Source organism: Ursus americanus, chromosome 21, assembly GCF_024610735.1.
Source record: "Ursus americanus isolate L20-20 chromosome 21, mUrsAme1.1.p, whole genome shotgun sequence".
Taxonomy (NCBI): domain Eukaryota; kingdom Metazoa; phylum Chordata; class Mammalia; order Carnivora; family Ursidae; genus Ursus; species Ursus americanus.
In genome coordinates, this window is record NC_142147.1 from 3,846,565 (window position 1) to 4,108,639 (window position 262,075).

At 52.9% G+C, this 262,075-nt stretch overlaps 4 protein-coding genes and 2 long non-coding RNA genes across 11 annotated transcripts; 2 read left to right on the top strand and 4 right to left on the bottom strand.

The window, feature by feature from the left end:
• Nucleotides 1–226: 226 nt before the first annotated feature.
• On the top strand, nucleotides 227–12,263 carry CIBAR2 (CBY1 interacting BAR domain containing 2). The gene is made up of 9 exons (XM_087853408.1): nucleotides 227–246; nucleotides 1,273–1,507; nucleotides 3,171–3,239; nucleotides 3,314–3,415; nucleotides 4,305–4,409; nucleotides 7,028–7,141; nucleotides 8,904–9,005; nucleotides 9,805–9,906; nucleotides 11,925–12,263. Exons 1-9 carry the CDS (start codon nucleotides 227–229, stop codon nucleotides 12,261–12,263), a joined length of 1,188 nt encoding a protein of 395 aa, XP_087709534.1.
• A 4,618-nt stretch (nucleotides 12,264–16,881) lies between these two features.
• KIAA0513 (KIAA0513 ortholog) lies at nucleotides 16,882–78,034 on the bottom strand. 3 transcript variants are annotated; one of them, XM_045772797.2, is made up of 13 exons: nucleotides 77,883–78,034; nucleotides 38,365–38,837; nucleotides 36,181–36,280; nucleotides 35,304–35,377; nucleotides 32,015–32,085; nucleotides 29,961–30,168; nucleotides 29,034–29,074; nucleotides 28,419–28,497; nucleotides 26,525–26,602; nucleotides 25,336–25,365; nucleotides 22,281–22,361; nucleotides 21,714–21,808; nucleotides 16,882–20,485 (listed from the first exon to the last, which is right to left on the bottom strand). In XM_045772797.2, the coding sequence occupies exons 2-13, from the start codon at nucleotides 38,691–38,693 to the stop codon at nucleotides 20,436–20,438; spliced, it is 1,236 nt and encodes a 411-aa protein (XP_045628753.1). In that variant the 5' UTR covers nucleotides 38,694–38,837; nucleotides 77,883–78,034; the 3' UTR covers nucleotides 16,882–20,435. The 3 variants fall into 3 exon arrangements, with proteins under 3 accessions (XP_045628753.1, XP_045628752.1, XP_087726528.1); XM_045772796.2 differs by having other exon boundaries at nucleotides 77,800–78,022; XM_087870402.1 differs by lacking the exon at nucleotides 25,336–25,365.
• Nucleotides 78,035–80,506: 2,472 nt separating this feature from the next.
• On the bottom strand, nucleotides 80,507–86,566 carry LOC148108205 (uncharacterized). Its single transcript, XR_015727998.1, has 2 exons — nucleotides 86,070–86,566; nucleotides 80,507–84,194 (listed from the first exon to the last, which is right to left on the bottom strand). It is a non-coding gene; the product is annotated as an uncharacterized LOC148108205 (long non-coding RNA).
• Nucleotides 86,567–86,601: 35 nt separating this feature from the next.
• On the top strand, nucleotides 86,602–114,350 carry ZDHHC7 (zDHHC palmitoyltransferase 7). Of its 2 annotated transcripts, XR_006775438.2 has the most exons (9): nucleotides 86,602–86,847; nucleotides 98,778–98,863; nucleotides 101,929–102,260; nucleotides 109,745–109,869; nucleotides 110,191–110,287; nucleotides 110,738–110,819; nucleotides 111,585–111,715; nucleotides 112,397–112,794; nucleotides 113,773–114,350. XR_006775438.2 is itself a non-coding variant. In XM_045772800.2 (8 exons), the coding sequence occupies exons 3-8, from the start codon at nucleotides 101,946–101,948 to the stop codon at nucleotides 112,571–112,573; spliced, it is 927 nt and encodes a 308-aa protein (XP_045628756.1). In that variant the 5' UTR covers nucleotides 86,602–86,847; nucleotides 98,778–98,863; nucleotides 101,929–101,945; the 3' UTR covers nucleotides 112,574–114,350. The 2 variants fall into 2 exon arrangements, 1 of the variants encoding a protein (XP_045628756.1); XM_045772800.2 differs by having other exon boundaries at nucleotides 112,397–114,350.
• A 4,774-nt stretch (nucleotides 114,351–119,124) lies between these two features.
• Nucleotides 119,125–134,622, bottom strand: LOC123776646 (uncharacterized). 3 transcript variants are annotated; one of them, XR_015727995.1, is made up of 5 exons: nucleotides 134,030–134,622; nucleotides 121,855–121,975; nucleotides 121,594–121,685; nucleotides 119,791–119,941; nucleotides 119,125–119,394 (listed from the first exon to the last, which is right to left on the bottom strand). It is a non-coding gene; the product is annotated as an uncharacterized LOC123776646 (long non-coding RNA). The 3 variants fall into 3 exon arrangements; XR_015727996.1 differs by having other exon boundaries at nucleotides 119,791–119,926; nucleotides 134,030–134,621; XR_015727997.1 differs by lacking the exon at nucleotides 121,594–121,685 and having other exon boundaries at nucleotides 119,791–119,926; nucleotides 134,030–134,614.
• Nucleotides 134,623–173,427: 38,805 nt separating this feature from the next.
• On the bottom strand, nucleotides 173,428–236,093 carry CRISPLD2 (cysteine rich secretory protein LCCL domain containing 2). Its single transcript, XM_045772774.2, has 15 exons — nucleotides 235,961–236,093; nucleotides 220,773–221,087; nucleotides 215,932–216,050; nucleotides 213,369–213,501; nucleotides 212,801–212,916; nucleotides 209,605–209,705; nucleotides 204,269–204,412; nucleotides 202,707–202,767; nucleotides 200,261–200,327; nucleotides 199,683–199,813; nucleotides 197,601–197,644; nucleotides 195,600–195,672; nucleotides 193,367–193,442; nucleotides 186,513–186,646; nucleotides 173,428–175,971 (listed from the first exon to the last, which is right to left on the bottom strand). Exons 2-15 carry the CDS (start codon nucleotides 221,010–221,012, stop codon nucleotides 175,917–175,919), a joined length of 1,494 nt encoding a protein of 497 aa, XP_045628730.1. The 5' UTR covers nucleotides 221,013–221,087; nucleotides 235,961–236,093; the 3' UTR covers nucleotides 173,428–175,916.
• Between the last annotated feature and the right edge of the window lie 25,982 nt (nucleotides 236,094–262,075).

Here is a 262,075-nt window from a genome sequence, read left to right on the forward strand (position 1 = left end):
CCCAGCCAATGCAAGGCTGGCCTGGGGAGAGGTTGCCAGGCAACCAGCTAGGGCTCCTCCCAGGGTGGCTGCGGGTGGCCACGTTGCCTGGCAACCAGGTGGCAGCGTCCCTTGAGCCCAGACCACACGGCTGCGCCCAGCCCTGCCAGAATCTCCCTAGCCTGTGGGACCCCTGGGGCCTTGTCCTTATTCCCCTAGCCTAAGACAGCTGGTGCCTCCGGTCACAATGAGCATTGTCCTCTCCAGGTGAGTGGCCCTGTGCTGGCCTTGGCTGGGAGGGAAGGGGAAGCAAGGTTTGGGGGCCTGATGCACCAAGAGAGATGGGGACAGCCAGGCCTGCTGGGGACAGGTGGTAGTAAAGGGTGCTCTCCCTCCCACACCACCCCACCCCCAGGTCAAGGGAAGCCCAGGGAAGCTTCCTGAATCTGACCTCTGCTTCTCCAGCATTATTGCCCACAGCTCTGGGGTAGCCAAATTCACAGGATCCATACCCATCTTTGCCTCATTCAGCTCCACCTGGAAAACCTCTCTTCGAACCTCCAAGCCGACCAGACACCAAGACCCTGTGGCATGGTCCTGGGCCAGATGTGCCTCCGGCCAGATCCTATCAATGCTGTCTTGCAGCTTGCCTGCCCCTTACCCATTTGTTTTGGCGACTGGTTCCTCTGAGCGTCGCAAACTCGAGGGTGCCTCTGAACCCCTCGATGTGTTTCTTTAAAAATGCAGCCCTTATTAATAATAACAGGGAAATCGTGTGCACCCTGAGGCGAGGGCATATGGGAGCTCTCTGTATTTTCCACTTAGTTTTTCTGTAAACCTAAAACTGGCCCCCAAAAAAGTTTTTTAATTTTTTAAAAGACCTTCAGGGTTCGGAGAAGGGAGAGAATTTCAACAGTTATGGGGGGGGGAACGGGGAAGCAGAATGAGGGGATTTTGGAGGGAAGGGGCCATCGCAGCTAGGGATGGTTGGAATACAGAAAACTCCGCCAGGAAGATCAAAACCCCAGGAAGGGTCCCAGGGAGGGTAAGACCGGATTTGGAGCCAAACTAGCCTTTGCATTCCTGCCAGTCATTTGACCAGCCTTGCGACCCTGCTGGTTTCCCAAATTTGCCTTGATAGAACAGTGAGCATTATCAGGGGAGGGGGAGCAGACACCTGGCAGGGTGCTCGACAGCTAGGTGGGGGGTGATGCATGGGTGACCCCTATGTCACTGTCCTGACCTGCCTGGGTGTCATGGCCTAGAATAGCTTCTCAGTCCCCTCCTCCCCAGGGACAGCCAGGTGAGGGTGATGGAGAATACCGTGACCAATGCCGAGAAGTACTTTGGCCAGTTCTGCTCGCTCCTGGCCGCCTACACCCGCAAGACAGCTCGGCTGCGGGACAAGGCTGACCAGCTTGTCAAACAGCTCACCGACTTCGCCAACACCGAGAACCCGGAGATGCGGGCCACCATGAGGAACTTCGCTGAGGACCTGGCCAAGGTGCAGGATTACCGACAGGCTGAGGTAGGTGGGTCGCCCAGGAGGACTCCAGTCCCCTGGCTGGGGTCAGGTCCAAGGGTGGGAGCCACAACGCGGGGACCACAGCTAAAGAGCATGTCTCTGCCAAAGGCATCCCTGAAGGGTGGACACACACCACTCCATCCCCGGGGTCATGCCGCCCTTTATGGGACTGAAAGCCTGGAAGCTCTGCAGTGTTAGGCAAAGGCCAGATAAGGCAGGGGCCCCAGGAACCAGGCATGAGGGCTACAACTGTGGGCAGGAGGCATATTCCAGGGCCCAGGACCCGGAGCAATCCTGGCGGATGAGGGCAAGGAGGCAGTAGGGTGTTAGGGAGAGGACTAAAAATAAACATCACCTGCCAGCCCAGGAAAGCCCTCTGTGTGACTGACAAGATCCAACCAGTTTTTCTTTTGAAGAAGCACAAAACAAGACACACTGTAGGTAATGCACAGGTGACAGCAGCCAGAAACCTCATTCCCCAACACAGCGGGGCAGAAACACCCCTACACACACTGTCTCAGGACAGGGGACCAGACGGCACCGTTTGTCCCACGGGACTTCCGAATTCCACCTGGTGGCTGGTTGGCTGCCTGTGTCAGCGAAACACCTCTCTCCCGAGGAAAAGTAAAACTTCTCCTATCTCTGTGAACAACAGGTCTTCAGAGCTTGGAGCCAGGCCCCAGAGCCAACTCCCTGGAGACCTGTCAGTCCTTGATGTTGACGTTTCAAAGACATGCCTGCCATTCCCAGCTTGTAAACCATCAAGAATCTTATTTAGCTTTTAAAGGGTTTACATAAGTCCCAAAGGGACAGAGAAAGGGATTTACAATTGCAGGTTTCCTAAAGAAAATGCTGTAAGGAAAGCAACGGGGAAAGTCCCTTTTCCTTTCGACTCCTGGGAAATTATTATTATTTAAGATTTGGGTTTACCCAGCAGGGTCATAAGCCTTGACATGGAAAAGGAAGGGGCTTGGTGGGGATTCCAGATCCCCTGGCCCGTCTGGGAAGCCAAAATTTCAGGGGATCTCCCTGCCACTGGTCCTCAAGGCATCAGCCTCACCTGCAAACTTGTTAGAAATGCAGATTCTCGGGCCACACTGAGGACCTGCTGATTCAGAACCCCTGGGGGTGGTGGCCAGCAATCAGGGATTTCAGGGGCTCAGGGGAAGGGTTGGGGGCTCCTACGTCTGGCACTTAGGCACCGACTCCGGGGTGTGAGGCATCCCCCTCACAGGCCCTATGTCCTCGGGAGATGCAGAGCGTGCTCAGCTCAGTTAGCTCTGGATCCCCGGCTATTTCGTGTTCCAAGTGAGTCTCTCTAGTCCCAGCAGTGAGGTTGTAAGGCAGTCTGGAGAACTGGAATCCCAGTGGCTCCCAACAAACAGTCACGACACCCTCAGTGGGCATAGTCATTATACCCATTTCACAGGTGAGGAAACAAGGCTCGGGAGGTGAAATGTATTGCCTGAGGCTTCGGAAGGCAGAGCCCTGAGCGCAGGCCAGTGCTCACAACCCTAAGGGGTGAGGGAGGGTGTCTCGTGCTTCCACAGCCCCCCACAGGCTCCTGTCACGCAGCACTCTCTAAACGCAGTGGGACGCCCCACAGGCTCCACGCACCTCTCTGGTTCTGCCTGCTCTTACTCTCTGCGTGTCTGTGCTCCCCCAGGTCGAGAGGCTGGAGACCAAGGTCGTCAGCCCCCTGAAACTCTACGGGGTGCACATCAAGCAGACACGGGTGAGCAGGGGGCACTGCCTGACGGGGTCTGGCCCGCCCGCACACCCAGGAAACAGCCCTTCTCTTTCCGCTAGGCCGAGATCAAGAAATTCAAGCAAGTCCAGAAGAATGAGATCAAACAACTGGAAAAGCTGGAGAAATTGAGGCAGAAGTCCCCTTCGGATAGGCAAATGATCGTATCCTTCCCTGGAGGTCAGGCCTGAGGCTGCCGGGCCAGGGCGGCCATTTCTCACAGGGGTCCTGTGGGTCGGGGCTGCTGGTTAACCTGGCTCCTTAACAGCACCTTTCTCAGTCCCAGGTGAGTGCCCCAGGTCTGTCTGGGAAGGCAGGATCCCGTGCAGGGGATGAACGACCTCGCAAAACAGCCCGGTGAGCTTTTACCTGGGCAGGTGTGTGCAGAGCCTTGTGCTCAGGATGCCAGTCGAAGGTGCAGGGCAAGCAGTGGGCTGGGGGCCAGGAGACCTGGGTTCTGTCTCCTCATTAACACTGCTCAGTAAGCCAACGAGTCACCCCTCCGTGCCCCCACCTCCTTGTCAGGGCTATTACTGAATGCTCACTGGATGTGGGCCCATTGTCTAGACAGGGAAATCGAGACCAGGCAAACCTGGAACTCCACTCTGAGGGTGTCTGACTAAAATCCAGGTTCTTCGTGTGCCTGGCGAGGAGTTGGGCCAAATGAATTACTTAATTACCTAAAAACGTTCCACATGCAGGAATTAATTATTCAAAGTGGAGCACCTGTTATATACCCAGCAGGTGCCCACTGTTTAATTCCAACAACACCCCTGCAAAGCAGATGTTATTACTGTCCCTTGTTTACAGGCAAAGAAACTGAGGCTCAGAGAGGTTTAGTGACTTGCCTAGGGTCACGCAGCTAGGAAGCAGGTCTGTCCAAGCAGCGCCTGGCCCTTTCACCATGGTGCTACTTGGCCTTTCCTTCGACGACCGAATTTGCAAGAGATGTCCATAAGGCAAGAGAGATGACCCAAGGCAAGAACGGAAAATGACCCAGAATAGTGTCTAAAGGCCAGAACCACCCCATGACATGTTTCCCTCTGGAGCCAGGCAGAGACCAGTGTGCAGAGGGCCTCAGTGGATGCCAGCCGCACCACCCACCAGCTGGAGGAGATGATCGACACCTTCCAGAAGCAGAAGCTGAAGGACCTACAGGTAGGCGTAGTCGGCCCTGTGTTAGAAGTGCTCTGGCCTCACGTATGTTTTTGTACAGCATGTGTGTCCGTGTGAACCTGAAAACGTCTGTGTGAGCGTGTGTGCATGTGTGTGCATAGTGCGTGTGAGCACGTATGTATGTGAGCATGTGTGTACACCTGTTTGCCCAGACGGCTCTCAGAGCCTGGGCTCCCAGGTCAGTGGATCTTGGCCTAATCCTGGCTGCAGGGGGGAGGCTCTGCCTCTGAGCACCCAGGCCCAGCTCCCCACCAGGAGAATTTGGCAGACTTTGTCCCCCCAAGCCTCCATCCTTTCCACACAAGGACCCACAGATTTGCTCTAACTTCCTCCTCCTTTCTTTGCTCTTCACTGAGCAAGCCATGGTTAGGTCAGCAGGGGGGCCCAGGTGCTTCCTCCTTCCACACCCCCACACCCCATGGTACAACCCAGAATCCTGGGCCCAGAACCCCAGCCGGTCACAGAGATCCCTGCAGCCACTCTTGACAGCCCCCTCCCTCCAAGTTGCAGCCCCAGGGATCTCATAAAAGGCAGCTCCAATTTGTCACTCCTGGGTTAAAGGCCCTCCCATGACTTCCTGTACTCTAAGGATAAAGGCAGTATCCTCCCCAAGCCTCCGGAAGCCCCAGCCCAGCCTTATCTTGGACGCATCAATCCACGCTCAAGTGCACCGAACCCCAACATACCTCAATGCCTTTGCACAGGCTGTGCCCGCTGCCAGGAAGGCTTTGCCCTCACTCTGCATCAAGTTAACACCTTCTCATCTTCAGGGAAACTCACCTGGACCCCTAGCCCAGTCCAGCCCTGATGTTAATTCATTGCTCTGCTCCCTCTGGGGGCAGTTATCTCAGGGGAGATGAGTTAATCGTATCTTTAATTCACTCATCAATTCAACAAATGTTGAATACACACCTACGATGTGCCAGGCACTGTGCCTGGTGCTGGGACACCACAGCCAGAAAAGCAAGGCCCCTGTCCTCATGCAGTTGACACCCTGGGGAGACCCATGATGCATGCCAATCAACACAGAGTGAAAAGTGTGGGGGCATCTTGCTGTTTCACGCCTGCCCCCCCCACGCATGTCACTGCCACGGGCATGCACACATGGGGCACGATGGGGTGCCTGTCTGCCGTGTCCTCTGCTGGGTGCCTGCACTGGGTCCAGGGCCTGGCACTTCACAGTACTCAGTCAATATCTGGGAAATAAACGCACAAGGAGAAAACCCGTGGTGATGAGTGCTCACGCGTCTATGTAGCAGGCAGGACCGAAGACTACCAGCAGGCCAATATTAAGCACTTGAGGCTTATGGGGCCTGAAAGCAGGGCTCTGTGGGATGCCAGCAAGAGTTTGGGATGAGATTCTTGGCCTCCACAGTTAGGGGCCAAAAGATGCATGCAGTTTAAAATAGGCATCCTTTAAACTTTGGGGATTAGGTTTGTAAGAGGCACTTATCCAAGCCATCCCTGACGGAGCCCTCCCAGTTCTGAAAGAGCAAAAACTCAGAACTGCAGATAATGATAGGTGTAGGTCCTATTTCTAATAAAGTGATCATATTTACAAAAGAGCTCTCTGGCTCCTGTGAAAGCATGGAAGTGATGCTTTGTTAGAGGGGTTCGCATAGCTGAGCGTGCAGCAGGAATCTCCTGGAGGGCTGCTTAAAATTTAGAACCCCCAGCGATGGGTCCACCCCAGAGTCCCATTCTGTGGGGCTGGGTGGGACTGGAGAATGTGCGTTTCTGACAAACTCCAGGTAGGGCTGGGGCTGATTCGGGGAGCCAGACAGAGCAGCTGTGCTAACTGAATCTCGTAGGGCTTTGTAAACTGGAACTACCTTTGACCCTGTTGTGCAGACGAAGATGCTGGGGCTCAGAGAGGATCGGTCATCCTCTTGGGCCACGTGCCACCGAGCGGCAGGGGAAGGCCTGGGCCCTGCCTCTTGATCTGCAGAGGTGACCACCAGGCCAGCCTCCCAGGGGCAGCAGGGAAGGGGCAAGGAAGCAGGTGTTCCCATCACAGTCTTGGCCCCTCTTCCCTCTCCTCTCCTGCGCTGGCTTGGGCACTTGCCCTGAGCCTGCCTCCCCCACCAGGGACTTCCAATGTTTGTGTGAAGCGGGGTGTTTCCAAACTGCAAGCTCCTCCCCCACACCAAGCCTGTGTCCTGTGGGGAACCAAAGCAAAATGGGAGCTCTGCGAAGGCCCGGCAGGCAGCAGGGGCCGGGCATGCAGGAGGAGCTCTGTAAGAGCTTGTAGAGCTGAGCAGAACCATCTGATCATGAAAACCCAAGACTACGTTTTGACAAGCTGGCTCGTCAGGTTGTGAGGCCTCTCCCGGAAGATCCACTCATAGCCCACAGGTGACAGAGGCCAGAGGTTTTGGCTACAAGAAACAAGCCCTCTGCCTTTCCAGAACAATTCGTGTGCAAGGCAGCTTTTGAAGGGGAATGTATCGTCTGTTCAAACAAAATCAGAAGTAACACAGGCTTACGACCTGTCCCCATAAGAACAGCTAACACCCCCCCCATTTGTCCACATTCACGATGACCCCAGGACTCCCCTTGTGACAGTGTTGTTTATGTGATTTGGGCTTCTCTCCCCATAGAAAATTTTTTCAGACTTTGTCACCATCGAGATGGTCTTCCATGCCAAAGCTGTGGAGGTCTATTCCAGCGCCTTCCAGATCCTGGAGAGCTACGACCTGGAGAGAGATCTGGAGGTATTCCCTGCAAATGCCCCATTTTCTACTTGACGGTGTGGGGCTCCAGTTTGATTTTAGGTATCTTCATAGAAGCCATTTTTATTGGCAACATTTTGCAATTGTTATCATTTTGAAGACTCATTCCGATGAATTCTTTTAAACATCCGCCCCTGGCAGCCAAAACTAGAGGTGGGGGGATTTTCCCAAGTCTGTCCTTCAATGTGTTCAGCATCACTTGGGTGCTTAAAAACCACCAGGTGAGCCAACACTGACAAAAAGCACCCCAGGCCGATGCTGGCTGTTTGGAGGCAAAGTGCTAATCATCCCCGCCTGATCTGATGACTATCCGGCAGGAGCTGATGTATCTACGACACACTGCTCCAAACCCTGTGCCCTCAAACAGCTATCGCTCGCTGTGATTATCTTCTGTGGTTTTGGGGTTGGTGGGCTCAGCGGGATGCTCTTACATGGGACCTTCCTGGGTTTTCAGTCGGTTGGCATCTGTGGCGGGAGTCGTGTTAAAGGCTCCCTCCCCCGTATCTGATAGATGATGCCTGTTATCTGGGTACAGGACAGGCCTCCTGGTTTGCACCGTTTGGTGCAAAACGAAAATGTGGGCCCTTCATTCAATGATCATTAAGAATTTCAAGAGAGTGACAGCAGAGCATTGGACCAAACACAGGGTACTTCCGAGCTCAGGGGCCCTGGGGCACTTACTGCAGGAGCCGGACACCCACACAGCCCCACCTGCCTGGGCCCACAGGGGTCTGCAGCCCGAATGCCGGCCTCCCCGAGGCCTCTCCACCTGGCGTGGGCTTCCTCATAGCATGACAGCGGGCCTAAAGCGAGCATCCTGGGGTGCCTGGGTGGTTCAGTGGGTTAGATGTCTGATTCTTGGTTTCAGCTCAGGTCAGGATCTCAGGGTCATGAGATGGACACCCACATCCGGCTCTGTACTGGGCATGGTGCCTGCTTCAGATTCTCTCTCTCCCTCTGCCCATCCCTGACCTTAAAAAAAAATTTTTTTTAATAAAAAATAAAGACTGTATCCCATGACAGGGGCAGGTTAGAAAATGTATCACCTTTTATAACCTAAACTCAGAGGTAACTTAGTGTTGCTTCTGCCACAATCTATGCCTTAGAAGTGAGTCAGTCACTAAGGACATATTCAAGGGGAGGAGAATTATATTTCAGCTTCTGATGGGCAAAGTGTCAAAGAATTTTTGGGTAAGCTTTAAAACCACCACACGAGGTTAAATGCAGACCAATAGGCTCTGGTGTGTTCACTCATCTCTACAATATTCTTTTTTTTTATATATTTTATTTTTATTTGAGAGAGAGGGAGAGAGATTGAGAGAACGAGTGGGGGCAGGGGCAGAGGGAGAAGGAGACTCCACACTGAGCAGGCAGCCGGATGTGGGGCTCCATCCCAGGGATCATGACCTGAGCTGAAGGCAGATGCTTCACTGACTGACCCACCCAAGTGCCCCACTCATCTCTACAACATTCTTTTAGGGCCAAGAGCAATCTCTAATTTTCCTGTGTGACTATGGGTGCGTTCCTTGGCCTCTCTGGGCCCGTTTGCCCATCTATAACATGGGATGATAATGCCCACTTACCGGGCTACTTTAGATTGCCTAGAGAAACACACAGGAAACTCCCAGACAGGACCTTGTCCGGGTAGGGGTTCTGGTAATACCAGCTATGCATCAACTCCCCACCACCACCACTTCCTTCATTTCCTGATTAGCAATAACCCATCCTGGTCTCTCCTGGGCAGGATTTTAGAGCCAAGATGCATGGGGTTTATGGACATTATGATGCTCGGCCACTCAAGGATACCATGCCTTCCCCAGCTGTCCCGTGGGCTCTCACTGGCCAGGTGAGCACTGGGGGTGGGAGTGTGACTCCTGTGATGAGGGAGAGGCCATCTGAGGACAGGGATTTGCATCAGGTCCTGAGGCGGAGACGCTGCTTGGGGAGTGTGGAGATCTGCCCCAGGGTCTGACCTGGACTGGCCTGGAAGTTAAATCAGTAACACACAGAACCCAGCACAGGGTAGCCACCATGTGTCCTGAGTGCACCCTAGAGGCATCCTGAAGTGTGTCCACTTGAGAAGCAACGGCTCTCTGGACAGGTCACTCCTGTTTCCCAGCCCTTGGGCCCATAGGTTTCAGAAGTCCGAACTTCTCAGATTTTCGGTACATAGTCATACGGTACATAGACTCCAAGTTCTCCGACAAGCTCAGCAAAGTACATTTCTATTTCTGCAGGAATACCTCTGAGTGCTCAACCAAGTAAGACAAAGACTCTAAGCAGCCTCATGCCTATCAGGGAAGGTTTAGTCACTCAGTGAGTGGGGGGCCCTCGCCCCACAGTGGAGGGGACAGGCTTCCTGAGTAATTCTCTCTAAAGGCAGTGAAGCAAGTACGGCCCCCAGCTAGACCACCCTGGTCCAAAACCACTGCTCCCAAGCTGTGTGGCCTCAGGAAAGTGCTTTAACCTTTCTGTGCCTCAGATTCCTCCCCTGCAAAGTATGGCTAATAACAGGACCCCCTGGTAGGGTTGTGGTGAGTACTAGGTGAACAAATCTACAGGAAGCTCTTAGAAAGTGCTTGATACTTGTCGCTGCCCTTAAAATTACTGATGCCGTTGCTGTGGTGATGACTGTTATCGTGCAGAATGCTCAGACCACCATACGGAGCCAGAGGAGAGACGAGGAGGAGAGCACGGAGCACTCTGCCAAGGAGGACCCTGTGGAGGACCTCAGGGGACAGGGGCAGGCACCCCAGCAATAGGATGGAGCTCCCCAGAAGGAAAGATCACCCTGGATGCTCAGGGCTGGGGTGGGCTGGGGGCTCTGCTCTCCCCCCACCCCGCCCCCCGGGTGAGTCTTTTATCCTCCGAGCCTCTATTTCCTCGTCTGCACAACAGGGACAATCTTGCTCACCCCACAGGTCACTCTGAGGATCCATGGGCTTAGCATGGTGCCTAATACACCAGAGGTGCTCAATAAAAACGGGGTGCATCTTAACCTGAATCGTGCTGGGTCTCACTTGCCACCTTATGACCTGGGGACTCAGGTGTTAAAACCCTTGCTAATGCTGAGAACAGGGTGGGTTCGTCTCCCAGGGCTGCTGTAAGAAAGCACTGCAAACTGGGGGCTCAAACAGCAGGAATTTACTCTCTCACAGCTCTGGAGGCCTGACATCTGAGATCAAGATGTGGGCAGGGTGGGCTGCTGCTGAGGCCATGAGGGAGAACGTGCTCCAGGCCTCTCCCCCAGCCTTGGTGCAAGATGGCCATCTTTGGCATCCCTTGGCTTAGAGACGCGGCACTCGGATCTCTGTCTTCATCCTCACATGGCATTCTCCCTGTACGTGTGTCCAAATTCCCTCTTTTTATAAAGACACCAGTCTTATTGGAGTAGTAGACCCAGTGTGACCTCATCCTAACTAATTATATCTACAAAGACTCTATTTCCAAATAAGGCCACATTGTGAGGCCCTGGAAGTTATGATTTCAACACAGGAATTTTGGGGGGACATGAGTCACCCCTAACACATGGCCATGATATGTGGGGATAATCGTGGGACCAGGGACACATCACACAAGTCTAGGAAGGTGGAGGGTTGACGAAGGTGAAGGAAGGGGGTGAGTACCATGATTTTCTTCTCAACAATGTGGGAAACACAAAACCTTCATGGGATCATCGCAGGATTAACATCCTCACCACAGTGAAAATTTTATTACCCCAAATCCAGTTCCATGGCACTTCCTCCGGGAAGCCCACCCTGATTCTACCAGGGAGAACACCTATTCCAAAAATAACTGAAATATTCTATATTTTCTATATGACAGATAATTTGTAAAACAACATATAGATTGTATCTTACATGTAGTCACGTTTTATACTGTATATTGTATCTCATAGTTTTATATGCATATGTATGTGCACACACACACACACACACGCAAATGTACCTCTTCTTCAATCTCAGCTGTGTCCCAACCCCACGGACAGTTTCTAAAGAAAAATGGCCTTGCTTATGCACCTGGCAGGCCTGGAGCCCGATAGCTCCTGGCACACAGTAGGTGCTGGTCCCTTCCTGCTCTGACCCCAGTGCACCTAACAGACCAATGGTTCCTAATTCCAGGGTTGGACTCAGCCAGAGCCTTCCTCGCCACCATCTCTGTGGATGGTCACTTGGGAAGTGGCAGAAAAATTCAGAGCTTCTCTCTTTTGGGGCCCCGGAGGCACAGGCAGAGGTGGGGTGGGCAGGTGTGGAAGGAGCATGACTTTGGGGCCTCTCGCCAGCATTGTATTTGGATGGTCCTCCTCCCTGTGTAGGTTCCGCCTCTTCTCCCCTCCTCACCGAAGGCAAGCTCACCCACTGCTTGCCAGAGCAATTTGTGCAGGTGTCTGCGGGGGAGAGAGAACGCACTGACAGCATGTCCAGCCGGAAGGACCCACCTGGTCAGTGGGAGCCTTGTCCGGGCACAGGAAGACAGGAGCTGTTGGTTCAGGGGAGCGGGGCTTTGGGGGAGCAGGCGCATTTCTGGCACTGTGGTGACAGGGCCCCGAGGCCCACTGCAGACACTGCTCAGACGGCTCAAGGGGACCCCCTACTCAGGGCCGTCCAGAAGCCTTACGTGGCGCGCTTCGTAACTTAGCCATGGACGGGAAAGGCTGCACCCTGCAAACTAGGACGCAGCAGACGGTGCTCACGGACGGGAGGAATCCATACGTCAGCGTCTACACAACCCAAAGTCGGCCAGACTCCGTGTGGCGCCATTCAAGGTCCAACGCGCCTTCAAGAAACACAACCCAACCCAAACGCGCGTGGAGGCCGAGGAGCCGGAACAGCCGAAGCAGAGCAAAGACCAGCAAGCCGGAGGCGCCATGCTCCCAGCGCCGAGCCACACGCCAGTCTGCATACCACCCGGGCAGCGCGGCTCCGCGGCACGACCAGGCCACCGGGGGCCCGCCAAGCACGGCGCGCGCCCGCCAGCCCGTCGCCAAAGCCGCGCGGGACACGCGCTCCGGCCGCCGACGCACGAGCCCCGCAGTTTCCGCACCGCGTCCTTCCAAGACTCCCTCTCAGCGGACGCCTGCCACGCGCAGGAGGCCGCTCCCTGAGCGTCCCCACTCCCTCCTCCTGCCGCGTGCTCGCCTCCTCACCTCCTCCTTCTACGTCCTCACCTTCTCACCTCCTCCTTCCACGTCCTCACCTCCTCCTCCTTCCACATCCTTGCCTCCTCAGCGTCCTCACCGCCTCCTGTCAGCAGGCACGTGGAGACGGGGCGGGGCGGGAACACGCATGCGCAGTGCAGGGCGGAAGTTGAGGAGTGAGGGCTCGGCTGCCCCCTGCCGGCCCTCGGGGGCAGTGAGGGACGCCCAGCCACAGTTCCGCGGCCACGGGCGGGCCTGCGGAATCCCCCAAGTGTTGAAATTCAAACCGAACGGAGCCAAATATCCCAGGCTTTATCCAAATTTAGTTAAGGGACGGTTAATTGGAAACCCTATAGAACGAAATGAATGCAGCTACGAACTTTACAACGTACACCAAAATTCACTGAGAACTATCCACCAATAAATGTCAAATGCAAATCTATAGCAATTCTAGAATAAATACAGAAGATGATCTACTACATGACCTTGGGTTTGGTGATGAGTGTTAACACAAAACACCGAAAGACTAGCCACACACAGACGCAAATCAGTAACGTGTACTTTATAAAATTAAGCCTTCTACTCCGTGGAAGGCCTTGTCTGGGGAACCAGAAGACAAGCCACAGACTGGGAGAAAATACTTGCAAAACCCCTAACGACAAAGGATTCGTATTCAAAATGCACACAAAACTCTCGAAACTCCACAATTCGAAGACAACCCACCCCATCGAAAACGGGTACAGGTCTGAACAGACAGCTGAGAAGACAGAGGGTCAACCACAATACTGACATAGGCTCTCCATCACGTATCACGGAATCACAGATTCGAGCAAGGATGAGCTAGCAGGCATCCCCTTCAGAGCTGCTGAACGCCCAAACGATGACATTGACGGGATTCGCTGGAGGGTGAGGCACAGGGACGCTTCTATTAAAATACAAATCAGCCGAATAAATTAGAGGATCTAGTTGGCTTCCTTAAGCAACTCGTATCTTTGGCAGAGCAACCCCTCCAGAAAACAGAGGGGTGTTCCCTTGACGCTTCCATAAAGTCAGAGGGAGAAAGGTTACAACCCACAGAGAAACAACATTTGAAAGCCTCACTGTTTGGACTTTATATTTAGTCTTGTGAATCTTGAATCAGACACTTTAAATTTATTCCTATAAAGTTTAGACAGAAAAGCCTGGGTTTTTTTTCTGTCTTTCATAGGTGGGAGCCCTGAAGACACAGCTCCCTGGTTTATTTCGTGGGGATAATGAAGGCAAGAGCGACAGTGAGCAGCAGTCTGTGCTTTGTGTATACCACGTTTGGTTCTCCCAGGACCACCTAGGATAGGTGGTATGTTCCTTCCCATTTTATAGATGTAGACACCAAGGCTCCAGGAACGATTTGGCTGCTGGTAGGGACGTGGAATGGAACCTGGCCTCTTTCCGGGGGCTACCCCACCCTGCTCCATGGTCTTCTGGGTCTCTGATGCCCTAAGTGGATCCCTCCCCTCCCACAGAGTTGCCTCCCACCGTTGGCCTGCTGCTGCTGGCAGACTCCCCTGAGCACCATAAGAAGAGCCAGAGATGATAGCCTGGGATATCCACCACCCAGGCCATCCCTCTATGTTCTGCTAAGACGGGGTGGCGTTCTCCAGACTGGGTGGGAGCACTGGGGACATGGAGGTCAGGCCCTCACCCCATCCTGCTCCTGGGCCCCCCTCGGGCTGAGGGCCCTTCCCCCAAGTCCTTCAGTGCTCCCCAGATTCACCTCCCTCATCCGTTTAGGCCAGACATTTAGAACATGGCTACTGACTTCTTATAATCTGAAAAAGAGAAAGCCCAACATTTCACAAAACACGTCTGTCAAACCACACCGGAAAGGATTGATAAAGGCACCCCGCTCCTGTCAGGTAGGAGATGCAATTGGGTTCCACCTACCCCCTACCCCCGGCCCCAAAACACAAGAGGGAGGCAGCTTGGGCTCAGAAGAAGAGCAAGATCAGGATTCCAGCTAGAAGGCGTTGCAGGCGTCCCAGGGGCCCGGGCTGAAGTCCTGTCCACGGGCACCACTCCATCAACACAGACCCCCTGTGCAGACCAGGCCCGGCGGGCCCTCAGAGGGGCGCTCTTCCTCCTCCTCGTGCTCCCACGAGACGCACACGCATCTGCACGAGACCCTCGAGCTCAGCCTAGTTGGGGAAAACATCTATTTGACCCCAGGGGGAAAAACGCTTTCTTCTGAAAACCCCTTCTTGTCATTGAGAATATTGCAAATTCTGAAGAAGTCCTCACCGATATGTGAAAACAAAAACTAAATAGACCAGTTTTTTTTTAAAGATAATTTATTTAAGTTTCCACCTTCTGACAATCTGAGGTGCAATATAGAGACATAGATTTTTTTTCTTCACAGAAAACCATTTTGATTTTAGCACTGTTCTGAGATCTCCCACCTTGAAACTTCCTCAGCCTTAAAATACTGTTTGTAGGATGTCACCTGGTGGGACACAAGATTGCGTTAACAGTCACACCAAGAACACCTGCGTCACGGGACTCTACTTTGGGGCTACTAAAGGCAAGGTCTGGGTGTGGCAATGGCAAGTTCAGGGTCCAAGACCAGCTGGCTGAAGGAGAAAACGCAATGCACACGTGTAAACCATCCACAAAAGCCCCCAAAGAGGCCACAGTTTATAACAAAGGCGGCAGACGGGTCTTGTTCTAACACATTTACATATTTGTAGGGGATCTATGTCTAATGTCTGAATTTCTAGCATTTCCTAACGTTCAAAGGTTTGGCTTGTCTTCTTCAAGGCGCCTTACAGAAGTGACAGCCCCAGGCTCGCTTGAGACCTCTCGGACGGAGGGAGCTAACCCACGCGGTCTCTAGCACAGAAGAGATCGGACCCCACCCCGTCAGAGCTGACATGTGGGGACAGAACCCGCAGTGCCTTCCCGTTTTCACGAGCACACATCCAGGACCAAGGAGGGAACAGATACAGCCTCCCAATTCTAGGACTTACCCGCGGGTCAAGGGGGATTTGCCAATAGGCGGTCCATTTTAGCTAAAGTGCAGACCCCTTCAAGCGCAGCTCAGGAGGGCTCCAGGTGGCAGTGGGCTCTGCTCTGACGCTGCCTTGTCAAAGCCTTGGAGTCTGGGGGTTAGGCGAGGATCAGAGTTCTCCCCCAACTTCGGACACCCTGTGGCAGGTGTGTGTGGAAGTGACGGGAAGATGGGCAAACCTAGACCATCCTGATACTCTTCTAGAAATGACAAGTTTATCCCTTTCCATTAGTAACCAAGACCCCTGCATTGAGAACACTGCCCCACTTGAATCCTGGGGATACGTGAGTCCTCTGGGCACAGGCAGGGTGGGATTCCACTCCCGAGCTCTGGTCAACTCAGGGAGCATGGGCCAGCATCCAGGGACCAGAGCACGCCGGCCCCCACAAGACCCTTCTGTCCCTCCCCGAGGAGTAGGAGACTCTCGGGCCCAGGGACAGCAAGGGACACGATGAGGCCCCACCGGGTCTTAGCATCTAGAGTATTTGCTGAAGGCGAACAATCTGAAAATGACTCATTCATTTGCTATCTGGTGAACCAACACACCCCTATTCCCAGCCCCACGACAGAAAGGACGTATGGGACACGTGGCCTGTGTGGCCTTGCCCCAGGTCTGAACATTGCACATTTCTCAATTAGGGGTGCTTCTAGCCGATGCAATTCCCTTTTTGGTGAAACTCATCCCCGAGAGTCATAAGGAACAAATGATTTACAGGGAAGCTAGGGGGAGGCAGCAGAGACGTGAGAGCAAGGGTTCAGAATTACAAGGCTGGGGGACTGGGGGGGGCAGGAGGGACCCCCACCTAGCAGCTGGTCCATGACTGAAGATGGGGAGAGAAGAAAGCAGCCTGAGCTGGCCTGAGCGCTGTACCCCATCTCCTGAGGCTAGGGCTGGGTCTCGCTCCTCCCTGGCCTCCTCCCTCTGGACTACAGACCCTCCCTCCCAAGCTTCCTCACTGTTCTGGGTAAAGCACTGCACCACAACCCCCGCCCCCCGCCCCCCTCCCAGGTGCCAGGTGTCTGCAGTAATCTGGTAATAAAGCTGATCGGACCTCACAGGCCCAATGGATTCGTCCCTAAATAAAAGCCAACCATTAGGCTGCTGGAACGTGCAGGAAGGTCAGGCTTGCAGCTCACGGCCCTGACTAGCGGTCGCAGGCACTGGGGTTAGACAGAGCCTCGCACAAACTCCTTTGTGGTGTGAACACTGTACTTCTCACATCCGGAGTCTGGAATGCCGGGTGCTCTGTGGGACAAGCTCGTCACAAAAAACATTCCATGGGGGAACAAACCTCGAGGATGGGTCTCCTCTCCGCAGCAGCGAACTCTGCTGTCCAGCTGGGCTTGGAGAAGTAACGGACACTCTGGTTTCAACTCCGGCAGAGGAGCGCAGAGAAAGGTGAGGCATGCGGCGGACTCTTGCCCTGGGCCTCTGTCCACGGGGGTTCACCAGCCCCCCAGGTGGGCTCCCCAGCTAACCCTAACATCCTGGATTTTAATTTGGGTACAGAACTCAGGAAAGGGGACTCTTTCTTATCCTCCTTTTGGTAACTTAAGAGCTTCTTAGCAAACCCTTCCCCCCTTTTTTTGGCAACAGGAAAATCATAGTTCATTCCATTTTACTGTACAAACAACTCAGAATATCAGAATCCGGTTCTCCCACCTTTGGTTGAGCACACATGCACACAGCAGCTGCAATCCGAGTATCAATGTGCCCCCCACACACAGCTACCAATACTGCTAAAATTAAAACAAAGGCTAAACACATACAAAGCTGCATCTTGGGCGCCCGGGCGGCTCAGTCAGTTAAGCGTCTGACTCTTGATTTTGGCTCAGGTTATGATCTCAGGGTCATGAGATCGAGCCCCAGGTCGGGCTCCACACTGGACATGGGATTCTCTCCCTTCTCCCTCAGCACCGCCCCCACCTCCAAAAGCTGCTTCTCAACATCGTCCTGTTTTCCAAGCAGGGAACTTTTTATTTGAGAGGATGAGCTGTCCTAGCTCATGGTGATTCGCACAGCCCCGAAGGACAGCCAGAGAAAATCTGAATCACCGCTGCTGAAGGGTGAGCCTTCTGAGCTCCCGGCTTCGGACACCCTACCTGCCGGGATGGGAAGCTCTCTTCTAGGATATGACCTGACCCTGCACTGAGCCTACGGTTCCCGAGTTTACAAGAGGGGCTCGCAGGGCTCTCACACCAGTATGTCCCTGTGTGTGCACCAGAGTGAGGCCTCCGCACATGCTGGGATGTCTGAGCATGTCCTGTGTCGGTCTGCTCTGGCTGGGCACCCGAGGGGAGAGACTGTGCCACAGGGACAGAGGAAACCTCAGCAGGGCAGTCTGCCAGCCTTCTTTCTAGGGATGGGACTCCTCTAAGTGACACTGGCCAGAGGCACTGTGAGGTGAAATGCTGCCACCTGGTATCAACCCTCTGGGGAGGGCCCAGGTCTCTGGCACCGTCTGAGCAAGCCAGGCAGCCCAAACCCACTCTTCCCAGCCAGATCCGGAAGCAGCAGCGATGGGAGGGGAGAAAGCCCCAAGCAGGCCTTGCTTCCCAGCCAGATCCGGAAGCAGCAGCGATGGGAGGGGAGAAAGCCCCAAGCAGGCCTTGCTTCCCAGCCAGATCCGGAAGCAGCAGCGATGGGAGGGGAGAAAGCCCCAAGCAGGCCTTGCTTCCCAGCCAGATCTGGAAGCAGCAGCGATGGGAGGGGAGAAAGCCCCAAGCAGGCCTTGCTTCCACCTTCAGCGGCTACTTCAAGAGCCCTACAGGGGGAATCAACATCTCAAGAATATTTTTAAGTTAAAGTGCTTGGAAAAGCCCAAAGAAGTCAAAAGGGCATTTCCCTCCAAAAGCAAGGGGGTCCTGCGGGCCCCACCCCAGGGGGAAAGAGCCATGCTCCCCGGCACTCTGGAAAGAGCCTCAGAACCCACTTCACTCCCTCCAGAAATCAGAATCAGACTTCTATACAAAAATCTTATATACACAAGGGTAAGTCTTTTGGGCACCTTACGATACAGTTGTAACGCATTTCAACTAACTACTGAGAAATGACGAATAAAGCCAATGACACCGCAGCTGAAGGGAGAGCCTTGCAGGGGCCTCAGAGAGACCCCTCCCCGCCATGCAGCCCTGATTCTACAGAGGGGGAGGGGAGCAAAAGGGATTCAGAGGTCACAGTTGAGGTTGAGCATTTGAGGAGGGGATGCATTATCTGAACGAGCCATTGGAGGAGGGGCCTATATACCCATTAATTTGACCTTATTTCTCTGAAACGCATTCAGTAGAGACATGCGCTGTCCCTGGGGCCCAACACTGGCCGGGGGTCGGGGGACCTCTGGTCTGTGGGAGCTGCCCCAGCAACATGGCTGTGCTTTGTTTGGTGACATCGCCAGACGGGCCGACCTCTCTCTTTCACACATGCACACGCTGCCATCATAAAAACAGGCTGAGTTTCAGGATCCAGCCTTCGGACACCAGCCCACTCCCATCACACCATGCTTCATTCATGTCGCCTCTCCTGCCCTCACCAAGACGTGCGGCTACAGCTCTGCCGGCGCATGCTTGTCTCTGGAACGTTCCAGGGAGGCACCCCACGAGGGAAGGTGTTCCAGCACTGGCAGGGGGAATGACTACCAGGAACGTTTTTGCCGTGCTCAAGAGGAGACCGTGATGTAATGACCAAGAGGTAAGGAGGTGGAGAGGGAAAACAGGAGGGGAGGACGTGGGGAAAGGAGAGCGCCCCTGGGCCTACTTCCAAGGTCAGTGCCCAAGTGCAAGGGGCTGAGGCAGAGGGAAGCGGACAGAAGGGAAATATTCACACCAGAGGAGCCTCATGCTGGCTGCTTGCTGTCACACGTCAGTCCTCTCGGGGTGGTATGAACCCCGAGAGAAAAGCCAGGGTTCCCAGGCACCAGATGCGGGACAGGAGATATGTGCCAAGTGTGCAGGAAAGCGGTCAGCCGGCGAGGGCCGAGGCGGGCAGAGGCGCCTTCCCAAGGCTGCCGGGGGAGGAGGGCCCCATGCCGCGCGGCCCCTCCGCTAGCGAACCTCACGCAACTACCACCGGAAGCCACCTCTGCCTGGCTTGTCTGTAACACCCACATGGATTTTTCTGTCTTCCCTGAAATACAGAGCAGCAGCGTCTGCTTGTAGAAAGGGTGGCTGTCTTGCAGCTACTGAAGAAACTTCTCTTTTCGGGGCCTCTTTGTGGGGCAGACAGCCCATGCTACCCCCAGGGAGGGAGTGCAGGGCTGTCTCTGCTGCAGAAGGAAGAGGTCAGCTGACCAGGCGTGTTTCACACCGTCTGACACCAACGGAGCTGGTGTGATTGCCAAGCAGCCACGCAGATCCCACGAGGCCTCTAGGGCGCTCACACCCCTCGCTGGGCCTTCTGCGGCCAGGGAAGAAGATCCTCTGCCCCGGGCTCTCTCCCTCCCTAAAATAGGAAGTGTCTCTTTCCTCCTAGCAGTTCCTGTGCCTCCAGTTCCTGTCACACGGTGGGGAGCTGGCACAGAGTCAGCAATTCATGGACGGACCCAGCCCACACAGGGAGGCCCACTGCCCCCTCCGTGAGGCTGTGGCTCAGCAGGAGCCCCAACTGGGGGAGTACCCCTACTCCATCCTGCTGCTGAAGAAGAGGGTCCCAGACGGTCACCCATGTCATTGGCGTGTGCCAGCTCATGATGCCCCCACCTGCACTCCCACGTGCACCCCACCCCCTCTCTCCTGCAGGAGGCTGCAGCAGGCACTGCCCTGAGCCCACGTCGGCCCTGGTGTCCTTCCTCCTCCTCCTGCTCGGTCCTATGTCACGGGCCTGACTCCCAGGAGTAGGGACAGTCACCTTGGTTTTAGCCATGTAACCCCAGGGACCCTTTGGCACGCAGATGGGGGAGCAGACAAGGCAGAAGGGAGGTGGGGAGATGGGCAACCAGGTTCTTCTAACCGCTAGTTCTAGGGCAGCGTGGAGCGGCTCTGGGTGCTGCCAAGGTCATGCAGGGTCATCAGGTGGGGTGACAGCCAGTCGCTGGCCCAGGAGAGGGGTGCGCACCCTCAGTCCTCCTGGAGGGTGCTCCAGGCGACCTCCCGTGGCCTGCCTACTCAGTGGCCATCTGCTCAATGTGGTCGCTCAGCAGCTTGTATTGCTCTGGAAAAGAAAACAGTGTTAATTCTTGGAAGATAGAGGTCAACACCTACAGGTCCTGCTTTTTTTCATTCGGGCAATAACAAAGCCGGACCACACCAGGAATGGTGGTGTCACCAGTGACACCAAGCCCTAAGCCACTAGCATGCTGCATGCCTGGCTCCCGGAAGTGGGCTCCTTGGAAATGGGATGCATCTTCCTACGGAAAGGACGTGAAACCTGCGGAAGGCACAGCGCTGGTGCACGAACCCTGCCACAGTATAGCCAGGCCTGAGTCCTATGAGCTGCACAGGGCCGCATGGTGGGCAAGGGGACAGCGTTTTTGCCCGGTACTGTGGGGCTGATGACAGCATTCTGCAATTTTCCAGGGGAAGCATCGAGTACTTTCCTGCCTCCTGAGGCCGCAGCTCTGTGGCCCCTTTAATTTGGTGCAGGATGGGGGTTTTTTTAAAAAAGATTTATTTATTTGAGAGAAAATGCGAGTGGTGGTGGTGGTGGTGGTGGGTGGGGAAGGAGCAGAGAGAGAGGGAATCCCAAGCAGACTCCCCGCTGAGCGCAGAGCCTGACATGGGACTCGACCCCCGACCCGGAGATCAAGACCTGAGCTGAGACCAAGAGTCTGACATTAAACTGACTGAGCCATCCAGGTGCCCCAGAGGGAGGTTTTTGTTTTTTTGTTTTGTTTTGTTTTTGAAAGAACACTGTATCAGTCCAAATGTACGCTTAAGTGGAAGACTTCTTAGGCCACGAGGGTGGGATGACACGTAAAGGCTGACTCTGATAGATTAGGGGCCGGATATGTCACGTATCCTCTTTCGCTAAAGAAGTCAGAGGTTCTGGAGAAACCTCACGGCCCCCATACCTCTCAGGGCAGTGTGGTTCAAGAAACAAAGGCAGGCCATTTAGAAGGAAGGGCAACTCAGGGTCGGAGCTTGGCCATTTTCAAGTTCGGAGTCTGAGCACCCAGTCCCATCTTTACCTTTGGCCCTGTTTGGAAACACTGGGACGGGTAAGCTCCCTGACCCCAGCCTGCAACACCCCACGCTGGCAAATGCCACGTAGCAAAAACGGCCTTCCAGATACAATGAGAAGTGTCCCATGCATGTAGGGAGACAGGAATAGAGGAGGGGCAGACGTGCTCTACAGACCAACACCATGTTCCTCATTGAGGTGGCAGCAATCCTGGGGGTGGGGCGGGGCAGAGCACTGGCCGCCGCTGGCCGCCGCTCACCTTCGTCCAGGTTGCCGATGACGGCCTGCTTCTTCAGGAAGTCATTACATAGCTTCTTGTTGAGCCCGAATGCCAGCATGTTGTGAGTGAACGTGCTGCAGGACAAAGACAGCCATGAGCTGGCGCCCTCGCTCTTCCCTGGGGAGGGGAGCTGGGGGTGCCCCCACGCGGCCCTCCTGAAACGGTGAGAAGTGGAAATGAAGGGCGGCTGCCTCGGCCCACCGCTGCTCTCACTGCACCGGGTGTGGGGGTGGGAGGCGCTTGTCAGCAACTGGGAGCCAGGCCAAATGTCGCTAACCGTGGGCTTGTGAGCTGCATGAGACTATGGATGTGTGACACTGTCAGGGCCAGCGGCCCCCCCCCCGCCACACCCCCCAGGTGGGAAGGTCTCCTTCACGGGCCTCTCGTCACGGTCTCTGGGCATCAGTGCCCCCCTCTGCCCTGCTTCCTCCTCCATGACTGGGCATGAGGACAGGCCTTCCGGCAGGAGAGAAACCCAAGCTGGACCCCCCAATCTGCCCCACTTGGTCGGGGCCCCCAGCGTGGGGTCGTCGTCCACGTCCTCACCCCAGCTGCCCGAAGGTGATGTTCTCATTGAACCGCAGACTGTCGTTGCGTTCCTCCTGGGTCATGTGGCACCACTTCTCCCTGTAAGCACAGGTGACAGGAGAGGGCTCCGGAATGCTGCTGCGTCCCCTGCCTCTCGCCCCCCTGCTCTGATCTACAGGGGGCACCCCCGCGTTGCCTCCCTGACACCGAGTGGGGAGCACCTCCCCTGAAGAGCTGTTTGATCTGCTTTTCCACAAAGGCTGCCCAGGGTTCTGACACTCTGCCTGACAGGTCCCAAATACAAACTTCATCACTTCATCCTTCCTGAAATGAGGAGATCCAAACACTCATACGCTTCCTACCGACCCAGAGATGACGTGTGCTTAGTGGCTCCCCAGAAAATTCTCTAGGAGACAAAAACACCAACCCCCGTGTCCCCTCTGAGGCTCAAGGATGGGAGGTCCCGGCGCCACTGGGGAGGCAGAAAGGCCTGCAGAGAGGACCTGGCCCTGCCAGCGTCCCAGGGGAGTGGGAGCTGAGAACCTGTCCGTCCAGGAGGCCCTGAGGCTGCCACTCCATCTGCAGCCCTCATGGGTTCCCCCCAGGGAGCAGGGGAGGCTGGATGTGCTGAGGGCCACGCTGTCCTGTCAGGTGGGGTCTTGGCTCTGCTGCATTTCCCGGCTCCGGCTTCCTCAGAGGCCAGGTTCATGTCCACACCCCTCCCCAGAGCACACAGATGAGACCCCGATCTTCCCGAAGGCCCCCGTGAACCGCACGGTGAAGACAGCACAAAGCCTCTAGCACAAAGTGCAGAAACCCCCAGAGAAAGAAACGCAGTGTGTGTGCGGCTGCCAGGGTGGGACCCTGCAGCCCAGCTGTCCGCTCCCCACGGAGGGACACGAGATGCACACAGGCTCTGGGGTGGGAGGCTATTCTCTGAGCTGTATGAACTCTGCACCCTGATGGACAGCCACCTCCAGGAGCTCGCTGCAGCTGTGGCCTCCCCATCCCGGGCAGAGGACCCCTGCCTCGAGCGGACAGGGGACTCACCCCGGCCCTGCCATGTCTACCTGAGAAGCGGGCTCCTTGAGGGGGCAGACGCAGATGTGGGGGACACACTCATTTAAGCCCATCGCCCCTTAAAGATTAAGCTCTGGGTGATGAGTCTGACTAAAACAAGGTTAGGAGAGAGAGAAGAGACGAGGGAGAGAGGAGGCAGAGTGAGGGAGTGAGGGGTGGGGGCAATGGAGAAGCCAAAGGAAGAGAAAAAGAACCACCATCAAACCTTAACTGCTCCCCACCCACAGGGCCCAGGGCCACTCGTGCTGCTGTGGCTTAGCAGGAGGCCTCAGGAGCGCAGGGGCGTGACAGCCGTGAGGGCAGGTGTCACTCCCAGCCTCCTCATGCCGATGACAGGACGCCCATGAAGATACCCAGAACACGCTTCCAGGCATGACGCTGATCCCATTTTCCTTCCCACCGTCTTTCCCCCAGTGGTTACCCTTAGGCTGTCCAGGCACCTAAAAGCCCATTCCACCATCAGGCCTGCTGTGTCCAGTTGTGCAAGGCCCAAGCCCACACCATGTGGGAGTGACCGGCAGCCCTGATGCTCCTGACCTGGATGAGAAGCCGATTCTTAAGGTCTTACCCTTCTTTAGAGGTCCCAGTCTGACCTCTGGAGAAGGAGGTGGAAGGTCGCTAGCCATCAGTGGATTAGGTGCTGCCTCAATCCAACCAATTCCTTAAACCTGAGATCCATACCCAATACCAGTCGAGGTCTAATCCCACAGAGGGCAGGGCGCCTGTCTAAACTGCCACAGTGGGACTCTGGAGGTAAGCAACAGACGCGTTTGGAAATGGAGGCCTTTCTGCCTCTGAGTATCACCAGCTGAGTTCACCAAACAGGAGATACAGTGCTGGAGTCACTGGGTTGCCCAGGGACCCAGAGCCCAGACCCCCACCCCAATCTCCGAGGAACATTTGCCCTTCCTCCGGCTGAGGCCCGGGGCATGTGTGGCTGTCCCCTGGGGGCAGGTCCGTGTGTGGTCAGACCACATCTGCTCTGGGGGACAAGGCCCGTGAGGCCCAGAGGCCGGCACCCCCTCGTGGGCTTGGCGCCGACCGGCTTGGAGGTGGCCGTGATGCTCCAGCTGTCCTGGGCCTCAGCCACGGTGCTAAGCACCCCTGCCCCTGGGAGGCCACGGTGAGTCATGCTCCCACCCAGAGAGACGTGGGGACGCAGGGGCTTTGTACTAAAGGGGGTGTCCATTATGCCTAAATGCTCCTTTTATAGCCATAATAAGGCTGCATCAGAAACAAGATTTCTCATAAACAATAAGCACTAAAAATATATCACTGATTAAAGGAAGCGTGCTTTGGGAAATGGCCAGCGAAGAAACAATCATTGTATCAGAAACTGTATTTTGAATAGGCAGGCCTTTAGCTACAAAAATATATCACAAAAGATATCTAACAAATACAAAGGTCAAACCATGAGAGTCAGACCCCACTGTGGGCTCAAAGAAAACAGCCCTGTTCTAGGCCCTTCTCTTCAGGGGACCCCCTCACATACACACACAGGCTCCACACCATGCCATGGCTGGCTGGGAAGGAGGGGGCAGCTGTCCTTTCTCCCTGACCCCCAAGCCTGTCCCAGGGGCGGGGGAGGGTCTGCCAGACCCCTGCGCACCTGTGTGCCTGGCTATAGAGAGGCAGATCCTCTGTGACCAGATTACCAAGCGTGAGTCAAGGCCATGGGTTCGAGGCCTGCTTAGGCCAGTAGAAGGCTGGAGCCACTCAAAAGCGGACTTTGCTGCTCACTCTCTGAACTCATACTGGGCCTTGCAGGGTCTCGAGTGCCCTCTCTGTTCCCTGTTCCGGGTGCTCTGTCCTTGTAGAGCTCCCACCCGCCACCGGCCTGTCCCAGCGCGGGGCTTGCCCCTGGCAGCGGTGCCGTGCTGCCCCTGCGTCTGGGCTCTGCCCCCGCAGCAGCTAGCGCATGGCTCCCGCCCTGAGGTGGCCCTGGCGGGGACCCCCGGCCCTGTAACATGAACAAAGTCACGTGGACACACACCTCTTCTTCTCCTCCTCTCCAGCATCCCCTCTGGAGCGGCAGCAGAAACAGGTAAACAGAGGAACATGTCAAAGTCATGCAAGATATGTGGATGGAAAAAAGAGAACAGCGAGAGAGGAGCGTTATTACAGGCAGAAACAGAGAGACGGAGAGAGACGGGGTACTCGAGACCATTTATCTGCTAGGAGCCCGACAGCTACATAAGCAGCAGGAGGAAACCCCATTCGCCTACAAGCATCTAAGCGCTTCCTTCAGTCTGGTTTCCTGGCAGAGCGCGGGATTCTCTCTCCAGAATCCCTGGGATGGCTACAGCATCTTCCCCTCCATATCCCCCAGGAAATGCAGCCGCAGCAGACTGCAGGCCATCCCGCCCCGTGGAGCTGTAGCTGCCCCCCCTTCCGCAGACGGAAAGACTACACTTCAGGTCCCCCCCAGCGCTAGTGGACTGGCCATACACAGCAGGCACCTGCTGCCTCCTGCCAGGGAGAAAGGCTGAGGGGGTCTCCCCCTGTTAGAGAAGGAGAGGTTCATGATGGGGTGGGTGCCAATAAGGAGACCCAGGACTGGGAGGGCTGCTGCCCTTTCCTGCCCAGCCGCTAGACACAGCGGGCAGCAACCATGGCTCCCTGTGGCCAGAGTGGGAAGGGCCACCCGCCCTCACTGCCGCCCTGTGCTTTGTGTGACGGTTTACAAAGGGGGTCTTCTGATGTGGCAAGGCTAGCGTCAGGGAGGCTAGGAGGGTCTCAGGCTGCAGACCAGAGTAGTAAGCTGAAGGTAGCAATCGCATCTCCCCAGATGTTAGCCCTCTCAAGCTCAGTCTGCGGGGTGTGGCTGGCCCTGTGCCCCAGAGTCCTGTGGTAGTGACTCTTACAGCCATAGACAGAGTGGATCCTTGGGAGTCCTGATGGTTTCATTCTGGGGGAGTTTGCGTTTTGGAGGAGGGTCAGTCCAAGTCATGCCAGAGCCCAGGACAGAAAGCGCTCATGCAAGCTGCGGACCCCCACCCACAAAGCTGTGCGTGCCTGGAGCCCTCCAGGCAGCTCGCCGGGCACCGGGGCCAGAAGGAGCTGAAGAAGGGACGGACACACCGACTCAGCCATCCTTCTGCTCTCCTCTGCAGAAACTGGGAAACAGAGCCAGTCCCCAGTCCTCAGCCCCAAGGCAAGGCGGACCCAGACACTGCTCCTACCTGGTGGTGGGAGACCGCTTTCTCCTCTCATAGTGGACAGCGTCAAAGAAAGCCGCATTCCAGAACCTCAGTGTATGCCTATGAGACAGAGGCGTGGGTCAGTCCTCTCTAGGGAGGGCACGGAGGCAGGTCCTGGCACACCGGAGGGATAAGGGCACACGGTTTCCCACCACATCTGCAGGACTTTCTGACAAGTCACAGAGAGGCAGAGCAGGGAAGAGAAAAAGGACCATGTGCCTTTGTCCCAAACCGAGGCGGTTCCCTGGGCTCCCGGCCAAGGGTCGCTCTCTCCCAGGACGAAGGTACAACACGGAGATGGGGAAATCCCGCATCCATCCAGTCAAAACTGAAGCCACCACCTGCGGGACGTGGATGAAGGGTGCCTTCCACTGGGCCTCCCAGAGGAAGCTGGGCTCTGGGGACACCTACTGCCTGAGAACGGGGTCTAGTAAACGGGAACCCAGAGCAGACAGGCCGCGTGTGGAGACCAAACACGTTCACAGGGACACACAAGCAAGAGACGTTCTTCTTAAAGATCATCCGACTATGCAGGGTGTGTGGGCCAAATCCTGCTGCCTGATTGCGTAAATCAGGGTTTATGGGAGCACAGCTGCCCCCATTCACACTGTCCCTGACAGAAGAGTTGAGTACTTGCCTGGAGAGCCTCACGTTTTTATCACTGGGCCCCTCACAGAGCAGTGTGCAGGTGATAAGACAGCAGCCAAGTCACAGCCCAGGAGGCCCGAGGCAAAGCCCTAGACGGGGGTGACATGGCTGGTAGCTTGTCCTTGCTTCCGCTGAACCTGGCGCAGCTCAGGTGGGGCCTCCATGCAGAGAAAGGCTTCAGGATGGCCCCACCTGGCCTTTCCTGGCCACAGTCCCACACAGCCCTTCTGGTAGCCAAGTTCTCCCAGGGCGCCACTGTGGCCTTCGAGAGAGAGATACGTCTGACACCCTTTGGGCTCCAGGTGCTGGCTCTCTGCACACTTGGGGTGAATACAGCACGGTGACGGAGAGGCTTTGGAGGGACTAAGGCAGCCCTAACAGTCATCCACAGAGCAAGACAGAGGGCAAGGGCTCCCCCAACCGTTGGCCTCTCACTTTACTCATGACCTTCATTCCTAGACGTTCATATAAGATAACTTCCTGGGATATAATTCACATACCATAAACTCAGTCTTTTAAAGTACATGATATTAAATGGTTTTTAGTATATTGTGCAACCATGACCATTATCTCCTTCTAGAACATTTTCATCCCCCCATAAAGAAACCCCGTACCCATGAATGGACTGTCCCTCCCCATCCCCTGCTTCTCTCAGCCCCGGGCGACCGCTCAGCTACTGTCTCCAGAGACGAGCCCATCCCAAACGTTTCACTTAAATGGCATCAACAACCATGTGGTCTTTCGTGTCTGGCTTTTTCACTCCGTAAAATGTTCTCCAGGTTCACCCGTGTCTCAACCGTCAGCGTCTCACTCCCTCCCGTGGCTGGAGAAAACCGTGTGGCAGGGATATATCGCGTTTTACGTACCCACACATCATGTGCCCATGTCCGTGGACATTCAGGTTCTCTCCAGCTTCCGACTATTAGGAGCCTGTATGCATGAGTCTTTGCCTGAGTACCTGTTCTCAGCTCTCTGGAGTAGCTGGCTAGAAGTGGAACTGCCGGGCCACAGGCTAACTCTCCGCTAACATGCTGGGGAACTGCCAGACTGTGTTGCACAGCAGCTGCCCCCTTTCCATCCCCACCGGCAGGGTATGAGGGTTCCAGTTTCTCCACATTCTCACCAACACCTGCCATGGTTCCCCTTTTTTATTCTAGCTATGCCGATGGGCGGAGTGAGCTCCGTGGGTGACGGAGCCGCGGCCCCACAGGTGCGAGGGCGGCCTTACCAGATGGGCTGCTGCTTCAGGTGTGTGTACAGGTAGATCTTCTCCCCCTTCCTTTCTTCCTCTGGGCTGCACACGGTCACTGCAGGGGGGCGACAAAGACTGCCCGTCGCTCCAGTGGCACCACATGCTGGTGAACCCCTCAGCAACCCTCCCGCAGGCACTGCTTCTCCCCAAAGGTTACAGAAACAACAGTGGAAATCCAAGACTGCTTGCCCTCTGTGGGCAGGAAGGACGCTCCTGCCACCTGGTGGCGGGGACTCCTTCAGAGGGAAGGGTCCCTGGCACAGCTCTCCCAGCCTCACGCAGAGCAACACATTCCTTCACTTCCCTGGGACGAGGAATTTAGTTCCCGAATCTTCTCCCCAGAGAAGAGGTTTCCCCCAGAAATTCAATAGGCAAGTCCAGGCCGGGGTGGAGAGAAGTCGGGAGCCATCTACAGCAGCATCTCGTGCCCTGGGGGAAGGGGCCCAGATGTTCAGGGGCCTGCTTGGTGGTGCTGCTAGTTACTGGGGGGCTGGTGGAAGACCCCGTGGGGGCCTGGCTGTGGGACCAGGGGCGTTGCTATGGCCACAGCCGGGCACCCGCTGGGCCCGGAGAGCACTGGGAGGCACTTACCAGTCTTCTGCGGCTTCTCCTTGGGCTTGTTCTCATCCTCCCTGGGAAAGAGAACCACAGCAGTGACAAAAAGACCCCCCTACACATTTTCTCAGCTCAAAGGAACTGGCCTCTACCTGGCTGAAGTGAGATTATGTCTCTTAGCAATGGGTACATTTCACATGGTTTCCTCTGAAAAAGTGTCATTAAGTCAATGCTACATTTACCAATTGCCAAACTTCCAGAATTAAAGAGATGCGGCATGGAGGCTCCTTTGCACCATTTTCTCTGAATCCAAAACTGTCTGGACCAGACGAGGAAAAAGCCAAGTCACCCGGCTGTAAGCGGCCATCGGAGGGGACAGTGGGGACTGGAGGGGAGTGGGGGGGGGTGGCACAGACATCAGGAGCCTGGGGTACTCTCTTGCTGATGTGCCCCCTTTCTTGGGAGGTCTTGGCTTAACACCCCGTTCTCAAGCGCCCGGTCCGGGAAGGCTCCTGAGCTCCCGCCGGAGAACGGCTGTCCTGGGGGACAGGGGTCTGGCCCCTGCCTACCTGGTTCCGTTCACACTAGCTCTCACCACACTTCCAGGAGGAAGGGCCGAGAGGGTTTGTAATTCCCCTCCTGCCCGCCGCCAGTTTCCACATGCACCCCATCAGTCCCAGAAAACCCCGACCCCCAGGACATCCCTGCCTGTCAGCCAACCCAATGGCATTGGTGAATCAAAGAAAACTCGGTGGGGGGGGGAGGGGCTGGGGAGTCAAGCGGAGCTGGCAGCTGTGCTTCCCAGGAGCAGCTCTCAGGCCCCAAAGGTCACCCAGGGCGGCCAAGCTGAATCCTCCCTGGCCAGGCCACAGCCGCCCTGTCACTGCCACCGGCAGACTGAACGCGGCTTCTGCCCTCAGTCATACCTGCCCCTCCCCCCACAGTTCACCTGGTGACACTTACTCGTGCTTCCTGGCCAGGGGTCCTTTCAGCTTGGTCTCCAGGCCCCCGAAGAAGCCCTTGACATTCTCTGTCTTGGCCGAGGTGTTCTTCAGCAGCCGTTCAGCAATGTCCTTCTTCTCGGCCAGCCAGCTGTTGGCGGACTTCAGGTAGGAGTCGATGCTCCCCGCCGGCTTCTCCTTGGACTCGGAGGGCAGCAGGTGCGGCTTACCTGGACGGGGTGAGGGGCGGGAGGGAGCGGGAATGGAACCACGCTGTGTAGCAGGCACAACAGGGCGCTGGAGCCTCTCAGTGGCAGCGGTGACCAGCGAAGGCCCCAAGACGCCGCCAAGGGAAGGCGGAGGGCCGGGCCTCTGGGGGCCGCAGCTAAGCACCTACTGTGCACAAGAAGGCAGCCAGGTGCACCCGGACTAAGGGAGAAACAGGAGAGGACCCAGCTCTGAAGAAGCTCAAGGACCTGAAGGAGGGCAGCAACGCACACGCAGGGATACACAGTCGCGGTGGAGGCCGAGGGTTACAGCAGGACTAAGAGCTACTCCCCGTGCAAGGAGGAGGCGTGCTGACTCCAGACAGCTCCGGGCCCCTGCTGTGGCTTGAAAGTGGACAAAGGGAGAGTGGGCATCTTGGGAGAGAACAGTAAGGCCAAAGGGTCTCCCACAGAACAAGGCGCCCCCTACAGGTCAGAGTCTCCGGCAGGTCAAGGTGCCCCCCTCGGGCCAAAGGCTCTCCTGTAGGTCAAGGCGCCCCCTGCAGGCCAAAGGGTCTCCCTCAGGTCAAGGCTCCCCCTACAGGTCAGAGTCTCCTGCAGATCAAGGCACCCCAGCAGATCAAGACCTTACCTCAGGTCAAAGATACCCTCTTCGGGTGCCTGGGTGGCTTAGTCGGTTAAGCCTCTGTCTTCGGCTCAGGTCATGATCCCAGGGTCCTGGGATGGAGCCCCACATCGCAGGGAGCCTGGTTCTATCTCTGACCCTCCCCCCTCTCATGCTCTCTCTCTTGCTCACGCTTTCTCTCAAATAAATAAAACCTTTTAAAAAAAATCTTAAAAAAAAAAAAAAAAAGATAGCCCCTTCAGAGCCTTCAGGTCAAAGGGCCCCACAGGTCAAGGTGCTGAGTGTCCCTTACTAATTTAAGCTGCTCTGTGCTTAGATGTGATCCCCACTCCTTTGAGAAGGAGGAGCCATGGTTTGGATGAGGGGTTCCCATTTGACCCAAAGGTCTGGCATGAAGGACTGGCCCAGTGGTGGCCTGGCCTGGAGCTAAGGCAGTCCGGCCAGCTGTGGCCAGGAGAACTGAGGCACGGGGAGGATGGGCAGTTGGGAGTGGGGGCAGGACTGAGCAAAGCTGCAGAGGACACACGGTTTCCACACAAGAGCAAAACTGTGTATCCTCAGAGAGGTGGGAAGGGAGGCCGTGCTTACTGCCGCCCTGACCCCGCTCTAGACCACATGGGGCCCCCAGCAGCCTTCTGCTTATAGCAGCCTGAATGAGTCCCTGCCGTCACACCCAAGAAACGTCACACAGGGAGCCCCTAAGCTCTGATTTCCGGAAAGTTGCAGAGCAATAAGCCGGAAGAGCTGTGAGACATCAGGATGAGGAACAAACTGCACTCTTCGTGAGGGCGTCACCGGCCCCCACACACGGGCGCTTTCCACCCCAAGACCCCGCACTGCTCCTCCCACTCTCTTCAAGAGCCAACCCCGTGCTGTATTTTGCTAAAACGTGAAAGTGATGTCCTCACATCCAGCAATTGCTGAGTCGACCATGACATTTCCCACCAAAGGAACGTATTCTCTCATCCCCCAGCCGCTGGGTGGCTTCCTTCCGACCACGGATAGGCAACCTCATGACCCTTGATATGGACCACAGCCTCTCCTCCTGTTTCAGGAATCTCACTCCTTGCGCATCCCGCCCTAACCTCAGGTTCTCTTGTTTTCTGGAAGCCTCACAACTCTGCGCTAATAGGGAAGAAATCCTCACTCGGTGCCGTGTTACGAGGTGCCAAGTCTTGAGTCCCCACGTTCGCCCTCCACCACGGCCGCGTCCCCGGGCCTTACCGATGTGGTAGTAGGTGAAGCACATGGTCATAAGGTTCTTGGCAGGCCCGAAGTCGTCCATCTGATGACACCTAAGATGACAAGGAAGCCCGATTAGCTGAAGAATCGTTCTACCCAATTTCCTCACTGCAAGCTCATGAAGCAAGACCTAAAAATTTTGTAAATATGTCCACATTCATACCTCACTCCCCAGATGCTATGTAGAGGCAACAACAACAAAAAATCCCCAACTGTGTGAGTTACCCACAGGCACGCAGCTGGGGTCTGATTCTGGGCGGGAAGGAGGTCTCGGTCCATCGGCCTGGACTCCTTCCCTTTCAAGGCCAACAGGCGAGGCTCAGGAAGTCTCAATCCTACCCAGGGGAGCAGTACCAGGACTGGAAATCAGGCCTCAGGCCTCGGCCAAAATCGGTGGCCCCAGGCCGCACAGCCCTCCGGCCCCTCCTTCTCAGGAGTCAGCAGTGAGTTAGAGGGCACACTCGGTGGTTTCAGACTTCAGTCACATCAGACTCGCCCTGAGAGCAGTTATGATACGGATTGCTGGGTTCACCCTGAGAATTGGGTTCAGTGGGTCTGGGGAAGGGCCTAAGAACGTGCATTTCTTGTTTTTGTTTTTGTTTTTTAGATTTTATTCATTTGACAGAGAGAGAGAGAGAGAGCATAAGCGGGGGAGCAGCAGGCAGAGGCAAAGGGAGAAGCAGGCTCCCTGCTAAGCAGGGAGCCCGATGCCGGGCTCGATCCCAGGACCCTGAGATCATGACCCGAGCTGCAGGCAGATGCTTAACTGACTGAGCCACCAAGGCATCCCCAAGAACGGGCATTTCTAACAAACTGCGTTATGAAGCTAGTGTTCTAATGCTCCTGGACCCAGTTGAGAACCACCGGAAATATGAACACCTACCCTATGTCACTTGCTGAAAATCAAATTAAGTTGCCAAATACAAGAACCTTTTATAGACTAAAAAAATGCTCTACGAATGTTAAGGATCATAATCACTGTATTCTACTTACGACATGAAGGGTATGAGCTACACACAGATCTAGTCAACTTAGCAAACAAAAAAGGGGGGGTCTTCAAACAGGGGTCCTGCCTGCCCCTAGGAATGTGCCCTGTGACAGCTGCAAATGCTACGCTGTTGCCCACTGCAGCGCTGCAACCCAGAGACAATGAAGAGGAATAATCCAGCGACCATTGGTGGGGCACGAGCTGAACAGACTACGGTGCATTTAGATACCAGACCACCACACAGCCATTATAAACGCAGAACTGTATGTGGACACAGCGCCTTTTTGGGAAAGATACACATTCGCTGGGATGCGTGTCATCAACAGGGGTTACCACCGGGAGACCACAGTAGCGAGGACAAGGTTGTGCAAAGGGGTCTCCTTTCCATTGAGGTGCTGTGCCTCTCTAACCTGTTCTTCTGTACTTTTCTTTCCTGTTCAGTTTCTAACTTTGCACAAATAGTCCTTAAGAAAAAAAAAAGTCAATGGAATGTATCTGGACAGTGCGGTCAGGGCCACTTTAATCTTTTAATATAAAAATAATCTAATTAGGGGCTCCTGGGTGGCTCAGTTGGTTAAGCGTCTGCCTTCGGCTCAGGTCATGATCCCAGCATCCCGGATCGAGCCCCATGTCAGGCTCTCTGATCAGTGAGGAGTCTGCTTCTTCCTCTCCCACTGCTGTTCCCCCTGATTATGCTCTCTCACTCTCCCCTCTCTCTCAAATAAGTAAGTACAATCTTTAAAACAAAAATCTAATAAAACTTAAAGAATTCTGCCACTAAAATAATAAAGGACTATATATAAAAGTAAAAACGTAAGACACTAATAAACTAAAAATTATAAAACTCAAATTTTAAAAATTCATATTTTTAAAAGATTATAAGTTTTTTTCCTTTTATTCCCCCCCGCCATACACAAATACATATGCTCACCAAGAAATGGGGAGATTCTGTGTTTTGGTCGGGTTGGAATTTGAATTTTATCCCCCCCCATTTTATTTGAAGGAAAAATTCAAAGTCAATGCAGAATTAAATACGTGCTACCAAGTGGGACAGGTGCAACATCTGCACAATATGGATTCGTGAGAAATCCTACGGGTGGGAATGTTCAGAAGCCGAGGTGCTCTCAGTGCCTGCGAGCATGCCGCACACAAGACAACTGGGTCTGTTTGAAACCCGCTCCTTCCGTGGTACTTTCTCGTCCCTCCACCCTTGCCAGCTCCAAGACGCAGAAGCCCCCCATGGAAGCCTATCCTCAACTTGGGACATTCCGAGCAGGTGCCGGAAAAACAGGGATCCTCCCCCTCTTTGGTCTTTTCCCTCCAGTCCATGCTCCACGTTCACGGAATAAAGAGGTGAGGAGACACTGAGACACAGGGGAATTAAGGTTCATAAGAGCTGCTATGTCTCTGCTGGGAGAAGGGGAAGGAAAAGTAAAGGAGGGGGTTTTCAGGCCTGGAAGGACAAAAGGGACATAGGGACAAACCACGGGACCAGGACCTGCTTTGGGGCCACAATGAGGGGACGGAGGGTAAGGGGGGCACAAACAGCTGTCAGATCAGGGCTTCCTCTCCCCCATCCTCTCCCACTTCTCACCCACAGTGCCCTCCCTCTCCCCCATCAGTAAAGCTGCTGTTTGCTTCCCCAAGGCAGAGACACATCCCCCCCTTCCATGCTGGTGGGGGGGCTGTCACCTGCTCTGACGTAGGTCCTGGATGTCTGACGTGAGTCTGGCCGTCCCAGGGCCCCGGGGCCTCAGGAGGAGAGAGCCTGTGAGTCACATGGCCTGCCTCCCACAGCTACACAAAGGCAGAGAGGGGCCCTTTTCATCACCCTCCAGCTTCTACCGTGCTGTTTGTGATAAAAGGTTCCAGCAGGGCCTAATTAGCATGTAGGGCAGGCTGGAGTCATCGGAGTACATCATTAAGTGGGTGGTTATCTAGTTGGAAGTACTTCACAACAAGAAATCCAGAAAAGGCCACATCTCCACAGCAGGAGGGCAGGGTCAATCGTGTGTCATCCCCGCCTGTCCTGATGGCCCTCATGGAGGGATTTACTCACACCCAGCTGCTGTCCCCTCACGTCCACTGCTGCAGGGTGGGGACCCTAACCCCCTCCCACGAGAGGCTGGTGCAACGCTGCTTCTCAGCGTTGGGGGGTGGGGGGGCGGTCAGAGCAAGTGCTGGCTGACGACTCGTGCAGCTGTTACGACTGGGTTAGTACGGGGCACGGAAGGCGGGGAAGATGTGCTTGAGGACAAAGGCTTTGAGCACCGCATCACTTACTCGAACAGGACCACAGCGAAAGACTGCACCAGGCGGTAGAAGGTGGGCTCCGAGACGCACTTGGAGTTGCAGCGCTGCGCGGGAAGAGGGCAGACACATCACCAGGCGAGCGGGTGGCCGAGGCGCACTGCAGCTCGGACAGGCGCCGGGCTCACCGCGCTGAGCGCCACTAGATGCAGCGGGACCGCGAGCGCAGGACTGGAGCAGCCCTGCCTGCACCGTGGTAACCGGGCCCCCGAGCAGAGCACGGGCCAACATCTTCCTGCATCTCCTTGAAATTTTAAGAACTAGGAACCCCACACATTCACTTACACAACACAGAAGAGTTTGGAGGGATGAACCCCCTGGGGGGCAACACGGGCCATTTCTGGGTTGTAGAGTTACGGGCCGTTGCTCTATTTGTGCTGGTCTGAGCTTTCTAATTTCACTTGGAAAAATAAATGGTGATAAAAATACTTTAAAAACTAAGAGCTTAAGCCAGTTTACAGAAAAAAAAAAAAAGAACCTACTAGGTATTTACAAAAAATCTTTTCTGAACTCGCATGGCTGTCATGCCCTACATTATCTTTGTAAAACTGAACATTGGGGGTTATTGAATAAAAGTACACATCAACGATGGACATGCTTGCCCTTAAAAAAGGAACTTTTCTGTAATTGCACGCAGCTGGAAAGGACCAGTGGGCTCGCTCATTCTTTCTAGCGGCACATCCGGATAAGCGACTTCCTGTTTCCCGCTATTCTAACAAGGCCTTATGGGAACATCTTTAAGTAAGTTCTATTAGTTTCTCTGCTGGGTTGTTTCCTGTGGGTCTTTTCTCCAGAGCGGGAGCAGCAGAGGTGGCGAGAAGGGGCCACACCTCCCGTCGCCGCCCCTCACCTGGGCGCTCACGTATCGAGCAAACCACTCGCGGCCTTTTCCGTTCTCACTGCTACAGTACTCTCCAAACTTGGCTTTCTCCTCCTGGTCCAAGTCCTCCCTGAAAGGAACACAGGAGGAAAAGCAACTTTCAGTCCTCTGCAACAAACACGGCCAGAGCAGGGAAGAGGCAGGACAGGGAACGGGGAAGTATGGCCCCCCAGCCAAGGGTAGACGCCTGACTTACACCGGCGCATCCCACCCTCGGCTGAGCCCACGAGGAAATGGGGTCATTTCTATGTCAAAGCTGAAGAGACTGGCTCAGAGGACCAGACACAGCTAGGGAGTGGTGAACAGGAGCTCCATCCAGACTTTCTGGCTCCAAAGCCCAGCCTCCGTCCCCACATCCTGCCTCCAGTGAGACGGGCACTGACAAAGGTAACGTGACCCTCTGAGGGCCTGGTCCCCTAGCTCCACTGCCCTCCCACTCACTGGTGCTGAAGTCAGTGGAGAGCCACCCAGTGAATTTAAGAATCCCTAACTTGCAGGACACATTGGCTTGATGCAAGGGAGACTGGTTGGTTATGCTGAAGGCCAGTCTGCTCACCTCTCTGGCAATCCTGGCTGTGTATGTGAGGGATGGAGACTGGGGGACCCCGGGGGGTCACCATGGCCAGGGTGAACAGAATGCCCGCCTGACCCCAAACCACTTCTGATCACTCTTCGTGGGAGACTAATACTCTGCCCCCACATTTAAAGATAAGATAAAAAAGAAACAGAAGGCTGAAGATCAATTAGCTCATGCAATTTTTCATTTATTTAAGGTTTGGTAGAAAACATTTTGGTCTCATTTATCCCAAAATACCAACAACAGATGAAATAGGAGAATTTGCCAGCCAGTCTGCACTGATTTCTGGAATGCTCTTGAAAATGCATCCGGCTCAGTTGTCCATGCTCCATATTGCTGACAGGCTGCCGCAAATATAGATCGGCCTTCCTGACAAATTAGCAAACTTCTGTGCTTTCTCCCCTTTCATTAACTGGGTGTGCTCAGAGAAAGCTGACTAATTCCAGTGTTAGTCAAACAAAATTAGGAGGGAGCCGCATCTACTGCTCTCCCAGAATGCATTCAAAATCAAACATGAATGTGTTTTTCGATGGTCCACTATTCGGATCGTCACTGAGCTCTCTTCCCTATTCTAACTGCAAAGGAAACGGACACACGCCTGGAAAAGGCAGACAGCCACTTTGCCAGGTTACAAACAAGGGACCTCAATCACGGTAGGAAATAATGTCCTCTTTACAGAGCGTCAACAGGCGCAGATTCTTCCTGTTGCTTTAATAAAATGGGGAAATGATCCCTTCGGTCCCTGAGCTCCTCACACTGAAGTGCGTGCACAGAGAGTCCAAAGGTTTTGCTGAAATGCAGAGTCAGGCTCAGCGGGTCTGGGTGGGGCCCAGGACTCTGCATTTCCAGCAAGCTCCCATGATGCCGATGCTGTAGGTCCACATCTGGCAAATGAGCGGCAAAGCCTTCCGTGACTAGTGTGTGCCGGGGATGCCGGGCAAGGCTGATATCAGAAACCCAGGAATCTGGGTTTGCGGGCTCCCCACCCTCATGCTGAGATAGTAATAAGAGTGGGGCGGGAGCTGGAGGCCTGCCCACAGACACCCCCTCCTCAGTCTGATCCCAACCCAAACTCCGCTCCTGCTGCTCCAATTGCCAGGGCTCCTATTTACCCCTTCAAGAACCATCAAAGAAAGGCAAGAAAGAGGAGCGGGGAAGGGTCCCCAACCCGGCAGCTGCTTGAGGCTCAGCTGCCATGAGCAATGCGAGGAGTATGGGTAATCGAAACCTTCCGGCCACTACTGCCCCTGCACTGGAAGTCCACTAGTCGCAGTGGCACCCTAGCCCAGGGTGAGTCTGACGCTAACCTGCAAGGGCTCAGACACGGGAAAGCAAACCTAGAGTCCTGCTGGATTTAGCAGCGAGGATGCAAGCATGTCAGCAGAGTGGCTGGAGCCAGGGGTGGGGCGGAAGGGGCAGTGAAAACTCCCCAAATGCTTCTACCTGCAGCCGGGGGTGGGGGCTAAGAACCACCCAGGTGGCCCACCACTGGCCTGTGAGGGAGCGGAAGCCAGGGCCCCAGGGGGTGCCCTGCCAAGGACAGAGCCCAAGGCAGAGAGCGGGTCCTGGGGGCTCACCCTCCAGAGAAGATCTTCTCCACGTAGCTGCGCATGAACTCCCGGAGCTCCAGGGTCTCCTCGTCCTTGGCCGACTCGGTGCTCTGGTTGGAAGAGAAGGACTCGTTGGAGGAGGAGCGGCGGTACTGGTCCCAGGACGGGTGTGAGGGCGACTCGCCCATGTCGTTCTCGCTGTCCGCAGACTCTGTGGTCTCGCTCTCCGAAGCGCCGTCGCCCTGCGAGCTGTCCCCATCCTGCAGCTTCGGAGGCAATGTCTCCAGGGACGAGGAGGCAGACGGCTCAGTTCCGAAGTCAATCAGTGCACCCACAGGGACCTCAGGGGCCTCCATGGTTCGGGGAGGCTTCCAGGCTGGAAGGCCAGCAGACGGGACTCCCAGATGTGTCAGTGGGAGCTGGAGGCCAAGTGCCTGAGTTGCTTGGGAGCTGCTGGCCACCAGGAGTCCTCTGGGGCAGCGCTCGTGGCCCTAAGGCATCTAGAACGGAAGACACAGAAATGTTATCACGACGAGAGCTACTCCCTGCGTAAGGGGAATTCAGCACTGAGAATCCAGACTTAAATGAATAAATGAGACCACAAATTCCCTGAAAAGAGAATAGGCTCCGAACTGCTAGAATCTGGGTCAGCACTACAGGGACATCATTTCCCTACTGTCTACTGCTAAACACCTGGTACATGGTAGGCACTCAGTAACTATTTGTTGAAATAATAAATACATAAATACCAACAATCAGGACTTCTCCAAACTACACATATAGACTTCAAAGCCACTGCACCTGCTGGCCCTCTCCCTGCGCTGGCCTACCAGACTGATGCCAGTAAATAAAAAGGCCAACCTGGGCTAGAATCAGAAAAACACCAGGGACACATCTGCCCGCTCACTGTCGTTAGGGTCAGTGGCTATGGGAGATGGTGCTGTCTGACACATTGGGAAAAGCCGCCTCTCCTGGCGCGTGGGCCCCTCCCCTCCTGGGCTGGCATCTCTTCCTTCCTGGGCTCCTATCTGAGGATTCTTCCACTCAAGACCCAGAACCTTCCCAGGTTGCCAGACAGATTCCCCTTTTCATATCACTCACCAGCCCTCCGCCGGCTTCTGAACATCACTGGCTGCCCAGACCCAGCCTCTCTGTCCTGCCCTCTCCCTGCACTCCAGCCATCTGGATGATGGCATGCATCTCATGGTGCCTGTTCCTTCTGCCACCCCTGCCCCTCCCCACTCCATCCCTTGTTCCTGCTGTTCATCCCCCAGGCAGACACAGTGCCACCTCTCCTGAGCAGCTCACACCACCCCAGTCAAAACTATTCCCTGATGTCTCTGTGCACCCCCAGCATTTTATTCACCCCCATTTATAATTCTGCTTGTTTGACGGATCGATATTACTACTTCTGTTCAACCCACTAAAGTATAAGCCCCTCCGCAGCTACCGCAGTCTCGACAAAGGAAGTGTTCGCTGTGTGTCTGTGAATGGAAGGACAGAGCTGCCCATGAATGTATTCAAAGAGCTGAGGTAGGGGCGGAGGGTCCAGGATGCAGGCAGTGCAAGAAGAGAGCTGGGGTTAGAATCTTCGAGTCTAAACCGGGTTTCCTGTCTGCCAGCTGGGGAGTCACCTACCAGTTCTAGGACCCACCTTCCCCAGGGGTGAGCGGCAGACGGCTCGGCATGAAGCAAGAGCCCTCCTGATGCATCAGCTCCTGCGGGCAAGAGCGGCCTCGAGACTGGGCCTGGCCGTCTCCTCACCCTCTGCAGACCCCAAATATCTAGGACAGCCCCCCGCAGACAGGTGGCTGCTGATGCTGCGGCACTCATGCGTCTTCGGAGGGTAATTCAATACTTGATTGCGTTTGCTGTCCGTTAAGAGCTTAATGTTCACAAATCGATCATGGGTTCCTCCAAATTCCCCAGCTCAGGATATTTTTAAATGTCCTGAGTCAGAAAGACGGAACAGCTGGCTCCTTGTTGTCAGAGCGGCAACGGTACACTGTCCGTACAGTCCTACAAAGCTTGCCTTGGTTCAAAAAAGAGAAGCATAAACCTGCACTCGAAAGAACCGGCTGGGCCCGGAGAGAAACACGGGGTTTTCAGGAGCTCAGGAGACAGCAGCACCACTCGGAGAGGTGGAGACTGAGGAGTGGCCATCTGAGGCTGGGTCAGCCCCGACTCCCCTCCTGCCACCAGTGCCCACGGCCTCTGCTCCCTGGGCCGGGGTTTCCCGTCTCAGACACTATGGTCGGGCTCAAATTCTAAGGTCCTTCTGGCCACCACATTCGCAGACTCTCCGAAGCACAGAAAATCACACCTATGACAACACACTGGGTGTTAAAAATGGAAAATCACGCACTAGGAGGATGTTCACAGTCACTGTGATAGGAAAATTGGGTCAAAAATATCTGTATTATAAATTCATGCAAATCCAACGGAAAACTCTGTGTTCTAATAAGTAATACAAATGACCCCAACAGACGAGCCACATAAGAAGAAATACTCTTATTAAATGCTTAGACAATTCTTCAACCTACCATGATAACCACAGATGTAGATAGGCAAGTTAAAACAATTAGGTACCACCTTTTACTACTAAATTAGCGAAAACTCTAAAATGTAATCTAAGGGCACCTGGGTGGCTCAGCTGGTTAAGCCTTCGGCTCAGGTCATGATCCCGGAGTCCTGGGATTGAGCCCTGCATCAGGCTCCCTGCTCAGCAGAGAATCTGCTTCTCTCTCTGCCCCTCACCCCACTTGTGCTCTCTCTCTCTCTCTCAAAAAATAAATAAAATTTTAAAAAATAAAATAAAATGCGATCTAAATGCTGATGAGGTTATGGTAAAGTCAATATTCTCAAGCAATCCTGGCAATTGGGATAAATAAGACTCTAGAAAGTGTTTGTTTGTGTATGTATGTATGTATGTGTGTATGTATGTAATCTCCACACCTAGCATGGGACTCGAACTCACAACCCCAGAGATCAAGAGGTGCATGCTCTTCCACCTGAGCCAGCCAAGTGCCCCTAGAAACTATTTTCTACAGTTTTTATTTTTTTATCCTCTGATCCAGGAATTCAGATGCTTGAAATTTATCCTAAGAAAATAATTTAAAACACTCAAAACCAGTTACATGGGGGAAAAAATGTTCCTTCTAATAGTATTTCTAATCCTGATAAATTGGGGGGGGAATCTAAATATAGGAAAATGGCAAGTAAATTCTAACAGTTTGATGCAACAGTAATCAGTGAATGATGCAGTTGTAAACAATTAGAACATCAGTGAATGATGCTCACTTTATAGTTAAGTAAACAAAATAATCCACAGTCAGTAAACATTTACTGAATCCCACAGCATGCTGCCCTTTGGTGTGGGTGCTGGGAATACTGGAGTGCATGAATTTTAATTTTCTTATAATAACAATAAAGCATATGTACAAAAAAGGCTGGAAAAGAAACACAAGCCTATTATAGTCCCAGCACTGAGGTCATTTTTCCTTTTGATTTGTTCTTGATCATAATGATACAGTTTGCAATAAATAAATATTCAGAGGAAAAAGGAAACAAATTTCTGTATCTTGAAACGGTTTCAAGCAGTCAGAAGGGCTGCATCTATTTACCCAAGCAGAACACCCCAGCATCAGGGCTGCAAGATTAGAGCAAATTATCACGCCTATTTCTGGTCCAGCCTGAGGCTGGCAAGCAGCTCTCCCAGCGTCTCCCTCACTCGAAATTCTGGGAGCGTGTGAGTCATGCATTCCCAGAAGCCTCCTCTGTGGGCTCAGGCAGGAGGGACAAAGTGACAGGGGGAGGCACAAAGTGAGAGGCCTGTCTGGGAGAAAGAAATACTGGGGGAACCTGGCCAGGGTGGGTGAGGGCACCGTGGGCTGCGGTGTGCAGAGCACAGCGCTGAGCCCCCTCAGCCCAGGGAGCTCATCTTGCTTGGGGAGAGAAGGCAGGGGTGCTGAGTCTGTTCAGGGAGCTGAGACACCAGGCGGAGGCAGCCGTTTGTGGGTAAGGGCCTTGGAAGCATCCCCACCGTCTTCCTTCAGGAAGGATATGTAATCATGGGCCTCGGTGCAGGACAAGGTGACGGTCACTCTGAACACACCAGGATCACACATCTCCCATGACGACTTATGTTGAGCCAGCCAGAGAACACAGCGGAAGTGGGCCCAATGGGAACCAAGCGCACGGTCCCCAGGCAGAGCCACCGAGGTGCTACACTTAGGAGCGCAAACCCGGCCACTCCAGATCGAAAGCGTTTTCCAAAGAACGGCTGAAACACACTACGCGAAATCCTCCAATTCCTCAACACTGGCAACTAATTTACATTTATTTTGAAACATGTTGCGGGCCAAAGAAAACACATCTCTGGATTGCGCCCCAATCCCTTTGCCTTGTTCCATGCACAAGGAACGTCCCGAACCCACTGCAGGGCCACAAGCTCTGAGACTCAGGGTATCAGATCACAGCAGGATCTTTGCACCTACAGACCGTGGATGTTAAAAATGCTTTTCTATAGCCTCGAAGCAGAACAAACCTTCCTGCGATTGTTCTTTTCCAATTCATTCCCTGGGCCTTACAGTACGCGTTTCTACCAATCAAATTAGGCTAAAATTCTAAGTCGACCTATAACCAGAAGGCCTTAACCACCCACCTGCTCATTCAACAAGTATTTGTTTTCTTCTCTTTAAGCAGGCTTTACACCCACTGTGGGGCTGTCGTGTGCTCTACTGACTGAGCCAGCCAGGAACCCCTTGGCAGTATTTGCTGAGCAGCTACCATGCATCAGCTAGCCGGCCAGCAGCTGGGAGTGCAGTCATGAGCAGGCCTGTAAGGAGTACCTGGTCATGTGTGGGGGGTGCAGGCTAAGAGATGGGGTGGTGGGGGTGGGGAAGGCCAGGGGGAGGTCTTGTAAGAGACAGTTAATAAAATGGAAACCCAAACAAGAACTTCAGCGGGGCACTGAGCGCGACGGAGTCTCCAGGCAACGTCTGAGAGCCCCGAGAAAGGCTTCTTTGGACCAGGAGCTGGGAAGGCAGACATGAGCTGAGAGGGAAGGAGTACTCTCCAAGAAGACCCAAGGGTCCTCTGACAGGAGAGAGGTCTGGGCAGAGGGAAGAGTCTGCACAGAGGCCCTAGGCAGCAATGACTTTGGAAAGTTCAGGAACCAGGAGGCTGATGAGGCGAGGGGTGCCACTCACGAAGAGGTCGGCCAGGCGTGCAGGGAGGGCTTCTCGGCCACGCCTGGGGTCTGGGCTGACCGGCCCCTGCGGGAGGAGCTTAAATACAGGCAGCATGCACAGGACAGGAGCAAAGGGGGGGGGAGGCTGGCCAAGGTGGTCACATCCTGGTGGGAGGCTTCCTGACCTCCTCCCCTACCCCCCCCCACCCCCGGGCCTCCGCGGCCCCAGCTGCAGAAGGAACTCGGAAGGAGATTGCCTTCTTGCAGCTGCTCAGCCACATCCCCACGGGGCTTTGCTCAAACTCTGATTTCCCCAATACCCCAGAGCAACCACAGCCAGGACTTCTCTAGCGGGTCGACCTTGAGCAATCAGAAGAGGCTCCCTGGGCAAGAATCCGGAACTTTCTGTAATTCTGCCCTTGCCATCCACCTCAGGCCACTCCCTCTCATTTAGGGTCTCCAAGAGCGATCAGATGTGCTGCTCTGCCCACAAAAAGAGAAGGGCCTGTGAAGCCTCGCTCACCTGGCGTCCCTAACACGCTGGCTCCCACTCGTGTCCATCTAGCTCGTCCCTCGTCTCGTGACACCAGTGAATCAAGGCTCGGAGACTCCCTCCCGGGCACACAGCTAGGAAGCAACAGCGTGCACAACCCAACCGCACGTCAACCGCGAAGCCCCCGCTCTTGACCACCTACAGCAACCTCTTCGGTGCTCCCCTGCTGCTCCATTTCTAGAAGTGGGGTTGCAGGGTCAGAGCTCTGCACGTGACTAAGGCTGATGAAGGGTGCTACCAAATGACCTTCCCCCAAGTCTGTACCGTGGCTATATATACCCGGTGGGTTTTACATCTGTACCTTCCTTTCAACTGTGAGGTCAGAACACCACCTGGCCTCCCGGATTCAGAACTCTGATTCATTTGTTTCACTCTGGGTCAAGTGTGGGGCAGTGTGCAAGGAAGGGCAGGCCCATTCTGCAGACAAGGGAACTGAGGCCAGCTGTATCTCTGCAGCAGGAACTTCCCACAAGCCCCAGCCTTCCAGGACATGGGGCTTGACTATTTTGTCTGATGACTGGCCCAGGCCTCAGGCTCCAGCTGCACTCAGACTCACACCAGGAAAGTCATTTTTTTTTTTTTAATTTTATTTTTAAGCAATCTCTGCACCCAACATGGGGTCTGAACCCACAACCCCAAGATCAAGAGTCACACGCTCCACTGACTGAGCCAGCCAGGCGCCCCGGGAAAGTCACTTAAGTCAGAACCAGTTTCTATTTTTGGAAAATGTGAATGTGAGTCTTTCTTCTCCCAGACTCATGGGGAATATTATCAAGATAAATGAGATACTACATGGCAGGTCTTACGGAGAGGTGCGACTGTCCTCTGGCCCATGAGGAGATACCGAATGTGAGCCGGTCACAGCAATATCGAGACGGCCGAGAGACGACACTGAAGCTAATATTATCAGAACAGTCGACACTTTCGAAGGGACAAAGATACACAAGAACATTGTCTTGGACCACTCCGTCAAGCTGCTGGGCAATACTGCGTTTTTATTACCATTTTAGAGATGAGATGTCTGCAGCTGGGGGAGGCAGGTGCTGTAGTTCCCAAACCGGTGCCAGGGCACCCCGGGATACCTGAGCAAACTCAGAGGGGTGCTGTGGGGGGGATATTTCAATATTTCGAGGGAAACACAGCAACACTTGACATCTTCCAGACACAGATCAAACTACTAGCTCAAAGTAGCTCACAGTTTCACTATTAGGTCATGCTGTATTCCTTTCTATGACCTTGTACCTTTGTGAAGCTGAATTTTCTGCAGCTTGCCATTGTAAAAAAAGCAAGTAGTGCCCAAAACCCAACACGGAACAAGAAAAGAGAATGGCCATGTCCAATGAAGAATGGAATAAAAAATAGTTCCTCAAATGGTGTAGTAGGCTGAATAGTGGTCCCCCAAAAGTGCCCATGTCATCCCCAGAACCTACAAATACATGACCTTACACAGCAAAGGGACCTTGCAGATATGATTAAGTGTGGGGCCTTGGGATGATCCTGGATGATTCAGGGGGGACTATCATAATCATAAGGGTCCTTAGAAGACAGAGATAGGAGGGTCAGTCAGGGCAGGAGCTGGAGCAATGAATGCTCTGCTGTTGGCTTTGCACCTGGAGGAGGGGCTGCGTGTGAACCCAGAAACTCAGGTGCCTGTAGAATGTGGAAAACTTGAGGGATAAGAGTCTCCTCTGGGGCCTCCAGAAGGAAGCCACCCTGCCCACACCTTGTCATTAGCCCCATCAGACTGATTTTGAACACACCTACAAACGCTATCTCCACTTGTGTCTTCCCTTCTCGTCTTTGTGCTTGTAATGCGACCATGCCGAGGGAGGTCGAATGTCTGCTGTCCCGAGTGCCTGGCTATCCCTCTCCCATCTGCAAACATGCAAGTGACCCCCCCCCAAAGAGCCTTCTCTCGTCCCCCAAAGAGCGTTTTATTTCAAGTTGACCTAACGGCAGCTGGACAGGGTTTGGCAGGAAGGAGGGGAGACAGACCCTTGGCTGAGATTTCTGGTCTCCAGGGCTGCCTTGAAACAGGTGAACCCCAACAATTATGAGGTTACTGTTACCTGGTTTTGTTCTGCTATTATGAGATATAATAATGGACGGTTTCCAGGAAGACTGTGCCTATTGAAACTGTCGGCGTGGTGGAGAGGGAGAAGTAAGAGAAAGCGAAATGCGATCATCTTGTAGGGAAAGGCATGGCTGGGAACACCATGGGCGAACGCGTAAATCACCAAGGTTATCCGGAAGCCCCTTCGCTTCATGGCCTCTAGGCCTCTCCTCTGGAGGGGAGGAGCTGCTTCCACATCCCCCCTCCCCCACCCAGCCTGCCACAAATAATCAGCCTCAGGGCCAGGGCTCTCCCTGCTCAGTCGTCATCTGCTCCACACACCCCTTGCTCCCCCCACGTGCCCGCCCCCCACAGTGCAGAGTCAGAGAAGGGCCCCGGGGGGGCTGGCCTGGGGCGAGCTGCCTTGAAGGAAGCCCCCTGAGCCCCTCTGCACAGCCGGGCCCTCCAGCGCCCCAGCCAGAACTCAGAGCTCACTAGCCCAGGCTGGTAAGAACACGCTTCCTGTCACTCAGAACCTCTCACACCACGAGACCACAACAAGGGCTCTCATCAGCCTCTGCGGGGGCTGAGCAGCTCAGCCTTTGGGCTCCTGACAAACAAATCTGCTCATCACCTGCTGACTTTGCCTCCGAACCAGGAAGAGAGTTTTGGGCCATTTGGGGCTACGAAGCAATACTCTTTTCAGGGAATGAATCCGTGTCCAATCTGAAATGTCACCATTGTCCTTTTAGATGTCAGTGTGTTCGGACAGCGGCTCAGACACAGATCTAGGGCAACCGACAGGCCTGTGGAATCAAAACACCAGCACCCACTCCCAAAGCTGGGCAAGGAGCTTTGTGGAATTCCCTGGCAGCAAAAGCAAAAAAGGGAAGTGATGTGGGAAACAAAGGCAGAAGAAAAATTATTAGATTTCCTTACTCCCTATAGTCCATTGACGAGTCCTTGAAACAGGCGGAGGGACATTCCTCTAGGGACTCAAATGCCTCCCATGCGGACACTTTGCTGAGGGCAAAAGGCAATCCTAGGTGACCCCCAACCCCCCAGCCCCCAGCCCCAGGCTCCTGTAAGTCTACTTTAACATATAAAAATTCCTTTGGAAACTTTCCTTTATCTCTAAGCCCCCCAAGATACGTGTTGGCCATCATCCCCCAAGCATACAGGCCACCGATACACATCTGAAGGGTCTCATGACTAAGGTTTTATTAGACGGTAATAAATGACTTTTCCCAACAATAGCTCAAGGTCCCGGAAACCTTGCTTCCAAAATTTCTCAGGGACTGACGCGATCCCAAACCCCCTCCCAGCTTGAAAGTATATAATGGGCCACTCCTCAGGACCCTGGTGCAGCTCCTTCTGCCCACGGGTCCTGCCCCCCTGCTTTAATAAACCACCTTTTTGCACCAAAGACATCTCAAGGATTCTCTCTTGGCCACCGGCTTTGAACCCTAATGTTCTTTCCTACATCAGGAAGCATATTGGGTCATACAATTCTTTTCATTCCGACGTTCATCTACAGAATAACTTTTTCAGACACTAAAGTTAAACATGAAATTGTCAAGAAAGTCCTCATATGAAAAATGCTGATTATTTTAATGAGGTCTGTAAGTTACAAGGCTCCATAAAAGAAACAGAGATGTTGAAACAAACGTTTTTAAATGCCTCTTCAGAAGTCTGAAGGCATACCTTAAATCAGCTCAGCACAGGTGTTAGTCTGGTCGGAGCACACGACTAGGGTGAAGACAAGGTGTTCCCGGTGAAGCAGAATCAACTGTCACGAACCTGGAGACGTTATAATTAATGCGTCCACGAGGGCCACTCTCCCTCAAATACTGCATGTCCCCAGGGGCTTTTGGCAAAGCACCAGATCAACCACTCTGAAGGGCTGACGTTCTAATGTGATAACCCAAACAGGACCCACGTGCTGCCGTTCCCAGCGGGGAGAGGACTGTCCTGCTAGCTCCCTCCCTCAGACATGGACAGCAGTGGAACCGCAGGCAGCTGCAGGGGGACCCCCGTCACGGCGAGGATGGTGGCAGCTCCCAGCCCCGTCTCTGCAGCCATGTGCAGGCATGCCTGGCTCCCACACACTGGCAGCCCCCTACAAGGGCATGTATCTGAGCCAGGCATCCTGCAGGAATGTTCTGACTCCAGAGTGTCAGGGAGATTCTCTAGTTGGCTAAGCCTCTTCACAGCCCGGGGTTAGTGACCTCAGGACTGCAATCCCCCAGGAGAGGCTCCCTGCAAGCCAGCAGCCTCATCTGCTTTCTTCACTATAGGGTTCTCAGGGCCAGAACAGGGCCAGGTACATAAGAACTGTGCAGTCAATATCTGTTGTTTTGAGAATCTCCCAGGTCAGAGTTCAAAGCCTGAGCACAGGTCACAGGCTGCATTTGCCAAGTCAGCTGGCCCACCCACCCAGTCCTAATCACGGGCACACACTTCCTGCACTGCCCTTGGCCTCCCTGAAGGAAGCAGCTGAAGGACAACAGTCAGAAAAAAAATGCCACTGCCCATGTTTTTACAACTGAAAGCAGGAAAAACTGTAGGGTCACTACTGACCTTCCAGTCAATAAAGTTGATAAGTCCTGCCCTAAGCCATTCTGCTGGGCTGCACAGGGAGACCACATATTCTTGACTTCAGTGGGCTTCCAACGTAACCGCGGAGGCAAGGAAAACATTCCACAATGCAATTGAAACAAACCTGATTTCTGCATTGGTGCAAAGAAGAGTAGTTTGCAGACCCAACCTTTACAAAGTGCATGCCTAGTAGGGAGAGTAAGATGAGGGTCTAATTATTGTCCCAACAGGAAGGGGACACCAGCACACGACAGGGTACAGGGCTACAGGAGATTAAGGCTCAGAAGAAGCAAGACCACAACCAAGTGCAAGGAGAATCTCAGAAGGCTGGGTCAATTTCTGCTAAATAGAGACCGGGAGGAAGTGGCCTCAGAGAGTCCCGACATTTCCGATGGGGCGGGCTGTGGAATGCAATGAGCTACCACTGTGGTATGGCCCTGGGGGTAACTTAATACAGTCTTGTCCAAATCTGAAACCAAAGGCTTCCCAAGGCATTCAAACCAATGGGCAATGTGTCCACAGGTGGCCTCCTAGAGGTGGGCTTTTGTAATACATCACTGACGGGAGGAGCACAGGGTAGAAGTCTGGAGAGGAGCAAGGGTGCCCGTGGCCCTTTGGGATCCACATTCTGGACCCTGGATCCCAAACACAGATCCTCATGTCATCTGTCCCAACACAACGCTTAGCTCCCCTGAGCGAGGACATACCTGGCACACAAACATGTGACACTGGATGGCTGTAGCTCCCCAGAGAGCCCAGGCTAGACATGCACTTGGGTATCATGAGGCAGGAGCACAGCTAGAGCATGGGACCACTCAGAGGGCAGAGCAGGGAAAAGCTGAGTGCCGGCGAGAAGGGAAGCCATGTAAGAAAGGGGCACCAAGCAGGTGCAGGAAAAGAGGAGCACGGGGTCAGTCCAAAGCCCAGCACAACGCACCAGCTTAAGGGCTTTAATGGGGCCAGAGCCCAAGGCCAGTCGAGGGGACTGGCGTGGAGTGTGTGGCTGCCACAGGTGAATTACAGCTTCCAGCCTTTGCAGGGGAAGCCTCCACGATCTCTCATCTCTGGAGAAGTGAAGATGACACCTGGGGAGATGTAACAGGGACAAATGTGTCAACCTCACTTCTAGCAGGGAAGGCAGGAGACGCTGTGAAGAGATTAAGGGGGGTAGCCGTGCCAAGGAATATCTGGTGGTTACTAACAGGGCAGCTCTGTGAGCCCCGAGAGAGGGAAGTGGTGAGGACTAAGGTCACACTCGGGGCCAACCTCATCTCCAGGCACTGTGTGTGTGTCTTACACACTCGCAGATCCAATGGATACTGTGCAAATTGTACACTGGGGTTTACTTTTAGTAAGATGCTTGGCAAATTCATTATAGCTTTGAGGATGAAATGGACAAATGTGGCCTGAACATTGTGTAAATTAGGCAGATTTATAAATGCTATGTTTCACAGCCCTGAAATACAGTTTTTTGCATTTTATTGATTTCTTAAAAGATTTTTAAAATTTACTTACTTGAGAGAGAGCAAGAGAGAGAAAGAGAGAGTGCACGAGCAGGGGGAGGGGCAGAGGAAGAAGAGGCTCCCCACTGAGCAGGGAGCCTGACACAGGACTCGATCCCAGGACCCTGGGATCATGACATGAGCCGAAGGCAGATGCTTAACCATCTGAGCCCCCCAGGCACCCATTTTTTTGCATTTTGGTATCTCTGAAATGGTATGCCTCATTATCGCTCTTAGGTAGACTTATCATGGTCCATTGTCATTGTGCAGAGACAAGAGTGGACCCTCTTTTATTTTTCAAAGTAATTAAAGCAATAAATTCAAAAAGTGCATAAATCATAATTGTATCACTCCCTGAGTTCTCACAAAGTGAATACTCCCATGCAGCCCCCACCCCTCCCTGGGAGTGAAGTATTATCAGTCCTCCTTACTGCCCTCCTCGGATACTCCCCTCTTCCCCAAAGGGACATGGACAGGACACCCCAGAACAAGCACGCTGATGGCAGAGAGGATATTTTACAGAAACCCTTGCACTTCAGAAGAACGGGTCTCTGAATGTAAAGAAGTTTTAGAAGTACCGTGAGCAACTTGTTTTGCTTGCATCTTCCTCCCTGGAATGGACCAGAGTGATGCGTGATAATAATCTAAGTAATTCTAAAGGCGTTCTTTCAACAAGGACAGGATAAAAAGTCTAAGCGATAAGAAAGCATTGTGTGAGAGTAAAATGGCAGTGTTTAGTCCTTCTTCATTATGCATAAAACAATGGTGACTCTTACAGGTGATGAGGTCTTACGTTCGATGAAATACGGTGCTTGGCTGCACTACCCGGCAGTCACCTTGGGAAAGATGACTGTCACTAACGGGCAAGGGACTCCAGTCCCGGCCCTACGCTACACCTTCCTCAGTCACTCAAATTTGAAGGCAAATAACACGGTGATGGAGAATGTGGAGAATCTAAAGCCAGACAGACAGTTAACACAGGGAACGACACAATCAGGACCCAAAAAGCCTCTGGCAGCCTTCAGTGCTGGGCTGAGTCTTAAACGACACCTCTCGACAGTAAAGCTGCTCATTCACTGGGCACCTGCTGCGCGCCTTCCATGTGCTAGGCATGACGTGGCAGCAAAGAGGTAAGGGTAACGTGGTTTCTGCCCTTGAGTAACTCAAATTATTAGCGAGGGAGTGTGACACTTTGGCACAAACTCGTCCAAGCCCAGTACGGGGGAGGCATTGCGCTCGCTACGAGTCTGTGCATTTGACATGAACAACAAACCCCAAACTGACCTCCAGCTGCGTTGATGAAAGTGAGCTGACCCAAAACAGAAGCGGCGGTTCCGCCCCGCCCTGCTTCCGCTGGTCAGGCCGCTCCCAGCACGTTATGCCCAATACCACACCTGGGAAGAAATGATCGGCTCTTCGTAGGGCAGCAATACCAAGGACACGTGTCCAAGAGGCCCCACACATTGTTCTCCCCAATCGTTAAGTCTAAAGCAACCCATGAGGATTCCTTGCTTGGGAAAAAACTATACACTTGCGAGGGCATTTTAATTCAATAAATGCAAATGCTCGTTAAGACATTTAAAAAAAAAGAAAAAAAGGAAAGAAACAAGGAGAGAGCAACTGAGACTCTGGAGAGCATTCAAAAAATAAAGACGAAAGCGAAAGCCCATCTGATAATCATGTCACACAAGCAACGGTGAGGACGTGGAAGAAACCGGGAGTAGGTAACTTGGGGGACAGGAAAGGAGTCTTCAAATTTGTGAGGAAGGAGCACCTGACCGAGGGACCAGACTTCTATGTGGCTACAGAGGGAAGAAGTGAGTCTAAGGGTGGAGGCCCCCCAAGGCAGCAGTCTCCACCACCAGAAGGGTGCCCCAGTCTTGTTCCCAGGGCCACCGGAAGCAGAGGGTGGACGTCTGCTCGTCAGCGGGTGATCCACAGGAGAGGCCACTGGACCTCCAGGGTTCATGCCGTTGGCATTCTGAGATAATGTTTTATGATGCTTAATGCGGGCTTTACCCCACTGCAGCTGTTACAAAGCTTCTATCCGAAGAGGACTCCTACTTTATGACCTCCAGGAAGAAAGAAACATCTAAAGCGTCCACAGTTCACAGGAAAAAGAGATAAGGGACCATCTGCTGGTTCCCCAGTGTGGTCAGAGAGTGAGACGGGTTCAGATGTCCACAAAGACCTCCCCACAGAATCGTGACTCTGCTGGGTCGATTTTCAATCCACGATGACCGGCCAGGTGCTGTGCTAAGTGCTGGGAATAGAGCCGTGGAAGAGACACATTTCCTGCCTCGTGGAGCTTGCAGAGGGCTCCAGAACAAATCCCATCTCACCACGTTGCCAAAAAACCAACGGGTCCAGGAGTTCTATTAGCCCCAGGTGGATTAGGGAGGCAGAGAAGGGAACTAAGGTTGCCCACGAACGGCTTGGCTCCTCCATGGTCTAAGACTTTAAATTTCTTCGTTCTTCAAAAGTCGTCCTAAGTCTCAAACTGAAAGTCACCTCACACAAGCATCTGGATGTACATTTTGCACTATGTTAATGTTTCATTCATCCTCAGTGCACTGGTGAGCTCTCTAGTTTGAGGCAACAAGGAGGAATCTGGTGACAGGTGTTTCCCGTTAATTTTCACTATTGACTTCTTGAGTTGGTGCCACTATAACCAAGTTAGAATTTACTGCAAAGCACATCCCTCCCTTGGTGAGCAGCTGTACTTCTTTAATGAAAGAAGGCCACAGCTGACGATTCGGTGACAGCTGGATTCAATTTGGGTATAGACTGACTTGGCCTTCCATGCTTTTGGATAATTTGATAAAATAAACTCGTACTGCTCCAACCCCTGGTATGGAGATAGACACACTGAGTCAGTGGAGTGGGATGGGCTCCCTAAAAGACCTGGCACTTGGTCCCTCTCCAAAGAACCCAGGGGAGGGATGGAACTGAACAAACACCCGTTTTCTTCAGGCCGGGTGCTTTGCTCCACTGGCACAGTGAAGTGTGCACGCTGGACATCTGTGTTTCTGGGAGAGAAGGCTCTGGGCAAATCCTCCTGGATGCAGTTCACCTGGCAGGCCAGGTCATCTCTGGCTGGCGGTCAAGGTGCACTGCAATCTGGAGTGGGTCGAGGCTGCCCACACAGCTCTCCAACGGCCACAGGCAGAGGGGACGCTGCCACTATTCAAAAGCAAGCTGCCACAAGCATTCGGTTGTCGGCCTCTTCAAGACACAACTTCTGTTTTAATCTGGCTGGTTTCCTCGCGCTCTCTGTCTCTCACACACATACACGCGCCCCATGCCTTTGTTACTGCTTTCCTCACTTCCCTGTACACACCACCCACCTTCCTCTGGCTAAATCTCCTGGCACACCTCAACCCCGCCCTTCGACATGGAGAAATCTGAAATTTGTTCACGTGCTATGCTGGTGTCTTCTCTAGGTCCTTTGTGGTCTTTTGAAATCTTGAATGTTGAAACGCGTTTGACAATATTTTTAAAGTGTATCTAGTTTATTCTAAGGAAATAACCCCAAACATGGCCAGGGAGCCGACGGGCAGCATGATTTAAAACAGCAGAAGAAGTGACAATAACCCAAATTCTCGACGACACGAACTTGGGTGAGTTCTGCTGCACTGACTGTAGAGGTTTGTCGGAGTGTCACAGCAGTGATGACAACACGGCATCGTGACAACACCCATATAACATGAAAATGAAGTGGAAAACGGAAAACCAAGACTTAAACTATTCTGTGATAACAGCTCTGCAAAAATAACACAGCTATCCTGTCTGCCCTGCCCCATTGCTACCAACATCCAATGAGCTAACAGAGCAACGAAAAAGGCTGACGTACAAATTCTGAACGGCATTAATAATCAGGCATTTGAAGAACATTCAGGGCAGGAACCAACAGGAAAATGGAAACTGTGAAGATCGCATCAGCATCAGAGACCCGAGAAAGAGGCCACTTCAAAAGTTCTGCTCTACAATCTACAGACGGTCTTTGTTTTCATCTGTGTCGACACGTGCAGGTGGAAATTCAGGACGACAGTTACTGGTATCAATAGGCCACTCATTCAGAAAGTCTTAGCAAAGCAAGAGTTATTCTTGCAATAAAGGCTTGGCCTTTTTTGAGTGAGTGAGAGAGAGAGAGAGAGAGAGGAAAGGAGAGACAGGTTTACTTTACGGGGTTAGCTTCTCTGTCGAGACCAGATCAGATTTTTTGGCATGAGGCTGTGCACACTGGGGACTACCTGGTATCCAGGAAGACAGACTCTTCACGCACAGAGACCTTCCTCTGCTTCTCCACGAGTGTTTTCCCAGCGCTCCTGGTGTTGAGGAGGAATAAAGCTCAATTGCTTACAGTCAAACCAAACATTCACTTCAACCTGGCAGCCTGAGCGGGTCTGGCAGCCTGAGCGGGTCTGGCAGCCTGAGCGGGTCTGGCAGCCTGAGCGGTGCCGAGGAAGCCCCGTCTCTCTCTGTAAGGGCAGATACATGAGGATGGGGGTGAGGAAATCTCTCAAGGGAGGGGTCCCATGAGTCACTTAGGGGACCCTGCATGCCCGTTGTTTCCATTAACACCTACCTACTCCTTCAACCTTTCTTTTCCTTTTTCCACACAAACCACTATTCTGCACCAGATACATCCCGACTTCCTCATTCCTTTGTTTAATCCTGATTTTCTTGTTGAATGCCTCTAAAACACATGTCTTCTGGCTTCCTTGTGGTTCTGAATGATGGGGTGAGAACACTCCACCCAGCCTCACCCACCGCACGTGGCTATAAAACCCGGCAGAGTGAACAGAGCAGAGACTGGACGTCCCGGAAAGTAAACTGCAGCAGGTGGCTGAGTGAGGACGACCTAACTGGAAACACCACCCAAGTGGTGGTGAGTCTGCCATCTCCCCAGGCCAGGACCCCTGCCTGGGCTAACTCACAACCTGACGCCCAGATGTGGGCCTCCGTGCAGACAGCAGAGCTCCAGGGGAAGCCAGCCAGTAATGCTTCAGGAGCAGGAAAGGGGTCCCTGATTCTCACAAACAGTGAGCCAAATCCCGGGGGTTTTCCTTCTCTTGTACCCAGCCAACCAGGGACTCTGCAGTAGCCGTGACAACAGCAGCAGATGGGGCCAAAGAGGGAGCCCTCCCTTCCCATCGGAGGAGCTGTGCTCCAAAGACGGTGACAACCCCACTGGGTTTCTTTCTCTCAATCCTCCACTTGCTTGGTCACGGAAGGGAGCTAAGCTTAAGGGGAGTGTAGCAGAGCAGGACAAGTAACACCCCTGCTTTATGGCTGATGGACCAAGAGGAGGAGTCACCTGGAGCTGAACGTTTGGGGGAGGCTGTGAAGAGGGAGGAGCTCAGGAGAACAACCCCATAAAGCTGTTTACGAGCTTCTGGGCTCACCCCAGGGCTGTGCATATACGGATATAATCCTCTGCAGCATACCCTAGACTCTGAGTGCTAAGGTCCCGGAGAGACCGTTGCCGGGGTTCCACAGTGGCCACGTGGGACAGCTCTGAAGAGCACCATGAAGGCTCTGAAAACACTGATGCTGAAGCCCGCAAAGGCTGGTAGGGACCCCGAGTCTGAGTGCCTGCTAAAACAGAGATAGCAACCTTCTCCATGGGATCTCAACTAGGTCCAGAGTCTCATAATGTAATATCCAAATATTCGGGACTCATCTAAAATTACTCAACATACAAAGAACCAGGAAAATCATCAACTCACATGGGAAAAGACAGTCAATAGACACCAATGCTGCCAAGGTGACACAGTTATTGAAATTAGCTAAGACTTCAAAGCAGTTATTATTTAAAAAAATACTCCAAAAGTAAAGAGTTTTTGGAATGAAGGGAATGATAAAGAGTCTTAGCCAAGAAACAGAAGATATAAAGAAGAATCAAATGGAAATTTCAGAACTTAAAAAAAAAAATATAGTAACTGGACAACTAAAAACCACTGGATAGGCTCCGTAGCAGGATTAATAGAACAAAAGTAAGAGTCAGTGAACACAATAACAGATCAATGAAAATGACCTAATGTGAACAACAAGAAAAATGTTTGTTGTTTTTTTTAAATGAAGAAAGCCTTGGGGATTTGTGGGACAATTTACTAAAAGATGTAACATTTGTGTCATTATTAGAGTCCCAGAAGGAGAGAAGAAAGAAGGCAATACAAAAAAAAAAATGTGAGGATATAATGACTGAAACCCCCCAAATTTGGCAAAGGACGTAAGCCTTCAGACTTAAGCAGCAACGCTAACACAAAAAAGATTAAATCCAAAGAAATCCGCAGCCACAGGCATCATGATACACTAACGACAAAGGACACATCTTGAAAGCAACCAGAGAAAAGGGACACATTACTCATGGAGGAGTAGGATGCGGTGACGGGAGATTTCTCCACAAAAACTGGGGCAGCTGGAAGGAGGTGAGACATCACTGTTTCAGTGCTGAAAGAAAACAACTACCAGTCTAGAATTCTCTATCCAGCAAAAAAAATTGCTTCTGGAAAGAAGGTGAAGTGAAAACATTCGCTACGCAGACCTGCTCTGTAGGAAGTTAGAAAGAAACTTCTTTAGACAGAAGGGAAATAATACTAGAAGGAAATGGAACATCAGGAATAAAGCAAGTGCAAAAGAAAAGGAGAAAATCTGGGTAAACATAAGAGACTGCTCCCCTCCTCTTGAGTTATTTAAGACATGTTGAACAATTGAAAGCAAAAATCATAGCATTGGCCGGTGAGGTTTTCGACATAAATAGACATAATATATATTAAAACTACAACACAAAGGGGAGAGAATAAAGGGACCTATGTGGTGGTAAGGCTTCTACTTTCCACCTGCAATGGTCAAATATTGATTTTAAGTGGACTAAAAGTTAAGTGTGCATATTGTAATCACTAGAGAAAACACTGAAAAACCCAAAGCAAGCAAACAAACAAAAAACCCAGCTACAGTTGACCCTTGAACAACATGGGTGTGAATGGCCTGGTTCACTCATACAAAGATTTTTTTTTTCAATAAATATAGTAAGTACTGTAATGTCTTTTCTTTTACTTATGATTCTCTTGATAACATTTTATTTGCTCTAGCTAACTTTATTGTAAGAATATAATATATGATACATATAAAAATATGTATTAATCAACTGTTTATATCATCAGTAAAGCTATTAGTAGTTCAGTTTTAGGAGAGTCAAAAGTTTTATGTGAGTTTTCAACCATGCAGGGGATTGGCACCTCCAATCCACATGTTGTTCAAGGGCCAACTGTATGCGTAGAGTAAAAAAACTCAATAGATAAATTAAATGGAATGCTAAAACATTCAAATAATCCTGGAGAACATAGGAAAAGGAACACAGAGGACAGAAAACTCCACAGAACAAAGAGAAAACAAACAATAAAATGGTAGACTTAAATCCAAACTTATTAATAATTATATCAAATGTAAATTGTATAATATGCACCAATTAAATGACAGAGATGATCAGAATGGATAAAAAGACAAAACCCAGCTATATGTTACCTACAAGAAATTCACTTCAAATGTAATGGTATTAGTAGATTAACAACAGAAGGAGAGACAAAAGAAATACGCAAACACAAATCAAAAGAAAGCTAGAAAAGCTATGTTAGGGACAAAGTTTAAATCGGAGCTAAAAGAATTACTAGGAATAAAAGGAAACAATACATAACGATAAAAGTATCAATTCATCAAGAAGGTACAACAATCCTAAATATGCACGTGCCTAACAACAGAGTTTCAAAATACACGAAACAAAATCTGAAAAAACTCAAAGGAGAAAGAGACAAAACCAGCTGGAGACGTTAGGATTCGTCTCTTACTCTTCTACGGAAGTAGCAGACAGAAAATCGGCAGTATAGAGAAGAGTCGATCAATAACATCCACCAACTGGATCTCACTGACATTTACAGAACATTCCACCAAACAACAGAATAAACACTCTTTTCAAGGGAATATTCCCCAAGATAGTCCACATCATGGCTTATAAAACAAACCTTAGCAAATCTACAACAACTGAAATCACATAAAGTATGTTCTCTGACCGTAATGGAATTAGACTAGAAATGAACAGAAGCGTAGCAGGAACATCTTCAAACCTTCGGAAATTAAACAGCACACTTCTACACAATCCGCTAGTCAAAAAGGAAGTCCCAAAGAACACGAGAAAATGTACTCAACTGAAAGTGAAAATACAACAAATTAAAGTCTATGAAATGTAGCTAAGTCAGAGCTTAAAAAGACATTTATAGCATGAAATACTTAGGTTAGATAAGAACAAAGGTCTCAAATCAATAATTTAAGCTTCCATCTTAAAAACTAGAAATGGAGTGCCTGGGTGGTGATGTTGGTTGGACTTCTGATTCTTGGTTTTGGCTCAGATCTGATCCCAGGGTCATGGGATCAAGCCCCTGGTGGGGCTCCACGCTCAGTGCTGAGTCTGCTTGAGTTTCTCTCTCCATCTCCCTCTGCCCCTCCCCCACCAGCTCTCTCTCTCAAATAAATAAAAAAATCTTTAAAAAATTAAAAATAAAAACTAGAAAAAGATCGAAATAACCCCAAAAAGGTAGAATAAAGGAAAAGTAAAGAGCAGAAATCAATGAGGTTAAAAAAGAGAAATAAACCAATGCAACCAAAAATGTCATCTTAGAGAAGATCATTAAACTTACATAACCCTCTAGCAAGATCAATGAAGAAAGAAAGAAGACACAAATCACCAGTATCAAGAATAATGAGGGGGATATCATTAGAGATCCTGTACACATTAAAAGGATGACAAGAGGGTCTCCTAGGTGGCTAAGTCAGTTAAACATCTGACTTTTGATTTCGGCTCAGGTCATGGTCTCAGAGTCATGAGATCGAGCCCCACATGGAGCCTGCTTGAGATTCTCTCTTTCCCTCTCCCTCTGCCCCTCCTCATCTCTCTAAGAATGAATGAATGAATGAATGAATGAATGAATGAATGATGAGGGCACATAGAAAGCCAACAAGCTAGATAAGATGGTTAATTTCAGTTCCTTAAAAATCACAACTACCTAAACTCACCCAAGATGACATGGATATGCATACAGTCCCATAACTATTAAAGAAAGTGATAGTTTTGAACCTTCCAAAAAGAAAATCTCCAGGTCCAGATGGTTTCACTGGCAAATTCTACCAAGCCTTTACATAAACAACACCAATTCCACACAATCTCTCTTTGAAACTGCAAGAGGAGGTAACGTTTTCCAATTCATTTTATGAGGCCAGTATTACTCTACCAAGTCAAACACAGACAGTGCAGTACATGAAAATGGCAGGCCAGCATCCTTCATGGACATAAATGTAGACATGTTAAACATCAGCAAATCAACTCCAGCAACACATTAAAAGAATAATATGAGCAAGTAGAGTTTATCCTGGGAATACAATGCAAAAATTAAACAATGTGATCTGCTGCATGGAAGAAAACACACAGGACCATACTGAGTGATCCAACAACAAAATAGATTTGACAAAATTCAATCTTTATTCATGATAAAAGTTCTCAGCAAATAGGAATAGTAGGGAACTTCTTCAACTTGATAAAGAACATCTATAAAAACTCTTTATCTGACATACACAATGGTGAAAGACCGAATGCTTTCCCTAGAACGTTGGGAACAAGGCAAAGATATTAGCTCTCATCAGTTCCATTGACACAGTACAACACGAGTCTTATCTAGAGCAATAAGGCCAGGGAAAGATATCAAAAGGTACTGAAAAAAACACTGGGAAGAAGAAAATAATCCTCTCTATTCACAGATGACATACTGTCTACATAGAAAACCCTAAGGAATTTATTTTTTAAGTATTTATTTATTTAAGTAATCTCTACACCCAACGTGGGGCTTGAACTCACAACCCCAAGGTCAAGAGTTGCAAGCTCCTCTGACTGAGCCAGCCAGAGTCCCCCAAAGGAATCTTTTTCTAAAAAAATCCCTAGAACACGTGACTTTTGCAAGTTTGCAAGAGACAAGGTTAACACAAAATTCAATCATATTTCTACATATCAGTAATAAACATTTGGAAACTGAAGTTAAAAACAGAATAGCATTTACAATAACTTGAAAAAGTAAATACTTAAGCACAAATCTAACAAAACATGTACAGTATTTGTATGCTGAAGACTCCCAAACACTGATGAAAGAAACCAAAGAAGACTTAATAAAGGAGATACATACCGTGTCTGAGGATTGTAAGACCAAACACAGTAAAGATATGGAGTCTCCCCAAATTGGTATTTCCTAAATTTCACACAGTTCCTATCCCGGAAGAACTTCTTCTTATAGATATAAACAAGCGTATTCTAAAATTTATATGGCTAGATGAAGGAACTAGAATAGCTAGGACAACTTTGAAAGAGAAGAGTAGAGTTGGAAGAATCACATTTTCTGATTTGAAGACTTACTACGATGGCTATGGTAGTCAAGACAGTGTGATGTTGACGGGTGGTAAACACAGATCAATGAAACAGGACAGCATCTAGAGACAGCCCATACAAGTACAGCCGGCTAATCTTTTACAAAGATTCAAAAGCAACTCAATGAAGCAAGGATAGTCATTTAATTTTTTTTGAGCGATTGTGAAGTTTATTGAATGACAGACTACAAGGCCCCCAAAGAGGGAGGGGACCCAAGAGGGTTGCCCAAGGATAGTCATTTTAACAAGTAGTGTTGATACAACTGGACATTCGTGGGCAGAGAGAGAAAGACAGACAGGGAGAAAGTGAGAAAATAGATAGAGAGATGGAGAGACAGAGACAGAGAGAGAAAGACTGGGGCACCTGGCCTGCTCAGTCTGTGGAGTGTGCGACTCTTGATCGTGGGGTTGTGAATTCAAGCCCCACACTGGGTAGAGAGATTACTAAAAAATAAAATCTTAAAGAGAGAGAGAGAGAGAGAGAAGTAGGTAAAAAGAACCTGGACCTAACCCTCACACTTCATTTAAAAATAAGTCAAATGGATCACAGACTAAATGTAAAACGTGACACACAAAACTTTTAAAACAAGGATAAAACAAGGCAAAGAGTTCTTAGACATTACCTCAAAAGCACCATCCGTAAAAGGAAAAGCTGATATACTGGATATACAAAGATTTTGCTGTGTGAAAAACACTGCTAAACCAATGAAAAAGCAAGTTACAGACTGGGGGAAAAATATCCGCAGGTCACAGAGCCAACAATGGACTTGTGTCCAGAATGTGGAAAGAACTCTTGAAACATATCGGTAAGAAGCAGCAGCCAACTTACTAACAAGGGGAAGGAGGACAGACACAGCACAAAGACCACGTGGATAGTAAGTCAGCACGTGAAAAGGGGTCAGCATCATCAGCCAATGGGGAAAGGCAAGTTGAGACCATGACAAGCTACAATTAAACATCTGTTAAAACGGCTACAATAAAATATTGATAGTACCAAGTGCTGACGGTGATGGTGGGCAACTGGAACTCTTCACATGCTGCTGGTGGGAATGCAGAACGGTTTGGCAGGGGTTTGGTTTTGTTTTTTAATAAACTTTTTTCACTTTGAAGAGTTTTAAATTTACAGAAAAGTTAGAAAGATAGTAGAGAATTCCCACATAACCCACATCAAGTTTCCACATCTTTTATTAATAAGCCATGTCCTATTTCCGCAGCTCTTCCCTAATGCCCTTTTTCTGTTCCAGGACCCCGAGTTAGTCACTGTGTCCCCTAAGACTCCTTTCGGCTCTGACAGGTTCTCAGACTTCGCTTGGTTTTGATGACCTTAACGATTCTGAGGAGTATGTGCCGGATATTTCGTAAAATGCTCCTCAACTGGGATTTGTCTGACATTTTTCTCCCGGCTAGACTGGAGGTATGGGTTTTGGGGAGGAAGACCAGAAGTAAAGCACCACTGTCATCACGTCGTATCAGAGGCATATACCATGGACAGTACTTCTCACTGCTGACCTTGATCGTGGCTGAGGGCAGGGTTATCCGGCTTCCCCACAGCAGCGCGCTCTTTTGTCAACCTCCCCTTCCACCCTATGCTCTTCGGAAGGACCTCACTGTGGGCCGCCCCTACTTAAGGAGTGGGTGGTGACGCCCCACCTCCTTCACGGTAGAGCATCTGCAGACATGATTCGGAATTCTGCATAGGAGATTCGGGTCACTTCTTATCAAGTTAAACGTACACTTATCATACAACCCAGCAATGCCACTCCTACATACGTGTTCCAGAAAAACAACAACTTAGGTTCACATAAAAATCCGTACACAAATGTTTCTAGCGACTCTATTCGTAATCCTCAAAGACAGCAACCCGATGTCCTCCAACAGGTGGATGAATACACACTGTGGGCTACCTATACGAGGGTCTACCTCTCAGCAATAAAATCCTACTACACGTAACACCTCAGGTGGCCCTCAGACACACTGCGGTGCATGAAAGAAGCCATTCTCCAACGTTAGCCTATGGTCTGATTCCATTTATAAGACGTGCCAGTGGTTGCCAGGAGTTAGGGATGGGGGTGAGTGTGAACACAAGGGAGATTCCAAGGAGAGTTGGGGGGTGATGGAGAAAATGTTTTGTTTCCTAAATGAATGCAGCAGTGGTTACAAGAATCTCTATGTTTTATTTTTTAAATGAATCTCTATGTTTTAAAACTCATAGAAATGTACTCCAAGAAAAGGTCAATTTTACCATTGGATAATTAAAAAGAAAAAAAAGAAGAGGTGGAAACAGCCAGGTGAGTTCCCAGAAATAGAAGGGGATAAGTAGATGGCAGTTCCCTTTTCTTAGAAAAAGTTGGGCTCTAGAGACCCAGCTCTCCAGCTGCTTGGCTGACGTTCACCCATCATCCAGCCTGGAGCGCGTCCTAGATTCTTTGGTTTCTCTGTCCACATTTCTCCCAGGTGTCTGTTTGGAGCTCCACACCCTTCCTGACAAGCAGGTTCTGAACGTGGGTCCCTGGAGAATGTGGAGCAACCGAGTCAGCCATCTCCTCTCTGCCACCAGCTGGCCTCAAAGGACGGTGCTGGCCCCAGCGAGGCTGTCCCTCCTCTGCAGGTCATGCACCAACACCCACTCTCTTGGGAAAGGAATTGTCCCTCTGCTGTATGAGGGAAACAGAACAATCGAGGGTCCAGCGGACAGAGAATGGCCAGACATGATTACGGCAGGGGAGAAGGGCTTCCCGTGGGTAAACTGTCCCAGTTCTTGTCAGGCAGCATCGAGCATCACATTTGCGGGAAAGGAGGCAGAGAAGTGGGTAATTCTACAATACCAGAGTCCCTAATTTTTCTGTGATTTTTTCTTTTTTTTAAAAAGATTTTATTTATTTATTTAACAGAGAGAGAGACAGCCAATGAGAGAGGGAACACAAGCGGGGGAGTGGGAGAGGAAGAAGCAGACTCCCAGCGGAGGAGCCTGATGTGGGGCTTGATGCCAGAACTCCGCGATTACGCCCTGAGCCGAAGGCAGACACTTAATGATTGAGCCACCCAGGCACCCCTGTGATTTTTTTTCATCCTTTGTCTACGGGGAAGAGAGAGTCATGCGTGGAAAAAGCACTCCAGATTAAGTCAGTTTTGTTTTCAACCCAAACAGGTAGAACAGCCACCCATAGCAGGCATGACCACATGGTGGGAAAAGACACACAGCGAGAAAGGTCTAATGAGGGAAACCCACAGACATGACTCCTGCCAGATTCTCTACACGAAGGCAAATAGCCAAAGACCAACGTGAAGTGAGAAGCACCTCCCTGCATCCGAGAAGCCAGAACGCAGCTCACCTCCTGAGCACGACCCAGCACCTGCCAACACCTCCTTTTGGACCTCTCCCTAAGTGGATGCCCCTGGATGATGGGCCTCGCCCGTCAGGAGCACAGCCCTGCCCCCGAGAGGGGTACAAAAAGCCCAAGCTAGATGTCAGGATCAAGGCTGGTCACACAGAAGGGCTCCAGAGAGCCCTGAGCCGACTGCTGATCGGACGCGACAAGCGTCCACGCGGCCTGAACAGGCTGGAGCACAGGCCCCCACACACAGGGCAGAACCTGGTCACCTTCTCTGAGGTGACAATGACTTAGGATCATTAAGAAGTGGAACCCAATTTCAGAACTCCCTCTGTTACATTCTTAAAACAAGGGCGTGGGGCATCTGCTTAAGCAGGACTGTCTCTCCCCAAAGAACGGAGCTCACCGACAGCCCTGAGCAGCTGAGACCAGCTGTGTGGCGGTCCTTTCCTCCTCTCCTTCCACTCTGTCATGCCACAGATGTGCCCAGAAGTGTATCTCTGACGGTTACAGACCATTTACATGACTAGGAATGGAGAATTCCTTCCCTCCTGACCTAGTAATAGTGGGGGGAGACACTGTCTCCAAAGCTGCTAGTGAAGTTGGGGTCCCACTCTTCTGCATCACAATAAACTGAATGCAGTCAAAGCTCCCCCTTTGGGGCCATGAGCGAGGGGCCTGGTTTCTGAGTCACAGCTCTGAAAGCTTGTGACCTGCCTGGGTGACACAGGAGACCACCATCTCCCCTTCCTGGGGCCCCCAGCCCTGACATGCACTCTGGCACAGGGTCGCCTCGTTCCTACAAACCCACATGAGGATCCAGCCTCTTCAGTACTGACTGGACAAAGGCCCTGAGCCGCACAGAACTCACCAAGTGACCCTGAGCGAAAAAGACAAGCCTTCTGTAACCAGGGCCTCCTTCCTTCCGAGCCACTGTGGTTTTAAGGAGACAGAGATGAAAAATTCGCGGGCCTTCCTAAGGGCACAAAAGTCCATGTAAGGCATTTCAGGCAATTAGATGTCACCACAATCGGCTCGTGGCAGAACAACCCAAGCCAAGAGAACAGAGAACCGCTGGGAGCCATGCAGGGCAGTGCCCTGGTCTTTGGAGGCAGTGCGGCCGTGGGGTGGGGGTCACACTCTCCCTGCTCTGCCACAGCCTGACCAAACCTCTGCCAGTCGTCAGCCTGTCTCTCCGCCCCGGGTGGCCTGGGCCAGGGACAGTCACACACCAAGGCCCCAGAGAACCAAGACAGGACATTCCTGGTTCCTCTGCCGGGACAGCAAAGGAGCCAGGACACCTGCTTCCGGGCCCCCACCACCTCTGTGGCCTGCTTTGCTTGTTTTCTTTCCTGGAGTGATTTGCCCCATTTCCCAACTGCTGTTCCTTTATTGAGCACGTATGAGTATCTTCCTCAGATCCCATTCCAGACTCTCAGTTTTAACCTAAGAGATCAAGTATGCTTTTTTTGGACTCAGAATCCCCCAACACATGACATGGAGGAAAGGATTATTTCACCAAGTGCCTCTGGCCAGACCATCCCTGCTAGGTTGTTGCAATGATCAGAGAGAGACAGAGAGAGACAGAAGGACAAATGGAGGAGAAGAGAGGGATGGACACACACGCACGCACGCACGCACGCAAGCCCACACGGAGACTCCCTGCTGGATCTCATGACAGGGCATCAGCAATTCTGCCAGGTGGCCTTAGATGTGACATGACAGGTCTTTCTATCAAACATTTTAAATATTTATATACCACCCGTTCTAGAAGCTATAGACAATCACATTTTTCTAAAGTTTTTCTCCCCTTACAAGTTTGTATTTGAATAAAAGGATGCCATTTTCAGACATCTCAAAAGTCGCTGCTCCTTCCTCTCCCATGCATGCTTGGGCTGTCCCACCACACCTGAGTGCCACTGTGCTCCCGGTGTTACGTGCTCTTTCGTAGGGCAAAGTCCCTGCTTCCTACTGCTGTTTTGGTGAATGCGGTGGTGTGAGAAAGCCAAGCTGTTCTATCCTATAATGCTAACTATTACTATCATTTAATACTTTTTAATAGTGAAATGGTAATTACCACTAACATTCATGCTCACTACACCCTGGGCACCGAGCTAATGCTCTATATGAAAAACCTGATTTAAGTCTCCCGTAACATGTGGGCTAGGTCTATTAGAATCCCCATTTTGTGGCTGAAAAAAGCTTTAAGGCTTGGGAAAGTTAAACAGCTGTCCAAAGCCAGAGAGCCAAGTGAGAGTCTGGGTAAGACCAAGCAGAGCTGGATGCCACAGTCTTGCAGTAACGCAAACAGGTATCTGTGCGAACCTGGGGTATGGATAAGGACCCTCCAAACAGATGCCGTGGATTCACCCTCTCTTACCCATCTCTACGGGAGAAGACGCAATCCTGGGGTCTTCCTGTGTGGGGGGGATGCAGGCAACGTCTGACTTAGACACTTACACTACAAGCATTTAAAGAGGTTTCCTAATTCCTTTTTCCTAATTCCAAGCAAATCTCAGCACTGGTCACCCACAAATGCTAGGTTTTCACAGACGTTACTCACTGCCTAAGGGGAAAAGAAAAACTCGGAATGATCGAGAAATAACACTAAAAAAGGAGATGCCTGCAAAGGAGTGGGAACAAAACAGTTACCCCTAAATAATTCTAGACCTTGTTCAACTCAAATAAAACCCCATGATGTTAGAGTTGGATGAGACTTCAGATTTCCGGAAGGTGGTAGGGGGCTGGCAGACAGACAAAAATGGGACAGGGGAGGGAAGCTCGGGGGGAAAGGCACAGACTCATGGACGTAGTTGTGAGCCCCAGAGCAGCAAAGTAACAGGGTGACGTCAAGGCAGCAAAGTCAAACAGTGGTTCATACACAGCTGCGTCTAGAGCCAACACTTTCTGCCCACAGCATCACCAAATGGGTAAAGGACAACCAGGGAAAATGGTCACTCTCGTCCCTGGGCTGGTTTGTCATCTCCGGCTCAGGGCCACGTTCTGGAATGTCACTGCCCTAGGCCAAAGAATGTGGCTGCTGCTTCTTTTTTCTTCTCTGATGGTGGCAGTACCAATGTGGACAGGTGAAAGGTGTTATTTTTACAGTTCAGGTTTTGTTTGACAAACATGTATTAAGCCCCTACCATGTAGTGGGGACTGTGGTAAGTCCTGGGGGTACAAAGAACAACAGGGTACGTGCCTTCCTTTCCCCAATGTGATCGCGGGAGGGACAGATATGAGGAAATGATCACAGCGACGTCACAAGGACTCTAACTCCAGGATGCAGCTGTCAGTGGGAGCCCAGGAGGAGGAGCGCTCCATTCTGCCCTGGGGGAGACTTTAAAGACTACATTCTTCGGGTTGAATCTAGTAGAAGCCTGCCGGTCAGACTAGGGAAGATACTCCTGGCAGAGAGAACAGCAGGAAGCGGCAGTAGACACCCTGCACACCGCTGATGCATACACACGGAGATCTCGCTCGAGAGTCGGAAGGGATAACAAGCATCGATCGCCCAGTCTGGTACACCTTCAGTTTGTATTTGCAGGTACAGCGGACTCTTGAACCACAATGGGTGGGGTGACCCCCCACGCAGTTGAAAATCTTCATATAATTTCTGACTCCCCAAAAACCTAACTCCTGATAACCCACTGTTGACCAGAAGCCTTACCGATGATGTAAACAGTCTACTAACATGTGTTTTATGTTACGTGTATTATTCTATTCTTACAATAAAGCGAGCTAAAGAAAACAGTATTTAGAAAATCGTAAGAGGAAATACACTTATGACACTGTATTGTATCATCTGCATAGAAGCAAACCGTGAAGCTCAAACCCGTTGAACCTGCTGTTCCAGAGTCAACTGTATTCCCCAAAACCTGAAAATCGAAACATACATAATCACTCGGTTTTTTTTTTTACCCCCAATAACGTGGGAGCCGAAGTCTCTTATTTTGGGGGCCTTAATGTATAACAAGAACTAAAATGCACATAATTCTGTGCTCCAATCCTGCTTTGGAGTGTAAATAAGGATTTTTTTAAAAGCTACTTGGCAGATGTTTCCTTGCATGTAACTGAAAAGAAATCAGTTTCAGCTGCTGCTTTGCTCAGAGGGTAACGAAATAGCTTTCAGGAGGTGCTTCAAGTGTATTGATCTGCGGCCCTGAAGACACAGGCTCTTCCAGATGTCCTCCCTGCAGAATTCTAACTCCCACTTTAAAAGGGAAGCTAATTTTCTTTCCTCTCAAATGCTTTAGCTGAAGGCAGTTTTGTTCAGTCTCCCCTTTTAGAAAAAGAACCGATAAGCAGGGACAGGTTTAACCTGACAGAAGGGAACGAAAAAATGGGGTCTGCACAAAACCTGTCAAGGTTCCAGAGACTAATAACCTTCCTGACGTTCTCAGAGGCGACTCAGAAACGCCACCAGGGTGGGCGCCACGCTGGTCTAGGGCAGGGCTGACCTACAGCAGCACTGTCAGCTCTTGGGCTGGGTCATTCTTCGCAGGCAGGGCTGCCCTGTGTGTGCACAGCAAGATGCTAGCCAGCATCTCCCACCTCTCCCCACCGATACCAGAAGCACCCCCAAATTGCGACAATCAAAAACGTCTCTGGGGGGCGCCTGGGTGGCTCAGTCGTTAAGCGTCTGCCTTCGGTTCAGGGCGTGATCCCGGCGTTATGGGATCGAGCCCCACATCGGGCTCCTCTACTGGGAGCCTGCTTCTTCCTCTCCCACTTCCCCTGCCTGTGTTCCCTCTCTCACTAGCTGTCTCTCTGTCAAATAAATAAATAAAATCTTTTATTAAAAAAAAACCACACACACAAAAAAAACGTCTCTGGATGCTTCCCCCAGTTGAAATCTCTGATCTATATTAACTCCCAGCAGCAAACAACACCGAACAATCTCAATCCTGTTAAGTGCTTCCCGGTGAAAACCCTTCTCTCTTTGGTTATCATTGTACCCCTCCAAAAAAATCCAATAAAAAGCACTCACAAGAGACTGTAGACAATATATAAGTCTCTATATGAAACAGTTAATATTATTGGTCACAGGAAACCTTGTGCATTGATTTCCTCTGATTAAAACAGGCTCGAAATGTCACTGGCTACTTAGTTGCCTCTGGAATTGTAAGAGGATGTGGTGTTCATTCTGTCGTAGGTTTGCTCCCTCATTCAACAAATATTGTGTTTTCAGTGTGCCAGGCATTGTTTCAGATGAATAAGACAAACAAAAGCCTAGCCCTCAGGGAGCTTATGTTCTAGTCGGAGAACAAAGAGATCAAGGAATCATTACAGTCCATCATAAGTGCCGTGAATAATATAAAAGCACAAATGGGTTAGAGCTGCGCTATCCTACAGAGTAGCCACTTGTCACACATGGTTATTAAGTCCATGAAATGTGGCTCACTCAAATTGAGCTGCACTGACCACATCAGATTTCAGACTTAACACAAAACGAGAGCGTAAAATGTCTCATTAATAATTTTTATATTGATGAGATGTGGGAATAAGATTTTGGATATACTGGATTAAATAAAATCCATGATAAAAATTAATTTTGCCTGTTCTCTTTACTTGTTTAGTGTGGCCGCTAGAAACTTAATACAACGTGTGCGGCTCACCCCATATTTCCACTGGGCAGTGCTGGGCTGGAGAAACCAGATGGAGGTGGGGAGCTCCTCCAGCCTGAGAGGCCAGGGAGGGTCACTCTACTATCTGGAGGACCAGCATCCCAGCCCAAGGAAATGGCAAATTCACAGCTCTGCAGTGGGAATGAACCTGGTCCATTAGAGCAACAGTGAGGCAGTGTGGCTCCGCCGGGGAGACACGGGGAGGGAGGGAAGGAGCTGAGGATGACTGGGCTGCGGGCCAGGCACAAGGCAGGGGCTTGAAGGCCAAGCTAAGGGGTTGGGATTTCATCCCAGGAGCCATGGGAGAGCATGGGGGTTTGCATCAGGGAACATCATGATCTCATCTATGTTTTAACCAGGATGCTACACTCTGCTGGTTGTGTGGGGAGAGGACTGCCATTCAAGCAAGAACAGAAGCAGGACCACCAGGAGGGAGGCATCAACCTCGTGGGACCCCTCAGGCTTTTGGCCACTCCGGGGCAGCTGGCAGGGTTACTTAGAAGAGGACAAGAAGGGTGCCTGGGTGGCTCAGTCAGTTCAGCAGCTGACTCTTGGTTTCTTTTTTTTTTTTTTTTTTTTTTTAAGATCTTATTTATTTATTTGACACAGAGAGAGACAGCCAGCGGGAGAGGGAACACAAGCAGGGGGAGTGGGAGAGGAAGAAGCAGGCTCATAGCGGAGGAGCCTGATGTGGGGCTCGATCCCATAACGCCGGGATCACGCCCTGAGCTGAAGGCAGACGCTTAACGACTGCGCCACCCAGGCGCCCCCGACTCTTGGTTTCTACTCAGGTCGTGATCTCGTGGGTTATGGGGCCAAGCCCTGCATCTGGCTCTGTGCTCAGCAGAGAGTCTGCTTCTCCCCTCCTTCCTCTCTCCCTCGCCCCATTTTGAGAGAGAAAGTGTGAGAGAGACCGCATGCTCGCTCAAATAAATCTTTAAAAACAAAAAGAGGATAGATGACATCAGAGATGCTACTTCTTTCCCATAGGATAGATAAGTCTAGTTAATTCAACTTCCATTAAAATTTTGATTATATATAATACCTCTTTCCACCACAAGAGCAGGTAAATGAAGCTGTTGCTTTGGGGGGGGGGTGTTGTTTGTTTGTTTTTAAGAAAGAGAAAGAGTACAAAGTGGAGGACAGAGAGGAAGAGAGAAAATCTTAAGCAGGTTGCCCGCTGAGCACAGAGCCCAATGTGGGGCTTGATCCCACAACCGTGAGATCACGACCTAAGCCGAAACCAACAGTCAGACGCTTAACCGATTAACCGACTGAGCCACCTAGGCACCAGTGATTATCCAAATCGAGCATCGGGATTCTCAGAGCCATCCCGCTGCGTAATGAAGTTCAGCTAACCTGCCTCCTCGCAGAGCAGGGAGGGTGTTGGCCTAGCTTTCCTCTGTTAACTGGTTTCCTATTTCCTTGTACCACCAAACTAACTACGTTTTTAAAACTAGAGGTATTTAGGTTTGTCACTGTGTTGGTCTCACGTAATGCACTTACTTCATTCTTGCTCCTTTACTATTAACTCAAAATTTGGTTTTCTTCTCTCATGAGGCTTTCGGCCCTTTTAATTGGGCCCTATTTTTGCATCTCGGCCTCCTGGGTTCACCCCCACAAGCCCTAACTCAAGAGTGTCAGCAAACAGGAGCCCTCGGAGCTCATTTGCTTTGGTATTTTCCATTTGCCATTTGCTCCACTATTGCTAGATCCTCGTTTCTCCCCTCGCTCACTGGTCACTCCTGCCACTGGTGAGTCATTTGCTCTGAGTCATGCCTGGCTGGGATGCAAAGGCCAGGAAAATGCCTCAGAACACACACCTGGCTTATGAAAGGACGTCACCGAGGAATATGGTGTTTTCCTAAGTGGATTCAGTAATTAACCAAAAAAAAAAAAAATCCCCTTTTCTCTCCTTTTTCCCCCCCTCCAAATTTGCCATTTCCCTCAGCAGTTGCTGGAGATTATTCGTACGGTGGAACAAATCGCGGTCATTCGTCTTGGACTGTGAGAAGCAAGAGAATGTTTCTGGAATGAGCCCAGAAAACCCCTGAGGACGAAGGCAGATCCTTCTTACGTAACGTTCTTGCTCTGTTGCACAGCACCAACCTCACACACAGGCCACACGGGAGTCGCTCTTCCTTGGAGAGCCAAGGAGCTGCTGTTCTAATGGGGACCCCTACACCGTACCTAAAACAAGGAAAGATGAGAACCGCCCCCGACCGGAGGGGGACCGGGATTGGACCCTGGGACAGAAAGACAAGCTGCCTGGAGCTGCATGCCAACGCGGCCCTTAGGAGCTGTAGACAGCGGGCAGGGGAGTTCCTGTGGGGGCCAGCGTGATGACCCCAGACAGCGCTGAGCACACTGCTGGGTATGGCAGAGCAAAGCCAGTCAGCAAGACCCGTCCCAGCAACAACCCCCACCCCCACAGGAGCACAACCGCCGCCCCCACTTTTCTCCCCCAGAATGCTCCCCCAGCTTGCCTCCTGTCAGGGCTAACCCTGACATTAAAGGAACTGGACTCTGAGAACCACCCCAGGAATGGGAGCACTTTCCTCACCCTCTGGCCTCAGAGCCGCACATTTTACATCACAGACTCATTTCTTCTGAGCACCTTCCCTCCAAACATAAAACTCTTGGCAGACGTACTGCCATCAGCTCCTTACACATGGGAACTCATGGGCCCATCAGGTCCCCACAGAAGGGGTTCTGAAAATGCAGCAGGAAGGAAGAATGGAAAGCAGGGATGTAAGCACGGCCCCCCAGGTGTGTGTATGGGGAGGTGGCACTCAGGGGCACTAAAGGGGACAGCAGATCTGGAAGGAGACAGAGGAAAACTGGGGGTGATGGGTGCCCCTGGGGAGGGGACTGGGAAGCTGGAGAGGGCAGGGAAGGCAGACACAGGAACTGCTCTTCACTGGACATCTTTTTTGATCATCTGAATTCTGTACCATCTGCATGTATTAGCTTGTCCAAAAATTCATCACATTAAATAAGGGAGGGATTATCTATCTCCCTTGATAAGGCGATATTAACAGAGTCAGAAATGAAAAGGTCTCAAAGGCGAAGGTGTAAATCATTTCGGATATTTCGCTGGCAGCTTGCCCTGCTCTCATGCACTCCCCTATCCCCAGCCCCCAAAATACAAAGTTTCCCCATGAATTCCTGGATGGTTCATTCTTGGAACATCAGCAATACTTTTTCCGGGTCATAACCTGGGACACCGAAACCCAGAACTCTTAAAACCTTATGGAAAAGCCCCTCTGAATCACTGGGAAAGCCCAACAAGGGGAAATGCAACTTCTCCTGAGGTTCTAGCGCCTGTCAGAGCTGGCCACATGAGGCCTCCTGCTGGGGATGTCAGGCCTGCACCGTTTACTTCACTGTGGGACAGCCATGCCTTCACTACAAGGCCAGGGTAAAGCAAACCGCTGAGGAAGGAAATAATCCCTCCAGGGCTCCCGCAGAGCCATCAGACAAATCCTGCATCCCACCCTGGGCTTGCGCCACTAGTAAGACCTATCCGCTAGCAGGCGGGGGTGGAGGACTGTGGAGAGGCCATAGGCCTTCCAATCCGATGCAGGAGACTCATCTTGTCTTCTTGACCTTGGGCAAGTCAGTCAATTGCTTGGACCCGTGGCCTCCTCACTTTGACACCACTTACCTTGCAAGTTGTAAAGAGCACAATGCTTTATGTCAAAATACTCAAATCCATGTTATTATCCCTAAAGGGAACCCAGCACCTCCTGCCAGTCTTTCCCTTTAAAATGTCACTAGACCCTGAAGTAAGAAGGTATTATACATTGAATTGTTGAAAAAGATATGTTGAAGTCCTAACCCCCAGAATCTGTGAAGGTGAACTTATTTGGAAACAGGGTCTCTGCAGATGTAATTAGTTACATTACGATAAAGTCATAATGGAATACAACTAATTTGATGGTGTTCTTATATGAAGAAAAGACACACACACACACACACACACACACACAGAGAGAGAGACACAGACACACACAGGGAGAGGAAGGCCATGTGACCATAGAGGTAGAGGCTGGAGGGATACAGGCTGCAAGCCAAGGAACACAAGGATTGCTGGAGACCACTAGAGGCTGGGAGAGACGCAGCAAACAATTCTCCCTCTGAACTAAGAAGGAACCAACGCTGCTGGCACCTTGACTTTGGACTTCCGGTCTCTAAAACTGTGGGAGAATAAACGGAGTCATCTTAAGCCCCCCCCCCCCCGTTTATGGTACATTGTTACAGCAGCCCCCGCAAACGAGCACAGTAAGTTATCTGGTTTTCCTATCTCTCTAGTGCTTAAAGTGTCTTGCCCAATGGCTGGCTAGTCAGCCTACGTCTGACTGTCCCCGGTACAAGAAAACTAACTTGGTATCTCCCAAGACAGCAATCCCTCCCATCTCTGAAAAGGTCTGTCATTAAAATCATTCATTCAACAAATATTTATTGAGCACCTACTATATGCCAGGCACTCTTTGGGGCACTGCCGATAGATACCGTGGTAAATGGGCAGCAGACAACAAAAGCTTTCTCAAAGAAGATCATTTCTGATATTGTTATGAAGAAAATAAAACACTATAGTATAATAAAGTGCATGGGTTGGGGACCAGGAAGAAACTATTTAAGTTGTTAGTTAAGTTTTAAGGATGTGACATCAGAGCAGTCACTTGAATGACAGGGAGCCAGCCAAGGGAAAATCTGGCAGAAGGAAGAGCCAGTGCAAAGGCCCCGAGGCAGAGTGAAACTGGATGTGTTCAAGGTATAAGAAGGAGGTGGGATTTTTGTGAGTAAGAGAGTGGTAACTGATGAAGCTGGAGAAACAAGAAAGGTCAGCTAGCACTCATATAGCACCCCAAGTAGACCACAGTGAGAAGTTTGAATTCAATCCCCAGAGTACTGGGAAGCCACTGGGGAGAGGTATGATCCAACCCATAGTTTTTAAAAGATTAGTCTGACATGATAAAGTTCTTAAAACTAACATCTTCCCGGGGCACCTGGTTGGCTCAGTTGATTAAGTGTCTGCCTTTGGCTCAGGTCATGATCCCAGGGTTCTAGGATCAGGCCCCGTGTTGGGCTCCCTATTCAGCAGGGAATCTGCCTCTCCCTCTCCCTCTGCCCCTCCCCCTGCTTGTGCACACACACACTCTCTCTCTCAAATGAATAAGTAAAATCTTTAAAAAAAACTAAAGCCTTCATTAACTATAACTTGCATCCTTTGGTTCTTGGGCCACTACGCAGCAAGTTTATTAATGATAGCCCTGAACCTTCTGTGACCGTGGCTCCTCAGATTCTCAGGCTTGCCAGCTATAATTCACTCACCACTGTAGTAATTTCCAATGAATATTCTTGATTTTTTTCTATGTCTTCTTTAAATGTGATGTCCAGAAAAGAACACAATACTCTAAGCATGGAGTCGTAGATTGGAACTGTCATCGCTCTCATTCAGATCTATACGTGCATTGTTGTGCCCTAAGATCGTCTTGGCTGTTAATTCTGTTTTGTACCACTGCCCACTGAAACACAACTCAGATAACGTCCCCCCTGAAGTCCTTTTCCAGATCTGGATGCCCAGATCTAGAAAGTGGGATCAAAGTGTGTTCTCTAATGAGAACAGCTGTGTCCCGTTTGGAGAAAAAAAAAAAAAAAAAGATGTCACCATAATCCAGACAATGCCACGTATAGAATACTTAGCATCCAATAAACAAAACTACTGGGTCAGCTCCCCACGTTTCACAACCACCACACTGCTCTTCCGGGTGGAGGACAAGGAAAACTCTAAGGACATGTTTCCCTAGAACTGCTTTGCTCTCTTGCGTCACAGCTAAAGACACCTAGACTATTTAGAAACACCGAGCAATTGAGCAAGAGGCTCCTTGCAATTGTACTTCCTACTAGATTTCTCAAAGACGGATAAACAAATCTGAGTAGACGCAGACTCTCTCAGGCTTGGGTGGGGGAAGTGGTGAAGGTGCAGCTGCACTGGGGAGCTGAGCTGACTTAGTGAAGAGGCAAGTGGTGGGAGAGAGGAATGTTCTGGAGCGGATGCTGGGGAAGCCCTGGCGTCCTTGGATGCGCTGGGATGTCCTAGCCTTCCCACATCCCATTCCATAGGCTGATGACAGACTTGCATCTGGCTGAGACCAGATGGCTAGGTTTATCATTTCACTTCCCCCCTAGGGCCTAAGCGACTCTGGGCACTCGCTTAGCCTCAGTCCTCTCATCTGTGACATGGGAATGTTAACATCACCTATCACTCCAAGTTTATCGTGAAGCTCAATTGAGATTTTGTGCACAAGCCCTTCGTAAAGGACTCTGTCATGTGAAGTGAGGCGTTATTATGAGCAACAGGATTTTACTCCTCCCTTTGTGTATTTTTCCTGCTGCTGGTTGAATTTGCATGACTTTTTTGTTTTTTAATCTTCCCAGGTTGCTTTTGATGTTTCTTTAAACCTGATTATTTTCTTTTTTTGAGGGAAGAAGCAGCAAGAGGGGGGGGGGCATATAGCACGACTCATTCCATTCTAAACCTTTCTTGGGATTGTCCTAAAAGACGTCCTCTCTTGGGGTCACCATAAGGCAATTTACCTCTGAAGAACCAAAGTTAATGGTCATCAAAGAGAATTGCTGTTCTCTACTCTCTGGAATCCTGTAGCAAATTATTTAAGGTTTATGATTTATTCATGTCATCCAGTAGTAGCTTTTCACTGCTTTTACTCGTTACATTCTCAAATAATACAAACCACAACTTCACGTTAACTGACACAGGCCATACAAAAGACACACACTACAAAAAAACATGGGAATGTATCCCAGAACCATACAAGAGGATAGAGATAATAATAATCACTGAGTGCCTATGTGTGAGTCCTCAGTCATCTTCATTTCTTTTATAGAAAAAGAAAATCTCCTGAGTCAACTTTTTCATTGTGAGCTGATCTCAAAAGCTTCTCTCCCTGTGTTTCAAATGCGTAAGCACTCCTATTTCTGAACAAAATGGACATAAAAACAAGTGAGAGTGGAAGGGAGAGACTGTGAACAAAGACAAAACAAACTTCCAAACGGGAATGCGTAAGAGCCCAAGGAGGAGTGCTCATGCATAACCAATCAAAATCATTCTTTTTTTTTTCTTTTTTTTAATTCCCTGTTCTATATCTTGGCTGCTCTGGTTTCGGTTCCCGGAGGGGGTCCCTCTCCTGAAATGACTCTGAAACATTAGCAATAGGTGACAATGGTCTGGGGGGCAGCCTGGCCCCTGACAGCTGTCTGCGAGCCTCTACCACTGACTCACCACAGCCACAACCTCCACATCTCAGGGCGCGTCACCTGTGCCAGCAGAGAGGTAAGTTCCTGCTCGGTCTGTAGGTCGGCACCCTTGCCCCACACTTAACCACAGAGTTAGAGGAGGTGGCCATGGCTAGAGCCCACTGCAAAGTCGTTCTCTGAAATCCAATCAAGGTGCAACGTAGGCAAGTGCAAACCCGGTATGGGCGGGAAAATGCATCCAGCTCCAGGAAGACCAAATCCTGCCCTTTCCAATTCCCGGGCCACAGGACCGGTCCACCCTAAACCAGCTGTTCTAAACGGAGCGGCTAACAGGGCGCCCGTGCTGCTGTGCCCTCTGCAAACCTCTCTGCTTACTGAGACGTCCGGAGGATGGGGGAGCCTGGAAAGGCACCCGCAGAGTTGACGGGGCGGTACCCCGTCCAGAGCCCTTTCTCCCTCACCCCATACCTCACCCGTCCGCCACCCAGGAGCAGAGAGGCAGCAAACTTACGACTGAACACAGAGCACGACTTGGCAAATGTCTTTCCCAACCTGGTTCCAGGCACCCTCTCCCCAGCATGCCCTTCCAGGAGTCTGAGGGTTCTTCTTCCCCCAAGACTGAGGAGCCGCCTCCATCCCAAAGCCACTTGGCGACACCATCTGCCACCGGGGGGTGGGGACCCCTTATCCATCCCCCCCCAGGTATTGCACTGCCCCCCACACCGCGGGCTCCCGGATCCCCTTCCACCTCCTCACCCCCAACTCGCGTGGACCCTGCAGAAGCCTCCAAGGCCCCGACCCCCACCCCCGACCCCGCGTCATCCCACGGCCCCCTCCCTCCACCCCACGGCCCCTCACCCGCCGGCCCTCGGAGAGCTCCGCGCTGCCCCGACAAGTGACGCGTTTTCCCCCTCCCGGGCGCTGGCGGCAGCCTCTCTCACCGCGGCGGGCACCGGCCGGCGGGTCGGACCCGGGAGCGAGCGGCTGCCTTCGGGCTCCGCGCTGCGGCCACTGCGCGGGCCTGAGAGCCGGGTCCTTCCGAGGCGCCAGCCGCGCAAGCTGTCAGTCAGGCGGCCGTGCCCGCCCCCCGCCGGCCCCGCCTGCGCAGGCGCGAGACTGGCCCCGCCCCTCCCCACGAGGGCGGCCCGAGCGCCGGGCACGTGACGGGGCGGGGTGGCTGCTCGGGCCGGAGCTGTTAGGGTTCCGGCCTCCGTCCCGGATCTCTCGGTACCAGGGCTGGCCCCGGGCGGGAAGTATGGTCCCGCCGTCTGCGGGAGCACGCTCGGACAGCTCCCGTGGATTGTTGTTACGGAAAGTCGTGGAACCCGGTTTCCTGGATCTGCTCAGAACTAGGGTTCCCCCGGGGAACAGTTGGGTGGGGCGGGCCGTTCTGTGAGCACAGGACAGGGGGATTTGGGGATTTGGGTCCGGAGGCGTGGGGGAGCCCTCGCCGGGAGCCAGGGAATAAGGCCGGTTCTGTTGCTTCCGGGCCCTGAGTGTCTCTCCACCTTGAAGACAAGGATGTCTTTTGCTATTTCCTGCCCTCCTATTCCAGGGATAGGGTGAAGTCTTGACGTTAACGAACACACTTTCAAAGTAAGTCAGGCAAGGAAGCATGGTATAGAAGGGCAATCCGAGGCCTGATTTATTTTTTGAAAGGGGGAATCTTAAAAAGCTGATAGATCCCACCTCGCCTGCACCGAAAGTTCTAGGCCAGTCTGCATCTTTTCAGCAAATGCAATAAACAACTTTCAGGCCTTTCGGTTCCTGTTTCTTCCACACCTCTAAAATTAAAGGAAAAGAAAAGATAAAGGTAAAAAAAAAAAAATAGGCGTGTCTCCTATGGAAGCTTTTTACAGTTCTAGAGGAAGTATAGAAACGTAAACTGACGCCCACTCCCAATGATTTGGGGGTTTTGTCAAACGGTTCTAGCACCAGCAAAATAAGAGAATATGATCCCAGGGAGGGGGCTCACATTCTCCAAATCTGTTTCTACAGCGGCATCACAGAGCTCCAGTGCTCCTCCTGGTGGTTGCTTGTATGAAATAATGCTCTGTCTAAATAAATGTAGTGCGATCTGAAATAGGGCCAGATGTCAGTTTTAGAAAACTGCAGGCTCTCTGAAGTCCTAGGAGTTACACAGGATGATATGGAGTTCTGCCCCTTTTAGGAAAAAAGGCGACATGGATTGATGACCAAGCATCCTTCCTGTGCCCCAAGTGCACCTGCTGGTCCCTGCAAAGATGACCTCTGCAACTTAAGACTTGGTTGGCAAAGTTTAAGAAAATAACATGAAGGAAGAAGCTGGGAGCTTAATCCACAAGGGTTATGGGGTGTTTGGTGCCATAGCTGCTTCTGGTCCATTCCAGGTTTGTTTGACCAGCTCAGTGTGGCCATGATATATGAGAAGCTGGGTCTCAGGGTATTTCAAGTTTGGTATGAACTCAGGAAGGGAAGGAGTGTAGGGTAGCCTTCGTTCCCTTAAACGGACACTACAAATAGGTGGGCATGCCATTGGTGCCTCCAGCAGAATCCGAGCCCACCTAGTGGACTTTATGGGAACAGGATGGTATCTGTGGCTGGAGGAACTCCTCACCTAGTTCAGTGAGTGAATGTGGCATCACTCCGGTGATAACTGTTCAGGAAAACTAGAAAATGTGAGCTCATTGAGGGTCAGATCCCATTCAGGGAAAGTATCATTTCTCAAGAGATTCATCTGAACCCTGCCTCTCCATGCCTCAGAAAAGGTCTTCTGACCTTGCCAGAAGGTTGGAGAGAGGCAGATATGTGGCCATTAAAAAAAGGGTGGGGGAGAGTTCTGCAAACCACAGGCCACTGAACTGGACATTGGGCGTGGGAAATATTCAGGACAGATGACTCACAAAAAATATTTGTGACCCCTGAGAAGAGGAAGCACCAATGACAAAGACCAAGTCATGCTAGGTTAACCATATTTCTGTTGTGAAATGTATAGACTGCTAAATCAGGAAATATGCTAGAAATAGTGTATTTGGGCCTGAGAGGTGTATTTACCAGGATTCTTTCAGTTATAAGTGACAGAACTCAATTCAAACTGGTTTTTCAAAAAAAAAAAAAAGAATATATTAGCTCACATAACTCACCTAAATTCTGGGGTTGGCCCAGGGAGTTCCAGGGGTGGCAATGATATCATCAGAACTCAGTCTCTCTCCCCTACTTGACTGCCTCCCTCGGAGCTGGCTTCACTCTAGGATTAGGTGCTTCTTTATAAGGTGGTCTCCAGGAGCAACAGACATATGTCCTTTCAACTTGTGACCCCAGGGGAAGAAAGGACTCTGTCCTTCAATATTTCCAGCAAAAGTCCTAGGATTTGATCTGAATGGACCAATGTTGGGCGTGCGCTCATCCCCTTGAGCCAATCTCTGAGGCCAGGTTGTTGGGTAACTGGATCAGCCCCACCCGGCTCCTGGGGTGGAGAGCACAGGGAACTGAGAAAGAAGATTCTGGGCAGGTAGGGGAATCCAACAGATACCTCAGCATTTGCTGAGGCATCTCGTGATATTGTATAAAGGACATGAAGAAAGGGTGGGAGAAATAGAAAATTTATTGGATAGCAGAGTCAATATTTAAAAATACTTTGACTAGAGGATGGCTCCGAAAAACAATTCTCCGAGATCAACCAGGCGACGTGACTTAGCATCACTTCTGCTTCTGCTTCCCCACCGTGCCTATTCTCCCCTCCCCATCTGTAACATATTGCCACAAATGCTGTGGCTTAAAGTGACACAGATTTACTATTTTCGAGCTCTGGAGGTCAGGTTCTAAAATCGAGGTATCAGCAGGGCTGCGTTCCTTCTGGAGGCCCTGGGGGAGGACAGCCTCCTTGCCTTTCCAGCTTCCGGGGGCCTCCAGCATCCCTTGGCTGGGGGAGGGGGGTCTCCCTCCATCTTCAAAGGCAGCCCCTTTAAGCTGGAATAGTTCCCGGCTTTTCTGTGTCCTTCCAGGCACGGTGCACACTGAGAGCGCAGGCTGGTTGTTTCCTAGGATGTTTCTCGGTGGAGCTTGCGGTGCCTGCCCCCATAGTCAGGGAGCGCGGTGTGGGCAGCCGCACAGGTGCGCGTCCTCAGCGCATCAGATCAGGAGGCACAAACACCGGTTTGTCTCGTTATTGCCGACGCTGCTGACCAATGGCTGGGACGGTGACATATTTCTCTACTGTCATGGTATTTTTTCCCCCTTTGTCAATAATTAGTCATCTGTGGGAAAGATACTTGTAGACTATTTAAATACCCTGTTTTTCCAATGAACTTTCACCCGGTGGCTAAGCATCCAGTAATGATAATGCTAGGCTGAATGCAAAATGCTGAGTGCTCTAATTCGATGACTGTCGACATGTATTAGTTGACATTTCCTTGCATCTGTCCTTGCCCTTCTCCAGTTCCGTTCCCCACAAAGCAGCTAAAGTCACCTTTAGAAACCACAAATGTGACCAAATCCTCCAGTGGCTTCCTACTGCCCCTCAGATGCGGCCAGAATCCTTCCGGTTGTTCAGGCCATGCTGGGCCGGGCCCTTCCAAGCTCTCCAGCCCAGTGTCCTCACTACCCCCTCACCCTCCACACACTGGCCCCTTACAGAACTTCCAGGGATCCATGTTGCTCTCTTCTGTAAGGCCTCCCCACCTACCCTTTTGCCCAGAACCCTCTATCTCCATCCCCTGCATCCCTTTGCTTATCAAATACCCATGGTCCTTCACCTATCACACCTGAAAGGAAGCCATGTGACCCCCTAGGCCAGGCCGGATTCCCAGGTATACCTTTCATCCCACGTGTCCTTTTCCTTTATAGGAACACACCTGTTTGTAATTGTGCGCTTATTTACTTGTTCACTTAGTCTCTGTGCTCCGTAACGGGCAGGGACTTCGTCTGGTTTTGCTTACTCACGTGTCTGCAGCACCCAGCAAGGGGCCAAGCACAGAGTAGATCATTAAATGCTTGGTGAAAACCCAACATGAGTTTAAGACCAGGATCTGGGGAGGAGGAGACAAGAAGATGAGCAGACATGCGCAGGGCCTTGCTTCCAGGAGACTTCCTGATGGGGCCTTTAGCAGCAGGAGCAAGCGAGCCATCAGGGCTTGGTATAGAGCTGCATCGGTATACAGCCTGGCCTCTGGCTCCTTCGAGAAGGATTCTGGCACAGGATAAAGAAGAGGATCTTCATACGCAGACAAGGAGGAGGTCTGCAGACTAGCTGTGCTCTCTGCTTCTGTTGGGCAATCACTTCACTCTGAGCCTCAGTTTCCTTAGCTGTGCAAAGGATCACACCAGCTTCATAGGGCTATGAGGATAAGTGAGTTTATGGGTATGGCAGCCACAAAGAAGACAGATCTGTCTGGATCCTGGCTCTCGCCTCCCCTGAGTGACCTTGAGCACACTGCTCAACCTCATCAAGCCTGTTTCTTCATCTACAAAGGGGCCACCCAGTGTGACCACTCACTCATTCAGTGCATATGTATGGGTCGACAGGAGCTGGGGAAGCACTAGTGAACAAGAGTAACAAAACTCCCCGCCTTTCATGAGGCTTGCATTATAAGCCAGGGACACAACAGAGTAAGTGAAAGACACACAATAAATAAAGCTGAGATGTGACAAGGAGCAAAGCAGGGAGGGAAAGTGAAATGCGACGGGAATGGGAGGGAGAGGGAAATTTTAGATAGGGTTCCAGAGAGGAAGATGCCACTGAGTAAAGTTCCTGAAGGGCATGAGCGAGCTCTCGAGGCAACACAGAGCCCTAAGCCCAGAGCGCGGCCCTCAGTAAGTCCTCCATACACGTCCACTAGCCATACACCTTCTCCACCAAGCACGACCATGGTGCTCCAGCAGGCTCTACGCACAGCGGGAGGCAAGGTGGCCCCGTGAAAAGGAGTTAGGACACATCACACCACTTCGAGTTCTCCAGACTCCCTGGGCCTTGTCCAATACCGTGCATTGCGGACAGTCAGCTTTCTCGCTTCCCTATTCTGGCCATTGCTTCAATGCCACAAAGTCCGCGGTAAAAAATAAGGAACAATCCAAACACCCTTCCAGAAGAAACCTCTGATTTTCCACTGTACAACCTTTGGAAGCGTCCCTCTCTCTCTTTCCCACTGTTGACCTTGAAAGTGAGTGCACAAATCCTAAGTGCACCTGGCTGGATGCACTGACCCCAAGTGGGCACCCATACAACCAGCACCCAGATCAAGACACGGAGTATTATTACCTCACTGGTCACCACTGCCCTGCCTTCTCTTCCCAGACCAAACATCAGTTTCGCCCCATTCCGAACCTTTTAGTAATGGAATCATACAGCATGTACGGTCTTCTGTCTTGCTTCTTTACCCCAGCATGTATTTGAGAAGGTGACTTCTGTTGTGTAGCAGTTTACTGTATGAATATACACTATTTATTCCTTCTTTCGGCCATGGACATTGAGGTTGCTTCCAGTTCGGGGTGACTGAACATTCTAGCACGTGTCTTTTGGTGAACATAGGTTCGCGTATGCTCAGCTTCCGCAGATACGCCTAACGGCTGTCCACGACAACTGAATAATGACATTCCCACCAGCAGTGTACAGAAGTTCCAGTTACTCCAGATGCTTACCAATGCTTGGTGCTTTTTCATTTTAGATGTCCTAGTGGGAGTGTAAATACTTCATTGTGATTTAGGTTTGCGTTTCCCTGATGACTAATGAAAAAACAGCGTTTTTTCATGTTTTGGATAGTCCCTTCTGCGAAGTACCTGTTTGAGTATTTTGCCAATGGGTGTACTGTCTCATCTCATCATATTTTCATGTATTTAAAAATAAATACGTGGCTAAACAAAATTAGCAAGTTACAGACCCATTTCTTGTGTATCTGTCCAGGGATATTCTATGTACATATAAACACACATATCTCCCCACTCTGCTTTCTTACACAAGAATATACAGTTTGACACAACAGACCTGATATACATTGAAGACCAGACATTTGAATTCTCGAAAATCGGCCTCACGTTTTTTTTTACAATTGTACATCACAGGAGTCCCATTGTGTGTACAACATAATTTACGAATATATTCACAGGCATATGGGGCGCTGCCAGTTTTTTGCTTCTACAGCATGTTACCGTATGTACGCAAGCACAAACAGCTTCGTGCACGTGCCTAAGTCTACCTGGAGGATAAATTCCTAAGGGGGACTGCTGGGTCAAAGGGCATGTATGCTTACATTTTTTGTGGTTCATACTGCTATCTTGCTCTGCAAAGAGATGAACAAATTTACAATTGCATCAGTTGAGTCTGTGTGCCAACACAGAGTATTACCAAACTTTCATCTTTGCCAATCTATTAAGTGAAAAATGGCATCTCCTTGTCCTTCAAATCTGCATTTACTCCTTTTACTCTGAATGAGCCCGAGCATCTTTTCACGTGTTTGAATAGAGCATCTGCTTTAAAAGGGCTGCTTCCTGGGATGAGTGGTGAGCTGGCAACCAGCTCCTGAAGGATAAACGGAACTAACCCTGGACATAGGATGTTTCCCATCCCTGCAAAGGGGATGAGAAATGGGTTTTCTGCTCCCAGGGCCTCAGTGAAATCAGGGAGAGGTTAAAAAAACAACAGCTCTGGGTTGAACCACAGTCTTAAAACAGGAAGAAACCTTAGAAATCAAATCTAATCTCACATTTTAGAGATAAAAAAAGACAAAAACAAAAGCTGAGGCTTGGAGAGGGGAAATGACTTGCAGAAGGCCTTTTTAAAAAACATACCAATTCTCTTGAGAAAGAGATGAAAACCCTTGTTAACAGTAGAGTTGTTTTTGTCAACTGCTGCTGTCCCTGTTAAACACTTTAATGAATGATTTTCTTGTGCCATTTCCTATAGCAAGGGGTGTACTTTCAAAATTACAATAAACAAGCTACACCAGGATTAAGAGACACAGGTAACACAAGTGTGGGGGCTCTATGAAGAATCATGGGGGTGAGGATCCCTCCACTCTTCATTTTTTGGGGAAGACTTTGAAATGGGTCAAAAAGATTATTAGGTGTCTTCGGTGAACAACCAGAGGTCTGGCACACCCTGCGGGGTTATCTGGTTCCCTGGGGTCTTCTCCTTTCTTTAAGCTTTTTATAACTTTACAGGTTGCAGAGAACTGATAGCAATGCAAATGATTCTTATCCATAGATATTAGACATAAAGTCAATTTTGTCTGGTGAAAATTCAATTGATTTGCCTCCCCCACTGGAATCCAGCTCTGCATCTATTAAGCAAATTCATTTTAGCATTCTTGACTGCCTAGATATATGTCTGCCTTTTGGATTTATCTCTGAACCAACTATATCATCTCACATACTTCATTAATTAGTGAGTTAAATTAAATCCTTGACATGTGTTTATGTTTGTCTGAGATAACCCTTTAAAAAAAAAAAAAAAGACCCATTCTGGGGCCCCTGGGGGCTTAGTTGGTTAAGCGTCCCACTCTTGATTTCATGATCTCAGGTCCTAATCTCAGGGTCATGAGATAGTTAGATTCTCTCTCTGCCCCCCACCCCCCCCCCACCCCTCTCTCTCTCTCAAAAAATAAAAAAATTAAAAAACAAAGACCTATTGTTTTAACATTGCTCATAAGGATATCCCAAATATAGGGCTACTTGCGGTGTTGGCGTTATTCAAAGATAACCATCCTTTCTTTCAGCCAGCGCAAAAAGCATTGATCACTGACTGAAGGCCTCACTCACTTTCCTCCCTCGTGGAAACAAATCCCAAAGCAAAGATAGCAGGAGACAGGAGCCTCAGAGAGAGGTGACTAAATGCATACACAGTATCACTTTGAATGAAGAGGTACAAGGTACAGTACAAAAGTTTAAACTTTTAAATGCACTCCTTACTTCCAAAAGTTTAGCTGGAATAAGAATTTCTGGAAGCAAGAACGGTAAATGGTGAGAAGATGCCTTGCAGACAGTGAGATGCTGATAGATCCCTTGGCTGTAATCACTGCTTTCGTTAACCTTAAAACAATTCAGCGAGTACTTAACCAGTTTAATAGCAAACACTAACTGAGCACCTACTTCCCAGACCTGCGAACATTGTCCCAAATATTATAGGAAAAACAAAGAAATAAAAAACATGTGTCTACCTTCAAAGCACTTAGGACTTAGCATCTGGAAGGAATCGCTGGGATGCTCGGGGAGGGGATTAGAGGCTCAGCGCAGCCCAGGAATCCCCAGCCTGGTGCGCTTCCCCCTTTTTCCCCACGTGCTTTCTGGCTCAGTCGCTTCTACTCCCGCTCCTCTATTTCCCCATTTTCGGAGTTCTCGCTCCACACACCGTACAAGCCACACCTAAAGCTGGCTCTGAGACGACACCGCGGGCTTCGGCGCCTGGACACGAACGCTCTGCCGAATTTGACAACCTAACGGCGCGGTTTGGACTGTGCGCCAGCCCGTAGCCCCCATCCTTTCTCTTCCGGACTTCAGTTTGGATGGATCCCTTTATTTTGGCGAGAGGAGCTTTCGAGTAAAAGCCGCCTTTCACAAGGAACTGTTAGTCTTCAAGACTCTCGGCTCCGCGAGGATCCCGGCTTCCCAGTCCCCACCAATCGCCTCAAGCACCCTCTCCGCGGCCGGCAGCGGCGCGGCCGGAACTGCGCAAGCGCGGTGCCGCTGACCTTGTGGGGTTCACTTCCGGGGTTCGCGCCGCCGGGCTCTCCAGGCTGGGCTCCGCGCCCTCGTGTGTGCTCGGCTGCAACCTCTCTCCGACCGGCCCGGCGGCACCCACCCGAACCGAGCCGCGGGGCCCGCTCCGGCCCGGCCATGAGCGCGGCCGCATGATGCGTCCCTGCCTCGGCCGTTGCAGTCGCCGCCGCCGCGGGCCGGGAGGAGCCGCAGCGCCGGGCGACCCCGCCCGGGCCTCGGGTGAGTGCGGCCGGTTGGGCTGGGCTGGAGCCGGGCAGGCTGCTCACGCTCCGGACCCCGGCCACTCCCGGTCCCCGGCTGCCCTTCCCTCGGCCCCCTGCGCCTCTCCTCCACCCGCCGCGCACCTGCGACCTTCCCGAGCTCCTCGGGGGCACCTCTGTGCCACCTCTGTGCCTGCGCTCGACTTCCCTTCCAGGTGTCTCCTTGTCACTCCTTCGTTGATCTCTCGGAATCGGCCCGAATTGCAGCCCCAGGTTTTTGCCTGACCTTGGGCATGACACCCAGCTCTCCGGGCCGCGGTTTCTCCCTCTAGTAAACTAACAACGGGGTTGTTCTTAGGGCCAAAAGAGAGAGTGACTATAAAACCCTACTGTAAGCTGTAAAGAGTGGTTTATAGGCATGTATTACGATGGGCTTTCTTGAACATCGCCCGTGGCTTCTCGAATGCTCCTGTTCTTCCCTTCCTTTTAAAAAGTTTGAACTATTCTATTCTTTGCCCATCTACCTGGTTATCTTCCCTTCCCTCGTCAGTGGCCTTTCTGGGGTGGGGTGGGGGTTGCAGGACAGGGCATCTCGGACAATCAGGTCAGCCGTCAGGGCAACGTCTGCATCTCTTCTTGCTGCAGCCAAGGTTCATCTCTCCCGAGGAGTCATTGCTGCTGGAACTAAGTCTCTTTGCTGTGATGGACAAACTTCATTAGCTTGTAAATAACTATTTTATGATGGTAGTTAAATAGGAGTGTTTAGGTAGCTGGCTTGTAGCCTTTTTTACTGACCATTTGTGCAGTGAGTCTGCGTGGTGTATGTACTTACTACACGTGTATTTATCTGTTTTACTCTTCCTATCTCAGATGGTCTAGAAATCTGGGTCAGTAGCTATTTCTTCCTAAACACTTCACCTCACAGATGACAAGTTTAATCTTTTTGACCTTGTTTTACAACTTGTACTTACCTAAAGCCAGCTTTAAAAAAGTCACCTTGTTAACTCTGTTAGGAGGTCAGAACTTGGTTAACGTGAAAGGCTCTTGGGATATTTGAAAAAAAAAATGGGATGGAACAGAAATGTTAAATTATATTTCTTGAACATCCTGGAAGATAGAAGGGTTCGAGTTATTGAAGTTACTTGGGTTGTGTATTTTGGGGAGTTAGACTGGTGGGTTCACCTTGCTTTTGAGTTGAGAAAGGGAGGAGAACAAGACTATCTTGAAAGGTGGTTTCCTCAAGAATTCATTAAACAACCATGGGAACTTTTTATGCAGATGTCTCAGCTCAAAGCAAAGAGGGTAAAGTGAGTGCAGAAGTATTTCACTACTGGGGCGCCTGGGTAGCGCAGTCATTAAGCGTCTGCTTTCAGCTCAGGGCGTGATCCCGGCGTTATGGGATCGAGCCCCACATCAGGCTTCTCCGCTGGGAGCCTGCTTCTTCCTCTCCCACTCCCCCGCTTGTGTTCCCTCTCTCGCTGGCTATCTCTATCTCTGTCAAATAAATAAATAAAATCTTAAAAAAAAGAAGAAGTATTTCACTACTAATGGCTCAGAGCCTGCCTCAGATTACAGTGTGCAAATTGGACTGTTACAGCTCTGCTGCTATAAAAGCAGAAATCTTCTAGAAAGGCCAAGCATTAGTATGAACAGAGTGGCCGTCTCAGTGAGACCGAAAGTACTAAAAGGAACTTAGTCTTGATTAAGTCAAAAGTATGGATTGACTTCTACATACCTACTGAAACTCTTAGGATTCTTTAGTGGTATAAATAATACAGTTTTCGTTAATTTGAGAAATGGGACTAGAAATAAGTTTACATAGGAACTTAATGTTTGGGATGAATTGGGAAGTAGTTTTCCTGATGATTTGAGAGCTGCCCTGCTCCACTTCATGTCGGGCAGCTCTGCAAGGTAATTTTCCTAAAGCAGCTTTTTGGGATTATGTTTCTTAAAAATAATGTTTTAATTATAAAAGTAATCCTGCTTATTCTGTTAAAAAAACAAAGTTAAACACTAGAGCAGAGCATAAGGTCTAAACACTCATTACATCCCTTTTTGGCCCCAAAGCCGGTGTCCAGGGTCGGTATTGACAACTTGCTGTGTGACCCTTCAGCTGTAGCATCTAAGTGTTCAGGCCAACTGTGAGAGTCACCTCCAGAGTTTAGAGGGAGCAGTGAGGCAAGACCACCCTCACTTCTGACATCAGCTGCAAGTTTTGGGGTTCTCAAAACCACCATCAGGTTTGATGATTATTTAGAAGGACTCAACTCACTGAAAGCTGTTATGCTCACGGTTGTGGTTTATTACAGGTAAAGGATAAAGATTAAAATCAGCCAAGTGAAGAGGCTTCTAGCACAGAGTCTGAGGAAGGAGCAGAGGTGAAGCTTCTGTTGTCCTCTCTCTGTGGACTCAGAATGTGTTATATTCCTAGCATCGATATGAGACGGTGTGCACAGGGTACTGCCAACCAGGGAAACTCACAGGAGCCTCGGTGTTCAGAGTCGTCATTGGGGTTCCATTTCATAAGCGTAACTGATTCATTAATGGACCATGCTGATACTGTGTGACCCAAAGCCCCCCTCTGAGTCCCACTGTTGGTCTTCTGGTGTGGCTGGCTCCCACCCTGAAGCGGATTGTCAGCCAAGGCCAAAGGCCAAACCTCTTTTGGTCAAGGTTATATATATATTTTTTATTACACAGCATCATTCCTTCTTTCATGGTACCTTTCTACTTAAAAATACACTCTTTTGTTTTACCACTGACAAATGACTACCGTCTAGAACATGGAGGAGACAGAGGCTACTGGGAGAATTCTCTCAACCTTGAGTCTTTTCTGGCTAAAAATCTTTCTCAATATCCATCAGGCTTTTTCTTTCCTCTGCCTCCGAGGAAGAGAGACTCCCATCTTCCGGTGAACTCTGTGTCTGTACTTTGCCCTGCCTGTCATGGGACGAGCATTTAGGCATTTCCTCTCACTTTTGCCTCTTTAATTTCTTCCCATTCACTGTATGTACAAACATTTGCCTCTGTGTACAAACATGTTTTCGTCTTGCTATTCGTGGCTCTCCTTACTGCTGAGTTTTATTCCATTCTTGTAGAGCCTTATTAGAACCCTATTGTCTAAAAAAATGCAGACTCCATGTGGGCCCAAGAGAATGCTCTACGTTGGTACAGCATCTTCAGTTTTGAGAACACTTAAGTCATCTGACGATGCCTTGTATGTAGTGGGGGCTGCTTGATTAATGGATAATTTAGCTGGGCAGAGAGTGAGAGCCCTCTACTTGGAGGAAAGAGCAGGAGCAGAACACAGAGGGGTGAAAGGGCGTGGCGAGGGGAGCAGCATGAGCGCCCTGTGGAAGAGAGTGCCAGCACTGAGCTGGAAAAGATAGGGGAGCCAGATTCAGTGGAGCCTCGAATGCTGCGGGCAGGGCTCACAGGTTTTGGACCGGACTGCCTTTGTGACCCGCACTGTGATTTGGGGCTACACGGAGCGTGGGTAGCCCTGGAGACCTTGATATTAGGATTCTGCAGACGTACCTGCCAGAGGTGAGGGTGCCTAAACTTGGTTGTGGGAAAGGTGAGAAGGGAGGGGGCAGAGCCCTGAGCAGGGGGTGTCCTTGTGCAGGTAGGAAGGGGTGAGGGGCTGTGTGTCCAGGGGGTGAAAGGTACTTAATGAATACTGGTTGCCTGAGGAGTGCTCTCAGAACGTGGGAGAGGCCAGCTCCCTGTGTCGCGGGTGCTTTGGAAAGGGTGCCTTTCTAGGAGAGGGTGCAGTTTATTTGCAGCACGCAGTAAGCAGGGAGTAGTCAGGATAGAGAAGCTTCCAGTGTCTCTCGAGACAGGCTTTTACAGTATCATTTCTTCATTGAAATGTTTTGAATTCTCAGAGTTCCATAGTCCCTAATTCGATGTATTAATTACAGAATGCATTTTCTAAAACCAACTGCCCTGGGAGGCGGTGTATTTTAATGGAAGAACAGGGGCTTTGGAGTCAAGACAGTCCTGCGTCCACTCTTTACTGGCCGTGAGCTTGGGCAAGGTCCTGCCGCTCGAAGGCTTCATCTCCTCGTGTCTAAGATGAGCCGATACTAGCGCCTTGCTTTTCGGGCTGCAGCTGGCTCCGACGTACTGATGCCCGTGAAGCCCCCGGCGCCGGGAGACAGGTAGTGGGACTTGGTCTTGCCTTTACGGAATCCTTGGTTGTCATTGATCTGCATCTGACAGCTAGCCCGCTGTATTAGTAGCACGTCAGATGTTCGTAGTGTTTTGGATTTGGTTGAGTCTGATGTTATGAAAGTTTCATTTTAAAGAAGGAAACCCTATTTAGGAGCATCTGGAAAGAGGCTGGGATTCACCAGCCTGATGGAGGTTCAGCTGGTCCCTGGGACAGGACACCTAGAAAGGTTTGGAACTCTGGTGTTCTTTTTATTTCTGGATTTAGAATTCCTCAGGGTTCATTTACCTTCCTGGGATTTTTAAAAAGAGCTGCTTCGTGTGACTCTCAGAGTCAGGCTGTGGCCCCAGGATAGGGATAACAGTGAGAACTCTGGCATATGGGTGAGCATGCCCTTGAGACCACCTCATCGAGCCTGCACACTCAGGGTGACACCCCAGAAATGGAGACTCCCCCCAGAAAACCCCTGCAGGTGGGTTTCTCTCTTCCTCCCCTTCTCCCTCTCTCCCCTAACCCCCTTCCACATTTCTCCCGGACTGCTTTTCCCCAAGGCTCCCAGACTCTGACCTCAGCCGCCGTGCCAGATCCCACTTGATCCCCTTCCTGTTCATGTGGGCTTCCTCAGGCACACTCCCTGGTCCTCTCACTCATTCCACAGATGGGTGCGGAGGGTGGAGTGTCCTGGGGGTGTGCCGGGACACGGCGGGAACGTTGTGTGGAGGTGACGAGAGAGCAGCCAGACAGCCAGGGAGGTGGGGAGGGTTAAGAAGTGAGGTCAGCACGCTGTGGGTCAGGTAGGGCTTCAGACCACAGGGAGGCCTTTGGATTTTATTGTAAGTGCAGAGGCACTCACTAGGTGGTTTTCAGTAAGGGAGGAACGTGATCTGATTTCTATCTGTGAAAACTTATTCGGGGCTGAATGGGTGGGGATTGTGGGGTGAGGGCAGCAGTGAGAGCAGAAATGGAGCATGCGTAGGAGGCGCCCTGCAGACTGGCCAGGGCCAGGCTCATGGGCCTTGGTTTGGCTGGGTGGGAGGGGGAGGAGGTCAGATTGGCGGTGGTTTTGGAGGGACAGCCCACAGGACTTGCTGAAGGGTTCAGTGTGGGGAGGTGGGGGAAAGTTCAATGAAGGGTGACTCCTGTGTTTTGACCTTGACCCCTAGCTGGAGGTGCCCCCGTGGAGCCGGGAAGGTCGTAAGGGTCTAGGGGGTAAAGGGAGTTGCTGAGGAGCCAGCTGGATATACTCAGTGACGCACGGTTGGTTTGGGAGCTTCCTGGATATGTGTGTTTTCAGCAGTGACAGTGGGCCCGAAAGCCCATAAGATCATTTAGAGAGAGCACGTAGGTAAAGGGAAAAGCCAGGGTTGAGCCTGGGCACTGCCAACACCGAGTGTCTACAAAGGACCCAGTGAGATACCGAAGTGTGGCCAGTGGGGAAGAAAGAAGACCAAGTGCTGCGCTGCCCCCCCCCCACCCCGTTCACGAGATTGACTCCATTCAAAGTCCCATCACCCCTCATGGGTGCGCTCCTCCATTTGCCAGTCTTCCTTATTTTAGTGTGCAAGACCTTTCTAGAAACCTTAAATAAGTTTACTGTTCACAGTATGGGTAATGTGCCTGCATGTTATTGAGACTTGGCTTTAGTTAGCTTAATATTCTGTTGGTTTTTTTCCTTTAAGGTTAATATTCTGTTCTTCAGATTCAGTAATTTGAGAAGATAGTGGTTTCATACAGCATACATTACTGGTAGGGTTTGAAAGCGCAAGCTAAATCTTTCATGATTGCAAACTGGCGGAAAGAACATTTGAGAATGTAATTGCCATAAATACACTGTAGCAGATTATCTGAATGCTCCATTCTCTCGGCAAGTTCAGCTAGTTTGCAGTCTTCCCACTCGGTCCCGGCTCACTTAGCATCCAGGCTGAAGGTTGACGCCCCCAGGACAGGCGTGCCAGACTCCCCTTCACTCCCCTTCAGTTCCCTTCCAGGTTGCGATCCGCCGGATCTTACTGTTACCCTGGGTGGTGCCTCCACTGAGTTCTTACCGCTGCCCTGCTGACCCAGCCTCAGTCCGACCTGGCTACCTTGTCACTTCCTCCCCACCAGGTTCTTAGTCTCACCAGGAACTCTAGCTCTTGGACTTTTCGGGTCACCTGGCTTGTCAGGCTTCTGCCCTTCACCCTTCACTCCCCGGTGACTCATTTCAGTTCCAGTCTGCCTTTGACACGCTGGTTTTCTGTCCTGTCATCTTGGCTACGCTCCAGCCCCGTCAGCCTTTGGGTGCCGAGCCGGACTTCTGGACAGCAGGGTGAGCCACTCCCATCACGTTGTTAGAAACTAGGGGTCTGCCGCGCTGCCTGGGCCCACAGCTTCCTGGGCTGTCCTCCCCGCAGCATCCCTTCTCCAATCTCAGATGCTTCCTGCACTTGCACTGCGCCCAACCCACTCCTGACTCCTTGCTCAGGAAATGGTGTTACAGAGTATGAACGGCTTTAGCTTCAGTCCATCTCCATGGTTCCCTGTAGACACGCCCCACCCGCCCCGCTGTTGCTTCCTCCATCTCTGGAAGAAGGGTCATCCCCCTGAGTCTGCAGACTTGGATACTCATTCTTCAAAAACAGAAAATTGCAGTGAGCCTAAATTATCTTTGTAGTTGCAGGAAGAGTTCAAATAAGTACAGGATGAGAAAGAAAAAGGAAGCAGGAGCAAGCATGGCGGGGCCTCTTAGCTGCTGCTTCCCTAGACCGCTGGCTTAATTGGCCTCGCCGCACAGATAGTCTTCGGTCTGTTTCCATTAAATCGCTTTGGGGGCTGTCCTCGGCATTGAAAAGCTAGCCATGGTCAAAGCAGGATGCAGTATGGTGGGATTTGTGTGGAGATGGGGGGTTGGCGGGGACTTAACCCTGTGGGTCCGAGGTAGCCGTGTGCAAATGGGGAGACCAAGTACAGGTGACCCTTGAACAACATGGGTTTGACTGCACAGGCTACTTATATGTGAATTTTTTTTTGATAAATACAATACAGTACGTAAATGTATTTTCTCTTAGGATTTACTTAACACTTTTGCCTCTCTTGCTTTGTCAAAATACATACACAAAAATTGCATTCAGTGGTCATTTATGTCACCATAAGACTTCAGGTCAACAGTAGGCGATTAGGAGTTAAATTTGGGGGAGTCAGAAGTTATACGTGGTTTTCGACTGTTTGGGGTGGGGGCGGCGACACAGCCTCGTTACCCCAGAGTCAGCGGCACTTCTTAAGGATCGCACGTAGCGCTACGTGAGGTCACACACGAGAGCAGAGGCTGAGAAGCTGGATTCCCTCGACTTCGCCTTCTAGCCGCCTATGTCCGGGACTTAACTGCCTCTTTGAAAAGGTGCTGCTTTAATTTCCTCACCACCCAGTCTCCCAAGCTCATGGCACTTGACCGAACCTTCTAGGGAAAGGTCCCTGTTGACCTTCTCCCGGCGCCTGCTTTGAGGGGACTGACTGCTCCAGCCTTCGTGCTCTTAGCTCCCTGCTCTTAGGCCCCCCTCACTCCCTTGCTGGCTCTTTGGACTCTTGTCAGAGCTCCAGCCCCACATTGCTGTGGCCCCTTGGGTGGTCACGTGTCTTCCCACTTTGTCCCTCTGTGCTTGGGTCTCTCTAGGACAGAGTAGCGGGAGGGCAGATGATTGTCTGCTAGTTTATTCCAGAGGCACCTTAAATTCCATGAACCCCAGTCTCCGGGGGCTCTCCCTGAGTCTGTGGTTCCCATGTTCCAGGAGAGGCAGGCAGGGCAGAATTGCTTCCGAGTCCTTTCACTTCCTTGTGCTGTGGCCCAGCCACGCCTTGCTGTGCGTCCCTGCTGTGCTTTTTCTTCCCGTAAGGGCTCTCTGTCCCCCGCAGGCCCCGCTCCCCTCTTGGCCCCGGCCGGCACCTTCTCTGTTCTAGGTGGTCGCTCCCCTCTTGGCCCCGGCCGGCGCCTTCTCTGTTCTAGGTGGTGGCAGCGGCCTCCTAGTTGGCCGGCTTCCTCCTTCCATCCTTGGTCTCACCAATTATTTTTTAAAACATCTGTCTATTTACCAAAGGTCTGGTGCCTCCCGTACCAACAGAATGAGTCCAGACTTCCAAACTCCTTAGCTGGGCATTCTGAGTACTTTGTGAGTGGCCCCAGTCCGCCCTTCCCCTTCTGTCCTTCCCTATCCTCCTTCACCCTGAGCTTGAGGCCCTTCAGCTCGATGTGTTCTGCTCCCACCCGGGCCTCCTCCTGCTGTTCTCACCTCCTGTCTGTACCTTGCCTGTTGTCAGGGCCCGCCACACTGGCTTCTTTATTGACACTTTTCTCTGGCTCCTCCAGATAGAATTAGAAGTTGTCATCTCTCTCCCTCATCACACTTTGCTCCTAATTCGGGGATAACACTTAGCACATTATTCACTGGCCTGATTCCCACCTCTGCTGGTTTGTGAGCTCCTGGGGGCTAAAGCTCCTGTCTTTGGTTGTACATGCTGGGGTCTGGTGTGGAGAGGATGGTGCTTGGAGCTCCCCCCCTCCATGTCTGAATTAAGTAGATCTCATGGCTCGCGTTTGCCTCATATGCTGCTTCTGTGCCTGAAGCGGAGAGTTGCTTATTCCTGCTTTTTATAGGTCATCAGTGGGTGTATGAATAGTAAAGCCATAATGAGTTTAAGCAGCATTTTAATATAAACATGAATATCAGACTCTAGGGTAGACATTCTTTTTATTGCAATAGCGAAAGTAATTGTATCTTGATTCTTTTTTTTTTTTTTTAAGATTTTATTTTTACGTAATCTCTACACTTAGCCTGGGCTTGAACTCACAACCCTGAGATCATGAGTTGCACGCTCTACTGACTGAGCCAGCCAGGCACCCCTCTTGATTCTTCTTTTTAGGGACTGATCACCAAAGAATACTGATGTCTTTTGTTTATTTGTTTTCAGTTTGTATTTGAGAATACATTGTTTACAGCCAAGGAAAAAGTGAGGGAAGAGGCTAAGAACCTCGTCTGAAGATACGGACAGAAGTCAGTCAGAGACATCACGGTCCCTGAGAGCAGTTTCTGGAGGAAGCATCTGGCTAGAGCTTGGCTTCCGCTTCACCTTTCCCACCCGGCACCTGTACCTGTGCTCCTTATCTTTCTCCTGTTCATTTTTGTTGTTGTTGTTACTGTACAATGAAATGTACAGTTTTTTTTTTTTTAAGTTTTTATTTATTTATTTGACAGAGACAGCCAGCGAGAGAGGGAACACAGCAGGGGGAGTGGGAGAGGAAGAAGCAGGCTCCCAGGGGAGGAGCCCGATGTGGGACTCGATCCCAGAACGCCGGGATCACACCCTGAGCCGAAGGTAGACGCTTTAACGACTGCGCTACCCAGGCGCCCGAAATGTACAGTTTTAAGTGTACTGGTGATTGGGTTTTTTTTTTTAAACAGCTCGTTGACTTTTGTTTTGACAGATGAGTGTGCGGTGGCACCAGTGGCCCTGTCAGGATATGGGGCATTCCTGTCCCCTCAGAAAGTTACCTTGGGCTCTTCTCAGCCATTCTCCTAGTGCTCAAACCCCTGTTCTGAGTTCTTTCAGGATAAATTAATGTTGCCTGGTTTCAAGTGCCATGTACATGACATAACCTCTTTGAGAGTCATCGTGGGGTCGCACGTCTCGTTACTTTGCTTCCTCGTTGCTGCTGCGCACTGTGCCCTCGTGCGTCTCCTGGGGTGGACGCGTGGGCTGCTTCGGGTTCGGGGAGCATTATGAGTAAAGTGGCTGCGGGCAGCTCTGTGTTCAGAATCATTTCTCCTGCGTAAATACCCGCACGTGGAATTGTTGGCTCAGGGCGGGTGTTCAACTTGGAGAAGGTGCCAGGCCGCTTTTCAAAGTGGTTGCTGTGTTGGTTACTTTTTAAAATGTATAAAAGCAGTTGGCGATTTGGTCTCGTTGTAGAGATTCTGCTGGAAACCTGAGGTCTGTGATGAGCCGCCTTGCATCTTGCAGAGACTCTTCTGTTTTAAAACAGTAACATGAGCTTGTTTGAAAGCAGTCGGAATATTATTAGGTATTCATAACTGTCGGCTGTTGCAGAGATACCCCGAGAGCAGAGTCACTATGTAAATACTGTCCTTAAAAAGTCACCTGCATTAGTGTCAGCAGTGTGGAGTCGTGGCCACGCGTGTTCCTCGGACTTTCAGAAGGGGCTCCGAACTGTACCCACGGGTGGTGGTGGGAGGGCGGGTGGGGAGGCCGTCGGGTACGTGCTTAGGGAGAAGCGGCTCCAGAATCCTGCAGTGGCTGTGGGGCAGAGGGGATGACACAGCCTGGCTGCGGTGGGGGCCTGGCAAGCTCGGGGCCAGAGAGCGGCCTCCGCTCTGCCCAGAGCATCTGGCTGGGGGCAGAGACTAGGGGCCTCGGGCAAAGTACCCTGCCACCTGCTGACCCGCCCCCCCTCCCCCGCACCTCTTCCTGCCCCCCTTCCACGCCAGCCTCCTGCTGTCCTAATCAGGGGTCTTGATTTCAAAAGATAGATCCCGACGGAGGGTTGGCTTAAGCAGAAAAATCATCTCTTGGAAGGAAACGGAGTAAGGATGGAGGGGGCAGCCAGGAGGGAAGCGAGGCTGGCGGCAGGAGGGCCTGCTGCTTCGCTGCGCTCTGCCGGCCTCCTGCCGTGGGGACATCGGGCCAGCTAGTTTTATTTCACGCTCTCTCCTGAGGTCTCTGTCTTTGTCACTTAATTCTCCTTTTGGGAGAGTTCCTCATCTCTCATCCAGTCCTTTTTTTTTTTTTTAATTTTAATTCTTTCATTTTTATTTTTCAGTAACTACGAAGTTCTCAGAATGTTCCTCTTTTGTTTCACAGATACGATGTCTTAATTCTTAAGGTTTCTCTCTGCGTTTTGCTTGTTCTGAATTCCTCTTTGCCCTCTTTCTGGGGCTCTGTCTCTCAGGAGACCGATTTGGGGCTTGCTTCAAGATCTCTGACCTACATGTCAGGGCGAGCATTCTGCTGTCCACCCTGAACACACACAGTGTTGCACGTTAGTTAGATTTCAGTAAGACTGGAGATAAATGGACAGCTTAAAAAAACCTCGCGAAAATATTTGTGGTGGAAATAAAGACTAGCTATGTTGGGGGTCCCCCCCCATCTTGGTATCTTTAAGCCTTTTCTCTCAGGCCAGATGCGTGCTTCTGGAGAGGCCGTGTCTGGTCGCCGCCTGCCAGTGATCCGGGGGGAGCCAGGAAGGAGATGCAAACTGGGGGTTTCTTCCTTCGGTAGATGGCCTTACTCGGTCCCCGTTTGCCTTCCTGTGCCTTACTCACTCCCACAGCGGGCCTGGCGTCCCGTCCAGCGCCGCTCTCCTCGTGGCCTCACGCTCTCCCATTTTCCCTGGAAGTCTTTTGCTGTGGCTGCTAAAACACTTGTTGACTTGAAATACAGGCTGGTCAGGTTTGGTTTGGATGATCCCTGGGGATCTTTCTCAAGAGATTTTGGCTTCTGGACTTGTATTTAGTGCCAGGGCTCAGATAGCAGGAGGGTAAGATGGGCAGATGTCAAGTAAATGATTTCATTTTCAGGCTTGTCAGTCATTTCATAGTTTACTAGTAATGAAAACACCGAGGAGTAATGATTTCATGGTTAAGGATAGTTCTGAATGACAACCTCACGTGTAAAATGTTACGCTGGTTATATCTCCTCTGCAAATTAATCCTTTCCTATGAAATGTTACTTACTTTTGTCATTGAATAAGTCACTTTTCGAATTAATTAGAGTTTGTTACCTTTCAGATCCCGTCACATAGGACACTATGCACCTTAAGATCCTGAAGAAAAGGCGCAAGATGTTCGAGTAATGTTTCAAGATCGTTTGTGAGGTAAGCGAGTGACTGCAGGTGTCTCGTCGCGGCTTCCTGTCTGCCACGGACGCCGACCGCGTGTGTGGAAAGGGCAGCATGGGTGCTATAGAAGGTCTACCTGCCAGCTTTGGTTGGCTCGCCACCTGCCCTGAGGGTAGCACGTGCCGCTGGAGGGATTTCCGTGGAGTGAATTTCTAAGTTATCAGCGGTACTACAGGATGAGGTGCGTGCCAAGTGACAGTTAGTGGAAAGTGCAGCTCGTGGCCATCCCCTCAAGTCGTGGCAATGCCCTGTGGTGTTCGCCATGTTCTGGGAAACTGGGCTTTCTCTAACGTGAGCATAAACTAAGTTTAGGTTTGGGAGTGTGGACAGAATCCCATTAAATCAGCCATTAAAGTCAAAAAATGCTGATGCCCCATCTGCTTGCGTGTCGGTCGATGCGTGGTGCTTTCTGATTTCTCTCAGAAATGGTCTCAGAAGGAGATCGATGGCAGTGTGGCACCGAGTGTGGACAGAGACGCACCCTGACCGCAGCGACTTGTACTCTTAGTGTCACGTCGCAAATGGCCGTGCGGCCTGCTCTGCTGTTGCCAGCACGCACAGACGGTTCCGTGCCAAGGGGCTGCTGCTTCATTTCCTCCCCGCCCTTCCTGTTGCGTTCATGAAGGATAAACACGGTGACTCAGCAGAATGCCCGCGCAGGGGGCTGCAGACTGAATCCATCGCCGTACCCTGCTGTGTTCATTGACTGTTTCCTTGAAAATACAGTGACTTTCGGGTATCAGATGATTTTCCCATTGCCTTCTGGTGGGTTGTACAAATTCGGCTTTGTAACGTGTGCACACGGACATCATGCATCCACACCCTCCTAAGCTTGTGGAGGACTCTCCTGCCACGCCCAGTGCCGGGGTGTTTGTGGTTCTCTTCCTGCAGGAGTAGACCTGTCGTCTGCAGCCTGGGTAGGGGCGTGCACGACAGGGCTACACCCTGCTCTCTGCGGGGGGGGGGGGGGGGTGTCACCAGCATCTCCCCCCCGGGAAGGCTGGGCTGAACTGGTTCTCTGCTCACTGTGCGTGCCTCTAGAGGACTTGGCAGGTCTTGCTTTCTGGATGGAACTGAGACTGTACAGACAGGCTCGGACAGAAAACTAGTCTATAGCTTCTTGTCTTACTGCCCAGCAAGCAGGCGCCCACTTGTTACGTGCAGTGTCCCGCTGGAGCGGTAATTTTCCAGCTTCGGTGCTGGTAGATGTATAGTTAGGGTTCACGAAGACCCTCATATGGAAATCACTAGGAAACTACTTCAATCTAAGAAGGGGACCCGTTTCTTGTTGTTGTTTCTGATAACAAACATGCACTTGCTGGGGGCCCAACGGCGTGCACACCCCGAAAGGGACCACAGGGAGAGAAGACCAGACCCTCCGTGTGAGTCAGTCAGGAGGTGAGACACGCAGACTCTCTTAAGGTAGAAAGGGGTCTGTCTGCACGCTGCAGGCAGCACTGAGGAGCGGGGCCTGGGAGTTCCAGGGCAGGAAACTTCCCGGCACTGCCTCGGCCCCTGACAGATGGGGCTGGACCGGGGTGTGGGTAGAGCCGGGGTCTGCTGTCCTCTTCAGGTAGTCATGTCTGGTGTTCAGAAACCCTCTGCAGAGTGTGCTCTTCAGAGGAAGAAGAACCTTTGAGGATGGCTTGCTTGCGAGAGAGTAAGTCAGGCCCTGTGGGGCGTGGAGGGCTTATGTGGAAGGAGGAGACCGTCACAGTGCTTGCGGGGGAAGGCGGCAGATGAGCCGGGACGGACGGTGGGGGCCTCGGCAGATGCCAGCCGGAAGGACGGCTGCCGGTGACCCTTCCACGTTCTTTTTATCTTGAGTTTCTTCTGTTTCACTTACAAAACCTTAAGCTATTTTTGTCAGACCTAAGAGCAGGGTTATTTTACTGGCTGGGAAGCCGTTTCAGGTCTGTCTTGTACCAGTGAGGATTAGTACGTTGAGAGGGAATTCTGCAAATGTTTTGCCACGTGACCTCCGTCCACAGGTTTGTGTGTTCGTTGTTGTCATCGCTGTGCTCCAGTTGCGTGGGATGAAAAAGAAGCCGAGCCCACACTGGAAAACAGGTGCAGGGAGGGCTTGTGGCAGCCCCGGGGCATCCTCCTCGCTCCCGCTCCCGCTCCACGGCGGCAGGCCAGGCTCTCACACAGAGGGCGCTCGCTGGAGCTCTGGTGCCGAGGAAGTACTCGGGCCGTTTGATAAATGCTGTCGGTGCGTCTCTGTCCCTCGTACGAGCTCCTCCAGGTCTGATGAACGGACTCCTCACGTCCCCCGCCTTATGATCCAGCTACTCGTAGGTCACACGCTGGTAACAGAAGGGTCTGCATTAAAGCAGCAGTCAAAAGCAGCCCAGGAAAAGTTTCTCGTGAGTCCTTCAGCCCCTGTGTGCGCTCAGATATCAGGTACCGTAGGAGGTACAGGAAAGGTGTGGGAAGGAGAGATGAAGGAATGGCTGAGCAAGTGAAGAAAACTTGTAAGCGATGAAAGCAGAGGAAGGCATTCCAGAAACAGAGCAGAGCCGAGGGGGAGCGCACCATAAGCCACGGCCCCGGCGCTACAGCGGGCACGGTGGGGGCGCGCAGCCCAGCAGTGGGGGGAGGCGGACAGGAGCTCGGAGCTCCAGGGTCCATGCGCCAGCAGAGCATGGCATGGGGGGGCTCGGGGGCCAGGGCTCCACACACATGAAGCAGAGAAGGCTGGGTGGCGAGGATGGCGGCCACAGTGCCACTGGCTTCATCTCCCCCAGGGCTGGGAGTCTGCATCTGGCCTGTTCCTTCCATTGTCTTTGCTTCCGTGGCTGGCTGTAGGTGACTGTGTGCCTGCGTCTCGGCATCACCCACATGGTGGGGCTGATAGTGTCCTAGGCTGTTGACTAGTCACTAAGGTGGAAGATGTGAAGTTCAGATCTTGTTGTCTTCTTTTCTGCTGTATGTATTTAGACAGCCAAGAGCAGAGGAACCCATCAGGTTTCAGATGGCATGAGAACAAGCGTGCACGTGTCCCCCAAGCCTCATTGGCCCTGTCTGTTCCCCTCTAGGGTGCGCCGGGGAAATCATGCCGTCATCAGGACACCGGCTCCGGGATGTCGAACATCATCCTCTCCTGGCTGAAAATGACAGTTACGACTCTTCGTCCTCCTCTTCCTCGGAGGCCGACGTGGCAGACAGGGTCTGGTTCATCCGCGACGGCTGTGGCATGATCTGTGCCATCATGACGTGGCTCCTGGTCGTCTATGCAGACTTTGTGGTAACATTCGTCATGCTGCTGCCTTCCAAAGACTTCTGGTACTCCGTGGTCAATGGAGTCCTGTTTAACTGCCTAGCGGTGCTGGCCCTGTCATCCCACCTGAGAACCATGCTCACCGACCCCGTGAGTACCCCGTCGCCCCGCACTTCTCCTCGTGTCTGGTCACGTGGTGCCACAGACCCTGTGGCGAAGGGCCTCCTGCCCCTGTGGCCTCAGGCTTTTATTAATTCCTCGGTACAGGCTTGTGGCATTTTTCATGTCATCTTTTTTTTTTAAGTTTATTTATTTATTGAAAGTAATCTCTGTGCCCAACATTGGGCTTGAACTCACGACCCAAGATCAAGGGTCACTACTCCACTGTCTCAGCCAGAAAGGCGTCCCACATTTTTCATGGTTATTTTTTTTAAGATTTATTTGAGAAAGAGAGAGAGAGCAAGCAAGAGAGAGGGCCCATGCACAAGTAGGGGGAGAGGCAGAGGGAGAGAATCTCTGACTTCCCACTGAGCATGGAGCCCATGCGAGGCTCAATCTCATGACCCTGAGATCCTGACCTGAACTGAAACCAAGAGTCTGACATTCAACCGACTGAGCCACCCAGGGACCCCACATTCTTCATGTCTAACTGGAGAATAAACTGTGCTCGAACACAAATGATATCACCGTGCACAAACAGAAAATATCCCGTTGGGCGGTGTGTACGGATGGAGAGATTGTAACCAGATGATTTATAAATTCCTCCTGGTTTAGATACTGTGTTCCTCTAAAGAACAGACTGACAGCCAGAGATATGGGTTCTAGATTTCACCACTTAACTAATCTGAAGTTCTCTGTAGCTTTACAATTCTCCGATTGTTCTGTGTCAGCCAAAGTCTGAGGCCAGCGTCTCCTTGTAGCTGCTGGAGGGTCAAGGTCCAGCCCGTGTGGGAGCGGAGGAGGGACTCCCTAATGACCGGACTGGCCGCAGCAGGGGTGGGTCGGGACTGGGGGAGGGGGGAGTGACCACAGCGGGCAGGCTCTGCACACCGGGAGAGAGCGCCTTAGGTGTGTTGTCCGCAAAACAAGGGCCGTGTACTGGCCTCCTTTTGGGATCAGATTCCGTGAAAGTAAGGAGGGGCCAGACCTATCACTGTGAACTGCCCTTGCTCCCTGACGTCTGAAGGCCACTGGATTCAGAACCTCTGTGTTGGGTTTAAGGCTCTTTCTCTGAGGCTTGAGATCTCCTCGGGGTAGGCAGAGCTCAGCCAGGAGTCACTCCTAGACGGCGGATTCCAGGCTCGCTGGAGAGCCTGGAGGAGATGCCGAGGGCCCTGGGGAGAGGTGCCCGCCGTCAGTGGAGCCGAGTGACAGGCGGCACCTCCAGGTGGTCCCTGTGGAGCTGCTTTCCACAGCATTAAAACCGCGGTTTCCAGCTACTGGTACAGGGGGCTCCTGAGTGGTGAATTATCGTCTACCCAGTTCGTGTCTGTTGGTAGCCTTCTCTGAAGAACATACCAAAAAGTTAATACCTTGTTGGTACAGATTTTTTTTATAAATAAGGTTGGGAGTCTGAGGATGAACTGATATCGGTCCACAGAATGTGGTTTATGCGCACATTTATCTGACTTTTGCTATCTGAATTCCTGTCACAGGGGCTCTTCCTACGCTATTCACTCTGTCCCTTACCTAGTGGGGATCTTGGGCAGAAGATGGTACTAGTGACCCAGCCAGTGGGCAGCAGGGAGCAGCGCCGTGGGACAGACCGAGACACAAGGTCTGCTGGCGGCAAAGTAGCCTCACCTCACAAAGATTGTGCAATCTCTGACCACAGCCCAATCTGATGTCCCCTCAGAGACTTCTCAGAGGCCCTCTCCTCGTTTCCAAGCCTCCCTCTGGGAGTGAAACCCTGCTTGTAACCCCTGCAGTCCAACTCCTGTCCCAAACCCCCTCCTTCTGCAGGAAGAGGTCTAACGCTTAGAGGAAGGCCCAAGAGCTGGGGAGGCGCAGGGGTGGGGAGAAGGTGCGTGCATGACACGGCGCTTTCCCTTGTGAGCACGTTCATTCTCCTTGCTGGGTCGCTACAGAAAACACTGGACAAAGTGTCGGGAGGGAGTTCCAAGGTCGAAGAAGAGTTTGGGGTCTTGGAGATCAGCGTTTGAATTCAAATTGAATTCATACACCACAAAACTTACGCTTTTAGAGTGCAGTTAAGTGGGTTTTATGTATTCCAAGTTGGGCATCCACCACCACAGTCAATTTTGGGGCATTTTCATCACCCCGAAGAGAAGCCCTGCACCCCTTAGCCATCACTGCCCAGTCCCCTCATCTCCCCAGCCTGCTTTCTGTCTACAGACAGGTCTGTTCTGGATACTTCGTCTAAATGGAATCCTCTCATATGGGGCTTTTTATGTCTGGACCATCCACACTGTAGTACGTATCAGAACTTTATTCCTTTTTACGGCAAAAGGATGTTCGAGTGTATGGATACTCCACATTTTGTTCCTAGGCGTGATCAGTCGATGGACATTTGCATTGCTTCCATTTTCTGGCTGTTAGGGATAACGCTGCCATGAGCCTTCGCGTGCCCGTGTCTGTTCCGTGTTGCATTTTCTGGCTGTTAGGGACAACGCTGCCATGAGCCTTCGCGTGCCCGTGTCTGTTCCGTGTTGCATTTTCTGGCTGTTAGGGACAACGCTGCCATGAGCCTTCGCGTGCCCGTGTCTGTTCCGTGTTGCATTTTCTGGCTGTTAGGGACAACGCTGCCATGAGCCTTCGCGTGCCCGTGTCTGTTCCGTGTTGCATTTTCTGGCTGTTAGGGACAATGCTGCCATGAGCCTTCGCGTGCCCGTGTCTGTTCCTTGTTGCATTTTCTGGCTCTTAGGGACAACGCTGCCATGAGCCTTCGCGTGCCCGTGTCTGTTCCGTGTTGCATTTTCTGGCTCTTAGGGACAACTCTGCCATGAGCCTTCGCGTGCCCGTGTCTGTTCCGTGTTGCATTTTCTGGCTCTTAGGGACAACGCTGCCATGAGCCTCCGCGTGCCCGTGTCTGTTCCGTGTTGCATTTTCTGGCTCTTAGGGACAACTCTGCCATGAGCCTCTGCGTGCCCGTGTCTGTTCCGTGTTGCATTTTCTGGCTCTTAGGGACAACTCTGCCATGAGCCTCCGCGTGCCCGTGTCTGTTCCATGTTGCATGTTCTGGCTGTTAGGGACAACGCTGCCATGAGCCTCCGCGTGCCCGTGTCTGTTCCATGTTGCTCGGGTAGATGCCTAGGAGTGGGACTGCCAGATCCCACGGTAACTCTGTGTTTAACTGCTGGAAGGGCTCCCCGGCTGCTGTCCACCACGCAAACACGTCCCCAGCAGCAGCGTGTGAGGTGCCTGGCTTACCCACGTCCTCAGCTTGTCCATCTTTCGGACGACTGCAGCTCTGATGCGTGCAAGGCGGTGTCTCACTGTGATCTTGATCTGCGTTTCCCTAATGACCGATGATGTTGGAGCATCTTTTCATGAGCTTATTGGCCATTTGGTGTCTATTCAAGTCCTTTGTTCCTTTGATGTCACTGTTTCAGCCGTGCCACAGGTCAGGACTCTGCTGGCAAGCTACAGACACCACTGGACTGAGTGTCAGTAAAACTGGGGACATCCAGGGAGCCTGAGGAGCCCAAGGGCAAGGACACACCTGGCCCCTGACAGGCCGTGGAACAGGGTTGTGGGGGCTGTTGTCAGGGCGGACCAACGGGAGAGCGGGACAGGCTCCTTGCACTTCCTCTGTCCTTCAGGCATCTGTCTCTCCCTGCTGTCTGGTGAGGAAGGGTAGCCCCACAGACCAGATCGGATTGGAATCACTAAGGGCCAAATCCACATTTCTGAAGGAGAGAGTGCACAGCCCAGCAGAGTCACATGTCCACTCCTTGTCCCTCAGCATGGGGAGTCTGCTGTCTTTGCAGGTCACCACTTTACCGTCCCAGGGTCCAGTCTGGGCTGAACTAGAACCGAGATGCCACGTCAGGGCAGGGCACAGACCCCACAGGGACCGCATGGCATTTTACGAGGGAGCAGGACCAGCTGATCCGTGCCAGGGCTGGCTTTGGTTCACGTTGTTACTTGAGAACAGGCCCTGGCTCTGAGGAGCAGGAAGGAAGATGGGTCCTTGAGAGGTGATGGGTCTTACTATGGGAAGGTGAGACTTTCACCAATCTTAACATTCATGAACACACTGAGGACTTAAAATTGAGAAAGACCACCCATAACTTAGAGCCCGCTGTCCTCGACCCCGGTCTGTGTTCACGAATGTCCACCTTCTGAGCCAGCATCTGCCAGGTGCCCAGCGACGGAGGGCGCCCCTCCGGTACTCCGCCAGCAGCTCGCAGAGGTGGGTGGTCAGTCCACACCAGAAAACAAGACCCCTTGGCTGCACAGGGAACAGAGTCAGGCTTTGAACAAGGTTCGCCTGTCACCAAAGTCCCTGCCTTTTTGTTAACTTCCTATAGGCCGTTTCCAACACAGAAGTCGAGCGGGAACCCCGTTATCCCCTCTTGGTCAGTGATACCCTCCCTGCTCTCTCTCTTCCCCTCCCCAGAGCATCTGGAAGTAAATTGCACACATTCTAAGTTGATTTGTTTAAGTATTTGCATGGACGTTGAAAGAGGAAGGGCTCTTCTTTGGGAAAGCCTAGCTGCGCGTGCAGCGGCTCCCGCGGAGCGGCCGGGCCGCCCCTCAGTGTGTGTGTGGCCATGCCAGCAACCTCGGGGTCTCGGTCTGCCTGCTCCTCCTCGCTGGGAGCAGGGCTCCAGTAAGGCCTGCGCTCTGATACTGGCTGACATGTGCCTTACGTCTCAGTCTCTGTGACACTTGGGATGTTTTAGTGGAAGAAACACAGGCCTTTGTCTTAGAGCTTTCGTTGCACTCTGGAGTTTTCAGCTTACACCCCTGTGCCTGTTGTCACACGCTGCCTGTCCCCTGGGCATTTGTAAATGAGTCTATAGGTCTCGGGGACAGCCCCGTGCTCAGCTGGCCCTGGTGTAGGTCCTGGGGATTCAGAATGCATGACAGGGAGTCGGGGAGACAAGATGGAAAGATACGGGGGGGGGGGGAGTACATTGCAAAGCGTAATCTCCCTGGACATAGGCCTTGGCTGGGAGCCCTGTCCCCAAGGGCGGGCATCTGGTTCCTTCCCTGTAGTGGATGAGAGGTGGATGTAGGTGGGCGCAGGGGACAGGGCGCTGGAAGAGGCGGCAGTAGAGCAAAATGCTGTTCGGGGAGTGGGGCACCCAGAGGCGCGGCAGTGGCCTAGGGAGCTGGGGTGAAACGTGCAGATGGGTTTTAGAGGACGCACCCCCTCACGGTGGTCGGAGTAGGAACGTGAGCCTGACGACCGTGTCTCCGCTCTCCGGGGCTCTTTGGATGGCGAGAAGAGTGGCCCCACTGGTGCGAGCAAAAACGGGCCCTCCCCTGGGCGTGACCCGCGTGACCCTCGGTGCTGATTCGGGGGACGGCACCCGTCCTTCTGCTTGCTGTCTGCTCTATGAAAGCACAGTGAGAGAGACCCAGAATCCGAGTGCTGGTCCCCAGCTGCAGGGCCTCAGCTGGGTCATCTGGAGGCCCTGAGGAGCTCTGCTGCCTGCCCAGGTTTCTGAGCAGCAACCCAGAAGGCCTCCGAGCAGGGTCCAGAAGATGCCCAAGCCACCACGCGTGAGCCTCCAGCCGTCAGGCCCCACCTGCTCTGGCATCAGGAGACAGTCTGAGGGATGCCCTGGGAAGGATGTGCAGTTGTTGGCCTGTTCTGCTTTCCAGAGGGCACTGGAGTAGATCATAGGACTGTGGAAGAGTACATAAACATTCAGGTGTGTGGACTTGTAAAATCTGGTCCGTTTCCTCCTATTACGGAAACGTATACTGTTGAACCGTCACCAGGAACGTGTACAACGTTACAGGATTTATAAAACCATTGTATCTTTAAGACTCCTGGATCAATGGAGGAAACTTGATTAAAGACTCCAAATTGTGGTAGGTCAATTAAGTAAAATGTTTTGCCTAACATTCTGGTTTAAATTTTCAAACCCAAAACATTTTAAACCCTTAACTATTTAAGCTTCTCTAAGGAGACAATTGGAGTATTAGGAAATGCTAGGATCTTGACTGGAATAGCTTCCCCGTGTTAGGACGGTGAAGGGACAGGTACCTGCGTGGAGGGAAATACACTGTGGTGGAGCGAGGGCTAGAAGCCACGCCTCCTGTCCTCGGGTGGCCAGGCGCCTCCTGGAGGCCTTGCCTCTTGCTGGCTCACAGGGCTCTAGGTCTGGCTTGCTGGGGGCCTTGGAGCCAGTGATCCCCAGTCTCCAGGCCCAGCACACTCACTGCTGAGCTTGTCAAGTGTGGATGTTGGCCCTCACGTCACACAGGTTCAGATCTCCAGCCCTGGCGCCAGCCTGGGCATCCGGGCTTTGAGGAGTCCCTCACCGTCCCCACCACTGTTCACTCCCACCTTGAGTCTCCTTGGGCTTGTACTCCCTCTTCAGCCCTGGGCTGCTCTGCCCAACGTGCATTTCTGCTCCATGTGCAGGCTCCGTGGCGCTAACCAACGGGAGGTGAGGTCTCATTCCCACCTCGTGTAGAACGTCCCCCACCCCAGTGGGTCACCTTCGTCGGTGCGCCCCGCTGTGGCTCCCGGAGTCACGTCCCACAGACGTGTTGTTCGCGGAGCAGCTCCACTGCCCAAAGAACAAGGCCCTCCCTGCCCACTGCACAGGCCTTGCCAGCTCCTGGCCTCCGCACACCGGCTCTCCGGAGGGCTCCTGGCCACCGGCGCTCCACCTCTTGCCTCAGCGCGCGTTTCATGGACGCGTATTTCTCCACCTTGGCCGGCATGTAGGACACCAGCCAGTGCAGCATCGCCTCCCTGACGCTCCTCCTGCACCCCCCCCCGATCGGGTCAGGTGCTGAGGGCCGCACTTTCCGGGTGTGTGTGTGTGTGTGCTCACTCCTGATGAGGTGCAGACAGGTGCTTGCACAACTCTGCAAACACAGATAAAGTCCTTCTTGTTATCGCTCTGTTCAGTGTTGCCCTACGGCCGCTGATAGGAAGGCCGTGTGGGCCACACTTATCATGAAGCCCTGCCCATTAGAGTGGGGTGACACGGGAGTGGTGTCGACAGAACATTCTGCCCTTCAGGGACGGTCAGCTGCCCTTGAGCTGGAATGACTTGGCAGACAAACCTTGCCTCTGGGGTGTCCTGCGTTAAGCTAGAAAGAATTCAGGTGACTGACCAGTTTATGAAGGATAAGGTATAATGTGCTACTTTTCATGGAAAGTAAAACTTCTGATCGTGTCTGAGTTACACAGTTATTTTTCATTTTTGTCTTTTGGTTTTTAAGTAGGCTGCACGCCCAGTGGGGAGCCCATAAGGGGCTTGAACTCACAACCCTGAAATCAAGACCTGAGCTGACGTCGAGAGTCAGATGCTTAACCGACGGAGCCACCTAGGCGCCCGTTTTCTCGTATTAATGTACTTTAAGTGGCAACCACAGCATTACAGATTCTTTTACAGTGTATCAAATCTAAACTGATCCTACTTTTTTTTTTTTTTAACCGTTCTTTCTCTCCATCCAAACACATTCTTACTAAACTGCAGGGGGCGGTGCCCAAAGGAAACGCTACTAAAGAGCACATGGAGAGCTTGCAGCTAAAGCCTGGAGAGGTGATCTACAAGTGCCCCAAGTGCTGCTGCATCAAGCCCGAGCGCGCCCACCACTGCAGGTACCATAGCCCTGCCCAGAGCAGCCCTGGCGCCCGCCGCCGCATGGACACGGCCCTGCCCAGAGCAGCCCTGGCGCCCGCCGCCGCAGGGACACGGCCCTGCCCAGAGCGGCCCTGGCGCCCGCCGCCGCAGGGACACGGCCCTGCCCAGAGCAGCCTAGGTGCCTGCCGCCGCAGGGACACAGCCCTGCCCAGAGCAGCCTAGGTGCCCGCCGCTGCAGGGACACAGCCCCCTCCCTAGAATAGAAGGCCCTTCTCGGAGGCCTGGGGTTGCGTGTTCTCAGAGCATGGAATACTGAAAACCAAACTTCTCCTTTTCAGTATTTGCAAAAGGTGTATTCGGAAAATGGATCATCACTGCCCGTGGGTGAACAACTGTGTAGGAGAAAAGAATCAGAGATTTTTTGTGCTCTTCACTGTGAGTAAAAGTAGTTGCGTGGTGACTTACACTGAGTGTTGAGTTCTTTAACTGGAATCTTGCCTGGAGCACGTGAATGTATTCTCGCATCAGACCAGTTTCTCTCCAACCTTTTCTTCGGGATTGGAATGATAGTATGTGCTGTCCTTGGCAGGAGGCAGTAAATGTGTGTTGCTTGTGTGACTGTTTTAGGTGTTTTATGCGGTTTCGTTCTCTCTTAGATACCTTGAGTCACAGTCGCTAATAGGGTCTTGTCGAAATGCGTTAGGACTCCCTTCCCTGCTGCGTGTTGCGGGAGCTCGGGCGGCAGCTGTCCGCTGCTCCGATGGATCCCTCTCCGCGTTAACTTACTGATGAAAGAAATGGGAGAGTAAACACGCGGACGTGGCCTTTGCTCCTAGAAATACATGATTGCTCCCCACGTGCTAATCAGCTTCTGTCTTGTTCCAGATGTACATAGCTCTGTCCTCAGTCCACGCTCTGATTCTCTGTGGACTCCAGTTCGTTTCCTGTGTCCGAGGGCAGTGGACTGGTGAGTCACACTGCGTGTCCTCTTCCCACAAGCGCATGCTGTTGGGCAAAATGGGAAAAGCCAAAAGAACCGATGTTCCAATCAATTCCTAAATCTCGTTTGTGAAGAAGATGGGTTTCTGGCTGTTGTGTCACTAGCGTACTCAAACCATGTACACAGCCCCTCCTTAGTCACGTCATAGTTCCTGCAAAGCAGTTGTGCAGAGTTTAAGACGGCCTGGAAATGAGTGTCGTTCCGCCAAACCTCGCGTTTATTTTCTGGTTAATGAGCTGGGAATTGCTCGGTGTGGGCCTTGCGTTCCTGGATCGGAGCGAACTGCAGCAGGTGCAGTCAGGTGGGCACTGATCGGCCCTCCCTCGGCGGGATGGCAGGTCGGCCAGATGCGCCACCCCGGGGCCCGTGAGGAGTGGCCAAGCGAGGTGCTGCTTGCAGGGTGGGGACGCGGGGCTGTCCTCTCGCCTAGCTTCCCGTGAAGGTCAGTGCACAGTTGACACAGGGACGGCTATCGCGGAAACCTCGGGTGATGTGGAAGCTGCCGAGCAACAGCTGGCGGAGTGCATTTGTGCCCCAGAGGGCTGACCGCCTCCACCCCGTGGTGAACAATGAATGTGCCCATTGACAAACGAGCACAGCGGTGCGCTGGGGCTGGCTCCGGGGAGGGCACCACGAGGGTTCTTCTGTGAGCCAAACACCACGCTCTCCTGTGCTTTGGGGTGTTCGTGGTGCTCTAGGGCCCACTCATAGCCCACTTTCTCTTGTTCGCAGAATGCAGTGACTTCTCACCTCCCGTGACTGTAATCCTGTTGATCTTCCTGTGCCTTGAGAGTCTTCTGTTTTTCACTTTCACTGCAGTTATGTTTGGCACCCAGATCCACTCCATATGCAACGACGAAACGGTACGCTTCCTTCTCTGGCGGGCCTGCTTGACTTGGCTTGAGGAAGTGGGCAGTCCCAGGGTCGACAGCAGATGCGGGCGTACGAACGGGGAGATCGATAGGGCAGTCTCGATAGGCTTCAGCCGATTATCTGTGTTTGTCCTTCCTGTCTTTATGTGCGGTGCAAACTCAAGCCTCAGTCTGATGTGAGAGTCAGCACATCTGGGCAGATAGGGCCAGGCCGATGCCCAGTTTCTAGGAGACCCAGCCCCCCGGAGCAGCTCAGTGAGGTGGTGCCGAGAACGAGTTGCCTTCATGCCTTTGAACTGTAGGTCTAGAGCAGGCACTGATAAATATTTGTAACAACTGAGAAAAAGGGTGGTGGCCCGACCCAGAGGACTGGCCCCTTCCCGCTACTGCCGTGGCTGCCCGGGCTGTGTGCGGGTGGCCACTGGCCGGCTGTTGGTTTGGCCGGTGGCTGCAGCCCGCATGTGCTTGGGAGGCCGTGGGGGCTGGCACAGCAAGGAGGGTCTGCGCTGTTGACCACCGAGGGCCCACACGTCGCCAGAGCATCTGGCTGTCACGTGGAACCGGATTCCAAACTCTGGTGCTGGCTCCTGTGCTGTGAGCACGGGGCCCGACCTGCGTGTGGTGGGGGTTCTCCGGGGACTGCTGCCCACCTGCGATCCTCTCTGCTTCCAGGAGATCGAGAGGCTGAAGAGTGAGAAGCCGACGTGGGAGCGGAGGCTGCGATGGGAGGGCATGCGGTCTGTCTTCGGGGGGCCCCCCTCACTCCTCTGGATGAACCCCTTTGTTGGTTTCCGGTTTGGGCGGCTGCAGACCAGACCCAGGAAAGGGGGCCCAGAGTTCTCTGTGTGAGGCCTCGTCGTGCCGGGACTTGTCAACAGACTTTAAGTTATTTATTTGGGTCTGAAAGGGTATCAGCAGCTCACCTGTGACCATTAGGGCAGACGGAACCTACACAGACCAGCTGCTTGCAGCAAGCAGAGTTTTCTATATTTATAGTCACAGATTGCAGATTTTCCAAACCAGTGATGGATGACGCTCTGGCCAGTTTCCACCTGTACAACTAATGAGAGGTACGTGGCCACGGGAAGAAGCCAAATGTCATTATCTTCCTGCACAGTTAGGATTTTTGTTAAGAACTCTTTGCGTTTTCTAAGAAGTTGTGTGGGATATTACATGGGTGATTAAAATCCTGTGCAGCAAGCTGCTTTTTTCAATCATGAAGAAAAAAAAAAAGTCAATCCAGTGAATAAGAATTCTCCAACTAATGGTTTCAGGGAATTCCTGTTGACCCTGGGCTTCATTAGTGCACTCCCTCGAGCAAGAAGGGGCGTTTACATAGAAATGCATTTTGGTCTCAATGAGCTCTGACACTTTGCACTGAATTTGCAAAAGATCTGAGCACTGAACAGTGAAGGTGGCTTTAGGTTCACTCCCACTGCCCTGGAAGAGGCGTGCTTGGACCCTTTCAGCAAGTCTGCGCGTGTGTGTTTCTGTGTGTGTCTGTGCGTATGCGCGTGTGTACGTGCGCGTGCGTTGTGCTTTAAAGTCGGCAGTGTTGTCTAGGTGACATAACAGGTAATAGCTGCGTGCAGCCCACGAGCTATCTTTTAGAAACCGACGTTTCAGGGAAGAGGGGAGAGCTGCCATGGGACCCTCGTCCTGTGGGGTTTACTATGAATGTATTGCATTTTTGGAGAATATCTTGATCCAAAGAACAATCACTCCTGTGTGGTCCTTCGCTGCCCTCCCGTTTTAACTTTATTTTAAAGATCTTGGGTGCGTGAGGGCCTGGGAATGGACGTGGTTTTGTCCAGCCAACTCAGCAGTGTATGGACAGCACTTCAGTACGAGAACAGGGAAGGCTCCTGGGGCCTCATACTCTGCACTTGATGTCGGTGGCGGGCGTGGAGGGGGAGCGTGGCCGCAGTGACTCGCAGAGACAGACAGGTGCTGGACTCCGAGCCTCACTCACTCGCAGAGAGTACTCAGGATGGCAACAGCTTTATTTTTTGTATCATTTATGTTTGTTTCTCTACCCACGTCACAAGCGATGAAACAGGACGTTCGGTGCAGAGCTACAATGCTACCAGAAAGCAAACAGCTCCCCTCCCCGGGGACTCGCCTTAAACTTGCCTGTCTGTCCCTGTTCTGCGGGACTCGTGAGGAAGCGATCCGTGGCCCAGTCCGAGGCTCTCCCGCAAGCCTGCCTGCACGCTGAGAAGAGTTGGTCTTTCCTCCCTGGCTTTGACGCCTTTCCGTTCATCTGTGAACTGTTCTGTTTCTGTTTGGAATTACTCCGTGTCCTCTCCTAATCAGGGCTTCTGCTGCTGCTGACGCAGATCCACAGGGGGACCTACCTGAGACACAGCTGTCGCCCGGCGAGCACAGCTGGAAGAGGTCTCGGAAATGGACCGAGTCTCTGCACACAGGTGTGAGCCGCGGGGGAGGGGCCGCGTCCCCGCCAGAGGGACAGGCCCGAGGGGGCCGGACACAACACGCATCCCAAGGTCGTGGGGCATATTCATTTGCACATCTGTTGTCTGGGGTGGACGTGTATTCGGCTTCAGTGTGAGGCTTTTAATATGTATACCTGTTTATCAATAAAAACATGGTCGAAGTGGTTGAATCCCGTGAGACTTGGCAAGTGTGTGCACATCAAGTGTCCTTGACTTTCACCTCTTCGGGGTCACTTTCATGTGCAGTAAAGTCGTCGCTGACGGCCACGGACAGCTGGGTGAGTGGCGCAGGTCCTCACTGACCGTCAGCACCAGCAGACTGGCCGCCGCCGTCACGGTGGCACTGTCCCCAAGCCCTGAAATGCTCAGGTGCCATGCCGAGTGACGTGGGCCGGCGGGCACTGCCCTACCCACAGTTACTGTCTGCTCGAAGTCGGGGCGTGCCGTCGGCTTGACTTGATTCGGAGTATTCCTGTCATTTTTTTAGTGCACTTTGAAATAAAAACAGTTTTTAAAAATCTCTGTCTTGGATCCAGAATCTCAGGCACCTACAGCTTCATTGAACAAATCTGTGCTCGAGGGAGCCCAAGGCCGTGAAGAGGGCGACCGTGCAGGACGAAGAGCAGCTATGTGTGTGGCCACTGTGCCCACCAGCGGGGACGCTGCCCGCACGCCGCTCCGTGAGGTGCCTGCCGCTGTTCACGGACACACCGCCCTGAGCCCGGCAGCCAGGCCAGTGGCAGCTCTCAGACTTGTGTTTGTGTGGGACGTGCTGCCAGATTCCCTGTGTTCCTCCTGTTAGGGTGTGAGGTAGACTCCTCGTATAGAAGTAGGACGTTGGCGTTAAGATGGATAATGGAAATGCTACCCAGATGCGAAGGTGGCTAAATCCGATCTTCTAGAGAATGTGAACTCGGTTTGGCTGCTAAGCAGAGAAGAGTGTCCTGTAAGGCCTGGAAAAAGCTCTTGAAGAGCAGGGTGCCCATAAAATCCAAGGGGGTTCCAGAGTAGCATTCTGGGGCTCTCGGTGACAGGGTGAGCCACCTACAGCCCTGACTGGGGACCAGACTGAAACCACAGTGCTTCTCATCGGCTGATAATGGAAGCAGAGAGCCTGAAGACACAGGGAAGACAGGCGATGTTGATCTGTGGCTGGTTTTGCTTCCGATCTGCCGAAGGAAGCACGGCTCGGCCACCAGGCCTGGAGGGAAAGACGGGGGAACTCTGTGCAGGGCACACCTGCAGTCCCGGGAACACGTGCTTTCCCAGGATTCCCAGCCTGCTCCCCTCACCCCTCCCATCCCCACTCACCCAGCGTATTCACAGCCTGACATCTTACTCCTTGTATGTTTATGGCGGCTAGATAAAAAACTGCCAAGCCGAGTAGTCTTTCTTGCTTTCCTAGAGAAAGAAGTGCAGTGTGTGCCCTGGTCCCCACCGCTAGGTCTTCCTCTACCCAGCAGGCCTGTCTGGTCCCAGAGTGGTTCTGCCCGGCCTCCCCGACCTGCTCCCGCTCCCGGAGCCTGTGTGTTCAAGCCCCCCTTTCCTGGTTCCGCATCTGGATCCTGCAGCTGGTACAGAACATTCTCTGCTGGTTCCTTGACAGCGGGTGTTAACAGTCAAGGTTTTCAACATGGTAGCCTGCTGGAAAATGTCTTTATGCTACCCTCGCTTTGGCTGACAGATGGTGTAGCCAGATCGTGGGTTCTAGTTTCGGTCTTTTCATTCCTCCTGTTGGAAATGCCATCCCATCATCTGCCCCACCGCCCACCCCAGCACAGCCTTGTGCCCTCTGGCTCCCATGTTTGGCCTCACGCGTCTTTGCGTGTGTTTTCAACCACAGGAAGCCTTTATGTCCTCTTGTCATCAGATCCTCAGATGTCCCCAGGGCTGGCCTTGTGCGCGTGCACCCTTCCCGTCCCAGACACGTGCTTTTCAGTCCTGGCAGACGTGCTGTCTCACATCTTAGGGGAATTCCATCCTCTCCGTTTTCTTGTTTTTCTAACTCTTACAAATTGAATGTTGCACTGCCTAGACTGGTCCTCCGATTTTCTGTCTACGCTTTGTTTCCTGAAAATATTAATTTTGTCTTCTAGCTGAATATTTTATTTAGGCTACGACAGTTTTAATTTCCAAGGGCTTTTTATAGGTCCTTTGTCCATATTTTCTTTCTTAAAAAAAAAAAAAAACACAGCTTTTTAAAACGTGGTTTTAGATTCCCAGCACAACTGAGGGGACAGTTCAGTGGGTTTCCATGTGCCCTCTCTCCCCACTGTTTGCATCCCCCACCAGAGGGTACCTGTGTCACAGGTGACGAGCCCACGCTGACACAGCATCACCCAAAGCCCATAGTTTACATTAGGGTTCGCTCTTAGTGTGAATTCAGTGGGTTTGGGAAAATGTGTAATGACACAGGTGTCCATACATGGAGTATCTTCCCTGCCCTAAACAGCCTCCGCTCCAGCTGTTCTTTCCTTCCCCCCACCCTGCCTGGCAACCGCTGCTCTCTTCACTGTCTTCATAGTTTTGTCTCTCAGAAAGGTCATCTAGTTGGAATCTTACTGTGTGTGGACTTTTCAGATGGCCTTCTGTCACTCAGTGATAAGCATGTACGTTTCTCCAGGTCTTCTCATGGCTTGATAGCTGGTTTCTTTTTCACGCTGATATTTCATTGTCGGGGTGTGCCACAGCTTATGTCTCCACCTCAAGAGCATCTTGCGTGCCCCCCAGCGCTGGCAGTCATGAACAGAGCTGCTAGAAACATCCACATGCAGGTGTCTGTGTGGACCTACGTGGACCTAAGTTTTCAACCCCTGTGTGTTCTGCCAGGAGTTGTAATTTCTGGGTCTTCTCTTTGAGTTGCTGTTTGTGTATGTGGGAAGGTTAGGGGTCTGTTTTCATTCTTAGGCATGTAGATATCCAATTTTCCCAACTCCACCATTTGTCAAAGAGACTGTCCTCTCCTCTTGTGTTTTTAGCACCCTCTGTCAAAGATCAGTTGACCATATATGCCTGGGTTTATTTCCGGACTCTCCGTTCGGTTCTTTGGTCTATGTATCTGTCTATGCTAGTACCATACTGTTTGATTACTGTCACTTCAAAGTATATTTTGAAATCAGGAAGTGTGATCTTTCACCTTTATTCTTTGCTGTCACGATTGATTGGCTCTTTGTAGTCTTCTGTGGTTCTCTATGAATTTTAGAATTGTTTTTCTATTTCTGTAAAACATGACATTGGGACTTTGATGGGGATCACACTGAATCTATAGATTGGTTCGGGTAGTGTGGACATTTTAGTAATATCTCTTCCAATCCATGAACATGGGATGTTTCTCCATTTGTTTGTGTCTTTCCTTTCTTTCATCAGCGTTTTTGTAGTTTATACAAGTTTTTCACTCCTTAGTTTATTCCAAAGTATTTTATTCCTTTTGATGTAAATGGGATTGTTTTCCTAATTTCCTTTGCAGGTAGTTTCTTGTTAGTGTATAGACACGCGACTGATTTTTGTATGTTGATTTTGTATCCTGCAACTTCTATTAAATTTATTAGTTTTAACAGTTTTTTTATTTTTTTGTTTTGGTTTGTTTTGGGGGGAATCTTTATAGAGTTTTTGATATATAAAATCATGTCGTCTGCAGAAAGGGACAGTTTTATTTCCTCCTTTACAATTTGGATGCATTTTACTTCTTTCTTGTGGTTAAGTGCTCTGTTTTTTTTTTGTTTTTTTTTTAAAGATTTTATTTATTTATTCGACAGAGACAGAGGCAGCCAGCGAGAGAGGGAACACAAGCAGGGGGAGTGGAAGAGGAAGAAGCAGGCTCATAGCGGAGGAGCCTGATGTGGGGCTCGATCCCATAACGCCGGGACCACGCCCTGAGCCGAAGGCAGACGCTTAACCGCTGTGCCACCCAGGCACCCCTCTTGTGGTTAAGTGCTCTGATTCGGACTTCCGGTACCGTGTTGAATAAAAGTAGTGAAAGTAAAAGGCATCCTTGTCTTGTTTCAGATTTTTCCTGCTGAGGATGAGTTAGCTGTGGGCTTTCATACATGACCTTTATTATGTTGAGGTACTTTCTATTTACAGTTGAGAGCTTGGTTTGTTGTTTTTAAGCATGAAAGGGTGTCGAATTTTGCCAGACACCTTTTCTTCATCTGTTGAGATGACCGTTGATTTGTATGCTTTGTTCTGTTAATGTAGGTGAATCACGTGAATTGATTTTTGTTTGTATTCAGGAGAAAATACCACTTGGTCGTGGTGTACGTTTCTTTAATGTGCTGTTGGATTTCGTTTGCTACTGTTCTGTTGAGGACTTTTACATTTTTCATAAGGGACATTGGCCTGTGGTTTTCTTGTAGTATCTGTGTCTGGCTTTGGTGTCAGCATCATGCTGACCTCATAGAATGAGTTTAGAAGTGTTTCCTCCTCTTAAATTTTTGGGAGAGTTTGAGAAGGACTGGCCTGAATTCTTCCTTCAGTGTTTGGTAGCATTCACTAGTGAAGCCGTCTGGTCCTGGACTTCGGTTTGTTGGGGGGGAGGGTGTTAATTCCTGATTCAATTTCAGTATTAGTTATAGGTCTGTGAAGACTTAATAAAATCAGAAACGAAGGAGGAGATATTATAACCGATGCCACAGAAATAAAAATGACCGTCGGAGACTGCGATAAAAAATCCTGTGCCCACACACCGGACAACCTAGAGAGGAAGCACTTGGAGAAACACTCAGCCTACCGAGACTGGATTGAGAGACAGCACACCATTACAAGGAAGGACTTAACCTGCACGAGTGCCGGGGCAGCCCCGGGCACAGCTGACGTCCTGCAGGAGCACTCCAGGGGGGCAGGCGTGTTAGTGGCCCATTTATCTTGAGGAAGGATTTTTTGGGGGGGAGGAGGGACTTGAGACCTCAAACTGACAAAGAAGCAAAATTGAAACTAAATGAAATGTTTGGGTTTCATTATGCTTCCTTTTATTGCATCCCCTTGATTTGATCATCACCCTTGAGAACATCGTGTGGAACGAGCTAGGAAGGAGGAAACGAAGGCTCCTACCAGCAAAGACCAAGGAGACCATTTGGTGACAAGTTCTCCAAAACAGCCACCTTCACAGGCCTGCTGCAAGACACATGAACCTCCAAGAGCTTTAAAAGAAAGGGGCCACGGGAACGTTGGCAAGGGTACAGGTCTGACATGAACAGGTCTGACATGCATGTTTTCCTAGAAACACAAACACAACAACCAGGTAAGGCCGGACAACTGCAGAGATCTTACTTCATCCAGTTAAGGAGACTTGGGATCTCCATTCTCACCCCACCTCCCTTCTCGTGTTCGTCAACTCAGATCCTGAGAATACCTGGCCCACGGTGCAGCCCTCTGCCTGGACCGAGTTGGGTGGTGGAGCTTTGCCATGCGGGCTGATGAGATGGGAGCGAGCATGTACACTTACTTGGGGCCCCAAAGCCCCTCGAGTTCTTAATCGTGTCCCCCACATGAAAACCTGCAAAACTGACTGCTTTGCAGGCCTTATTCTTGTAAGGGTATCGTGATGTTGTGCAAAGGCATTCTGTTCAAACACCTCCAACGTTCTCTAAGTTCTGAACGAGAGCTACTCACACCATAATGTGCGTCCGTTCCTGGGCATCTTGGTGAAAGTTAGATTCTGATTCAGCAGGTCTGGGGTGCAGCCTGACATTCGGCATTTCTAACCGACTCCTGGTGACGCTAATGCTGCTGGTCCACAGACCCAAGCCTTGAATAGTAAAATCTAAATGTCAGTCAACATGGGAAGAGTTAATTAACCCTCGGTAGCACCTCAATGAAAGTCTTAACCATTTGAGAACATTGAGATATACTTGCATAAGTGAAGAAGACCGTCTTCTACTCCTGTGTCAAGATCTTACACCCGTACACCACATCTTTGTAACGTCGGAACAGGAAGGACAAACAGGAAAGTGAAAGCAGCTGGACTTGCTGCGGGGACGAGCCTTTGGGAGAATTTTCGTTTCAAAGTGGCCATATGTTTGTGGAAGCAGCAATTAAAAGGAAAAAAGTACTCGATCCAGGAAGTATAGACCACTGGTTTGAGCTATTCATCATCTACTCTAAAAAGTTTTAGAATTTAATTATTTTGGGAAAAGTTTATGGCTTATGGAGAAAAGCCTAGAAGTTGGTAACAGTTCATGTAGGAAGTGTGGCTGAGGGACAAGCAGCTCTTACAATTATTTAAGCAGGAAACAGTTCAGTCAGTGGAGAATATGGTGTCATCTGGGAGGTGAAAACCATTTTCCTGCAGAGCCACCAAGCCAGCTGCTCTGGGAGCTGGGTGGTGTCACTGTGGCACGGCGGGGAGCTCCCTGGCATTATCTCTAGGAATGGCTTTGACCACTGGCCCCAGCCAGCCATCCCAGAGGGAAGTCGCCCACCTGTGAAGGCACCTTACTTATCTGAAGGACTGGTTTAAGCCCCAGAGGCATCATCAAATCAGCAGGGAGGCTCCCAGGGGACCACTTGAAAGGAGCTCTTTGTAAAGACGCGTTAGTATTTTGACTTTGCAGTCAGGCTTTGCTGTGTCACAAGGGAGACCTGCAAGGTCACGCACCAGCTCTGAAATCCCCTGTTCGGACAGGCGCCGAGCCCAACATGCTGTTCCGCCGCGGGTGGGCATGCCTGTGCACACGGACGGGGACACCGTCCACCTCCAGACTGGCCCTCTGACAAACCAGTTCGTTTTCACCAGGCCAGTAGAATTGGCTTGAGTTCCAAGAAAAGCTCCCCGGGCAAGGTTTAATAATGACAGTGGCCACAGGACAGCATTATGACACTTCCGGTTTCCAGAACGCCTGTCCCTGATCTGATCGCATCTCCCTAACAGCCTGGAGGCAGATACCAGAATGCCCATCTCATAGACCAGAAGACAGACTCCCTGAGGTTACAGCAGTGCCCCGGTGCTCGCAGGGATGGAAAGAGGAGGATTCCATCCACATGGGCATTCGGGCTAGAATAAAATACTTTTTCTAATCTAGCTCCTGTTTTTATTTTTCTAATTACTGAGTTTAAGAAGTAATTTTAAAAAACCCTTTTTGAGTAAATAAGTCAAAAACAGTAACATAAATTGCAACCTCACTGAGGTTATTTCAATAAAATATTTTTAGTTGCGTTTGAACTGCAAAGTATATTCTGAAAACTTCATTGTTGTTTCCAGGCTCATGTCCTCCTGGGCACTGGAGCAACGCCTGTCCATGTCCTCATGACCCTTTCCCTCCAGGGAAGCCTTTGTGGTGGTCTTTACACATGTGCAGGTGTGCGGCCCAATCCGGAATTTCTGGGCTCCGCTCTAACATTCAGACCCTGATTTTTTAGTGTCTGGGACGTGTGTGTCCACAGCTTAACCCTACCTGGCCCAGACTCTAAACCCACCTGATCTTTTCTCTGTGAGCTTTAATGCAAATCCTGGGGGGACGGAGCTGGGTCAGTGGCCAGGACATGCCCACCACGGCATCCATCGAAGCCTGGAGGAGCCAAGAGAGGGAGGGAACTCAGGCCCTGAGGGTCCCAGGCGACAACCGACCGGGAGAGGCTGCTTCGGAGCCCACAGGTGGCACAAAATGACATTTACATTTAATGTTAACGTTAACAGTCTAATAATAACGTGAGAAGCTGGCTGACCTCCCAACTCACCTGCCCATCCAGAAGCAGCTCACAGAACACCAGGAGGACCAACCTCTGCCGCTCACGGACTCACGTACGTCACCTTGGTGTCCAGGGCCCTGCTCGAGTGGGTGACCGAGGGGCAGGGAAGCTGAAAGAGAAAGCAGTTGGCGTTGGCCCTCAGCCTGACATCAGCGTAATGTCCACCAGAGGGCGCCTCCAGACAGCAGATCTCCACTAGTCCTCCAGCCAGGGCTCATCCGGCCAGGTGGTCCACGTATACTTACTGAATGCCTGCTGTGTGCCATGAGGCCTCTGCCCTCAGTAGACACGGATACAAGAAATTAAATGGATAATTATATCCTGTGATTTGTGCTATAAATGAACAGCAGCAGGGAGAGGGAATACCAGGGTGCACATCATGGAGAATGAGGAATCAGGAAAGGGGTCTGGGGGAGGGAACAGCCATCCAGGTGGAGGCAATAGCACATGCAAAGGTCCTGGGGTAGGGAAAGTCTGGCTGGTGGTGAGTTTTGTCTCCTTAACATCAAGCTGGAATTGGAGCTGCTTGAAACAAGAGAATGCTGGAGTGGGAAGAGCTGGCAGAGCTCATGTGGCCCAGCCTGCTGGGCTCAGAGAAGGTGCCAGGCGTGCTAACACACGCACACACCAAAGGTTACGAGCCAGGTGAAGCGGAGGCTCATCCAAAGTAGGTTTCCTAAAGAACAGGCTAGCCATCTCCCCCCAGAGCCCAGGAGCAAAGCAGATGGGCTTCTGGAGATCAGGGACTTCAGACATTTCCCTCCAGGGTGGGTTGTTAGGGGTCCTCGGGTGGGCAGGGGTAGGAGTGAGTTGGCATCTGCTGTGGAAAGCACCTTAGGGGGGCAGGGGAGGGGGTTCAAGTAGCCAGGAGGGGTCTGTGCATGGCCTTTCTCTGGCCTTGGTAGAGATGAGACCCGGTCATCTGGGCACTGGGGACAATGGCTTACTGGATAGCCTTGACAGCTAGCTGGCAAGGGACTCTGTTCAACACCCAGAAAGCTCGGCCATCAGGTGGCCTCCAGGATCCTCCACAGGCAGGTTTGGCTCTGAGTGGCCACGAGATAGGGCTGAAAGAGCCTGCCAGGCGTGGCTGCAATTCCTACACCTGCCACCGTCCAGCTGCGTGACCTGGGGCAGGCACCTTCCCCTCTGTGCCTCGGTGTCCTCATCTGCAAAACGATGCCATAAGAGTCCTCCCCCCTGCAGCCCACGGGAGACTTAGGGCCCTAAGGCTGACAGGGATGCCCGTGCGCAGTGGTGTCTGTTAGGGGGTGCAGGGCTTTGCGGCCACGGCAAGACCTCACGCCCCGCCCGACGAGCAGCGGGTGGGTGGACTCCTCGTCCGTGTCTTTTGCCCTTTTCTTGGTTTTTCTGGACTAACACAGTGTTCTCAGTTAAGATGGTCTTGCAGAACTTTTTTTTTTTTTCAACACAGAAACTTAACCAGCCAAACAAAACCAAGTCCATTTATAACAAAGTCCCACCAGAGCAAACATTTGCAATCCCCCACAAATTTAAACAGGCTGCTGCTCATGTCTTTAAAAGCCACCAGAGTCTTCATGTTTGTCTAGGCCTTTCCCTCTGCTGGGAGGTACTTTTCCATCCGCCCTCCTTTCTCCCAGCAGAGCCCGAGGAGGTGGGGGTGGCCATCCAGGCGCTGGACCAGGGGTGTGGCACTCTGCCCCTGGCTACGGGAGAGTCACGGGTTCCCTGGGCCCTCATTCCTACCTGGCCACTCCCCTAAATGCACGTGCGCCCAGGACAGCATTTGAATTTTTTTTTTTTTTAAGTAAGCTCTGTGCCCAATGTGGGGCTTAAACTTACAACCCCAAGGTCAAGAGTCATACGCTCCACCACCTGAGCCAGCCAGGTGCTCCTTGTTTTCCTTTTTAAATAACCTATTGAAGCAAAATTCACATAACCTAAAATTAACCACTTTGAAGTGAACAGCCGAGTGGCAGTTTGCGGCCTCAGTGTCGGGCACCCACCCCGAGAAACCCCATGCCCATGAGCTGTCACTCCCCACTCCTCCCCTGGCAACCACCTGTCTACCTCGCCGCTACCGATCTGCCTGTGCCCGGCGTTGCTTACAGACGCGATCGCACAACCGTGCTGCCTTCCCTCGCCGAGCGTGTCTTCAGGGTTCGTCCATGTGGTAGCCTGGGGGAGCTCCCTTCCTCTTCACAGCCGTGCGGTACCCCACCCCGTGTTTGTGCACAGGTCACACGCATCTACCGCACGAACACACAGCCCTGGGAGCCCAGCCCCCGTTGGCCCCTGCGGGCCTTGTTCCGACCCCACGAGACGTGCTGGCTCTCTGCAACCCTGAGCTCAGGCCGCTCGGATTAGCAGCCAGCATCTTCTCCAGGAGCACAGCCTCGGACGGGGGGTGTCTCGGCCAGTCCCTGCCCTGGGCTCACTCACGCACGCACACACGCACGCACTTCTGTGTACGCACACACACGTGCCTGTTGTGTCACGGCCACACAGTGCTGCCCAGCACTTCGCCGTCTTCACATTCGCACAGACCACTCCATCTCGTTCCGCGCTGCACGCGACTCCCCTGCACGGCTGCCCCCGGGCCCCCCTGCGCTGTGACCCTCAGGTGTGGGCCAGCCCTGCCCGCACTCCCACACCCAGGCTGGCCAAGCCCCAGGCCCCAGGCCGGCCTGGAAGGGGAGGTCAGAGATGTCCTCTGGCTTCCTGGCCTCTGGCCTCCCAGAGCCAACACCTGACAGCGTTGGCTGCCTGCCCACTTCATGGACAGGGGAGATGCCTGTTAATCAAATGAACGAAAAAGGGAATGGCTACTTCTCACTCATAGTTTAAGGCCGAGATCAGATGTTGCCTCCTCCAGGAAGCCTTCCCAGGGTCTCAGCCCTTCCTCTGGGCCCACAGGCCCGTACGCACAGCACAGCACAGAAACCCACTGGTTGTAGCCGATGGGCACTGTGTCGGCAGCCGCCACACTGGCCTCCATTCCTCCTGGTATCTCCAGGAGTGAGTGGACCCCCTAGCACAGAGCAGTAAACGGTGAGGCCACAATGCCTGGCACACAGCCGGGGCATGAAGAGATGGCAAAGAGTCATCTCAGCCATCATCGACGCCACATCTAAGCACACCTAACAGTTCTGCAATCACACCCATTTCACAGATGAGAAGCTGAGGCTCTGAGAGAGTCAGGATCTTACCTGAGGCCACACAGTTCCTACAAGTGGGAGCTGGCCAACTCCAGCTCTTCCCCACCCCGAACCTTGCTCCCTGCCTCCTGTCGGGGCCAGAGGGGACGCACAGGAGCAGAGTGTGCTGGGGAGCCGAGGGGGTGAGCTGAGGTTCAGGGGGAAGTGGGAAACATGGCCTGTGCCCTGGCACTCTCAGAGATGCCAGCAGGGACAGTGAGGACAAGGGGGAGAGGTGACCCTGAGGCAGCATTCTATCTGCACACACACCCTGTAAGCACACTGTGCGTCCAACCAGGGCCCCCGGACAATGGGAGGGAAGAGACTCCCCCACTGGACCCTCCCCAAAGCGCAGGGCTAGCCCCTTCCCCGCCAAGGCCCGCCTGAGGCTGGGGCTGTCATGTTGGCCACCAAGTCCAGGTTATGCTCTGCCCCCTCTCACCTCTCCCTTGGAGAGAGGGAGAGAGAAACACGTTCTCTAGGGAGAGGCTCAGAAGATGTCAAGGGCTTCAGTTAAAAGAGGAGAAGAGAAGCTGAGAGGAGCCAGGGGCTGGTGACATGGGGATGCACACATGCGAATGGGCCCCCCACCAATTACGGGATGTCTTGTCTTCACCCATTCAGCTTCCTCCCTTCTTTCCTAACAGAATTCTGTTGTTCCCAGGCTGGTTCCAGGTTCTAGGCGGAACTGGGGAGAGAGGGAGGGAACCAGGACCTAAAGAAGGAGAATACAGGTGAGGTCTCTCCCCCTTATTGCGGAGAAACTAGATCTTAGAGAAAGGGATGAGAAAACAAGCAGAACTGGGGACAGGAAGCTCATCGTCATCCTAAAGCAGGGCTGAGGCTGGGAGGGGTCAAGAGGCAAACACAAAAGCTGGATTTGGGGGGCGAGTTCGGGGTGAGTGAATGAGGGAGGCATCCTGGGGTTGCTGCAGGATTTGGGAAACAAAACTCTGGGTGAAGAAGTAGATTCCTTTAACGTTTTAGGGAATTGCAAGTAAAAATCCAAACTCCTTCCTCTGCCGGTCGGTGGCCGGATCACATTTCTCTGCAACACTCTCCAGACTGTGCCGTCCGGAAACGTGGCTCATAGTAGGGTTACATCCGCAAAGCCCATCTCACAACAAGGAAATAATCTAACCCTCATCAAGGCTCAGAGAGGCCGGGGGTGGCATTATCCCACATCAAAGATGACAGAACAGAGGCACAAAGAGGTCATGTGAGTTGCCCAGGGTCACAGAGCTAGAAAGGGGCCATGCCGGGACAAACCCTGGGCTCTCCTGCCTACAAATCCCGACCTCTTTTCTCTACCCGGCTCTGCCCCTGGGGAAGGATCCAATGACACAGAATCGTCTCTTTTTCAGAGGTTAGTATTTCGGGCCAAATCTGAGTGAGGTTTGCTGTTTCCTCTGAAAAGTTTGGCCTGACCTCAGGGCACGGCTGCCTGGTCACTGGCAAGAGTCCTCCACTGGCAGGATAGGCTAGCGGGCAGGTCTGGACACGATTCAGTAGAAACTCAGATAACCCAATAAAAGCTCTTATTTACCTTTGTGGTCAAAACACACAAGGCAGTTTAAATGTGTCAAGTAGGATACTGCCCCCCGCGGGCATGGAGGGACACCTCCGGTCTGTGCTGCTGGAAGGTTAAAGCCGAACAACTTTTTGGAGAGCAACTTGACACTATGAATCCAATGTCTTTAAAAATACAAAGTCTTTGACTCAGCCACTCCACTTCTAGGAACATAGCCCAAGGAAATAACCCGGCACAATGTAATTGTTCGCACTCACACACTGATGGAGCTCAGACAGAGGGTCCTATGTGGTCAACGGAGTTCATGTCTGCTGGGTCAGCTAGCACAGCTGTTCTTCCACGGGCTGATTTTATTCCCCCCCAAGTGCAAGAGCACCTAATTATGCATATAAATTTCTATTTATTTCACAGCCTGGCTTCCAATTCCAAAAGCCACAGGATTTTCAGTCTGGAGAGGACCTTATGGCTTTTCGAGTCCAACATTTCCCAAACGGTATCACGTAAGAGGTTAAAGCGTAGGTGAGAATGAATCCTTTTGCATTTGAATGCATTCAGGAAAATGGAACATGCCCTTCCCTGCAGGACTTCTCAGGACCTTTGCTATATAATGGGCATTGCAAGTCTCCACCAGGCAGATAGAGGGTGCAGTGTTTCTGCACCATGTTTGGCCACTGCATTCATTTCCTGGGACTGCTGTAACAAAGTTTCAAGAACTGGGTGGCATAAACTAAAAGACATTCTTTCATAGTTCTGGTGGCTAGAAGCCCAAGAGCAAGGAGGTATCAGAAGGGCCAAGCTCCCTCTGACCGCTCCAGGGGAGGATCCTTCCTTGCTCTTCCAGTTCTTGGTGGCCCCAGGCGTCCCTTGGCGGTCTTCGCAGGCTTGTCTGCCCTCCATGCCTGTGTCCAAATTTCCTCTTCTTACGAGGACACCACTCATCACTCTAGGGCCCACCGTGTTCTAGTAGGACCTCATCTAAACTTGACATCTGCCAAGACTGTTTCCAAATAAGCTCACATGCACAGGTTCCAAACGACGTGAATTATGGGGGGACACTATTCACCCCAAGACAGATGGAAAGCCCTTGAAGGCTTCTAAGCAGGGGAGACACTGGAGCATGCCTCCACCTGCAGCACTGGGACAGACCACAGAACCGAGGGCAGGCACAGGGACAGCAGCAGGGAGCCCCCCGCAAGGTCCAGGTGAGAGGACACACGGCTCGGGCCAGGTGGAGGAGTGCAGGTAGGGAGAGGTGGCTGGCCTTGGGCTGCATTTTGAAGGTGGGGTAACAGGTGGTGATGCAGCATTTGAGTGTGTGATTCAAGGAAATGAGGCATCAAGGGATTTGAGCCTGAGAAAGCAGCAGGACAGAGGTGCCATCAATGGGGAGAGCTAGCTAGTCACCAGAGTTTCGGGAAGTGTGGCGTGCACCAGCAGGGAAGGACAGGCCCCCCAGTGTAGCTTAGAGCTACAGACTGAGCTGACCCTGTCAACCCCTGCTACAGTCTGCTTGTGTTTCCAGAGAGTTCCGACTCCCTGAATGGTCCACGACACCCTTCCTACACTGGCCTCAACCCCCTGCCCCCCAGCCTCGCCAATCTCCTGCCCCAAGAGCCTACACTCCTCCCACACCCCAACTTTCTGTGACCCACTGTGTGCCCTGCAGGACACACCTGCCGCCCTGTCACCAGGGCGTAAATTACACCAGGCTGTAAATACCAGGACCTTGGGCCAGCCGCTCCTCCTCTCGGGGCCCGGTGTCCTCTTCTGAGATACGGGGTTCCAGGGCTTGAAGGTGGTCATTTGCCAGTTGCCCTTCCAGCCCCCGTGGCTCTGCAGAAACAGCGCCTTGCCCAGGCGCACGATGCCCACGGGGCCTTCCCGGCAGCCCATGTGTGCCCAGTGCGTTCGAGGGAGGGCAGGCCGGACCCGGTCTGACCCTCCCTGGGGTGGGCGCCGCTGTGGGTGCTCGAGCAGACAACAGGGCCTGCACAGTACAGGAGAGGTCACCTGGGTGGGGAGACTGCTGTGGCTTCTGGTGGCTTTTGGTGGCTGTGTGGCTTGGGCTGGGCTGACCAGCAGGGCTTGAGGAGCCCGGCGGCCACAACCTCAGGCCTGGAGCCTGCTTCTGTCTCAGCAGGGCTAAGGGTGGTTTGCACTCATGGAAACGGGTCATGCTGCCCAGGCTCGAGTCACCTCCCAAGCTCTCCACGAAGCAGGTCACAGAGCCAGGCAACTGTCCTAATTTGAGCTCTGAAATTTCTTGTAGGCCTCTCCCTTTTGCCGGGAATTCAGAGGACTTGGTCCAACATCTGGGCAGGAAGGAGGCTGACCTGCTTCCATGCACTGGACTGGCCAGGCGGCAAGAGACGCGGCAGGGCGGTGTGGAGCGACTGCGTGGGCCTGGGGAGCGCTCTGAGACTCGGTTTTTCCATCTGCAAGATGGGCTATCGCTGGCCACGTTCCCTTCACAAAAAGATAGCTTAACCCCCCCACAACGAAGGAAGCACACGAGCTGTGAAGAAAGGCCAGCCCTGGAATCTGGACGTGTCCCGCTGGGAGGAACGCCAGCCCATCTTCTCGGGTTCCCTCAGGGTGTTGGCTGGGAAATGGGAGACAGAGGCAGTGAGCGCGTGCGTGTCCTGGGGCTGCTGGGGCAAACTGCCACAAACGGGGAGCTTAACACAGCAGACGTGCGGGTCTAGAGGCTGGAGTCTACAAGCAAGTTGCGGGCGGCTGCGTTCTCTCTCAAGGACCCTCGTGTGCTGTCCTGGCTTCCGGTGCCACCAGTAATCTGGGCGTCCCTTAGCTTACGGACCTGTCCCTCCAACCTCCACCTCACCACCACATGGCCTTCTCCTGGGGTGTCTAAGTTCCTCTCTTCTGATAAGGACTCCCGTCACTGGATTCAGGCCCACCCTCATCCAGCACGACCCCATTTAACTTGACATCGGCAAAGACCCTATTTCCAAACAAGGTCACTCACAGTGTTGGGGGTAACAGATCTTTTCACAGGGCACATCCTTCCCATGCTGACAGTGAGGAGTCAGAAAGGCTGGGTGGAGTGATGATTCCCTCCTGGCCATGTCTGGGGGAGGGGGCCAGCCAGGCACATCTGGGGACCCCTGGGCTGTCCCACCTGCCCTCACAGATGTAGGTTCCCCATGTTTCCCTTGCAAGGGGCAGCTGACCTAAGGTCAGCAGTCTTCCCACTGGCAAAGCCACGCCCGAATGCAGAGCTTCGGTGCTAGGCCGGGGCTGGGCTGTGACCTGGGGAAGGAAGCTCAGCGTCTCAGCCCCAGCCCCGCACACAGGCCCAGTGGAGGATGGGCGACAAGAGCGGAACTCATGATGGAGAGAAATCGGCGCCTTTGCCTGTTGGATGGCAGAAGGACTTGACCTTGTCGTAAGGACCCCGTGTGACTTCCCAGGCTGTGTGCACAGACCCCACAGCAGCCGCCACCCCGGCCAGTCCTCTGGATGGGGACTGGGGACCGAGTTGGCTCACAGGCTCCCTGGAGGCTGGTTCTGCAGGGAATGTTTGCCAACCCAAAGGACACACTTCCCAGAGAGGTGTGGGGACCCACCTGAGGTCACACAGCCATCAGTCAGGGCCTACGTGAGGAGCCAAGGGCCCTGCCTCCCGTTCTGCCAGTGGGAGTCTCATAGCCTTCATCCACCGAGATGGCGTCTGTCGGGTAGGGCTTTGCACACAAGAAGCCAGGGTGGACTTGATAATGGGTCCACAGTGGCCATCGGGAAGGAAGGATCACCCTCGCATGCCAATCCTAGCTGTGAGTAGCCGGACGCTCGGGTGGCTGGACTCAGCCAAGGGTTCTGTCCCCCATTAGGCCTCTCGGTGTCCTGTCATGTCACCAAGCCTCAGCTTCTGGAGCTGTGACGGGATTGCAAGTTCAGTGTCATCAGTGATCATGAGGGTTTGGGATTCCCTCCAAGCAACACCAGCACATAGCAGGTGCCCGAGAAAGGTGACGTTTCCATTTGTATTGCTGCTGTGATCAATTTCCACAAACCTAGCAGCTTAAACAACACAGATTTACTGTCTCCAGCCTAGAGGTTAGAGGTTCAACACGGGTCTCCTTGGGCTCAATCAAGGTGTCAGCGGGGCTGAGCTCCTTTTGGGGGTTCTGGGGGACAACCTACTCCTTGCTCTTCCAGCTTCTAAGGGGGTATTCTTGGGCTCACAGCCCGCCCCCAGAGCTCAGAGCCAGCAACATTGTATCTCTCGGAGCCTTCACCTCTTCCTCTGATCACAGCCGGAAAAGTTGGGCCCATCTGGGCAACCTAGGATAACCTCCATATTACAAGGTCCCAAACCCAATCCCATCTGCAAAGTCCCTTTTGCCATGCGAGGTCACATACGCACAGGTTCCGGGAATTAGGGCAAGGATGTCTGGGGGGTGTTATTTTGCTGACCACAGGTGAGTGGAGTTGAATTCCATCAAGCAAGGGAAGCCTGGCCTGGTCTCTGGCAGTTCTTTTTGGACGAAGAGGATTCCACTAACACCAGCTCATTCCAGAACCATTTCCCATCGTTCTGCTGTTTTTGACTCTCTTCAAAGAGGTACTGTCTAGCCAAGGAGACTGGGTCAGGGCTGCCAAACCTTTGCTTCAAAATAAATCCTACTAGGAAATTTCCATGAGATTGGCCCCTTTTCTTCCCTTACAAACCTGCCTGAAATCCCAGACCAAGCAGGGTTTCTTATGGAAAAGCCTTTAGACTTCAAGCTCTCCCAGACGGGGCTTGCGTTGTTGTTTGGCGTTTATTTTCTTGTTTTAGTTTTTCCCTGTAGGACTAAATGGCACCACTGCCATGCGGGCAAAGCAAACCTGATTTAGGACATCACCAACTTGGAAAGGGTTCTGCAGCTCTCCTCCTCAAAAGGGCCTAAACCATCCCTGCTTAAATTCCTTGGGGGTCCCTCTTCATGGTCTTCAAGGAGCGCTCAGCCATCTCGCAAGCCCTGCACGTTTGCAGGGAGCGTATCTTACACCAACACGGAGGCAGGCACGCACGTCCCCCCCCCCCCCAACACCCAGTGTCTTTTGACCTTGATTTACCCAGAAGTATTTATAAACAGGCTCGGTGTCAGACACTTCCACACAGACGAAGGGCATTTGTTTCGGATTTCTAACAGCTTGCAAGGACAGACATCATCTCCGCACGATGCCGGCATCCCCACTTTCCTGATGAGGAAACAGGGTGGGACAGGGGAGAGGACGGGGTCGCAGTCACTCAGCCGGTAAGCGGCAGGGCTGGAGTTTGAAGCTGAGTCTTCTGACTTTAAACTGGCCCAGTTTATGGTGGCAACACGCACTCTCTATTGTGATGAGAAATACATATGTGGGCTTCGTCCTGGGTTGCCGACACAGAAGCTCCTCAAACCCAGGTAACTTCCTCATAGGGGTGAGAGGGGTGTCCTGGTTTATCCTGAACAAGACCCCTTCAACCACACCTGAGTCGGTGCTAATGAGGTGACCTTTGGTGGCCCCCAGATAGCTTGGGTATGGGGCTGGTGGCCAGAGGAACCAACTGTATGATTAGAAGGTTGGAATTTGTAGCCTATCCCCAACCTCCAGGAAGGGAGCAGGGGTTGGGGGTGGAGTTAATCACCAGAGGCCAATGACTGAGCCCATCCCCCCTACGGAATGGAACCTCCATTAACACCCTAAACAGAGGGGTTTGCAAAGCTTCTGGCCTGATGAATGCACCCCCGTGCCTGGGGGTGGCACACCCCAAGCCCTGAGGGACAGAAGTTCCTTCTGGACCTCCCCCAATGTGCCTCTGCACCTGGCTGTTGATTTGTCTCCTTTATAATAAACCAGTAAATGCAGTGTTTCCCTGAGTGCTGTGAGCTGATACCGCAGATTATCAAACTTGAGGGGGTCATGGGAACCCTCAATGGGTAGCCAAGTCGGACAGAAGTGTGGGCAATCTGGGGACCCAGAGCTTGCGACTGGCCTCTAAAGTGGGGACAGTCTTGTGGGTCTGAGCCCTAACCTGAGGGGTCTGTGCTAACTCCAGGGACTGTGAGGACTGAATTAAGTTGTAGGACCCCCAGCTGGAGTCCACAGAGAACCGGAGAACGGCCGGGTGTGGAAAACCCACACTTTCGGTGTCAGAAGCATTGTGAGTAAAAAACAGATCTTAGTGGTGTCTATATCCGTTCGTGCATTCACTCATTCAGGGTCTGGGAAGTTCATCAGGTCAGCTGTGTGCTGGTGAGCACGTGATGGCCGAGCAACGTGCAGTCCCCGTGCCCCACGGGAAGCACCAGGACCACTGCGGAACTTGTCAACAAAAGCAGCAGAGATTCCGGCTCAACCAGTGTGGGGTGGGCCCGTCACACTGGGAATTTTTAAAATTTCTTTTTAGTTTAGGCATGTGGCAGGCTGAATAATGGTCCCCAAAGATACCAGGTCCTAATCCCTGGAACCCGTACATGTTTCCTTCCATGGCAAAGACTTTGCCGTTACGACTAAGGCTCTTGGGATGGATAAGCAGGATCCTGGGTTATCTAGTGGGTCCTAAAGCACTTGTGTCCCCGCAGGGAGGCAGAGGGAGGTGTGACACACAGAGGGAAAGGAGCAGAGATGGGAGGGATGTGACCACAAAGCAAGGACTGCCAGCAGCCGCCAGAAGAGAGCAGAGCTTTCAGAGGGAGCACAGCCTTGACACCTCGCTATGGCCTGCAGAACTGAGAGAGAATCAGTTCTGTTCTTCGACAGCCCCAAGTTCACAGAATTCACGACAGCGGTCGCAGAAACGCACACAAGAAATAGCTTTCCTACGGCGAAGTGCACAGCCCGATGGACGGTTATGAGCACGTACACCCACGTGGCCCCCTGGAGATCACGAGAGAACATCCCAGCACCCCGGACGGCACCCCAGAAACAACCCGTCTCCCAGCCGCTATCACAAGAGATCAGCTGCGCCCGTTGTAGAGCTTCAAACCCATGGGATTGTGCCACAATCATCTATTCTCCGTTGGGCAGGAGAAGCTCTCAGTGGTCCGATACTATCAACGACGCTGAGAGGAACACTGGCCTACTGTCTTCTGGGGAAGTATCCGTTCGTCTGCCTCAGGTACGCACCTAGGAGCGGACGTGCTCGGTCTGAACCAGTAAGTTCCCGCAGCTTCCCAGGCGAGCCACACGTGTAATCAGGTGCTGAGAACCATGGCTCTTGGACCAACAGTTTTCACCTGGGGCTGCCTTCGCTCCCCAGGGGACATTTGGCCAGGTCTGGAGACATTTTTGGTTGTTACAACTCAGACTGGGGGACACTCACGGTCTCTGTCAGATAGAGGTCGGGGATGCAGATAAATAAACATCCTACCGTACGTAGGGCAGCACCTCCCCACCACGGCAATGAATTATCTGGCCCCTACGGCACACGAGTGAGTCACAACCCCGCACATGAGTGACCCACCTGCACGAAGTTGCAGCTCCAAGAGCCCAGTTCCTGCTCGGAGAGGCGTGGGCTGCCAGCGGTGAGGGTCAGCGGTCTGGCCCCTCCGGTGAGCGGCGGGGGGACAGAGCAGGCTGCCTGCTGAGAATGCGGCGTCCTTCCTCGAGCTGACCTCAGCTGGGGGTCGTTCGCTGGAGCTCCGAGGCAACCTCCAGCTGCACAGGTGCGCAGGGAGGATTTCCGACCTCCCTCCGTGGTTCTGCAGTTCCTTCCTGGGTCTGTTGGCTCCAGGGACACAGAAAGCCCTCAGGGGCTTGGGGACCAGCCTGAGGCACGCTGCAGAGGGTTGCTCAGTGAGCAGATGGTGGTCCAGGTGCACGTCCAGGCTGCATGGCCCAGGGAGCGCTGCAGTGAGATTGGCGTTGTGCCCACAGGCCTTTAAATGAAGGTCTAACCAGTGGGCTTCCAACCAGCTCCATCTGCTGGAGGATGTTTACGGCCTTATACAGGCACTTTCGTGGGGCCTCTGTGTGAGTGGGGGGGATTGGCTGGCTGTTCGCCACCCCCATTTCCTCTTCCTCCTGGGCCAGCCAGACTACATTTCCCAGCATCCCTTGCAGTCGGTGTGGCCCTGTGACTGAACGCAGGTGAAGTCTTGAGCTCCTCTGAAAGACGTCCCACACCTGCGCCTTCTTGCTCTGGCCCTGCCCAGGAGCCTGAAGTGGAGGGCTGCTGGTGGGTGGCAGAGCCAAAGACAGGAAGGGCCTGGTCCCTAAGTCCCCCTGTGGAAAAGTCACCCAGCTAACACCTGCTTTGCACTATCGGGCAGAAAACGAACTCCAGTTGTGTTAAGTCCCTGAAACGTGGAGATTGGCTTGTTTTAGCCGCTTACGTGTCCTTAACTAGTACCCTGTGCTTCTCCAAACTGGGGCTTAGGGTGATTCCTCACCCCAAAAATACGTATAATGCGGATGAGGAGGAGTTTGCAGAAAAACACAGGTGCCAAAGACTCACAGAATAACGTGTAACTCAGGGGCAGTGAAGGCTGTGGCGCCCGGCAGCATTTCAGCCACTGTAGTCGGTTGTTGAAACCTGCAGACGGGCATTCAGATGTGCAAACACGAGTGAATTATTATTTGCTCTTGTTTTTTAAAATTATAGTATTTATAGGGCACCTGGGTGGCTCAGTTGTTAAGCGTCTGCCTTCGGCTCAGGGCGTGATCCCAGGGTCCTGGGATCAAGCCCTGCAGCAGGCTCCCTGCTCTGCTGGGAGCCTGCTTCTCCCTCTCCCACTCCCCCTGCTTGTGTTCCCTCTCTCGCTGGCTGTCTCTCTGTCAAATAAATAAATAAAATATTTTAAAAATTATAGTATTTATACGTAATTAAAATCATATTGGCTCTTTAGAAGTACATTCTACTCTCACATTTCCTGAAATCTCTTCCAACTGCTCTCGGGCTCCCAAGGCAGGGCTCCGGCAGCCTCAGTGCCACGCTGGTGTTCGGCCCCTTGCATCCCATGATTTGAGCCATCGAACTCTGAACTCAGATACTGTGTTGACCGCTCCCCAGCTTGGCTGTTCCGTGATCCTCAGTCGCGGTCACTTTGCTCCTTGCATTGGTGACCCCTCTCCCCTGCCTGGAGTGCACCAAACTTCCCCCTCGGCCATATCCCACTGTCCCCTCTGGGGCCCACGGAACGTCTAAAACGCAACATGCTACACACAAGCTGTGCGAAGCAGGGCTCTCTGGTCAGGCTCCTTCGCGGGACCCCACCCGCGCCCTTTCTGTTCTGGCATCCAGGCCCATGTGGAAGCGAGGCTGGGCTGGGGGTCCTGGCCCTTGTCATCCTCTGCATCACAGGATCCCCGGCGGCTGTGTTGCCAGGTGCCTGGGGCTGTGGACGGAGGCCAGTGGGGGCACTGGAGGAGAAGCCAGCTGCCCCCTCCTCCCTTGTGGCTACAGCTCTGGTGGCCGAGGGTCTCCTCCCATGGCTCCTGCGCCCTCCCGGACCCCAGCACGTCTTTCCCTTCCGTTCCAGAAGCAGGGACCACCTCTTGTGCTCGCTGAGCTCAGGTTGCGTCACAGCTGTGTGGCTTCGCAGCATTCCGTGGCCTACACGGCCAGCTCCCTGCATTCAGTGTCCTCCGTCAAAGTGCTCGGACCAGCGTGTTTCCCGGGCTGGACCCCGGTGGCAAGCAAGCCTCCACCTCCCACCTCGCAGCCGCAGCCCGCCACTCGCCTCCCCTGCTCTTCCCCTCCATGGACTTCTTTTTTCCCTCGGCTGCGTCTTGCAGCTTCCCCTCGGATTCAGGCCAAGGTCAGTCCTCCACGTGTGGCTCTTCACGGGCGAGCACCCAGGTCTGGGAAGGCCAGAAACATTATGTACACTTGGACGCTTGACTTCCGAGACCACTGACTAAGGACTTAGGAAAACCTCAAAAAGTTATTTTGAAGCTCAAAGCTGAGTGTTTGTCCCTTTCTATCTGTTCTCCTCCTCCCTGAGTGACGAGTTGCATTCTGTGGCTGGTTTGTGATAGCAGTAGGGGTGCTGATGGGGGGGCACCCCAAAAGAAAATCTCTGAGCTGTTTTATAATACCCTTCCTCTATAGAAGTAAAGCCAGCAGCCAGCACGTGACTGGACGTATTCACAGGAGCAAATTTTCATAGAGACTACCGATTCGTGGTTGCCCCTATGTGCCTGGTCTGTCTGGAAGGGCAGAAGAGGCTGCTAAATGGGGGTTTGGGTGAGAGGAAGGCGGGGTACCTGACCGTCCCCTTGGCTCTGTTACTCTGGCCATGGGCGTTACTTTCTGAAAATGGAGGAGGAAAAACATCTCATCCCTCTTTCCAAAAAGTCCAGTTGGCTCAAGTCATCCTGTCTGAAATACACACATACAAAATGAAGAAAAACAGCTGCTAGAAGTCTGCAGCTTGACGCAGTGCTCGGCAGAAGTGCCCGAGCCAGACCAGCCCCTTGCCTGCCATTTGCGATAAGCATCTGCAGGTTCAGGCAGAAACAGGTCGCAAGCGTGCGAGGGCGGGCGTGGGCAGCAGACCGCAGATCCCCGTCTTCTGGCTGGTTGGGGCTTATCTGCCTGCCGTAATGTGGAGGATTACAGTTCCCATCATTTCGTCTTTGCTCACTGGCTGCCTGTCTGTCTGAGCGCTCACATGCACACACTCATCTAAGGTCTGAGATCAAAGGTTGGAGATGACTAAGGGGATGGTGATCGGACCCCTCCCTTCCTTGAGGTCAGACCCAGACCCGCACCGGTTGGAAGAAACCCAGGCCGGCAGACGTGCTATGTGTGTCTGCTTCCTGCCCTGGGGGCAGGTCCCTATGGTGTCCCCTGGAGAGCGTGTCTCAGTGGCATGCCTTGGGAAGCTGGCCTTTGGGAGCTGTGTCCACCAGCATTGACAGGGCGGTCATCTCAGAAGGACCACAAGGAAGACATAGAACCAAGCCCACGACAGGTCCTGGCTGCAGTTTCCAGAGCACGGAAATGCCATCCCCCACATAGCCACCAGAGGGCACTGTCCATTGCCACATCACCACTCCCCTTCTGAAACCTTCCATGGCTCCCCATGGCTGTCAGGATAAAGGCCAGATTCATAAAGCCGGCTTACAAGCCCGTGGATGATGTGACTGCTGGCCTTCCCAGCTTCTTTTCACCCTCCATGCTCTACTCCAGCAATAAGGGCTGTCTAGCAGTTCCTGGGAAAGACGATACCTGTTGTGGCCACAGGGCTTCCACAGCCCCTCTCTCCCCAGCTGGACTGTCCATGAACCGTGTTCACTGCAGGCTGCCCAGCCCACACGACGCCAACATTGATTTGACTGCGGCTGGAAGGCTGCCTGGGTGGACGTGGGTACCGGCCACCACATACTTCTGGATCCCCACTCTTCGGGGCCCCTGGTAGGACCACCCGTTGGAGATGAGGTGTGAGCAGCGGAGACCTGCTGCCGCCCGGCAAGCCCCTCCTGCATGGTGTGTGTCCATAGTCTGACTGCTTTTGCTGGAGTCCCTGGTGTCTGGGGAGCACACTGCCCCTGCTCACCTGCCGTGCGCATGGACAGGAAGCAAGGAGCAGCTCCTTATTGTCTCCAGCTGCCAGGAGTCAGGTTTGCTTGTTACAAGCCCCGTGGCGGCCCATCCTGATGGAGACACTGCCTCAGGCGCACAGGCAGGACACGCGAAGTCAGCCTGCTGCGCTAAGCTGGCCAAGGGGCCGGACCTAGGAATGCTTGATGGCAGGCAAGCAGTGATTCGTTAAATCATAATTAATATATCGACAATAGATTTATATTAACATATAATTTTTATGTTAATTTCACAAAGTAGTGATGGACTTGTATGTATTCATTTAATAAAATACACTAATAAGTACAAATTAATAAAATAATGAATTTAATGGTTCAGAGAAGGACCTTTTATACCCCCTCATACTCACAAGATTTATTTTCCCACTTGGTCTGAAATTTCACAGTTAGAGTGTCATTTCTTTGGCTTAGGGGCCACGGGGCCCAGCAGGGGCTGTGTGGTGAAGGACGATGGGAACGGCACCCCTGGGTTTGTGCAGCTTGGTAGCCCTGAGGTGGTATTTGAACCTCTTTCCTGTGGGAGTCGTGCTGGTTCTTTCCTGCCAGCTGGTGACTCAGCTTTGGCTCTGCCTTCCCCATGGGGTTGGGACGCTGGGAAGCCAGGCCAGGAAGGCCAGCGGCCTCTCCCCAACTTGGGCTTTGGAGGGGGGAAGGGGAGACCCACTGAAAAAAATTCAGCATAAACAAATACCTCTGAACACGATCTGGCCACACATGAACTGTACACTGGGTTAGAGCCGTAAACTAATTGTTCTGTTTGTGCCTATGAACTCCCCCTTGAAAGGCCACACATGAACTGTACACTGGGTTAGAGCCGTGAACTAATTGTTCTGTTTATGCCTATGAACTCCCCCTTGAAAGCAGGGGCTGTCGATGCTTCCTGTCCCTGTGTCCCCCGGGAACAAGCTGGGAAATAGAACCAGTAGTGGTTGCTCACACACCATGCTCCCCTGTCCCCTCCCTGGGCCATGGCAGACATCACGAATGGATCACAGCTCTCCAAACAGGCATTACTAATCACTCTGGGCATGTGAGAGGACCTCTGGCCATTCTGTCTGGTGCTTGGCGCGTGCATTAGGAGACTGATTAATATTTAATGAATGCAGGATGATGCTGCTCCTTCCTAAGACCTAATGACTGGTGACCAGGGCCACCTCTCCACTCCTACGGCTGTGTAGTTTGTGCACTGAACAAAAGCACCTGACAGGGGCAACAGGGACTGAAATCCAGCTCTGAGCAAGCAGTGGCCTTGGCCATGGGGGACGTGGCTGGCCCAAGCATGGCAATCCCGTCAGATGTTCTGGATTTTACCCAGCCCTGCCTGCCTCCGACTTGGGAGATGGGGCCCAGAATCCCAAAGCCAGAGGCTCCAGACACTGGCCTCTGCTCCCGAAAATGGAAGCTGGGCCCAAGCAGGCTCTGTCCCTCTCACGTCCCTTCATTAAATGCCTCTTCCCTTTTTCAAAGTACGAGAGCCCTGGGTCACCCATTCAGACCAAACGCGGTACATTCTGTTTCTTTCAAACTTGACCCTTTGTTTCTGCTGTTCCCACGGTTCCTGCTCACCTGGCCCCGGCCAGCACCAGGAGAAGCCTTGCCTGAACCCGGCTCCAACCCGGAGAAGCAGCCGTCCCTCCCCGCGGGCACGAGAGGCCACGCTTCCTCCCACCTGAGAGGCACGGTCCGCATCCTGAACATCTCTGTATGGGTCTGCAGACTTTACATCACTGTCCTGCAGGCGGTGGTCACGAGGCAGGTGCTGCGGCCTGAGTGGTGCCTCCCGTCTGTCCCCAACTCCTCCCCTCCCCACATCTCTGAAGGCAGGGTGCGTCTTGCACGACACGATCATGGTGAAGACAGTTTAAGGCTTTGGTCCTGACACACGGACTCCTGTAAGGATGGCCGCCGGCCCCATGCCCTTGGTGACACACAGAAAACAGGGACCTCAGTCACTCTGCGTCCAGGGGTGATCTGGCAGAGCCAGATTCTGCGTGAAGCCAGCCTCAGCACGAACCCGCGCCCTCTGTGACCTGCGCGATGCTTACGTGACACACACCTAAATAAATGCTCTGGGAGGGAGGACCCCTGAACAAGTGTGTCCTGAATGAGGAAGGAGAAAAGAAAGGGAATGACCCGGCTGTCTCCGTTAGCGTCAGGCAAGAGCCCCGGGAGCCTCAGTTTCCCCCTTTACATAATGTGTGATGACCCAGAGGCCTGGCCTGTGAGGCCGGCTGGGAGCCTCCCACGGACAGGAGCAGGCCTGGGGGGGGGTCCGTCCACTGTTGGTATTCATCTGCACCCGGCACCCGAGGTGGAAGTGTGCCCCTTCTTTCTGGTTGGTTCACGGGCCCATCCACAGTGTTACATTAACCCCACTCCTTTCTGACCAAGATGAGGGAGAATTACAGTATGATGAAGACAACGTGCCAGCCTCTGGCTGGACCCACCGCCAAAGCCCAGCTCTGCCGGTCCCACTGAAGATCTGCCCTGCAGCCTGGATTCCCACTCTGCCTCTTGTTAATGAGAGGTGGGTAGCGGGCTGCCTGCAGGAAATGGCTTGTAGATGCCAGTTGGGCCACAGGCAGCCAAAATTGGGCGAGAGCAGGGGGTCACTTAAATGCTCCAATAGGATGAAAAGCCAGAGCTGGCCCGGCCCAGGCCCCAGCTGAGCAAGCAGCAGACAGGAAGTGTGCAATGGGCTTCTTTGGGCTGGACAATCTCTTTTTAAGTGGAAATGTCAATCAGCTTTAAGAAGAAGACTCAGTCCTTGGAGAGAGGCCAGGTCTTTCCCTGGCCAACAGCCTCGGGCTGAGCGTGGGCTGACCCAAATTGGACACCAGCTCTCCTACGTGGCAGTAGGAAGTTGGGGGGACTTGGAGGCCCTCAAACAGGGCTGAAGAAGCTTTGACCAAGGAGGAGGGGAGATTTCTGATTATTCTCTTCTCTCTTCCCTCTCTCGCTTCCTTCTCTCCTTTTTCTCCCTCCCTCTCTTCCTGTTTTTTTGATATTGCCAAATATTTATCAAATGCCTACTATGTCCCAGATACTCTGCCAGGCACTGGGGATTCAGCAGCAAATGAAAAGAACAAAAAATCCTGCCTTTATGGAGTTTACATTTTAGTGGGAGAGATGGACAAGAAAATAAATAAATAAAAATAAGTTTCGAGGGGCTCCTGGGCAGCTCAGTTGGTTAAGCCTCTGACTCTTGATTTCGGCTCAGGTCATGAATTCAGGGTCATGAGATCGAGCCCCACATTGGGCTCCACACTGGGCATGGAGCCTCCTTGAGATTCTCTATCTCCCTCTCCCTTTCTAAAAGAAAATAAATTTCAAAAATAAATTTCAAAAAGCACTGTGGGGGAAAAAAATAAGGAAGGGGGCGGCTGCAGGACTCTCGGCTGGGGTAGCCTGGGGAAGGAAGGTCTCACGGAGGGTGGTAAGGAAGTAAGGTCACTGGAGGAGGGTTTCCCGGGAGAGGGCACAGCAGGTGCGAAGGTCCTGGGGCGGCAGTGTGCCTGGCATGTTTGAGGAACAGCAAGAAGGCTCAATTCACCCAGTTCCTTCCCTGGACTGTCCCAGACCCTCTCTTTGTCCCACTTGCTTCTGGGCTGTATCTCTCTGACCCAACGACAAGTCCTGAGCATCCACTTCATGTGTGACTCTGTTCTCCATTCTGGGGACTTGGGTGGGGAAGCTGAGACGGGTCTGCCCCCACATTGGTTATAGGCCAGTTCTCATCCTGAAACCTGGCAGCTCGTGGGCTCGCCTGGACTAAACAGCTTGTTTGCTTTGGCCAGCACTGAATATTTTTTTAAAAATTGGGTAAAATTTCAAAGTCACAGAAAAGTTGCAAGAACAGTACGTGGCCCTCCCGTGTGCTCTTCATGCGGACTCAATAGTGTTTGGGTTTTGCCCCATTTGCTTCGCACCCACGTGTTGCTCTGGGTGGGTCTGTATACATGTCCCCTCCCTGAGCCATGTGACCCTAAGTCACAGCCAGCAGACGCTGTTACCCGTACACACTTCAGTGCGATTGAAGCAACCTACGTGTCCCTCAGAAAGAAAACGTGCAAATACATGCCACGGATGATTACAGAGCCTGACGAAAGCAGGAAATCCTGCCATTTGCAGCCACATGGATGAACACGGAGGACGTGACACTAAGAAATAATAAGACGCAGGAGGACAAACGCTGCAGGCAGCCACTTACGGGACGCATCCAATAGTCAAACTCTTAGGGTCAGAGAGAGTCGTCAAAGGGCGCGTGGTATCAGCTCTGTGAGACAAGTCAGTCCCACAGGCCCCCCGTGCAGCAAAGAGCCTGTCGTCAAAAATGCTGCTCTGCGTGCGAGGAGCGTGGGCTCAGTGTGCTTACAACTGGATGGATGGATGGAGGGGTGGATGGAGGGATGGACGGACGGACGGATGGAGGAATGGATGGATGGATGGATGGATGGATGGATGGATGGATGGATGGATGGATGGAGGGTTGGAGGGGTGGAGGGATGGATGGATGGATGGATGGATGGATGGTTGGATGGAGGGAGGGAGGGATGGAACTTTGGAGGTGATGTGTATGTTTACGGCACAGATTATGGGGTGGTTTCATGGGTGTAGCCTTACCCCCAAATGCATCAAGCTGTGCCCCTTGAATGCGGAGAGCTTTTTGGATGTCAGTCATGCCTCAATAAAGTGGTTAAAAAAATATTTCGTGTGCAATTCCCGAGAACAAGGGCGTTCTCTTACCTAACCACGGTACGAAGCTCGAGGTCAGGAATTTTGCACGGATGCCATCCTCGTATCTAATCCATTTCACTTGTGATCCATATTCAGATCTTGCCAACAGTCCTGCTCATCTTCTGTGGCTGGATTCGCTTTTTCTAGAACGTGACCCAGGAACCCACATTGCATTTACCTGCCAGTTCTCTTGAGTTTTCTTTCCTTGTGAATAGGGTACTGGACCTACTGGGCCTTTTCTTCTTCTTCTTCTTCTTCTTCTTCTTCTTCTTCTTCTTCTTCTTCTCCTTCTTCTTTTTTTCTTCTTCTCCTTCTCCTTCTCCTCCCCCTCCTCCTCCTCCTCCTCCTTTGTTTGTCTTTGTGGTGACAGTTTTGAAGTGTATGGGCCCGTTATTTTATAGAATGTCCGTCCCTCCATTTGGGTTTGTCTCACACTTAGACCCTGTTTCCGAGTTTGGGGCAGGAATCCTGCAGAAGTGATACTCTCTGGTCCCCTGAATGTGTCTCCTCTGGAGACATGATGTTGGTTTGGTCTAACATGGATGACACTGGTGTTTTTCCAAAAAATAAATTCAAAAGTTGATTAGTTCTAGGAAGAAATAGATTCCTCAAAATCAATTCTCAAGTTCCCTGTAAAACTGTAAGCTTACAGAAAATGTCTCTCTCATGAACAGAAAATCACTATGCTTTTGGTCCAAGATATGTTGTATTTTTTTCCTACTACGATGACAAACAGATGGATGTAGCCGAATCTGTGAATGAGCATACTTGCCCCAAATGTGCAACATAAATACAGAAGCGATGAACAGAAGACTCACGTTCCATTCTGGAACAGGGCCAGCTTCGAGTCCAGGTGAACCTTCTAGAAAGAACGGCCACATGCCCTGTGGCCTGTGCTCCCTGTGCCACAGCTGGTGCTTTCCTCTGCCCGGGGGCAGTCCCGCTGGTCTGGGAGAATGCTCTGTGGAGCCGCGCGAGGGCCCCGCCAGCCTCGGACCCCACCTGCCGGGGGTGGGGGGCGGGGGCTGGCTTGCATGGCGGGGAGGTTGCTGACGTTAGTTTCGACGACTTCATTAGGCTTTTGTCTGCCTGTTTTCTCCACTGAAAAGTTACCATTTTCCCCTTTGTAAATTATAAATAATTTGTGGGGAAATACTTTGAGACTATAAATATCCTGTCCCTTCGAACACTGTCTCTGTGAGGTTTCAGCATCCACGGATGACCTAACTCCACCGCTCCTAATGCATTTATTAGTTGGCAGATCTATGATTGTCAGAGAGATGCTTTTTTCCAAAGGGAGCTTTCTCTTCCCCCTCATTTATTCATTTATCCTTTCCTTTTGTTTCTACCCATGCATCACGCATGTTTCATCCATTCTAGCTGCTGTGGGGGGAAAGCATGGGTGTGGGACGGTGTATTAGCTAGCCATCGCTGTGTAACAAATCACCCCAACACTGAGGCGTAAACATGTATGATCTCTCATAGTTTCTGTGGACCAGGTATTTGGGAATGGCTCCCAGTGGGACAGTGCGGGCTTGGGGTTTCTTAGGGTCAACATGCAGGCCTGAAGGGTTGGTTGCAGAGAGAGGAACCACTCATGGCCGCCATGTTGGTGCTGGCTGTTGGCAGGAGTCTCTCTCCACGAGGGCTCTCCACAGGCTGCCCGAGTGTCCTCATGGCATGGCGGCTGGCTTCCCCCAGAGCAAGTGACCCAAGAGAGGGAGAGGCAGGCAGAGGGTGTGCTTCCCAGGACCTAGTCTGAGAGGTGGGACGGCATCACTTCCACCACATTTGTTGGTTAGAAGTAAGACTTGGTGAGCCAGTCCACACCGAAGGGAGGGGAATTAGCCTCCACCTTTAAAGGAAGGAGGCCAAAGAATGCGCAGACACACATGCGCTCCTCGAAAATTTACACACAGAGTCATCTTATGACCCCCCCATCCCCCTCCTGGGTAAATACACAGAGAAATGAAAGCGGGGACTGGAGCAAGTGCTTGTACATGGATTTCACAAGAGCGAAAGTTGGAAACAGCCCAAGCGTCCGTCAGCCCATGGCGGGTAAACCACACATGGTCTAGCCGTACGATGGAATTTCATTTTGTCGTAAAGAAGAATGAGGCGCTCACACAGGCCACAACATGGATCAACCTTGAAAACCCGATGCCATGTGAAGAAAGCCAGACACGAGCGGTCACGTATTGCATGACTCCATTTGTATGAGCTGTCCGGAGCAGAAAAGTCCAGAGACAGGGCCTGGGGGGACAGTGGATAGGAGGCAACTGCTTCATTGCAGGGGGTTTTACTTGGGGGTGATGGACCATTTTGGAAGCCGGTAGAGCTCATGGCTGTACAGCATCGTCAGTGTTCTAATTGCCTCCAGATGGCTCACTTCAGATAGTTAATTATATGTAATGGGTGTTCACCCTAGTTAATTATTTTGAAAAAACAAAACAAAAGCCCCACATTGGGCAAGGCTGAACTCTGGGGAGACCGGCTGGAGCTGTGCAGTCTATTGGGGTAGGGATGCGGGCAGCGGGAGGGCCTAGAAAGGAACGGGGGTGTGCAGATTTTCACCTGCAGAAGAGGTGCCCCAGCTTCTGGAGGACGGGCGGGGGAGACAGGGAGGATCGTCGGGGTCCAGAGCACAAAGGCTTCCAGAAGCTTCTGGAAGAAAAGCAATGAGCTGTTTGTGTGTTGGGTTTGTGGTGCTGGGGGCGCCTCCCGGCGGGGCTGCTCACAGGAGCGTCTGTCACTGAGTGAGTCAGAGGGAGGCATGCTCAACATCTATCTGGGAAAACAGGCGACGTGTCTTGTCATCTGAAACCAGGCCTCCCCACCACATCTCGGGGGCTGAGCCCCGATGTCGGAGCGGCCGGCGCCTCAGCTCAGCCTGGCGGCAGACTGCTGGATGTGTCTGCGTGGGGTGGCGCCACGTGGGGCCGGGGGGTCTCGTGGGTTGCAGGGGGGCTGTGCTTGCGCCAAAGGCATGTCCTGGAATCCTCTGCGCTTGGTCCAAGTGAAGCACAACCTCCCTTGAGTTTGTGGGATTTGCCTCTATGTCTCTTTGGGGACTCTGGGCACTTGGGCGCGGAACAGAAGCCATTCCTTACCCCCTGAACGGGGAGCAGAAATGCTACGGAAGATACCCGAGACTTAGAGAGACCTTTGGGGATCAGAGTGGATGATGTTTTAATCAACGCCGAGCCTGGGAAGTTACTAGCCCAGGCGATATTCACGATTATGCGAACCCGAGTCTCTGTTTAAGAAGGTGGGCGCGCAGACCATGGTAATCCCCGTGGCGGGTTTTGGGGGATATCACAGTTACAAACTTGGGCTCAGGGTCGGACGGACCTGGAGTCAAGACTAGCTATGCCACTCACTAGCATTTTAACTGGGGGTCAGGTCACCTGACCTCTCTGTGCCTCAACTTGTCCTTCTGCAGAATGGGGTGATCGCAGTCCCTGGCGGATAGCACGGTGAAAATGCGCGTGATGAGCTGGGTGCTGGGCACACGGCTCCGACGACTATCAACCTTTATCTTTACATCACTGCGATTCGCCCAGGGTGTTGGCCAAGCTTTATCTGACCCTGTCACCTTTCTGCATCATGACGATTCTCCCCATTTTATGCGGGGGAGAGACTGTTCGGTTCAGGGGTAGTTGGGATGGGTCACATCCACACGGTTTCAAATCTCACGCTTTATTTCGTGCTTAGCTTCTTATGACCTACATTCGTACCTTTCAGAAATACATTTTAGGAGGGTCCCCTCTTAAAACGGCCACAGGGTGTAGGAACTTACAGAGCTGAGCCTCAGCTGCGGGAACAGCTTCTGCACAAAGTGGTGGGCTCTCTCTCCGGCCGGGGATCGGGCCGGAAGCGGGTGGTCATGGAACAGGACTTCCCTGGGTTTGAGAGGGAAAGCCACTTCCCGGGACAGGGCTGTGCGGAGCAGCCCCACAGGCCTGCCCCCATCAGGATAACTGAGGGAGGGTCGGGGCACCTGTGCTCACGCAGGCAGCGAGGGGCAGAGGAAGGAGCCACTGGCCAGCCTGGGAGGTCTGTGTGCAGTGCCCAGACCTGCAGTTGAGGGACGTGGCCTGCCCCCAAGACCCACAGGGAGGAAATTGGAGGAGTAAATACCCACTTATCTCCTCCAGCTCCCGCTGGTGTCTCCCACAGGCCAAACCCCACAGGACCCCTAGGGCATCTGGTCCCTACAGGTGGGTCCCAGGATGCAGAGGGTGCAGGACGGACGGCGTGAGCAGCAGCAGCCGTCGGAACAAGCCCCGCGTCCTCAAAGGACAGCACTGGCCAGCCGGCAAGCCCTCCCCCTCCCCCCCCCAGAGCCATGGGGATGGCAGGGTGGGCATTCCCTGGCCCTTGGCCTCCTCACGCGCAGACCTCACGAGGGAGAGGAAGGGAACCTCATCCCTCTGTTTGTAAACCTCCGAAAGCCAAACAAACTGTCCTTCTTACAAGCCAGGCCCATATTTGCCTTGGACATCTGGAAAACCTTACCCGATTTCCCAATCTCCGATGACGGCCCTCAGCTAACTTGGGACTGGGTGCCCTGGCCCCTGAGGAATGTCACATCTGATGGCCAGAGGGACAGCTGAGAGGCAGATCCCCCTTGGATCCTGTCCCACACGTGGCTGGAGACAAGCAGGACAGGCAGGGTGTTCTGGAACCTTCATGTGGTGCATGAGGCCTCATCTTACACCGTCTCACCAGACCCTAATACATCCCAAGCCCCTTCCCACCACGGGGCCTTCCCTGTGCTGCCGCCTTTGTCAGGAATGCTGGCCCAGCCCCCTTCCCGCCCCACCGTCCGCCCCCCTCAGCTCTCGGGGACACAGTCCGCGGCTTCCTAAACTGGGTCACAGCCCACTGTGAACCCGCGGAGCCCCCGGTTCCATAATTTATCACACGGGGTGTCCCCCGGCTGTCGGCCCTGGGTGGGCAGGGGCCCGGCTGCCTGGCTCCCGCCCATCTGTCCATCCGAGTCTGTGCTTCACACGCGGTAGAAGCTCAGAGAAGGGTTTGTTGGATGAGCAGATAAACCATGGGAGCCCCAGAGAAAGGGTTTGTCGTGACTCCAAGGGTTCCTCCTGTTGTGTGTTCAGAAACACACGGATGACAGAGCTCCTAACTTTTCTTAGAAGTTATTTTTGATGCTTTGAAGGAGAAGGAAGTGGAAACAGACTGAAGTGACGGATCCACGCTGAGGTGACGGTGAAGGTGGTCATGGAATATTTGGAATATTCTCCGAGGCTCCTCAGCAGCTCCTTCACTCTCAAACTGGCAGAGGTTTGCCCTGGGGTAAGCGTGGCCACCCAGCCGGCCGGGCCAAGGTGCTGGAACCCCACATCGTTCCAAAGAACTGTTTCTCAGGTGAACGAACCGAGGCTGAGGGCTCAGGTCCCCACTGAGCTCCAGGAGCCCTAACGGAGCATTCCGTCCGCCCCAGCTTGCTGCGGGGGGAGCAGCGGGTTCAACACGGGGCACGCGTCAGAATGCAGATTCCCCAGGCATTGCGGCTTCCCTGAGGTCTGGCTTGGGACCCCTGACAGGAAGGGGCTTGGCGGAGCTCAGCGAGGGCAAGGGCCTGCGACCCCTCTGTGAACTGCTCCCTGTGGACACCCCTCCCCGCCACCCTGGGGTTCGAGCCTGAATGAAGATCCTCAGGAACCAGGGTGGCCTTATTAGCATTTAGATACGCAGAAGGGTTTGACTCATCAACAACAGTGCAGAAAGCCAGGCCTGGAAAATTTGCGTAAGAAAAAAAAAAGCTGAAATAAACAAGAAAAAGAGGGGAAAAGGTTTAAAAAAAAAAAGGCTGGAACCAATTTTGGGGTTAAACCAGCTGCCCACACAGATTTATTTCAGCTTTTCAAGCGTTATCCTATATGATTTATTTCCTGCTAACGCATTTGACAACTATTGTGTCAATGGTTTCCATTTATGCTGGAAAGGCATCTCCTCCTGCTTTGGGGAGGTCCTCCTAGGACCCAACAGAATCAAAAACAACAACAACTGGTTTTGATTTGGAAAAACAAAACCCACAAGAAGACGGAAGAGTAAAATAAATGCTGATTCCAAAAGCAGTCTTTGGACACTCCAGAGTGAGTCACGGGGGCCCCTCCGGCCGTCTCTGATAGCTCTAGGTCTGAGTCCTGCTGTGCGTCTTTGGGCAAATTACTTAAGCTTGCCGAGCCTCTGTTTCCTCATCTATAAAATGGGGACAGCAGTTGGAGCACCTCACGGGGAGGTCGAGGGCATGACGGAGATTGGGCACGGCACTTTGTAAACACTTAAAAATGGTCACAGCTATTACTCTTGTAAAATGGAAACATTCTGAACCACAAAGGACTCCTCCTTGCTGTGCTCTAATATGTTGGCTCTGACCGCAAGGGCCCCAGAGGGAACCGGGCAACACCTGGAGTCCAATCTCGGACACGGAAGTGACTTATTACAGAGCAGGAGAGGCTGCAGGAAGGATAAGGGGTCACTGGTTCCAGGGCACACAGGCCACTAAAGGCAAAGCTGTCTTTTGAATCTAAAAGAACCTTTTCATCTGAAAGGAAGGGGGGGCCTCCTTTGGAAAAAAGCAGTTTGCAGACCTCACAATCACTCTTGCCTAGCTATGACAGAAAAGAAATCTTGATTTGGCCAATTCTGTGAAGCTAGCTGGAGAACAAAAGAACTTTCCATGAGCTGGTATGAAGGCAGGACGCAATTCAGGTGTTGGGGGAAAGGGGTTTCCAGAATGGTCCTTAGAGCGGGAAAGATCCTTTCCCTGGGGCCACCAGCATTACGAGCCCGGACTGTGGCAGTCGGAAGGCTTGGGTTTTGCCGTGAGCTTGGGAAGGGGGCCATGGGCGGGCACAGGGCTGCTCGCCGCCCGACACGCATCCAGAAGACACGGTTACGCTCTGTTCTGTGGAGCTGTGCTCCAGCGGCTGCCATCCCGCGGGAGGCGATGCAAGGGGAGTCCCCTGGCCTCGGTTCAGAGGAGCTGCAGCCACCCGGCTGGCCCGAGAGGGTCACAGTGGCCCAAGTGTGTGGGCTCAGTCAAGGCCCCCGCAGGTCAGAGCACGGGGAGGGGCCGCTGCTGCCCTGGGAAGGCCATCGGCACAGCTGGGCATCCCATGGCAAGAGGAATAGAGAGGCTGGGGCTGGCGGCCAAGAAAGGGACTCGAGGTCAGCACTAACAGAGCCAAGTGCAGGAGAGAGGGAGCAAGGGCAGGCCGGGTCAGCAGGCCAGTGTCAGTCCTGGGCGCCAAACCAAGCCACGGCTGAGCACATAGGCCAGAGTCAGCACAGAGATGGTGACTGGGCCTCAGAGAGCCTGGCAGTGGGCAGGGAGCTGCCTCGCAGCCCTGGGGTTCCTGGCAATGACCCTGTTGCTGCCTGAGGACAGAGACCACTTACCCTTGGCCATGACCTTGGCTGCCTCCTGCTGGGGAGGGGCTGATGAAGGGCTGTTGGGGAGGCCAAGATGGCAGAGCAGCTGGGATGACCCAAGTGTCTGGGGAAGCTGCCCACGGTTCCAGCTTCTCAGCTGTAACGTGTGCTCTGACTCAAGGCCAAGCTTAGTGCACGCCTGGAGGGGACTCAGGACAGGGACACCCGCAAATTCCAAGATCCTTCCCCACAAGACAGGGGCAGCTCAAGGGGGGGGCTTAGTCTCCCCACAGTATTCATTAGCTCCTCTGCCTTAGGCTTCAGGTTGCGTCCTCCAGACGCAGAGCTTGAGACAAGGATTTGGTACGAATAGTTTATGGGTACGTGTTCCCAGGAAGCAAAAGTGAGGGAAAGTAGAAGGGAGGTGGGGCAGGGGCATGGCAGGCATCCCGAGTGAGCATCCTGCTGGGAACCCCAGGGGACGACTTGGAGTATCCCACATGAAGGGCAGGGAGCCAGGGGTTTATATACCCATGCTTGTCCTTCTTTCTAGAGGGCTGCTCCCGGGACATTAACTCTTCCATAGAGTGACCAACCATCCCAGTCTGCCTGGGACTAAGGTGTTTCCTGGGCTCTGGGACTTTAAGTGTTAGAGACAGGAGTATCCTGGGCAAATTGGCGCAAGTTGGTCACTCAACTCTTTGGCTCTTCCGGGGCCCCTGATGCATGGCGAACTTGCTCCCATGCACTGCAGATAAGAAGCTGTCAGCATGAACTGCGACGGTGCGTTCAGAGGGGACACAGACGGGGGGTATCCAGCAGATCTGCTATGTTGTCCAGCCACCCCCATATACCTGTGACTGCCCCACCTCTGTGCATCCTTCCTGCTGCCTCCCCTCACTCACTAGCCACAGCACTCCAGCCGGCCGCCATGTCCCACACATGCTCCTGGCACCTCTGACCACAGGGCCTTTGCACTGGCTGTTCCTTTTGACTTGAGATCTCTTTCCTGGACGCGCACGTAGAAAAATGAGAGAAGTTGTTGGGTGTGAACAGTGCGTTAGTCCCAGTGCGCGTGTCTAGCACACGGTCAACAAATGAATGAAAAGGATCTAAAAACAACACTAAATAGAAATAAGGATCTCAATGCACCTGGAGATGAGACGCCAGGCCTTTCCACCCGCAGAGACGGCCTCCTCCAAAGGAAATGGGGGAACAGAGGAATGAGGCTTGAGAGAGGCCTGGGATCCCCAATTGCGCCGCAGTGGCCTCTCTGCAGCCTCGTGCCCTGGAGCCTCCAGCAAGCCCTGCAGGGGTCATCGGAGGGGACCCAGCCCAGGACCAGGACTTCCAGAGTCCTCCACTTTAGCAAATTAATCTATGCAGAACCTCGTCCAATGAAACAAAAACTGTGCTGTTGACTTTTTTAAAGCAGGAGTGGGGATCTGGACCCACCTGCTTCCCATTTCCTCACAAGGAGCCAAAGGACCACCCTAGGGACTCAGGGGCAGCTTGGACACGACGCCCCGAAGAGCTGAGATCAGACGTCCCAGGTGAGGGTCTCGTTAAGTGCAGAGACAGATGCAGAAGGTGTGAGCACGTCTAGCAATCCCCCAGGCGATGCCAATGTCCTATGGCCAGGGCTTTGAGCATGCGCGAACATTTGACAACATCACCTCTCTGCTGGAGTCAGAAAGGTTTGATGATCTTGCCTGTAGTTTCCACAAGCTCAGCGGTGGTAAGGTGTAGGACCGAGGAGGCAGAGGCCCTTGGGGTCACTGGCAATGTGAGGGTTGAGGCAGCCTTTCAGATACATAGGTCCATATGTCTGAGCGAGGGTACTGTATACCCACAGCGTTGTCTGCTGTGACAAAGAGGCCCCCTAATACCTTGACTTAACAAGACAGTAGTTCTCTCACCGTCCAGAGGGAGATGGGTCCAAGGCTAGGAGGACAGCTCTGCTAGCTTCAGCATGTGGTTTTTATCTCTGATCCAAAGTGGTTGCTACAGACCCTGCCATCACGTCTACATCCCAGGTAGTGAGAGGAAGTAAAAGGCAAAGGGAGGCATGCTCATTCTTTTTAAAGGCACCATCTGGCAGTGCCACAAACCAGCCCTGTCCCCACTCCACAGACCAGACACAGCCATGGGGTCATTCCTCGCCACAGACGAGGCTGAGAAATGAGCAGTCTTAGGCCCAGTGAAGCGGAGGCATTCCACCATTCAAGGAAGAAGGAATGGATATTGGTGGCATATGTAGAAAGAAAAGTTGTTATGTTCAAACCCTAAACTCGAAGCTGTGTGAATAATATTCCGACACCTTTACGAGGGATAGACCCTGCGGGTAGAGAGTACGTGGAAGGCGGAATAATGGCCCCAAAGACGTCCACATTCCAGTCCCTAGAAACTATGACCCGGAAGCCGTGTGGCAGCCGAGCACAGACTTGGACCAGGCCTTCAGGGTTCGTGAAGACCCCTTTGTGGAGCCACGCTCCACAAAGCACAGACTTGGCTTTCCCCAGTGTCAGCTAATGGCAGTCCTATGTAACCCAGATAAATCCCAAGGACCCCTGGGGCTCCCCAAGTTGCTCCCTCCCTCAAAGACACAGTCCTTCCCTGCAGCCACCTGGGAGCTATGAGAGCACCCTGATGTGGACACATCCCATCCGCCACTGTACCAGTGCGCGACACATGCTTCTGTCCTGTTCTCCCACAGGACAGGCTCAGTCGTCCAGAGCGGCTCGCTCTCAGTGAACCCCCAATCCTTCCCATCCCGAAACTGCAGCTTTCTATCACTCTACCTGTTCCTTGAGGCCTTCTGAGGAATTTTACAAATAAGCACACTTTTTGTAAATATGGAATGTTAATCAAGGACTTCTGTGTCCAGCACTGTGCCCAACACTTCCCTCCATGAGTGTCCTTCAGAATAAGGGTGTCATTACGCACCCCTTGCTCCTGTTTTGGGTAGGGATGCGGGTGGAGGGAGTCACTGCTTTCCCAAGGTCACCTTGCAGGGAGACAGGAGCCCGGCCCCAGTCTCTAGACCACTCCATCACCCTTTCTGGGCTGTTGCAGGAGCTGGCTGCAAAAAACCATGTCTCTCGCTGGCCTAAACAGCTCGTCCACGTTTGCCTTCAAAAGGGTGGCCCTCAGGGTCCCCTAGGACTTTGCCCCTCTTTTCCTGCAGGCGGAGATAAACAGAGCAGGCGCGCTAGGTCTCAGGCTGGGCCGGGAGGCAGAGGGGCTCCTCCAGCCCTGGCTGGCCACCTGCTCAGGGGACAGGACTGATGAATCAGCAAACACGCGGCCTGAGCCCGGGGCGCAGGTCAGCCTCGGCCAAAGGACATATGACCTGTTGCCCTGGCCGGGCCTGGAGGCTTCGTTTAAACGGCATCGGAGGAGCTGTGCCGGGCATGGAGGGGCGGTGCACGCGCCACCTCGCACCTGTGGCCGGTGGCCCTCTCCCACTGTCTCGGAGACTCCGGGAGGCTAAGGACGAGGCCGGCCTTCAGCCCGGTCCCCTGAGGCTCAATTTCTCAGCTGTCCACACAGACCAGTAGCCTGTTTCCTGCCTCCAGGGACCGGTGAAGACCCAGAAAGGTAATGGCAGAGAGAGTCTCCTGGAGACTCACTCCACGGAACATCCCTGCAGAGAGCCTGCAACAGTCCGGGTGGGGGGAGGCAGGGCATGCTGGGGGGACTGCAACGGGAGCCCAGCGCTCCAGGGGTGGCCGCTGTGACCCAAGAGCAAACAGGCCACCAGACTATCACAGATGGGCTTGGGAGCCCCACCACGCCTGGACGTTCTGGAAGGTTCTGGGGGTAAGGCAGGAGGGAAGCTGTAGCTGGAAGGGAGCGGGTGGTCAGCAGGCCGAGTCCAGAGGTGTCTCCTTGCAGGTGGGAGCCAGTGAGACTACTGGCTCAGCCCTGAGCCCCGGGGCTCACCTGGGTGGGCTTTACCTAACGGGTTCCTCACAAGCAGCCTGCCGAGGCTCCTCACCCTACCGTGGGGACCGAGGCCCTGGAGAGAGGGACTTGCCCAACGGCTCGCAGCCAGAGCCTGGTGGAGCCTTCCCATGCCAGCCCGTGCAAAGGCCCAGGGGTGTGGGGAGGGGGCAAAGCATCAGGGCTGAGGAGAGTCTGCACAGGCAGGCAGGGGCAGGCTGCAGGAGCTGAGGGCCCCCGCCCAGCCTGAAGGCCATGGGAGAGAGAGGGGAAGCCAGGGGAAGCTGTGAGCAGCAGGGGAGGCAGGGACGAGCACCCTTCAGCCTCCGTGCCAGGAGCCCCTCCTTCCCCTGGTGACTTTCCCTCTGGCCTGTGGCCACTCTGCCTGGGCCCCCTCCTTCTGGACAAGCATGTGGAGCAGGGTGGGGACATTTCCTTCTGGAGATAAGGTCTGGGCAGGCCTCCCTGGCGGCTGCCTTCAAGGACAGCTGTGGATCTGGACTTGCCTCCCTAAGCCTGGAGAGGCTGGAATTTTTCTGATGAGTTATCCCCAAGACTGCGAAGATCCTAGGGGCTTAACCCACCTTGGTCTGCATGACGTTTACAGACAAAATGCAACTGGACAGTCTGTAGCCTTTAAAAACAACTCACATTGTGAGGAGCTGCTTCGCTCTGCTGTTCTGGGGGCCTGACCTTGAACGAGGGGCCCATGACAGAGCCCTCGCCCTTGGGGACAAAATGGAGCTCGAGTACCTTTCCTAAGCTTTTTTGCTTAGCTGTCAATTTGGGAAAAATTAAAATGTTCACAGGATACCCCCCCGCCCCCAGTTAAGAACAAAAATAGCTTTAGGACATCTCAGGGGGAGAACGTGGGTTTTTTTAACAGTTCTTGCAAGATGGAGTTCACACATGACACAGTTCAGCCGTTTAAAGAGTACGGCTCCATAGTCTGGGGCGTGTTCAGAGTCGTGCTATCAATACAGTCCATTCTCGAACCTGTCATCACCTGTTCCCTTAGCTGTCCCCTCCAATCTCTCGACCCCCAGCCCGGCCCCCACAACCACGAATCTGCTTTCTGTCTCTGATCTGCCCCTTCCAGACGCTCCGCATGACCGGAGGCGTGGCCTTTGTGACCGGCGTCTTCCATGGGGCAGGACACTGTCGAAGGCGGTCTGCCGTGCTGCGCCTGCCTGCATTGCTCTCATCTTTACGGCCCGGGGACGCTTCCAGCAGGTGGACCCCATCCTCAGGTCCCCTTGCTGGCTGCTGGGAGGAGCTGCTGGGAGCAGCCAGAGGCACGTTTCCGTGGCGACCTAAGTGCTCGTTTCTCTTGGATGTCTCCTGCATCGCCGGGTCATACAGGAAGCCTGTGTCACCTTGGGAGCAGCTGGACTGGGAAAACACAGGTGTTTCCAACATACGTGACCCATGTATGAGGAAGATGCACAGAAGCTTGTTGAGTGTTGACTCTGAGCCAGGGGTCCCGGGAATTATTTTATCCGGACGGTACACTTATCTGGTGGCAGGGACTATTATTGTCCCCACTGCTCAGGGACAGGAACAGAGGATCAGAGAGTTTGAGTCACTGAGCAGCGTGGCCCAGCTTGTATTCGTTCTAGTGCCTGGAAAAGGCCCGGTGGCTCCTTTTTACTCCTTTTTAGCTGCATCTCTGCTCATCGTGGAGAGCCAGAACCCTGAGGCCGCTGTCTCACTCTTCCTTCCGGAAGTTGTTTGGGCTGGGTCCCGATGCTTTGTGACGGCGGCTGACTCGCTGGTCCATAACAGTGACCGCTCGGTGGATCCCCGGTTCTAGACCAGCCCACCGCGTTCTGCCTTTTCTTCCTCAAAGCCACATCGCCACGTCTGCAAATAAATCACGGCCCCCAGGTTGCCCGATTCATCAAAAGCAGTAGTTCTCAAGGCTGAGCTGCACCCTGAGAGCCCCCCGGGGAGGGCCTGTTTACACCCCCATGGCCAGCCCCAGCCCCCAGAGATTCTGAAGCTGTCGGCCTGGGGCAGGGCCAGAGAATCTGCATTTCCAACAAGCTCCCAGGTGAGGCCGGTGCTGCCAGCCGGGGTTCCCCACTTTGAGAAAGTCTGTAGTACTGGGGCTGGTCCACAGGAACCTTCCTTGAATGAGGTGCTTCGGGCTTTTCTGGACCTCCGGCCGGCGTGCTATGGAGGATATACTAATGAGGCACACATTCGTTTGGAAGCAAGGACTACCTAGATGGGAGTAGGGGAGGAGTTTTGCAACTTATCCGAGTATTAATTGGGACCCCTGGATTTAGATTTATAAATTGATCCCTGATGCTCTGCTGCCCCCTGGTGGTGGGCAATTCGGGGCCCCCTCCTTCGGGAGGTGCCCCTTGATTGCTGACTGAAGCCGGGGTACCTGCGCCAGGGGCCCCCAGGCCAGCCTCCTCATACTTGCTCTTTCTTGGTAACTGATCTGCTATCAGTCATTTGTACTTTAGTAAGAGTAAGTTCCAGTTCTTGATTGTCCTCTCCAGGGAGATTTCTGCTCCATCCCAGAGCTCATCACTGAAGGGCAGAAAGGCTCCTCCTTGGCTGTATGTTTCATGGGCTGGAGAACAAACGGGCAGGGGTGTCTTTCTAGACCCCTGGAGAGCAACTGTCTCCTCTGAGCCTGGAATGTGGGGGAACCTGGTCAAGGTCCCACCTTCCAGCTGCCCTGGGCTCCTGACCTGGAGCTATGGGGTGTGCTGTTTGCATTTGCCATCGATTCCGAGCGCTTCCCCAGTGCTCAGCGTCCACACTATATCTTCCCATGCGGCCCTCTGACGTCATAGTTACCCCTAATCCTCATCTCACAGGCATGGCCGTGGGGGTGCAGGCAGGCTAGGAAGCTCGCTACCTGGACAACCGGTGAGCTGAAGGGTCAGGAAGGTGTCCGAGTGGACAGGCCAGTGGCCCACTGGCCCTGGAACGCTATGGCCCTCAGAAGAGACAAGAGCTGAAGATGGGGCAGGGCTGCCTCGTGGCAAGGGCACGTGACGTTGGGACACAATGAGCTTTCCTAGGAGGGAGGATCCACCGAGGACGGAAGGGGCCCAGGGCCAGCTGTCAGAGGGTACAGGAGGGGAGCAGGAGGAGAGGCCGGGGAGGGAGGGAGGCTGTGAGGGAGGAGATGGAGATGCGGACAGGCAGACCCCAGCTGGAAGTTGTGGTCTTTAAGGAAAAGCCACCATTTGATCCACCGCGTAGCCGACCGTAGTGCATGGCCTGTGCGGCCCGAAGGGGGGCAGGGGCAGAGCCTGAGGCTCTGTCCTGGGGGTGGGAGCGAGCTCAGGCACCTTGCCCGTCCTCTTGCTTGAAGGCTGATTTGTGAGACACTTTGCGATCTGCATACATCACACCCTGACCCCCGGAGCCGTGAAGGTGCCTGATCTAGCAGCAGGGTCTTCATGGTTGTCATCGAGGATCTCGAGATGACGTCATCCTGGATCATCTGGGTGGGCCCTAAACCCAAGGACACGCGTCTTCATCAGACACAGATAAGGAGCACACACGGTCAAGGGAGAGGCCGTGTGAAGACAGGCAGGGGCTGGACGACACAGGCACAAGCCACGAGCCCCGGGGCCAGAAGGGGCAGGAAGGACCCTCCCCTGGAGCCTTGGGAGGGAGGCGACCCTGGGACACTTGATCTGGACTTGAGGCCTGCCGAGTGCGAGAGTATGCTCCTGCTGTTTCCGGCAGTGTGGTTCGTGATCCTTTGCTACGGTGGCCACAGGAAACTCACACGATACGGATCAATAGATCTCTGTCTATACGTGACTAAGTACATAAACACATCGGGAGAGAGACAGAGAGAGAGAGAGAGAAAATAGATACCCTCCCCCGTGCATCTATCACCTGTCATGTAAAGAGAGAATGTTCCATCTGTGTCCGTGTTTCTCCAGGTGTGGCCTGAGGAAGACTTGTACCCAAAGAGCCTGGGACCTTGTCCAGAACCAAGCTCCCGAGCCCACTCCCAGATCTAAGGGATAGGACTCCCTGGGTGGTGCCCTGAACGGGCATTTTATTTATTTTTATTTTTTAAAAAAAGATTCTATTTATTTATTTGAGAGAGAGAGAGCACAAGCAGGGGGAGGAGCAGAGGGAGAGAAAGAAGCAGGCTCCCCACTGAGCAGGGAGCAGGACGCAGGGCTCCATCCCAGGACCCCGAGATCACGACCAGAGCCGAAGGCAGACACTTCACCAACTGAGCCACCCAGGCGCCCCCTGAACGGACATTTTAAACCAGCTTTCCAGAGATTCTGACGGACCTGGGGGTCTGGGAACCTGTGGTCGCTGGACATGGCCGCGAGAATGCTTGAGTGCAGGTAGGAAGAAGCTCATCGCACAAGAGGGATCGGGACCATGTCCACACAGAACAGCAGGGACAAGGGCAGATTGTTCGGCTGAGGGGGGTCACCAGCGCGCCTTCCTCCAGGCTGCTCTGTGCTGTGGGCCCAGATGTCCAGGGTCACAGGGACCCAGTTCCGCCCCCGGGCACAGCTGCTCTTGGGTAGGGCGGGGAGCACACCGAGGTTGTTGGGGGGGCTGATGTGCGCACTTAGCGTGCCCCCCCCACCCGGGTTTCAGCAGCTGCTCTGTGTCAGGCTGCTCCAGGAATTCCGGGACCCAGGAAAGTGGCCAGGGCTGACATCCCGGGAGCAGCTGGTAGGGTGGGCCGCAGGGCCATCTGGAAGCTTCGAGGCCTCAGGGAACACTTATGTAACTGGTTCAGAGGGGAAGTTTGGACGATGGGTTAGCTTGGAGCCAAGGACGAACTGAGTGTTCCACACACCGGGCCAGGGGGCACCGGGGTGGCACCTCCAGTCCAGGCCTGGCAACGAGGACCTTCCCTTATTCCTCAATCCCTCGACCCCCACAAAGTGCTCCCCACGTCATCAAGGACAGATGGAAGAGCAAAGGAGGCAATTTAAGCTCTGTGAGGGCGGGGCATCTGTTTCGCTTGGTCCCCCATGGTGCTCAGCACAGGGCGAGGCACACAGTTGGTGCTCAGCACAAGGCAAGGCACACAGTTGGTGCTCAGCGCGGGGCAAGGCACACAGTAGGTGCTCAGCGCAGGGCGAGGCACACAGTTGGTGCTCAGCACAGGGTGAGGCACACAGCAAGTGCTCGGCACAGGGTGAGGCACACAGTTGGTGCTCAGCACAGAGTAGGTGCTCAGTGCAGGGCGAGGCACACAGCAGGTGCTCGGCGCAGGGCATGATGCTCAGTGATGTCTGCGGGAGGCATGCATGCTGCACTACTCCTGTCATTACGATCGCCACCATTACTAGCGGTGCGATTACCAGCACTATCATTAATTACTACCTCCAGTACTGTTACTACGGCTACCATCACGGCGTCTCTGTGACAGTTATTAGTACGATCGCTCCTCTCTTCCTATTACTACTCCAGTTGTTACTACTGCTGCTATTAGTGCTGTTCCAGTGTTACTCTACTTCCTACGGCTCTCCTACTATTACTACGACTGCTGTCAGTGCTGCTGCTATCCATACGGTTACCACTGTTGCTACTGGTACGACCCTATTCTTCCTACAGTTTCCGTTCGGACCGTTACTGCCAGTGTTCCTACTCATAGTATTATTGCTACAATCACTGCTCCTGTCACTAGTCTGGCAAGGCAGCAGGACTCTGTCCTCCCAGTTTCTTCAAGGAGAGACCATCACCTCTCAAGCCTGCTGGCTGAGTTCTGGGATCCCGGGGCAGGAACCCGGCTCACAGCCCTGCACCCCCAGAAGCAGGGGCCGCTGGTGTAGAGGAAGGGGGGGCCCTTTCTCACTGTCTGGGGTGCGGCGCGGTCCCTCTCCCCCAGCACAGCTAGGGCTTTCCCAAACGGTTCCCAAAGTTCATGGCACCGAGGCGCCAGGCCCCGTCTCAGGCTCGTGCTTTCGGAGCACCCCCGCCATCTCCCGTCCCTCCCCAGCAAACACGTGGTGTCTCGGCGGAAGTTTCCTCCAAGTGGCTCTTCCCACCAGACCCTATCTCGTCGGGGCCAGGAGTGAGACAAAACAGAGCTGTCTCCCGGCTTGGGAAGCCAGGGGAGGGAACGCCTCTCGTTTTTCGAAAGGCCCCAGAGCTGCAGGAACATGTCTACCACGTCAAGCTGTGGCTGGCTCTGCACGTTTCTTTGGGAGAAAGGAAGAAAAGGTAAGAAGGAAGTTAAAACACTACATTTACACTGAACTTTGGGAATTCAGAACGCAGTCCACAGACCCGGATTGAAGGACTGGAGCACCGTGAGGGCCGAGCCTGGCAGGCACATCCTGGTGGACGGGGGAGAGGTGTCACCGAGAGCCACCGTGTCCCTGCTCCTAGAACCCCCTCCCGACTCCCGCCAGCCAAACACGACCTCCATCGGCAGCACTGATTTCATGGAAAATATGTATATGTTCATGTGGTTCCGTCTAATCACAGTATTAGCATGCAATCATCAAAGACTACTCGGGAAGTGGAGAAAAGTGAAAGACGACGATCCCGTGTTCACAGAGAACCCCTGTTAACTGCTAGGGAAGTTTCTGTGTTTTTTCCACACATTGTAAAGGAAGATAATACTGTACTGCAGATCACGCTTCCTTTTTTAACTTACGATGACAAAGGTGGTTTTTTTTTCCTCTCCCTTCCCAGCCTAGAGTTACCTGGACTGACAGACACAGTGATCGGGCCAGTTCAGCTAATTAAGCCAGACGCGCTGGAGGCGGCTTTGACCCTGCTTCCTCCTCTCCCCAAACCCCGTGTACCCCAAGTCCTGTCATGCTGCTGCCCCAATCTCTCTCAATACACCCACTTCTCTGCATCCCCACGGCTGCCACCGCAAGCTGCCTGCTGCCCGGCTCAGACACAGAGGGAAACACCTGAGAAAGAGCTGGCTGGCAGCCTTTCCCAGGGCTTGGCGATGGCTGCCCACCTGGTTTCTGGCTTCCATTCCGGATCCCAACAATCCACTTTGCACAGTGTTGCTGGAACATGCTTTCAAAATGCAAATCTGATCTCATCACCGCCCCCCCCCCCCCCAGTTAAAGCTTCAAAGGCTGTAGCGCATTGCTCTTGGGACCTAGACCAGACTCCTCCTCCAGGAAGCCTCCCTATCTGCACACACAAACGGCCCCCCATGGCACCAGGTGCTACACCCTGCTGTCCTCGTAGGTGTTTGTGGGCCCACTATCTGCCCGCCCCCAGCCATGGTGCCTCTGGGAACCAGTGTCTCCGTACGGAGAGCACGCACTCTGAAAACGCACCGTGGGTGGAACAGATGCCAGCACTCAGCACCGTCCGCAAACACAGTGCCATCATGATTCATACGGTGGGGGCATGGCTGCCTTCTTCAACCTGGCCTTCTGGGGGAGGGGGGGTTCGGGATTGCTGATCACCCAGCGAGAGGCGCTCACTGTATACACCCACGAAATTGCCTCCCTGAGTGCTGAGGACGGCACGATCGCCCGATCTTCTTATCAGCAAGACAGATCTGGCTCTTGGCCTAGAGGCTCTCGGGACACAGCTCAGCAGGAAGTGAGACTGCAGACAGGTGGTCCCCCGAATCCCCGCTGGGTTCTGTGCGCTCCCTGCTCCTGGGATTGGGAGGGAATCCGGGTTCCGAAGGAGCCCCACCGCGCTGTTCTCGCCCCCGGCTCGGTTTGGAGACACAGTTGTTGTCCCAGGACTACCCAATGGCTGTTGTTATCAATGAGTGAGCCGCCTGGGCCCGTGTGTGTGTGTGTGTGTGTGTGCGCGCGCGTGCTCACCCACAGTTGACACTACCTGGGGCCATTCTGAAAGACAGCTGCCGGGGTAGCCTGAGGCCACTGGTCCAGCCCAACAAGGGAACAGCTGGACTCTTCCAGTGGCCTCTAAACACCCGTTCCTTGGCTATCCGTAGGGTTAGGTCACAGGGCCCCTGGGGCCAGTGCAGAAATGACACAGGAAGAGGCCTCTCTGGGGTGACACGTGGAGAGTGGGAGGGTGTCCCAAGTGGGGACCCATTGCTGCCCACACCTCAGGGTTTCCCGCTGCAATCAGTGTTAAAAAAAAAAAAACTGGTTAAAAAAAAATAATTCTCCTCTTCCCAAGTGGCAGGTGGCAGGGTTTGTTACTCTGGCTTTGGCAAAGCAGCAAGAGAAAAAACAAACCCACACAGTCTGGAAGGAAAGGAGGGGGCCAAACAGTACGATCTGGACCCAGTTCCGTTGCATCTGGGCCACAAATGGAGAGCATGACAAAGTGTTTTAGCCTTGAAGCGATCGTCATTCTGCTCAACACCACCTCTGTTGCTACAAAGTTTGTCGAGCACCAGCCAAGGCTCTGCACACCATCAGTGTCTGTTCGAGAGACAAGACTATGGGGGTTTAGCCTCATGATGCAGGGCTTATAGGTGGGGGAGCTGGGCCAGGCCACACCCAGACTCCCCCCTGCCGCGCTCCCGCTCGCAGGCCATCGGAGCAGCTCGGAAAGGTTGAAGACCAGAGACAAGGGGGCCAGTTAAGGCTGGAGCCCTGGGCCCGGTGCCTCCCGCCGTGGGCACTGGTGGGCTCCATCTCGTTGTAGACGTCACCCCTCCTTCTTGCAGGAAGGGGGTGGCAGCATTCAGGTGGGAACCTCAGGGCTGCCACAACCTAGCCCCGAGCCACGGGCCAGCAAACCACACACTTGGAGCCAGTTTTTCCACCTATAAAACGGGCTCATAGTGGCTATTGCACAGGGTTGCTGGGAAACACGCTGCCCCCTCCCCCTCCCCCTTCCCTAGCTTTTCCTCTCCTCCTGCACAAACTGTTCCCACCTGGCGGGTCCCCCTCAGCACCTGCGCCTCTGCTCTGGAGCCCCCTCATCCTTGTCCTGTGTCTGTTGGTCCTCGGAGGGCAGGGACCACGGGGCCGCGAGGGTCAAGTCCAGTGCCCAGCACACAGGAAGGGCTTCTGTCCGCCCTGGAGCGGGGGTGCGGGAGGCGAGGGTGTCCAGGGCACCCGCGGCCTCTCGGACACTGAGCTAGGGGCTGCCCTCCTGGGCGTGACAACGTCCAGCGGCCGCTCGGCGGGCAGGAGGGCACAGGCACGCCACCCTGGTGGGGACGTCCATACCTGTCCATACCCAGACCGCACTTGTGACCACACAGATTCGGTGCCTTTTTTGTTGCTGTGTTTGGTTACTCTATTCCGTAACTTCTTATTTGGGTATAATTTCAAACTTACAGAAAAGTTGCAAGCCTAATACAGGGAGTTCCTGTGCACCCTTCGCCAGGTTCGCCAGCTGTGTGCATTCGTCCCGTGGCTGTAGCACTTTCTGTGTGTGTGTGTGTGTGTGTGTGTGTGTGTGTGTGTGTGTGTGTGTGTTACTCCCATCCCATTGGAGAGTGAAGTGCAGACCCGAGTCCCTCTGTTCCTGAATCCCGTAACTACAGCAGCACGATCCCCGTCGGGACGCCGAACATCTCACGGACGTCAGGCCGTCAGAGCACGACGGCGTATTCAGTCTCCCTCGGTGAACACTCCACCCAGCCCGCGGTGCCCAGTGGCTCCGAGAAGCGCTCCGTGGCCGTCCCTGCTTCCGGGGTTCAGGGCTCGGTTATGCGGTCTCTCTCGTCCCCTTAATTTGGAACAGTCTCTCGGCCTGTCTTTGTCTTTCTTGACTTGTTGATTCTGAAGAATGTGTTTCTCGTTTTGACCCACGAGCTGGAAACTATGACAGCTATTCGGAGCGAAGTTCGGAGGACTGAGTGCGTGATGAAGTTGATGCCCCCACATCCGGTCAGCACTCGTGTCCTGTCATGTGGTTCTGACGGGTGGCCGTCACATGCTCTTGGGTGAGGGTGGCGCGGCCTCGCAGCCAGGGGCACGCTTCTCACCTGACTGCTCCAGGCTGTGTGACCTGGGCTAAGTTGCCTACCCTCTCTGTGTCTAAGTCTCCTCGTCTGTGAAATGGGGATGAAGATGGCACCCGCCTCATGGGATAGTCATGAGGATTGATGCGTTCATACTTGTGAGGGGCCGGGAACAGCGCCCAGCGCAAACGCGTGACACAGGAACCTTTCTGGGACACGCTGGCTGTCCAGCTTCACTTACACGATCTCTGAGCTAAAGCGGCATCACGCCACTTCTTGGGGACCGTGGCTCAGTCACACGGGGTGTGTTCCCGCGTCTCCCACTTCCTTTCCCCTGGGCTCTCCCCGCACTCACACACACCCACGTGCACAGGCACGTGCACACAGGCGCCCACACGTGCCTGCACACCCGGGAGAGGAGAACCAGCCTGGCGCACACGGTCCTCGGGGCTGGTGCACCAGCCTGGTGCTCGCCGGCTCGTGCGCTCATCAGCGTTCCTGGCATCAGGGCTCCATGTGTTACTGTAACGTTAACAACCACATCCGCAGGGCTCGGCTACAATTAATCAGCAGCGTGCACGTGCCCACAGGCTGTCGTAAGCACTTCCCGCACGCTCTCTCATGGAAGCCACTGTACAAGGAGGGTACTATTTCCGTCCCCATGGTACAGATAAGGAAACAGGTGCAGAGAGGTTTAGGAGCGTGCCCAGGGTCATACCGCTAGAAGGGGCCATGCTGGGACTCTAACCCACGGGCTACTAACTCCTTAGTTATCCCCACCTCTGATGATGCTGGGTGAAAAAGGTCCACGGGAGGGAGTGCTGATGGCACAAGCTTGGGACGTGGGGGCAGCATCCTCAGAAGGCAGCAGCACTGAGATGTGAGACAGGGAGGGAAACTGAGTCCAGAGTGGTCGTGCCGTGCGGGGGTGAAGTCCAACTCTGACAGGGAGCTTCCCCCTGGGGCTCTGGGGGGTGGAGGGGGCTGAGCACACCCAACAAGACAGGGGGTGCGGGGACACGGCACAGGTGTGCTGGTCCCCAGCAAGCCCGGGCCGCGTGTCCCTGGCCTGAGCGCCACGTTTACAAAGGGCATCCGGGTCTCTAGGGAGCCTTGGCCAGGATCTTGGTTCTGCGCCTCGTCTGCATTTCCTTGGCCAGATGATGGAACTCCAGCCTCAGCTTCCTCCTGGACAAATGGGCAGGGGGCTGTCGCGAGACCAGATGTGGTGGGTTAGCAGGCTCGATTCAGCGAGGAGGATCAAACAGGCCCTGGGTTTTGACCTTGCACCGTGTTTGCTCCTTCCCCAAGTGAGCAGGGGAGGCCCCGGGAAGGAGTGGAGGGAGGGGGAAGGTGGTCTGGTCCCAATTAAGCTGTGTATATATGTCCTTGTCCAGTGACAAATGGCTACAGTGACGGAGAATCGTGGTTTCCATTTTCCATCTGGGATCAGACGTCTCGTGGCACTGCCAACCTCCTCCGGAAGCGGGCAGGTCATCCCAGTGGCCTCGGGAGCCAGAGAAGGTGGTTCTTGACCATTATGTCTGCTCAGGCCACCGGGTCAGCCAGGGGAGGAGGCTGGTCCTCGCAGACCTCAGCCTGGGGCTGCTCTGGGACCTTCCGGCTGTCCGTGCACTCCTGTGCCCCCCCCCCCTCCGCACGACAAGACCACCTTATTTTTTGGGCAAAACCAAGTTAACACATGTCCACGCCCATCAGCAAATGCTTTCTTCTCAATTGACCCATTTGGCCAGAGCGGGCTGTTTCCAGGCCAACCCGAACAGGGAGGGTGGAGCGGTGCAGGCGGATGGAAAGGCCGCCTGGGCTCCTGGTAATTTCCATCTTGATTTTCAACGTCCCACAGAAGGCGAAGGCAAGCCAGCGGCGACTCAGGCTGGAAGGAGGCTTGACAAGGTTGGTGCTCTAGGGGGATGGCAGCCTGGGGCGGGCCGGGGCCGGGGGGCTGGCAAGGCGCTCAGCCTCACCGGGCCTCGGCTTCCTTGCCTGGCAATGGGGACACTCGCACCTGCCTCACGGCCCGTGGTGAGGAATCCATGTAAGGAGGCACCTGAGCCAGCATGAGTTTCCGAGGCACATGCCCAGGTTGCAAGACAAGGTGCACTTCTATTTTTCTATAATGAGCCTTGCTCTTTAGCTCTCGAGGTCCCCCCTCGCCCCCCCCCCATAGCTGACAAGTTCAGTAGAAGCAAACTGGCCATTCAGCAAAAAGCATCCTGGTTGTACTTGTTTCCGATTTAAATCAGGTCATTCGGAGCACCCTCTGCCCCTCCTTGAGCTCACATTCCTTTAGAAATGGAAGTCAGAGCCCATCTCTCCTCAGCCCAGAACCCTCCTATGGCTCCCCAGTTCGCTGGACTGGAAGCCCAAGTCCTCCCCAAGGCCTGATGGCCGCCCTCACCTGCCCCTCTGTCACCTCTCCCTCTGTGCTGCCCTCCGGGGTCCCTGGGGCCAGGGGCACTTGCTTCTCAGCTCCCGGGAACTCTCCTCCCTCTTACACCCTCTGGCTCCTCCCACACCTCCATAGCCCCCTTTACAAAGTCACCTCCGGAGATAGGCACCTTCCCTGACCACCCTGTTTAACATATCAACAACCTCGGCCTCGGGCACTCCCAGCCTCCTTTGTCTGGTTTCTTTTTCTCACAGCACTTCTTATACCTGGCACAGAAAATGGCTAACTGTGCCAAACCACCCCCCACCCCCCACCCCCCCCGCCACTCCACCCCCATGTAAATGTAAGCTCTACTCAGGAGAGCACACATCTGTGTCTCTTTTGTCATTTGTGGTCCCTCTAGGACCTAGAACAGTGCCTAGCACACAGCAGGTGCTCAAAAATCATTGGATGGATGGATGATGGATGATGGAAGGTAGGGAGGAAGGGAGGGAGGGAGGGAGGGAGGGAGGGAGGGAGGGAGGAAGGAAGGAAGGAAGGAAGGAAGGAAGGAAGGAAGGAAGGAAGGAAGGAAGGAAGGAAGGAAGGATGGATGGATACTGGATGGATAGAACGAAGGACGGACGGATGGTTGGTTCGGCCTGTGGGCTTGGGAATTCTGACAGTTCTGGAAGGAAGTAGTGGATAGTCCTTTCTACTCTCTGGTTTCCCAGACTGATCTGGGGGCTTCCTCCCCTCTTCTGCACCTGGCTTCTGCACCACGAGAGGAGGGCACAGGTGGCCCTTCCCAATGCCCTGCACTCATGGAAACAGAAAAGGGATTGGTTATGGGAAACGTGAGGATCCCGCGGGATCTCGGGAAGGGCTGGAGGACAAGGTGGTAAAGTTCTGCAGCCAGAAACAACCTCCAAGATCACACCACAAAACTGGTCTGGTGGGACCTCTCCCCCCACCAGGTGGCTGAGCATAGGCATGCAGCCTGGGGTGGGAGTCTGGATTCTCCTGTCTGCCCCACACCCGAGGTTACCAGATAAAACACAAGAGACCCAGTTCAATCGGAATTGCAGATAAACAACGAATAATATTTTCGTAAAAGTAGGTTCCACACAATATTTTGTTATTACATTTTATCTTCCTTAAATCCACCATTTCTACCCGCTGCTCCTAAAGCCCCCACTGTTTCTCTGAGAGAAGTCTCTGGACACTAAGTGCCTTGAATCAGGGGCTCCCAGTTCCAAGGATTGGAGGCGTGCTGCTTGCGTGCACCTTAGCTGCGGGGAGGGGGGTCTGGGGAAGTGGGCATCCAGGAGGAGGGGGCTCCACCTCACGGGCTGGGGACCCCACAGCCGATGGCCGGCACCCGGCTCTGGGCTCCTGCTGGAGAGCCTGGGGAGGCGAAGAACCAGACTCTCCCCAGATCAGCTGTGTGTTCCATGAGATTTGGCTTTTGAGATACAAGCATCCTTTCCTTCAATCTGTCTTCTCTGCCAGAGAGTTTCATGTCTACTTAGATACAACCTCCACTAAAAGGAACCAGGGCCCCTTGGAGAAATGACTGATTCCAGGGCTGGGGAGAGGAAAGGACAGGATGAGCCGGGAACATCTTGTTGTGCCAGAACGGATGAAGCCCAAGTCAAAGGCACGCGGAAGCCAGCTGGCCGGGCGCCCGCTGCTCCAGTCTGGGACGAGCCAGCCGCGGGACGGAAAATGGGTGAGGCGGCGTCATCCCCGGCACGGCGCTAGAGTCAACCCTACCAGCGTGTGTGCACAGGTATGACGCACGCACGTCATACAGAAAGTATACGCAGATATATAACATACTTACAGAACACAAAATACAACATTAGCGTGTGTGTGAGTAAAGGAAGAGCGGACACGCCAGGGTTGTACCAACTAATAAAAGTGGAAGGTTGAGCGTCATCAGAAAAGTTACCGTTTGACACCCACCCCAGAATACTTCTTTCAGGCAAGAATTATCAATGGAGGCGAAAACTAACGGGTGAGAGTTTCATGGGGAATGGGATATTTACATAGTCTCAACATAGGTCTCCCCAAGATAATTATTACAAAAAAAAAAAGAAAGAAAGAAAGACCTTTGCGGTGGAGAAATGTGGCAGACATCACCTTTACCAAGTGGTCAAAGTTGACATCAACGGCAACAGCACGAACAGACGCGTGCCTCCGGCGACCCACACTGAGACAGGGACAGCATCACGTGTGGGGGATTCCTGCCCCGAATGTCTAACCAGAGTCTGCTAATGAAGAAACACCCGACGAACTCAATTTGAGGGACGCTCTACAAGATATTTGGCCAATGATCTTTAAAACATCCCAAAAGGTGAAGATACAGGGAGGTGCCTGCCCGAGTCAAGGACACTAAAAAGACATGGCGGCCGAACGAGATTCGTGATTTGAGAGCTGCTGTTACCGCGGGGACGTTCCTGGGACGGGGGCGAAGTCTGAGCAAGGTCTCTAACCGTAGATTTGGTGGCAGAATGTACCCACTTTAATTTTCCAACTGAGGTAAATCTACCAGGATTTATGTAAGGAAATCTCTCCTTCTGAGCAAGAGAAAGCCCTTATTCTTAGGAAATACACACAAACATGTTTAGAGGCAAAGAGGGTCTCATGTCCGCAACTTCCTCTTAAATAATTGAGAAAAGAAAAGGATCCAGCAAATGTGGTAAATGCTAGTTAACGCCTGGGGAACCCGAATGGAGGGTATTTGGGAATACTGGTAACATTTCTGAAACTCTTCCGCAAGTCTGAAATTCACTGTAAAGCCCAAACGGACCCTCTTGTCCCTGCTGTCCCTTTGGGGCCTCCCTTAACTGAGGTGGAAGCCAGGACAGGGTGGGGGCTGCCGCCGCCAGAAGGTTCAGGGGAGGGTTTTAGAGGGAAAAAGCCCTGGGAGAGCACAACACATTTGTTAAAATCATGCCATTAGTTGCAGTAACAGCTAACATGTTAAAGCTTTAATTATGTGCCAGGCTTCCAAATGCTTTTTAAAAAAATGATGTTAGGGGCGCCTGGGCGGCTCAGTCGGTGAAGCACCTGCCTTCGGCTCAGGTCATGATCTCAGGGTCCTGGGATCGAGCCCCATATGGGGCTCCCTGCTCAGCGGGGAACCTGCTTCTCCCTCTCTCTGCTGCTCTCCCCCTGCTTGTGCTCTCTATCAAATAAACAAAATCTAAAAAAAAAAATTAAAAATGATTTTAACATGTCTGAGCCTCAGAACAACCCTATTATCATCCCCATTCTACGTTTGAGGAAACAGGTACAGAAAGGTTCAGTAACCTGTTCAAGGTCTCCCGGATTTTAAGTGGTAGAGCCGGGATTTGCATCCAGACCTGCTGGCTCCAGGTTCCTCTCCTGCCCCTCAGAAGTGTCGTATCAAAGGTTCAAGCCAAGAGAAGCTGAAGAGGAAAAAGGGGATAGAGCACAGACAAAACACTGAAGCCACACCACTCAGCAATCCCGGGAGCACTGCTCTGATGGAGAAAAGCCGCAAAAGGGCTTGAGCAAAATCCCAAAGAGGGAGCAGCGGTGTCTCCACCAGCAAGGTGTCCAGGGAGATAAGATGCCCAAAAGCTGCTGTCACTCAGCCTGCAGGATATAGGTTTCTACCTGTTGGGAGTGGGTTGAATAGCATCCCCCTAAATTCATGACCTCCTGGAATCCCAAAATGTGATCTTATTTTGAAATAGGGTTTTTGCAGATACAATTAGTTAAGGACCTTGAGATGGACTCATCCTGGGTTTAGGGCGACCCTAAATCCAGTGACTGGGAGAAAGCCATGTGAAGATGGGGCAGAGATGGGAGGGATGTGCTCACAAGCCAAGGAATGTCTGCAGCCACTAGAACCAGAAGAGTCAAGGAAGGATTCTCCTCCAGAGCCTTGAGAGGGGGTGCAGCCCTGCCAACACCCAGAGTGCAGATTTATGGCCTCTAGAATTGTGAAAGAACAACCTTCAGTTGTTTAAGCCACCAGATTCGTGGTCATTTGTTACGGTGGCCCCCGGAAATTAATGCACCTATGATAAGTTCCCAGGAGGGCTGCACCTTGCCTGCTCAAGGCCCCTCCCCTCCTTCTCCCTCAGTAAGACCCCCTTTCCAGGTAGAGTTGCAATGTGCACAGTAAAAATTACACGTATCTCCAAACTCCTTTATGGCTGGGAGTGGCTGTGGAACCCAATCCAGACCAATGGGGTGTAAGTAGAGATTTACTGGCCAAGACCTCTGGGAAAGCTATTTCTTTCATTGTTTTTCTAAGTCACAGACTCAGAGGGTTCTACTTCCCGTAATGGCGGAGCAGCTATAACCCAACCAACCATTCTATACATGGAGACCATAATCCCCAGGAAAAATATAAAATACAACTAGCTCCCTGATGCTTATCGAGAGAAGCAGACAGCTGGAAATGTGGGAGTCAATATTGGAGGAAAGAGGATAGCACTGCAGGAGTCTCACACATTCTTCAACTTTTTGCATGAAGACAGCGCAGTCAGCACCATGCAGGTTTGAGTAGACGTCTACTAAGAGCCTGAAGTCTTAAAGACCCAGAGGCCATAGCAGCTAGAGAGGAGAGGGGAAGCTCCAGAAAGGAGAGAGCCGCAGGAGGGGAATGTCCAAGTCTCTCGCTGACCCTTGAACCGATCATGCACAGAGCAGACTCCCACAGAGCAGCGAAGGCCAACAAACCCGAATGACTTCAGCTGCTGGCCACTGTGTTCAGAATTTGAGTCCAGACAAGTAAATTTCCTGCTCAAAGCATAACCATCTAGTCTCCATGATGCATCAACACAATGTCCAAGATACAATCCGAAATTACTAGACATACAAAAAAGTGTTTTTAAAATGTCTATACTTGGGGCTCCTGGGTGGCACAGTCATTAAGCGTCTGCCTTCGGCTCAGGGTGTGATCCCAGACTTCTGGAATCGAGCCCCGCATCAGGCTTCTCCACTAGGAGCCTGCTTCTTCCTCTCCCACTCCCCCTGCTTGTGTTCCCTCTCCCGCTGGCTGTAACTCTCTCTGTCAAATAAATAAAATCTTTAAAAAAAAATAAAATAAAATGTCCATACTCAAGAGAAGGGATCAGCAAACGATGCCTTGAAGGCTGGCCATCTGCTTTAAAAAATGAAATTTTATGGGTGCCTGGGTGGCTCTCTTCGTTAAGCCTCCAGCTCTTGGATTCAGCTCAGGACATGAACTCAGGGTCATGAGATCAAGCCCTGTGTTGGGCTCCATGCTGGCTGTGGAGCCTGCTTAAGATTCTTACTCTCCCCCCCCCCAACCCCCCACCACTTGCACTCTCTCTCTAAAAAAAAAAAAAGAAGAAGAAGAAGTTTTACTGGACCACACTCATGGTCATCCACTTACACCTACCTATGGCTGCATTCACACTACAACCACACAACTGAGGCGTCGTGACTGAGATGCTACGGCTCACAATCCTAAAATATTTCCTGGTTGGGTCCTTTAAGAAAATGTGTGCCAACTCTTGCTCAAGAGAAAAGGCAATCCATGGTGAGTGATCCCACAATGACTCAGATAGGAATTAGCTGACATATCTATGCTGAAGTCATAAAGGAAAATATCTTCAAAATAAATGAAAAATTTCATGGAGAATTAGAAAATTAGGAAAAGAACCAGATGGACACTCTAGGATGGAAAAAGATTGTATGTGAAATAAAAGGGACAGAACCAGCTACAGGAGGAAGAGGCTGCAGATCTGGGGTGGGGGTGGCAGGGGAGGGTCCCCAATGCCCTGTAGGGGGAGCTGCCAACAGGGTCATTTCCGTGGACTTGACCATGCACTTGTCAGAAACCAGCATGCACCAGACAGCAGTCATTATCCAATGTCCATGATTTTTGCAATCCAGCTGCACGAGTGCTCATGTAATATTTTTAAATCAACGTTTTCAAAGCCTAGATCTACACATTACAGAGGAAAGCTACCCCCAACGTCAACGGAAAGAACATAAACGGGGGGGCTGAGAACACAAAGCAGAAGCACTGACAGTGAGACGTAAAGATCAGCCAAGTCACCCAAACCCCCCCACAGCTACAGCATTTTGGGACACATGGGGACACATGACGGCAATCACCAAAAGGGGCTGGTGTCTCCTGCGCCCCAAGTTCCAACGTGGAAGTCCTGACTCCCAACATGACTGTATTTGGAGACGGGACCTCTAAGGGGTTAACCGATTCAGGTTAAATGGGCTCATAAGGGTGAGGCCTTGACCCAGTAGGACTAGGGGTGCTCGCCCAGAGTCCAGGACTCAGGGAGAAGGTGGTCGTCCGCAAGTGGGGAGTGAGGCCTTGGGAGAGACCAACCCTGCTGCCACCTTGATCTCGGACTCCCAGCCTCCAGAACTGGGAGGGACTAATGAAATCTCTGTTGTGGAAGCCGCCAGGTGTGAGGTGCTTGGTTGCGGGCGCCCGAGCAGAACCCTAGCTGACACACACGGTGTGCTCTTGGGGACCAGCAGCACTCACGTCTCTAGGAGCTCGTGAGAAATGCAGGCTCTAGGGCTCCAGCCCAGAGCCACTGGACCAGAATCTGCACTTTTTTTTTTAAAGAGAGAGAGAGAGAGAGTTGAGCAGGGGAGGGGCAGAGGAAGAGGGAGAGAGACAGAGAGAGAGACAGAATCTCAAGCAGACTCCACGCCCAGCACAGAGTCTGGCGCGGGGCTGCAGCTCACGACCCTGCGATCATGATCTGAGCTGACATCAAGAGTCAGATGCTCAAATGACTGAGGCACCCGGGCGCCCCCAGAATGTGTATTTTGATAAGACCCCCGCCCCTACCCCATCCACACGTAGTCTGCACACTTGAAGCGACATCTCTTCATCTCTTCCTGCTTATCAGGTGGAGGTTTCCAGAAAATACTGCAGCGGTTAGCATCTCCCCTTCTCGGTGTGACGTTTCCAGTAGAAGTGCCGAAAACAAAACAGCGAAGAGCCTTCGAGGGAGGTCTTAAACATTTTATTTCACAAACTTCAGATTTGTCCAGAAAAGATACGTCATGGAAACACTTCAGAGATCAAACCAGTTTTATTGAAACAACAGCAACGTGGTCCCTGTTCATGCAAAGCACACACACAAAATTTACAATACACTTTTGTACATAGGAAGTAGTAAAATACATCATTTTTCATAGAAAAAAGCACACATGTAAGCTGCGGGCTGAGTGAGCCTACAGACAACATAAAAAATCAGAACATGATAGGGCAGAAATCTGCAGGAAGCGAGAACTTTTCATTTTGGGGGCAGGAGACCCAGAAACACCGCTCACCTGATTTGTCATCTTTCTATGTGGGTTGCGTGCCGACGGCACGACAGGTCCTACTAGCACACAAAATGAGAGGTGGTCTCTGATTATAGGGGCTTAGATTTTGTGGCCTTGTTTCCATTTTCAGAAGAAAAATGGTTCCAGTTGCAAGTTGATGGTGAGTACGGAGAGGAGAGAGTCCCGGCTCCGGGCGAGGGCTGCCGCTCCCGTTAGGCCGGCGGGTTACTGAAGCGGCCAGCAACCAGGGGACTCGAGTCGAACGAGGGGGTCCGCTCACACCAGACGTTACAGATTCTCGCTTGGGAAGGATGCTTCTGGGAAGAGCCCCTGGACGGTCACGAATTCTAAAAACCCCAGGCCTGCAGTCCCAACAAAGCCACGGGCCACAGAAGGCTAGTGGCAGAGCAGAGGCTGAGGAAGCAAGCGTCCAGCAACACAACACCTAGAATCCAGAAGTTTCCAAGTACTCAGATCTTTGGGCTATAACTAGACACATAACTGACAGGCTGACCAAATTCTTGTGCTCTGACGTTTGGGGTTGAATCGTCAAAACCTACGAATTACTACGAGCTCACAGTGCTCTGCTGATTTCAGCCGCGTGGAGCTAAGGGTCGTACTGCTCTTACCCAATTCCTGACGGTGCAGGAGGGAAGCTATTGACCTCCTGCGTGTGCACGAACGAGGGATGCTGTCCACAACACACCAGCTTACTTCCCCAGGTAGACTTCCTCGTCCGGACCGTCTTAGTTTTGCTTTGTTTGGTTTGGTTTTTTTAAACCGTCTGCTAGTTCCTTTGCCTTTGACATATTTCAGTGGAGGGTAAATTCGAATGTAAACCCGGCAGTCACCAAAGTGACAGATCGGGCAGCCTGGTGGCAGAGGGCGGGATTTTACCTTCTGCAAAGCAATGCTATTTACAAAAAGGTATTTTATTTCACTGCGGCTTTTTGGTCTGGGCTCCTGAAGAACTTTTATAAAGTGGGACCCAGAGAGCACCGCGCTCCTCAGAGCCCGAGGAGCATTTGGCAAGACTTGTTCCACAAAAACAGGAAGAGAAATCCTTCTAGAGTGTTACCATCTCTTGCTATTACACCGCAGGGTGGTTTCATAACCACAAACTGTTCCTCTTCCCAGAGCTGCTAACCTGGGCGAGGAATGTACTCAGGAATCCATTCCTCCCACTGCTAAAAACTAGGTCATCCGATGCACGGGGACTCTGCGTATTTCATTGTCGCTTTTTAAAAGCAGCAACAAAACAGCCCTCCTTTGGCTGCTCGTAGACACCTCAGTGGAACCAACAGACATTAAGAGTTTAAAAAAAAAAAGTGGGTTGCAAACAGAACCGCCTGCAAAGCAAAGACCTGGGCGGGTACGGGGATGCATAAACCAGTCTGGGCTGGGCCAGGAGCCGCGCGGGGAGGCGGCAAAGGAAGGATCCTGGTTCATTTGTCCTCAAGGAGACCAAAGGTCACGGCAGCAAACAGACGGGCCACGTGGACAAAGGGAACAACAAAGACAAGATAAATCTCTGGAGTTACTGTGGAACTCTAAATAAACCAGCACTGCTGTCTACAGAACCAGCCTGCGGGAGGTGGGGGGGGGGGCAGGCAAGGACGGCGGGTGCCAGGGCGGGGCCCGGGCCTCGCTCCCCGAGCCCCCTGGTTCCAGCCCATGTGTCTGACCAGCAAACATGAAACCCATTTTTCTCCATTGGTAGGGACGGACTGTGTTTTCAGTTTTTTAAATAACCACCTTCTACTCCACTCCTGGAACTTGCCTTTCGGGCGCTCACTCTGCCTCTTCCAGCCCCTGCATGCCTCCTGGCCATCTCTGCGGGCCTGGACCCCTCTCCCCGCCCACGGAGGAGCCCCAGGGAGGCGCGACACCTTGGTGACTGTCCGTGCAAGGAGGGCACGCAGATAGAGACCCCCGGCCTCAGCAGGACCAGTCACTAGCTGTCCAGCCAGGACCCCAAGGATGCTGTTTCTCCACGTGGTTCGAGACAAAGGCAGAAAGGGTGAGACACTGGACGCCATTCAAAGGAAGTTTCCTGCCTCTCTATATCCCCAGCCCAACCACCCCCCCCCAAAGACAAAATCAAAATAAAAAGCAAAACCCCGAAGCCCTCTTGAAGACGCATGCCCCCTTCTCCCCGGCACTGGAAATTCACTGCCTGACGGCAAAGATTCGGAAGGCCTTTCCGTCTCGAGGGGTCTTCAAGCTGAAAAAGAAGACATGGGGCACATTACTCAAAGATGGGGAGGGCCTTCTACACAGACTCGCTCTGGGAAGGGAGAGCAGGGTGCCCCCAGCCCCGCGACAGAAGAATCGAGGCCAGGGGGCCCTTCCCTGCAGCTGCAGGGAACACAGCTCCTGCCCTGGGGCCAGGAACAGCTGGCAAATTCCATTCTCTTTGCGAACGGGTCGGGTCTGAATCTAGGTCAGGCAGGGCTGTGAAGTTCTTTGAACTCCGGGATTCGCTGGCCCCAGTCTGTCTGAACTGAGCGTACCCTCCGAGACCTCTGCCCGGGTGCTGGCTGTCACCCGTCGCCCTCCACGGTGGCCATCTGGCTGAGCCGCGGTTACTGAAACAGAGCATACCGATGAGGCCAGGACGCCGTGCGGAACACTGTGCAAAAGCTCGGTATACACGCCTTTTTACCTTCTTCGTGAGGTGGGTGCCGTTAGTGACCTTGTTTTGCAGGTGAGAAAACAGAGGCAGTAGACAGCAAGGACTTACCCAAGGTCACATAGCTACCCAAGATCACACAGCTAGTAACAGTCACCTTCTCAAGGCCAGAGTTAAATCCTCCAGCTAATTGAAGGCTTTAAAAAAAAAAAAAAAACAGCTCTACTGACGGGCGCCTGGGTGGCTCAGCTGGTTAAGCCATGGACTCCTGATTTCGGCTCAGGTCATGATCTCAGAGTTGTGGGATCAAGTCCCGCATCAGGCTCCACGCTCAGCATGGAGTCGCATGAGATTCTCTTTCTCGCGCCCTCTGCCCCTCCCCCACGTGCATACTCTCTAAATATATACATACATAAATACATAAAAATTAAGAAACCTCAGCTCTACATGCCATGAAACTCACTCTTTTTTACGTGTATGATTCAGTGATGTTTAGTGACTTTATAGGGTTGTTCAATCACCTCTGCAAACCAGTTTTAGGTGATCATTATCACCCCAAAACATCGTTCATGCCCAGTTTTAATCAGTTCCCTTCCCACTGGCCCCGGCACCTTCTGTCTGCAGATGTGCCTGTCCTGGGCATCTCACGTGAGTGGGATCACACGCTACGTGGCCTGTGAGCCTGGCTTCCGCTCAGCACGGTGGTTCTGAGGCTCACCCCACGTGGTGGGGCTCTCCGTACTTCCCTCCTTTTTATGGCTGAATGATCGTCCATCATAGGGATAGGCCACGTTTTCTTTCCCCATCCCCCAGCTGACAGGTACATAGGGTCTCTCCACTTTGGGCATCTGTGAAAAATGCTGCTGGGAACGTTTGTGGGCACAGGCTTACATGGACACGCTTTTCTTTTGGATAAATAGTGGCAATGCTGGGTCCATGTGTGAAATGTATGCTCGCCTTTTTAAAAAAGCTGTCAAACCGTTTTCCAAAGCAGCTGTCCCATCTTACTGCCCCACCGGCAGCACGTGAGGGGCTTGCAGGGGCTCCGTGTCCTCGCCAGCCCCTGCTGCGAGGCGACGGCTTGCGGTGCGCTGCTGTGGACGAAGAGCTTCCCCGTGCTTTGTATTTCGTGGCACAGTACCCTATTGCATTAATGTGTCCCACCAGAGCTAACTGGGTCCCACGCACGGAGCTCTAGCGGCTCCATGCCAACGATGCTACGGAGCCCAGCCTCGTCCTCGGGACTTTCTGCACTCGTACGAGAGCACCTGCGGGTCAGCTCCGAGGGGTGGAGTGGCTGGGTCGCAGCTTGCCAGACTGCCCTGCGCGAGGGCTCCACCAATTCACAAGTCCTATCAACAACGTGTGAGGCAGCCGGTCCGGCTCACAAGCTCGCCAGCCCAGCGTGGTATCCAGCTTTTGGTGCTCAGCCATTCAAAAGTAGGGCATGGCAGCCACACAGAGTTTTAACTTGCATTTTGCTCATTACGAATGAGTTTGAGCATAAGATTAACAGCCGAGCCGTGATTTAAGCATGATTCCTGTAGAGTCTCTCCTGCAGCGGAAAGTGCCAGACCAGACAGATGGCCTTTGCCCTCTCAGACTGCTTGGTGAGGGCAGCAATCCTCGGGAAGCAGGCTGCTTGGAATTCCTGGTTGTTTTCCCCTCTCCCCATGGCAGCTCCGTGCTTTTGGCTACCCTGGGACTGAACTTTTGAAACGTGTATCAGATGGGAGCACTTGGCGAGATGGGGCTGTGAGCAAAAGCCAGGAGTCCAGACAGAGCAGAATGCTGGGCCGCCAGCCTCCATGCCAGCAGCTCCCCACCAGACTGCGGACGGAGAGAGTGGCCGTGCCGGTTACCCCGGCTGCCCTGCTGGTTTCTGGAAAGCTCAGGTTCCAGGGCCCTCCTCAGGCCTCTGGGCTGCAAGATTTCCCCAGATTTTCTGCCCAAATGAACAGTCTGGGAGAACCACCCAGAGCCGCAAGGTTCTCGCCTATTCCTCATGGTGGGCAAGCCACTCTGGGGAAAACAGCAAGGTTTGTGTCTTTGACTTACTGCCGTGAATTCTATAGATGAGGCAGTGGTTTCTCCCCATGACAGGGCCCCAAACAGCCCAGGGACAAGAGGGCCATTCAGGCTGTTGTCCGGACAAGTGCCCCAAGGTTCCTGGACGCCTTGCCTGGATTACCAATCCCCCCTGAACAGCCCATCTACCTCGGAGGCAAAAGCAGACCCTGCTGGAGGTGGGGTGTATTTCTTAACACATCAGACCAGCGTGCTGATGTGCCCGGGGTGTCGAGGTGACTGCTGTCGGGCTCATCCACTGTCTCAGGCGGAGAATTCCTCCGGGTTTGGGCCACTCAAAAAAGCCTTTGGGTGGGCCCCCATTCGTCTGTGCCTCAAATGCCAACCGAGCCCCAGTCCTGCCGGCTGAGTTGGCGGCTGTGCGTGTTTGATGAAGAGTGGGTGTGACTGGTACATTGTAAGCTAGCCTTCCCACCCTCCATTCCTAAACCTTGCCCTCCGATCCCGATTCTCTCCTGGCTTAGTTGTAACTCCCACACACAGAGGAAGGGAGTGCCAGTTGGCACAGCATTTCTGGGCAATTTTTATAAAATGCATTGAACCATTTTAATAAATGGTTTAAATAATTTTCATAGAATTGAAAAAAATCCCTCAGTGAGTTCTGAACAAATTTCTGAACTCAGCAATTTGTCTGTCATTCAGCCGGTGTGCAGCTGAACACCTACTATGTGCCCAGCCCTGGGCTGCACACTGGGGATGGGGTTAACAGAACTGATAACGTCCTTGCTTTCACGGACCTTAGACTGGGGGTGGGCGGTAACAGCCAAACGTGAGTATGAGATCTCAGAGAGTGACGGGTCCTGGGAGTAAAATCGCACAGGGAAATGGGACCGGAGCAGGGCAGGGGTGAGGGATGCAGAGTCATGGGACCGGAGCAGGGCAGGGGTGAGGGATGCAGAGTCCCTCAGAGTCCCATGCAGAGTCATGGGACTGAGCAGTGTGGGGAGGCAGCAGCTGTGTCAGGCTGAATGACAAGGGGACCCACAGGAAACATGGCAGCTGGGGGGGGGGCAGTGGATTCAGGGTCAGGTGACAATGGGTACAAAGGCCCTGGTCTCAGTGCGGCCCCGGAATGGAGAGGCCAGCGAGTGAAGGGTCACGAGGAGGAACAAGGCATCGAGAGGGTGGAGGGATGGGCAAGGGTTGCATCAGCTGTGACCTTGCGTGGTGAGGGGAGGCGCTTTCATTCTTGACACCAAGGAAGCCACTGGCGGCAGACCTAACCCCGAGCGAGACGCGCTGACCTGCGGAGAGAGGTGGTCTGGCACGGTGACCAATCCACTAAAAGGAAGTTATCTTAAGAAACTTCCGGGAAAGTACACGGGCTTGTGCAAAGATGTTCTCTGCTGTATTGTTTATCACACCAAAGCGAAAGGAAACAGCCCAGATGTCTGTCGAGGGGTGGTCTGTCCACACAAGGGTAAAGGGTGCAGCCACTGAAATCATGGGTGGCTACATGGGACGGGGCTTGGGATCACATCCAAGCGGTTACTGACTGAAAGAGGCAGTTAACCTAACAATACAGGGAGTCTGGTCCCTTTTAGGTAAACAAGAAAGGTGTTTGTGAACAGAAAAAAATCTGGAAGGAAACGCACCAGAATGTTTGCACCGGGTGTGGGATTTTCAGTGATAGTAATCTCTTAAAATTATTTTCTTAAAATTTCTTAAAATTAAGATTTTAATCTCTTAAGACGAATTTCTTAAAATTATTTTAAAATTAAAATTATTTTAAAATTAAAATTATTTCTTGAGGTTTCTCTAATTTTAAAAAGAAGAAAAGGAAGGAAGGGAGGGAGGGAGGAAGCGAGAGCCCACACAAGAGTCCCTTGCAGAGCTGGGGGGAGCCCGCAACGGCCGGGAAGCCTCCGGGGGCCCGTCCAGCTGACTGGAGCACACGGAGCGCAGGGAGCTCATCGGTTGGGGCTGAGCTGTGACGAGGGCTCTCCGGGAAACGTCCAATGTCTGCAGCGTCTCAGCCCTGGCGAGGGGTTCGCGGCCTTCTGCCGGCCACTCCCCTTGCCCTCGGCAGGAATGCACCCCTGGGAGCCGGCATCTCTGCTCACCCCTCCTGCCTGCCAGATGCCACCTAGGTCCTTACATCACCTCACCCCATGCACCCCTCGAGGCCACCCCACGAGATCTCTAAGTTCTCGCTGCTTACAGAAAGGGAACCAAGTCTCTGAGCGATGACGCGATTTGCCCCAAATCGAACCCCTGTTCCAGATGCGGACCCCGGTGTGTCCAAGCCCCTAACCATCATCCTGAGCAGTCGGGCTGTGGTTGCACCATCTCTGAGGGCGACACTGGCCCACCCCAGGTCCCGGTGGGAGGGGGAGGTCGCAGGCCCACAAGGCACCGCCAACACTGGACTCCATCCTGAAGCTGCCGGCGAAGATCACTGAGGGAGGGGCCGACGGCCACTTGGCGCCAGGCCGCACAGACCACAATGACAGCACATACAGCAGCTCCCAGTACGGGCGGCCTGTCCCGGGAGGGACTGCGGGCTTGCCCACGAGCCGGTGGCTCACTCCATGGAGTCACGGAACCCAGCGTCAAATGACTGCAGGAAAGGCACACTTGACTGCCGCCCTGGCTCTTCCAGGGTGCGATTTCTTTATTATTAAGAAATACCATTTCTAGGGGCGCATGGGTGGCTCAGTCGGTTAAGCGTCTGCCTTCGGCTCAGGTCATGATTGCAGGGTCCGGGGATGGAGCCCTGCATGTGGCTCTCTGCTCAGCAGGGAATCTGCTTCTCCCTGTCTCTCCCTTTGCTTGTGCTTTCTCTCTCTCTGACAAATAAATTTTTTAAAAAATAAAAAGAAATATCGTCTTTATGTATCTGTGTCCATATACGTATCGACACATGCTGATACGTACGTGCGTACAGGTGTTTGCATGCTGTCTAGGCTGGCGCTTGTACTCAGCAGGAGCTCGATGGCCCTGAGCTGCAAACATCGCCCTTCCTACGCACTTTAAACCCCGTTCTCCCCTCAGGGAAAGGACGGCGTGCCGGGCACGGGGTGGGTCCACGCTCAGTGATGAATGCACTATCCCCACAAAAGCCCAAACCCCGTTGAAAGGGCTTGTGGGGGACTCTTACTTTCTACTTCCTAGAATTAGTATTTAAATAATAAGTATGTATTTCTTTTGTAATAAATGCTTTTAAAGATAGACACGAGGCACCCTCACACTGAAGCCTACCCCGGCTCCTCCTGGGCAGGGCCTGGCCCCAGGCTCTGGGACCTCCTGCGGTGGGGAGTCACGTGTGCTGGTGAAGAGCATGGGTGCTGGGCTAGGCAGCCTGGATCCAGTCAAGGCTCTGTGGCTTGCTGGCCGGGTGACCTTGAACAAGTCACTTACCCCTCTGTGCCTCCCTTTCCTTACTGATGCAGTGGGGCTAACCGGGGTCCTCACCTCATGGGGCTGTTGGGGGGATTCGATGAGCTACTGTGTGTACAGACCTTAGAGGCTGGGGAGGGGGAAACCCACCCATTTGCACAGCAGAGGGGACCTGATGCCCAGCCTTGGTCCAGCCGGCTCGGGGGAGGGGGCAGAGCTCATGACATCCGGACACAACAGCCTAATCGTTTCTGCTTCTCGGAGTCTCTCGACACACGGAGAGATTTTCAGACCCCAGCCCTTAGGAGCCCCAGAGCTGGGCTGCCCGACACAGCAGCCAAGCCGGCACGGTGGCTGCTTGGGCACCTGAGCTGGGACTCGCCCAACCTGAGAGGGGCTGCGTGTGCACCATACACACCAGGTCTCCAAGACCTTATTTATAAAAAAATGAAAGCGTGTTTCTTATCAGTAACTTTCTATTAATATGCATTAAAATGATAATATTTCAATCCACACTGAATTCAATCAAATATATTCTAAATTTTCCCTTTTTCTTACTTGTTACTGTGTCTACTAGAAACTTTAGAATCCCGTGTGGCTCACAGTTAAGTGTGTGCTGGACGTGCCCCAGGAGGTCACTCCCTGGCACACAGAAGCTGCCCCACAAACACGACACGAATAGTTCACTTTCAGATGAAAGTCCATCCACATAGATACCATCTACCATGGGTTACGTTTGCTAAAACCAAGTGACCGAGAATGCTATCTGTCATCGTGGTACATTTCCCAATCTCCTTGTGCAATCGGTCTTTAAAAAATGCCCCTGGTCTAGGAAAAATTCCTGAACCAATATTCATCCAGATGTCGAGCTTCTTTACGAGAACACTCCGGCAAACCCCGGTCCCAGCGTCAAAAGCTCTTCCTGACACCTTTCCTTTCCTCTGCTATCCTTTGCGGGCATGTGTGTGAGACAGAAGATTCCTGTCCTCCCACAGCATCCCCTCGTCTTTCAAAACCCTCAGGAAATCCTCTTCCAGAAAAAGACCACTGTTAACCCAAAGCCACTCCACAGCAGAACTGACTTTTGGCCCATGTGCTGAGAATTCTGCTCAGAAGGCTTTTGTCTGCTTGCTTGCTTGCTTGCAGGATTCCCTAAATTTAGAATGAGTTTGCTGTGCACAGGTCTGGGAGCGTCCCACATCCACAACTCCCTTGGGACTGACTGGGCCCACTTGGGTACCAGCAGACGTGGGGGACAGAGCCACCCTCCAGCCCCAGGCTTGGTTCCCACAGCCCCTAATGGGAACAGACTCCGGGGAGATGTCTCCGTCCTGGTCCCTGTGCACTGGGCTGCTGAGGTCCCACCTAAACAAGGGGTGGGTGGGGCATGGCTGGAGCCATGTCTCCGAGGAGCCTCCAGACCGTGAGAGGGGGCCCTGTCTCATGTGCTCGGCTGCCTGCACCTCCCTCCCGGTGATGCCCGGGGCCCTATGGCTGCAGTGGTCATTTCTCTTGTCATCTCTGCCCCCACTGGATGACACGCCCCACATGGGTGGAGATCAGGCTGCGTGTTCCCTGCTGGGTCCGCGTGCCTGGCACATTGCGCGGGCTCGCCACACGTATGAGCCCTGATGGGTGAGTGAGCATTGGAAGGACGGCTGCAAGGATGAAAGCGTGAGCTCCTGCAAAGTGCTTTCCCCCTTGTCCCGAAAGACAATCCACAGAGGCTCTTACATGCAGGTTGTTTGGCCTTGTGTGCAAGACCCACGGCGCCTTGAGGTGTGTGACGGACCTTATAAGTGATATCGTAGCCACGAGGGCCCGGATTCATCGGGCACCTACAGTGAGCCGTGGGGAAGTGCGTGGCACACACTATCGCAGTGATCCTCACGGCAACCGCGTGACAGAGGAGGGAGTGAAGCTTGGGGACACTGCCTGCCCAAGGACACCCAGGGGCGAGCAGGGGAGCAGGGTCCCAAATGCCATCGGACCCCCGTGCCCTCCTGGTCTAGCCTGTTCTGCGTGTGCAGGGTGGACTCTGCAACCGCCGATGGGCGCTGACACCCCATAAGAATAAGCCTGAATCGCAAAGTATCAGATTCCCACACAGTGCCTGCGTGTGCCACGGATGCGACACCCTCACGTCATCGTCCCACGTGCACCAGGACCCCTGCGAGTCGTGTTCACGCAGATTGCAGAGCCCAGTCCCTGAGCTTCCGACTCCGCAGGTCTGGGGAGGGCCCGAGAATCTGCTTTTCTAGCAAGCTCCCCGCCGATCTGGATTCTCCTGGTCTGTGGGGGCCGGTCTGAAACCCACCGCCTTACCGCTACCCCAGGGGGTACGTGTTACCACCTTCCCCTTTATAGGTGGGGAAACTGAGTCACAAGAGAGCAAGTCCAAGGAGGAAGGGAAGCAGGGTCCCAACTCTGGAGATGCTGCAGAGACTCCCCAGACCCTTTCTGAACGGTGCAGAGGGCAGCAGCCACTCCTAGACCCGGGAAAGCCTGCCTGGAAGATATTTATGATGATGATGGCGATTCCGGGCGGGCCCCTCAGGGAGAGAGAAAGAACGACGGGTCTCGGGGGGCGGGGAGGGTGACAGTGGGAAAGAAGCCACTCTGGGGACCTGTCTCGGACACACACCTGCGGGGGCCACACAGTAAGCCGCGTGGCTGCCCTCGGGGAACGGCTGAGATGTCCTCGGGGATGAGCTGGGGAGCGAGCACAGAGGCCGGCCCACCACGCTTCTCAGCAAGACCGTTTCCTCCGCGAGGGGCACAGAGAGCTCAACAGAGTGGTGTCCTGGGACTTCTTTCCAGCCTGGCCAGGAAATTCCACCTAATCAGCTGCCTCGTTTCCCTCCCATTAAATCAATGGAATTTCCCTTCATTAAGCTTTTCCCAAACAAAGGTTGCCCACGCTGAAGGAGAAGACGCAGAAACCGTTCGCTGCAGCGTCGGGGCTCAGGGCAGAGGTCCCATGCGGCCCCTGGGGGGATCTGCGCGCCATTCCACAGCGTCTCCATGAGAGGCGCCGTCCTGACGCCCCCAGGCAGCCGGGGAGGATGGGGGGGCCACGAAAGCCTAAGCGTCCGGGGCCTGGCACGTTTTGTGTTCTTGATTTTATGTTCCTTTTCGAAAGAAGACCCCTCAAATATAAAATTTCGGCACACCCCTCTCAGCTCAATTGTGTCCCCCCGACCCCATTCCCATGTTTGAGTCCCAACCCCCAACGCCTCAGAATGGGACTGTCTTTGGAGAGGGTCTCTGAAGGGATAGTGAAGTTAGAAATGAGGTCACGAGCATGGACCCCGATCCAGTCTGACCAGTGTTAGAACAACGGGTTAGGACACAGATGCGCACAGAGGGAAGGCCGTGTCAGGACATGGGGAGAAGGCGGCCATCTACACACCCAGAACAGGGGCCTCAGGAGGGAGGCCCCCCAGCCCACACCTTGATCTGGGACTTCCAGCCTCCAGCACTGCGAGGAAATAAACATCTGCGGTATAGGCCCCCCGCCATCTGTGTACCTCACCCCAGCAGCCCTAGGAACAAATACACCCCCAACAGGGATCTGCCCAGGGGAAGGCAAGGCATCAGACCCATTTCACAGATATAGGAACTGAGGCTCGGGAAAGGCTGGTGCCTTGTGTGAGGTCACGGGGGGACTGGGGCCTGGGCCCCTGGGCTGCGAGGGCTGTGACGCGCTTCCACGGACAACAGGGACACAGGCAAAGGTGAACAGCATGTGCCGGAAGATGAGCTGGCAGCCTGAGGCCGCCCTAGGGCCCCTTCTGAAGAACATTCTGGAAAGGCATTCCCAAAGCCTCAGATGTTTGCACGGTCTTAGATCTAGGAATGTCAGTTCCAGGGATTTCTGGAAACAAGCATTGGCATGTGCAGACATTCCCCTGTGAGGAGGGTCATCATGGGGACGATCGCCCCCCAGGATGGAAAAGTGCTGGGCTGGCCAACCAGGAAGCGAGGTGCGGTGGGCCCGCCCGATGCGACTGTGGGGGTCACCAGCAGGGACCTGGGCGTGGATTTAGGAGCAGCCTTGACGATCTAGTCAGTGAAAATGCAGAGTACTGAGCTCCGCTCTACGGAGGGCCTATTGCTCTCAGCTACGTGACAGCCGCTGGATTAATCCCCCAGCAATCTGTGAGGCGACACCAATGCTGTGCCCATATCACAGGTGAGAACAGAGGCACAAGGACTCAGGCGGCTGCCTCACGGGCACAGAGCTGCTGAGAAGCAGAGCTTAGTCTGTTGGGCCCCAGACCCTCTGCTCTCACTTCCATAACGGACGCAACTGTACTGTCATTAGCTACAGAGAACCGCTACGCTACTGTAATTTGATCCCATCTGTCTTCTTTGCATACATGCAAAGTAAAAGGACCAGAGGGAGATACACCCCAAGTGTCACGGTAACTCCCCAGGTGACAGCTTACGGACGATTGGTTTTTTTTAGGGGGGCTTATGGGATGCTTCTAAACCTTCTACAAAAACATTGTCATAGAAAAAAGTTCTTATTTTTAAAACAGAAAAGAAGAGAAAAGAAGAGGCTCGTCTTGGGTATTCTGGTGAGAATGAGCACAAGCCTGCCCGAGTTCTACTCCCAAGGTCAAGGTCACTGGCTTCCCTCCCAGGTGCTCCAGGGGCACCCTTGGAGGGCCTTGGGTGTCACGAGCCGAACGCCGTCCTACCTTACAGACTGGACGCCGTTCCTGAGCGAGCCCACGTAGATCTTCTTCTTATCCACGGGCATCACGTCCACGTAACCCCCGCTCTCGTTCTGGATGACTCCCGCGTGCACAGCCGTCTTGCAGATGCTTGAACTCTGAAAGTGCGAGGAGAGCCCTGATCAGTACTTGGTGCCTGGTTGGACGGGGTGGGGTGTCGATCAAGTTACCCCTAGGAAACACCCATCCCCCTTGATTCCTTAGGGGTCTCTCCAGAGACACCTGGCCTCCCTCATTCGTTCACGCATTCATTCATTCAGCAAGTATTTTCTGAGCGCCTACTGGGTGCCAGGCACTGTGCTACATGCGGGAAAAGTCAGCAGGGAACAGGACACAGACTCTGCCATCGTGTAGGTGAGGGAGCCTGACAAGGAAACAAATACACAGAAAAGCAATTCTGCCTGTGAAGAAAATAAAACCAACTCTTGAGATAAAATGACTGGGTGGAGACACTCTTAGAAGAGTTAATCCAGGAAGACTGCTCTTGGGGTGACATTTGAGCTTAGATTTGGATGACGAAAAGCAATGGGCCACCGCCTAGGAGTATCTCTGGGAAGAGCATCCCAGGCAGAGGGGATGGCCTATGCAAAGGCCCTGGGGTACAAGTGAACTTGTCATGTTCCAGGAACAGAAAGAGGGCCAGGGTGGCTGGAATAGAGAGTCAGGTGGAGTGTGGTGGGACAGAAGGGAGAGGTGAACGGAGTCTATCCCGTGGGGGCTGTGAGGACCATGGGGGGAGTTTAGGCTTATCCTAGGGGCCAAGGGAGCCACTGGCTTTCAAGGAGGGGCAGGGTGTGCTGTTTTCCAAAGTTGTCAAGTAGTCTAATTCCTGGGTAATAAACCCTTGAGTTAAATTTTCACTGGGGTCTTTACTTATCCAGCAGAAAAATGATCCTCAGGGTGGAATGTCTGAGACTAATTAATCACCATTTCTTAAACTGGGGAGATTCATTCAGGGGCGGGGTGGCTGGTCCTTACTCGCCCTGATCGGCTGACTCAGAGTCGCCCCCAACGAGGGCTAGGTGATTCGAGGCACACTCAAGGTGAAGCACCATGCGGGTGACCCTCTCCTGCCACTTCTAGGATCCTGTCATCCAGCCTGGGGTGAAAATCCAGCCCTGGCCTTGGCAGGGGGTGTCGGTCTTCACCGCAACCCAGCTTTACATGGTGAGGGTGCCCAGCCCCCTGTGGGGGAAGCCCGGATTCAGCAATTTAAACACTGGTCAGGCAATTGTCCCAAACGGCCGGGGCTGCATACATGGGCCGCGCCGATCCGCGTGCAGGGTCAGCAGCCTCCTTCCCCGTGGGCAGACCTAACGCTGGCTCTGAGCTTCTTCAGCGCCAGGCCCTGGGCTGACCGCCTCTGGCTGGGGATCTCCCTTCTTCCTCCAACAGGATGGGTCAGTACCGCCATTCCCATTCCACCGGCCAGAATGCGTGGGTTTGGTGAGATTCAAGAACGTGGCCAGGGCCGCGCAGACAGCGGCTTAGCAGAGATTCCAGCCAAGGCCCGGCTGAGGGCAGAGTCTGTGCTTCTGTGCCCAGCAGAGTCACAGCTCCGAAGACGTCCACATCCCCACTTCCGAGCCCGTGACTGCGTGAGCTCACGTGGCCAAAGGACGCCGCAGAAGGGACCGAGGTCAGGACTCTGAGGAGGAGACGAGCCCAGAGTCATCACAAGGGCCCTTCTGAGAGGGAGGTGGGAGGGGCAGAGGCAGAGAGACGGTGCCCCCGCGCTGGCTTTGCAGACGGAGGGGGGCCGCAAATAGGGACTGTGGGCGGCTTCTGGAAAGTGGGAAAGGCGCGAAAACACAGGTGCTCCTTGGGGGGTCCTCCAGAAGGAACAAAGCTCTGCCAAGAGCCTGACCTGTGCCTGGGGGGGCTGTGCTGGGCTTGTGAGCTCCAGACCATGAGAGAGCAAGCCCATGAAGTGACTCAGTCCGTGGTCGTTATTACAGCAGCTGTAAGAGACCCATACAGCTTCTGATCCCTGCCTTATGACCAGAATGTTCCATTGATTTGGTCCCGTAAGTGTGACGACTTCCAAATATTCAGCAACCAGAGTCAGCAGGAGAATGGCCCCCGAGACGTCGAGAACATGTGCAGCCAGGCTGATGGAGCCAGCTGCCCAGTCCAGCTCAGCACACTGACAACCTCAAGTCAGACCGACGTGTGCAGGGCAGAAGGACTGACTCCAGTCCTGCCTTCATGCATGACCTAGTGACTGCGACTGTGACCGTCCGCAGGGCTCAGCCTGCAGACTCCGTGTGTGTCGAGGGTGGACGGGGGACGGTGCTTTGTGCAGGGAGTGGAGGCGAGGCCACCGTGGACCATGACCCCAAGGTTGCAAACACCACCAGGCGATGGTCACTCAGCAGGAGCAGGCGGCCTGGGCTTGGCTGTCTCTCCAAGGCCAACTGTCTGTACAGTTCCTGGGACCCCATAATCACCTGTGGGGTGACTCAGATCCCAACCACTGGTTAGCCCAGCCGGCACCTCCTTTGTGAAGAGAGTAGGCTGGTGAAGAAGAATTGTGTAGGATTCTGCTTCCACGGGGCATCGAGTCCACACGCCAAACTGCCCTTTGAATGGGACAAGCAACCCATCGAGCAGGTTCTTAACACCAGACAGGAGGGAAAGGATTCAAGTGGGCTCTTTGGAAATCCCGATTTGAAATCTCACACGTTGGGAGCCCCGGGCAGTCCCTCTCAGGGACCCCCTCCAGGTGGTGATTTCCTGCCCCCTTCCTTCAAAACCAGGTCCTGCCCGAGAAGCTGCTGGTTTCGCATCAGAAGAAATCTGCTTCTCAGCAGCAGAGGCCTCCCTGCCGGGCCCCTGGAAGGGCGTCGTGCTGTGGGAAGGGCAGAGCCTGAGAGCCCAAGCGAACGCTCACACTGGGGACTTGAGAACGGGAGGGCGTGCTTTCCGGGACTGAGTCGCTGGAGTCACGGAAGGCCAGGTGTGACCCTGTGCCCACACATCTTTTCTCCTTCAACAAACAAACGGACGAGGAGAGGGCTGCTTAGCGAAGTTGGCTCTGGGGGTCTTGGGGGCCCCAGAGTTACAGGTCAACCAGAACTTCCCTGATTGCAGAGCCAAATGTGGGAAACCCCAGGGAAGCAGGGACAGCTGGTCACCTTGTCTGCACAAAGAAGCCTTTTAATTATCCCCCCAGAAAAAGGATCTGTAAGTTTCCAGTTCTCCAAAGGGTTTGTGCCCCCCAAAGATTAGGAAGTGACGCAGCTGCAGCCACCTCCGAGAGAGACAGGGAGACCTCAGGATTCCTCTAAACGCACTGTTGGGGCGGCGAGCTGTGCGAGCACCAGCGTGCTTGCTGTTCTCACCGGCAGGCTTCTCTTCTGTCTCTCCGGCTACTGCTCACTCCGCTGACCGAGTTAACCAGACGTGAGGCCTGGGGCCACTTTGGCCGCAGCACCCAGAGGGACCCGAGCCCGTTTCCTGCAGGCCCCGCCCGGGAGGCGCAGTCTCCGGACTAAACGCCGCCAAGCAGTGGTGCGCTCTGGTTTTGCGCCTTCTGGGACAGTCCTTTGCCTCCGGTCCCCGGAGGATTTCTGGACGCCGGTGGTACAGAAGTTTTCTGTGATAACATCAAGCTGTGGGCCGTGAGTATGAAAACCTCACACAGACAGCCAGATCGTTCTCAGGATATCGGCACGGCTATCGTCCATTATCAACACACGCCTCTTTCAAGCAACCGCAACGTTGGGCAAACCCTGTCTTCCCTGCCTCTCCCTTCCTCTCCCTGCCTCTGACAGGTCTCCTCCCATGAAGCAAGCTTCCACAAAGATACAGGTGGTCCACTTTCTCTTCTTAGGGCCTGAGCAACATGGATTTATTAACAGCTGTCAACAGCAGAAATCTGGTCTGAGAGAGGCTGGAGCCCATCCTGCCTCCACCACTTGTCTGCTAGGTGGCCTTGAATGATGTGTTTTAACCCCAAAAGCCCCCACTTTCTCAATACAAAGGGGGGGTCATCATAGGTAACACTTTCGAGCATTTACCAAGACAGGCGCTGTTCTATGGGTTTCCCGTGCAGTGATGGAGCAATCTCTCAATAACCCTGAGAGGCAGGTATTATTATCCTCTCTTAGCAAATGAGTAGAACGAGGTTCTGGGAGGTTAAATGACTTGCCCCAAATCATTCAGCTGGCTAACAGCAGAGCCAGGACTGCCCCCCGGCCCCGAGCCAGAAAGCTGCCCACTATTCCTCATGGGACAGTAAGGGCCTACGAGCACTATATCTGGAAGACGCAACAAACTCAGGGGTTGAACGCAGGCTTGCTGCAGGCAGCGCTCAGATGCTAGTTAGTAAGACAAGCGGCACCACCACAATCATCACTGTCACTGTCACCATTATCGGAAACGCTCAAGGGACTGTCGTCCCGGAACAGCAGCATCAACATCATCTGGGAACTTGTTAGAAATGCAGATTCTCTGGCTCGACTCCAGACTCACTGAGTCAGAAAGGCTGGGGTGGGGCCCAGAAATCTGTTTGAACGAGCCCTCTGGGGGATTCTGATGTGTGCCCAAGTGTGAGAACTTATCCAGCCGCCGAGGGAGACACGGAGGACAGATAAGAAAACCGAGGCTCAGAGTAGGAGAAAGGCTCACCCACAATCACACAACCGGGTCTTCGACTCGCATCTTGGGACCCAGACTTTGCTCTTTGGGCTACACGCTGCTGCTTCTCCTGCCTGCAGCTCACCACGAAGGGAGGGGGCTGCCAAGTAATGCACTCCCCGTGAGCAGGCAGGAATGGCAGCACTATTAGGCCCTTCGAAGATCTGGAGACAACTCTCCCAAAATAAATCTCTTAGCTAAACAGACATTTTCCAAAAGCCATCGTCATTTCCCAGAATACAGAGTGACCTAGATACCAAGGCCAGAAAAGAACCTCTGAGATGGACAGAACTCCCTTCCTTCTCTCCTTACTCCTCCCCTCTCCTCTCCCTGTCTCCCCTCTCTTCTTCTCTTTCTTTCTCCTTCCTTCTTTTATTTTTGGAAGAGCTTAATATTTAAACATTAACTAATGTAGTATCTACATTTATTTATTCCTTCAACAGACATTAATTGAACGATCATTATGTGCCAAGTCCTGTGCAAGCACTGTGGTTCCAAAAGCTCAAAACCCTAGTTAACAAGTTAAAGACTACATCCAGGTCTTCACTCCCATGCCCATTCATATCAGTATAATTATGGGTGCAGGTAATTCAAGCAAGGCAGGATAGGGTAGGGAAAGAACAGAACCTAAAGTAAGACATAACCTCGTGGCATCTCACCTTGCCTGTGTATTAGCTGTGTGATTTGGGGGCAGGTTATTCTAAGCCTCGCTTTGCTTTTCTATAAGATGGGGACAACAATACCTAGAAATGGTGTTTTTAAAGCACCTAAAACATAGTAAAAGATAGTTTTATGTTATCATTAATTTTCATCAAGTGCCCCTTGCATTTCCAACCTTTAAAAAAAAGCTTTATATGTTTAGCTGCTATGTTGTTTGGTGCATACAGATTTGATCTCTGACCTTCATAAACTATACCTTTTGTGCCACTGCACAATGAATTGTGTTGTCCCATTCAGTATGTTTAACCTTAAATTCCACTTTATCAGATAGCAATATTGCCATTCCTGCTTTGTTGTTTCTCTGTATTTGGTTAGAATCACATGGCCTACCCCTTTATTTTTAAGTGATTTTAAAATCAAAGTCTCTGTCTTTTAATATCAGACTTTGGCTCAAACATTTAGTATAGCAATTGATATACATTATTTTACTCCAAACTTTTAAAACTCAATTTTGGCTGCGTGGCTTCCGAGAAGAAAAATACTCACTTAAAGAGGAAAGAAAAAAGATGCGGGAATAAAAAAGGTTAGCCATGAAGGTTTCCTTGACTTTACAGAACTTAGTGACCTCAGATTTACAGGAATCTGGAACAAATGAAGTAGACGGAGGCCAAGATGGAGGTGGTGGGTGGGAGAGAACAATTAAAATGAAGATGGAAAAAAGCTGAGTAAAAATGTTAGCTGGGGATGGGTGGTGCTGATCTAATCAGGAAATGTTAGGTCTCAAAGATTCCTTGGACTAGAAAATCCCAGCTGGCTCATTCTGCAGAGAGGTAAGAAACTCGGCAAGAAGATCACACAGCCTGGTGGGCAGGGCTGACCACATTCCCATCCTTTGGGACATCAGGTCCCTCAACCCTGCGCAACTAGAAGGAACAGACGACGTACTGGAAGATTCACTCAGAAAAATCAGGCTAAAGCTTCCTTGCTAAAGTTAGTAAGGAAATGTGGAAGAACAGACTCTTATGTGATAAGAGTGATTATGAACAAGTCGTCAATTAGTGTAATTTGTATTTCCTTCTGTGTGCTTTTAGCTAAGTGGGGACAGAGCCAAAAAAGAAATGCAGTGAGTAGAGTGAACCAGTTCTATAAATGCATCAGGAGAGCTGGAAAGATGATTAAATAGCTGGGGAAATTAAGTGTGAAGTATGTGATACCTAAAAGCCTTCACATTAAAAATGCACGTGAATGGGGAAGCAGGATTCAATTGACCAAACCATCAAAACATTTGCACACAATGAGGTCCACCTGCAGCCGAATTCAAAAGCACACACCACTGGAAGTACTAATATGACCACACAGGGGGAAACCAGGGCAGTGTTCGCAGAAAGAAGGGATCTAAATTTAGCTCCAAGCACAGGAATGAGATCTCAGGTTTCTGGTATCCAGACCTTGGAACGTGATTGCTAAGATCTTAGCATGCTTTGAGAGGCGGTCACTGAAAATGCCGGCATACTCACGTCTGCATAGATGTTAGTTCCAAACACAGAAGCCCAGTAGGATGGCTCGTCTTTGCAGTGTGCTGGACAATGAACTCTAGAAAACCAGAAACATGTGTGTGATGGTTATGGTCAGCAGAAAACAAAAGTTCTTGAGAAGCAGCTGGCCTTCCCTGTTTGAATTTCAAGATTTAACTGCTTACACAGGAAAGGAAACTACCATACAGTTTACTCTTTAAGAAAAAAAAAATACCTCTCCCACCCTAGCAGGGGTAAAGGTATTTTCCCTCTTCGTAAACACTGCATATAGAATTTTCAAACTCCATACAAAAGAGACATGCAGAAACAACAAGGTGAAAGAGAATAAATACGGAAGAGAGGTGAATATGGGATTTTAAGAGATTGTACCTTCCTTTCTTGGGTGTTGGCCAATTCATATCATGGGTACATTATGAAGATTATAATCAATAGACTTTGTTAAAGGCCACTTCCCTGTGTGAGGGAGGAAAGGGTGGAGGGCCCTCACCTCAGTGAGTCAGACTATTCCAGGGAGGGGGCGCTGATAACCTGAGGCGGAAGGGGTTAGATCACCACCGGGTCAGTCACCACAGCCCTACTGTAGGCACAGAGGATAAGGAGAGCACCTCAAACTGGAAGGGCGCGGGCCCTAGGTGGTGTGAGAGATTCAAACTGGGAAAAAGCATGAACTCCACTTAAGAAAATGTTTTTTGCTTTTATCTGGAACAGTACACCATATTGCTGGAACCAAGATGGCGGCCGGAAACCATCTGGCCCCAAGACAGACAAGATTCTGGCAGGGGAGAGAGCCAGGCAAAGGCATCGGGAAGTTAAAACAGTCTGGGGGGGGGGGCAGGGGATAGGGGTGGGTGGAGAGAAGGAGGATGTATGAGATTTTAAAAAAGAAAAAAGAATTTGGGCAAGAAAATTCTGTCCTACTTTTTCTAGAAGGGCAGGTCAGAAACCTGTATTTTCTATACTTGCACAATGTCAAGGTTTTTTTGTTGTTGTTCATTTGTGTTTTCTGAGATAATTTCCTTCCGCTTCTCTTTAAGATTTGGGTTAACTATTAACATTTAATAAAAGGTTGTCATCCCTGACTGAACATTCAAAGGGGATCAGCGGTGGTGGCGGTGGCACTGGGAGCCCGTGAGAAAGCCCCAAGGGGAATGTGAGCCGCAGTGAGGAGGAGCCGGAATCCCCGCCCTGTGTCTTCTCCCTCACCTGCACCCTCCTGGGGCTCTTCTCTGCTCACACCTCGGGGGTGTTCACATGTTAGTTTTAAGGTCAGTCTTTTGGAAAATCCATAGGCCTCGAGCCCCAGGGGCGGGGTTCACAGCTTCCAAGAGGATTCTTTAGAAGCAAGTATTGCCAAATGTTACTTTAGGTCATGATGCATCATCCCCCCAAAATCAGCCAATTAAGGTTTGGGTAGACGCATACAGAATCTATTCCTTCGACTGTGGCCCATGCACAGACTAGACCCCGCCCAGCGACCCGAGAGAAGACCACCGACAGGCTCGCAGCGCCGATGGATCTCAGGAGCATTACGCAGACGGAGAGAAGCCAGACACGAAAGTCTACATGTTATGACAGCTCCGTTCACGTGAAATGCTAGAAAAGGCAAAATGACAGTGACAGAATGTAGACCAGCGGTTGGCAGGGACGTGGGTGGGAGGTAGAGGGACAGGGTGACTCGAGGCAACTTTCTGGCACGACGGACCCTCGATTGTGGCAGTGGCGGCACGACGGGGCACATGTGTCAAGACATGTCAAATTGCATACTTAACGGTGGGTGGACGTTATCACGTTACACCTCAGAAAAACTGGGGTATAATGAGCTGGTTCTAAAGTGACCCACAGAGGAAGTGCAAGAATCAGGAAGCTGATTTCAAGGGGACAAGTGGCACCCTGAAGCCCCTAATAGGGCAATGCCCCGCTGGGCCACTCCCTGAGACTCAGATCTCAGTGGCCTGGGCAGGGCCCCGGGAATCCGTCCTGTTGACGCCCCTCAGACAATCCCACCCCGCAGCCAGGGCTGAGAACCAGGGGTCTCGGGGAGCGGTCCGGCGGGTCTGACTCTGAGCACAGAGCAGTCGGTTTTCTGGGTGTCCGCACAAAAGGGCCACACCTAGAACTCGGTCATGCTTTGCTCCTTGAGATGACCCCTAACCCAGCACGATGCCTCCTTCTCTCGGCCCCTGTGTTTGTAAAACTAGATGCCAGCAAGCCTCACCTGGGGCAGTGGGTCCCCGCCTTCTCGAACGGGCAGAGCTGAGCAACAGTGGTGTAACAGTCCAGGTCCTGCACTGGGGACAGAAACACGGCGGGAAACGGTCAGGTCGTTGGCAAGCCTGGGTCTCAGGCCTCCAGCCTGTGAGATGGCCCTTCGGACAAGGGGCTCATGGGACCCTCAAATGGAGGTGGAACGAGAAGCCAGCAGGTGCCAAGCCCTAGCGCTGCGGGCACACCACCTCGGGCCCCTCAAGGGACGAGACGCCCCGTGGCCTGAGTGTGTCTACAGCTTAGGGGTGTTTTCACCCTCAGTAGTTTCTCCATAGGACCCACGATACCTTTCATTTGCTCCCCTACCTTATCCTCACAGCAGGTCTTATTCTAATTACGCAGAGGAGGAAGCAGAGGCCCAAAGGCCAGAGACCAGCCTGGGTCTGCACGGGACATGGTGGGAGGCCGGGTTTCTGATTCTGAGTCTAGAGCTCTTCTTCAAGGTCACTTGTTTTTAACAACAGAGGTAAGAAAGTGGCTCTGACACTGGCCACCTCTCGCCTCTGAGAGAGTGTCCTCAGCAGTCCAGGGCTTGGCAAACTTTTCCTAAAGGGCCAGAGGCTAAATATTTCTGTCTCTGTGGCTCTACGGACTATGTTGCAACCACTCGGCTCTGTTGCTGTAGCAAACACCGCTATAGCAGACGTGTACATGAATGGGCGCGACTGTGTGCTGATAAAACTTTATTTACAAAGACAGACGGCAGCAAGGTTTGCCCCTGAGGGTGGTTGTGTTCACCAGCCCCTGGTCCGGCCTGTCATTTGGATGGGCCAGAGATCTAGGCAGCAATCCAACAAAGGGGATTGACTCTGTACACCCCGGGACGCTATACAATGGAAGGCAGGGGAGGTCATTAGAAGAAGGCTGAGAACACCACTCAAAGGCACAGAAGGATCTTCTGGATACATTATTATTTTTTTAAAAATCAGGTGACGAAACTTACATAATTCTATTTCAATTTTTAGAAGCGTATCAATGTATTACCAGTGCAAAATACTGGTAATCACAGGAAAATAGACTATGAAGTTATCCACCAGAATGTTCACAATGTTCTATCTGAGTGGTGGAATCTGGGCCAAATCCTTTTCTTTTCTTTTTTTTTAATGCTTCTTTGTATTTTTAAATTATCTGGAATAAAAAGGCATTATTTTTGTAAAATGGAAAAAAAGCTGCTACCTGTTTTTATAAAGACATCTAACCAGATATTCCTGCATCCAGGGCCTATGACGACAAGAACTGCTTTCCCAAAGGAAAGGAAGGGTCGGCAAGGTCAATTTCCTGAGGAAGGAGCTCTGCGGGGTGCCCCGGCATCTCTGCTTGCCTGAGACTATTCCAGTCAAGTGCCCATTCTGGGCAACTGGAATTCACAGCTCCACCTCTGCTTACAGCATGCTCTCCCATGGATGCACCCCACCCTGCCAAATGAACGTACCCTCGGCGATAGGAAAATACATAGGCAATATAAAATATAGGCAATATGAAAAGCTAAGCCAGAGATGGAAAGTATATGCTACGTGCTTCCTCGTGTTTCCCTCTGGCACTCACAGCAGACATTACTGGTCTATCAAGTCTTGTTTTCTAATGAGCCCAGAATGGGGCTTCAGCACCCTCCTCAACACAGGGCTCCAGCTGCTACCATCGACCAGCAGAAATGGACTCTCCCTATCAGGTGCTCTAAACCCAGGCATTAGTATTTCTGTGACACTCCTCTGGGAACCCCAGTGCTATTTCTGGTTTAGCAATTTAGGACCAATGCTAAGTTCAGATATGTTTAGAAATTAAAGAATTAACCTCATCAGGAACCCCTTTAAAAAAGACTTCATGGTGCTGAGAGTTACAGTGTTAACAGACATCAAACACACTCAATCAATAGCTAAGTAGAATAGAATCTCCAGGGAAACCCAAGATAACCTGTGTATTACGGTCACATAAAAAAGACTGGCCAGCTTACCTTTTACTTTTGACACCATGAATGAGCTGGAAGGCTTGTATTTGCTGGAAAAGAAAACATGAGGTAAATGCAAACAGAATCATTTCTAGAAGGGCAAGATTGCTCCTGCATTTGTTTTATTTTCAGCCTCAACTTTACATTTTCCTACTTGTTTCCTATAAGCCTAAAAGCCCTTAGAACATTCTGGAGTGGGGCTTGCTAACCTTCTCTGTATCAAGAACACCTCTGGCAGCCTGGTGAAGCCTATGGACCCCTTCTCAGAATAATGACTTAAAAATGCATACAGTAGGGGCGCCTGGGTGGCTCAGTTGTTAAGCGTCTGCCTTCAGCTCAGTGCGTGATCCCAGCGTTCTGGGATCGAGCCCCACATGAGGCTCCTCTGCTAGGAGGCTGCTTCTTCCTCTCCCACTCCCCCTGCTTGTGTTCCCTCTCTCACTGGCTGTCTCTCTCTCTCTCTGTCAAATAAATAAATAAAATCTTTAAAAAAAATGCATACAGTAAATTTACAAGATTAACAGGGAATCAGTTATTAGTGACATTGTTATCAAAGTATTAAAACAACTTTGCATTCAAGTGATAGCTGTGCTTCCTTGTGAACGCAGTAAACACAAGATCAAGAGGCGAGTCTTCGAACCACTACCCTTTCAGGGTAATGATGGCAGAGACTGTGTTTTCAGATGTCCGCAGCAGCCGATTTCTCCCAGTGAGAGAATTGCGGGCCCTGCTAATGCTACTCTGGTTTGGGGCCAACATTCATACTGGCAGGAAATACTACATTTCAATTAGAGGTTAGATAAAATAAAGCTTTGATTTGCTTTGTGTTGATGTTTGTAGACTGCCTAAAATGCAAAGAACCCCGCTCCGGATCTAAAATTGCCCACTGGGAGGGCCCAGAAGCAGCTCCAGGACAGCGAGCGTGCCAGGCCCTGCGGGGCCCAGTCCCCACCAGCCCGCAGCACCCTTGGTGCCTCTGCTGAGTCTTGCGTGGCTGGCGTTAGGTCACTCGGCCTCCGCTTTGCTTCCGTTTAGACTTCCTTGCTCGTGTTTACACAACCCCCAAGTCCCTAGCTAAAATGAAGAGGGAATTTTGCAAGACCTCTTGAAGAAGCAGGCCTTTCAAAGGGGAATGACTCATGTGGTTTCTGAGATGTCCTGAGTGGAGCTCCTTGGAACACACACACAGGGGCTCTGGTCACTGTGGTCCTTGCTGCAGACCCTGGGATGGGGACTCACACGGGGAAGCTCTCTTGAGGCGATGCGCCATGGCCTGGGGCTGTAGGGAGCTGAAGCAGGGTCCCCAGTGTCCCTGCTGGGCTGGGCACTAGATCTTGGGTGGGGAGGGGGCTCCTGGGCATGGGAGGGGCGCACATTCTCAGGGTTCTGGGCACCAGATCTTTCCTAGCAACTGTGAGAGAGTTGCATCATGTAAAAAACTGGCTCACTGTAGCTCTGTGGACTAGCTGGGTGTCAGCCCTGGGTCCTACCAGGGCCCTGTTTCACAAGCAAGGTGCTGCCACCCAGAAGGGATGAAGAAACTACCTCAAGGTCGTGGGGGTGGCGGGGTGGGGAGCAGAGCCAGGTCTGTTTGGCCACTGTCGGGCTCCATGCTCCCCGGTTCGTTTATGCCTCTGACTCTACGGACAGACCGCAATGTGGCCTCCCCCACCGCTCCCCAGAAAGTCAGGATGGGGAGGACGGTCTGCCTGCGTCCATCTGCAGACCTTAGCTGAAAAACAGGATCTTGGGGGGGGGGGGACAAAAAAAAAACTCAGTATCTTTAAAAAATGAAAATTCTCAGTCTCTAGAAAGAAAAAAATGCTCATCAAGAGTAAACCTATAAACTCAAGGATGGGAAGAAAAGCAGGGGTCAAAGCTCAGCCCAAATGAAACAGGAAAACCCACTTGGGGGAGAGACGGTAAATCACCTGCGGGGTGAATTTTGAGCTATGGAGTTAAGTTCGTCTTTATAGTGTCTTTTTCCCCTACTTCTTTATAATGTTCAGTGCTTTTCGAAATTTCGACAATACTTTCATAACCAGAAAACAGAGAAGCGTTAAGGAGTCCTCGTCACAGAGTAGTTACCTCAAAGACTCCACGCCGTTCCTCTCAGACCTGACGAAGAAGGGGACCTTCCCGTTCCTGGTGACGTCCACCAGGCCACCTTTGTCGTCCAGGATTCCGTAGTGGATGGCGGCCCGGCATATGCTGGATGACTGCGGGCAGGGAGGGGGGCACCGTAAGTACATCTGAATTCGCCTTTGTCCGGGCTTCTTTCGAAACGTCCAGGGTGTTTGTCCTCTACCCACGAAAAGCCGAAACGTCCGGCCAAAGCTCACCCCACTTCTGACTCACCTTTCCCCAGAACACGTCTTTGTTCCTGGGGTGGCTTATCTCAGAAAACTCATCCGAGGGGCTTTACGAACTAAGAGCAGTGACAAACGGCCCTTTCTCCCCACCCAGTGGAGCGCGTTAATGCTCGGTCTGGGGTGCAGACTGACCTTCCCGAGGGTGAGCCCCAGGTCCCCGGGGTGGCTCGACTAGTCTGCACGCCCAGAGACAGGCGCAGCTCTCGGACGGAGGGGTGGAAGGAAAATCCTGTCGCGTGAAAACCACCAGCCTCCCTCACAGACGCGCGATGGGAGCCCCCACAGGGCACTTACACTTTCGTAGAAGAGGGTTCCGAAGACCTTCGCCTTGTCGTTCAGGCAGCCTGCGGGGCACTGGTACCTGACGGGGAAGAAAGCACATGGTTTCCAGAGGTGAATGTGTTGAGGGACTCTCACCAGGGATTTACGTGGGTTTGTCTCCTTCAAAAGTTCTCCCACAACATCAGACAGAAGCTCTGAATTCACAGAAGAAAGACAAGTGGCTTTAAAGGCACCAAAAAAAACAAAAAAATCTCAAGCATCCACCATCAAAGAAGGTACAACTCGAAAGGAAATGCCTCCTTCTAAGGTGTTGGATTGCAAGGTTTTGTTTTGTTTTTTTTTTAAAGAATAAAACCCAATGCTGCTGCTCCTGCCTGTGAAAATGCATACATTAATCCTTCCAGAAAGCCTTAAAAATTCATATCCTCTCATTCCTGAGCTTCCCTTGTAAGCGCGTAACCCAAGCCAGGGGTCGGAAAGTCAGACTCATGTGTTATTTCAAGGGTTTATAATCGTGAAAGACTAGAAATAAGCCAGCACCGTCAAAGGAATGGCCAAGCCTATGCCTGTGTGGCCGTACGCTGGAGTCTGATGCATTCCCCTAGAAGTGAAGTCTTTGAAAAATATTTGACTTTGGAAAATCTTAAATGAAAACAGTAACGCACAAGACACGTAAGCAGTGGTAACCTCACCGGTGCACAGAAAACAGACGGGAAGGGACTACACCAACTTGCCACGGATATCAGGGAGATGCTGGGACATTTTTTTTTTCCTTTAAACTTTGGTGGTGGTGGTGTGTTTCTGAATTACTTACCATAAACAAGAATACCTTTCAAAGTCAGGGGGGAAAAGGTCCGGTAAATATTATTTTGGTCAAACACCAGGTGACAGAATGCCTTCGAGGAGACAGACGGCGGACGTACCTGTGTTTGCAGGTGAGGGAGTCATAGTTCTCAATAGTCCTCCTCCCTGCTTGCAGAGGGTCCCAGCTACCCCGACTCTGGAACTTTCTCAATGTTATCTGATGGATGTTCCCCAAACCTCATGCTTTTTTCTCCACTGACTACTCAGGGTGACGCTCTCACAATGAGCTCGTGGCACAGAAAGGCACGTCATTACAAAGGGACCACTCAGCGCTCCGAACATCCCGGAGCCGTGCGGGTGTGCCCTAACGCTGGGCACGGGGGCGGTTAAGCCAGCACCCCTCGGTGCCACATGTTGCTCATCTCACCAGCAAGCTGCCTGCTCTTGCTTCTGCAGTACATGCGACCAGCTGCTCGTGGGATGCGCGAGCCCTTGAGTGACCTCATCCCAGGTCGTTTAAAGTCTACTTCCTGACACTCCTGCCAAAGTCCAAGGGGAGCGCTCTCCTGGCAAACCAAATTCCAAACCCCCACGGCATGAAGGAGGAACTGCTACCTTCTCTTTTCAGCGTGTGCACTAAGTAACACGGTTCACCTTTAGAGAAACAGACACCAGAACCAGAGGAAGAGGACTAAGGACCACTCTCTACCGCGGACATGGTTTTCTGACCGTGAGCCCGAGGTTCTGCGCGAGGCCACTGCACCTGTTGGCCACTTGCTGCCAGAAAGAGCAGCCTAGCAGCTGCATTGCCAAAACCAAACCCGTCCTTCTTGGCAACCATTCTTCACCATCTGAATGGACGATCCTGAGTGAGTCCATCAGCGAGATGACCGCATTCGACTACCGGGGAACACACGGGCAGCCCTTCCTCCAGCGGGGACTCAGGTCATACAGCGGGCCCGTGGCATCTGTCAGTGGCCAACAGCGCCAGCTCACATGGGCCCCCCACGGCCCCCACCCTAATGTCCCCTGCACAGAACCCCGGGCCACCCTGTAACCCTCTTCACACACACACACAGGTGGAGTGGAGCCCCGACCTCACCAGGTCTCTAGGTCTACAGCACAGCTGCTATTTGCACGTCTACAGCCTGGGGACTCCTAGAGGACTAACACCCACGGCATCCATGATTCGGGCCCCTCCTCCCCACTGGGGATGAAACACTTAACTGGAGTCTATGTCCAGGTGGGAGGAGACCCAGAGCCTGGGCCAACTCCCTAGTCAAAGGTTATTATCACCAGGGGTGATTTTATCCTCCCCCCCCCCCCAAGGAACGGTGGGCAATTTCTGGTGCCATTTTTCGTCATCACAGCTGGAGGTAGGGGTGTTCCTGGCATCCAGTTACAGGGCACAGAACAGCCCCGCCACAGAGAATCATCCGGCCCTAAGTGTCAGTAGCACCGAGGCTCAGAAGCCCTGCTCTGGGCTGACAGACACAGATCATCTTCGTGGGCCAGGCTCTTAATAAATGGTGACAGTCAAAGGGACCTCGGAGATGTCATGGTCAGTCTCATGACGTGACCTGTAACCCACAGCAGGCCCTTTGAAGGAAGGGCTGTGGACATGGGCGGTAGAGGGCTCCAGCCCAGACCTTACCTGTTGCATGTGGACCCTTTGCACTTGTCCTTCATCTTGGTGTCACACTGGACAACTTGGGCTAGGAGAGAAGGGCAAGAACTCACATCACACAAACAGGAGGATCGGTTCACCCCGCGCTCCGACGAACTTTCTGGAACATCCTGGAATCCATGTCATAACCTGAGCGAGAGCACTGCCCAATGGCTGCAGGCCTCAGCTGTGAGGACCAAATCGCAGACCCGGCCCTTCAGAGTAGCCATGTGACCTTGGACATGTGCCTTCCCCTCTGAGGTTCAGTTTCCACAGAGGAGCGGCGGGGACAAGTGCCGTGGGTGCCGTTCCTAGGAGCATTCACTGAGAAACTCAGTGTGGCCTTGGAAGGGGGGCCTGGCCCACACCAAGTGCCCCGAAGGCCTGGAGGGTTCCGGAAGGGTGGGACTCACAGGCCTTCTCCAGCCAAGATGAGTTCTCTCAAGCTCTCCTTGTTTGTTTTCCAGGGACACATCAGAATCTTGGCACAGTGTTACAGTTTGTCAGAAAGACATATATTCTTTTGTAATTTTAAATCACTCTTCTAAAAAATGGAACAATTTTCACTTCTGGACAGACAAGGGCGTCGGTGTACTTTCTGGTTGAAAGAAAGCTACGGAATGATGAAGTGGGCAGAAGTCCCCAGCGAAAGACACCGGCAGGCCCACGAGGACAGAGACTGGTGAGGCAGGGCAGGGACAGAGCAGCCCGAAAAACTAGGGGGGGTTCAGAGAAACACGAGCTCGGCCCTGTTCAGAGTGAGGGAGCCCTGTCTTATGCCGTGGGAGGCTTAGAGGGACACAGAGAACCCCGGGCGGACAGCCCAGGCCTGTGTCGTGCCCATGAGAAAATGCCCCTCTGGAGCCCCGAACCCTCCATAAAGGGGCTACATCGGGGACATGGAACACGGAGCTCCGGGTGGGAGGGCGGTGAGGGCAAAAGGAAGGAGGCTGTGAGGTGAGCGTGCAGGCAGGGCAGGGGAAAGACGGGCAAGGGGTGAGCGCGATGCTATTCCCCACCTGGGGGCCTCCAGGAGCCTCGAGGCGAGCCGTGGGAGGCACTGTGGTGATGACCTCAGAGCTGACACCGGGTGGCCCCCGTCACTGCACATGAGCCTCACGGCAGCCCCACGTGGCCCTTATTGTCCCCTTGTATGGATGAGCAAACCAAGTCTCACAGAGGCCGGTGAGGGTCCGGTCACCAGCCGGTCCGTGGCAAAGAAGGCCCAGAGCCCACGGGAGCCAGCCCCGGGGATCCACGTCCCACTGGCACCTCCAGAGAAACTCAGTTTTAGCCCAGGACCCCTTTGAAAGGAGAAGGTCTCACCTTGAAATGCTGGGCGGGGGAGGGGGAAACGCCACCCACACGCCACTGCCGTGATGCTTGCTTTGGAAGTGACTTAAAAATACCTTTTTTCAAAAATGTCTTAGGGCTGTGCTTTTGCAGCTACACCCACCCTGTTCCCCACTGTTTGCTGACCTGAGACCTCTCGGGGCCCCCCCGCCCCCCGCAGAGGCAGTCCCGGGGCAGAGGCCGGAGCCCCAACTCACTCATGTAGTTCACCGCGGGCGCTTTCTTGGGCTTCGTGGGTCTGACCACCCTCGGCTGGACCCAGACGTGCTTCTCATCGGGAACGGGAGCCACCTCCACCTCGTTCATCTCGTCTGTTTCGGGTTTGGGGCTGTAGGTCTCTTCTTTTAATAGTGGAGAGGGCGAGAAAGATAACACGGGGGGGATTCAACAAAAATGCACTTTGCGGGGAAAAGGGCAACTGGGAAACTGGGACTGGCTTGAGGTTCATGGTCACAAAGGGTCGGTTCAGCGGCAGAGAGAAAGTTACACTTCAGAGCCGGGCCGGCCAGGGGGAATTCTACAGCCAAGGCGAGGTGGCTAGGCTCTCTGCGCGCCGTGTTTGCCTTGGACCCAGGAGCAGCTGGGCCGACCGGAGGCGCAAACCCCAGTGCCCACACCTGGGTGATCACAGCGGCTTCTTGTCCCTCCCCCGCACGTCTCCACCTGCCCGAGGAAGCAGCTTCGAGAGGGTGCCTCGCCCTCTGCCCCCAAGCTGGCACTGTCTGGCCTGATGTCCCTCTGGCCTCCCGTATTCACTGGGGGAGGGGTCTTCCTCGGTCTTATGCCCTCCGTGGTGCACAATGACCCGTGTCAGTGTCCTTGGACCATGCTGGCGGCGGGCACACTCTGCTCGGTTCTGTGCCCCTGTGAGTCACCACTCCACCAAGCCGAAGCCTTTCCCTGCACCGAAGCTTTGCCGCCCGACGTGTATAACCAGCCAAAGACCCAACTGCAGGTTACAGAGTTACTCCATTGGGTCCCGGCATGTTTCCCACCCCCAATATTATCTCTTCTCCAACACAACGACCCCCAGGTTTAACACAGGTTAATTAACCAAATTCCGTTTCTCACGAGCATCCGTGCACATTCCAGTTCCCGTCCTGAGACACCTGTGGGCGCTCATCAGCACCCACCTGCAGGTCATCAGGTACCAAGCTGTGAATTCAGCCAACGCACAGAAAAGTCTTGCTATTTTTATCTGCTTGCGTGGTCTTGTCAAGGACTAACTGATGCGTAGCTTTGCAGGGGGAGCCCTCCCACCTTTAGTGTGCACACCCATCCCCCAACGGTGTCTGAGGACCAGAGCTGGAAACCCCCACCTTGGGAGGCCCTCCCAGGCCTCTCTGTGGCACTGGACTAAAATTCAAGTGGCCACCAAGTGCTCGTGAATCCCCTAGCCTCATTCCTGCTTCTCCTTAGCAGCAACGATGTCTCTTCTCCAAAGGGGGACCAGGTGTTTTGTGGCTATCCAAAACGAGCTCCGAATCCAGGGCCAATTCTCCAGGGCTTTTCAATGCTGGGATGAGCCGCATTGGCCTCACTGGCCAGTCCCCCCACGCACAGCCGCCACCCCCGGGTGAGGAGAGTGGGTGGGACTTAAACGGAAGGCGGGTGGCAGTCCTGAGCCCCAGGGCCATCCTTATCAGAGCTCTGTTGACAGCCATGAGGCCACCACCACCTGCCCCTCCCACCAGCTGCAAACTCCCTGGGGCGGGGAGCCAGCCTGCTTCATCCCCCCAACCCCCACCCCAGACACCCGGCTCCCAGCCACAGTTTTGCTCCACAAAATCTGCTGAATGAAGGATGAGCTAACCCTTAAAGAATTCTCTGAGTTCTTTCGGAAAAAAAAGAAAAAGAAAAAAAGAGTCCCAGCTGAGTTTAAAGACATTCACGATGAGTATTCTGAAAGCACCCCTTGGAGCCAAAAGCTATAGGCGAAATCTTTACGAAGACGCTGGGTTTGCAAACGCCGTTTGGTCCACACCTTCTGTCTCGGGTCTGCTCTTCCCATCAATGTGGCCATTCAGCTTCGCCCTTCCCTGGAAGCCAGAGCTATCTCTGGAATGAGCCAGGTTTTCTTCCACTGGCCTTTAGGATTTTTATACCTCATAATCGCGGCTTTATTCAGCCGAATATAGTTTGGTAAAGCTGTCTAAAGCATTTGAGGGCTCACTATTTAAGAAAATGGGCAGACAGTCCTCGCCCTCAGACACACACATGAAAAGTGGAATGCTGACCCAGAGGACAGGCTGTATTTGAGCACATCCCAATTAAGGTCCCCTGTGTGGAGCAGCGTGGGCCTGGGGAAATTCCATGCCCAAGTTCACCGCAAGGTTACTGTGCGCACCGTTCAGCTCCAGACCAGGGGTCTCGGGCCCCAGGGCATTGCTTACATCAGCCTGCAGAGTCCCACCTGGTTCTGTAGGTGGTGACAAGAGCTCGCGGCTAATGTGTACTGGACACGCACTGAATGATTCCCCGCCGGCTCGGGGCCTCCTTGGTGTGCACTCCTCGCTCCCCAGGAGGCCCGATCAGCCCTGTTTCACAGACAGGAAAACCGAGGCTCAGAGAGGCTACTACCTGCCCAAGCTCACACAGCCGAGCGTCGAGCGGCCCGTCCATGAAGCCCACACCCTGGATCACCACACAGTTTCGCAGTTTCAGGCTGGAGGGACGGAAACGTCTGGAATGGTCTATCGTTAACCCTGCTCCATCTGCATTACAGGTCAAGGCCTTGCCAGGTGCCCTCAATCGTTGCTGATTAAGTAGCTAATGCAGATAAGCTGCTTTACCGGAGGCTTTCTGCCCGGTTAGCTAAGAAAACGGGGATGCCTGCCAAGGGAACTTGGGTGTTTTCCACCAAAAATAAAGAAACAAGCACAAAGGCTTCATTGGGTGGGTAACCCAGCATCTGAGCTGTCTTTGTGTGCATTTGTTCTTTGAAAATGAGCCTCTGTGCGTATGGGCAGTATAGGCATTCAGACGGCATGCAGAGTACATCTGCTCCATGACCCTAGAGCCCTCAGCGCAAACTGGCAGTTGGAACAACAGGTGACCAGGGTTCCAGGAGAGTCTGGGGGCAGAAAAGGCCCAGAAGCAGGTGCACTGCCATGTAGTCAGAGAAGGCTCCCTGGAGGAGGTGTGACACCAGAGCTGTGTTTCCAAGGAGGAGAAGGTATCGGCCAGGTTCACGACATGGATGAGGGCCCCAGGCAGGGAGAGGGCCTACATCCCCCAGCAGGTGCAGAAGGACCCCATGCAAGGTGATGAGTGCGGTCATACCTCCCCACCCCCACTTCTCCGAGGAGGTAATGACCGTGTTTATAAAGCACTATGTGAGGTGCTATGCTAGCACGTCACGTCCTTCTCTCTGCATCCTCCCGGCAAAGCTTCTACAGAGGGACTCTTACCGCCACTGTTACAGATGGGTAGACGGAGGCCCAAAGACAGCGAGCAGTTTGCCCGCGTACACACCTCCGGTAACCGTGGAGACGACCCCTAGCCCAAGCAGCTCTGACTCGTGTGCCTGGAGCCCCTCACGGAGGGGCTGACAGACCCTGAAAACAGCTCTACGACGAGATTGGGCTTGAGCAAAGAATAGCAGGAGACCCAAGGAGAAGCCTCAACGGGCCTCCCTCTCCCACGGTCCCCAAACCAGAGCTCGGGATCTGACGAGGGACTCACCCCTCCTGGGGGACTGGACAGCGGCCACAGGCCCTGCCTGCCAGGGACACAGGGAAGGGCCCGGACTGGCCCGAGGGCCAGCCTCCACCCACAATCTTGTCCTGCCCTGACCCCCACCTCCAGGCAGGGAGATGGAGGCTCAGAGAGAGGGGGCGGCCTGCCCAGGGTCCCGCGGCTGGAATGCGGCAGGCGAGCTGTTCCCAAAGCAAGTGTGCTGGGTTCCAGAACCCATGTCCCGTGAATGCAGGACTCAGACCGGGGATTTCTGGGGGGCGGGGGGGTGTTCACTAAAGACAAGCGTGTGGAGCCCCACCTCGGAGACAGAGAAGAGGGGTGGGCGAGCAGAAGAAACTGCAGTTAGCAAGCCTCCCTGTGTCCGGGGCTCATGACCACGCCGCCCTAACACCTACAGGCGCCGCGTGTGCTCTTGGCCCTGCGGGAAGCACCCTCCCCCGCCCTCAGCCCGAGGCTGTGTCTCCTCCTCCACGGCCACCTGCTCAGGAGGCCTTCCCTGATGCCGCCAGACGACAGCCGATTGTTCCTGCTACAAACTCCGCGACATCAGTTACTTCACCGGGAAGACAGGGGTCCCTGCTCATGGCCGTGACCCACTGCACCCCAGTCTTAGGAGCGGAGGGCCTTAAGCATCAGGTGCCACGGCCATGCGCACAGGTATCACCCGGCTGCGTCCCGCACGCCGCAGATGCCAATGCAGCCACACCAAATGCGCGGCCTCCCTCTGCAGCCTGACGTACCCAACGGAAGACTGCTGTGTCACGCTGGTCTTCCTGCTGGGCAGAGCGACGGGGGGGTTTCTGAGAACCAGCTCGGTCTGCCCCCTGGGCACTCCGCTGCCCGTGGATAACACACGACCCAGGGAGCAGCAACAAACAGGTTTGTCCCACGTCCAGATCCTTGCATCTCCTGCCCCTCGCCCCCACGACGGGCAGAACCAGCAATGAGCTGCTGGCCGGGACACCAGGGCCCCTGGGCCTCGACCAGGTCTGGGACACCCCGCCCCCCAGCCTACCCATTTCTGCACCCCAGAGCCCAGCGGACTGACAGGGAAAGCCTGGTGTGGAGAACCGCCCTCTCCTGCACGCCCAAGCCTCTGGGGAGGCCCCTCTCTGCTGTCACAGCGCCTCCCCATACAGCCATGGGGACAACATGTCCCAAACACAAACACCCAGTTAGCTTCTCGGGCTGGGTTCCATCCCTCCTGGGGTAGAGTCCGAGAAAATACTGCAAAACGTTAGCAAGGCTTTAGGCTCCAGGACGCATTACTTATAGTAGCGGGGACATTGGAAACGTTCCGAGTGGCCAACTAGAAACAAGGGGTAGGATACATGGCAGATCCACGGCCCCCGAAAGTGAGGCATCTGCCTGGGCCATGGGGGGAAGGGAACGATGAACATTTATGACAAATCCAGGCGAGGCATTGGCAAAAGGCAAACAAGGGTGGAAGGAAGGAGGCCAACAAGCCGGGGGGGAACCCTTGCCCAGCCTGGAGGTCACCTGGGACAGGCGCGGTCTTGTTTGTTGTGTGTTTATACCAAACCATGCCAACTACAGCAGGGACGCGTGTGCGGCCAGCACCCAACTCAGGGTGTGGCCACGGGACTCGCCTCCTGGGGGACATGCCAGCACGGCCTCATATCCCCAAGGAGCTGGGGGGCTGAGCCCTGGGACTGGAGAGGGGGTCTGCCCACCACTCATGGCTGCACAGGCAGGAGAGGGGAGGAGGGGGCGCCTTGACTTCACTGTTGAGTTTTCCTGTTTGACGACAGCTCTTCCCGGACCCATGACAGAGGGGACAGCCACTTGGGGTGGCTTCGAAGTCACTTCCTACCTCGGTAACACAGGTTGTTCTTACAGCCGCCTCCATAGCTGGGTGGGCACTCGGAGCAGGGCCGGCCGGTTTTGTACGGGGCTTCTCCGATCCAGTTCCCCCTGCGGACGCACCAAAAACACCATCAGGAGCGGTGCCTCCCAAGGACCTGGGCCCCCCCTCCCCTTTCCTGGGCTGTCCAGGGGAGGAAGGAGGGAGCGTGTGCCGGGTAAAGGGGGAGAGGCAGCTGCACGGAGACTAGAGAATTCTCGAAGACTCCGGGTCAGGAGCTGCGACACATCCTTCCTCCCCAGCACCTTGGTCCCGTCGCATTGGGGTGTGTGTCACCACCCCCCGGGCCCCACATCTGCCCATGTCCTGCTTTACACAACTCTGAACACTGTCCGCCACTCCCCAGCCCAGCCCCAACACCTTCGAACTGGAAAGCTGCCGAGATCCCCCGTGTTGAGCCATTTCTCAAAGGAGTAAAAAGTCAGCATGTTTTAGGAAGGATCTCATGTTTACTAGCTCCTTCCAGCCAGGTCCCTCCATCTTTCCAACATCCAGGAGGGACGTGCTGGAATTCCATCCTTTTTCAGAGGAGGCCACTGGGGCTCAGAAAGGTTAAGTGACCTGCCCAAGGTCACACAGCAAGCAAGTGGAGGGGCTCAGAGCCTTTGCACCACACTGCCCTCAGGGTTGGGACCAAGGTCTCTGTGGATGTCATGGACACCGTCCATCTCCCTCTGAAGTTCCCAGGCAGGGTAGGTGGAGGCCGCTCAGGGCCTGGTTCTCAGGGGCCAGGTAGCAGGTGCGGAGCGGTATCCCCAAGCCCTTCTCCCAGAGCCTGGGCCTTTGGCAGCACAAGCTGGAGCCACGCATGACCTGGGACCAGTCTCTGTGATTCCTTCTAGAAACTTCCTTCTGGGGTTGACCTGGTTGGTCACCCATCTGTTCACTCAGGAAGGAGATCCAGAGCCCTGCTGCTAAGCTAAGCCAAGCCCAGCCCTGGCCTCCCTCAGCCTTCCTCCACCGAGCAGTCCAGAGCGACTCCCCAGGTTGGACTCCGACCCCGCCCGCTGTGTGACCCCCACCGCTATCCTCAGCCCTGACCCTCTGTCTCCTTCTCTGTAACAGGGGCAACGGCAGGAGGTCGTGCAGTGACCAAGTGATGGCATGGAGGCCCTCAGGCCAGGTGTTCATGGTGAAGGCCATGTGTGAGCATTTGCTGAATCAGCAAGCTTGTTGGGCGGCATTTCTGATGGCTTTCCATGGGGGTCAGGGGGCCCTGCTGGTGCTGGAAGGTCGGGTGCCTGGCTCAGCGTCCTGCATGGCCGGGGGCTCAGACTCTTGAGGGAAAAGGCCACGGACACCACACGGCAATCGAAACGGCCCAGCAAACAGGCCACGCCGGGCATAAATCTCAAAGGAGATGCTGGCACGAAAGGGCATCCGTGTCTGGTCCAAACCAGACAGACTGAGCGATGTGGAAGGATGTTGGAACGGCGGCCCCTCTGGGGGACATCCCAGGCCCCTGGAAATATGCTCCATCTTGAGCTGGGCGGTAGTTACAGGCGTACATACGTATCACGCAGACTGAATGGGTGTCTCCCCACCACCCACTAATTGCTGCATTGAAGCCCTAACCCCCGGGTGGCTGTGTGCGGAGATGGGGTGTCCCAGGAGGTAAGCGAGGTGAAGTGAGGTCACAGGATAAGGCCCTGATCCAGCAGGATTAGTGTCTCTAAAGGAGGAGACACCGGGGAGCCCCTCTCTCCCTCCCTCCCTCTCCGTGCACACACTGAAGAGAGGCCACGCGAGGACACAGGCAGGAAGGGAATCGCCAGCACTCGGCCCCGCCGCGCCTCTGCCTGAGATGTGCAGCCTCTGGCCCTCAGCCTTGGCCGCCCGCGCTGGCTAGTCCCACGCAGACACGTGTGGGATTTACCGAGCCGCACACTTAAAACTAGCGTGTATCATCCATACGTTATTCTTTTTTTCAAGAAAACAGCTGGGCGCTAAGAAAGGCAGAACTCTGTTTCTGATCAGATCTTCAGGTGTGGTTTTTTTAATACATAGACTCGAAAGATCCCTCACGCCCCACTGGCTACTCTGCCGGGGATCCCACCATTGCGGGCCAGTTACTGCTCTTCCACGGGGCTGGCGTCCCCCCACCCCCCAGCGATGACCTAATCCGCCTGCCCTCACGCCGGGCCTGTGGGCTGCTGAGGCATGGCCAGCACGGGCATGCCAGACGCTTGACGGAGAGTGTCTATTTTCCCCCTGACCTCAGCGATTCCCCCTCATCCCACCTCCTCACGGCCGCTCCTGACCCAAACCAAATAGGTGAGGTCATCCTCGTTTCATTCGGTCACTGAGCAAATATGCCTCGAGGGCACACTGTGTGCAGGGCCTGGTGTTAGGGTGGTGGCCAGCCCCGTGGCCGGCGTGCAAACCACAGGCCATACACGGGGAGGGCAGTGCTCCGAGAAGCAGCACAATATTTGATGAGCAAAGGAGGTGAATGAGTCAATAGGGGGATACATGGCACACTGATGATATCAGGATGCTATGAGGAGGAAGGGAGCTGAGACATAGGGGCTCCGTGTGGTCTTTTCTAGAAGGGAAAACATAAAAATGCAAAAACTACGTCTAGCATGAATATGTTTCCTGGATTGCTACCTGCTGCATATTTTCAGAGAAAAAAAGAATATTGCTATGTCATATCCCACTGGTTGGCCAGGCAACAGCTATTCCAGCTTCTGATTTCTCAGGGAGTCCCAGCAGATGACTTGCAAAGCCAACTGGGCAATTTCATTGGTTGAAGTCAATTAGGGAAATCTCATGCCTCCTGCCTTGTCTGTAAGTGATCTAGTTCTGGTCAATGACATAAGGAGAAAGTGGGCCAGAGCTGAGAAAGTCCTAAGAGAAAGCCCTTTTCTACCATTCTTTCCCCTTTAGTTTGGGGAAAATGTGATGCCTGGTGCTCTGCAGCCATCTTGGAACCATGAGGACAGGCCAGTACAGCAGGGAAACAGAAAGAACTTGAGTCCTCACTGACACCTCTTAGCTTTTAAGCTGAACTGGATGCACCAATCTCTAGATGTCTTGTTATGTGAACTAATGAAGAGACCTCACCATTTAAGTCAACTTTAGTTGGGTCCTCCATGGCAGGCAAACACATCCCAGCCCATACAACCATGTTACTTGTTCTTACTTTGGAGAGTAATTGCAGACGAGGTAGACTGCATTCTCCCAAACATCTCCCCAAACGTTCATCCTCCGGCAGGTGTTCACAGCACAGCCAATCTTGTTGGTGGTGGCCCAGACTATCTGAAAAAATGATATCCACGTGTCAGAGCCAGGGACAAGGCACAGCAGGGCAACATAGTCTGGCCTGATCTCCAGGCTGTGGTGCTAAAGGGGTGTATGTTGTGAAGGGGTGAAGGACCAGATTTTCTCCCTAACCCCCGAAAGATCCATATGTTTGTTAAACACACACACACACACAGACACCAAACAAAAACAAACCACACATGAGGAAAATGTGCCAGTGACGGAAAATCGCCATACAAGTTTCTAGTGCTTACTCCCGGTTTCCATGCTTGTGTCACAAACCCAAGCTCAGCCCAGCAGTTGTACTTGAAGTAACACCAAATTAAAGGAAAACATTATGGTAATGACAGAGCAGAGTTTTCCAACCCGGTAGCAGTCCTACAGGGCCAGGTAAGTGATGGGGTCTGGAGGTCCTGGGCTGAGGTCTCAGCTCGGGCCTTGGGGGTTACCTGTGTGTAGTGGGTGCACATGGGCCCGGAGCACCTCTCTGGACACCAGGGGTTGCACTCATGGGGGTAGGGGTAGGTGTAGTCCTTCACCTCGTCGTACCAGGATTGCACGTGGAAGCCGGGAGAGCGGTACCTGCAGGGGCAGATCAGCTGGTTATGTCCCGGCCACCACACACTCAATAGACTGAGACCATGGCTCCCAGCACAGCCACCCATGGGGTGGGCTGGAGAGGGGCTGCTGTGGGCAAACAACCCCAAATCCTGCCCAGCACCTGCTCTGAGTGCCTAAAACCCAAGCTTGCAAGGAGCTCACCTGGGCATCCCCCGAGTGCCTTGGTTCCAGGAGTGTCCCTGGGTGGCCCACAGGCCACCTGTGTTTGCCTGGCCCCCAGGGAGTCATTGTTTATATTACAATTCTGTATTTATTCCCGTGTCCATTTGGGGAAATACATGCAGCCCACTAACCCCGTATTTCCCAGATACGATTGTTTAAAACACAACTTGATTGAAAACGTGAGTCTCTTTAACCAAGTCGGAGAAAAACAGTGAGTAAGTAATAGTCTGGGTAATGCACAGAAGGGATGCTGGGGAAGGTCTGAAAGCCCCAAAATAGCCAGCTATGGGGAACAAGGCGCACAGGTCCCCGTCATCCCAGAACAAGAGCCTAGAGGCTCTCGTATCATCGTGGTTGGCTTCACTCCTCAGCTGCTGGGACCGGGGCGGGGGGGAGCCACGGACTCACATACAAGGTGCAGAGCTCTGTCGTCACGTGGGCAAACCCTTTCCAGAACTTCCTATTTAGGATTCGATCCCGAGCCCTCCCGAGCCCCCACCCTGGTCGTCCCCGTGGGTGGCCACAGCCCCCTCGCCTGGCCCCATCCACGGGGTTGGCATCATTGCTTTCTTCCCAGGAAAGAAAATAAACTGGACACAAACCCCCGTCAGCGTCACCAGCTAGCATAAACAAAGCGGTTTCGATAAAGAGAGAAGACAGGAGGGGTCTGGCTGTTTCTGAGAGCACTGTGGTGAGCCGGGCAGTTAGAGGTCTTGTAACAATTACCGTCAGAGCCCAGAGCGCATGGTGGTGGTCAGTGATGCAGCCGGAGCCGGCTGGGGGCAGGACGCTGGCGGCCACACAGCCACGGAGCTAAGGGCTGTGTGGGGACACCCGAGCCCATCCATTTCCCCCGAGCACCACGGCCAGGCTGCTTCGGGGGCCCGGAGAACGAGGGGGGCTCTTTGGGAAAGCAGGTGGCACTCTGCATCCTGCAGGGGCAAGCTCTTCGTGCGCTTTGCACCATCAGTCCCAGCACTTAGCTGGACACAGCAGCAGCAAGACCAGCTCCAAGAATGGCCTGTGGGCTTGAGGGCCCAACGGCAGCCTTGACAGCCATCACCATGACGGCTACGGAATAGAAGAATTGTCTGATACTGTATGAGAAGGGGAGAAAGAATGAAAGGCTGTCCTGGCCACCGTTACCACGATGTAAAAATATGCCGGCCCACAGCCAGATGCTACACAGGCGTCCAGCACGATCTGGCTGCAGAGTCAGGACGGTGGAATGACGGGTTTTCTCCCTGTAGACATTTTCTTTTCATGCTACCGGGAGACTGATTTTACAGAAAGCAGAAATCACCAGAAGACAAAAAAAACAACAAAACCAGGTGTTTGACTCACTTCCTCGAAGTCCCGTGTCTGGACCCCTGAGGACACCTGCTCAGGGTCTGTCCTGGAAAAGCACTGACCTAAAGGACCCGGACTGCTCACAGCTACACTGAAGGCAGGTGCTCACAGAACTGGAGAATATCTGGGCTGCAAGTCAGGCAACCCGGACTTTGAGGGGATACTTCAAGTCCGGTCCAACTTCTCAGTGATGCCAGCAAAGCACAAGCGGGCCTTGAGCTCCCGGGCAGCCCTGGGTCCAGCCCCAGAGGACTTGCATCCACGGCACATTGTCTGGTTGGTTGGTGAGTTTGCACCAGCCGAGGCTCGTGCCCTGTGTCCCCTACGGAAACCAGCCCTCAGCCGGGTGGGTGTTCAACTGGGTGCATCTTAGAGACCACACTCAAGAGCTGGGCAAGAGGGCCTCGGTGGTGAGGGCGAGCCTCCCTGTAGCCGGATGAGGAGGGGATGGTGAGGGACAGCTGCTCGCCAGGTGGGATGTGGCTGGGCCTGGAGGAGGAGCGGAGCCAGGACATGCCAGGACAGAGAAGACACTCTCCCCCAGCCAGCAAGACCAGCATTCCCGTGTTCCCAGCTCACCCGGCCAGCTCCCTGCCGCAACGGGCTCGGGAAGCCTTTCAAGGAAGTGGAATGGAACACCCAAGCTAGAAACCCTGAGCCCGGGGATCAGTGTCGGAGCCAACAAGCAGGCTCGCATCCGTTTTTGCCAATTACTCGGAAGTGGCCCTGGGCACTGAGCCCGTTCCCTCACAAGTAAACGGCATGGGGGTCCTGAGAACTAAATGTGACAGTGGACAGCGAGCACCAAGCCCAGCACACAGTAGGTGCTCAGCAGGGGCAGCCAGTTCACAAGTAATGGGGGACTGCGCTGGCTCTTACCTGCCCCAGTGGACGGCCAGGTTCTGCCCAATGGACACCAGCAGACTGGTGGGCCCGTGTTCCCAGAGGCACTCGTGAGCCCACACTGCCGCCGACCGCTCCAGCTCCTCGTCCCAGGTCTGCAGGGAGAGGAGACACAGGCAGGCCAGAGTCAGCGATGGGAGTAAGACCCAATCTGCAGCCACGTCCCCCACATGCACCCCACATGCAGTACCGGCCAGGTCCCCGTTCTTGGACACTGGGTTCTAGGCATATGTTCGATGGGTTCCTGAGCCGGCAAGTGGGAAGGGGCAGGGCAGGAAAGAACTCGGAGGAGCCCGGCCCGCTGAGGTCCTCGCAGCTCCTGCTCCGGGCTCCCACTTGCCCGGGATGCTGGGCAAGCCCCTTGCATGGCCTCTGCCTCCTCGTCTGTGAAAGGGGAGGACGCCTAAGTTGGGCTGACGGGGGCAGCCTTGGCACAGCCCTGTGAACGTGCTTCACACCACAGAACTATATGCTTCAAAGTGGTCCAGGGGCGCCTGGGTGGCACAGCGGTTGAGCGTCTGCCTTTGGCTCAGGGAGTGATCCCGGCGATCTGGGATCGAGTCCCACATCAGGCTCCTCCGCTATGAGCCTGCTTCTTCCTCTCCCACTCCCCCTGCTTGTGTTCCCTCTCTCGCTGGCTGTCTCTCTCTCTGTCAAATGAATGGATAAAATCTTCAAAAAAAAAAAACAAAAAAAAACAAAGTGGTCCAAAGAGTCAAGAAATGCCTCGGTCCCGGGCCATCCTGCTCTCCTGCGGCACAGCCCGCCCTGAACCGGAGGGAGGGCCCGGGGGCGAGGGCAGGGTCTGGGCCAGAGGATCTGAAACAGGCTCTGCCGCCCGTCCTGCCTCCCAGCTGGCCCAGGGACGCACGTAACTCCCCGGGAAGAAACACAGTGAATAAAGCGACCAGGTCATTGCTCTTCTGCACGGAGCAGACGCCAAACGGCCCTCCGGCCAGCTGCTGTCCCGCCTCCTCCCGGTCGGCAGGCAGATGCTCAGCTCACAGGCAGGCAGGCACTGTTCCCTCTCAGGGGAGCCCAAGCCCCAGCCCCCAGCACACAGTAGGTGCTCACGGAAAGACTTTCAGGCTGAACCCTGGGACCTGGCCGGGAACCGGACACTGACGGTGCTAATGCGGGCCCCCAGGACGGAACATCACAAAGCCGAGCGCCTCCCCCAACCTCTTGCCCTGCCACCTCTTTCCGGCTCCAATGCCGGAGACTCCGGAACATGCCAGGGCGAGTCCTGGCCTAGGGCAGACACCTTTGTGGACCTGGGTCACAACCCTGGATGCAATCCCCGTTTCGGCTGCAGTGGCCATTCCAGGTACACTCAGACGTCAGACTCCTCTCTTGCCGACAGTGCCCCCTCACTTTCGTGCCCACCAAGCACTGTGTTGCTGCTGCCTGGGATGCTTCTCCAAAGCCCAGGACAGCCTAAAATGGGGAGGGGACAGGCCTGCCTTCGGGTGGGAGACCCTCCTGCTGCTCCCTTTACTTAGCAGATCCAAGCCCCCGCTCCCACCATGAGACCCTCATAGTGTGCCGTGAGGTTGGACTTCTCCTTCCTGTCTTCTGGACTTGTGGATCACCCCTCCCAAATAAACTACCTGTACCAGCTTGGTGAATCCACCTCCAAGCAAGGGACCAGCTAACGCTCCATGAAGGAACAGGCACCGTCCACTGCAAGGCGGGGGCAGTGGGCACAGATGGCAGCTTGCACAAGCACCAAGATCCCTCTGGACGTGGCCAGCCCTTCCCAGAGTCCAGGGAGGCAGGGCAGAGCCCATGCAGGCGCTGACCCCACCCTGAAGTTCACTAGCTTCTCAGAAGTTCACTGTTTATTCTGATCAGCGTGAACCTTGCGTGCCTTTGGTCCGCGTCCATAACATTTTCTACAGCTCAGTGGGGAGGGCTGTAGGGAGGGCCCTGGCAGATCTCTGGGGTTAAGGGCTTCTGAAATTCCGGCTGGAGACAGAGGACACAGCCAAACAAGGACCTAGCTCTCCCCTCCCTGCATTCGAGGCCTCCTTCCGGGCCTGCCTTTCACCTCCTACCCTCCTGTCGGCTCCAGCCATGTCTGGAACATAGTAGAGCCTCAAAGAGGCACCGGTGAACATCCTCTACCCCCAAGGGGTGACTAGGGGAAGAAAGAGGGAAAGAACCAGGCAGTGACGGGCACTGGTGAGAGGCACCGGTGAACATCCTCTATCCCCCAAGGGGTGACTAGGGGAAGAAAAAGGGAAAGAACCGGGCAGTGACAGGCACTGGTGAGAGTGTTTGTGTCACGTGAGCTTGGCTGTGGGGCCAGGCTCTGCCCCTTGCTGGCTGTGTGACTGTGGACAAGTGGCTTCACCTCTCTGAGCCTGTTTCCCCATCTGGACTAATGAAGCCGCTGGAATAGGATTTGGGGGAACACTGAATGAGCAGGCATCAAGCCCCCAGGCGAGGTAGAGTAGCTCTCAGTAAACAGTCCCTGGATATTAAGTGGGATATCCATTTCTTCTCTTTGCCCAGGCATTTACTCTGAAGGGGTCGTACTAATCTTAGGAGGAACAGTGGGCACCCTTTCAAACTACTAATGCATCAGCAGCTCGTGAAGGCCTGTTGAGGGTTAAAGACGTAGAGAATTAGAGTAGAATTCTTTGTGGCTTTGGGTGTGGACTCTTCCCCCATCCTTCCCAGGACCTGATGGTCTGGCTCAGTCCCCGGAGGGGGGGTGAGAAGGACACTCTCCACCTCTCTGGACAGGTCAGCCTTCCTCCTGGGCCCCCTCCCACCCCAAGGCCTTGTACGGTGCCCACCAGGGAGCAGGGAATTTGCCTTGGCCTGGGGCTTGACTGAGCCCCTAACCCTGGGGACCCTGGCTGCTTCCTGCCTCCTGTCGGGAACTGGCTTGGTTCACACTGATCTTCACGTCGCTGCTCTGTGCCTGTCCAGGGGCTGTATGGAGCTGTATGGAAGCTTCAGTGCGGTGAGCAGATAGGCGGCAGGGAACGTCATTGTGGCCTGTAACGAGCCTGCCATGTTTTCCTGTCTGTTTATTTTGTGTTATTTCAGGATGGGAGCAGGGATCTGGGTCCTCAGGCCTAAATGGCCTGCCTGTCAGGGAAGTTGAGCCTTAGTGATTGTTATTGCCTCTGAGCAGGGGCCCCGGGGAAGGGGAGGTAGCGTGAGGCCCAGTCCCTCCGCCCCAGGGCTGCCCATCTGTTCCTGTCTCCACCTAAACAAGGGGCCCTCATTTGAGAAAGTGTCTTGAAAATCCAACTTCCTGCTCAGTCCTGCCTGCTGGGGCTTCCACCGGGGTCCTTTGAAATAGCCTTAGCCCTGAAAGGTGGATTTTAAAACTCCAAAGAGTTAAGACACCCTTTTTTGAGGTTTTATAAGTGGATGGGCTCTGGAGCCAGCCTGCGTGGGTTTAGGGGAGCGGCCACTTGGTAGCTGTGTGACTTCAGGCAGATTAGTTAGCCCTTCTGTGTTAATGTTTCCTCACCTGCACAATGGGGACAATGAAAGTGCCTTTCTCATAGGATTGCTTGGAGGAGTTGATGAGATAAAGCATAAGTACTAAATAAATGTTAACTATCCTGTTACTATTACTATTTTAGTAACTTATTATTTTAGTGCAGTGGGACCGGCACTTGGTGACAGCATGCAGAGCAAGATGAGATCCCTTGGAAGCCAGATAAAGCTGGGTTGTTAAAGTTCTAACTTCCTGCTGTGTGACCTTAGGCAAGTTACATAACCTCTCTTAGCCTGAAGGGGTTTTTTTGGTGTTTTTTTATCTGCAACAATGGGAAAATATACCTCAGGGCTTATTCTGAGAATTAACTAAGAAAATGGTGCTAATAATGTTCTCTGGCAAGTGGCAGAAAGGTAACAGGAGGCAGGGCTCAGGGTGGGCCAGCAGGGGACAACGTGGGAGGTGATAAGCCCCAGGGCTAATGGAGGTGTTGGGGGGACAGGCTGGGTAGACAGGATGGAAAATGCTGGAGAGGCCTTGGAAGCAGGCGGGGCAGTGGGGGTGCCAGGGTTTCAACTGAGTGTGGGATGATGGCTGAGAGCCTGGGTCCTGTGGTCCATTCTGCCACAACCAGCTCTGACCTTGGGCCTCAGTTTCTCAGTCTATAAAATGGGAGAAAAGCAGCAGGTGTGTCACAGGGCTGGGACGACGGGAAGCAGTGCTGGCAGAAACAGGTGTGCATGGAGGCAGGGCTGGAGGCATGGACTTGGAGAGCCAGCTGCCCTTCTGCTCCTTACATGCGGGATTTCCCCAGGCTCGCGGGAGACCCTCCACCGTCCCCTCTCTGCCGGCCCCTCACTGACAGACACCCCATCTCTCACGGACTTGGCCCTGCTGCTGCTCAGACAGAGGAGGGCAGCGAAAGGGGCCGGATGAAGACCGAGGCGCTCAGTAACGACAGTGACCAGTGACCACGGCCCCAGGAGGGAGCCCGTGCGGGGCGTTTTACCACATTACGTCATCAAAGTCTCCCAGAACCACGAGGGGGGGTTCTCAAAGTGGAGGCCAAGGCTCCCACTGGCTGAGGACACATCAAGGTCACACAGCAAGGAGGTAGCAGAGCCGGGACTGGGCTCGCCAAAGCCCAGCCCTCAGACCCTCTACTCCGCCTTGAGGAGCGGCCAGGGCAGGCACCTGAGTGGTGCTCCTCTGCACCGGGGACTCACAAGTGCCATTTTGGTGTCAGGGGCAGAGGCAGGGGACCCTCTCTTGCCAGGAGACCCCGAGCCCATCACACCCCCCCGGAGACAAAAGTAGACAGAGCCCAGGCCCCCCACAGGAGCTCCAGGCTTACCATGTACTCCATGTTGGAGGCTGTGGGGTACACCTGGCCCCTCAGTTTGTTGTGAAGCATGAGGATCTCCTCCTTGTCCGACCTGGGGATGGCCCTCCGGACCCGGGAGTGGGGCTTGTCCTGCTGGTATTTGCTGAGCAGCTTCTCCCAGTCGGTGACGTTGGGCAGGAAAAAGCCTTGGGCTCCACAGACCAGCAGCACCAGCCCCAAGGGGACGACTCTGTTCAGGACACAGCTCATGGCGTCGTGCAGGCAGCGAGGACCAGGGTGATCAAGCCGGCTGGGCTCCTGAGGCAGTGCTGGGGCACGGGAGTTCTGAAGGGAAGCAGAGGGCAGCGGGAGGAGAAGTCGGTCAGTGTTAAACCAGCTCCAGCCTGGGCTAGAGCAGTGAACGGCCATCACTGTCCCCACTTTTCAGATGTGAAAACTGAGGCTCACAGATGCTCAGTAACCGAGGTCCCACAGACAGGAGAGGTGGGGCTACCTTGGCTCCTCTCTCCCTAGACGGTCACGGAGTGTCCGAGAGAACAAGGCAGGGCTTGAGAAAGTGTGTTTATTCACACATCTCGCCTCTGCTTCACCTCCAAGGGAGAGTCTGTGAGTCGCGGGACCTTCACTGAGCATCTGGCTTGTGCTACTGGACAGTGTGCCTCGTCTCATGGAGCTCCCACGTGGGCTGGGGCGAGAGGTGAGGAAAACCACCAGCGGGGCAGCACGAGGAGCCAGAGGAAGGGGCTGCAGACCCCCGCTGGGGTGCTGACCCGCCTGGGACACGGAGAGGCCCTGTCCTTCCATCAAGGCTCCTTTTGTCTTCTCCCACACGAGCAGTAAGCAGTTCACATTGGTTGAGTTGGCTAGATTTGCAAGACAACATCTAGCAGAGGCATCGTCAGGGGCACGACGCAGAGGGGCAGGGAGGGACAAGTGCGAGGCAGAGAGTGGAGCCAAGGAGCCCTGGGAACAGGGCAGTTCCCACTCTGACCCTGGAAACTGTCCAGGGTCCTGACCGAGCCATGCTTCAGACAAAAATAACCACCATCCAGCAGGGAGGCCCGGCATTCTCTGCACAGGGTGAGATGCAGCCTCCCTCGCGGGGAGTTCCCTCTGGGGCAGAGCCCCAGGGATGGGACAGCACAGAAGGACATGTGCGTGCTCGCCCGCCCCACTGGGAATCAAACCAGTAATGCAGACCCCTGGGGTCCTGACTTCTCTCCAGGGTTAGTCGTACCGCCATATATGAACATTTCCCAGCGGCAGAAGGCCAGGCTGACAGATGCCAAGACGCTGACACTGGATTGCCCTCTGTGACGGAGCGAGAGCAGAGACCCACGTCACGGAGCACCCACCGGGCGTCACGACGGCACGGGGTCAGCGGCACTCTGTGCCTTGGCGGCTTGAGGCTAGGGCACCCCCAAAGGCATGCAGTGTAACTGCTCCTAGGACTCAGCCGTGAGTCCACTAGACTGAAGCCTGGGTGGGGTTTCAATCACCAGTGGGCACCATTCAAATGATTCTCATAGGGGGACAGGTAAACAGATGGCGGGGCAGGAGGGTGGAGCATTACACAGCAGGGAAAAGGATCAGCCCAGAGCCATGTGAGCGTCGGCATAAATAAGTCCCAAATCCAATGCTGGGTTAGAAAAGTCAGTTGGAGAATATGACACCAATGGTACTATTTACGCTAATTTTAAAACACACAGATCATAGTTTGTATACTTTATGGGTATATATGGATATAGACATATGTACATATGTGTGTATATTATATGTGCATATTGCACTAAATATCATACACATATGTACACGTGTCTGTGTTTGTGTGTACATATGTTTACATGGGGGGGCGTGTTTACATAGTAAAACCACACCTGAACCAGACCAAGTTCGCGGTGCTGGTTGACTCCAGGCCGAGGGAAGGGGAACTAGGAAGGAGAATATGAGGGACCTCATCTCTATCTTTAACATATTATTTGTATCTTTAAAATCTCAAGCAAATAGGGCAAACTGTCCACCTCTGTTCACTTTAGGGGGACAGGCTGAGTTGGGAAAAACTGCAAAGCGGTAGCCCGAGGAGGGTGATCGCAGGGGCCAGATCTGGGTGGGGAGCCCATGCTATCCTGTGGACGGTTCTGGTTTTTAAAAATATCAATTAATAAGAGAAAACAAAATGCCAAAGCATGAAAAGACAAGGAAGGAAGTGCTGGTTCCAAGAGCATCCTTCCAGCATGTTCTCCTGAACTGGTGTGACCTTATTCCAAAAGACGAGACAAGCCGCTTTCACCGTGCGCGTGATGGGGCCGCCTGCGCCCAGTGCTTGTAGGCTGGTCCTTGTCTGCACGGCCCCCAAGAGAATCTGTAAAGCCCTGGGGGCAGGTTTACTGTTGGGAGCACCATGCTCGGGGTTTAGTCACACACTCCCCCCAGAGGAGACCACGAAGGACAGGAGACAGGCATTTCTCCAAGGGCCTTCTCTGCCTCGCCTCAGCCAGTCATTGCCTGGGAAACGCAGACATGCCCTGGGTCGCATCGCTCACGGGGTCGCACGGGAAGCACGCCCAGCACACCGTTGGTTCTGAGAGTGGTCTGGCCTGGCTGGGGGTCCTTGCTGGGGAGGAGCGAGGCCCGGATCGTGCCGCTCCTGCTAAGTCTGGGCTACACGACAGCACTGAAGGCTTTAGCAGAACCATGAGACAAGGGGGCTGGCGGCTCGCCTCCCAGGACCCTGCACAGTGCTGCCCTGGACCGAGCTGTGGCCCTCCAGATTCACCGGCTGGGGTCCTGACTCCCAGCATCTAGAGTGTGATTGTACTTGGAGACACGGCCTTTAAAGAGGTCATTAAGTTAAAAGGAGGTCACTAGGTGGACCCTGGTCCAATTTGATGGCTATTATCATAAGAGAGGGGACTGGGGCACAGACACACACAGAGGGAGGACGGGGTGAGGACTCAGGGAGAAAGTGGTGTCTACAGGCCCAAGAGAGAGGCCTCAGGGGACAGCAGCCCTGCCCACAGCGGGGGCTCAGACCCCCAGCCTCCAGCAGTGTGAGAACATGAATCTCTGTTGTTGAAGGCCCCAGCCTGCGGGGCCTCTGGCAATCTAACACCTGCTTCAGGCAGTACCTGGATGAACAGGACTGCGTTCCCAATACCCCACTGGCCGCTGTGGGGTACAGTAAATTAGGAGGACAAGGCCCACTTCACTGGGGCATCACCAGCAACCTGGGCCAGTGCGGCTCCTCTAGCCTCTGCCGCCCCCACAGCTCAACCAGAGCTTAGGGCCCCTTACCCACCCACAATCAGACAGTTAAAACCCTTTCTTCAAATGAGACACCAGCACTGTCTGAGGCTGCCTGGGGCTTCCTAGTGACAAGTACAGTCCCCAGCTGACCGGGGAAGTTGACACTGAGGGAGACCTACTGTGTGCCAGTCCCTGCAATTCTCGTCTCACCCACCCGATGATCCAGAGGTTTGGGTTCTATTGCTCCCATTTTACAGAGGAGGAGACTGAGGCCTCTGCAGCATCCAGAAGAGCCCGAAGTCGTACAGCCAGTGAGCAGAAACCAAGTGCTGGGACGCAGCCCGTCTGGCCCCAGGGCCCCTTCCTTATGCTGCCCTGCCTCCCTGAGAGTGGGCTTCCTTAAGGAGTGCCCCGCACCAGACTGCGGGGGAGGGGACCCCATGACAGCCCAGTCTTTCGCATAGCCTCCTCTGCAACGGCCTCCGGGTCAGACAGTGGTTCCTGGCGGTGAGAAGACACCCATGTGTCACCCCCAGGGGACTGAAGTCTTATGTCATGATGACCTTTCACCAAAACACGCCTCCATCACCAGGCCTGGCACCCATTCAACATCCCTCCTTCACTGCGCCTGTGACTTCCACATGGTGAGCTGACCTCTGACCCCTGACATTGACAGATGCTCTCTGAAGGGCACTCTTTGGACCCTGGTTCTCCTAGGGCTGCCAAGGGCAAACCTCCTTTCTAGAGAAGGCGTCCTCCACTCTGTCATCCCGGGCCTGGCTCCAGGGGCTGGAGACACGTGTCATGGACCGCTGAACAGTGCAGCAGAAACGCTCTCCGGAAGCTATGGCTCTCCTTTGCCACAGTTGCAAAACCAAGCCCATGAGAGTACAAACAGGACAGCGGCACCAGGGTCTCACGACAACACCCCAGATGTCAGGCCACCAGGGAGGTGGGGAGGGGGCCAACGACACTTTCAAGCCCCAGGGCCCACGGCAAGACCCCAGCCTGGCTAACGAAACCCGCAGGGAATCAGGTTCCTACAACCCTGCCCAGAGCTCCTAAATGCACCTGGGATCCACCAGGGAGGGGAAGTTTCCAACCCCATTTTACAGAAAAGAAAACTGAGTCCAGGAGACGCTGCCTGGTGCTGGTGAGGCCGTGCGGCCAGTTAGGGGTGGAGCCGAGACGTGAAATCCGGCTTTCTGAAAGCGTGGGGGACTTTCGGCACACAGCTGCGGTATCCGCTCTGCAGCAACCCTGCCGGGATTCTGGGGACTCGGAGGGGATCCGCAGACCCCCATGTTCCCAGTCTAGCAACGGCATCTCCTCAGGGTCACCTCCTGGGCAAGGCTGCCCCCAAACCCGGCTCTGGGGAGCAAGTGAGAGAAAGAGAGCATGCTTTGGGCTCCGTGCGTCACGCCGCCAGGGCTCTGCCTGTGTTTGGGAGAGGCTGCCAGGAAGATGAATCTCAGCCCTGCGTGTGTCGGCCGTCAGCTCTGAGCTGTGCCAGAGCTCTTCCCTCCTGCACATGCTGTTCCCACAGCTCATCCCACGGCCCCAACCTGCCCCCTCCCTGCCCCGGGCCAGGCCCGACGGATTCCTGCTCTTTCGGCTACGATTCAGCTCCAGGGTCACGGCTGAATCACACCCCCATCCCAGACCTGCCGGGCTTGTTTGCCGTCGAATCGTTGACATCTGACACGTCGGTGTCCAATAAATATTTAGGAAGGGAATGTGTGTGTCGCATCCTCCTGAGGAGGTCAGGAGAGCCGTATAAGGACGATGCACGGTGCGGGCCTTCCAGGGACACGGAGCTGAGTCAAGTCCTGACGCAGCCCCTGGCTGGCGGTGTGGCTTGGGCACAGCGTGTCCCTGCTCTGGGCCCCGGCTGCCACGTCTATACGGTAGATGGGAATCACAGGGCTTGTCTGACCTCGGCAATTCAAGCAGTGCACAAGTCAGACAGGTCTGCGTACGTGCTTCAGTGCCAGGAAGCTTCCAGAAAGCAGAGTCCTTTCACCCGAGGAGTCCTTTTCACCTTTCACCTCATCTACCCGGCCCGGTTAGGGTTATGGGGTGAGCTATGTGATGAGAAGCAAACGAGACCTCGTGAACAGGGGTACTTCGTAAATGTCAGCTGTTACAATGAGGAGGACGGTGCCACAGAGGCATTGTGTGAAGAAGTTTCTGGAAGGCCGGGATTAATACTGGGGAGTGGAGTAAAGACTATTCTCTCTTCATTACATTATTTCAGAGCCCCACCTCTCCCTTGACACAAAAATCTAATTTTTAAACATCAAATCAAATGTCTAATGCGTGCGGGGGTTAAAAACTGTCCCCTAAATTCGAAACACACTTTACTCTGGACATGCCAGAGTACATGCCATGACCACTTTCTCCCAGCTTTCTGGGTAAGCAGGTTCCAAGATGCACGAACCAGGTCTGGAGCCTGGCCGGCTCAGTCAGTACAGCGTACGACTCTTGATCTCGGGGTCGTGAATACGGGACCCCCGTCGGGCGTGGAGCCTACTTAAAAACTTAAACAATTAAAACAATAAAAATGAACCAGGTCTGGGGCATTGAAGTTGACCCTCGGGCCAGGAACCAGCCGTACGTATGCATGCACAGTCATTCACACTGATGACAATGACCCAGTTGGCGTGCCGTGACTGCTGGGAAGCTCCAGCTCCTTCCGGGACTCAGTGTCAGCTGAGTTGAGACGCGGTAGGTGCTCCAGACCTCACCATCGCGGCGTCATGCCTGCTCATACCGTCTGCCTCTCCCGCTAGACTGCGCTGCCTGCGGGCTGCAACCAGTGTATGTCCGTAAATGTCCACACACCGATACTCCAGAAAATTAAAAAATAAAATAAAATCGTCCTGATATGTAGTGTTTGTCAGTTCCCTCAGTACAAATACTCCCATTATGGCCAATTTTAAGCAACCTGTGGGAGATCACTGACCATGGAATTTCCGGAAAGATGCGAGATGGCACGGTATCTTGTGATCTTTCCGTCACAAGGATGGGGACAGACACCAAGTGCCTCAGGGGCAGAGATAACAGTGAAATGCAGTAAAAGATTAGGACGGGGTAAGTTCTGAGTTTCCATTACCTTCGTTGTAAAGAGGACTTACTTAACTGTAAGTTCCTGTCACCTGATGTTTGAGGATGGTCGTGTTTAACGCGCTCACAAGCTTTCTGAGAACGTGACAAAACCCAGCGAGCCAGTTGCAGCCCCCCTGGCTGGCCCTGAGCCCCCCTGGCTGGCCCTGAGCCGTGCTCCGCTTCACACCCCAGTGAGTATTAGCTGCTGCACAAACATTTAACACAAAGGGCGCAGCCCGCCGGGAGCCCGTGCTCGGCAGGCCGCTGGGGTCACGGCCGTTATGGAACCTGCCTTACAGGTGAGGGAACAGTGGCTCCAGACACAGCAGCAGCTTGCTCCCGGTCACACAGACCGTGGGCGAGTGCCGAGGTACTGCCACACTGATCGCGAGCCCTAAGGTGCGGCTCTCCCAAACGTCAGGGCAGCTCTAACCTCCCGCCCGTGTCAGCCGGGCTCATTCAGGAAATGCCCGCCCACGGGACAGCAGCCCACCCGAAAAGGCCGGGGGTGCCCCACGCTCTGCTCTTCCTCGGAAGCACAAAGGAGAACTCAAAATGAGAGCGAGGCTGAGGGCAGATCACAGTCCTACCCACAAACCACCCAAAATTCCAGGAATGAAGCCATGGCTGGGAGCGGGGAGGAGGGACACCCCAGCACGTCTGGGGCAGATCCCAGGACTGGCCAGAACCTCAGGGAAGAGTATCTGGGTGATCACCAGACACCAGGGGTGTGGGGGGATCTCCCCTCCTCCATGGGATCCAGTGGGTTTTCCTTAAACTCCTCCCTGCAGGATTAGGGCTGGACACAGCAGGAGGCAGGCCCTTTCCCTCCCCTGCTGCCTCCCCGCCCCCAGCCCGGGGTTGTCCACAACCGAAGACAGATGGCCAACAAGAGCCTACGCGAAACCCATTCGATTTTTTTTTTTAAGATTTTATTTATTTCGGACAGAGAGAGAGAGCAGGAGAGTATGAGCACGAGCAGAGGGGGAGGGACAGAGAGAGAAGCAGGCTCCCCGCTGAGCAGGGAGTCCGATGTGGGGCTGCATCCCAGGACCCTGGGATCATGACCTGAGCCGAAGGCAGACACTTAACCCACTGAGCCCCCCAAGTGTCCCTCAGTGTTTTTTTGTTTTTGTTTTTTTAAGATTTTCCTTATTTATTTGAGGGAGAGAGGAAGACCAGGGAGAGGGGCAGAGGGAGAAGGAGAGAGAGAAAATCTCAAGCGGACTCCACCCTGAGCATGGAGACCAACGCGGGGCTCAATCTCATGACCCCGAGATCATGACCTGGGCTGAAATCAAGAGTCAGACGTTCAACCAACTGAGCCACCCAGGCGCCCCTTCATTTCTTAAATACTATGCGGAGAATATACAAGATCCTGGGCAAAAGGAGAAGAGAGTTCATTTTGCGAAAAAAGAATGAAAAAACAGGTGTATTCAATATAAACCAAGACCATCTATAAGAAAAGCCATTTTTAAGTGACTGGATAATAAGTTACTGTATTCTCAAAACACCCAGCATCTAACCCCTGGGGCCCTCGCCTGCCTTCTTGCCCAGGTGTGGATGTTTAAGAAAGCTTTAGATAAACATCAGGAAACCGCAGCCTCCCAAGGACAAGCAGTCAAGGACTGCCCGGGGCCCCGAGGAAACACGTGGATGTCCGTCGGGTCAGACCCAGGTTCGAATCGTGACTCCACCATCGTGGAGCTTCGTGCTACCCAAAAGGTCCCTCACCTCTGAATTTCCGGTTCCTCAAAGGGACAAGGAGGCCCTGAGTTGCTCACAGGGCTAGAGGAGGGAGGCGAAGATGAGAGAATTAGTGGTTCTGGAGCTGTCTAGGACTGTCTTTCCCTTCTCCTGGGTGAGTCCAGGCATCTCAGCTCCTTTCTGCTCCAGGCTACAGGGCTGGCAGCACCCGCACCAGCCTCCTGCCTGAAATGCCTGATTCATGGTATCGGGTGGTATCTGGAAGGGTGAGTCACGACCCCTGGCTCTGAACCCAGCTCGGACCCAGGGCTCAAGAATCCTACAGCGCCAGGCTATGGAATCCCCACACCGCCGTGCAGACAGAAATCCCAGGGCAAGCCCTCAGGGGGCCACGGAGTCCTTCTCAAGTACAAGCAAGCAAGACAGTCCGCCCTCCAGAGAGGGAGGGCACATCACAGCTAATAGACAAAGACAAGGCGTGAGAAACCGCCCGGGGAATGGGATGGTAACTCCGGGCAGAGGAAGGGACAGGGACTGGTCTGGCTGGGGTGGACAGCAAGGTCTCGCTGAAATCTCAAGGAAGGGGAACTCCAGACAGCAGGAACCACAAGGACAAAGGCTCAGGGATGGTCCCCATCTTGGCATGACTAAGGACAGGCACAAGGCTGTGGAGCTGGGGGGAAATCGGGTCACACAGGAGGGCAGGGTCAGGCGGCCAGGGGCCTGGAAGACCATCGTGAGGAGTCTTGCTTTTATTCCAAATGCAAAGAGGAGCATCCGTGTGGGGTATAGCCAACGGTGATAGGGTCTGACTTATGCTCTGAAAGCCCATCACCACTAACGACACAGGCAGAGCTCGCGGACTGGAAAGAAGCCAGACTCCGGTGATTAAGCACGCCCCGTTCTGTTTACGTCAAGTTCAACATCAGGCAAAACCAACCTATGCCATTAGAAGTCGGGAAATGGTTACCCCTGGGGGCGGGGCTGTGGGGGGGCCGGGGCAGCTCAGGCTCTCTGCAGCTCACTCTGGGGCGAGGGCACACATGTGTACTTGGGGAAAAGTCATCCGCAGGGGCATCAATGAGCGCGCATCCCTCTCTGGTACGTGCAACTTCAACAAAACTGTTTTTTAAGTTTGAAATCGCTCTGGCTTCTAAGGACGGATCAAGGGAAGCGTGAGAGGCAGCAGGGAGAAGACCGGCCTGCAGAAGATCCTCGAGGCTGTCCCCCGAGTCTCAGGGCTGAGGCAAATCCAGGGCCTGGCCCCCGGCAGCCCAGATAAAGCCCCGCGGCCGGCGGGGGCCTCCCACTTGGACCAGACACCGGCTCTCCCAGACAGGGCCCAGTTCATCCCAAGTCTGAGAGGGCACTTTGTCCCGCGATGCCAAAGCTGAAAATATCTTCAGTGCCAGTGAAGCCCGAGCCTTGAAGGTTCCCGGGAATAAACAGGGTTTTCAGTGGCCAGGCGCTTCCCCCAGAGAGAACAGACCGGCTGTGTTGGAGCGGGTTTGGGGCAGGAGAGAGAGAGAGGGAGCGGACGCTACCCAACCACACAGACTTCCAGGGCTGTTGAGGGACCCGCTCACTGTTTCAGAGGGGGAGTTTGGGGCTTGCAAACAGATATATTTTGAAAGCTCCTAGGCACACAGGGGCAGTGAATGTGCTCTTAAGGAAGATGCTAGACTCCTCCAGACCCTTGCTCGGGCCCCAGGGCAATGAGTGCCAACATGCTGAGCGTTCTTCTGCAAGAAAAGCCACAAGTCTGCCAACAGCTTGTCAAGGGGCCTCTCGACCCTGCACGGAGGTGGCCATGCGAGCCCCCGAGGCTCTCACTCCCGTGTGGCCGTGTGACATCTCTCTGGTCACACCAGGCCCTATATCCAGAACCTTCCACACAACTTCACATCCACCCCCACTGGCCAGCCATCCTCACCCCATCTTGGGGCTAGGGCCCCAGGGCAAGTCTTCCTCAGCTCTATAGGGCCGTAGGGCTCACCTTCAGGTCGGCGCCAGGAAGTGCCAAAAGCCTCGTTAAAATACAGATTGCCGGCCCCACCCTTCTGATTCAGGAAGCCTGGGATGGGGCCTGAGAATCTGCATTCCTAACAAGTTTCCAGGTACTGCTGTGTCCCCCTTGGAGGTGGACCCCACTTTGACAGCTGTGGCCCCAGATTCTAACAGTCTTAAATCTCATGCTCCACCCGAGTCCAGCACTTCCCAAACTCCCACCCTTGGCACACCTACCTTTCCCCCACCCCAGCTACCCACACTAGTCCGTACTGTGAACTTTTATGTAAGGTGGCCCACATTGAGGGTGCAGAGAAATGTCCTTGGAAAAGGCAATTTTCTATCACCACCATTTGCAAAGAACATGATAATTCTGCCTTGAACGGAAGACAGGAGTAAAACTTCACATGTTGGAAACAAGCAAAGTGAGGGCCTCCCAGCTGGCCATGGACGCCGGCCACGGATGCCAGCCACAGGCTTTTATGCCAAGGGTGCTCTGTCTCTGCTGTAGAGGGGGAGCATGGTGTGGGGCAGATGTTGGGCACAGGCATCACCGCCACCTGCATTTGCCTTGACTTGAAAGGACAGCTCCCAGATCGGGGGTCTGTGCACAGGCTCGGTCACCTTGGGGACCAGTGGGGTTGGTGCCCCACACTTTGGGGAACACTGCTCATTTCACAGTGACCTGTTCTCAAGTGTAAGCCCCACAGCCTGCGGCAGGAAATCCAAACCCGGGGGGTGCCAGGGTGGCTCAGTGGGTTAAGTGTCTGACTCCTGATTTTGGCTCAGGTCATGATCTCAGGGTCATGAGCTCGAGCTCTGCATTGGGCTCTGCACTGGGCATGAAGCCTGCTTGGGATTCTCTCTCTCTCCCTTTCCCTCTGCCCCTCTCCCCGCAGTAACCCCGCCCCCCTGCCACCATCGCACACGCGCTCACTCTCTCTTAAAAAAAAAGGGGGAAATCCAAATTCACCCCACCGACAGGGCAGACCCTTGCTACTCTGGGCCTGATGCTAGGACTCCTTGCCATTTTCCAAGGGTGCCAGGACCCTCCCCATCTCCAGGCCTTTGCACACACATGGTCCCACCGCTTGGGGCACTCTCTATCCCCTTGTCTTGCCTCCACTCTAGAAGGATTTCTCAGGCTCTTATCAAGTCAGTCCCAGTAGGTGCCATCCAGCTCCCAAGCCTAGAGAGATCAGAGTGGGTTTTTTCCAAACCAGAAGAACTTGAGAGCAGGCTTGATTCCAGGACCATCTGACTACAAATGAAATGGAAGCTCTATTCTTTTTCCTTCTGGGATATTGCCCTTCTGTGCTCACAGTGGGACACGGTTCAGAAAATTGGGTTGCAAATGTGGGATTTCATAATTTATAATACTCTTTAAATGATGGTCCAGAAGTTGCATGATCCGCATTATGAATTTCTTTTTCCCCGGAACCTGTGGTTTTTGTCTAAGCTGACACAGCACTTGAGACAATCAGAGAAGATAAATCTCCCTGGGGCTGAACCACGAGAAATTGTCTGTCCTCACGGCCTTGACAGGGGGGTGTTCTGTCCGCGAACACCCACAATTGCACCGCCTGGGGCACAATGCCTCAGACAGGATTCTCCGCCAGTGGCTGCCGCGACCCTGGGGGGAATGCCAACACCGCCCCCAGAATACCCAGGCGCCAGATTTCCCTGCGTCCAAGGCCGGAGGGCCTTGATCTATTCTGCAGTGAGATGACCTGAGTCCATGCTTCTTCAAGAAGGGAGCCAAGAAAGGAGGACACGCTTTCCTCAATAAGTTAAACATAAAGTGACTGTGTGGTCTGGGAATTCCACTTCCAGATATGGACCCAAAACAACTGCAAAAAGCTGTTCCAACAAAGACATGTACACACGTGTCCATAGCAACGTGGTTCACAACAGCCAAAAGGTGGAGACAACCCAGACGTCCATCACTGGAAGGACAGAGAAACAAACTGTGGTCCAGCCACACGATGGAATATTACTCGGCCATGAAAAGGAACGAAGCATGGACACGCACTACAACGTGGATGGACTCTGAGCGCATCATGCTGAGTGGAAGACACCAGCCACAAAAGGCCACATATTATATCATTCCGTTTACATGAGATTTCTAGAATAACCCAATCTGCAGAGACAGCAAGCAGACTGGAGGTCGCAGGGGCTGGGGACGAGAGAACGGGTAATAATGGCTATGGGGTATCCTTTGGGAGTGATGAGGACATTCTGGAGCCAGACCAAGGTGGCGGCTGCACCGCACTGTGAACGCATGCCATGCCCCTGCATTCTACGCTTTCCAATGGGTGAAATGGGAACGTTCCCGCTTATGCATATTTTACCACATGAAAATAATTTTTTTCAAGGAAAAAAAGAAGAAAAGAGGTGATAGCGGGTCCTACCAACCACCACCCAGATCTGCCCTACCCTTCCTGTTCCAGAACACAGTGTGCCTCATTGAGGATTCTCGGAGAGGCTCGGGGTCCCTGTCCCAAGAAGGGCTGAGCGGCTACTCAGTTCCATTAACTGAAGATAAAATGAAATGATGCCCGTGTTGTATTTTCCTTTCTTGACAAGCCATCAGCCCCTTTGAGTGATGCTGGGTTTGCACATCTGGGACTAATCAAAAACCAGTGAGTTTACAAAAAAAAAAAAAAAAAAAAAAAAAAAGCCTCCTAGGTCTGGAGCAAGCAGACACAGAGGCACCTCCCATACGTAGTAAATTACACTGGTGACAGAGCAAAGAAATGTTCCAGGTCCCACAAGGCCCAAGAGGTCAGCATTTCAGGGTCCCACCTCCAAAAGCCACTTTTCAAATGCAACCTACAAAAGGCCAGATATCCAACGAGGGGACCTGGAGGGAGGGATGAAGTATGGGGCTTCCAGAGGCCTTGTGCTCTTCTGCTAAGGCTCTGGGCTCTCCCCTGCCAAGCCAGCTCTCCTCTGCAGTCCAAAGGCAGGGGCTCTGGGAGCCAGCACTGATAGGGGTCCCCGAGCAGGGCTGTCTGCATGTTGACACTGGCACCTGTCAGCAGAGTGGAGCCCAAGCCCCTGTGTCAGGGCATCCCCTCTCCAGGCCCACCCCCTAAGTCGGGCAGGGATCCAGATCACACATGGAGAGAAGCCCTGACTCGCAGCCAGCTCTGCTGTGACAGTCAAGAATCTGGCCAGTGGACGAACACCTTCCAGAGTCCGGGGTGGGACCCAGCCTGGAGGGCAGCTCTCCCCTGCCCTGGCTGTGTCATGTTGCATGCACGCCTTCATCACTCCAAGACTCAATTTCCTCCTTGTAAAAAGGAAGACAGCCCAGTGTCCACCACCTAAAGAAGTCCATGAGATCACCCGTATAAAGCCTGGGCACGTCTGGCTCATTCTGAGCGTCAGGTAAACGTCAGCTGCTGGTAAGCTGCTGATATTACTATAAATGTTACTATTCCCACTCCTACATCTTAAGAGACTCCATAAAAAATCAAAATCGCCCTCTTTCTCCTCCCCAGGTGCATATTATTGGGCACTTGGGGGCTTGGGCTTAACCCTGCTGACAGATTTTACTGGAACCCCTCTCAGACAACACAACATTTTGTGTGAAGGTCAGTTCTGAAGGTGGTTAGTGGTTGGGCAGAGAACTGTCTTAAAGGAGGCGGGACCCAGCTGTTTAGAACACAGGGTCTACAACCAGACAAATCTGGAGGTGAAGGCATGGCACATCAGCTAGGGGACATTTTGCACAATCTCTACTTCTGAGCCTTGGTTTACTCATCTGTGAAATGGGGATCAAGAAGCTGACTGCCCAGGTGTGTGGGAGGTATGAAAATGCAGGGAAGTGGCATGGCCTCACACCTGTCACACCAGCAATACAGCTCCCACACCTTCTGCTCCCCTTTCCCATGTAGAAACAGCCAGATCAGAGGCAGAAGCAGAAAATCAGGTGCACAAAACACAAAGAACCTCAGAAGGTCCCTTTCCGGTCTATTTGGAGAAGAGGGCATGCCCCTCATCGTGTTCTGCTGGACCCTGGGCTCTCACCTGGCAGATTTAGACCCTAGACAACCCTACTGGGGAAGGTAGGGTCACCCGATTCTGACGGAACATGGCACCCAACTGCTCAAGTTGGAAATTTAGAAGCCCACTTTGCCAGGCAAGCTGGGCATTTGCACAGGCTCCCAGCTGCTTCTCTCAACCCGAGCAGCAGCTCACCCTTTGGCTAAAAGATGCCCAGTTCAAGTTAGACTTCAATAACCAGGCATCAGCTAAGCTTTTTCTGACTCGTCCACCAGCTGAGTCCTGGGCAAGGGAGGCTCTGGGTCTGCACCGCACAAGGGGCCTGCCCTGACTGTCCATCTAGAGCAGCCGATCTTCCCAGGACCACAGAGCCGAGTCCTCAGCTTCCAGCACAATTCTTCCCCCACGAGGAGTGTATGCAGATGTCCACTCTGGCTGACGAGACCCAGCATGCATTCCCAAACCTGCGGTAACTCCGGCATGCCCCACACCTGAACATGGAGCTTTAGAGGCAGAGAGAGCTGGGTTGTAGCCCTGGCTCTAACTGGACAACTCACTTCCCCCTCTGACCCTCAGTATCTTCATCTGAAATATGGGAAGAGAAAGGCTACCTCGCAGGTTTGTTGCAAATAAAATCATAAAGGGGCGTGGCCCTGTAAACTGTAGCAGAATGCACGCACCCTTAGGATCGCCCTGGCCATCCACACGTGGATAGACACATTCAAACCCCTGCCACATTCACACCATCAGTTTTTCATTTATTGACGCCCACTGTGTACAAAGGAATGCAACAGATGCTAACGAACTGTGCAAGGGAGGCAAGAGTTCCCAGGCTCCAGGAGCACGAATCTGCAGTCAGACTGGCTTTGAGTCCCGACTCCCTTGCTTCCTGGCTGTAAGGTCTTGGGCAAGTGCCTTGGTTTCGCCGAGCCTCAGTTTTTCCATCTACGAAAGGCCACGCGGCTGAGCCCGGTTCTGAGCCGCAGGTAGAGCGCCCAGCACAGTGCCTGCGCACGGTAAGCCCCAAGAGATGGTATCTGCTCTGCTTAATTCAGCTCCTCATAGATGAGTGGAGAGGATCGCAGCCTGGAAAGGAGAGGAAGCGAAGTCACACTTACCTCCGCAGGACTCTCCAATCACCACCACGCCGGTGTCTCCCGTGTCGTGCAGTGGCAGCAGCGCACACACAGTGGACACAGTCGGTCGGCACAGCGGGTCGCAGGCACCACACACCGGGACAGCGGAGGGATGCAGTGGATGCAGGGTTCCAGAGCGCAGCCTCTTATAGAACCTCCGCGCCACGCCCCCGGAGGCCGGCGGCGCTGATAGGACCGCAGAGGTGTAGAACGGCCCCCGGCACCGCCCCCAGCACCGCCCCCGGCACCGCCCCTTCCCCGGGAGTCCCGAGGGCAACAGGGATCCCGGTGGGCGGAAGGCGGCGCGCAGAGGGCTGAACCAGAGCGTTCTAAGATCTCGGCTTGAGAAGAGGACACGCTCAGCTTCCTCACCGTGACCATAAAACTATCGTTTCCACTGAGCGCTTACTGTGCGCCCGGCGAGGTGCCAAGCTCTTTCCACCAGGGGTTTGCAAATTTACTAAATCCCATCTCTCTGTGCCTCAAATGGAAAATGGGAATAGGGAAGTGACCTCCCGGGATTGCAGCAAATAAAACCGGGAAGGGTGTGGGCTCTGTAAACTGTGGCACAGAATACACACTTACTATATTTACTCCCATCCTCTACACGGTGGCAGAAAACGCCACTTGTCTCTCTCACACACGCATTCCCAATATGCAGATGAAGAAACCGTGGTGCTCCAGGCTCCGCGCTTGCCCTTCATTATTCCAGTACACGTTCACAGGAATCTGCTATGGGGAAGTGATCCCATTACACAGATCAGACACCTGAGGCCTGGAGAAAAGAGTGTCGCTGGTCCCACAGCTGGGGAGCAGCAGCCTTGCTCTAGCTACATTTTGCCCACAGGCATTTAGCATCCTTAACCTGTGCAGGTATATATGAATCAATTTAGAGCCAAAGGGCACTGCTTTTGAAACACATAAATCCAAGGCCCTTGCCGGCAGGTGAAGAAACCAAGGCTAGAGGGGGTAAAGGACTAGAGGAGAGTGTGGACCCACTGGGTGCGGACAAGGGCAGGAGGAGCCTGTCCTCACCAGTCGCGTCCCTGCATGAAGACCGGGAATCATCTCCTGCTCCTTCCACAAGCTCCCATCAGGCCACTCTGCACCAACCCCTGTGCTCTGCAGCGCTGGCAGGGCAGACAGGGCCCCTCCGGGATCTCAAGCATCAGGGGCATCCAGACGGGTCAGAGCAAAAGGGGGGGGGGGCAAAGATGGAAAGCGAATGGGCAGGGCATTGGTGGCTCAGGTTTGGAAAGCCCAAACGCTTGCCAGGGTCTTGGTGCAGCTCAAATGCCAACAAAAAGCAGCACGGGCACCCTCGGTTTTCTCTGATCGTTCCCTTTAGTTTCTTACTTTTGAAGCAACTTGCCAGCCTCACATTCATGCGGTACTTATTAAGCACCTACTGTGTGCCAGGCTCTGTTCCAACCACTGGAGTATCCAGTGGTGAGCAGACCAGTCCAGAACAAGTTCCCCATTCGGCAAACCCAGAGGGAGAAGAGACACTCCTCAGACACAGGGCCTCACGTTCACTATCCTGCCAATTTCCCCCCACCGTACACCCCCCCCCCCCGGCTGGTTATCATCAGGAAATGGGGCATATGGTACGAGTAGTTTCCAGAGGCCACACTGCTCCTAAGGGGGGAACTGAGACTTGAACTCATGCTCTCATCCTCGTCTGCCACTGCCCATGTACCAACAAGCTTTGGGTACGGGGGAGTGGAAGAAACTGGGTCCCCACCTCAGCGGAGAGGAAGGAAAGCTACACAGGATCACGTTTCACATACGGGTGGGGGCGGTTAGTACTTAAATGTCCAGAGCTCTGCTAACTCGAACCCCCACCTCCTTACCGTTGCTTTTTATGGCAACTCTGCAGGCTCCTTGCTGGTCTAGGATAGCTCTGGGGACACCCTTCTCAGCCCAGGCATTCCAGGGGCACTGCTGACACAGCTGCCACCTGAGGGCACCTCTCAACAGTGTCATCCCCTCACCAGCCTCCCAGCTCCTGTCCAGCATGGCAGCCCCTGCCCCAGCACCCTGCACACCACGGAACCTTCCAGACCCTCACCCCTCTCCTTTCCCTCTGTGGTCCTCTCCTTATCTGCCCCCTTGCTTCTTGTCTGACCCACGAGCCTCCAGGGCCTGGCATCTGACCATGCCCACCCCTGCCCACTGACATCCAGCAAGCCCATCCCCTTGCCAGGCCCTGTGCCCAGGGCTTCCCTGGTATCCACCTGTGACCATCTCACAACCTGATGAGCGGAGGGACTTTAAGTTGGCTTTGTTTTATAGATGGGGAAACTGAGGCTCAGGGAAGTGAGGGCACTTGCCCAGGGTCACCTGGCTATTGAGTGCTGGGGTTGGGATTCCAATTCAGGCACTGCAGGACCATAACCCATGACCTTGGCCTCTAAACCAGGTGACCTAAGGGGATTAGGGAGTCTGGGTTTGCCACAGGCTGAATCCACGGAGCGTTTCTGAGCTATTTCATTTCTCTTTAACATCCCAGTCCGGCAAACATTTCTCACGTGGGACATTATGGTTTTTATTGCTGTGTAACAAATTACCCCAAAACGTAGTGGCTTAAAACCACCATTTTATTTTGCTTCTAGCTTTGTAAGTCAGGCATCTGGGAAAGGCCTGGTTACATGGCTCTTCCTTAGGGGTCTCTAGTGTGGTTGCCGTCAACTGCTGGCCGGGGCGGCAGCATCTGAGGGCTCAGCTGGGCTGGACATCCAAGCCGTCACCCATGTGGCGGGAGCTCAGCGGGACGTCTCGACTGATCTGCCCCCACATGGTTTTTCCTGGAAGGCAGTCTTGGGATAGTCAGAATTTCACTTCCCTACAGCAAACCTCCCAAGAGAAGCGGGTGGAAGGTATGACCTGGCATTGGAAATCAGAAAACATCGCTTCTGCCATACTCTTAGTCGGATCACAGAGCCTGCCGAGGGTCAGGGAGAGAAGAGAAGACATAGATCCCTCTTCTCAACAGGTGGAGATCAGAGAATCTGCAGACAAGATATGTGGAAACACAGTCTGGCACCGAGCGGACACTCAATAAAAGATAATCCACCCTTCTTAGGGAGCTAAGCTAGACAGTCCAGGGGAATGAGCACCATCTTTGCACGTCCATGGAGGAGTCCCAACCCTGACTCCACCATGCACCAGCTGTCTGTGTCTCTGCTCAAGTCATCTGACCTCTCTGAGTGACAACTGCCTGCCAGGCTCCGAAGGGGCAGGCTGAGTCTGTAACTTGCTGGTTGGTGCCACCGTTTAGCACCAGTCAGGCTGGGACCCGATCTCAACTCCTCCACTTCCAAGCCGCTGGCCTGTGCTCAGCTCCCCATCTGTAAAATGAGGGTGATGACAATGGCATCTTTCTCCCTATGGGCTGCCTTTAAAACACTAAATGGTTTAAAGGCATACGTATATTAATTAATGGAAAATTAGAACAGGGTCTGGCACATAGCAAGAATTAGTTAATATTATTGTTATTAGAGCCAACAAACTAAAACAAGAGACAGAGAATTTTAATCTTGATCAACAATTTTCCATCACTGTGCAACCTTAGAATCCAATTTCCAGAAAGTAGTATTTAAATTTGAGTAAGATGATGTGTCATGGGGCATGTGGGTTCCTGAGAAGCTCTGAACATGGGAAAGGGCCAAGATGCACCCAGGAGTCATCCTGGGAAGGGAATGGCCCCTTAGATCCTTGGAAATCCCAGTAAAGGATCCTGTTTGCTGGCCAGGCAGGAGTCAAGTCATGGAGCGTTTGAGACAAAGGAAAAGGTCTTTCTGGTTAGAATGCAGCCCAGCCTGGAAGTGGGAGCGCGCAAGCCTGGTCTCAACATCAGGGAGAGGTTCCAGCCCTCTGCCCACTTACCATCTCAGAACCGGGGTGGGCAGACAGGAAGGCCACACACAGAAGTGCAGAACACTGGGTCACAGAGGTGGTCTGAGGGTGTCACCACTCAGAGCACAGACCAAGTCTTTCTTTCCTATCTCGATGAGGCTGCCACAGGACTGGCGGGTCTTGGACTCACACCAACATCTTCTTCACCAGCTGACCAGAGGTTTTCATTGGAAGCTCTTGGGCTGGACATCAAGTTTCAGCTCCTTGTCTGTTCCTGCCACATCCGTTCAGCAGCTACAGAGTGTTGGTGAGCCTTCATCTGCATGAAAGACCGCTAACAATTTGAGACAAGGAGACATTGGCGGGGGTACCATTTTGTGAAGGGCATGGCTTAGAAAGAGGAACCAAAATGTCAGGAAAGACGGTGACACCTCTGAGTTAACAGGTACCAATCATGGGGTCCTCCAGGATCTGAGTGGGATGGGTTTGCTTGACTTCCTGCTGAGGAAGGGTATGGGCTGAGTTCCACATCTTCTATTGGTGGGCAACTTTTTGGGGACAGTGAGGGCCCTGCTGGTGGAGAGATCTGGGGCAAGGTCTTGATCTACTGAAGTTGCAAGAGAAATGCACTCAAGTTAGTGTAGGCAGAGAAGGGAGCTTCTGGAAGGGTGGTAGCTTGCAGTGGAACCCAAGGACAGTCAAGACCCTCAAAGAACTAGAATTAGCCCTGGAGGGTGTCAGCGTCGTGGTAGTACTTTGTGAGCATTTCTCACTGCACTGATTGGGGGCCCCTTCCTCTTCCCTCTGTGGCCAGGTCTTGCCCACTCCCTATGGATATGACCATCCCCTCCCCAGCCTGACTTCACATCCCCCTAGTTCCACAGACCTGCTCAGGCTGTGCTTGGGTACCTCCCGATCCTGATTCCTGAAGAGAGAATCTAATTGGCCTTTTCGGGAGCTGATGTCCACCCCTGGTCAATCAAGTGCGACCCAGGGGACAATGCCAGGCAACATGAGTGTGACAGCAGGCACTGTGAGCTGGGGGGGACGTGCCCGAAGGCCAGACTGATGGTGATGGCCCACGGCTGAGTCTTCACATCCTTACAAAAGGGGAGACTCCACTTCATAATTTCATGAAACTCCTTGCTCATGCTGCTTTGAAACCATTAGTCCGGGTTGCCCCAAACCAATGTCCAAAACACGCCTGCGTTCCCACCCTTCCTGGGGTTTCTGTGCCTTCTGGTCTCCCTGATCTCCAAGCACAGGAGCCAGAGAACACCGAGGACCATGACTGGAAATTCCTCAGGAGATCCAGCTCTTTTGGCAAACGCTGCCTCGGTGATTGCTTTCTCCCTGGGTGACAATCGGGCTTTTCCAGAGGAGGCTTGGCCCTGAGTTTCACGCCCAGGGTGTGGTGTTTCCGGAAGATTCTAAACCTTTCTGTCAGCCTGGGAGGAAGCCAAGTCTCCGGATGCTGCTCATTCTCCCATGTCCCCAGGGCGTGTGCCGGGTCCTTCTGTGAGCTGGAGCCCTCCTCACTGGCCAGGAAAGGAAACACAGCACGACTCCCCTCCTGCTGGGGAGGGGCCCTCACACCCCTCCTCACGGCAGGAGCTTCTAGATCCCCTGTGGCCTTGAATCCAAGCTCTGTCACACCTGCCTTGACTTCTCTGTCCCCCAGTGTCCTCCCCTGTAAATGGCAATAGTAACAGGCCACGTTACAGAGCTGTGGCTGGAAACAAGCTAACTATTGGGAATCCTAGTATCATCCCGTCCACATTGTCCACACTCCTGTTTCTACGAACACTGTCCCTGCCAGGCGTGACCTCCTATGGGGCACCCTCCCTCATCACCCCCACCCCAGGAAGCAAGCAAATAAGTAGTTTGTAGTCAAAGACTGGAAAGCAGGGTACATGAATACACTGGTTTCCTGGGGCTGGTAACACATGACCACCAACAGGGGACTGAATGCAACAGGAATCTGTTCTCTCCCAGAACCCAGAGTCTGAAATCAAGGTGTTGGCAGGGCCATGTTTCCTCTGGAGCCGGAATGGGAGGAATGCCTCTTCCGGCTTCTGATCTGTCCATGTCTCCTCTTATAAGGAGCCAACAGCCAGCACCAACGTGCAGTTATGAGTGTACCATCTTGGAATGGGTCCTCTGGATCCAGTGGACACACGAGCAAGATAAATGCCTGCTGTGCTCCATGCCGCCAGGTGCTGGGGCAGTTTCTTATGCAGCAACAGACAAAGTAAGAAGGATGAACACAGTGCGGGGCACACGGCAGGTGCTCACTGATGCTTGCTGACTACAACGGAACCCTCTCGCCCTCCCGAGAAACTAGCTGGCACTGGCAACAATCAGAGCCATTAATAAAGAGAATGTGCCAGGGCTCTGTCTTCCTTCTCACCTCAACCAAGGTACACTAAGACTTTTATTTCCAATGATGGGGTGGCTTCAGTGTTCCCGTTAAATAGGCCATACTGGCCCCTGATGGAGGACACACCTTTCACGGCCCGTGGCCAGCTCCGGCTGGGTAAGGAAATTCATGAGACCTGCAGACGTGCCAGGCCTAGCAGATGCTTCGACCCGGGGACACTTGCAAGATGACCTCATCCTGCATGTAGATATTTCAGATCACTGCCATCAGCTCAACAACTGGGGGGCTGCTGCTCATTCGGTCTTGCTTTCAACCCACGCTAAAGCGGAAAATGTCTCTTCAAAAGAGAAATGCCCATGTAAATCATTACAGATCATTATAATGACGGCTCCCAAGGAACCCCACCTCCCCGTGTCCTGCGCCTTGCAGTGTGGCTCTGCCCCTTGTCTCATCAAGAGGTAGAGTCGATTTCCCTCATACGTGGGCTGGCCACGGGATCTACTCTGGCCAACAGATTATGATGCAAGTGAGAGGTACCTGTTCCAAGCCCAGGACTTAAGGGGTCTGCAGCCTCTGCTCTCACTCTCTCAGACCCAGGGACAGCTGTGCTCTGTGGAAGCCCAGTCTAACCTTCTGGAAGATGAGAGGCCACATGGAGGCAAACCAAGGCACCTGAGCAGACAGTGAGCACCAACTGCCTGGCGTCCGAATGAGTGACCGTGGACGCTCAGCCCTACTCAAGCTGTCAGCCACCTGCGGCTGCAGGAGTGAGCCCAGCGAGACCGCAGAAGGACCATCAGACTGCCCCCCTAGAGAACAGGAGAACAATACACTGTCACCTTCTGAATTCCCGGTAGTTTGGGATGCTTTGTTATGCAGCAGACACTACCAGCCCATGTCCTGGAATGACAACCATCGTCAAGGAGGGATGATTCTGAAGGCCAAACATTTCCCCTCCAAACAGCCACCTGCCCAGCACAAAACCCCCGGGGAATAGTCTGCATTTCTGATAAAGCCTGAATTGTGCCCCCGCCACCCCCAAATGCACATGTTGAAGTCCTAGCCCCCGGTGCCTGAGAGGGGCACTGTACTTGGAGACAGGTCTTCAAGAAGGTAATTAGGGAAGGCGCCGGGCTGGCGCAGGTGGTGGAGCTTCGGACTCTTGATCTCAAGGTTGTAAGTTCGAGCCCTGTGCTAGGTGTAGAGATTACTTAAAAATAATAAAAATAATAAAATCTTAAAAAAAAATAAGGTAATTACAAGTAAAATGAGGTCATCCTCATGACTGGTGTGAAATTTCTGTTGTTTAAGCCCCCAGTCTGCAGCACTCTGTTACAGCTGAGCAAGCCGATACAAGTTGCTGTGCAGCTCAACCCTGCTTTGTCATCACAGGACAGGGAACCACTCCTTTCTCCGAGGGCCCAACTAGCCTCCAGCCCTGAGCCCCCACCTGACACGCAGGCACTCACTCAGTACTTGTGGAAGAACTTCTAATACGACCTGTGTAGCCTTCGTGCAGTCCTCACACTTACTGCAGGGCATGTGCTGTTTTCTCCCCTCTCACCTGAAGGAACCGAGGCCCAGAGGGGCTGCCCAACCTGCCCACGCGCACATAGAGGCTGTGAAGCACGGAACCTCCAGGCCACAGTCTCCAACACTGCTGAATCATGGCCCCCAAAGACGTCCCCTCCTCCTCCTGGGCCCCCATGAACATTATGTCACATGATGCATTCATTTCCTGGGGCTGCTGTGATGAAGAGCCGCAAAGGTGGGGTGCACAAAGGGGGTAAACAACAGAAACGTCCCCAGTTCTGGAGGCCAGAAGTCCGAAATCAAGGTGTCATCGTGCCTTTCTCTCAGCTCCTGCTGGCCGCTGGTGGTCACTGGCATTCCGTGTCTCCTCTGCCCCCCAGCTTCTGCCTCTGTCTTCACGTGGCCCATGTTCCCTGTGCATCCTGGTCCAGATTTCCCTTCCCTAACAAAGACACCGGTGCCCGGATCAGGCCGCGTCCTAATCCAGCATGACCTCACACACGTGCTGACCCTACTTTCCAATCAGGTCACATTCTGAGGGTCTGAGTGGACAGGAATTTGGGGGGGATACTGCTCCACCCTCTACACATTGTAAAAGGTGCTCTGCTGATGTGATTAAAGATCTTGAAGCAAGGACATTAACCTGCATGACCCCATGATTCCAATGTGATCACAGAGGTCCTTTTAAGAGGGAAGCAGGGGATTCAGAGGTCAGAGAGGAGACGGTGACGTGGTGACAGGGGCAGAGGTGGGAGTGACATGCACTGCAGGTGGAGGAGGGGCCGCCGGCGCCTCTGGAAGCTGGAGAAAGCCAGGAAGCAGATTGTCCCCTGGAGCCTCCAGAAGAACACAGCCTTGCAGGCACCCTGACTTGAGCTCGGTGAGACCCATTTTGGACTTCTGACCTGCAGGACTTGAGATAGTAAATTTGTGTTGTTTTGAGCCACGAAGGTTGTGGTGACTTGTCACAGCAGCCCTAGGACACTGACACAGACCCATGATGGGCTGCGTCTGTGAAAGGGCCTTGGGTGGCTGCAGAGCTGGGTCAGGGGCCCCTACGCCGCCCCTCAAGCGGAAAACCACCATGAATCAGCAGAGCCCAGAAACTGCTTCCAGGCAGAACACAGAGCCCTGCGGAAGGCTGGGGCAGCCAGCCGGCTCGCAGACCACACAGCGCTCGGCACAGCCCTGAGTCATCTGGCTCCGAGACGCGCCTCCTTACAGCCTCTTTACCAGAAATGCCCTGGATTTGCCCTGATTATTTTCCTAGTGATCGAGTAACACTTTCCAGATGCGAAGCGGACAGTGGCCAGTCTCAGACTTTGCATGGACTGGGAGGTCCATGCAGGCCACTCCGGTGAGCTCTTCAAGTCCTCATGGCCGTCACGGCACCCCAGGGCCCCTGAGCGCCTGCAGCATCCTGGTGGGCAGCAGCTGGCCCGCCACCAGCCAGGGAGCCTGGACACTCCTGCAGAAGCCCTGACCAGGCCGGACTGGCAAGGGGCCGAGGCTGCGGGCAGAGGGCCCAGCGCATCTCGGTGTTTCCCCGAGCGGCCATCCTCCGCGCCTTTCTCACCTCCGTGGGATGGGACAACTACTCAGAGGTGTGTGTTTGTTTTCTGCAAAGGGCGAGTGGGCGGTGCGGGGAGCGGTACTTAACTTGAACTTGACAATAAGCGGTATCCCGGTTTCTTATCTGACCTCATCTCCGTTCATGTGAAAGTCTCCTGGATGTGCCATCCGGAGCCTCTCCCCACGGTGTCTCCCTCAGCTCTCCCCTTCCCGAGATCCCAACGGGGATGGGATGTGGGGTCCTTGAGGTTTGGATGGGGGACGGCCCACCCCTGGCCCTCCAGGTCCGTTTATAAGGCAGGAGGCAAGATGAGGGTCCTGGGGCTGCCAACAAATGACCACAAACTGGGGGTGCTTAAGACAACAGGGGTTTACTCTCTCCCAGTTCTGGAGGACTGAAGTCCAAAGTCAAGGTGTCAGCAGGGCCATGCACTCTCCCAAGGATCTAGGGGGAAATCCCTCCTGACTTTTCCAGCTGCTGGTGACTCCAGGTGTCCCCTGTGGCCACATCACCCCAACCTCTGCCCCCCATCCACACGTGGCCTTCTCTGCTTCCTATAGCGACACTCCTCACTGCATTTAGGGCCCACCCAGGTGGTCCAGGACCATCTCAGCTTGGGACCTGCTGCGTGCTCACATTTGCACTCCCAGGTGGTCCAGGACCCATCTCAGCTTGGAACCTGCTGCGTGCTCACATTTGCACTCCTCCCAAACACGGTCACATCCACAGATTCTGGGAATTAGCACTTGGATAGATCTTTTCAGTGGCCTTGCTCAACCACGGCAACAAGCGTGGGCTCACCTCTAGCTGGTCTTGACCCTGACCAAGCCACACCAGCAGCTGGGGCTTCCGCCCCTCCCATCCCCTCCCATTGGAGCTGGGCCACAGTGCACGGAGGTCTCCCCGCCACATGACACTATGGGGTGGCTCTCACCACCCCCCATCTCTTATCATCTCCCCTCTCCCCGGCTGGAACTGGAAGGGAAGGATTTCCCACCTTCTTATGCCGCAAGGATGCTTCTTCCATGAAGCGCTGGATTTTATTTCCTCTCTGGCTGGTGATCAGCTGGTGATCAACAGGTCTGACTCCTGATGCCTAAGTGGGAAGGGAGCTAAAGGGACTTAGGAAACTCTTCTGTCTTTTACCCACTCCAGCTTTCAGGACTCGATAAGGATGTAAAAGCTAACCCCCCCCCCACTCCTTGTCTTGCTGAGCTCCGGCTAAGCTAGCTCAGTCCCCCCCAAGGCAGAAGGAGCCTCAGCTGAGAGGGGAAAGGGTCGTGCACCCGAGACACAAGAGGAAGGCACACCCACGTGTTCTGAAGACCTGACCCCCTCTGCTGACCCCCGTTCTCACCAGCAGGAGGCCTCAGGGGCGGATTTAAATCCACCGTACAAGAGGTCACCTCCGTATACAATAAAGCACACACAGCACCCAGCCCCAGGAGTTCTGACAAACATCTCCATCCGCGAAACGGCAACCACCGCTCTGGATGATTCCACCCCCTCATGGCCCTCCCAGGTCGACCCCTCCCACCTCCCGCCCCCACAGCTCTGCCAGGTCTAGAACGTCAAATAAATGCAATCACACAGCGTGTTAAGAGCTGCTCCTGACCTTTCCCTTCCCCTACAAGAAAGCACATTCAAGCCTCCAGCTCATCAAGCTTGGTCCATGAGGAAAGACTTTAAAATAAATAAAAATTCATTGACTTGTATGTTGGAAAAAAAACCCCAAAAACCCAAAACCTATTTCGCTAGGTTGTTGTGAGTTTCGGGCACAATAAGGCATATGAAGTACCTGACACTTACGTACAAGCTTAGAAACGACAGTCATTATTACTGTGTCTGCTCTCTGCTTACTTTGCAGCCACAAGTATCATCGGAAGACCCGAGCCCGAATGAAACACTCCAGCGCTTACAGACCCCAGCTGGCTTCATTACTGGCAGCTTTCCGGGCACACCCCCCTCTCCTGCACCCGACCCCTTACCCCGCCCACAGATGCTTACACCCAACTTCTTCCTGCCCTCTGAACCCACGGGGGCCTTTTGTGCCCCTGGGCCTTTGCACGTGCTCCACCCCTTCCCCTTGGGGATGCCATCCCACCTCTTAAGAACCAGCACAAATGCGACCTGCTCTGTGAAGATATGCAGCTGGCGGGCTGCAGCTGCTGTGACACCTCTGTCTTCCTTAGCTTCCTCTTTTTGCATTTATCGTGCAAATTACTTTACCCAGCTGTGTCAGATAAACTGAGTCATCGATCCCATTCTTTACCTTGCTAGACAACTGTTCTACAGTGTTGGGGCTTGCTATGACCTTGTGGTGGGCAGAGAATACTCCTCAACTCTTGACCTTGAATTTGGCTGTGTGACGTGTTTGACCAATGGGCTTCTGCCATGTCTACAAGGAAACCATACCTCCCAGGTGATCCCTGGAGAACTGGGCACGGAATCAAGATGTGTAGAGTAGAACTGGATCCAACCTACAGCTCGGAGGCAATCCCAGCTGAACCTGGCCTCGACCGGGTGACCCCACTGCCCTCCCCCTCAGCTGACCTGGAGCAAGGTAGAGGCATAGAGTTACGGTGCCTCATTACTCAGCATCACTGTATAACAGCTACCTGTCCCCTCACCTCTTTTTATGACAAGCGTGTGTAAGACAGACCATGTTTCACTCCCTCTGCCTCCCCAGCACCAGCACAGGGCTCACAGTTGAAGGGGAAGATGTTTTAGAAGGCCTTGTGAAGTTACCTAGCGCTCACTTTAACCACTGGAAAGGAGAGATAGAACTAGGAGATCTAAGCAAGACGGGCTGTCCCTGGGATAGCTTAGGGGTTAAGACCACAGGTTCTGATCAGTGGACACCCCAAGTTTAAATCCCAGAAGCTTCCTTAAGGGCCTGAGCCTCATAAAGTAGGACTAAAAACAGTGTGAACCCCAGAGTTTTGATGGGAGAAATAGATGAGTTAATGTGGGTAAGGCTCTGGATAGGGCGCTTGGCACACTGTCGGCCCCAAAATGCTCCCTAGAATTGCTATGGTAGAGAGACATGCAAGCTCACCTAAGAACCGCACTTAACAGTGGTTAAGGACTAGAAAACTCTGGTTAAGAGAAACATCCTTTGGCCACGGCAGTTTTGGAGCATGGGATCTTAGCTTCCCGCCTTAGCACGAGGGCAGCAAGGAGAACCAGGGAAGGGGAGCAGAGGTGAGAACGTCATTCCAGATGGCTGGGCTTTCGGTTCATTACCGAGTCTCCCCCAAATTTCCAGAACTCTCCACTTTGCTCCTTTGATTATTCCAACCACAGATACCACAACTGTGAACCTAAGGAACAAAATCCTTCTGGTGTTAAGTGTATTCTGTTTCCTAATGGTAACCAGAGGCAAATCCAAATATGCACTGTCACTGTTGACCTCTTCCTTAACCAACTGTCTTGGAATTGGGCGCGTTACTTTAGGGAAAACCTCTACTTTCTATATGTCCCTAATGAACATTCAACTTTTTAAATATCTGCAAGCAAATAATAAAGGTAAATTGGAATCACAGAAGCCATGCAATCAATCTAAAAGAAGACAGGAAGAATGAGGCCAAAGGAAAAGAACACATGAGACAAACTGAAAACAAGGAGCAAGATGGTCGGTTTCACCTCAACTACGCTAACATTTATATTAAACGTAAACGGTCTAAACAATGCAACTGAAATGCAGGGGTTATCAGACTGGATAAACAGGCAGGGCATGACACATGTTGCCTGTAAGAAGCCAACTTTAGATACGAAGCTACGGACAGGTTAAAGCAAAAGGACGGAAAGATGTAAGCCCACTGACATACATTCATCAGGAGAAAGCAGAGTGGTGGTATTAGCATTGAAGCAGACCTCAGAACAAGGAATATTCCCAGGGATGAAAAGGAACTTATTATAATGGTAATAAGGCCAACTCATTAGGAATATATAAAATCCCTATTTTATAATAGAGCCTTAAAATACATACAGAAAAAACGTACAGAACTGAAACGAGAAATAGACAAGTCCAAATCATAGTTAGAACCTGAAATTTCCAAATTACCATTTATTACTATTTATGAAATATGAAATACTTAGGTCTAAATCTCACAAAAGATGATCAAGACCTACATACAAAAAACTGAGCTGAGAGAAATTAATGACCTAAATAAACAGAGGACTACACCGTGTTCACTGACCAGAATTTGAGGAACTCACATTGGTCTATAGTGTACGTTCAATGCAATTCCAATCAAAATCCCGGCAAGTTTTTGTGTTTTTTTGGTAGAAATCAATGAGACATCCCAAAATACATATGGAAATACAATGAACATAAAGTAGTCAAAACAACTTTGAGAAAATCAGCCCAAAGTGAGATTTACACGGCTGCTCAAGACTGTGACTATAGGACAGGAAGCAAGGGTGTGTGGTATTGGCATCAAAAGAGACAAAGAGGTCAGCAGAACAGAACAGAGAGTCTAGAAACAGACCCAGATGTAAATGGTCAAGTTTTTTGCAAAGGTGAAAGACATACATGATGGGGAAAGGAGAGTATTTTCGACAAAAGGTGCTGGAAGAAGTGCCATATGCAGAAAATTAACCTTAATCTACGCCTCACCCCATACACAAAAGTTAACTCCATCCAATCTTAGACCTACACGTAAAACTAGGAGAAGAAAACATAGGAGAAAGTCTTTGTGACCGTGTGGTTCGGCAAGGATTTCTTAGATACCATATCAAAAGCACAATCAATAAAAGAATGGACGGATAAACTGAATTGCTAAAAGCAATTTAGCAATTGTAACCCTGCCTTGTGGGGCTTACAGTGTGTGAACTACAAGAGCGCAAAGTCAGGGGAGGGGTAAATGGAAATATACTGTTGCAACAGCCCTGCACTGTCTGGAGTAATTCAGCAGTAAACCTAACTAGGTTGCAGTAAGTTCAAATGCACATTGAGAGCCCTAGAACACCACAAAAAATGATGGCTCTTTCCACGGCCCTGGGGGGAAAGGTACTGAAATACACGAGACAAAAATACAGGACAGCAGCATCATATTAAGGGTATAATCCTAAATATATAAAGAAATCCTAAATACAGGAGTGCCTGGGTGGCTCAGTCGGTTAAGCAGACAACTCTTGATTCTGGCTCAGGTCATGATCTCAGGGGTCCTGGGATTGAGCCCTGCCTTGGGTTCTGCGTTCAACAGGGAGACTGCTTGAGGATTCTCTCTCCCTCTGCCCCTCCCTGCCACTCATGTGCTCTCGCACTCTCTCTCTCTAAAAAACAAGTCTTTAAAAAAAAAAAAAGTGCACTCCTGTGGGTGATGACATTATGGGGGTAGTTCTTATTTTCTGTTCCATGCCTAACAAAAACGTTTACAGTGAGCATGTATTACTTCAGAGGGCAATGTGCAAAACAGGAAAATGACAGAAAAATGAGTGGGAAGGATGAGGAGAAAAAAAAAAAGGAAGAGAGGAAGGGACAGAGGGAATCTTGCAGGGCAGAGGAGGGAGAGGGTGGCGGGGCACTTGCATCCAAGCCAGGAGCTTCCCCCCACATCCCGCCAAGGCCCTGTTAAATGTCGGACGACGGCTGCCAGGTGACTGGCCAGAACAGGGCATCCCCTGAACTTGGAGCGGAAGGAAACCCACCTGTTCAACAGTCCGCACCCACAGCCGCATGCTCCACGCTCGTTATGAACCGAGGGCAGACGGAAGCACGCGAACTGCGTCTCAGCAGCAACCAGACCGACCCCTTGCAGCTGTGCGATGTGTGAGCGGCAGACCAGGGGCCTCTGGAGCACCCCCACTGCCTCGGGGCGGCCTGGGGCGGCCCCTGTGACCTGTTCCTGAGACTCATCAAAATGACCGAGTCGGGGAAACTCTGGTTCCAACTCCTTAGAATCGGACCTCTCTGAGTCAGCGCTGCTGACCGAGACTGGGACGGGTCAGGGGAAGGGAAGGTTAAAAAGTTCCCATGAGTGACGTGGTCTTGCTCCATCGGTGGGAAGAGCCAACTCTGGTGGGAAATGGCAGCTTTCTACACAGAAAGACGGCCCTGGCTTCCCAGAATTCTTCATCCAAACAGAACGCCATAAACGTACAAACTTTCCAAGGTTAACTGTTCTTTACTCACATTTCCCGCCAATAAATTAAAGTCATCTGAGAGAGCACTGGCTACTTCGCTTCTATCTGAGGTCGCTGTGGAGCGCCGGCTGACATGAGGGCCGAGGTGCCGATGACTAAGTAGGAGAGGGGAGATCGGCCACGGGCTGAAATTCTGGAAGTACGTCAGCGAAAGGTAAGCTAGCCTGCTGCGTTTGCCTGGAAGACTTCGTTATTTTACTTTTTTAATTTATCCTGGCTAAGAGGCACCATAAAAAAAAGGAATGTGTTTGAGTCTCTGCCATAGCACTTCCTTGCTGTGTGCCCCGGGGAAAGTCACTGCCCTTCTCTGGGCCTCCCTCCTCCTGCCTGTAAATGAGCGCAGCAAGCCTGATCCGCCTCATGGGGCTACAGGGCAGATGAATGAGAGAATTATGAAGTGCTTAGTAAGTGGTGAGTGCACAAGGGTCAGGGTGCAAGTACGTGTTTAGTGAGGGATGGTGCTTACTTTTAATATTAAAAATAGAGACTCCCAGCTGTGCATGCTTGACCCAAGTGCATTCGATCCCTGGATGAGTCACGCTCTGTTAGCAAGCAGAAGGAAAGAAATAATAAAGATGAAAGGCAAAAATCAATGACATTGAAAAGAGAAAAATAGAGGAAAGAAATGAAACCAGAAACCAGTACTTCAAAAAGACCAATAACATTTGACAGACCTCTAAAGCATGACTGACCAAAAAAGAGAGAGAGGAGAGAGGGGAAGACACACAAAACCAACATCCAGAATAAAATGGAGCTATCACCAGACCACAGACACTAAAAGGCTAATGAAGTAATAGTTTAAGCCCCTCTGTGCGTATAAACTCAACAACACAGGGGGACCTGGGTGGCTCAGTCGTTAAGCGTCTGCCTTCGGCTCAGGGCGTGATCCCAGCGATCTGGGATCGAGCCCCAAATCAGGCTCCTCCGCTGGGAGCCTGCTGCTTCCTCTCCCACTCCCCCTGCTTGTGTTCCCTCTCTCGCTGGCTGTCTCTAGCTCTGTCGAATTAATAAATAAAATCTTTAAAAACAAAACTCAACAACACAGATGAATGAGAAAGTTTCCTGATAAGCCACAGATGACCAGAACTCATCCAAGATGAGACAGACCATCCAAGATGCCTACAGTTACTAAAGAAATTGAACGTGTCATTAAAAACCTTCCAGGGGCACCTGGGTGGTTCAGTCGGTTAGGCATCTGACTCTTGATCTCAGCTCTGGTCTTGATCTCAGGGTCGTGAGTTCACGTCCCGTGTTGAAAAATAAAAAATAAAAATAAAAATAAACCCTTCCAAACATGATATCTTCAGGCCCAGATGGTTTTACTGCTGAATTCTAACAAATGTTTAAAGAAGAAACAATACCAATCCTACACAGTATCTTGCAGAAAGTAAAAGAGGAAGGAATCCTTGTAATTCATTTTATGAGACCAGTATTATTCTGTTACCCAAACCATATGAAGACAGCACAAGAAATGTGCACAGACCAGGAACATAGACACCAAAATCATCAACAGATACTAGCAAATTGAATCCAGCAATATATAAAAAATACACAATGACCAAACGCTGTTTACTCCAGGAATGCATGACTGGTGAAATATTTAAAATTTATTTTTAAAAAGTATTTAATCGATCAACATATTCCATCATATTAACAGACTAAAGATGAAAACACATGATCGTATCAAAATTGGTGCAGAAAAACATATGACAAAATTCGACACCCATTCATGATAAAAAGTGCTCAGAAAATTGAGAGAAAAGGGAACTTCTTTAACCTGACAATGGACATCTACAAAAATTCCTTAGCTAGCATTATAATTGATGGGGAAAGATCAAATGACCTCCCTTAAGACTGGAAACAAAGCAAGTACATATGTTCTTAACATACGCCTTTGTACATTTTACTAGAAGGCCTAACCAGTGAGATATTGCAAGAAAAGGAAATCACTAACATAAAGACTAGAAAAGAAACAGAATTATCCCCCTTTGGGGCGCCTGGGTGGCACAGCGGTTAAGCATCTGCCTTCGGCTCAGGGCGTGATACCGGCGTTATGGGATCGAGCCCCACATCAGGCTCCTCTGCTGGGAGCCTGCTTCTTCCTCTCCCACTCCCCCTGCTTGTGTTCCCTCTCTCGCTGGCTGTCTCTATCTCTGTCGAATGAATAAATAAAATCTTTAAAAAAAAAAAAAAGAATTATCCCCCTTTGCATACATTATCATCTATGTAGACAATTTTAAGTAATCTATAAAAGAATGATAAAAATAATGACCTCATTAGCAAGGTCACAGGATATAAGGCCAATATACAAACTCAATCATATTTCTATATACTAGCGGTAGACAACACCAGAAATCCTCAAAATCACATCCTTTACAATTGCTCCTCCAGAATGAAATACTTAGGTATAAATCTAACTAAACTTGTACATGACTTGTAAGTTTCATCAAAGCACCAATGAAAGAAATTTAAAAAGACCTAAATAAAGTGACAGAGATATCATGTGTATGGACTGGAGGACTCAATGTAATTGAGTTGCAAATTCTCCCCAAACTGATCTCTAGGTCTTGACGCATTTCCAAAAATTCCAGCACACCTTTTGTAGACAGAGGCAAGCTGAAACGCGTGGACAGCCAAGGACCCGGAAGACAGAAAATAATTTTGAGAAAGAGTAAGACTAAACTCATCCTGCACCGTCGGCCCTTCCTCTGGGCTCTCCCACCCCCAGCTCTTGTCCTGTGACCTGAGCACTCAGGCTGCGTCCCTCTCACTCCCCGGGTCCAGCATCCTCCCACTGACTGTGAACTCATCCAAATGGTCAAAATTCACAGTTGTCCAGGGGCGCCTGGGTGGCACAGCGGTTAAGCGTCTGCCTTCGGCTCAGGGCGTGATCCCGGCGTTATGGGATCGAGCGCCACATCGGGCTCCTCCGCTATGAGCCTGCTTCTCCCTCTCCCACTCCCCCTGCTTGTGTTCCCTCTCTCGCTGGCTGTCTCTATCTCTGTTGAATAAATAAATAAAATCTTTAAAAAAAAAATTTCACAGTTGTCCAAATTCTTACCTCCTTTCACTTCTGATCTCCCTGCCACTACAAACCAAACCTGGCACGGAGTTGGTGCTCAATAATGGTTTGAAGAATGAATAAATGCACTTGAAACTGATCCTGGTAACGGCTGATAGTGGACTCGGGGCAAGTATTTCAGGGAGGGGGACGAGGAGGGGGAAGGAGGCTGGTGTGTGATGGTGGAGAGACTGGCCAGGGCAGCACGACCCCCAGACCCCACCTGCACCAGTACAAATCCTCAGTACAGAGTATAGATGTCTCCTTCGCCATTTACAGTACTAAGAATAGACTGGCAAAGCCCCTATAGACATAGTTATTAAGTATCAATTAGGATTCAGGCTGGAACCATCCAGGGTTTGGAAAATTTTTCAGATTATTTTCCAAGTGTTTGATGAAACCCCAAAGCTATTTTTCCCAGGCATACTTTCCCCAGGAGTTGGAAACCAATAAGTATTTAAAGGAGAATTTAATCCTTGGGTTTAGCCTTTGTTTGTGCTGAGCTCATCCCAACGGAACGGCACACGATACCCAGGAGGCCCGCATGCCCCGTATTTGAAACGTACAATTAGACACTTGCGTTTCGGATGCACACAGTGAATCCCATGGTCCTTCTCAAACCAGTACTTGAATTCCAAGAGGGTGCAGACTTGGCAGGTGTGCTCCCCAATTATTGGAATCAAAATAATCCCCTTGGGTTGCAAGAAAACCAAACTGCAGGTCTTGGGGAACCAGGACCCTTGGTCTTCAGGAAATGGAGGACAGGAGGGGCTCCAGCCAGCCTGGGCGGGCAACTCAAGCTCGGAGACACAGAAGGACAAAGTATTTTAAACTCAGAAAGTAAAGGGGCGCCTGGGCGGCTCAGTCGGTGAAGCATCTGCCTTCAGCTCAGGTCAGGATCCCAGGGTCCTGGGATCCAGCCCCTGCATCAGGCTCCCTGCTCAGCGGGGAGTCTGCTTCTCCCTCTCCCTCTGCCTGCCGCTCCCCCTGCTTGTGCTCTCTCTCTTTCTCTCGGTCTGACAAATAAACAAATAAAATCTTTTTTAAAAAGTAAATAAACTTAGAAAGTAAAAAACACCCATTGTAGAAAACTCAGAGTACTCGTACAGATAGATTTTAAAAAGCAACCTCCAAAGACAACCACCGCTGATGCTTTTAGATGAGGGTTATTTGCTTTCAGGGTTTTGCCCTGGGCTTTGGGAACCGGCTCTGAGGCTGGCGAGTGTGTCTCTGAAAGGTGTGGTGCAGCTGCCTGAACACCGGCACCGGCCCCTCCAGGAAACCTGCAGGCACAAGAGATGGGTGGGGCTGCCCTCCTGGCGGGCAGTGGGATGGCGAGGTGGTCAGCCTTGTCACTCACGCAAACTTCACCCACAACAAGTGGACACCACTCTGCCCATCCACAGAAGCTGTGACATCGGGGTGGGAGCAAAGCAGAGGACAGACGAGCCATGCCACGATGGACCGGATGCGGGGACTCCGGAAGGCACCACCAGCTAAGCTTCATTTTCCTTGTTCTCAAACGGGACTAACCCTGCCCCACCACCCCTAGGGATGAGGAAGATTCGCGTGAAGACTCCGTGGTACCTGTTTAGCCTGGTGTCTGATTATGGTAAACGCGCCTTTGATAAACGGTAAATGGGAAGAAAAGGGTTTTCTATTGTTCTGAACTATGAGAGTTTATCGCTTCGAGAATAATGAGTAGTGGATACAGCATTATTAAAACTGGCACTCTGGATATACTTCTGTGAGCTTAAACCCTCCTACTGTGAATTTCAATCCAACATGACTTCGAGCACATCAACAGGGTCGCGTTAACCCTGCAGTGCGTTTAAAATCGTGACCAGAACCTCATGGCCAGGAGCAGTGGAAAACGGTACAACTATTTTGGAAAACTGTGAGGCGGTGTCCACGAATGCTCAACACAGGCCTACCCCAGGACCCTGCACCTCCCCTCCCGCGTGTGCACCCCAGAGAAACAGGCACACACGTGTACCAAACACAAGCAGGAGACCCTGCAGAGCTTCAGGCAGCCCCTCCGTCAACGACACACGCTCCAATACACCAGGGTCCCGTCACACCACGGACTACTACTACTCAGCTACGAAAAGGGGCAGGCCACTGGAACCAACCACCGTGTGGGTTAATTTTAGAGAAATAACATTAAGTAAAAGTAGACATGAAGAGTGCATACCCTGTGATGGCATTTACAGGAAGTCCCCAACAGTCAAAGTGGCCTCCGGCAGCAGTCCTTGACCAGGGGTGACTTGGGCCATCTAGGGAGACTCGTGGGATTGTCACAGCGGGAGGGGGTGGAAGCCGGATGCCGCTCAGCCCCCTACGATGCACGGGACGGCCCAGCCACAGAGAATGACCGGCCCCACGTGCCCAGTGCCAAGCACGAGAGACCCGGGGGCCCTGGGGGCTGGAGAAGCTCCATGCGCTCCCATGGGCATGTGAACAGGCAACAAGCCACCAAGCGGCACGTTTCCAGGCGACGCGCTCTGCTGCGTGTGGGCCCTCCCTCCCTCTCCAGTGCAGCACAGCCTGGCCGTCGCCCCCACTTAAGTAGGACGGGACATTTCAGTCAATGTATCACTTTGACTCGAGTGAAATTAAAGGGCTGGGTTTTCGGGTATTCCAAGGCAAACACGAACCATATGAAAATGCAGACTCACGGTAGCCACTTGGTTCTGTTTCTCAATATTTTCCAAACCACCGCCGTCGCAACAAAGCACAGAAGCGTCTGGCGTTGACGCCCCCCCCACCCCAAGATTTTATTGCTCTGGGACCATCGCCTGGGAGAGCTCATCGTTTCCGTGAAAGGGGGGCCTGCCCCCCATTCCTGCTCAACCAGCCGCAAACCTGCTCCGGGATGTCCACGCTGGAAGAGGGGGTGGGTGTTGAAAGACCCAGTGTGGGTCATCTGCTCAGTGGGCCAGGAGGTCAGTTCAGAAAAGCCGGCGTGCAGCTCAAGTTCCGACCCATGACTTAATCCCATCCAGTCCGGGCAAGACTGGGCCGGCGATCCGCCTGCCAGACCCTGCAAGGAGGTCCCGCTGGGGGCACCGCTCCAGGAGGAGAGCACTGAGGCTCTGCCAGGAGGAGCCATTGGCCCCACTGATTCTAATTTTTTTCAGTGAATTTTACTTTCCCTTTGATTCCTATTATATACGGTCACCATTAGGACTGACACCAACATACTGAGAAAGGTTTGGTTGTGCGGGAAAAACACTCAGGACTCTGAGTAAATGTGGGTTCTTCAGGCACTGGGGACATAAACAACTCAATGCCCCAAGGAGAGAAATCAGGCAAACACTTGCTTATGAACAATGAGCGTGCTTTCGGGTCAAGGAGATGGACACCTCCAAACGTCCAAAATCAATTTCTAAAATGCAAACCATTCTTCAGACACTGAGTCTTTCAGAATTCAAGTGAGCTCTGTTTCCAGGAGAAATCATGATGAGTGAGGCCTTCCCTGCAGAGATCAGGGGGTCAGGGTTCACGACGCTGGCTGCAGCGGCTGGTGGCGACCACCACGGCCCAGCGTGACAACCCGCGGTCATGGTCTGCGCCGTCTCACAAAGGGCCAGGCTGCCCCAAGGCGCCCCTGGGCTCATACCCCTCTCCTCTGCCCTCTCTCCTCCCCCTTCCCACAGCCTCACCCCTTCTGTGCCCTTAATTGGTCCCAAAACAGAATTAAAGCATATTTTAAAGTGCTGAGTTTACAGAATGAAATGCATGCTTTCTTCTTGTTGTAAGCATGTGTTGAAGATCTTTATTTCAAAACAAATCTTTGGTTGCTCTAAATCTTAGGTTGGACTAGTCTTTGGTTTATTTTTCCTGTGCTCTAGTGATTCTGAGTCGTTGCTGTTGCTGTTAAGTCCCATAAAAGCCATAAAGAAGAGCAGACATTAAAAAAACACGAGGCATGTGTGCGGCCAGCCCTTGACTCCGGCAGCGCGAACAGTAAACGTCCTCTGGAGCCGTGCAGGCTGACTCCCTGGGCCAGTCCGTGAGGGGGCTGCCCACCACCCACTCACACCGGTTTTTTCAGTGGAAATCTGGGCAGCAGCAAGTGCCACTCCACCCGGGTGGGCCGTGACCAGGCAGGAGACACCGTCCAGGGGTCTGAGTCGAACAGAAGCATCCAGAACGGCCAAGATGGCAGAATTCCAATGAGGGACCAAGGAAGCAGAGTCAAAGCTGGAGGCAGGTCAAAGACGGAAGTTCAAAGGTGAGTTGTGAGCAACGAGGCCCCAGGCACAAGCCCAGCCAGGACACCCTGAGCCCCAGGGCCGTGCTGGGAGAGCTCATCTATTAACCTCCCTAATCCTGTCCCTGATGCCACGTGGCAATGCCACCCTTGGCCATTTCAGACTATGCTGGGTCAGCTCCCCAAGGTCATGTAAGTGGTTAGTGTGGCGAGGAGTTTGGAAAGCAGGCTGTGTGGCCTCAATACCCTTTTTACCATTGTTACTTTGTTGCTTTTGTTCTAATGCTACAAGCTCGGAGAGCTCGTGCACCTGTTCCCTTCCGTTTCGTGGCAATACCCACTGGCCTCTGGCACTCCGGTTTACTCCCGAGGGCTGAGCTCAGTAAAGCAGGGCAGGCCGCAGGGACGCAGCCAGGAGCACCCACACGCAGCGGACTCACGATGCAGAAGTACTCAAGGGGGCGCCCGAGGGCCACACACCTACAAGGCGCTCAGGAGCAGGCCTGGCCCCCAGCAAGTCTGAGCTACCTTGGACATCCTAAAAAGAAATGAAAACAAGCCCTAAGCCAAAGGAGCAGGGTGGGGTGGGGGGAGGCCGGAGATGCTGGAGGTGCTGAGGGGGCGGCAAGCAGGAGCACCCAAGGGGGATCACAGGAGACGCTGCGGCGACTTGCTAGTCCCGGGGCACCTAGGGGTCCCCGTCCGCAGCCCAGGTGGCGGCTCCATCTAAGTCCGCGCTTCCCGTACTGGGAGGGGGTGACCCGGCTAGCAGGGTGCATTTGAAGCCACAGGAAATGGGACACGGTCCTAGAAAGCACATGTTACTCATTGCCAAGTTAATTTACACCTTTGCAAAACGAGAACACATTTCTATTCACCGCATCCCCCGCTAGGAGGGCTCACATGCCAGCCTCAGATGGGAGGGTGGGTATCTGCTGGGAAGCTGGGGCACCAGCTCATTCTCCGGAGCACACGGAGGACGCACTCTAAGCTGCATGCGGTAAAATAAAGCAGGAAGCACGTCCAGCCCTCCAGGCGTCAGAGGCCACCTGGACAGCTGTCAATCAAGGGCTCCCTGCACAAACACAGACACGCATCAACAGTGCAGAGGTCCAGCGACTGAGTGAGGACAGAGTCAATGCTCGGATCATCAAGGGAATCCACACCTCACATGAGAGGCTTTCAATCTTTTTTTAAAGCAGAGGAATAATTTTTTCTTAAATCGCATAAAGAATCCCAAAATTCTCAGCAAATATGTGAAGAGGTTTGCTTTCTTTGAAGGACAGGGGGGAAACCCAAGGTCAGTTCACCAGACCCAATCCCAGAATCCCTGGGTGATCCCGAACACTGAAAAAAACCACACAGATGGCCAGACAGCAGAGACCAAAACACCTTCCAGGTGCATGAAAATGCTAAAACAAAACAAAACAAACAAAACCCTTGTATTAAAAAAAACAAAAACAAAAAGCACAGTGTTGAGGTTTCTCTGGTTCCCAAACGTGCCGTGAACAACATGTGCATTCCTAAGTCTGTCCGGGAACTCTTCAAGTGCACACCTCTATTTCGTTGGTTTTATACAGAATAAATGAAGCTACCGTACTATTTTACCTGTTAGAAAACAAACAGGAAACTTTTCCAACAAATGATAAATACGACAAAGGGCTAGCACTTAAACGGGAGTCTCGGAGAAGATGGAGTTTATAAACAAATGAGAGTATCCTCAACACTATCCCTCGGTGTGGGGTCCTGGAGTCGAAACACAGCACAAACACGGCAGCTGTCGGGTCGGGGCACGTTTCCTTTCACGCACACACACGGATTTAAAAGCGTGTTTGCCAGTTATTTCCAAGGAAAGATCACTTGACATCAGGGCTTAGGAAACGATCCCAAGTATGATCCGCGAACAGCACAAGTCTGCAAAGCAGCATGCGTGTGCAACTCGGGGAGAACCGCACGGAACAAATCCTCTGGAGGAAACCCCCGCTCGCCAGCTACACCGGGGTGCCCCTCCCGTGGTGGCGGGGTGCAGACAAGCACGTGAAGGACTGCGCCAGGGGACTGAGCACTTGTGTGCTGGTTCATTGTTTACTCCTCAAAATTCAGAACAACGCCCCCCCCACAGAGTGAAGCCAGGCTAGGAGGTCAATTTCATTTCTGGAAGGGTTAGTCCAGAAGATGAATACCAACATGTAAAAAGAAAAAAATCCTAGGAAGCAAGAGAAAAGGCTCGCTGAAGGAAAGTCACGTCTGCTTAGCAATGTACTTGACTGGTTTTAAATGAAAAACATGACGTCCCATGTCGAGTTGGCTGTGAACACATGGTCTTGCTGGTCACTAGCTATTTTCAAAAGTCACATTTTTAAATGTTTTCCCAGTCCAATGATCCTGAGGAAATTGGTGAAATGGGCATGGTCATCACTGGGGACAGTCAAGAAACCAGAGAGGTAACAGGAAAGCCCTGGCTCTTCCATCCGTCCTGAGGGACGAAACAGACCATTAGATTGATGTATCCACACGGATAATCCGACTTACTGATAATGCACGTCTGTTCAACAGCTGTGCAGTACTAAACCCACTGGTTTATTTGCTTAATCCAAAGCATCCCACTTTGACTGCAATCTTAGCTTCCTAACCAGTTGGCCTGGTCAAGTGCAAACAGCCCGTGAAAGCAATAAACAGAAATTTCCACCAAGGGAAAGACAGACGATGGTACATCTGTGGATCACAAAGTTCCTGCTTGTGGTGCCCACGAATCGGGCCACGAGGATGTGACTAAGTGTGCTGAGATATGAAAGCAGAAGGCTTCTATGAGCCACTCGGGCAATGGAACTGTGTATTACAAACAGGGCAACCAGATGACCGCCATTTCTCATTCTGAATGGAACCCACAGCACAGGGTGCACTTTCTTGGCCACTGGGCAAACATACGAACGAGATAAACTTTGTTACATTCTTCCCTGTAAGAGAACTTCTGAGTCTTGTTAGTAATCATTCGCACATTAAAGAAAAGCCTCCACATTCCCAACAGTCCCCTAGCATTCACAGTGGTTCAAAAGATGCCTATGAAGACGAGTCATATGCTGATGAAGGAAAATCATTCAATCTATATCCCCAACACCAAGGTTAACAGTCCAAGTTCTAAGTGTGAGTGACCTAACACCAGGCAAAGCGTCTACGAAACTTACAAAGATACTAAACATCGCAGCACAAAATACTGAACGCTGGGTTCCGGATCTCAAGAACAGCTAACACATGGATAACAATTCACTTGGGACCCTAGAAAATGCTGGATTTGCTAGAATGATCTTGGTCTCTATCTAGGGGCC

Excerpts from the sequence above, each read along its gene's own strand:
- CIBAR2 (XM_087853408.1), top strand. The coding sequence starts at position 227 with ATGAGCATTGTCCTCTCCAG. Across the intron at positions 247-1,272 it reads ATGAGCATTGTCCTCTCCAG|GGACAGCCAGGTGAGGGTGA; the intron begins GTGAGTGGCCCT and ends CCTCCTCCCCAG. Across the intron at positions 3,416-4,304 it reads CTTCGGATAGGCAAATGATC|GCAGAGACCAGTGTGCAGAG; the intron begins GTATCCTTCCCT and ends CTCTGGAGCCAG.
- KIAA0513 (XM_045772797.2), bottom strand. The coding sequence starts at position 38,693 with ATGGAGGCCCCTGAGGTCCCTGTGGGTGCACTGATTGACTTCGGAACT. Across the intron at positions 30,169-32,014 it reads CTTCACCTACTACCACATCG|GTAAGCCGCACCTGCTGCCC; the intron begins GTAAGGCCCGGG and ends CACCCCGTCCAG. Across the intron at positions 20,486-21,713 it reads CATCGGCAACCTGGACGAAG|AGCAATACAAGCTGCTGAGC; the intron begins GTGAGCGGCGGC and ends TTTCTTTTCCAG.
- ZDHHC7 (XM_045772800.2), top strand. The coding sequence starts at position 101,946 with ATGCCGTCATCAGGACACCGGCTCCGGGATGTCGAACATCATCCTCTC. Across the intron at positions 102,261-109,744 it reads GAACCATGCTCACCGACCCC|GGGGCGGTGCCCAAAGGAAA; the intron begins GTGAGTACCCCG and ends ACTAAACTGCAG. Across the intron at positions 110,288-110,737 it reads GATTTTTTGTGCTCTTCACT|ATGTACATAGCTCTGTCCTC; the intron begins GTGAGTAAAAGT and ends GTCTTGTTCCAG.
- CRISPLD2 (XM_045772774.2), bottom strand. The coding sequence starts at position 221,012 with ATGAGCTGTGTCCTGAACAGAGTCGTCCCCTTGGGGCTGGTGCTGCTG. Across the intron at positions 209,706-212,800 it reads GTCTGCAATTACTCTCCAAA|GGGGAACTGGATCGGAGAAG; the intron begins GTAAGAACAAGT and ends GTGCGTCCGCAG. Across the intron at positions 186,647-193,366 it reads GAACTAACATCTATGCAGAC|AGTTCAAGCATCTGCAAGAC; the intron begins GTGAGTATGCCG and ends TCGCACTTTCAG.